This window comes from Aquarana catesbeiana, linkage group LG05 (assembly GCF_042186555.1).
Source record: "Aquarana catesbeiana isolate 2022-GZ linkage group LG05, ASM4218655v1, whole genome shotgun sequence".
Classification (NCBI taxonomy): Eukaryota; Metazoa; Chordata; class Amphibia; order Anura; family Ranidae; genus Aquarana; species Aquarana catesbeiana.
Window position 1 is genome coordinate 634,965,208 of NC_133328.1, and position 254,822 is coordinate 635,220,029.

The following is a 254,822-nucleotide window of genomic DNA, read 5'->3' on the forward strand; positions in this document are numbered from 1 at the left end:
TACATTGGTGGTTGGTGTAGAAGTGACCCCTTATATTGGTGATTAGTGGTAAATGCCCCCACCCCCCCAGCAGCCTCTGGAGAAACCCTAGTTGAGTAATATTATATAAGGGATATTGTGGCAGGATGGGTGATTTTTTTTATTTTGACCACTAGATGGTGGTGTTGTACAGATTAAAATGTTATTTCCATCAGCTCCACATACTGTGCACACCAATCTTTATACAACTAATGATCAGAGGATAATCACTGAACATTATTTGGTTTCTCTAATCCTAAGGGGCGATGATAGGATTTACGGTCAATTCACTTAGTTATAATGATAGTTATTTGCCACATTGTTCCTAAATTTTAGCAATGAGAGTTTGAAGTTGAACTCTGAGCAAAACTAATGATATTATATGCGATACAAGCTGTCAGTTGCATTACCGCTGCAATCTTTGTTTTTCCGAGTCCTCCTGTAACATAGCTTTATTATCTACCACCCCAATTTGCCCTATATCACCCCAACCTGCCCTATACCACCCTAACCTGCCCTATACCACCCCAAACTGCCCTATACCACACCAACCTGCCCTATACCACCCCAATCTGCCCTATATCACCCCAACCTGCCCTATACTGGGGTGGTATAGGGCAGTTTATATCAACCTGCCCTATAGTTTAGAAGTGACCCCTTACATTGGTGGTCAGTGTAGAAGTGACCCCTTACATTTGTGGTTGGTGTAGAAGTGTCCCCTTACATCGGTGGCCAATGTAGATGTGACCCCTTACATTGGTGGTCAGTGTAGAAGAGACCCCTTACATTGGTGGTCAGTGTAGAAGAGACCCCTTACATTGGTGGTCAGTGTAGAAGAGACCCCTTACATTGGTGGTCAGTGTAGAAGAGACCCCTTACATTGGTGGTCAGTGTAGAAGAGACCCCTTACATTGGTGGTCAGTGTAGAAGTGTCCCCTTACATTGGTGGTCAGTGTAGAAGAGACCCCTTACATTGGTGGTCAGTGTAGAAGAGACCCCTTACATTGGTGGTCAGTGTAGAAGAGACCCCTTACATTGGTGGTCAGTGTAGAAGTGTCCCGGTACATTGGTGGTCGGTGTGGAAGTGACCCCTTATATTGGTGATTAGTGGTAAATGTCCCCCCCCCACCCCCCACCCACCCCCCACCCCCCCCCAGCAGCCTCTGGAGAAACCCTAGTTGAGTTTAATATTATATAAGGGAAATTGTGGCAGGATGGGTGATTTTTTTTATTTTGACCTCTAGATGGTGGTGTTGTACAGGTTAAAATGTTATTTCCATCAGCTCCACATATTGTGCACACCAATCTTTATACAACTAATGATCAGAGGATAATCATTGAACATTATTTGGTTTCTCTAATCCTAAGGGTCGATGATAGGATTTACGGTCAATTCACTGAGTTATAATGATAGTTATTTGCCACATTGTTCCTAAATTTTAGCAATGAGAGTTTGAAGTTGAACTCTGAGCAAAACTAATGATATTATATGCGATACAAGCTGTCAGTTGCATTACCGCTGCAATCTTTGTTTTTCCGAGTTCTCCTGTAACATGGCTTTATTATCTGTTGATCATGCCAGTAGATCTGTTCTTTTTTCCTGTGTGCATGCGCAAGTTTGCATAACCCCCAACATCGACTCAACCCCCATCTAGCAGTGTACAGCCATTGGTGACATTGGGAGGCTGTACAATGCACCTGTGACTCCGTTGCGCTGGACATTTTCCCTCCATGCATTCTGTACATCTTATGTTGATGCAACAACATCGATCTCATGTTTAATGTGCATTGATTATTTTTGCATGGAGGCCTCCAGAGCATTGCACCCATAATCAGTAGATCGTGGGCAGTGGTGTCACCAGGGTTGGTAGACCCTGGTGTGTGAATTGACTGCAGAACAAACAGCGTTGTCGCCTCATTATTAAAATGTTATAGGGATAACTGTGTTAGTGCAACTGACAGACTGAATCATATGTGTAGTTTTTTGTTTTGCCTGGCGTTCCACTTTTAAGGAGAACTTCCCTTTTTCTGATCCAGGAAATAATCCAACAGCCCCCCCAGGGTAGGAAGGATTTTTCTTCCCTCTTGGGTGAAGTTGCTCCGGATGGTTTGTCCTGCCTGCTCTTTGCCACAGTTGGTGGGACTTTCTGAGGATGCAGATGATGGTGGGAAAATGAGGAGGGGAGTGTGCCCCTACCAGCTGGGAATGTAGCTGGGAACTGCACATAGAAGAGTATATTGCCAGTGCTGCCCATCCCCTGGGTGCAGCACAGCTGGATGGCACTGCAGATGGTGGTGGTGCAGCCTGGGGGGGGGGGGTGGAGAGCCTATGGATAAGCAACCCCTCAGCTGCTGGTGGGTGTGCCAACAGGGGCTCTCGGGGGAGGGCTAAAGGGTTAAAAAGACAGGGCACCCCTAGAGGCGAAGGTTAACTCACCTTGGTGAAGGCAACTTGTTTACAGGTGTCAGTTATGTATGGAGGTGCTCTGTATAGAGGTTTGACTTATAGGTGGAAGCACTCAGTATGCCATTGTTAGTGTTATAAGTGGAGATTATCTGTATATGATTGTCAGCAGTGGCTGGGGTTGTGTTTCTCACATAACAAATACAGGGCTCCGAATCTGGGCCTGTTATCTTCACTCAGGAGCTAGAAGGTGGACAGTGTCAAGTCCCATCCCCGAGAGCCATCCTCAGACAAAGGTTCAACTTCTGAGACCCCTCAGTGCCCCCTATACTGACTCCCCCCCCACCAATTGGACACCATTTCAGGGTGGAGCAGCTACAACTACAAGGAATATCAGATTACCAGTCTCTAATTTTGGCAGGTGGGGATTCCTCTGAGGATGGAGATGTAGGAATGTGGAAGACCAGAGACCTAAACCATAACTGTTCCTGGCCTCCATGTGAGGGAAATTCAGCTTAGACCACACTCTGGATCAAGTTAAGAAGCTTTCTTTATGTGACTCGTACGAGGAGACAAGTTACAACAAAGGGACAGATATTTGCCCATTGGTTCTGATCTCTATGACCCGGGTTATAGGGCAGCATGCATAGAGTTCACCCTTATGGGCTCCTATCTGACTTGTCTGTCTAATAATTGTACAACTTGCATGTATATACCTTTTTCAAGCCCTATCTTAGCCATCTCTCCTAGATATGATTGGTTGCTAAGATCTACATCAATGTAACTAACCATAAATCTGACACTTGTACACTTGTCATACAACCAAACTTATTCGTTCCCAGAATTCCTACATGTTTATTAAAATGATTTATAACTGTTTTTGTCTATGGCTTTACCCATTAAAATACTTGTATAGAAAAAATATGGCACCCAGTCTTGTTAAATCAAACCCTCCTTGTCCTGATAAGACTTCACCAACTTCAAGGATAACAGATTTACGACTTTGGGAGAATGAACTTTCAATAACCCCACCTTATGTGTTATATATCTCACTATATAATCCTATATGTATGTATTTTAACAGTTTTAATGAGGGCACAAGCAGACCTTTGTTTGACCCTGTCAAACTTAATGTACTGTACATAACTTTTCCATATTCCACATAATTATTTCTAAACCACTTGTATAAGATGTTCTTATCTTATCAGGCTGTAGTTCAACTGCTGTCAAAAGTTTATTTTCTCATTAGTAAACTAAAATTGAACTATCTTATCTCTGTGATTTATATGCATTTCAAAGACTCGAAACTTTGGGACCTGGAATCCAGGGATTTCTTAGAGATCCAGGTGCGGTGAAATCCCCAGTCCTGGGTCCTGATTTCAAGAATCACCAGCACACTAATTGATCAGGTGTGTGCTGGACTTTTATGCTGGCCATACACTATACAGAAAATCGGCCGAACCCATTTTCGAAAAACGAACGTTCGACCGTGACCGCAAACGATCGTGCCATCATATAATGACCGATAAATTGTTCAGTGGAGATGAATAAATAATTTTTTGTTCGTTTTTTTACATATACCTAGTGCAGACAGTTCGGACGGGAAACACATTAACCTTGCAATTTATCGTACGTTCGGCAGAAATTTTCCAAACTTCCCGTTCGTTTTTTTTCCACAAAAACGTCACAAACGATTATCGATTTGTGCCCATTAACTTGCCGAAAAACGAACGAAGTGTCTATACGAACGATTTTTCGGCTGATTTTTCGTATAGTGTATGGCCAGCATAAGTAACAACCTGACCATGGTTCTGAGCTCCACCCTGGCAGACAGGAAGTCTGGCCCAGGAGTCAGGAGGGCTCCATGGGGGAGCCAGTGCAGCAAGAGGCTTCTAGCTGTGTGCACCAAGTTGGTCGTTGAACAGTCTGTAGGACACAGACAAGGGCTTGGAGTGTAAGGTCAGAGTGGCGCTTCTGCAAGTACAAGCCAAAAAAGGGCTGGGTGTTGTTTATGTTGAAGGAGAAGAAATGCTGAAATCGCCTGCGAGGGAAACCTATGTTTATGTTTGCTGAACTTTCTTTTAATAAAAATGGGCAAACAAAGCCCTTAAAAAGAAAAAAACAGCAAGTGGCGGTGTTCTTAAAGGTCTACACTTGGAGTGAACGCTTTAAACATGGTGGTACAGATGTCCTTAGTGCAACTAGAGAAACGAGACCTTCCCAGCTCTGAACACCTGCGGTGCCCATTATGAGGGGTTCTCTCCATCTCTGTGCTGAGTTCCCGGGTCTATACACCTGCTGTGCCCATTGAGGGGTTCCCACCATCCCTGTGCTGAGTTCCTGGGCCTGTACACCTTCTGTGCCGATTATGAGGGGTTTGCACCATCCCTGTCCTGAGTTCCTGGGTCTTTACACCTTATGTGATCATTATCAGGGGTTCCCACCATCCTCTTGCTGAGTTCCTGGGTCTGTACACCTTCTGTGCCCATTATGAGGGGTTCCCTCCATCCCTGTGCTGAGTTCCTGAGTCTATACACCTGCTGTGCCCATTATGAGGGGTTCCCTCCATCCCTGTGCTGAGTTCCGGAGTCTATACACCTGCTGTGCCCATTATGAGGGGTTCCCTCCATCCCTGTGCTGAGTTCCCGGGTCTGTACACCTGCTGTGCCCATTATGAGGGGTTCCCTCCATCCCTGTGCTGAGTTCCCGGGTCTGTACACCTTCTGTGCTCATTATGAGGGGTTCTCTCCATCCCTGTGCTGAGTTCCTGGGTCTGTACACTTTTGTGCTCATTATGAGGGGTTCCCTCAATCCCTGTGCTAAGTTCCCGGGTCTGTACACCTTCTGTGCCCATTATGAGGGGTTTGCATCATCCCTGTGCTTAGTTCCTGGGTCTGTACACCTGCTGTGCCCATTATGAGGGGTTCCCACCATCCCTGTGCTGAGTTCCTGGGTCTGTACACCTGCTGTGCCCATTATGAGGGGTTCCCACCATCCCTGTGCTGAGTTCCCGGGTCTGTACACCTGCTGTGTCCATTATGAGGGGTTCCCACCATCCCTGTGCTGAGTTCCCAGGTCTGTACACCTGATGTGCCCATTATGAGGGGTTAATTTTGTTTATTGAAAAATCTTACAAACAACAATTTATATACAATAAAACCATAATAAATAAATAAAACATATTTACAAAATAATTGAATATGACTATACAAAACAAGAACATAATAAATGGTGTAAACCAAATTGTGCACAACACAATCCCTACGGGAGAGCCAGACTAAGGAACATCACCGTCACCATGCATGTAGCCTTTTATCAAAAATATATTTGATCTTGAAAATCTAGGGGAGTGAATCAAGAATACAAAGAAAAGCCGCACACCCCGAGATCAACAGGCAGCAGCTACAGAGTCCTGATATTCCTCCACACCCTTATCCAGGACTCCTGCTGCCACCTGCCTTTCTCAAGACCCTGAATCTTCCCAACCTCACCCAGAATGTCCTGCATCACCACTTCGACAGGAAGGATTTTACTCCGTAAGGATACCTGACACCGCGCACTCCACGTGAAATAATGGACTACTAGACTAATTAAAAAAAGTGTTTCCAAATCATAATCCCGACGATTCTGGAGTGCCCCATACACCCACTCTGCATAACTCATATGGGGGGAGGAAGGGTATACTCAGAGCCCTCCCCACCCTCTTGTACACCTCTATATTAAAAGGGCATTGAAGTAGAAAGTGATCCATGGACTCCACCACTCCTCCACACTCCACTCTCGGGCAGCCCTGATCCCTCATGGAAAGAAACTTGAAGTTGCCCTTCACATATAGTTTTCCATGAAAGGCAAGCCAAGCCTGATCCCTAAACTTCATTGGGATTCTCTCCAAATTAATCAACCGCAAACCCACCCCCAAAACCAGGCTTGGGCAATCCCTCAAGGCCAGTGGCTCGCAAAAAGCAGAGCTCATGATCCGCTTCTCAAGAAGTTTCCTTGGAAGAGATCTGACTTCTCCTGCTGTTACTTGCCACTGCCGAAGCATTTTCAAACACGGGGCAACATAAGACGGGAGCTGTTCATGCTTGATCCTCAGGCTTTTCACTGGCCCACCATTTTCCCAGTCTCGCAGAAAGGGCCTAAACCAGGACCGGAAAATACCAACCCACCCAGGCGGTCTCTCTGCCAACATGTTACCAAGATTATACTTCACAAACATCAGAGAGAAAAAGACTACAGGGTTGATCATCCCTAGACCACCCTCCCACCTAGGAAGGTAAGTCACATTCCTTTTGACGAGGTTTATTCTGTCCCCCCATAACAGCTGGAAGAAACAACTATAGACACTGGTATAGAGAGAAACTGACAAAATGCAAACAAAACTGACATACAGATGAGAGGTTCCCACCATCCCTGTGCTGAGTTCCTGGGCCTGTACGCCTGCTGTGCCCATTATGTGGGGTTCACACCATCCCTGCTGACTTTATATATTGAAGAATAAAACAGGAAGTACTGGAATAGCCCAAGGTCAAAAAGCAGTCAAGAAAATATCCAGGAACCATGATGAAGATATCTCCTTATTGGAGTTTCCAAGGGACAGAAGAAACCAGCGGGAAACCAGGCTCAACAAACTCCACCTGTAGCTAAAATATCAGTTTCACATAGACTTGTATAGTCCGGCTGATGTCTTTTGCACTTGTTATCTATAAGACACACCAGGGTCTGCGTCCGCTGTGCCCCCCCACTGATGTGTCTACATCTATACATTTACAGTAAAACCTTGGTTTGAGAGTAACTTGGTTTGAAAGCGTTTTGCAAGACAAGCTAAATTTTGTAAAAAATTTTGACTTGATATACAAGAGATGTCCTGATATACAAGTAGCGTCATATCACAACTGAGTATAAAAGAGAAGAGAGGCGCCTCTAAGTGTAGTAATATGGTTACATTTAATGAAGGTACAACATTTGTTAACTCAGATGGTTTATGATTAAAACAGGCACATCTAAGTATGCAGGTGTCCGGGGTAAAGCTGTCCACATAGACCGTGCTCCTCACCGCCGTCGACGTCATCCCTTCTACGCTGCGCTCCACGAGCGGTTCAATCGCTCTACTGCAGGGTAGTCTTCCTGGTCACGATTGCAGACTGACAGCGGTAAAAGGCGGCGGTGCGGAGGACAGTCTATGTGGACAGCTTTACCCCGGATGTCTGCATACTTAGATGTGCCTGTTTTAATCATCAACCATGTGAGTTGCTAAATGTTGTACCTTCATTAAATGTAACCATATTGCTACACTTAGAGGCGCCTCTCTTCTCTTTTATACTCTGTAGCTGCTGATGGATTTTGCGTCGAATCCCCTAGTGGAAGCTGCTGAATGTGGATGGACATTTTATGGTTACACAAACTATCACATTGCTAGAATCTTTTTATATGGACTATAAACTGAAGGACTTATGAATAAATGGCTGTGGAACAAATCATTTGAGTTTCCATTACTTCTTATGGGGAAATTCACTTTGATATACAAGCGCTTTGGATTACAAGCATTTTTCTAGAACGAATTATGCTCGCAATCCAAGGTTTTACTGTACTTATATATTTATTTACACATTTATTTATACATTCATATACAGTATACATTTATATATAAATTCATGTATACAGTAGCATTACTTATTCATTTACTGTATATATAAAGTTATACAGAATAGGAAAACATATATGTGAGAGTCCCCGGGGCTGCACAACCCAAAAGTATACAAAAAATGGAGGGGGCGTGGAGGGGACGTGCGGAGACGATGGTATCACTGAACGCAAATGTTTTTTAGTAATCTGGTTTGTGCGATACATCCTCACTCTCTCATCTGCCCAATGGTAAATATACCTTATGTGTATGGAGATATATTTTTTGTACAATTTGAAATGTTGTAACAATGTTTCCTATGTAAAATGTCTTACCGTAATTAGAACTTTTTTATATATTTTCCTATAAATAAAATTCCCCCTGAAGAAGACCAGAAACTAAAGGGTCGAAATGCGTTGGGGCATTCATGTGGAGTAGTATTGTAAATGTAATTGGCAAATCATGTTTTCCTTGGGGTGTTCTTTGCCATGAGCGATGTTTTATGTTGTTTGTGTCGAAAATCAGAGCTTGTATTTTAAAATCAAATTCATTGTATATTTGTATTCATCATCCATTTTTTGATCTAATAAAAGACTTTTACATAATCAATTTTTTGCTGCCTAAAAAAGCCCCTGGGGATATATAAAGTTATACATTCATAAACACATTTATTTATAAGTTCATGTATGAATTCCTATATACATTTACTTATATGTTTTTATACATTCATACAGTATATACCTTTATACTTTTACTTATACATTTACACATTCATATATACATTTACTTATACATATATTTATATATTCATATAGTATATATACATTTATTTATACATTTATTTACACATTTCTATATAAAATCATATATATATATATATTATACTGTATATACACCTTCCTATATACATATATTTATCCCTTCATATATAAATGTATTCATTCATGTATCTATTATAGCTCTGGTGTCCATAGACAGAATGTGGATTTCATATCTCAGACATTTTTGGGTGGAGGGAGGATGGGAAGATCTCGCCATATTTTCTCAATAATTGCCGGATGCGGTCTGACTGCTCGGCTCTAAACTTTGTTAGGAATTAAATTCGGATTATCGGAGTGTCCCGAGGGAAATACTCACAGCTGAAAGAGATACGAGAGAAATAAAAATAATAACCCCACCCAAGGTAAAGAAGATACAAATCTTTGAAGTGTTATTTAAATGAAAGTTAATTAAAGAACTTCCCACCCCCCCCCAGGTTTTTTCTTCCCCCGCCCCGGCTCCACTGCTGCACACCCGGTCCTGCGCCGCCATCTTGTTTTCTGACGTCATCAGGGGGCCGGCTGTCTCTTCACCGCTCTTGCAACCTGCCCCTGTGCTGTGTAGAGTACCCGGAGGTCTCCTGGGATGCGTGATGTGAATATCTTTAATATCTAATATTGTTTCCACCTAGAGGAGAATTCAGGGAGTGCGGGCAGGGGGATTCCCCAAAGAAGTATAATAAAATGATGGTGGCGGGGGGGGGTTAGGAGTAAAAAGTGAAAAAACTGAAGGTGGTGGGGAGGGTGAAGGTCTGCTTTGCCTATCTGTAACATCTCACAATTGTGACATGGCAGGCAGCACTCTCCTATAACACAGTAGCGATTTCTGGAGGTCTCTAGCTGTCTCCCATAACACATTTACCAGTTTAATGTAAAAAGGCAGCAATTTCACTTAGATTTCTGTAACATTGCAGCAGTCACCTGTAGCATGACAGCAGAATCCTGTAACATGGCAGCAGTCTCCTGTAGCATGACAGCGGTCTCCTGTAACATGGCAGCAGTCTCCTGTAACATGGCAGCAGTCTCCTGTAGCATGACAGCAGTCTCCTGTAACATAGCAGCAGTCTCCTGTAACATGACAGCAGTCTCCTTTAACATGGCAGCTGTCTCCTGTAACATAGCAGCAGTCTCCTGTAACATGGCAGTAGTCTCCTGTAACATGGAAACAGTCTCCTGTAACATGGCAGCAGTCTCCTCTAACATGGAAACAGTCTCCTGTAACATGGCAGTAGTCTCCTGTAACATGGCAGCAGTCTCCTGTAACAGGGCAGCAGTCTCCTCTAACATGGCAGCAGTCTCCTGTAACATGGCCGCAGTCTCCTGTAACATGGAAACAGTCTCCAGTAACATGGCAGCAGTCTCCTCTAACATGGCAGCAGTCTTCTGTAACATGATAGCAAACTCCAGTAGTCTTTTATAACATGGTAGCAGTCCATGGTTGTCTCCTGTAACATGGCAGCAGTTTTCTAAAACAAGGCAGCAGTCTCCTGTAACGTGGTAGCAAACTCAACTATGGAAACAGTCTCCTGTAACATGGCAGCAGTCTCCTCTAACATGGAAACAGTCTCCTGTAACATGGAAACAGTCTCCAGTAACATGGCAGCAGTCTCCTCTAACATGGCAGCAGTCTCCTGTAACATGGAAACAGTCTCCAGTAACATGGCAGCAGTCTCCTGTAACATGGAAACAGTCTCCAGTAACAGGGCAGCAGTCTCCTCTAACATGGAAACAGTCTCCAGTAACATGGCAGCAGTCTCCAGTAACATGGCAGCAGTCTCCTCTAACATGGCAGCAGTCTCCTCTAACAATGCAGCAGTCTCCTGTAACATGACAGCAAACTCCAGTAGTCTTTTATAACATGGTAGCAGTCCATGGTTGTCTCCTGTAACATGGCAGCAGTTTCCTAAAACAAGGCAGCAGTCTCCTGTAACGTGGTAGCAAACTCAACTATGGTATTCTCTTATAACATGAAAGCAGTCTCTAGGGGCCTCTTGTAATATAGAAGCAGTCTCCTGCAACATAGAAGAAGTCTCCTGTAACATGGTAGCAAACTCTAGTACTATCTGGCTGTCTCCTGTAACATGTCAGCAGTCTCTAGCTGTCTCCTGTAACATGTCAGCAGTCTCTGGCTGTCTCCTGTAACATGTTAGCAGTCTCTAGCTGTCTCCTGTAACATGTTAGCAGTCTCTGGCTGTCTCCTGTAACATGTCAGCAGTCTCTAGCTGTCTCCTGTAACATGTCAGCAGTCTCTAGCTGTCTCCTGTAACATGTCAGCAGTCTCTAGCTGTCTCCTGTAACATGTCAGCAGTCTCTAGCTGTCTCCTGTAACATGTCAGCAGTCTCTAGCTGTCTCCTGTAACATGTCAGCAGTCTCTTGTTTTCTCCTGTAACATGTTAGCAGTCTCTAGCTAGCTCCTGTAACATGTCAGCAGTCTCTAGCTATCTCCTGTAACATGTCAGCAGTCTCTAGCTATCTCCTGTAACATGTCAGCAGTCTCTGGCTGTCTCCTGTAACATGTCAGCAGTCTCTAGCTGTCTCCTGTAACATGTCAGCAGTCTCTAGCTGTGTCCTGTAACATGTCAGCAGTCTCTAGCTGTCTCCTGTAACATGTTAGCAGTCTCTAGCTGTCTCCTGTAACATGTTAGCAGTCTCTAGCTGTCTCCTGTAACATGTCAGCAGTCTCTAGCTGTGTCCTGTAACATGTTAGCAGTCTCTGGCTGTCTCCTGTAACATGTCAGCAGTCTCTAGCTGTCTCCTGTAACATGTCAGCAGTCTCTAGCTGTCTCCTGTAACATGTCAGCAGTCTCTAGCTGTCTCCTGTAACATGTCAGCAGTCTCTAGCTGTCTCCTGTAACATGTCAGCAGTCTCTAGCTGTCTCCTGTAACATGTCAGCAGTCTCTAGCTGTCTCCTGTAACATGTCAGCAGTCTCTAGCTGTCTCCTGTAACATGTCAGCAGTCTCTTGTTTTCTCCTGTAACATGTCAGCAGTCTCTAGCTGTGTCCTGTAACATGTCAGCAGTCTCTAGCTAGCTCCTGTAACATGTCAGCAGTCTCTAGCTATCTCCTGTAACATGTCAGCAGTCTCTAGCTATCTCCTGTAACATGTCAGCAGTCTCTGGCTGTCTCCTGTAACATGTCAGCAGTCTCTAGCTGTCTCCTGTAACATGTCAGCAGTCTCTAGCTGTGTCCTGTAACATGTCAGCAGTCTCTAGCTGTCTCCTGTAACATGTTAGCAGTCTCTAGCTGTCTCCTGTAACATGTTAGCAGTCTCTAGCTGTCTCCTGTAACATGTCAGCAGTCTCTAGCTGTGTCCTGTAACATGTTAGCAGTCTCTGGCTGTCTCCTGTAACATGTCAGCAGTCTCTAGCTGTGTCCTGTAACATGTCAGCAGTCTCTAGCTGTCTCCTGTAACATGTTAGCAGTCTCTAGCTGTCTCCTGTAACATGTTAGCAGTCTCTAGCTGTCTCCTGTAACATGTTAGCAGTCTCTGGCTGTCTCCTCTAACATGTCAGCAGTCTCTGGCTGTCTCCTGTAACATGTTAGCAGTCTCTAGCTGTCTCCTGTAACATGTTAGCAGTCTCTAGCTGTCTCCTGTAACATGTCAGCAGTCTCTAGCTGTGTCCTGTAACATGTTAGCAGTCTCTGGCTGTCTCCTGTAACATGTCAGCAGTCTCTAGCTGTGTCCTGTAACATGTCAGCAGTCTCTAGCTGTCTCCTGTAACATGTTAGCAGTCTCTAGCTGTCTCCTGTAACATGTTAGCAGTCTCTAGCTGTCTCCTGTAACATGTCAGCAGTCTCTAGCTGTCTCCTGTAACATGTTAGCAGTCTCTAGCTGTCTCCTGTAACATGTCAGCAGTCTCTGGCTGTCTCCTGTAACATGTCAGCAGTCTCTGGCTGTCTCCTGTAACATGTCAGCAGTCTCTGGCTGTCTCCTCTAACATGTAAGCAGTTTCTGTCTGTCTCCTGTAACATGTCAGCAGTTTCTGTCTGTCTCCTGTAACATGTCAGCAGTCTCTAGCTGTCTCCTGTAACATGTCAGCAGTCTCTGGCTGTCTCCTGTAACATGTCAGCAGTCTCTAGCTGTCTCCTGTAACATGTCAGCAGTCTCTGGCTGTCTGCTGTAACATGTTAGCAGTCTCTGGCTGTCTCCTGTAACATGTCAGCAGTCTCTAGCTGTCTCCTGTAACATGTCAGCAGTCTCTAGCTGTCTCCTGTAACATGTCAGCAGTCACTAGCTGTCTCCTGTAACATGTCAGCAGTCTCTAGCTGTCTCCTGTAACATGTTAGCAGTCTCTAGCTGTCTCCAGTAACATGTCAGTAGTCTCTAGCTGTCTCCTGTAACATGTCAGCAGTCTCTAGCTGTCTCCTGTAACATGTCAGCAGTCTCTGGCTGTCTCCAGTAACATGTCAGTAGTCTCTAGCTGTCTCCTGTAACATGTCAGCAGTCTCTAGCTGTCTCCAGTAACGTGTCAGCAGTCTCTAGCTGTCTCCTGTAACATGTCAGCAGTCTCTAGCTGTCTCCAGTAATGTGTCAGCAGTCTCTAGCTGTCTCCTGTAACTTAGTAGCGACATGGTAGCAATCTTTAGCAGTGTTCCTATAGGGAATTTATAGTTGAGTGTTACATTCCCTGGAGATTGTTCGGTGCTGCAGATTGAACTGGGTATACACCGGAGATTATAACCCCTTGTTGGTAAACTCTTGTCCTCACTGAGTCACAGAAGCGGAAAAGCTTTTTATCTGGTGGGTGATAAAAATAAGAATTCCTGCAGCATCGGTCAGATGTGCGTTCATGGCAACGTGACCCAGAGCACAGAAAAAGCTTTTCTTGGGAAGCCCATGTGACCTGGTGACAACGCAGAAGCACAATTGGGAGACGGGGACAGAGCGCTCTCAACCCTATAACAGGAAGTGGTCCTTCATGGCAGGATTGCCGAATAAAAGCTGCAGACAATTAAAAATGCATTTTAAAATGATATTCATGACATGTTAGCAATGAGGTTTACATTTCTTGCTGTCCTCAGTGTATTGTCAGCGGGGCCTTCCTCAGCAAGGAGTTAACATCTCCGCCTCTATCCAGCAGTTTTAATCTCCGGCATTGACTATCCAGCCAGTGGGGAGAATTAGAGATTAATCCCCTCTGTAGAAGTGAATGGGAGAAGGAGATGAATCACTCATTCATCAGACGGTCAGCTGATTTCCCCTGTGGGATGATCACTCTGCGCCCCCCCCCCAGCGATTGCCCAACAACAAACACACTGAATCTAATGGAGTCTCTGAGGTTAAAGGAGAATTAAACACAAGGATTGAACGAGGGGTGTGACCTGTCTCAGGCTGAAACTATACACCGACAAGCCTCCATCCCTGCATATATATATATATATATATATATATATATATATATATATATATACCAAAACAAAAGGGGGGGGTAGGGTTGGGCCTTTGAGTGAGGCCTGTTGGTGTATAAATATAAGTATATCACATGAAAGTAACCCGAGTGTCACAGACCCCTGAGGGTAGTTCATGATAATGATATTTGAAGACCTTAATTAGACAATATAATAAGACATGATGTAAAAATATAATCATAAAAATTCAACATAAGTTGATATAATCATAACACATTTATTAATACAGAGAAAATTGAGTACTGTCCGTGATACTTTTTTTATTTGCACTAACATACAATTTTTCAGGACAAGCTTTTGGGGTATGTCCCCTTCTTCCAGGTCCAAGCAGTACTGATTGGTACAGTACTGCACTACAAGAGTACTGCTTGGACCTTGAAGAAGGGGACACACCCCGAAAGCCTGTCCTAAAACATTGTACGTTAGTGCAAATAAAAAAAGTATCACGGACAGTACTCAATTTTCTCTGTCACAATTGCACTAATACGGCTACAATCACCTCAAGTACATTTATTAATACAAAATGAATCACTAAAACATGATTTGAGACAAACAGTAACATGGCGGCAAATAAGTACAATTCAAAACATATTTGATGTCTACATAATTCACATGATTATTACAAACCAAGAACATGATTGGTTTAAGGTTGTTGGAGCAAGCGTGGCTTGGCACCCCTGGATGAACACTCTACGCGTTTCATGGCCTTATGCCAATCGTCAGGAGATTGATGCATGCGTTGTACTATAAAGTAAAGAGATATGGAATCATTTTAAGTGTAATCTAGGTATTTGGCCCTGAAGGTGAAAGATAAGGGTAATGCCGCGTACACACGAGCGGACTTCTCGTCGGACTGAACACCGAAGGAGTTCCGACGGAGTTCCAACGAAACGGACTTGTCTACACACGATCACACCAAAGTCCAATTTCACTGTTTGTCACAAATCAGGTTTTAGTCATTAATTTTGTATTAATAAATGTGTTATGATTATATCAACTTGTGTTGATTTTTTATGATTGTATTTTTACATCATAAATGTCTTATTATATTGTCTAATTATGCTCTTCAAATATCATGAACTACCCTCAGGGGTATGTGACTCTCGGGTTATTTTCATGTGATATACTTATATTTATACACCAACAGGCCTCACTCAAAGTCCCAACCCTACCCCCCCCCTTTTGTTTTGATAAACACAAGGATTAAAATGGGGGGGGGGGATGTGTACTGTAGGAGGGAATCTATACTGGGGGAGATCTGTACTGTTGGATTGGATGGAATCTATACTGGGAGGAATATACTGGGGGAGAGGATCTGTACTGGGTGAACGTACTGGGGAATATCTGTACTGTGGGAGGGGAGGGGGGTGAATCTATACTGGGGGAATGTGCTGGGGGAGGGGATCTGTACTGTGGTAGGGGTGGGAATCTATACTGGGGGAATGTACTGGGGTAGATCTGTACTGTGGTAGGGGTGGGAATCTATACTGGGGGATTGTACTGGGGTAGATCTGTACTGTGGTAGGGGTGGGAATCTATACTGGGGGATTGTACTGGGGGAGATCTGTACTGTGGTAGGGGTGGGAATCTATACTGGGGAATGTACTGGGGTAGATCTGTACTGTGGTAGGGGTGGGAATCTATACTGGGGGAATGTACTGGGGTAGATCTGTACTGTGGTAGGGGTGGGAATCTATACTGGGGGATTGTACTGGGGTAGATCTGTACTGTGGTAGGGGTGGGAATCTATACTGGGGGATTGTACTGGGGTAGATCTGTACTGTGGTAGGGGTGGGAATCTATACTGGGGGATTGTACTGGGGTAGATCTCTACTGTGGTAGGGGTGGGAATCTATACTGGGGGAATGTACTGGGGTAGATCTGTACTGTGGTAGGGGTGGGAATCTATACTGGGGGATTGTACTGGGGTAGATCTGTACTGTGGTAGGGGTGGGAATCTATACTGGGGAAATGTGCTGGGGTAGATCTGTACTGTGGGAGGGGTGGGAATCTATACTGGGGAAATGTGCTGGGGTAGATCTGTACTGTGGTAGGGGTGGGAATCTATACTGGGGGATTGTACTGGGGGAGATCTGTACTGTGGTAGGGGTGGGAATCTATACTGGGGGAATGTACTGGGGGAGATTTGTACTGTGGTAGGGGTGGGAATCTATAATGGGGAAATGTGCTGGGGGAGGAGATCTGTACTGTGGTAGGGGTGGGAATCTATACTGGGGGAATGTACTGGGGGAGATCTGTACTGTGGTAGGGGTGGGAATCTATACTGGGGGATTGTACTGGGGGAGATCTGTACTGTGGTAGGGGTGGGAATCTATACTGGGGGAATGTACTGGGGGAGATCTGTACTGTGGTAGGGGTGGGAATCTATACTGGGGGAATGTACTGGGGTAGATCTCTACTGTGGTAGGGGTGGGAATCTATACTGGGGGATTGTACTGGGGGAGATCTGTACTGTGGTAGGGGTGGGAATCTATACTGGGGGATTGTACTGGGGGAGATCTGTACTGTGGTAGGGGTAGGAATCTATACTGGGGGAATGTGCTGGGGTAGATCTGTACTGTGGTAGGGGTGGGAATCTATACTGGGGGATTGTACTGGGGGAGATCTGTACTGTGGTAGGGGTGGGAATCTATACTGGGGGATTGTACTGGGGGAGATCTGTACTGTGGTAGGGGTGGGAATCTATACTGGGGGATTGTACTGGGGGAGATCTGTACTGTGGTAGGGGTAGGAATCTATACTGGGGGAATGTGCTGGGGTAGATCTGTACTGTGGTAGGGGTAGGAATCTATACTGGGGGAATGTGCTGGGGTAGATCTGTACTGTGGTAGGGGTGGGAATCTATACTGGGGGAATGTACTGGGGGAGAGCTGTACTGTGAGAGAGGAGGGAACAGTGGTGACCCGTCCATACACCCCACATGATTAGAACCTGAGGCTCTAATTGGCTTCAGAAAAGGCTCGGGGCGCAGAGCACTGAACCCTGAGTCCACCCAGTTGTGTGACAATAGTGAATTAATATTCGCTATTGTCTTCCTGATTCTCCCCCCGGCCAATCATGAAGCGGGTCCTGGGACCCGATTGGCCGGGAGGAGGAGACGCAGGGGTAGCCGCCATGAAGCCGAGGAGTAGAAGACGTAGGTGGAAGCTGCCAAGGAGAAAACGCTGCCTGCGACCTAGATGGCGGAGGGGGGGTTTGGGCATGTGATCCAACAATGGGGGGGTTGGGGGATCTGATCAGCCGGGGGGGAGTGGCGGGTTAGATTGGTCCAAAAAAATAGACCACCAGCCACCATTGGGAGAGAATGTATATGGGGGGGGAGGTCTGTACTGTGGGAGGGGATTTATACTGGAGGGAATCTGAGATCTGTACTGTGCTGGGGGAAGATCTGTACTGGGGGAGGGGATTTATACTGGAGGGAATCTGAGATCTGCACTGTGCTGGGGGAAGATCTGTACTGGGGGAGGGGATTTATACTGGAGGGAATCCGAGATCTGCACTGTGCTGGGGGAAGATCTGTACTGGGGGAGGGGATTTATACTGGAGGGAATCCGAGATCTGCACTGTGCTGGGGGAAGATCTGTACTGGGGGAGGGGATTTATACTGGAGGGAATCCGAGATCTGCACTGTGCTGGGGGAAGATCTGTACTGGGGGAGGGGATTTATACTGGAGGGAATCCGAGATCTGCACTGTGCTGGGGGAAGATCTGTACTGGGGGAGGGGATTTATACTGGAGGGAATCCGAGATCTGCACTGTGCTGGGGGAAGATCTGTACTGGGGGAGGGGATTTATACTGGAGGGAATCCGAGATCTGCACCGTGGGAGGGGAAATAATCTATAATTGAGATGGGGGGGTGCTGGGGGAAGATCTGTACTGGGGGAGGGGATTTATACTGGAGATCTGCACTGTGGGAGGGGAAATAATCTATAATTGAGATGGGGGGGTTCTGGGGGAAGATCTGTAGGGGGGAAGGTTGGTATGGGGCAGGAACTGTACTTGGAGAGAGATCTGTACTTGGGGGGTATCTGAGGCTGACCCCCCCCATAGGTTCACTGGACGAGTGAGTGTAGCCACCCAAGGACAGGAAGTGTGTTATTCCTAGGACTATCTGGTAAAAAAAAAAAAGGGGGGGGGGAGAAGCCTGAAAAAAATCGAAGGACTGTAAGCCGCAGTATATCCCATTTTTGTTCCTGGGTTTAGATACAGAGAACCTCTCTTCTCTGCTCCCTTGTTGTTTTGTTCTATTTGTTGTGCAAAAAAAAAGAAACTTGTTGATCCACCAGAAACCTTGTGAGCAAATTTCCGGTGCTGCACTCTTATCAGTTACATTGTTTCAAGTTATCTCTGAGGGCTGAAGAACCCCGCCCTATTTTGTTATGGAAAAATAAGGAAAAGGGGGGTGGAGGTGTTTGTAGTCCTGCCCTGTTCTGTTTTGCAGAGACAACAAGTAAAGGGTGTCATCCTGGGACAGGAAGTGTGTTACTGGTGGGATCACCAGGTGGAAATAAAGGGGGTAAAAAAAGCCTAAGAAAAAAAAATAATAATAATGCAGCCACCACATCTAAGGACTGATAAGCTGCAATGTATTCCATTCTTGTTCTGGGGTTTAGATACGCTTCAACAAGCTCAAGCAATCGCCAGCTGCAGCATTAATCCTGACCAGGCATGGGGCACCCTTCAGCCTCGGAGGACCGATTAGCACCCCGCAGGCGAGCTCGCGGCGGTGGTAGATATGGCCATACAGGCAGGCAGAGCTGTGATGTGTTTCTGCTGGGCTGTGTGAGAGAAGGGGAAGGTGTGTGCTGTGTTATGGGAGTTGCAGGGGGGAGGTGGAGCTGCAATGTACAGGGCCTGTTGTCAAATAGAAGCTGCTGATAAGTCAGCAGAGAGCCTTTAACCCACGACTGAGCCTGTGCTCGCTCTGGCAGCTTGCTTCTCTCTGTATAAAGGGTGCCGAGCATTCTACAGACCCTACAACGGGGCGCTGAGCATTCTACAGACCCTACAACAGGGCGCTGAGCATTCTACAGAGCCTGCAAATGGGTGCTGAGCAATCTACAGAGCCTGCAAAGGGGTGCCGAGCATTTTACAGACCCTAAAACAGGGTGCTGAGCATTCTACAGAGCCTGCAAAGGGGTGCTGAGCATTCTACAGAGCTTGCAAAGGGGTGCTGAGCAATCTACAGAGCCTGCAAAGGGGTGCTGAGCAATCTACAGAGCCTGCAAAGGGGTGCTGAGCATTCTACAGAGCCTGCAAAGGGGTGCTGAGCAATCTACAGACCCTACAAGGGGGTGCTGAGCAATCTACAGAGCCTGCAAAGGGGTGCTGAGCAATCTACAGAGCCTGCAAAGGGGTGCTGAGCATTCTACAGAGCCTGCAAAGGGGTGCTGAGCAATCTACAGACCCTACAAGGGGGTGCTGAGCAATCTACAGAGCCTGCAAAGGGGTGCTGAGCATTCTACAGAGCCTGCAAAGGGGTGCTGAGCATTCTACAGAGCCTGCAAAGGGGTGCTGAGCATTCTACAGAGCCTGCAAAGGGGTGCTGAGCATTCTACAGAGCCTGCAAAGGGGTGCTGAGCATTCTACAGAGCCTGCAAAGGGGTGCTGAGCAATCTACGGAGCCTGCAAAGGGGTGCTGAGCATTCTACAGACCCTACAACAGGGTGCTGAGCAATATACAGAGCCTGCAAAGGGGTGCCGAGCAATCTACAGACCCTACAATGGGGTGCTGAGCATTCTACAGACCCTACAACAGGGCGCTGAGCAATCTACAGATCGTACAATGGGGTGCTGAGCAATTTACAGAGCCTGCAAAGGTGTGCTGTGCAGTACACAGGCTCTGCATCTCATATACAGGATGCTGTGCAAAATACAGACCCGGCTACAAGGCGTATAGGGTGGTGTGCACTACACAGATCACTGGACCTGAGCCTGCATACCGGTCCCTGGATCCCCTGCGTCCACGGCACTGGCACCTTTGGAATATTCTGAGTGCTTCCAATCACCTGGGATCTTGTGGATCTAAACCCCCTGGAGCCTGCGTTGCTGAAGCGGGGGCTCCCTGATCTAGTGGATCCTGTGCATTGGGGGGGGGGCTTGGGTCCCCACGCCAGCGGTGCCCTCGGATCTACTGGATCTGGTGGTAGTTTTGTACACATCACTTTGGGGTTTGGTGGATTTTTTTTTTTTGGGTTGTTTAGGATTGTCTGGAATCGAAGCGATCTCGCAGAGCGACCCCATGCAGTGAATCTAGTGGATCCTTCTTGTGGTGGATCTGGTGGAACGCGGGCTGTGACGCTCCATGGCTCTCGCGCACCTTTCGCCTTCGCAGAAGGAGCCGGAGAGGGAGAAGGAGGAGGAGAGCGAGGATGAGAGCGAGGTGCTGGAGGAGAGCCCCTGTGGGCGGTGGCACAAAAGGAAGGAGCAGGTAGTAGAGTTTTTGTTTTGTTTTTTTAATTATTATTTATTTATTTATAATTATATATATATATATATATATATATATATATATATTTCACGATTTATATAGCACCAACAGTTTACGCAGCGCTTTACAATTTGGAGGGGGGCCAATTACAGTACAGTTCAATACAGGAGGGCCATATATATATATATATACCATGTATGCCAGAACGCCCGCACCTCTGCGTTTAGAAATGTATTGTGTCCTAACTGTAAAAACATGAAAGTGGATTTTTTTTTTTTTTTGCCATTTCCACCACTTTGTACAATTCTCTTTTTTTTTTTTTTTTTTACTAAAAAAATATAATTCATCCCCTGCGGGGGGTGCCCTCACAGGCCAGTTGCCCCTGAACTGTAGGACTTTTTGGAAGGCACACCACATTAAAGCGCAGAGGCGTGACCCATCTCTTCATGAACTGTAGATGTGGATTGATTGTGCAGGCGGTATAGGATGTTGACGTTTTATGGGCACTTTTCCTCCTTACTGATCCCTTTAAAGATGAAATGTGGGCCTCTGCTGTTCCATTTTGTCTGCGCAGGCTCTGGACGTGTTTGTTCTGTTTGATAAGAATGATTTGAAGTAGCCGTACACTTGAAATTATGCTTGTGACCAGTAGATTTACATAGGTGCCATCAAGGGGCCTTATACAGCCTACCTGACAGGGCACCCAGCCCCCCCCCCCGGGCAGAAAGTAATTGAGGACAAGCTGTAGATTTATTAAGTCCCTTTCTCTGTAGCCTCTGCTGCACAGATGAAGCCTAGTAAGCACAATTTACTATCCTTCCGTGATGAATGGACACAGGACTGATTGGTACTGATCGCTCACTGTGTTCATTCAGGAAAGGAAGGGGCCAGTAAACAACATATTTACTGGCCCCCGCTCTTCATCCTGAAACATCCCCTGTGTGCCCACAGAAGCTGCTGGTGGGAGAGGAAGGGAGGGAAGGTGCGGGGGAAAGGGGCACATGGGGAGGGGAGGGCCCAGACAGCAGATGGAAGGGGCACGTGCTAGAACCAATCCCCCGCAGTGCAGCTGGAGGGAGAATAGAGGAGGAGAAGCTATCAGCGTTGCAGGTGGAAGCAGAAGTGGATCGGTACCTGTAATAAAAGGCATTACAGCCAGCCCTCCTGCTCAGCAGGTGCCCAGGCCCCCCTTTTGAACTGATGGGACCGGTACAGGAGGGCTGGTTGTACTGCCTTATCAGCGGCCCTGGGTGCCATGCAGATGGCCTCAGATGATTAGGAAAGGCCATCCTGTTCCTTTTTAAAGTAATAGACAGTGGAGGTGTCTACAGGCAGGGCCAAGGGGTAGGCAGAAGAGGCGACCACCTTGGGCGCTTCAGCTCATGGGGAAGGGGGGGCCTAGGAGCAGTTTGGCCTTTTTTCGCCTTGGGTGGCAAAGGGGCAAGCAGAAGAGGTGGCCACCTTGGGCGCTTCAGTAGGAGGGAGTGCAAAAACGGCAGGACCTGCATCCTATACTGCTGAAGTAGTCCACAGCTCGTGGGGGGGATTGAAGTACTTTGGCTTTTTTTTGCCTTGGGTGGTAAAGGACCTTACTCCAGTCTGCATGTAGGGACAATGGGTAAGCAGTGGAGGCAGCCGCCTTGGGCGTGCGGGAGTGCAAAATGGCAGGATCTGTAACCTATCGCTAAAGTAGTCTCCAGCTCATTGGGGAGGGAGAGCATGCAAGCACATCGGCATTTTCAACTTGGCTGGGGGGGTGGGCAGACAATGCCAATGCATTGGGTGTATCAGCAGGAGGGGTTTCAGGCAGGAAGAGCAGGATCTGCAACTTATGCTGTTGTGGTATGGAGCATGGAGCACTTTGGCCTTTTCACCTTAGGTGGTAGAGGGACTTGCACCAGCTCTGTCTATTTGCGCTTCCCGACCCCTCTAATCGCATAAACAATTGTTTCGCTGAGACAGAAAGGAGACTGATGGGTCATTCTCTGTGGTCAGCTTTGTTGCCATACATGTCACATCAGATAATCTTCTCCCAGTCCGGGTGGCTAGTATGGGATCAGAAAACAATCGTGTGTGTACACGCTCCCCGACAACCGCAGACTTCGCCTTCCTGAGCCTCCTCGGGGGAGGAGCTCACTGTTTGCCTCTCCTAAAGCCACAAACATGCACATTTGGCTGATCAGAATGTACCAATTATTGGAAGAATAATTCGTACTTACCGGTAGAGTTTTTGCAACTTATCAGTCCTTGGATATAGTGCCTGCATTGGTTTTTCTTTTGTTTTTAGTCTTTTTTTTCCTCTTCATTTTTAGCTTGTGATTCTGCCAGTAACACACTTCCTGTTCTAAGGAAACAACACTCACTATACCCTAGAACAGCGGCCGCCAACTAGTGGAAATGTTGGTGGTCCCCAGGGGTTCTGCCGCAAGTCAACATTGTGGCGGATGTATACCGCCCGATGTTGTTTCCAGTGTTGTTCTCCATGCGCCCTGATATTCAATACTGTCAGTGCGCATTGAATGTAAAAAAAATAAATGTAAAACCTGTATATCCTATTTTGTTACCATACGTTTTGCCGCAGGTGAATGACTGCAAAAGCAAGGTGTGTGGTTGTACCATTGAGACTTAGACCCCATTCACACAGGGGCAACACGACTTGCAGGTCGCCTCAGCGAGGCAACCTGCAAACGAATGCCCGGGCGACTTGCAAAACGACTTCTGCATAGAAGTCTATGCAAGTCGCCCCCGAAGTCGTACAGGAACCTTTTTCTAAGTCGGAGCGACTTGCGTCACTCCCCTTAGAACGGCTCCATAGTACAGAACGGGAGGCGACTTGTCAGGCGACTAGGTCGCCTGACAAGTCGTCCCTGTGTGAATGGGGTCTCAATGGCACCACTGCACACCTGCAAACGGGCTGTGTGTTTTTGTGCATTGCAGGAATGCACACAATGTTGTGCACATTCATGCCACGCACAAATGTCTTTCTAAAATTTTCTTTCAGCCGAGGTCCGAATTGCTCTCTAATATAACATAAAAGTAGGCCAAACACATCCATATTTCAAGTCAAATATAACCCCCTTACACCAGGTGCCCCCTTATATCAGGTGTCCCCATCAGAGTGCCCCCTTACACCAGGTGTCCCCCATCAGTGTCGTTTCCCCCCCCCCTTACACCAGGTGTCCCCATCAGAGTGCTCCCTTACACCAGGTGTCCCCATCAATGCCCCCCCCCTTACAACAGGTGTCCCCCTTCAGAGTGTCCCCCCCTTTACACCATGTGTCCCCATCAGAGTGCCCCCTTACACCAGGTGTCCCCATCGGAGTGCCCCCTTACACCAGGTGCCCCCTTACACCAGGTGTCCCCATCAGTGTCCCCCCACTTTACACCATGTGTCCCCATCAGAGTGCCCCCTTACACCAGGTGTCCCCATCAGAGTGCCCCCTTACACCAGGTGCCCCCTTACACCAGGTGTCCCCATCAGTGTCCCCCCCTTTACACCATGTGTCCCCATCAGAGTGCCCCCTTACAGTAGATACCCCCTTACACCAGGTGCCCCCATCAGAGTGCCCCCTTACACCGGATGCCCCTTTACACCAGGTGTCCCCATCAGAGTGCCCCCTTACACCGGATGCCCCTTTACACCAGGTGTCCCCATCAGAGTGCCCCCTTACACCAGGTACCCCTTTACACCAGGTGTCCCCATCAGAGTGCACCCTTACACCAGGTGCCCCTTTACACCAGGTGTCCCCATCAGTGTCCCCCCCTTTACACCATGTGTCCCCATCAGAGTGCCCCCTTACACTAGATACCCCCTTACACCAGGTGCCCCCATCAGAGTGCCCCCCATCAGAGTGCCCCCTTACACGAGATGCCCCCTTACACCAGATGCCCCTTTACACCAGGTGTCCCCATCAGAGTGCCCCCTTACACCAGGTGCCCCTTTTACACCAGGTGTCCCCATCAGAGTGCCCCCTTACACTAGATGCCCCTTTACACCAGGTGCCCCCGTCAGAGTGCCCCCTTACACCAGGTGCCCCCATCAGTGCCCCCTTACACCAGGTGCCCCCATCAGAGTGCCCCCATTACAGTGCCCCCTTACACCAGGTGTCCCCATCAGTGTCTCCCCTTTACACCAGGTGTCCCCATCAGAGTGCCCCCTTACACCAGGTGTCCCCATCAGTGTCTCCCCTTTACACCAGGTGTCCCCATCAGAGTGCCCCCTTACACCAGGTGTCCCCATCAGAGTGCCCCCTTACACCAGGTGTCCCCATCAGTGTCTCCCCTTTACACCAGGTGTCCCCATCAGAGTGCCCACTTACACCAGATGCCCCCTACACCAGGTGTCCCCATCAGAGTGCCCACTTACACCAGATGCCCCCTACACCAGGTGTCCCCATCAGAGTGCCCCCTTACATCAGCTGCCCCCACCAGAACCCCCCCTTACATCCTTGTCCCCATGAGAGTCCCCCTTTATATCAGGTGTCCCCAGTAAAGTGCCTCTTTACATCAGGTGCTCCCATCACAGACCAGCCACACATCACAGTCCTCCATTACATCAGGTGATCCCATCAGAGTGGCCCCTACACCAGATGCTCCCTTACACCAGGTGTCCCCACCAGAACCCCCCCTTACATCCATGTCCCCATGAGAGTCCCCCTTTATATCAGGTGTCCCCAGTAAAGTGCCTCTTTACATCAGGTGCCCCCATCACAGTCCAGCAACACATCACAGTCCTCCATTACATCAGGTGTCCCTCCACACACCATAGTCCCCCCCCCACTTCCCCCTGTACTCACAGATCACAAACTGCAAAGAAGTTCCTTGTTCCTCAATTCAGTCTTCTATTCCTCATATAAGAAAAAAAGAAAGGACAAGGCCTTCCAAAGGGGTGGCAATTATTGAACACTACGGTTGAGTTGATTAAATTTTATTAAAAAAAACACACCATAATATCAAATATGACAAAATACCAAAAATAGCGGTCTGAGTATAACCTTCCAGGATATTAAAATGACAACGTTGTCTTTTTAATATCCTGGAAGGTTATACTCAGACAGCTATTTTGTTTTTTGTCATATTTGGTATTATGGTGTGTTTTTTCTAATAAAATTGAATCAACTCAACCGTAGTGTTCAATAATTGCCACCCCCTTTTGGAAGGCCTTGTCCTTTCTTTTTTTTTCTTATATGCAGTTTTTGTGGTGGCATGGACTGCGCCTGGTTGTTGATACTATATGGTGAAAGGTTGAAGCAATCACTACATCAATATTAATCTAAATAGTTGTACACTATAGTACGGTAGATCCGGGCACCACAATACATTTTTTTTACTCTTTTATTTCTCGGCAATGCCGCTGAGATTAATGTTAGTTTGCCTCCTGCAGGCTGGAGGGAGGAGAACGCCTAATCCTCTCTCCAGCTATCTTAGGGAGCCACGGTCCGGTCTGAATAATGTGTCCGGTTTTCAGGCAGACTGAAGAACGGACACATGATTCAAAACCCAGACTGTCTGAGTGAATCCCGGACAGGTGGCAACCCTATTCCAGCTCCTGTGAACTCAGAGGGAGGCGTCGGGAGTCGTGACTGTGGGAGGGGGGGCACGGAGCTTGAGCACTGGATAAGGGGGTGAGATCCAATGATGACTCTGTGTAAGGCAGCCTGGTGTGATGAAGAGTGCAAGGTTGGGGGGGGGGGGTTATAGAGGGGCAGAGAGCCGGAGCATTGTGTGTATAAAGCATGTCAAATTCATGTTGGTGTCAGATACCATGAAATCAGGCCGAGACAGAAGTACAGTTAAATCACACTTGTTTAGTAAGAAAAGTAAAAAGAACAAACGTAGTCAAAACATAGCCAAAGTTCAGTAACCGGAACGGCTAGTCAGCCAAGCCAGAAGTCAGAGATCAATGTAGTGGAACAGCAAGCAGGATCTGGAGCCAGAAGGGATGTCAGCAAAGCAAGTCTTGAACAGGATCACAGGAGATAGTTTCTGTGATGTTGACCAAGGGCGAAGGCAGAGATCCACTGGGCTGGACGGCTTAAGTAGCCAGGACTGACGAGCAGGATATCATCAACAGCTGAGTCACTGTGGAGAGATAGGAGCTGGCAATTAGCCGACAGCTGAGCGGCCAGCTCAAAGAAGGAAGGGCTGAGCCCAGCCCTGACAGTTAGTGGTCCATGAGGTCAGAAAGGTTGGCGACCACTGCCCTAGAACAATATTATAAATAATACAAACAGTGCAGCGCTACCCAGAAATCACATATAAAAATAATGATAGTCATGCCCCAGTATAAGATAAAAAAATACCATCTATCTCAGGCAATCACCAATAAATCACACATAGCCAAACAGTGCAACACTTCTGAAAAAAAAGTGAAAAAAAAATAAGTGTCATGAATAAGTGACGCAACATTCTGTATGACACAAAGTGATCAACTATCAATCAAAGTGAACCATCTGTGATCTTCTCTTCAGAATTCCCACCCAGTGACATAAAAAATCTGCTCCCCTTGGGGTAATGCCCTCAATAGTTACAGGAGGTCAAAACCGCGCATTCCCCAGCAGGGGTTATAGCTATGGTCAGATCTTCACTCTCACTCTGCCGTTATAAGATCCCCAATGCCACCAGATGTAGAAAAATTAAATAAAAAGGGAACTCACTGATGGGATTTTATTAACAAAATGCATGTTCAAAACAGTCGCAAATAAGGGCACTGAACACCATTCATCATAATGTATAATAAGCCAGCTCACATAGACAGATCGCTAACCGCAATGTGTCCTAGTTCTGGCACAGCAAGCGTGATGACGTCATCGGCTTTCAGCTCCAGCCCCCCCCCCCCGTACGCGTTACGTCCACCAATCGGGACTTTTTCAGTACCCATATGTGTTAAGAATGAATGGCGTCACAGCACACCATTGCACAACACAAACCCAGCCGTTTGGGTTTACGTATGTACACTTTAATGCCCTGTACAGGTGAAATTCTCACATGACACAAAATTGGTTAAGTCTAAAGTTCCCTGTGCCATCAGGATCCAACCGCCTTCTGTAACCGGCATAAAGATGTCTGGAGATTGTCAGGACAGAGTCAGTTTATCCTTGTTTATTGGAGGAAGTTTTAGCGATCTATAAAAGAAACCATAAACTAAACCAAAGTTAGTCTCACCTCGAGGAAAATCTAATAACATTTACATAAGAAATAAGTATATACATAAGAAAACGTCACGGCACAGGAAACAAGAGATCGGCCTTCCTATGATAGCTCCAAGGTCAGGAGGCGAGAAAATCACAGCCGATGGAAGATTACATGGAAGAAAATCAGCTCCTGAACCTACAACTCACCTTCACTTTAAAGAGAACCTGTCAGAATTAAAAGGGCATGAAAGGAGTTGTAAAGGCAGAAGGTTCATTCCATGCATTAAGATAAAAAAACCTTTTGTGTGTAGCAGCCTCCCCCCCCCCCAGCACCCCCTAATTACTTACCCGAGCCCCTTCTCTCTCCAGCGATGTCCACGAATGTCTAAACCGTCTGGCACACTCCTTCTGATTGGCTGAGAAGCAGCAGCGGCACCATTGTCTTCCGCGGCTGTTAATCAAAGCCAGTCAGCCAATCGAGGGAGAGGGGGGGCGGGGCTCCGTGTCTGAATGGACACGCGGAGCTGTGACTCGGCTCCGGTGCCCCCATAGGAAGCTGCTGACTGTGGGGGGCACTCGATAGGAGGGAGGGGCCAGGAGCAGCAATGAGGAACCCGAGAAGAGGAGGATCGGGGCAGCTCTGTGCAAAATCAACTGCATAGAGGAGGTAAGTATAACATGTTTGTTTTTTGTTTTTTTAAAAACGATACTTTACAATCACTTTAAATCCAAAACCAGAAATGTAATATATTTCAGTTTACCAATCGTTAGATGTGGTGTCTGCATGCGTTTTCTTTTTTTAGGCTTTTTTCCCTCTTCTGTTTTTTACCTGGTGATCCGCCCAGTAACACGCCTCCTGCATTAGAGCCCCCCACTCTGGAAGAAGGAGCAACAGAGACACCTTTTTGTTTTACAAAAGTTTTATTGTTGTTTGTTTTAAGTTTTACAATTGAAAAAGGGAGTAAACAGCAGTCAACAGAGACACTTTTGGACAGTGGCGTTGTCAGTCTGAGGGGGGGGGTGGAGTGGTAAATGTGCTAGCAGATTTAGATACACTAACAAATTAAAGCCAAACTCCACCTCACACTTTATAATCCAGTTACAGCAAACAGTTTTCTTTTTTCCTTTTGGGATAAAGGCTTTACATAAATAAAAGCTGATTATTGTAAGCACTCCTGTCAGTGGTTTGTCCCATCCCTGTAACTGCAGGACAGCTTGCTCTGTTAAAAACAACAGACATACTGGCTGGATCACCAGGTGAAAAATAAATGAAAACTAAGGCTCGGTTCACATATATGTAAATTGGAACCGCATCCAATTCGCGTGATATGTGAACCGGCAGCCTTCTCTATGGAGCCGGTTCACATATCTGTGGTCCATTTTTTTTTTTTTAAAACAGTCCTGTGCATTTTTCATTTTGGTTTAGGGGAGATTTCACGTAAAAAGTCGCACCTGAATCAGTGAACAAAACCGCACTGGACTCCTTTTTTTTTAAAAACGCACTGAAACTGCGGCCGGACATATGTAAAGCGAGCCTAATACAGCCACCATATCTCAGAATTGGTAAGCTGCATTATAGTAAATGTTTGTTTTTAATGTTTAATAGCGCTTTGACTTGCTGAATGTCCAGACCTCGGGGGCCGTCATCTTCATCCTAACCTCTCGCCTTGGTGGGTCAATGATCAGGAATAAACCTGAAGGACAGGAATAAGGACCGTCTCGGATTTCACTGGATGCATGCTGGTTTCAGGTCATTGACTATTTATGTCAAGAAGTCGGGACGTTGGGCGGCAGCTTACCATATTTGCTTCTTGGCGGGTCCCTTTTTAAATATCCTCTGCTCTGATATTTTCCTATATTTATATATACATATAAACAGTATATAAATATATACATTTAGATTAGATTACCCGTATTTATCGGCATCTAAAACGCACTTTTTTCCCCTGAAAATCAGGAGAAAATCGTGGGTGCATGTTATAGGCCGATCCCCCCCCAATTTTGTGGGATCGCCGCGATCACCGCCGACATACACAGCCATGTGTAAATTCAAATACGGCGCCGAGACTGCAAGGAATCAGCGGTGCTGAGATACACATACCCAAGAGTCCTCGGCTTTTCTCGGCGCCGCTTACAGTCCCGCCCATAGGGCGGGACTGTAAGCGGCACCGAGAAAAGCCGAGGACTCTCGGGTATGTGTATCTCAGCTCCGCCAAGTCCCTGCAGTCTCGGCGCCATATTTGAATTTACACATGGCTGTGTATATCGGCAGGGATCGCGGCGATCCCACAAAGCTGCACTGGGGCAAAGCTGCACTGACATGGCTGCACTGACAAGGCTGCACTGACAAGGCTGCACTGGGGCAAAGCTGCACTGACAAGGCTGCACTGACAAGGCTGCACTGGGGCAAAGCTGCACTGATAAGGCTGCACTGACAATTCTGCACTGGAGCAAAGCTGCACTGATAAGGCTGCAATAGACACTGGAGCAAGGCTGCACTGACACTGAAAAGGCTGCAATGACACTAACGAGGCTGCAGATGGACACGATGAGGCTGCATTGATGGGCATTTTAATGTAAGTTTTTCTTCCTTAAACTTCCCTCCTAAAAGTTTTTTTCCTTAAAATTCCCTCCTAAACTTGGGGTGCGTGTTATACGATGTTAAATACGGTAAATAATGTACAAGAGAAAGAGAGGCTTGACTCTCATGCAAGTAATGTATACCTTCAAAAACACTATGAATGCACTTCAACCCCCAAAAGAAGGCTAAACAAAGTATCCCAAACAGGAGGGGACAGAGAAGAGCGGGGCTTAACAGAAGGGCAATACACATTAGATTTTATCAAAAATAAGAATTTTATTGATGTATACAAAAGATGTAGGTAAAAGGGTAAAAACCCTAGACCAGGGATATGCAATTAGCGGACCTCCAGCTGCTGCAGAACTACAACTCCCATGAGGCATAGCAAGACTCTGACAGCCACAAGCATGACACCCAGAGGCAGAGGCATGATGGGACTTGTAGTTTTGCAACAGCTGGAGGTCCACTAATTGCATATCCCTGCCCTATACTATACTGTTCCTGGTACAGATCGCCGACCACCCATGTGGGCTGGTCTGTCGCAACCACAGAAGGAGGAACAAGACAACATAAACATGAAGAGCATCCGGACGCAAAGGAAATTGGTGTCAGTCTTGCCGTCCACCGTGGGAAGTATCCAGCACGTTGCTGGGTATGGCCCCCAAGGCTGACACCAATCCCCCAGGGGGGTGAATTGGAGCTCTGGGAGGGGAGGGAAAGGATGGAAATGGAGCAGTAATGTAACTAGGGGGCTCAATATGGACAGCGGCTGCTGGGGGTGTCTGTCTGACACCTGCAGTCTACAGGGACCGGACCGCACATGAAAGTGTGGGCAAAATAGTAAAGATCGATGCTATATGAATATGGGTCACAGTCAAACAATGTTGCTGTGATTGGCCAGAAGTCCGGAATGTCCTGACATGGGTGTATACTCAGCGGGCAGATGATGGTATGGCTGCTATGACATGCACAGCTGGTATACAAGTGTTCAAAAATAGAGACAGCCACAGTACATTACCGCCCTCGATTGTGGATAGATGCCGTCTTCTAGATCTGGAAGTGATGCATTCCTGTGTCGGTGCCCTGCTTCCACACGGGGTGCAGGTGAGGTGGGTGGGTGGTCGGCGATCTGTACCAGGAACATTTAGATTAGGGCTGCACGATTCTGGGCAAGATGAGAATCACAATTTTTTTGCTTAGAATAAAAAGATCACGATTCTCGCAGCGTAAAATCTTTCACATTGTAAAAAAAAAAAATTGGGCTAACTTTACTGGTTCGTGTGGTGTTTGGTGTTTTTTTTTTTTCATGAAAGTGTAATTTTTTTCCCAAAAAATTGCATTTGAATGACTGCTGTGCAAATACAGTGTGATATAAAATATTGCAAAAAACACCATTTTATTCTCTAGGGTCTCTACTAAAAAAAAATATATAATATAAAAATAATCAGAAGTGTGAGGTGCACTACAGTCTCAGATGGCTGTGCTTAGCAATCAAGCCCTCCCACAGGCTTCGACATAGAAAAAATCCAAAAACAAGAGATTGCTGCACAAACCGTATTTATTTTGAAATCTTCAAAAGGACATCACCACGACATCCATTATATATAATAGCTTTTTTTCTCAAACAATAGGTGCTGGAACTCAACCACAACCCCCCAAAACCCCTCCCCCCACACACACACCCTCCAAATCACATCAAATAGTGGGTGTGGTCATATTTCACAAACAGTAAAAGGGTCTTAAAGGGGCATTAAATATCAGGATTGCATTACATGCAGAGTGCAGAGTTCAGGGGGGTTACACACAGAGTACAGAGCTGTCACTTGTAAACACAGAAACCAGACTTCTGTGTTTACAAGTGATTGTGGTGAGCAGGCACCAAAGGGTCTGAGCCAGAGGTGGTGGAACTGAGTTCCACCAAGTTCCCCCTGAAAAAAAGCCCTGTATATGTATATATATATGTGTGTGTGTGTGTGTGTGTGTGTGTGTGTTTGTGTATATATATATATATATATATATATATATATATATATATATATATATATATATATATATATATATATATATATATATATATATATATATATATATATATATATGTGTGTGCTGGGGTCCTTCCTTTAGTCTCCAGGTAGGTGCCCCCCCCCTCCCCCGAGCCTACAACCAGCTTTGCTCATGGTACAGTGATTAGCGCTATGGCTGGCTCATGCAATCACTCATAATAGTCATCTTATTGTAGCACCCTGAGGTTTAGGAAGGGTTGCTATTAAATTTATTTGCCAAGTGATAGTCACCTTGGCCAATTGTTAGGAGATCAATTGATTTCGCCCTAATTCTGGAATTGCTGCACTTCTCTCTTCTGCCACTAGGTGGCTGGGTATCTGGTGACATTAGATAAGACAAGGGCATAGCAAGGACAGATTAGGAATGAATGGGGGGTCTCAGCCAATGGGCAGGGATTTTCTTGGGTCTCTTGGCCTACTGGGAGAACCTATTTATTTGGGTGGAGTCAGGTTAACGGGGTCTGTGCCACCTGGACAGCTGTCTGGGTGAACATGTGTCGTATTGCCCCAGGCTGCTAGGCCAGAAACCTAAGGCCTATCCCTGGGGACATCTGGCTTCTAGGCTATCTGAGAACCTATCCAGAAGTAGTGCAGGGTTGGGACTGTGGGCTTGTAGTCCAACCAGAAGCAATGGCTCTGCCGGCCAGGGAACCAGTCGTGGTCAGAGGTAGGAGGGAAGAAGTCGCCACAAAGGGACCATCCACCTTGCTACCAAAGACCACAGTGAGTGAGCTGAGGCCAGTACCAGAGCAGACTTCTAGCCAAATGGGGACGGTGAAGAAGTGGGAAAGCATCAGCAAATGCCAAGTCCGAGACCCAGCGGGACAGCAGAAGTGACGCTTGTGGAGTGCCAAGCCAGGGACCTAACGTGTCAGCGGGGGTGAAGCTTGAGGAGTATCTGTGAGTGCCAAGCCAGGGACCCAGCAGTGAAGCGGGGGTGATGCTTGAGGAAGATACTGAGTGCTACAGTATAAGAGCTCAGGGGATCCAGTGGCCATTGGATCCAAAGTCTAGTGAGAGAGATCGGGAGCTCGTTGAGTGAAGACCCACAATGAGTGAGTGTGGGGTAAAGAGAACTGTTCGTATTGCAGATAGTTGAATACCAATACCATTAGTAACAGCTACAAGATTTATGCCATAGGAGACAGCGGTCCTACCTGTACAGTAGTGGTGTCTGGCTGGAGGCCTTCACCCGTATAGCTGTCTACCTATAGAAGTCTCGGAGTCTGACAATTAACCCTGCCTCTACCTAGGGGTGTCCTGGCCCTAACCCTCTCTCCCACAGTTCTGTTTTAAGAGTCAATAAATCTCTTTGCATTTAAAAAGTGGCTGGCGCCCACCTGTTCATCTTGCATTACACCCACCATGCCTTGTAACCCACTCTACACTGAAGGATGTCAGCTGTCCCTAATTCTGGAGGTCACCATTGGGCTTCAAGGGCCCCGGGACTTTACTACATTATTTAAAGTGATATTTAACACAAACTGTGTGGAAAGCAGGAGTAGGTATGGCACTGCCCTTATGGAGTAAAGAATTTTTTTTTTTTTTTTTTTACGTGGTGAACAGTTATTCTTTCTGGTGCTTGGTGTATTTAATTTCTGTGAATCTTAAATGATGTATATAAATAATAAACATTGACAAAAACCATAAACAAAAATAAAGATTAATAAAATTAGAGTTCTTGTGCGTGCCGGGAATGAACAAATGATGGTTGCTTTAACCACGTGAGTGATTTAAGTCCCAACCTGTGATTAATGCAAGGTTGTTAGTTTCTACCGCATTGTAGTATGGGTGAAATTTCAGGATAAATTGCCACAATGTTATATTTCATTATCTATATGCAAAATGACAACGTGCAAATTGTGCAGAAAAAAGGTGCTGGTATTACAACAAAGTGACTGGTGCTAGATTATACAAAAAAGTGACTTATGTGCTTAGAACCAGTGTTATTGGATAAGAAAAGTTCCATTCATTGCAAAAAAAAGTTCTTTTGGAGTGGTTCTGAGGGAATCCCCTCTCTAGGAAACAAATTGATATGGGAAACTTCTTGTCCAGGTGCTGGCTGGTTAATAGTGCCTCCACAGCGTGCTCTTATTCTGCTTGCACTCACCGGATTTACTTCCCCCTGCAGGGGTGCAGGCAGTCACAGTATTTGCCACTGTGTAGCACTCCTGGATGTCCCCGATCTGTGCTTTTTACATGTTGTTTTACATATGAAAGAAAGGAGGGATGCCCATAGTGTAAAACCGTAATAAGAAGCTTTATTATAACTGATAAATGAATGTACTCACATTTGCAAGGTAAAAAACGAGCATGAAAGAAAGCGTCATGAACAACTTATGTTCGCTTTGGCTGGAGATGCTGCAAGACGTCCGTGAGTCCCGCCCTACGCGCGTTTCGTCATCAGACTTCTACTGGGGCGTCCATCTTGCTGCACCTCTCCAGTTTAAATAGTGCTCCGTGTGCTTAATGCGATTTTGTGCTGATGTATTGGCAGCCTTTTTTGTGGGGATATTAGAGACCGGAGCCTAGTGCGGTTACATACTAATGTATGGCGGCCATTTTTGTAAAGGATATTGGAGACCAAAGTCTAGGCCGCGCGGTTGCGCACTGGTATTTTGGCGGCCATATTCGTGGTAGTGATGGAAACGTTAACCAGGGAACATTAATTAGCGGCGCTCGGCTATGTTTATTCGTCCTTTACTATCTGCCGCAATTTAGACTGACATCCGGGTCAGTGACACAGCCCGGAGCAGTGCCCATAGTGTCTAGAAAGTTTTCCAATGTCTATGCACGCACTGGGCACACTATTAAACGGTGCAAATAACAGTTTAATACATAAATTACATGATATTTAGGAATATTAAAAATATAAGAATAAATTAAAATAAAAGTAAAAATATTAATAATGAAATTTAAATAAAAATATGAAAATTGTAAGAGATCCCAGGTACTCATAAATGAAATTGGTAAGAGTTAGGAGCTTTATATACCTCAAACCCATTGAAAATTATTTGTGTATATTAAGAAATGGTGTTTGTAGGTGATACTGTAGGCATTGCATAATAATAAACATTCTGAATTAGGTGGTACAATTTATTATTAAATTATTACGGATATTACAAGTTTTTAGGGGAAACCTGTTGATATATATCCTAGGGGCTATTCATAGGTTTAATCATCGGGGTCCCTAATATAAAGCAGTAATAGGGACAGTGTAAAAATTCAACATCTGAACCTATGTGGTGTGTGAGTATTGGATCTTGGTATGTGATCCTGGATAACCCTTATATTAAGACTAAAGTTAAAATTGAAATTAAATTTAATGTTATTTGGGAGTTTTTCGTTGAAAGTCTAAGGGGCATTTTTTTCCTATATTCTGGTGAGGGGTACTGTTTATGTAATATTTTTGTGTTGATTCAAGTCATGGAAGTTATCTTTTTACTTATTAGATGCCATTTCATATATGTTTGGAATTAGTGTTGTTATATAACGTTTATAAATGTAAATATAAATTGTTTACTGGTGAATCTAGAAATTAGTAAGAAAACAGTTCAAATCGACATCAATGTTCATTCCTGCTGGGTGGAGGGTGCCTAACAAGAAAATCCATTTAGTCTCATTTTGTAAGATTTTAATTTTCTTGTTGTCCCCCCTCCAATGTCCTTTGCTTTTATCAATCCCATAGAAGGCCATACAGGTTGGATCTTTATTATGATGGGTTTTGAAGTGTCTCGAGACGCTGTGTTTGTGGAATCCATTTCTTATGTTTGTAATATGTTCCCTGCTTCTTACATGCAGCTGTCCAGTCGTCCTGCCCACATATTGTATGTGGCACGGGCATTCCAAAACGTAGGTCACGTGGGTACTATTGCAGGTTATGAGCTCTTTGATGTTGTATTCCTTTCCATTGGTTGCTGATCTAAATTTTGTTATTTTCCTGTTTGTTTTTTTGCTGCTTTTACACGGTAGACACTTCCCACATTTAAAGGTTTATATATAGGTTTTTTATTATTTTTATCTGCTTCGGTGGGTCAAGAGCATTGTGCACTAATTTTGTTTCTGAGGGGTGGAGCTTTCCTGTAGATGAAACTGGGTTTTTTTGGCAGTATGGAGTTCAGAATTTTATCTGATTTGCAAAATGGACCAGTGTTTCTTTATTATGGACTCTGTGGTTTTGTATTGCCTGTTATAACCTGTTATGAAGGCCATGTCCATGGTTTTTGTTCTTTTTCTTATTGTCCTGAGTTGACTTGCCTTCTATTAGTGTATTTCTGTCCATTTTTTTCACTTTATCTTTTAAGTTCATGAACTCTTTCTTGTTGTATCCTTTTTCAACAAATCTATTCATTAGAATACTTGCTTGTTCTTCGTAGTCATTTACGTTGCTGCAGTTTCTGTGTATCCGCATTAGTTGTCCCTTTGGAATGTTTCCAATCCATTGTGGATGGTGGCAGCTACTGGTTGGAACGTACCCATTCCTGTCAGTGCTCTTAAAAAATGTGCTGGTGTTTAGGTGCCCATTGTTTTTGTATATCTGTAGATCTAAGTAGTTTATACTTTGTTTGTTCCAACTGCCAGAGGAAGTAATTCCATATATATTGCAATTTATTTCATCAAAGAAGGCTTGTAGTTCTTCCTCCGCTTCTCTCCATACAATAACTATATCGTCGATATATCGACGATATAACTTCAGATTTCTTCTCTGTGTGCTGAAAATGTGTTCCTCCTCCCACCTGTTGAGAAATAGATTTGCTACACTGGGGGCGTATTTAGCCCCCATTGCCACTCCCTTTGTTTGGGTATAGTAATCCCCTTTGTGCCAGAAGTAATTATGGCTCATGGCCATTTCTAGGCCATCTGTAATATATTTGATTTGTTCTCCTTTTAGATCAGTTTGCTTGTGTAACGCCCATCCAACGCTGCTCAAACCGTCATCCTGTCTGATATTGGTATACAGGGAATTGACATCTATGGTTACTAGGATGTCGTCTTCTTGTATCTTGAAGTTTTTCAGTTTCTGGATTAATTGTCTGCTATCTTTCAAGTATGATTTTCCTTCCGGTACGAGTGGTTGTAAGAATCCATCTAGATACGCTCCCAGTCTGGAAAACAGTGAGTCTATGCCACTAATTATTGGTCTTCCTGGAGGGTTAGATTGCTTTTTGTGAATTTTGGGCACATAGTAAATCACTGGAGTTTTTGCTGTTTCTGGGGTTAGATATCTGGCTTCTTTTTTTGTCAGTATTCCTCTTTTTTTCCCCCCTTTGGATATAGGCCTTCAATTTTTTCTCGTATTCTTCCTTTGGATTTCCTTTTAATCTCTTATATGTGTCTGTTTAATTTACATTGTCCCTTTTTATTTGTGTATGTGGATGATGGCACTGGAATTTTATAATAATTAAAAAAAAAAAAATCTAGGTACGTTTTTTTCTTTTCTTCTTCTTTTAAAAATTGTCACTGGTCCCCAAAAAGTGTCATACCAGCAAAACCATAACAAAAATATAAAGGTTCCTAAATCTATCCCGTAGTTTGTAGACGCAAATAACTTTTGCGCAAACCAATCAATATACGCCTATTGCGATTTCTTTTTTTACCAAGAATATGTAGAAGAATATATATCGGCCTATATGTATATATGTATATGTATTATAGCAGAAAGTAAACAAAAAAAATTGTTTGTTTTTTTTCCAAAATGTCGGCCTTTTATTTTTTGTTTTTGTTTATAGCGCAAAAAACAACCGCAGAGGTGATCAAATACCACCAAAAGAAAGCTCTATTTATGGAAAAAAAAGGATGTAAATTTTGTTTGGGTACAACGTCGCACGACCGTGCAATTGTCAGTGCTGTATCGCAAAAAATGGCTGGTCATAAAGGGGGTAAATCCTTCCGGGGCTGAAGTGGTTAAATGCTGAATTCTTTCCTAAATGTACATAATATAACTGGGTACTAACATTTTATAGGTAAATTTGATCCAGGGAAAATCTGATTGCCTCTCAGGGGATCAGGAAGGAATTTTTCCCCTGCTGGAGCACATTGGATCATGCTTTTCTGGGGTTTTTTTCCTTCCTCTGGATCAACTGTGGGTATAGGATTGTGTACCGTAGATAGGACTGTATGATTTTTATTTTTTTTCCCCCCTTTTATTGGTTGGACCAGATGGACTTTTGTCTTATTTTCAACATGAATAACTATGCAACTATGATGATGGCTCCCATATCGATCTTTCTATTATTCCTCCAATCACCCCATCTGTCTCCTCACAGATCACTAATTAGCAGACCGACATGTCAGTATGGATGTCACCCAACTCTTTAAAATTCAATCTTTCCAAAACCAAACTCATAATATTACAAGGTAACAGTAGCAGCGTGCCAAGGTGCCTGCGTTGCTATTGATATACTTGCAGGGCCGGGACAAAGGGTGGGCAGGAGGGGAAGCTGCCCTGGGCAATGTGGTATCATGTTAGGTTTGGGGGGGCACCACAAGGAGCATGCGGTGAAAGGGAATTTTGGGGAGGCAACAGGGGGTTTATGTTTTTCAAGGAGATAAATTAGGGGCGGTGTGCTAGGCAAGGTGATTTGGGTGGCGGATTTATGTTGGGAGGAGGGATGGGGAAAGTGTAATTTAGGGGGTGGGGGGGGGATTTGAGGGGTTTGTGCTAGAAAGTGTGATATGGTGGAGGGCAGTGCCGGGACAAGGCCACCTAGAGACCAGGCCGAACATGTCAGGCCGTGCCCCCCCCCCCCCCCAAGATGTATAAGCATTACATGTCAACAAAAGTTGGGCACTAATCTGCTTGATTACCCGCTAAGCATAAATGCCTCCTCCTTTCTGTACAAATCACCCCCCGCTATAATCTCCCCTACCAGTACAAATCTTTGCCCCTTCCTTCCCCCGAGTTCCCAAATACAAATGCCCCCACTCCTCAAATTTCCCCTCCAAGTACACACACCCCCCCCACTCCAAATCCTCCCTCCTAGCACAAATCCCCTCCCCCCTCCCCAACAAAAAAAAAATTCTCCTAGCAAAAATCCCCTCCCCCCCTCTACCATATCACCTCTCCTAGCACAAACCATCCAAATCCCCCCCCTCCTAACAAAATTCCTCTTCTTCTCCCACCCCCCTTGCAATACAAATCCCCCTAAATCGCCACTTCTAGCACCCCCCCAAAATCTCCCCTCCTAGAAAAATTTCCCCCTGTTGCCACCCACATTCCTCCTCTCAACACAAATCCCCTCCCCCCCCAATCGCCTCGTGGTGCCCCCGCACCTCACGTGGTACCACAGTGCCCAGGGCAGCCGCCCCTCCTGCCCACCCCCTTGTCCCAGCCCTGGGTAGAGGGGGAGGGGATTTGTGCTAGGAGGGGGGATTTTTTTTTTGGTGGGGGGGATTTCTGCTAATAGGGATGATGGGGGGGTGTATTTGCGCTAGGAGGGGGGCACAATTTGGCATGTTCGCCCTGGGCTCCAGACCTGGCACTGTATACTTGGGCTGCGCCTCCACCTCATTACCTGCATGCAGCACCTGGGATTTAGAAGTTGAGCATGTTAGGCCCAATTTTAAGATAATCTCTGGCCATCGCTAGGTTCACACCATTCAGGTGTGATGGCATGAGTGCGTTTTTGTGCTTTCCCTGCGTGTTCCCACATGTCGCAGTCATTTCAATGGGCTGTCCTACACGCCAGAAGCCACAACTTTTTCCAAAGTAACGGCGCACCAAGACGCATGGTGCTGAAACCGCATGCATTAGCAAATGTATGGGGGTGCTATTAACAATGGATGGCACCTCTGCTAAAGGGCCGCGTGATTCTGTGTGGGTTGGGAAAGCGCTCAAATCAGGGCTAGGTTCACACCTTTTATAAAAAAAGGGGACCCTAGAAAGGGGAACCTTTGTACCCCCCGGTACAGCGGGACTTTATAGGCGAACAAAAAAATTGATCTTTTTATAAAAATATATTATTTATTGAAAGTTGCTTAAAAAAGCATAAAAACATGATAAAGATCTATACATGAATCTGTACAAAGTATTGTGCAAAGTGCAAAAGTTTTTTTCACATAATGTATTTTTTTTACAACTCCAAGTATGAACACATAATTCTCCATAAGCCTGACATGTTTCAGGACGGTGCCCCTTCTTCAGAGGCGTTTTTAGGAGAGAAACAGATAGATGTATTCAATATCCAATTTTTAAGAAGAGTTGTATAGGAATATGCGAAAAACACATTTTTTCTTTTAAGAGAAAATAATAAATGAATTTCAACCGCCAATTGTCCACCAATGAGAATGGTGGCCTCCGTTCGGGCCAGGAGAGACCCACACAAAGGCCCCCAAGAAAGAGGACGAACCCCGCCACATCCACAGTACATCCTTCTAAAATTGGATGCAGTATACAGGAGGCTGGAGCATAGTTGTGTGTTTTGCCACCACTATTCACCACTATACATAGGTTCACACCTTTTGCGTGCCGGGAATGCACACAGAATTGGGCACAGCTTGTGGGGTGGGGGGTGGGGGGCATGCAAAATCTTGCACTTCCCGACACACACGGAAATGCGCTGCTCTTTAGCAGACATGCGGTGGTGCCATTAACTAAATTAGTGGCGCCCCCACGCGTCTGCTAATGCACGTGCCAAAATGCATTGTGCCACAGCACTATACAGTTTGGTGCGGCAAGATTTTGGAAAAGGGTCAGGTCAAGAAGCATTGTGCAATTGTTAAAGATTAATTGCTTCTGTATGCTAATTGTGTAACTCACCCCATAGAGTAATACCTTGGATTACCAGCATAATTTAAAATCCAGAAGCATGCTTGTAATCCAAAGCACTCGTATATCAAAACGAGTTTCCCCATAAGAAATAATGGAAACTCAGATTCGTTCCACAATCACTGCTGGTATATGCAGTACTGTATGTGGCCAGAGGTGCAGGGGCGCTGGTGTATGCAGTACTGTATGAGGCCAGAGGTGCGGGGGCGCTGGTGTATGTGGCCAGAGGTGCAGAGGCGCTGGTGTATGCAGTACTGTATGAGGCCAGAGGTGCGAGGGGCACTGGTGTATGCAATACTGTATGAGGCCAGAGGTGCAGGGGCGCTGGTGTATGCAATACTGTATGAGGCCAGAGGTGCAGGGGCACTGGTGTATGCAGTACTGTATGAGGCCAGAGGTGCGGGGGCACTGGTGTATGCAGTACTGTATGAGGCCAGAGGTGCGGGGGCGCTGGTGTATGCTGGGGTATGTGGCCAGAACTGTGGGGGTGCTGGTGTATGCAGTACTGTATGTGGCCAGAGGTGTGGGGGCGCTGGTGTATGCAGTACTGTATGAGGCCAGAGGTGCGGGGGCGCTGGTGTATGCAGTACTGTATGTGGCCAGAGGTGTGGGGGCGCTGGTGGCTCCCAGCGCTTCCTGAAGAACTCAGAGACACCTGGGAACTGTTGACACTTTCGAGTGCCTGGACGCACATTATGCCCGCCCCACCCAAGGAGTGTCTCCGAGCGTCTCCGAGTTCTCCACGAAGCACTGGGAGCCACCAGCTCCCCTGGACCTCTGGTCACATACGGTAATGTTATACACCAGCGGCTTGAGCCCTGCTCGTCTTGCAAGACAGCGCTCGCAAATCAAGTAGTCAAGATTTAAAAAAAAAATATAGCTCGTCTTGCGAAACACTCGTATACCACGTTACTTGCAAACAGAGGTATCACTGTATTTGGTGGCATCTGTGTAGAGATTGCTACTCTCTTAGTCATAAGAAACTGTAAAACTGTAATTTTGCCAGTGCCGGGACAGATTCTCCCTGCCCCCAGAGAGATGTGCCACTGCGTCTCCCTTCCCTGCTGCTAATGCATGACTTAGAGAGGTGTACCACCATGCGTACTCTGGTGCACCCTATCTCCTCCTACCCCCACCCCGTCCATGTGCTCTGGTTGCCTATAGTTGGCACAGAGGGTGCACTGCTCATGCGTGGGAATTCATTTGCTTTCTAGCAGCTGGTCTCTTGCTCATGCAAGATGTGCTTCTTGTTGGGGTGAGGAGGCATGTTGGAGCACAGCGTGAGCAGACATCAAGCAAGGGCCCAGTAAAATGGAGGCCGTGATCCCCTAGTTGCCCACCACCAATCCTGGAGTGTGCATGTTTCTGCAGTGCTCACCATGTGACAATCCTAATGCTCCTACGCTGCCGCAGTTGACTAGAATCTTCTTATAGTCATAGACTTTCCTGACCCACAAGGAAAATTTCCATCCCATATTCTGTGACTGTGAAGGATCCTGGGGTCCAAAGTCCAGCAGGAAGGGCCGTATATACAGGAGGGACACCATGTGAAAGGAAGTCTAGAAATAGTTTGTATGATACAAAGAGAACGGCTTGTATTGTTTACTGCTGTATGAACAGTGATCTGTGTGATAGGGGATCATGTGAAATGAAGGGGACGTGCCGTGTCATGAGGCACGAAGGAGCCCCTTCATAACCAAAAACCAATATTTGTACAAAATATCAGCGATTAGCCAGCTATGTGATAACTTGTCTGTAATAAGGATACATACTTGAAAAGACTTTTATTATTTTTTAATTAATAAAGAGTTTAGTGCCACTTTAACTTCTTCCTCTCCTTCTCTCTTTAGCTGCTGTTTTTGTTACCTGATTTACTTTCCTTTTTCCCATTCATAAATAATTTGTTTTATTTTTTATTTATTTTGTAGCATTCCATAAAAAAATAAATATAAATATATACATGCTCTACACATTATATTTGTATACAGTGATATCTATATGTACAGTGTATGCATATATATGTGTGTGTCTAAATAAAAAAAAAAAAAAAAAAATATATATATATATATATATATATATATATATATATATATATATATATATATATATATATATATATATACCGTGTGTGTGTGTATGTATATGTGTATGTATATATATATATATGTGTGTGTGTGTATGTGTACATGTGTGTGTATATATATATATATATATATATATATATATATATATATATATATATATATATATATATATAATTTTTTTTTTTTATTATTTTAATGTGTGTGTATATAATAAAACTTCAGTATGTTCAGTTGTTTTGTCAATAGACGGATAGTGGAAGTGTAAACGTTGCACTGTTCATAATGGAATGTATGACTCCGTGTTGGACTTTAAATTTGCTGTTTTGCAGCTTATTTATCCAAAACACACACAACCCCCCCGAGCCGGACACGTCATGTTTTGAAGGTGCGTCTCATATACATTTTTGGTTTTGTTGACGTATAAAGGATCTGGGACCAGAGAGGGCCATGTGAGGTCCTGGTGAGAAAAGTCTGGGCCTGTCTGATATCGCCCATACACAATTAGACGCACCCAGAAGATTCCTTATCTTCCCCTCACATCCCCCTCTCTGCCCTGCCCTTATCTCTATAGACATTATTCAGTAGTTATATATCATCATTACTAACACACTCCTTCCAGGGAAAAGCTTGAAGCAATGGGGGTGCTGCAGCAACAAACAGCTGGTGTCAACCTAAACTGGTGGCCATACACTATACTTGGGGTGCACAGGCGCCGCTGCCCCCCACCCCCAAATCCGTGCGTCCGGCCTCCTGATCTACCTGCACTATTGTTCTACTTTATATATTTTTGTTTTTTCACAGATATTTAATGCATTTGCCCCTGAAGAGTGGAATAAATCTACGAAACACGTAGGGCTTATTGGATGCATCTCATCTTCGTTGGATGGTTTAGACCAGTTTTTATATATATATATATATATATATATATATATATATATATATATATATATATATATATATATATATATATATATATATATATATATATATATATATATATATATATATATATATATATATTTATTACAGATTTTTTATCTTTATACTGTTTCTGAGGTGGTCCATGTCAGCTAGGATGGCTGTTATATATTTACTCTACAATGTATTATCTTGATGTAGCGGTCATATGTTTATTATATAATGTATCATTCATTGTTGTTGCCAGTTTTCATACATACTATGTTTGTTACATGTTGTCATTATGGACACAAACCTATGAATTAATTTTCTTACATGGTATGCAAGTATTATTTAGCAAAAAAAAAATAGTTTTTTATGGTGGGTGCGTTTCTGTTGCCGCACATACCTTATATAAAGTCCTACCCTAGTTCTCTTTTTTTCTACTTGCAGGGGCGCCGGATGCATGGATTTCAATGGGGGGGGGGGGGTTTAAGCATGTGATTAGAGCCAGAGGCTCTAATAGGCTTCAAAACAGGGTGGTCTCGGGGCGCAGTCCGAACCCCCCAGTTGTTTTACAATAGTTACATGATTAGTCAGGTTTAAAAAGGACACAAGTCCATCTAGTTCAACCATAAAAAGAAATAAATAAAAAATAGTATCAAACAATCCCATATACCCAATCCTATACCCACAGTTGAATGAGTGAATAGTGGGTAGTGAATGAGCATTCGCTATTGTAACACTGAATCTCCTCCCGGCCAGTCAGGAAGCAGGTCATTAGATTCGTCACCCGATTGGCCGAAAGGAGATCCGATCAGATTGGCCAGCTGGAGGAGGATGAAGAAGAGGAGGGAGAAGACTGGAACCAAGCCAACAAGCAGCCCACAGCCTGGAGAGAAGCTGACACCGCCCGCCCGCGCTGCCCGCAAGATGGGGTAAGTGCGTGGCCCGGACTGGGGGGGGGGGGCGCCACACCGCCCATGACCTCCGCAACCGGGCCAGCCGACAGGTAGGGGGGAGTGCGTGTTTGACGCCCACCCCCCCCCCACAAAAAAACACCAGCCACCACTACACTATACAATCTGATTGTACAATCTATGTAACATAAGGACAAACCTAAACCACCAATTCATATCTAATCTAAGCCTTGCACTACATAGTTGGGGGTGGATCTAAAGGAGATTATACAATGGGATTGTATAGTGTATGTATGGCCATCTTAGAAGGAAAGCATGTGTCACCAGCACACCATGGATCCGTATCTTATAGTCCAAATATTTGTAAAAGTGATCACATCACAATAAGCGCAATGTTTCGGGGTCAGGACCCCCTTTTTTCAGGTATGTGAAGAGTATAAAGAGACGGAAAGTAATATTTGATACAAACTTTCACTGATCAGAAACCGCAAAAAGACTCACCGCAAACTTATGATGTCATAAACCTTCTTTCATCACCATCTCCCAAGACAGGTACTCTTGATATCCATGACCTCTGGTCATTGCTACCCCGGCCAGGAGGCCACCCCACATATACAGCCTGCAGCCCCGACCCCAATACAGGTCATGACCCGGGGACAGCCAGGACTGGAATCTTCTCTGATTGTGTGACAACAAAGCATTGTGTGACAGACAATGTGACCATGAGTGTAATACAATCACTATCTGTCCATTGTGATGTCAGTGACTGAGTGATATCACCAGATGACACCAATCAATATGCTCATTATTAGGGTGATCTATAATCTGTGCCCAGCTATGGAACATATTATATAATCTGTGTCTGGGTATAGTATTTGTTATATAATCTGTGCCCAGGTATGGTATTATATAATCTGTGCCCAGGTATGGTATTATACAATCTGTGCCCTGGTATGGTATGGTATTATATAATCTGTGCCCAGGTATGGTATTATACAATCTGTGCCCTGGTATGGTATTATATAATCTGTGCCCAGGTATGGTATTATATAATCTGTGCCCAGGTATGGTATTATACAATCTGTGCCCAGGTATGGTATTATACAATCTGTGCCCTGGTATGGTATGGTATTATATAATCTGTGCCCAGGTATGGTATTATACAATCTGTGCCCTGGTATGGTATTATATAATCTGTGCCCAGGTATGGTATTTATTATATAATCTGTGCCCAGGTATGGTATTCTATAATCTGTGCCCAGGTATGGTATTATATAATCTGTGCCCAGGTATGGTATTATATAATCTGTGCCCAGGTATGGTATTATATAATCTGTGCCCAGGTATGGTATTATACAATCTGTGCCCTGGTATGGTATGGTATTATATAATCTGTGCCCAGGTATGGTATTATACAATCTGTGCCCTGGTATGGTATTATATAATCTGTGCCCAGGTATGGTATTTATTATATAATCTGTGCCCAGGTATGGTATTATATAATCTGTGCCCAGGTATGGTATTATATAATCTGTGCCCAGGTATGGTATTTATTATATAATCTGTGCCCAAGTATGGTATTATATAATCTGTGCCCAGGTATGGTATTTATTATATAATCGGTGCCCAGGTATGGTATTATACAATCTGTGCCCAGGTATGGTATTTAACATATAATCGGTGCCGCAGGTATGGTATTTATTATATAATATGTGCCCTGGTATAGTATTGTATAATCTGTGTCCATGTATGATATTTATTATATAATCTGTGCCCTGGTATGTTATTATATAATCGGTGCCGCAGGTATGGTATTTATTATATAATCTGTGCCCTGGTATGGTATTGTATATTCTGTGCCCAGGTATGATATTTAATATATAATCTGTGCCCAGGTATGGTATTTATTATATCATCTGTGCCCTGGTATGGTATTGTATAATCTGTGCCCAGGTATGGTATTTATTATATAATCTGTGCCCTGGTATGGTATTGTATATTCTGTGCCCAGGTATGATATTTATTATATAACCTGTGCCCAGGTATGGTATTATATAATCTGTGCCCAGGTATGGTATTATATAATCTGTGCCCAGGTATGGTATTATATAATCTGTGCCCAGGTATGATATTTATTATATAATCTGTGTCTGGGTATTGTATCCATTACTGCAGAGGTAATAGTATTTTAATCTCTTATTAGATATTGCAGAATTGTTATCTGACCTCTACCTAAAGTTATCTACTGATAATCCCTGCGCTGGGATATTCTAAGTATATTACAGTAAATGTAGGATAATATCACATATACAGTCTGCAAAGAAATACCATTATCATTGTCCTTGTAGAGCTTTCAAGCTGAACTCAGGGCACACAAACTTTTAAATATCTTCCTTACTGGCCACAAAGAATATAAATCAACTTTGTGGCCACTAAAGGCCTTAGCAAACCCAGATATTACCTTGTTAAAAAAAAAGCAGTGACATTATCACTTTGCTTTACATAACCTGTGCAAAGAGAAGCTGTGGGAGGAGCCTGTCAGGCCCTGCCCACTTCAAGCTGCCTGCAGACAACTACAGGAAGGGGGCGGAGACCAGACCAGTCACCCTGCACAAGGAGAGAGAGAGCAGCAGTGGGCGGTCTTTATTACAGGAAGTCTCACACTGGATTACTGCACAGATCTGGAGGGAATACACAAAGCCCACCGAGATTCAAGAAAAGTACACGCGGTGAATGGATTTAGACCATAGGTGCTCAACCTGTGGCCCACTAGCTGTTGTGGAACTACAAGTCCCATGAGGCATTGCAAGCTGCTGATGGTTACAAGCATGACTCCCAAAGGCATAGGAATGATAGGAGTTGTAGTTCTGCAACAGCCGGAGGGCCACAGGTTTAGCACCCATGATTTAGACAAAAGTTCAGCTTTAACATCATGATAAGCTCTGTCCTGCGATTTTATTATAGGTGGAAGAATAGAACATGATTATTAGATTTTATACTCAGAGTTGCTGTATTGTATTATTACTACAGTGGTAACATATGATAACATTATCCATTTGTATTGATATATTGTAGAAGTTTTTTTATACTTTATTCCTTATTTAAATTTTGTGTATACAATAAGGAGAATGACAAAGTATGACCGTGTAATACATTTGCATCTGAATCTTCAGAATGCAGGAACTCCGGAAGTAACAAATAATTAGTAAGTTAGACAGGAAATATGTTGTTGGTTTCTTTTTATTGTTGGAAAAAAAAAAAAAGATTCATCATTGTACATGGTGTGACATGTCGGCGTTTCCTAGCTCAATGCTATTGCCAAAACCGTGAGTTTTCTCCACGTCAGATATAGTTTTCAGGACTTTTCTGCCCACTTTTATTTACAAGAAACACAAAAGTTCACATGGATATGTTTTCCCACGCAGGGGGGGGGGGAGGGGTTCTCGCCATCAACACAAATCAACAGAACATTCAGCCTCCTGGCTCTCTTGTGGCAACTTTAAAAAAAAAATTTCATTTTTTTTAAAGTGCAGCGCAACTATTTTTTTTGGTTCATTATTATTAATATACAATGTTTATATAGCGCCAAGAGTTTGGCAGCACTTTACAATGTAAAAGGGACACAGAACAATTCAATACAGGAGGGTCGGGAGGAGGACCCTTCCTACTTGGAGCAGTAATAAATATAACGTGTGCAATCTCCCAAGTGTGCAAAGATTATTATTCCAAATGAGCAAAGATTATAACACAGTGAAAAGTGACCAAATGACACTTAAAATCGTCTGTGAATCGCTTTGCGAGTTACCCCATCACTTATAACGTCAGCCTCTTACCGGAAGAAAAGACCCCAAGTTACAGGAGGTCTGCAACCCTCATAGATACCAGAAAGCCTCTCCAGCAATCAAATGTAGCAGCCAGGAACCACCAGTCTTACTTGCAGGGTCCAAATCTGACCATCCGTTCCACTCAGCATACAGCGCCTTGAAAAAGTCTTCATACCCCCTTGAAATGTTCCACATTTTTTCATGTTGCAACCAAAAACCTAAATGTATTTTATTAGGATTTTAAGTGATACACCAACACAAAGTGGCACATAATTGTGAACTGGAAGGAAAATGATAAATGGTTTTCAAAATTTGTATACAAATAAATATGTGAAAAGTGTGGGGGGTACATTTGTATGGCGCCCCCCTGAGTCAATACTTTGTAGAACCGCCTTTCTTTGCAATTACAGCTGCAAGTCTTTTTGGGGATGTCTCTACCAGCTTTGCACATCTAGAGAGGGACGTTTTTGCCCATTCTTCTTTGCTAAATAGCTCAAGCTCTTTCAGATTGCAGTGAGAGAGTCCGTGAACAGCAATTTTCAAGTCTTGCCACCAAGGCACCCCCCCCAAAACCATGCGCCCGGCCCCTAATCTACATGCAGGGTACCGGATGCATAGATTTTAACTGTTTGTTTTGTTTTTTGAAGCGCCTGAGGCTCTAATTTAGGGATGCCACCATTTCTCCAAGCCAAACCCGAACACTTTGATAGCAGGATTTTTTATTTTTTTTTGTAGAATACACTATAGGATTGTAAAAGATCTAGGACAGCTTTGGGTGCCCCAAGGGAAGTAGTAATGTGGCGCGCACAGCACGCCGCGGCGAAGAGTGGGTATGACTAACTTGCAGTACAATGTACAGATTTAAATACAGTATGACGCAGCACAATATATGCATGTAAGTGCAAAGTGTATGGTGGCGGTGGGTAGTATGTACAGGAGAGGAGTGCGGAGTGTATGGCGGTGGGTGGTATGTACAGAAGAGGAGTGCGGAGTGTATGGCGGTGGGTAGTATGTACAGAAGAGGAGTGTGGAGTGTATGGAGGTGGGTAGTATGTACAGAAGAGGAGTGCGGAGTGTATGGCGGTGGGTAGTATGTACATGAGGGGTGTGGAGTGTATGGCGGTGGGTAGTATGTACAGAAGAGGACTCTGGAGTGTATGGCGGTGGGTAGTATGTACAGAAGAGGACTCTGGAGTGTATGGCGGTGGGTAGTATGTACAGAAGAGGAGTGTGGAATGTATGGAGGTGGGTAGTATGTACAGAAGAGGAGTGTGGAGTGTATGGAGGTGGGTAGTATGTACAGAAGAGGAGTGCGGAGTGTATGGCGGTGGGTAGTATGTACATGAGGGGTGTGGAGTGTATGGCGGTGGGTAGTATGTACAGAAGAGGACTCTGGAGTGTATGGCGGTGGGTAATATGTACAGAAGAGGAGTGTGGAGTGTATGGCGGTGGGTAGTATGTACAGAAGAGGAGTGTGGAGTGTATGGCGGTGGGTAGTATGTACAGAAGAGGAGTGCGGAGTGTATGGCGGTGGGTAGTATGTACAGAAGAGGAGTGTGGAGTGTATGGCGGTGGGTAGTATGTGCAGAAGAGGAGTGTGGAGTGTATGGCGATAGGTAGTATGTACAGAAGAGGAGTGTGGAGTGTATGGCGGTGGGTATTATGTACATGAGAGGAGTGTGGAGTGTATGGCGGTGGGTAGTATGTACAGAAGAGGAGTGGGTAGTATGTACAGAAGAGGAGTGTAGAGTGTATGGCGGTGGGTGGTATGTGCAGGAAAGGAGTGTGGAGTGTATGGCGGTGGGTAGTATGTACAGAAGAGGAGTGTGGAGTGTATGGCGGTGGGTAGTATGTACAGAAGAGGAGTGTGGAGTGTATGGCGGTGGGTAGTATGTACAGAAGAGGAGTGTGGAGTGTATGGCGGTGGGTAGTATGTACAGAAGAGGAGTGTGGAGTGTATGGCGGTGGGTAGTATGTACAGAAGAGGAGTGTGGAGTGTATGGCGGTGGGTAGTATGTACAGAAGAGGAGTGTGGAGTGTATGGCGGTGGGTATTATGTACATGAGGAGTGTGGAGTGTATGGCGGTGAGTAGTATGTACAGAAGAGGAGTGTGGAGTGTATGGCGGTGGGTATTATGTACATGAGAGGAGTGTGGAGTGTATGGAGGTGGGTAGTATGTACAGGAGAGGAGTGTGGAGTGTATGGCGGTGGGTAGTATGTACAGAAGAGGAGTGTGGAGTGTATGGCGGTGGGTAGTATGTACAGAAGAGGAGTGGGTAGTATGTACAGAAGAGGAGTGTGGAGTGTATGGCGGTGGATAGTATGTACAGAAGAGGAGTGTGGAGTGTATGGCGGTGGGTAGTATGTACAGAAGAGGAGTGTGGAGTGTATGGCGGTGGGTATTATGTACATGAGAGGAGTGTGGAGTGTATGGAGGTGGGTAGTATGTACAGGAGAGGAGTGTGGAGTGTATGGCGGTGGGTAGTATGTACAGAAGAGGAGTGTGGAGTGTATGGCGGTGGGTAGTATGTACAGAAGAGGAGTGTGGAATGTATGGAGGTGGGTAGTATGTACAGAAGAGGAGTGTGGAGTGTATGGAGGTGGGTAGTATGTACAGAAGAGGAGTGTGGAGTGTATGGAGGTGGGTAGTATGTACAGAAGAGGAGTGCGGAGTGTATGGCGGTGGGTAGTATGTACATGAGGGGTGTGGAGTGTATGGCGGTGGGTAGTATGTACAGAAGAGGACTCTGGAGTGTATGGCGGTGGGTAATATGTACAGAAGAGGAGTGTGGAGTGTATGGCGGTGGGTAGTATGTACAGAAGAGGAGTGTGGAGTGTATGGCGGTGGGTAGTATGTACAGAAGAGGAGTGCGGAGTGTATGGCGGTGGGTAGTATGTACAGAAGAGGAGTGTGGAGTGTATGGCGGTGGGTAGTATGTACAGAAGAGGAGTGTGGAGTGTATGGCGGTGGGTATTATGTACATGAGAGGAGTGTGGAGTGTATGGAGGTGGGTAGTATGTACAGGAGAGGAGTGTGGAGTGTATGGCGGTGGGTAGTATGTACAGAAGAGGAGTGTGGAGTGTATGGCGGTGGGTATTATGTACATGAGAGGAGTGTGGAGTGTATGGAGGTGGGTAGTATGTACAGGAGAGGAGTGTGGAGTGTATGGCGGTGGGTAGTATGTACAGGAGAGGAGTGTGGAGTGTATGGCGGTGGGTATTATGTACATGAGAGGAGTGCGGAGTGTATGGCGGTGGGTAGTATGTACAGAAGAGGAGTGCGGAGTGTATGGCGGTGGGTATTATGTACATGAGAGGAGTGTGGAGTGTATGGCGGTGGGTATTATGTACATGAGAGGAGTGTGGAGTGTATGGAGGTGGGTAGTATGTACAGAGGAGGAGTGTGGAGTGTATGGAGGTGGGTAGTATGTACAGGAGAGGAGTGTGGAGTGTATGGCGGTGGGTAGTATGTACAGAAGAGGAGTGCGGAGTGTATGGCGGTGGGTAGTATGTACAGAAGAGGAGTGTGGAGTGTATGGCGGTGGGTAGTATGTACAGAAGAGGAGTGTGGAGTGTATGGCGGTGGGTATTATGTACAGAAGAGGAGTGTGGAGTGTATGGCGGTGGGTAGTATGTACAGAAGAGGAGTGTGGAGTGTATGGCGGTGGGTAGTATGTACAGAAGAGGAGTGTGGAGTGTATGGCGGTGGGTATTATGTACATGAGGAGTGTGGAGTGTATGGCGGTGAGTAGTATGTACAGAAGAGGAGTGTGGAGTGTATGGCGGTGGGTATTATGTACATGAGAGGAGTGTGGAGTGTATGGCGGTGGGTATTATGTACATGAGAGGAGTGTGGAGTGTATGGAGGTGGGTAGTATGTACAGGAGAGGAGTGTGGAGTGTATGGCGGTGGGTAGTATGTACAGGAGAGGAGTGTGGAGTGTATGGCGGTGGGTATTATGTACATGAGAGGAGTGTGGAGTGTATGGAGGTGGGTATTATGTACATGAGAGGAGTGTGGAGTGTATGGAGGTGGGTAGTATGTACAGGAGAGGAGTGTGGAGTGTATGGCGGTGGGTAGTATGTACATGAGAGGAGTGTGGAGTGTATGGCGGTGGGTATTATGTACATGAGAGGAGTGTGGAGTGTATGGAGGTGGGTAGTATGTACAGAGGAGGAGTGTGGAGTGTATGGAGGTGGGTAGTATGTACAGGAGAGGAGTGTGGAGTGTATGGCGGTGGGTAGTATGTACAGAAGAGGAGTGCGGAGTGTATGGCGGTGGGTAGTATGTACAGAAGAGGAGTGTGGAGTGTATGGCGGTGGGTAGTATGTACAGAAGAGGAGTGTGGAGTGTATGGCGGTGGGTATTATGTACATGAGGAGTGTGGAGTGTATGGCGGTGAGTAGTATGTACAGAAGAGGAGTGTGGAGTGTATGGCGGTGGGTATTATGTACATGAGAGGAGTGTGGAGTGTATGGCGGTGGGTATTATGTACATGAGAGGAGTGTGGAGTGTATGGAGGTGGGTAGTATGTACAGGAGAGGAGTGTGGAGTGTATGGCGGTGGGTAGTATGTACAGGAGAGGAGTGTGGAGTGTATGGCGGTGGGTATTATGTACATGAGAGGAGTGTGGAGTGTATGGAGGTGGGTATTATGTACATGAGAGGAGTGTGGAGTGTATGGAGGTGGGTAGTATGTACAGGAGAGGAGTGTGGAGTGTATGGCGGTGGGTAGTATGTACAGGAGAGGAGTGCGGAGTGTATGGCGGTGGGTATTATGTACATGAGAGGAGTGTGGAGTGTATGGCGGTGGGTATTATGTACATGAGAGGAGTGTGGAGTGTATGGAGGTGGGTAGTATGTACAGAGGAGGAGTGTGGAGTGTATGGCGGTGGGTAGTATGTACAGAAGAGGAGTGTGGAGTGTATGGCGGTGGGTAGTATGTACAGAAGAGGAGTGTGGAGTGTATGGCGGTGGGTAGTATGTACAGAAGAGGAGTGCGGAGTGTATGGCGGTGGGTAGTATGTACAGAAGAGGAGTGTGGAGTGTATGGCGGTGGGTAGTATGTACAGAAGAGGAGTGTGGAGTGTATGGCGGTGGGTATTATGTACATGAGGAGTGTGGAGTGTATGACGGTGAGTAGTATGTACAGAAGAGGAGTGTGGAGTGTATGGCGGTGGGTATTATGTACATGAGAGGAGTGTGGAGTGTATGGCGGTGGGTATTATGTACATGAGAGGAGTGTGGAGTGTATGGAGGTGGGTAGTATGTACAGGAGAGGAGTGTGGAGTGTATGGCGGTGGGTAGTATGTACAGGAGAGGAGTGTGGAGTGTATGGCGGTGGGTATTATGTACATGAGAGGAGTGTGGAGTGTATGGAGGTGGGTATTATGTACATGAGAGGAGTGTGGAGTGTATGGAGGTGGGTAGTATGTACAGGAGAGGAGTGTGGAGTGTATGGCGGTGGGTAGTATGTACAGGAGAGGAGTGCGGAGTGTATGGCGGTGGGTATTATGTACATGAGAGGAGTGTGGAGTGTATGGCGGTGGGTATTATGTACATGAGAGGAGTGTGGAGTGTATGGAGGTGGGTAGTATGTACAGAGGAGGAGTGTGGAGTGTATGGAGGTGGGTAGTATGTACAGGAGAGGAGTGTGGAGTGTATGGCGGTGGGTAGTATGTACAGAAGAGGAGTGCGGAGTGTATGGCGGTGGGTAGTATGTACAGAAGAGGAGTGTGGAGTGTATGGCGGTGGGTAGTATGTACAGAAGAGGAGTGTGGAGTGTATGGCGGTGGGTATTATGTACAGAAGAGGAGTGTGGAGTGTATGGCGGTGGGTAGTATGTACAGAAGAGGAGTGTGGAGTGTATGGCGGTGGGTAGTATGTACAGAAGAGGAGTGTGGAGTGTATGGCGGTGGGTATTATGTACATGAGGAGTGTGGAGTGTATGGCGGTGAGTAGTATGTACAGAAGAGGAGTGTGGAGTGTATGGCGGTGGGTATTATGTACATGAGAGGAGTGTGGAGTGTATGGCGGTGGGTATTATGTACATGAGAGGAGTGTGGAGTGTATGGAGGTGGGTAGTATGTACAGGAGAGGAGTGTGGAGTGTATGGCGGTGGGTAGTATGTACAGGAGAGGAGTGTGGAGTGTATGGCGGTGGGTATTATGTACATGAGAGGAGTGCGGAGTGTATGGCGGTGGGTAGTATGTACAGAAGAGGAGTGCGGAGTGTATGGCGGTGGGTATTATGTACATGAGAGGAGTGTGGAGTGTATGGCGGTGGGTATTATGTACATGAGAGGAGTGTGGAGTGTATGGAGGTGGGTAGTATGTACAGGAGAGGAGTGTGGAGTGTATGGCGGTGGGTAGTATGTGCAGAAGAGGAGTGTGGAGTGTATGGCGATAGGTAGTATGTACAGAAGAGGAGTGTGGAGTGTATGGCGGTGGGTATTATGTACATGAGAGGAGTGTGGAGTGTATGGCGGTGGGTAGTATGTACAGAAGAGGAGTGTAGAGTGTATGGCGGTGGGTGGTATGTGCAGGAAAGGAGTGTGGAGTGTATGGCGGTGGGTAGTATGTACAGAAGAGGAGGGCGGAGTGTATGGCGGTGGGTAGTATGTACAGAAGAGGAGTGTGACGTGTATGGAGGTGGGTAGTATGTACAGGAGAGGAGTGTGGAGTGTATGGCGGTGGGTAGTATGTACAGAAGAGGAGTGTGGAGTGTATGGCGGTGGGTAGTATGTACAGAAGAGGAGTGTGGAGTGTATGGAGGTGGGTAGTATGTACAGAAGAGGAGTGTGGAGTGTATGGAGGTGAGTAGTATGTACAGAAGAGGAGTGTGGAGTGTATGGCGGTGGGTATTATGTACATGAGGAGTGTGGAGTGTATGGCGGTGGGTAGTATGTACAGAAGAGGAGTGTGGAGTGTATGGCGATGGGTAGTATGTGCAGAAGAGGAGTGTGGAGTGTATGGCGGTGGGTAGTATGTACAGGAGAGGAGTGCGGAGTGTATGGCGGTGGGTAGTATGTACAGGAGAGGAGTGCGGAGTGTATGGCGATGGGTAGTATGTACAGGAGAGGAGTGCGGAGTGTATGGCGGTGGGTAGTATGTACAGGAGAGGAGTGCGGAGTGTATGGCGGTGGGTAGTATGTACAGGAGAGGAGTGTGGAGTGTATGGCGGTGGGTAGTATGTACAGAAGAGGAGTGCGGAGTGTATGGCGGTGGGTATTATGTACAGAAGAGGAGTGCGGAGTGTATGGCGGTGGGTAGTATGTACATGAGATGAGTGTGGAGTGTATGGCGGTGGGTAATATGTACAGAAGAGGAGTGTGGAGTGTATGGCGGTGGGTAATATGTACAGAAGAGGAGTGTGGAGTGTATGGTGGTGGGTAGTATATACAGAAGAGGAGTGTGGAGTGTATGGCAGTGGGTAGTATGTACAGAAGAGGACTGCGGAGTGCATGGCGGTGGGTAGTATGTACAGAAGAGGAGGGCGGAGTGTATGGCGGTGGGTATTATGTACATGAGAGGAGTGCGGAGTGTATGGCGGTGGGTAGTATGTACAGAAGAGGAGTGTGGAGTGTATGGCGGTGGGTAGTATGTACATAAGGGGTGTGGAGTGTATGGCGGTGGGTAGTATGTACAGAAGAGGAGTGTGGAGTGTATGGCGGTGAGTAGTATGTACATGAGGGGTGTGGAGTGTATGGCGGTGGGTAGTATGTACAGAAGAGGACTCTGGAGTGTATGGAGGTGGGTAGTATGTACAGAAGAGGAGTGTGGAGTGTATGGCGGTGGGTAGTATGTACATAAGGGGTGTGGAGTGTATGGCGGTGGGTAGTATGTACAGAAGAGGAGTGTGGAGTGTATGGCGGTGAGTAGTATGTACAGAAGAGGAGTGTGGAGTGTATGGCGGTGGGTAGTATGTACATGAGGGGTGTGGAGTGTATGGAGGTGGGTAGTATGTACAGAAGAGGAGTGTGGAATGTATGGAGGTGGGTAGTATGTACATAAGGGGTGTGGAGTGTATGGCGGTGGGTAGTATGTACATGAGGAGTGTGGAGTGTATGGCGGTGGGTATTATGTACAGAAGAGGAGTGTGGAGTGTATGGCGGTGGGTAGTATGTACAGAAGAGGAGTGTGGAGTGTATGGCGGTGGGTAGTATGTACATGAGGGGTGTGGAGTGTATGGCGGTGGGTAGTATGTACAGAAGAGGACTCTGGAGTGTATGGAGGTGGGTAGTATGTACAGAAGAGGAGTGTGGAATGTATGGAGGTGGGTAGTATGTACAGAAGAGGAGTGTGGAGTGTATGGTGGTGGGTAGTATGTACAGGAGAGCACTAGTAGTGGCCACCACGCTGCAGACACTGCTCTCATCGCCCCCTCCCCAATCTCGAGCCCCTTTCTCAAGTCTCTGCACACAAGCTTCATTATCTCACAAAACCCCACCAGCTCCCCTCTCTCCACATTCCCTCTACTACTGCAGACATCCCTTCTGGCATGATCGGCAGCAGTCGACAGCTCCGCCTCCACCTGTATCTTTCTACAGGCAGCGCTGGAGAACACTGAGCAGGGGCGTGGTGCAAGTTGGAGATTGGAGACAACATGGCAGCTCTGTATTTAGCGGCGCTGACGCGGCTGCAGAGGGAAGCAATGCATTCAGGTTTCATTAGCGTTGTATTGACGCAGCCGTCAGGATTTACTAACGCTGCACTGAAGGGGAGGGAGAGAGCACTCAGCAGTGAAGCCGTAATCCTTCAGAAATCCATTAGCGCTGCATTAAAATATCCCGGGGATGGGGGATGTTGGCGTGGACAGGAGGTATGAAACCCCCCCCACACCGAGTTCTCACGCTGGCTGGGACAGGAGGTATGCTGCTGTGTGCGGGAAAGAAACCAGGGCATAAGTTTCAAAACCTGTACTGTCAGGGTCATTCCCATGCAGGTGGCAACCCTACTCTAATTTGCTTCAAAAAAGAGTGGGCTTAGGGCGCAGAGCACTGAGCCCACCCAGTTGTGTGACAATAGCGAATTAATATTCCCTTCCCTGAGGAGCAGCAGCCCCACCCCTCATCCTCTATATCTCCTAAGATAAGGCTGCCTTCCCGTCCATCTCCCATGGCGGGGTGTGTTAAGGGGGTGGCGGTGGTGGGAGTGACGGGAGGGAGGTTTGTTTGCCGCCACGCCCCTCCCCCCAAATATTGAGCACCACCCGCCACTGCTTGCCACAGATTCTCAATTGGATCTAGGTCTGGACTTTGGGCCATTCTAACACATGAATATTCTTTGATCTAAACCATTCCATTGTAGCTCTGGCTGTATGTTTCGGGTCGTTGCCCTGCTGGAAGGTGAACCTCCGCCCCATTCTCAAGTCTTTTGCAGACTCTAATAGGTTTCCCTCTAAGATTGCCCTGTATTTGTCTCCATCCATCGTCAAATCAACTCTGACCCTGCTGAAGAAAAGCATCCCCACAACAAGATGTTGCCACCACCATGTTTCACAGTGGGGATGGTGTGTTCAGGGTGATGTGCAGTGTTAGTTTTCCACCACACATAGTTTTGCTTTTAGTCCAAAAAATTAAATTTTGGTCTCCTCTGACCAGAGCACCTTCTTCCACATGTTTGCTGTGTCCCCCACATGACTTCTCACAAACTGCAAAAGGGACTTCTTATGGCTTTCTGTCAACTAAAAGAATTGGGGGGGATTGGGAAATTGGGACTTTTAAATGAAGCCATGGATGGGTAAAGCCATGTGCCTCCATCCCTGTCAATGGTGACAAAAACAAACAATGCAGCAAGGGGCAGCAAAGATGTAAACAAGGAGGGTGGGACTTTATATGAAGCTCATGATGACAAAATGTACAGTATGGTGGAAAATAAAAATTGTTTAATAAGGCATAAAAACATGTTTGACATACATAGAAATGCACATACATAGAAATGCACCCATAACAAGGTGCCAATCTCTAAACTGACAAAGGCTGAATGAAAGAATGAATGAATGAATGAATGAGTAAGTTGTATAGCGCTACCTACGCGAACTGAATCGCCTCGGGGGCGCTTTTTGCCACCGGTGTCCATCTGCAGCATAGCACTGTCCTTTACCCAATAGGGTCCCGACGCGCTTACAAACACATACACAGCGACATACACATACACATATTATGGCCAATTTTTAGACAGGGTCTAATTCACCTACCAGCATGTCTTTGGAGTGTGGGAGGAAACCGGAGTACCCGGAGGAAACCCACGCAGGCACAGGGAGAACATGCAAACTGGTAATAACATGTTTACAATCATAGATATTAATAGTAAAATTGAGGGGTCCACCAATATTCATAATAAGGTATATATGCTAAAAAGATAACATCTGCACAATCAATAGTTCTTAGAATCCCTATCAAGGTAGCAGACATGTGGATTATCTGCAATAGAGGAATGATTTACGTAAGTGTGCTATGTCGAGGTAGGAGGGATATTGGTAAAAAATCCCCCCAGGAAACCCATATAGGACAAGCAAACTTACGAATATGTATGCACTGGACAGCATGTGGTCAAGGCCGGCAGGCCAGCCGAAAGCATCAGTAACTTTTTCTGTCAACAATGTCTTTCTTCTTGCCACTCTTCCATAAAGGTCAGATTTGTGGAGAACACGACTAATGCCCCGTACACACGGTCGGACTTTGTTCGGACATTCCGACAACAAAATCCAATTTTCCGACGGATGTTGGCTCAAACTTGTCTTGCATACACATGGTCGCACAAAGTTGTCGGAAAATCCGATCGTTCTAAACGCGGTGACGTAAAACACGTACGTCGGGACTATAAACGGGGCAGTGGCCAATAGCTTTCATCTCTTTATTTATTCTGAGCATGTGTGGCACTTTGTCCGTCGGATTTGTGTACACACGATCGGAAAATTTTATAGCCTGCTCTCAAACTTTGTGTGTCGGAAAATCCGATGGAAAATGTCCGATGGAGCCCACACACGGTCGGAATTTCCGACAACAAGATCCTATCACACATTTTCCATCGGAAAATCCGACCGTGTGTATGGGGCATAATAGTTGTCCTGTGGACAGATTCTCCCACCTGAGCTGTGGATCTCTGCAGCTCCTCCAGAGTTACCATGGACCTCTTGGTTGCTTCTCTGATGAATGTTCTCCTTGCCCGGGTCGGTCAGTTTAGGTGGACGGCCATGTCTTGGTAGGTTTGCGGTTGTGCCATACTCTTTCCATTTTCGGATGATGGATTGAACAGAGCTCCGTGAGATGTTCAAAGCTTGGGATATTTTTTTTATAACCTAACTCTGCTTTATACTTCTCCACAACTTTATCCATGACCTGTCTGGTGTGTTCCTTGGCCTTCATGATGCTGTTTGTTCACAAAGGTTCTCTAACAAACCTCTGAGGGCTTCACAGAACAGCTGTATTTATACTGAGATTAAATGACACACAGGTGGACTCTATTTACTAATTAGGTGACTTCTGAAGGCAATTGGTTCCACTAGATTTTAGTTAGGGGTATCAGAGTAAAGGGGACTGAACACAAATGCCCCCCACACTTTTCACATATTTATTTGTAAAAAATTTTGATAACCATTTATCATTTTCTTTCCACTTCACAATAATGTGGCACTTTGTGTTGGTCTATCACATAAAATCCCAATAAAATACTTTTTTGGTCGTAACATGAAAAATGTGGAAAATTTCAAGGGGTATGAATACTTTTTCATAGCACTGTATGTTATTAATCCCATATGAAAGAAAAACACAAGATGCCCCATAATGTAAGACTGCTGAGTGTTTTTATTGGATTAAATAAAGGTACTCGCGTTTAAAAGCATAATCACAGGAATTGGACTCCTGGGATAAGTTTACCACCTTATAGTGCAGCTGGATGCATTATTCATCCTCTGATAAACTTAAAAGCCAGCTCCGGTAATGGAAGCCCTGAGGTCCCCTGGCCATAGAGCACTCTCTTTTTTTTGTTCTCTTCTCGATGAAAGAGATGGTGACGTATTCTATAGATTCTTATGTAGGGCACTATTGAAAAGCCGAGCACCCCTATATGGGGTTGCTTTGTTTTTCCCTTTTATGTTTGTGTGTTGTGTTTGTTGTTTGTTGTGTGTGTTATTTTTATTAAAAAAAAAAAAATGTTATCCTTACCTGCTCTGTGCAATGGTTTTGCACAGAGCAGCTCCGATCCTCTTCTTCTGGGGTGCCCCGCCGGCGCTCCAGGCCCCTCTTCTTCATCGGGTGCGCCCCCACAGAAAGCTGCTTTCCCTGTGCGGGCTCGCATTGACACAGACAGCGGGACTCGGACCCGTCCCCACTTTCCGTGTTACTGGATTTGATTGACAGCAGCGGGAGCCAATGGCTCTTACTGCTATCAATCTGTCCAATGAGGAGAGAGACAGCAGGCTGTAAGAAAAAAGGGGATGGGGAGCTGCAGAACAGAAGGTTTTTCACCTTAATGCATTCTAAAAAGCTTCTTCATAGAAGAAGCTTCTTCATCAATCTCTTCATAGTCCAGGCTTTGATTTTGGATATGTTGGACCGATCTTATCCACTTCCTTACCGGGCCATAGTCAAAAAGACGTCCTCGGTTTGAAGTGGAATATCGGGGTCATGGCTGCAGTAATATGCCCCAACCCCAGTATCATTTATTTCAACCAGCAATTCACTAACCGCTAAAAGTGACCCGAGCAGCTGATTAGCCGCTGGATCACTTTCACAAGCAGCACTTTCCGGTGGTTCTCGGGCTTTACTAGGATGATCGGTGAGTCCGGGAACCGATCCGGGAGGTGCGGCGGCTGACCACAGAGATTAGCTGAGGAAACTCAGCTAAACTCTATGGTCTACCCCCTACGCCAACCGATTGTCCTTTTTAGGACCGGGAGTGGAGTAGGGGAACAGAAAACCAAAAGGACGCGTTTACTAAAGAAGGAGATATACAAAATGGCAGAGACGGATATATATATATATATATATATATATAAATATATATATATAATTTTTTTTTTTTTTTATATAGTAGAGATTTGTCTACTATAGACAAATCTCACACTGTGACTGTAATTTCACATAAAATGATGCAGGAGAAGCAAAACCGATCGGCTGTACATCTAGATAATATGTCCTTTGCAATGCTATTTGATGTATGTTTTTGTTTTTGTTCAGTGGAAGAGTTTTTCTCTTTCTATGTTTTATCAAAAAAAAAAAAAAAAATCGCAATTAAAAAAAAAAAAAACTCTATGGTCTAGGAGGATTTGAGAGATGGTATGACATCACTTCCGGTTCAGTTACATCGGACGATGTAAACAAATTTACTTTTTTTTTTTTTTTTTTTAAACCTTTAGATCAATGTGTGTGTGTGTGTGTGTGTGTGTGTGTGTTTTTATTTTTTTTATTTTTTTGTTTGTTTTTTTTTTTTTTGATCTGATGCTTTCCATTGAAGAGGAGATATCTGGGGTCTTCATAAGATCCCTGCATAAAGATGACCTATAATGCTGTATTGTTATCGCAAGGGATGTTTACATTTCTTGCGATAGCAGTAAAAGTGATGATTTTTTTTTTTTAAAGGGACAGTGTAAAAATTTAATAAAATATTTTTAAAATTTTTTTAAATTGCCCCATTCCCCTGTGCTTGAGCACCGTGGTGAATGCATACGTAGGTCATGCCCACATATGTAAACGGTGTGCTAACCACACATGTGAGGTATCACAGCGAACGTTATAGTAAGAGCAATAATTCTAGCACTAGACCTCCTCTGTAACTCTAAACAGGTAACCTGTAAAAATGTTTAAAGTGTAGCCTATGGAGATTTTTGTTTTGCGCCTTTCCACGAGCCTGCACAATTTTAAAGTATAACATGCTGGGGATCTATTTACTCGGTGTAACATCATCTTTCATATTTTACAAAAAAAATGGGTTATATATTGTGTATTTGTTTTTTTTTAAATTACATAGTTACATAATTAGTCAGGTTGAAAAAAGACCACAAGTCCATCTAGTTCAACCAAAAAAAAAATAATTCATACAATCCCATATATACATAATCCTATACCCACAGTTGAGCCAGAGGAAGGCAAAAAAAAAATTATATTCCCATTTATATTGTAAAGCGCTGCGTAAACTGTTGGCACTATATAAATCCTGTATAATAATAATAAATGAGAGAAGTGTCAGAATTGGCGCTGGAAAGCAAGGGATTGTAGCCCACTCTTTCCCCTCTTTCCCTTCTTCATTTCCTCCTCCTTTCCCACTTTTCCTCCCTTTCTTGGTTATTAATTAAACCCCTGGGACTCCAGAACAAACCCGTAAGAGGTTTACTGCATTTTGCAGTTTATTTCCTCAGTCCCCCATTTGTGGCGTGTTACGGACTCACAGACCTACGTTTATTTTATTTTACCTCTTGCATTTTATGTAAATTACTTGCACGTCACACTGCGTTTGTGGGTTTGATTGAATTCATGTGTTCTACTAGAGCTGTCATTTACCACTTTTCAGTTTCCTGCATTTTATTGTATCTTTGTTGAAACTCAATAAAAAGATATTCAACCTAAAGGCATAATCACAGACATAGCAGGAAAAAACTCTGCTGCCGCTACGACTAGCGACAATTTGTCATCAGCACAGGCTCCGTCCTGACACGTTTCTTCTAAAGTGAAGCCTTCAAGTGGCCCCTTTAAAAACATCTTTTATGACAAAACGCACTGGGGCGGAGCCTGTTCTGACATCATCACGTCGTTAGTCATAGTGTCGGGGAAGAGCCCGTGCTGACGTCATCATGTCACTAGTTGTAGCATCGGGGTGGAGCCCGTACTGACGTCATCACGTCGCTAGTCATAGCGTGGAATTCACAAAGGGGTTCACAGATTTTAAGTGTCATTTGGTCACTTTTGAGTGGATTTGCGTGTTAAAATCTTTGCACATTTGGGAGATTGCACATGTTATATTTATTTCTTTTCTTAAATGTCCTTTTTGTTCTTTAAAATACAGCGCAACAATTTTCAGATTCATTTACTGCACATTTGTATTTAGGTTTTTTTTAAAGAGCTGCTGTGTACATTAATCGCCCCACAAATGTAGGAAGGGGATGTCCATGCCCTCTATAACCAGATCTAACAAACCCGTAATTGGGTAAGTATGGGGTAGTAGTGGTAAAGGGAATTAGAAGCTATCCCGAAAGCTGGACTAGGATGCCACCATTAATTCCCATGGGGACCATAGTTTGGTGTTTTAGGGGGTTATTTACCCGTGCTGTAAGATATTTGATATTATGGGTGTTGTAAATGCATGGTCAGATTTTAGATGCTGGTTGTGGAAACTACAAGTCCCATAAGGCATTGCAGGACTCTGGCAACCACAGGCATGACTAAGGTATATGTAGGAGGCTTAACTGTTTGAATTTTTAGGAATTTGATTCCAATTTATGGTTTGATCGATTAAATAAAGATCTAGATTTTTAACGTCAAGACGTCCTGGTGCCGAATTTTTATCCTGATCAAATGACTCGTAGTGACAGAGGGGTGATGGGCTTTGTAGTTTCATCATAGCTGGGAGTTGTCTATCCCCGGTCTAGTTGGGTTGTCTCCATGTCAATGCTATTAAGCATCTTGCGGCAGTCATGTTGTGGCTCATTAGTATAACATGACGTGACTCGTTTAGTATTAATGGATTGTAGAAGTATTTTAATCATTTAGTGATACATTAGTGTGGTGATCTCTATTACAGCCAGGGCTTTTTTTCAGCGGGAATGCGGGGGAATGCAGTTCCGGCACCTCCAGCACTGAATGTATGTAATATCATGGGGTGTGGGGTGTGCTGGAGGGTCTATTGATGTTGTCTGCTGGGGGATCTATTGTCACTGGTGGGGATCTGATTTTGTGTGAGTCTATTGTTGCTGATGGGGAATCTATTGTTGCTGGAGGGGTCTTATGTTGCTGGCTGCTGGGAGATCTGTTGTTGCTGCTGGGGGGTCTAATGTTGCTTGGGTGGATATTTTGTTACTGGGTGTGATATTTTGTTGTGGGTGGTTCACTGTTGCTGGAGGGAATCTATTGTTGTTGGGGTGGAGTCCGTTGTTGCTGGGGGAGTCTATTGTTGTATGGGGATCTATTGCTGGGATTCTATTCCTGGCTGCAGGGGATCTATTTTACTGCTTTTCTTTTTATCATTACCATGTTCCATACAAATGATTTAGCACCACAAAATGATACTTGGTTCTGTATTCTCTAAAAGGGGCAGTACTGGTAGGTGGTGGAATCAAGGGACGGTGGTCAGAGGTGGGTAGGGGGCAGAGACAAGGGGTGACTGAAACGGGGGAGTTCCTACACCTCTTCTCCGAGAAAAAAAAGCCCTGATTACAGCGGTATGGTAATGACATTGCTGTAATCTGTGATCGAAGGATTAATGATATTTTATTACTGTAATCTGTGCAGGGATAATATAGAGCTGTTATTTTATTGCTTCTATAGCAGGGTTCCCCAATACCCATCCTCAGCCTCTTACACCCCCCCCCCCCCCCCCCCGAAGCGCTCCACCAATACCCTCACATTCCACAGCTGGAGTGCCAATGTTGCCTATCCCTGGTCTAGTTGGCTGCCTCCATGTCAATGCTAATAAGCAATCTTGCAGCAGTCATGATGTTATTCGTTAGAATAATGGAGTGTAGCAGTATTTTTATCTTTTAATGATTTTAGTAGTGTGATTAATTATTAGCAGGTTATTGATTCATGCGCATGGAAGCTTGATGAATGCTGAGAATACCTTTTTACTTTCATGGAGGATATCAAAGCATGTCTTACAGCATTAGAAACAGGAAGAGAACACAAACAAGTGCATATAACACAATAAGGATGGTACTTCCTCTGATTACCATAGATAACACACTATTATACTACAGCGCCACCTGCTGCCATAGACCGCTATAATGCATATACACAGTCACAGTATGTAAGCAGATTGCTGTTGCTTTTCCAACAATATTCTCTCTAGTACAGAGGTGAATTAATAAAACTGCTGTAATCTGTGCTGGGATGATTCATAATACTTTATAATATGTGCAGGGACAATATAGAGTTGTTATTTTATTACCTCTATAGCAGAGTTCTCCAATTTCTGTCCTCAGCCCCACCTATACCCTCACATTCCACAGCTGGAGTGCGGAGGTTGCCTATCCCCGTTCTAGTTGGTTGCCTCCATGTCAGTTCTAGTAAGCACCTTGTAGCAGTCACATGTGACTCATTAGTATAATGGAATGTAGAAGTATTTTAATCTTCTAGTGATATAATAGTGTGATAACCTCTATTACAGAGGTCAGGTAATGAAACTGCTATAACCTGTGCTGGGAGGAGGCTTAATGATGCTTTATTACTGTAATCTGTGCAGGGATAATATAAAGCTGTTTTTTATTACCTCTATTGTAGAGTTCCCCCAGTAGCCCTCCTCAGACCCTCACTCCCCAGAAGAGCTCCACCTCCCATTCCACAGCTGTGTCCAGAATACCATTTACCATTACCGGGCTGAATATCCAAAAAACATGACCTGAAAACATGACCTGTTGGCATAGGTGTGCCAGGTGTGCCTAGGCACACCCTAATCACCCTGCAGTTTCCCCCTGCTGACTGCCGCTCCCCCTCCCCGGTGGCAGCTGAGGCTGCAGAGAAAGAGACTGGGGGATCTCTGTCCTCAATCTCTTTCTCTGGCTCAAAAGGGTCACATCAGGAGTCTGTTTGGACCCCTGATATTTCACCAAAGCCCCCCCCCCCATTCCCCAATGGGGCTCCTAACAAATTGTAAAAAAATAATTAAAATAATAGTATTGTAAAAATTAATTACAAAAAAATTAAGTTGTAAAAAAAAATCGTAGTGCCCTGGAGTTTAGTCAGGGAGCTCCTCACAAATTTACTTGCCAAGAATAGTTATCTTGGTCGATAGCGAGAAATCAATGGATCTCTGTCAAAGTTTGGCCTTGTTGTACTTTTTCTCTTCTACCACTAGGTGGCCGGGCACTTGGTGGTACTAGATACGATAAGGGCAACCCAAAGTCAGGTTATGGGTATATTGGGTATCTCAGCCAATGGGCAGGGGTTTTCTTGAATCCCTTGGCCAGCTAGGAGAGCCTATATATTTGGGTGGAGTCAGGTGATCGGTGTTCTGTGCCACCTGGACGGCTGTCTGGGTGGACATGTGTCGTCTGCCCCAGGCTGCTAGGCCGGAGATTGGGCCTGTCCCGGGGGCATTTGGATGCCAGGCTGTGTGAGGGCCTATCCAGAAGTAAGAACAGCGCAGGGTTGGGATTGCGGCTTGCAGCCCAACAAAAAGTGACGGTTCTGCTGGCCAGAGAACCTGTCAATGGTCGGAGATGGAAGGGAAGCTGTTGCCACGAAGGGACTATCCGACTAATTACTAGGGACCACAGTGAGTAACTGAAGAAAGTACCGGAATCATATTCTCACTGAAAGGGCACGGTGGAGAATCGGGAAACTTCAAGTGGTGATCTAGTCAGGGACCCAACCAGCAGAGGTGACGCTTGCAGAGCAGCCTTGTGTGTCAAGCCAGGGACCGAGCCGGTCAGCAGGGGTGAAGCTTGAAGGTATCCGAAGTGCCAAGCTAGGGACCCAGCAGGGGGGCGTGGGTGACGCTTAAGGGAGATACCACTGCAAACCTTGGAGGAGCTCAAGGGATTCAGAGTCAGTGAATCAGAGGGTCCAGTGAGAGACCAGGAGCTCAGTATTGAAGAACTACAAGGATGTCAGCTATCTTTGGCCTCGGAGGTCCTCAATAGACCAAAATAGGTAAAAGACCTTGCTACAAAATAAAATAAAAATTGTAAAAAAAAATTACAAAACAAAATAATAAAAATAAAAACCTACTGACACCGTCCACTGCTCTACTGACACCGTCCACTGCTCTACTGACACCGTCAACTGCCCTATTGACACCGTCCACTGCCCTACTGACACAGTCCACTGCCCTACTGACACAGTCCACTGCGCTACTGACACAGTCCACTGCCCCACCGACACAGTCCACTGCCCTACTGACACAGTCCACTGCTTTACTGACACCGTCCACTGCTCTACTGACACCATCCACTGCCCCACCGACACCGTCCACTGCCCTACTGACACCGCCCACTGCTCTACTGGCACCATCCACTGCTTTACTGACACCGTCCACTGCCCCACCGACACCGTCCACTGCTCTACTGACACCGTCCTCTGCTCTACTGACACCGTCCACTGCTCTACTGGCACCGTCCACTGCTCTACTGACACCGTCCACTGCTCTACTGGCACCATCCACTGCTCTACTGGCACCGTCCACTGCTCTACTGGCACCGTCCACTGCTCTACTGACACCGTCCACTGCCCTACTGACACCGTCCACTGCTCTACTGGCACCGTCCACTGCTCTACTGACACCGTCCACTGCCCCACCGACACCGTCCACTGCTCTACTGACACCGTCCTCTGCTCTACTGACACCGTCCACTGCCCTACTGACACCGTCCACTGCCCTACTGGCACCGTCCACTACTCTACTGGCACCGTCCACTGCTCTACTGACACCGTCCACTGCCCCACCGACACCGTCCACTGCTCTACTGGCACCGTCCACTGCTCTACTGGCACCGTCCACTGCTCTTCTGACACCGTCCACTGCCCCACCGACACCGTCCACTGCCCTGCTGACACCGTCCACTGCTCTACTGGCACCGTCCACTGCTCTACTGACACCGTCCACTGCCCCACCGACACCGTCCACTGCTCTACTGGCACCGTCCACTGCTCTACTGACACCGTCCACTGCCCCACCGACACCGTCCACTGCTCTACTGGCACCGTCCACTGCTCTACTGACACCGTCCACTGCCCCACCGACACCGTCCACTGCCCCACCGACACCGTCCACTGCTCTACTGGCACCGTCCACTGCCCTACTGACACCGTCCACTGCTCTACTGGCACCGTCCACTGCTCTACTGACACCGTCCACTGCCCCACCGACACCGTCCACTGCTCTACTGGCACCGTCCACTGCTCTACTGACACCGTCCACTGCCCCACCGACACCGTCCACTGCCCTACTGACACCGTCCACTGCTCTACTGGCACCTTCCACTGCTCTACTGACACCGTCCACTGCCCCACCGACACCGTCCACTGCTCTACTGGCACCGTCCACTGCTCTACTGACACCGTCCACTGCTCTACTGGCACCGTCCACTGCTCTACTGGCACCGTCCACTGCTCTACTGACACCGTCCACTGCCCCACCGACACCGTCCACTGCTCTACTGCCACCGTCCACTGCTCTACTGGCACCGTCCACTGCTCTACTGACACCGTCCACTGCTCCACTGACACCGTCCACTGCTCTACTGGCACCGTCCACTGCTCTACTGGCACCGTCCACTGCTCTACTGACACCGTCCACTGCCCCACCGACACCGTCCACTGCTCTACTGGCACCGTCCACTGCTCTACTGACACCGTCCACTGCCCCACGGACACCGTCCACTGCTCTACTGACACCGTCCACTGCTCTACTGACACCGTCCTCTGCTCTACTGACACCGTCCACTGCTCTACTGACACCGTCCTCTGCTCTACTGGCACCGTCCACTGCTCTACTGACACTGTCCTCTGCTCTACTGGCACCGTCCACTGCTCTACTGACACCGTCCACTGCCCCACCGACACCGTCCACTGCCCCACCGTCCACTTCCCTACTGACACCGTCCTCTGCTCTACTGACACCGTCCAGTGCCCTACTGTGCATGTGTGTGTTTGACCTAGGCTATGATATGCTATCATCAGTCTGCTGCAGGCAGGAAAAAGCATTTCCTCAGTCCCCCCCCAAGTGACCGGACTGCAACATTGTAACTTTGTAGCAATTGAGGTGAGAGAATGCAGCAGGGCCTGATACTGTGTTGGACTCTGTGCCAGAAATTGCACCAGCACCAGGATTTACAGGATTGGGCCATCTCTGAGCTTGCATCTCAGTTCAGGAAGAAGATGGTGACCTTAGTTACAATATATAACAACCAATGGCGGCCTGTCCATTAGGGGCGCAGGGGCACCCCCCCCCATCCATGCGTCCGGCACCCAAATCTACATGCAGGGGGCTGGACGCATGGATTCCAATGGGGATTGTTTTTTGTTTTTGAAGCACATGATTAGAGCCTGAGGCTCTAATAGGCTTCAAAAAAGGGTGGGCTCGGGGCGCAGAGCACTGATCCCACCCAGTTGTGTGACCATAGCGAATGAATATTCGCTATTGTCTTCCTGGCCAATCAGGAAGCGGGACCCGATTGGCCGGGAGTAGAAGCGATCGTATTGGCTGCCGCACTGAGGGAGGGAAGCCGCCTTCAAGCCTGATGCAGAGGAGGAGGAGACACAGGAAGGAGCCAAAGCTGCCCGCTGGGCCGACCAACCGGGGGGGGTGGTGTCGATGGAAGTATGTAAGGTGCGGGGCCGACCAACCGGGGGGGTGGGGTGTCGATGGAAGTATGTAAGGTGCGGGGCCGACCAACCGGGGGGGTGGGGTGTCGATGGAATTATGTAGGGTGCGGGGCCGACCAACCGGGGGGGTGGGGTGTCGATGGAATTATGTAGGGTGCGGGGCCGACCAACCGGGGGGTGGGGTGTCGATGGAAGTGTGTAAGGTGCGGGGCCGACCAACCGGGGGGGTGTCGATGGAAGTATGCATCGGAAGCCAATCAGTAACTTTGCGTAGTCTGAGATTATCATCAGTCTGCTGCAGCCAGGCCGCAGTATTTCCTCAGTCTCCTCCTCCAGTGTTCAGACTGCAACATTATAACTTTGTAGTAGGTCACAAGGTGCGGGAGGGTCTCCCTGGTTACCCATTTTGTCATTAGATAGACCCTCATTTCCCACACCTTCTTCCTACCTTTTAGAGCTCCCTGACTCTAATAATAACAGAAAAGTTGGTTTCCACCGAACTCAAAGCTGTGTTCATAGAGAATTGTGTAACATATAAAGCAATCTTTGTTCAGATATCCACACATGCTACCAACATCCTCTATCCCATTTTCCCAAGCTGAGAGGCAGCAACAGGGGCTGATCTGTGTCAGACATTTGTGAACATAGCCAAAAACTGCACAGGCACAGGGATTTACATGAACAATTTTATTCTTCCTTACCATACATGGTTACCTAGGCTTAGAAAAGACACAAAACCATAGCGAACATTCCAATACACTGAGCCCTCAATCTACAGAACCCTATACTACAGCTGGTCCAGAAGAAGGCAAATAAAGCGCGGTCCAAAATTCCTCCAACAGGGGAAAGGAATTCCTCCCTGATCCCCTCAGGCGATCAGGTATTCCTTGGATCAACAATCCCTGGTTACTTATAAATGTTAATAGTCTGTTTTATTCTGTGAATTTTGGAATGAGTCCAGATTTTTTTTTTTTTTTGTTTAACCAATGAAGAGATCTGGCCAGAACTGGTTCCTGGGAAAGTCTATTCTACAGCCACGGCTCTATTTATCTTCCCGATAATGGTAATGTCCAAGGATTTATTCTTTCAACCCCTTTCCAGTCCAACCCATAATAATTCTTTCTTTGCTTTGGCAAAGCTGAAATGTACATAGAGCTGCCAATAAAGCTTCTTTGAATTTGGGAGCCGGTTCAGACCTGTGCATTGAATTGTCGCTCATTCTAGGTGCCTTGTGATAGGAAACCTATTGATGGTGAATGGGCAGCAATGCACCCGAAGTGCTGCAAGACCGACTTTTCCTAAAGCAATGCACTGCAGAGTGCAGACCACAGACCGCTTACAGATGTACTCTATGTGCCATTGTAATATACGTGGGCTGTGCTGTATTATAATATACGTGGGCTGTGCTGTATTATAATATACGTGTCCTGTGTTGTATTATAACATCCATGTCCTGTGCTGTATTCTAATATGCGTGCCCTGTGCTGTATTATAACATACGTGTCCTGTGTTGTATTATAGCATCCGTGCCCTGTGTTGTATTATAACATACGTGTCCTCTGCTGTATTATAACATACGTGTCCTGTGCTGTATTATAACAGACGTGTCTTGTGCTGTATTATAGCATCCGTGCTCTGTGCTGTATTATAACAGACGTGTCCTGTGATGTATTATGACATACATACCATGTGCTATATTATACCATATGTGTCCTGTGCTGTATTATAACATACGTGTCCTGTGCTGTATTATAATATACATGGGATGTGCTATATTATACCATATGTGTCCTGTGCTGTATTATAACATACGTGTCCTGTGCTGTATTATAACACACGTGTCCTGTGCTGTATTATAACAGACGTGTCCTGTGCTGTATTATAACATACGTGTCCTGTGCTGTATTATAACAGATGTGCCCTGTGCTGTATTATAACATACGTGTCTTGTGCTGTATTATAGCATCTGTGCTGTATTATAACAGACGTATCCTGTGCTGTATTATAACATACGTGTCTTGTGCTGTATTATAGCATCTGTGCTGTATTATAACAGACGTGTCCTGTGCTATATTATAACATACGTGTCTTGTGCTGTATTATAACATACGTGTCCTGTGCTGTATTATAACAGACGTGTCCTGTGCTGTATTATAACATACGTGTCCTGTGCTGTATTATAACAGATGTGCCCTGTGCTGTATTATAACATACGTGTCTTGTGCTGTATTATAGCATCTGTGCTGTATTATAACAGACGTGTCCTGTGCTATATTATAACATACGTGTCTTGTGCTGTATTATAACATACGTGTCTTGTGCTGTATTATAGCATCTGTGCTGTATTATAACAGACGTGTCCTGTGCTGTATTATAGCATCCGTGCTCTGTGCTTTATTATAACAGACGTGTCCTGCGATGTATTATGACATACATACCATGTGCTATATTATACCATATGTGTCCTGTGCTGTATTATAACATACGTGTCCTGTGCTGTATTATAACATACGTGTCCTGTGCTGTATTATAACACACGTGTCCTGTGCTGTATTATAACAGATGTGCCCTGTGCTGTATTATAGCATCTGTGCTGTATTATAACAGATGTGCCCTGTGCTGTATTATAACAGACGTGTCCTGTGCTGTATTATAACAGACGTGTCCTGTGCTGTATTATAACATACGTGTCTTGTGCTGTATTATAGCATCTGTGCTGTATTATAACAGACGTGTCCTGTGCTATATTATAACATACGTGTCTTGTGCTGTATTATAACATATGTGTCCTGTGCTGTATTATAACAGACGTGTCCTGTGCTGTATTATAACATACGTGTCCTGTGCTGTATTATAACAGATGTGCCCTGTGCTGTATTATAACATACGTGTCTTGTGCTGTATTATAGCATCTGTGCTGTATTATAACAGACGTGTCCTGTGCTATATTATAACATACGTGTCTTGTGCTGTATTATAACATACGTGTCTTGTGCTGTATTATAGCATCTGTGCTGTATTATAACAGACGTGTCCTGTGCTGTATTATAGCATACGTGTCCTGTGCTATATTATAACATACGTGTCTTGTGCTGTATTATAGCATCTGTGCTGTATTATAACAGACGTGTCCTGTGCTGTATTATAGCATACGTGTCCTGTGCTGTATTATAACATACGTGCCATGTGCTGTATTATAACAGATGTGCCCTGTGCTGTATTATAACATACATGTCTTGTGCTGTATTATAGCATCTGTGCTGTATTATAACAGACGTGTCCTGTGCTCTATTATAACATCTGTGCTCTGTGCCCTATTATAACAGACGTGTCCTGTGATGTATTATGACATACGTGTCCTGTGCTGTATTATAACATACGTGTCCTGTGCTGTATTATAACATACGTGTCCTGTGCTGTATTATAGCATCTGTGCTGTATTATAACAGACGTGTCCTGTGCTATATTATAACATACGTGTCTTGTGCTGTATTATAACATATGTGTCCTGTGCTGTATTATAACAGACGTGTCCTGTGCTGTATTATAACATACGTGTCCTGTGCTGTATTATAACAGATGTGCCCTGTGCTGTATTATAACATACGTGTCTTGTGCTGTATTATAACATATGTGTCCTGTGCTGTATTATAACAGACGTGTCCTGTGCTGTATTATAACATACGTGTCCTGTGCTGTATTATAACAGATGTGCCCTGTGCTGTATTATAACATACGTGTCTTGTGCTGTATTATAGCATCTGTGCTGTATTATGACATACATACCATGTGCTATATTATACCATATGTGTCCTGTGCTGTATTATAACATACGTGTCCTGTGCTGTTTTATAACACACGTGTCCTGTGCTGTATTATAACAGATGTGCCCTGTGCTGTATTATAGCATCTGTGCTGTATTATAACAGATGTGCCCTGTGCTGTATTATAACAGACGTGTCCTGTGCTGTATTATAACATACGTGTCTTGTGCTGTATTATAGCATCTGTGCTGTATTATAACAGACGTGTCCTGTGCTATATTATAACATACGTGTCTTGTGCTGTATTATAACATATGTGTCCTGTGCTGTATTATAACAGACGTGTCCTGTGCTGTATTATAACATACGTGTCCTGTGCTGTATTATAACAGATGTGCCCTGTGCTGTATTATAACATACGTGTCTTGTGCTGTATTATAGCATCTGTGCTGTATTATAACAGACGTGTCCTGTGCTATATTATAACATACGTGTCTTGTGCTGTATTATAACATACGTGTCTTGTGCTGTATTATAGCATCTGTGCTGTATTATAACAGACGTGTCCTGTGCTGTATTATAGCATACGTGTCCTGTGCTGTATTATAACATACGTGCCATGTGCTGTATTATAACAGATGTGCCCTGTGCTGTATTATAACATACATGTCTTGTGCTGTATTATAGCATCTGTGCTGTATTATAACAGACGTGTCCTGTGCTCTATTATAACATCTGTGCTCTGTGCCCTATTATAACAGACGTGTCCTGTGATGTATTATGACATACGTGTCCTGTGCTGTATTATAACATACGTGTCCTGTGCTGTATTATAACATACGTGTCCTGTGCTGTATTATAACAGATGTGCCCTGTGCTATATTATAACATACGTGTCTTGTGCTGTATTATAGCATCCGTGCTCTGTGCTATTATAACAGACGTGTCCTGTGCTGTATTATAACATACGTGTCCTCTGTTGTATTATAACATACGTGTCCTGTGATGTATTATGACATACATACCATGTGCTATATTATAACATACGTGTCTTGTGCTATATTATAACATACGTGTCTTGTGCTGTATTATAGCATCTGTGCTGTATTATAACAGACGTGTCCTGTGCTGTATTATAACAGACGTGTCCTGTGCTGTATTATAACATACGTGTCCTGTGCTGTATTATAACATACGTGTCCTGTGCTGTATTATAACAGATGTGCCCTGTGCTATATTATAACATACGTGTCTTGTGCTGTATTATAGCATCCGTGCTCTGTGCTGTATTATAACATACGTGTCCTGTGCTGTATTATAACATACGTGTCCTGTGCTGTATTATAACATCTGTGCTCTGTGCTGTATTATAACATACGTGTCCTGTGCTGTATTATAACATACGTGTCCTGTGATGTATTATGACATACATACCATGTGCTATATTATAACATACGTGTCTTGTGCTATATTATAACATACGTGTCTTGTGCTGTATTATAGCATCTGTGCTGTATTATAACAGACGTGTCCTGTGCTGTATTATAACAGACGTGTCCTGTGCTATATTATAACATACGTGTCTTGTGCTGTATTATAGCATCTGTGCTGTATTATAACAGACGTGTCCTGTGCTGTATTATAACATACGTGTCCTGTGCTGTATTATAACATACGTGTCCTGTGCTGTATTATAACAGATGTGCCCTGTGCTATATTATAACATACATGTCTTGTGCTGTATTATAGCATCCGTGCTCTGTGCTGTATTATAACATACGTGTCCTGTGCTGTATTATAACATACGTGTCCTGTGCTGTATTATAACATCTGTGCTCTATTATAACAGACATGTCCTGTGATGTATTATGACATACGTGCCCTGTGCTGTATTATAACATACGTGTCCTGTGCTGTATTATAACATACGTGTCCTCTGTTGTATTATAACATACGTGTCCTGTGATGTATTATGACATACATACCATGTGCTATATTATAACATACGTGTCTTGTGCTATATTATAACATACGTGTCCTGTGCTGTATTATAACATACGTGTCCTCTGTTGTATTATAACATACGTGTCCTGTGATGTATTATAACATACGTGTCCTCTGTTGTATTATAACATAAGTGTCCTGTGATGTATTATGACATACATACCATGTGCTATATTATAACATACGTGTCCTGTGCTGTATTATAACATACGTGTCCTGTGCTGTATTATAACAGATGCACCGTGTGCTGTATTATAACATATGTGTCCTATGCTGTATTATAACATACGTGTCCTGTGCTGTATTATAACAGACGTGCCCTGTGCTGTTTTATAATGGACATGAGCTGTGCTGCATTCCAATGTATGTGCCCTGTGGTGTATTATAACACATATGCCCTCTGGTGCATTGCATGGCACTTTGCTAGGGGTGAATGTGAAGACGTAACTAGAACCTTCATGGCCCCGGTGCAAGAAATAATGAAGGGCCCCCGACCAGAGCCCTTCCCACTGATTCCAGAGCCCTTTACTCCCATCGTGGGAGCCTTTTATTACGGTCCCTTTGCAGGCCACCTTCCTGCCATCTTGGGGTCCCCCCACAGTGGACGGAATGTCAGAGCCCAGTTGCAAAGGCATTTTTAGTTATTTTTTAGTTATTTTTACCATGTTATTTATTATTATTATTATTATTATTATTATTATTATTATTATATTTTTACAATTGTTTTAATTTATTTTTTTAAATATTTTTTAGGACCCTCCTGATGTCTCACTTTTGAGACAGAGAAAGGGACTAAGGACAGATTCATCTGCACAAAATGAATGGAGAGGAATAGCTCTGTACAGAGCTTTCCCTTCATTCATAAACTGAAGCATAGTAAACAGTTTACTATGCCTCAGCTATGAATGAACAAAAAAGAAAAATTGGTACCGATCACTGACTCTATTCATTAGGACAAGGAAGGGGGCGGTAAATTACACATTTACCAGCCCCTTCCCCCACTCTCCATCCTGACGGATCCCCCGCAGCAGCCGGTGGGAGAGGGAAACCCCGCAATGCTGTGTGGGGGGGGGGGGGACCAGGGAAGCACACAGGGTCCTGGGGCAGCAGGACAGGGATAGGGAGGCTGTGGAATCGCGATGTGGAGAAGCCGATGCCCTCCATTTCTCTCCTGCAGCCACTGAATGTCTGCGGAAGGGAGAGGAGGAGAAGCGGGCATTTAACGGCTGCATGGAGGGATCAGTTCATCTACATGCCGCTGCCCCTGCCGCCCTCCTATCCAGGCATACAGGGGGGGCGCAGGGGGCCGGGGCACAATGGCGACCCCTGCGACTCATGTATGTACTCCCCTGGGTGAATGCCAAACCAACATCCTGCACTGCAGTAGACATGTTGCTGTTCTCTACCAGTAATGCCTTTTACAGTGTGTTAAAAGAGGAAGTAAACCCTTGATAAAAAGATTTATTATAAAATTGCATTTATTTATTTTTGACAAACATTTACCCCCCCCCCCCCAAACCTGGATTAATTTGCTACATAAGTGGAGATGTTTGCATTATCCGGGTGGTAGAAAGCGGGGTGATATTGGGGGAGGTGCGATGAATCTAGTGACTCCTCCCATCTTTGTAAATCTCCCCACAGACTGCAATATACATCTTCAGATTTGCTTTCCCCGACTCGTTTTCTCGTCTCCCTGGAATCTAATCCGGAGCGGATTGTGCAATATGTGACCTGGCAGAGGTTCAGGAACAACTAATAGGGCGATGAGAGATCCGACCTGTTTTGAGGTCATAAGAAACGTTCTGTAACACATCATTAATATTTACATCATTGTCGCAGCCAGCTCCACCCTGAGCCAAGTCTGTCTCCGCACCGCTCCCCATGCCTCTCACTGTCTGTACTGGAGATTTACAAATTCACAGGAGCCGCTGGCTGGGATCTGTTCTGTGCCTCAACCGCCCAAGGCCAGGAAAAGGGGTGGGCAGGAGGGGCCGCTGCCCTGGGCACTGTGACATCATGTGAAGTGGGTGGGGGGCACCACAAGGAGTTGGGGGGAGGGGGAGTTACACTGGGTGGGGAAATTTGGGGGGCAGCAGGGAGTAAGAATTGTTCTACAAGGGGAAGTTTTGGCAAGTGTGCTAAGAAAGGTGATTTGGGGGATCTGTGTTGGGCAGGGGGATGGGGGGAAGAGGATTTTTTGCTAGAAGAGGTGATATGGTAGGGGAGATTTGTGCCAAGTGAGGAAATTATGACTACAGACCCATCCTTTATCCATCACCCATAGACCTGCCTTCCATATGCCGTCTGCAGACTTACCCTTCACCCACATATATATCTCTCTTCCATTTATCATCTATAGGCCCACTTTTATTCCCCCACCATAGATCTGCATTCACCAACATTTCATCTTCTGCCCTTGGGCCCATCTTCCATTTATCATCTATAGGCCCACTTTTATTCCTCCACCATAGATCTGCCTTCACCAACATTTCATCTTCTGCCCTTGGGCTCATCTTCCATTTATCATCTATAGGCCCACTTTTATTCCCCCACCATAGATCTGCATTCACCGACATTTCATCTTCTGCCCTTGGGCCCATCTTCCATTTATCATCTATAGGCCCACTTTTATTCCCCCACCATAGATCTGCATTCACCGACATTTCATCTTCTGCCCTTGGGCCCATCTTCCATTTATCATCTATAGGCCCATTTTTTCCCCCCCCACCATAGATCTGCATTCACCGACATTTCATCTTCTGCCCTTGGGCCCATCTTCCATTTACCAACCAAGAGCCCACCTTTCATCTCCTAACCATAGACTCGCATTCCATTTTCTAACAACCGACCCACCTTTCTTCTCCCACCTATAGACCTACCTTCAGTCTATTGTTTAAAGATGCCCCTTTCATCATCCACTTCTCTCATCTCCTACTCATAAATCTTCCTTCCATCTCTCACCTATAGGTCCATCTTCCTTTACAATTTGCTAACTTATTTTTATGTAATTTATGGGCAGAGGTCTGCAATACAAAGAGCCAAACCGTTTATAAAGTAAACATAGGTCCATGGGCAGGGTACAAAAAGCTAGGTCCATAGAGTGGGTTGGAGTGGGATGAAAGGTTAGTTTCTATATGCTTGGAAATGAAAGCTGGGTCTATAGGTGGTGTCTTGACAAAGAATGGTGGATGGACACTATGTCAATAGACAAGTATTGCTTGCTTTCAGGTACATGCATTTGTTTGCACATGGATCAGTTTGAGATGCCTTTAGGGGTTTATTGACAATTTATTATTAGTTGAGTATTGAAATCATGCTTTGGAAGCTTCTTGGATACAGCAAACATTTTTACTTTTATGGAGAAATATATTGCATGCCTTTTATCATCATGGAGACACAGGAAGAGAACACAAACAAGTTCTTTGAGCATAGATAGACAATACATCCTGTTATATCATAGAATATAAGAACTATACACTATAATACCACAACGCCACCTGCTGCATAGATAGGTATATTGCATACAGTATTGTCAGTTTATTAACAACTTTACGCCATCAATTTACGTAGCATGTTGTGTATATAATGTACATTCACATCAAGCAGCTTACAATCTAAGGTCCCTAACGCCATATTAGGGCCAATTTAGATAGAAGCCAATTACCCTACCAGCATGTCTTTGGAATGTGGGAGGAAACCGGAGTACATGGAGGAAACCAACGCAGACTCAGGGAGAACATGCAAACTCCAGACAGGTCGTGTCATGTTTGGGATTGGAACCGACAACCCTAGTTCCGCTAGGCAGAAATGCTAACCATTTAGCCACTGTGCTGCCCTTGCCTATGACTTGCAGTTGACCTCTTCTGGATTTGCGCTTGACCTTCTTCCATATCGCTTTAAGCTATTGAGAGTAGAAGTTCTGATGCAAATAGAGGCCCTAAAACTTGCTCGACTCCAAACTCTTACACAGTATTTGTACTTTTCAGAAATCTTTAGCATTATATTGCCAACCTCTGAATACCGTCATTGTCAATTCTCTCTCTTCTCTGGTGTCATCTCCAGTGGATGAAGCTCTACCTGGCTGCCTGCATTGTCTTTGCTCTGGTGCTGGATCTTGTGTATTGAAGCCTCCGGCTGTACAACTGTCCTACATTATTAATGATTTCACACTTTATCACGGATGATTTCCATTCAAATAAATATTTGTTTGAAATTTCATGTGGTTTTAGCCCGTAGGCTGTGTGTGCTCCTATGTGTGGACATTTTCACAAGGTGAGATTATTTATTAGAGGCATGTGTCCTCCAGGTCAGGGACGGCTTAGTTAAACATTAAACAGTTTGGTGATCTCTGCAGAGATTACGTTCTTCTCTTTAGTGAGTACTCAGGATTTTATGACTCTGTGTTGGGGATTTGTGTCCCTTCTGGTGGGTAATATTTGGTCCTCTCTTCTCCTGGTGTGACCTATTTTCAGCTCTAATATACTGTAGGACTTCAGGTCTCCATCTAAAAACACTTAGACACTTGGCTCATCCATGTAAATTGGGGGTTTTAATTTTTAATTTTTAATTTAGTCAGGGTTACAGCAATGGGAGGTGCAACTCTGTGTGGTCCTCTGTCTGCACCCTTTGCTGCCCCTAATTTAGTACTACTTACAATAAAGCAGAGTGTGCCAGGCAAAGAGGTCCTGTAACAAGCAATCTTAGCTTCCAACTGTCCCTCAATTGGAACCAGATCCCTCTGTCCTTGGTTCCTTCCTAGTTGTTTGTCATTTTGGTCTGGTGTGTGGACTTCTAAAAATGCAATAAATATAAATTCTATCTATAGATAAATGTAAAATAATGTTCAAAAAAAGCCACTTATGGCTTTACCTTTTAATTTTCTTTTGTATATTTTTCATGATCCTAGTAAGGGGGGCATGGCAGGGGCAGGTTCTTTTCCTACAGCCGTGGCCAAAAGTTTTGAGAATGACACACATGTTAAATTTCACAAAGTCTGCTGCTTTAGCGTTTTTAGATCTCTTTGTTAGATGTTACCATGGTATACTGACGTATAATTACAAGCATTTCATAAGTGTCAAAGGCTTTTTTTGACCATTACATTACGTTTATGCAAAGAGTCAATGTTTGCAATGTTGACCCAATGCTTGGAGTTTGTCAGAATTTATGGAGTTTTCTTGTTCACCCGCCTCTTGAGGATTGACCGCGAGTTCTTATTGGGATTAAGGAAGTTTCCTGGCCATGGACCCAAAATTTTAATGTTTTGTTCCCCAAGCCACTTACAGTAGGTATCACTTTTACCTTATGGAAAGGTACTCCATCATGCTGGAAAAGGCATTGTTCGTCACCAAACTGTTCTTGGATGTTTGGGAGAAGTTGCTCTCGGAGGATGTTTTCGTATCATTGTTTATTCATGGCTGTGTTCTTAGGCAAAATTGTGAGTGAGCTCACTCCCTTGACTGAGAAGCGACCCCACACATGGTCTCAGGATGCTTTACTGTTGGCATGACACAGGACTGATGGTAGCGCTCAACTTTCCTTCTCCGGACAAGGTTTTTTCTGGATGCCTCAATTAGTCGGAAAGGGGATTCTTCAGAGAAAATGACTTTACCCCAGTCCACAGCAGTCCACTCCCTGTATCTTTTGCAGAACATCAGTCTGTCCCCTGTGTTTTTCCTGAAGTGGCTTGTTTGCTGCTTTTCTTGACACCAGGCCATCCTCCAAAAGTCTTCTCCTCACTGTGCTTGCCGATGTCCTCATACCTGCCTGCTGCCATTCCTGAGCAAGCTCTGCACTGGTGGTGCCCCGATCCCACAGCTGAATCAACTGTAGTAAATGGTCCTGGCACTTGCTGGACTTTCTTGGGCGCCAGTGGCGGCCCGCTCATTAGGGGCAAAGGGGCGGGGCGCTGCCCCCATAATCCATGCGCCCGGCCCCTAATCTCCATGCAGCGTGCCGGGTGCATGGATTTCGTATGTGTGTTTTTTTTTTTTGTTTTTTTTTTTAGAAGCTTATGATTAGAGCCAGGGGCTCTAATTGGCTTAAAAAAGGGTGGGCTTGGGGCGCAGAGCACTGCGCCCCGAGCCCACCCACTTGTGTTACATTAGCAAATTAATATTGGCTAATGTCTTCCTGCTTCTCCTCCCGGGCAACCGGGAAGCCGGTCCTAAGACCCGATTGACCAGGGAGTCTTAAGAGGAGAAGCAACAGCCCCAGCTCTTCCCTCCCTAACCTCCTCCGTAGATAAGGTAAGGCCCTTCCTGATCGTTCAATCGATTGCTTGGGGGGGGTGTTACTGTGAGCGAAAGCTGGAAAAGGGGGGGGGGGTAGTGCGAGTGGGGTCCAGGTTTGTTTCGAGCACTAGCCGCCACTGTTGGGCGCCATGAAGCATTCTTTTAGAAATGCAGTGTAAATGTTTTTTATGGGTTTAAGTTAACTTTCATGGCAAATAAGGACTTTGCAATGAATTGCAAGTCTTCTAATCACTCTTCATAACATTCTAGTATATGCAAATTGCCATTATAAAAAACACTTATATTTGTGTCATTCTCAAAACTTTTGGCAACGGTTGTACATACTATACGTGCTATACGTGCTATATTGTGTGTACGTGCTATAAGTTTGCCATCCAAGAAATTTGGGAAATATGACCCCCTATGACAGAGCTGCTAATGGATAGACATTTTCCTGTGCACTACCTGTAACATGTCACATGACCAAATCAGAAGGTGCATAGGGTAACATCCAGTGGCGGCTGGTGCTCCAATTTTTTTTTTTGGGGGGGGGGGGGGGCGCGGTCGGTCGGTCAAACAGTGTAGAGTGTAAACAGATGCACTCCCTGTGGATGGTTTAGACAAAACCAGTGCTGCCAATTAGTGCCCATCAGTAGATGAATCGTCTTTAGATTAATCATCTTTACTCGCCTTCCCCTCCTCTATATATATATATATATATATATATATATATATATATATATATATATATATATATATATATATATATATATATATATATATATATATATATATATATTAGGGATGAGCTTCGTGTTCGAGTCGAACCCATGTTCGACTCAAACATCGGCTGTTCGATCGTTCGTCGAATTGCGAACGATATGGGCCATTCGCGCCAAATTCGTGTGGCGCGTCACGGCCCATAATTCACTGCGGCATCGCAGTGCATTGCTTGCTGATGATTGGCCAAGCATGCACTATGACCCGCATGCTTGGCCAATCACAGCGCCGCCTTAACAGAGAGCCATAATTGGCCAAAGCCAAGGAGGCTTTGGCCAATTATGGCTCAGGGGATTTAGTACACGCCCCACACTATATAAGGCCGCCTGCACGGCGGCCCTGTGCAGTGTGTTCCGGTGTGCTTAGAGAGAGAGAGAGAGACAGTGTCATTTCATTTGAGTTAGCTAGATTAGGCAGGACAGTCAGTCAGTTAGCTGCACTTAAAGTGTATTGTGTATACATATGCATCCCAGGTGTTGCATATATATATATATATATATATATATATATATATATATATATATATATATATATATATACTGTATTCAGTTTAGCTAGATCCATTCCTGTTATCTTCTAGACTATTTACATTTAGTGCAGTGCGTCCTGCTCACAGTGTTCAGCTATCTGTTATCTTCTTACTGACAGGCAGGCTTGTCTTGTTACAGTATTTTAAAGAAAATTACTGGTGTTCTTTTGATCCTATTAGTACCACAGTCAGGCAGCTAGACTATTTACAGTTAGTGCAGTGCGTCCTGCTCACAGTGTTCTGCTAAACCTACAAGTTAGTGGGGTGCGTCCACCTCACAGTGTTCAGCTAAACCTACAAGCTAGTGGGGTGCGTCCTGCTCACAGTGTTCAGCTAGATCCGTTTCTGTTATCTTCTTACTGACAGGCAGGCTTGTCTTGTTACAGTAAATACAGCTACCTGAAGAAAATTGCTGGTGTTCTTTTGATCCTATTAGTACCACAGTCAGGCAGCTAGACTATTTACAGTTAGTGTAGTGCGTCCTGCTCACAGTGTTCTGCTAAACCTACAAGTTAGTGGGGTGCGTCCTGCTCACAGTGTTCAGCTAAACCTACAAGTTAGTGGGGTGCGTCCACCTCACAGTGTTCAGCTAAACCTACAAGCTAGTGGGGTGCGTCCTGCTCACAGTGTTCAGCTAGATCCGTTTCTGTTATCTTCTTACTGACAGGCAGGCTTGTCTTGTTACAGTAAATACAGCTACCTGAAGAAAATTGCTGGTGTTCTTTTGATCCTATTAGTACCACAGTCAGGCAGCTAGACTATTTACAGTTAGTGCAGTGCGTCCTGCTCACAGTGTTCTGCTAAACCTACAAGTTAGTGGGGTGCGTCCACCTCACAGTGTTCAGCTAAAGCTACCTGTAGAAGGTTGGTGGTGTTCTCATACTACAGGCAGGCAGTTGATTTTGCTAGCTGCAGTATCAGTACATATATATATATATATATATATATATATATATATATCCCAGCTTAGTGCAGCTACAGGCCATTAGTATGTCTGGAAGGCCAAGAAGGAGAGGCAGACAGTCACAAGCCAATAAGAGAGGGCAAGCAGGCTCTGTGTCTAGTGCTGGTCGTGGAGACGGTGCATCCTCATCAGCACGTGGCCATGGGACACGCTTGGCCTTTTTTTCGGCAGCTGGCCATGTTGAGCCGCAACATGCGGAAGACTTGGTCGAGTGGATGACCAAGCCGTCCTCATCCTCTCTCACCCATGCCCAGGGTACTTTGTCTGGCAAAGCAGCGGCCTCTTCCCTCGGCTCAATGTCATCAGTGACTCCTTCCCTAGCCCCACCATGTCCTCCTGAGGAGTCCCTCGAACTGTTTGACCACAGTGTTGGGTACATGCTCCAGGAGGATGCCCAGCGTTTGGAAGGCTCTGATGATGATACTGAGCTCGATGAAGGCAGTAACACGAGCACGGACAGAGGGGGTGCCCAAGAAGGACAGCAACCTGGCAGTCATGCTCCCCCTGCTGCAGCATACTGCCAGGTTTGCTCCAGTGATGAGGAGGGAGGGGATGATGAGGTCACTGACTCAACGTGGGTGCCTGATAGGAGAGAGGAGGAGGAGGAGGAGGAGGAGGCGGCACATCACCAACGAGGCAGGATGCCCTCCAGGGGCCAGCCTAAGGGCAGCACATTGACTGCATCACACCCCAAAGCTCCACATGTGCAGGGCGCTGCAGTCTCTGCGCGTTATTCAAAAAGTTCTTTGGTGTGGGCCTTTTTTGAGACGAGTACATCAGATCGCACCGCTGATATTTGCAACATATGTCTCAAGCGTATCTCGCGTGGCCAAAACATCTCCCGCTTGGGTACCACATGCTTGACCAGACATATGTTGACCTGCCATGCAGTTCGTTGGCAAGCGTATCTAAAAGACCCACACCAAAGAACAAAGAGGACCTCTGCTTGCTCCTCATCAGCTGAGATTTCCAACCCCACTAGACCTTCAGTCCTCTCTGAGACCTGCACTGAGAGGAATGAAGGTGTAGAATTAGGTGTGTCACAGCCACGTACTTGTGGGCAATCTGATTTTGGTACACCGACGTCAGATTGTACCAGGCAAATTTCCCTGCCCCAGCTGCTGCACCGCCGAAAGAAGTTTGCTCCCAGCCATCCACATGCCCAACGGTTGAATGCTAGCTTGGCAAAATTGCTAGCACTTCAACTGCTGCCTTTTCAGTTGGTAGACTCTGCCCCCTTCCGTGAGTTTGTGGAATGTGCGGTTCCTCAGTGGCAGGTACCCAAACGCCACTTTTTCTCACGGAAGGCGATTCCGGCTCTCTACCAGCGTGTGGAAGGCAATGTCCATGCCTCGCTGGACAGGGCGGTCAGCGGTAAGGTGCATATTACCGCTGACTCATGGTCCAGCAGGCATGGACAGGGACGTTACCTAAGTTTCACGGCGCATTGGGTGACTCTGCTGGCAGCTGGGAAGGATGCAGGACAAGGTGCAGTAGTGTTGGAGGTTGTTCCGCCACCACGCCTCCAAAATGCTAATGATTGTGACACACCTCTCTCCTCCACCCCCTCCTCTTCTTCTTGCTCCATGGCCTCTTCCTCGGAACCAGCGGTGCTCCGTAGTCGTTCAAGGGGCTACGCAAGTACGCAGGCCAAAAGATGCCATGCGATGCTTGAGCTGGTGTGCTTGGGGGACAGGAGCCACACTGGGGCAGAGGTTCTGTCAGCTCTGCAGGGGCAGGTTCAGAGGTGGTTGAAGCCACGCCAACTTAAGGCAGGAATGGTGGTTTGCGACAATGGCACCAACCTCCTCTCTGCCCTCCGACAGGGACAAATGACCCATGTGCCCTGTTTGGCTCACGTCCTTAACTTGGTGGTGCAGCGGTTCTTGGGCAGGTACCCGGGCTTACAGGATGTCCTGAGGCAGGCCAGGAAAGTCTGTGTGCATTTCCGCCGGTCATATAATGCCAGTGCTCGGCTGACGGACCTCCAAAAGGAGTTTAACCTGCCCAAGAACCGCCTAATCTGTGACATGCCCACCAGGTGGAACTCAACGTTGGCCATGCTTCCGCGGCTGCACACGCAGCAGAGGGCCATCAATGAGTACCTGTGCGACTATGGCACCAGGACAGGGTCAGGGGAGCTTGGTTTTTTTTCCCCACGCCAGTGGGCCATGATCAGGGATGCATGCACTGTCCTGTCACCATTTGAGGAGGCCACGAGGATGGTGAGCAGTGACAGTGCATGCATCAGTGACACTGTCCCCCTTGTCCACCTGTTGGAGCACACGCTGCGTGGAATAATGGACAGGGCACTTGAGGCAGAACAGAGGCAGGAAGAGGAGGACTTCCTTAGCTCTCAAGGCCCCCTTTATCCAGACAGTGTTCCTGCGTGCCCGCCGATCACACAGGAAGAGGACGAGGAGGAAGAGGAGGAGGAGGAGGAGGAAGATTGTGTCAGTATGGAGGTGGAGCCTGGCACTCAGCATCAGCAGCAGTCTTTAAGGGATCAGTCCCAAGAAACACATGGACTTGTACGTGGCTGGGAGGAGGTGGCTGCGGACCATATCGTCCTTAGTGACCCAGAGGACTCCGGACCGAATGCCTCAGCAAACCTACGCTGCATGGCCTCCCTGATCCTGCAAAGCCTGCGTAAGGATCCTCGTATTCGTGGTATCAAGGAGAAGGACCAATACTGGCTGGCAACCCTCCTTGATCCACGTTACAAGGGTAAGGTTGCGGACCTTATCTTGCCATCGCAGAGGGAGCAGAGGATGAAACATCTTCGGGAGGCCTTGCAGAAAGGTCTGTGCAACGCGTTCCCAGAGACTGGGAGGTTACAAACTCCTGTTTCTGGACAACGTGTTGCTGAGGCTTCGGTCAGTCAAAGAAGGAGCGGTGGAGAAGGTGGCCGTCTGACCGATGCGTTCAGACAATTTTTTGGTCCGCAGCCCCAAGGTATGATCGGTTCCAGCAACCATCGCCAGCATCTGTTTTACATGGTGCAGGAATACCTAGGGGCAAGATCAGACTTGGACACCTTTCCCACCGAAAATCCTCTGGGTTACTGGGTCTTGAGGATGGATCACTGGCCAGAGCTTGCACAGTATGCAATTGAGCTACTGGCCTGTCCTGCATCCAGCGTTCTTTCGGAACGCACATTCAGTGCTGCTGGAGGCTTGGTAACCGATCACAGGGTGCGTCTGTCCACTGACTCGGTCGATCGACTGACCTTCATAAAAATGAATGAGTCTTGGATCACCACCAGCTACCAAGCACCTGATGCTGATGTAACCGAATAATTTTTTTTGAAATCTCAGATCCCTTCCAAGACTGCTTATGCTGATGCTGAGTGACTATCCCTGAGTAATTATCCTCTTCCTCCTCAATCATCACGCTGATAGCTTGTAAGAACATTTTTGGTTCTGGGTGCCACCACCAGTGCCTAAGGCACAATTATTCAGCCCCTGTTTAACAGGGGCGTGTAATTACGATTTTTGATGTAATACTTTGCAGCAGGGCTCGTTCCTGTATTCCAACTAGAGTGTCTGTGAGGGGTTGCAGTGTTGTGGCACCAGCACCAGTGCCTAAGGCCTAATTTTTCAGCTCCTGTTCAACAGGGGCATGTAATTACAATTCTTGATCTAATATTTCACAGCAGAGCCCTGTGAGGGCTTACAGTGTTGTGGCCACAGCAACACCTAAGGCCCAAATTTCTGCTGAGTATATAGGGCAGGACCCTACTTTCAAACAACTAACTTACAAACAACTCCTACTTGCAAACGGAAGGAGACAACAGGAAGTGAGAATAAATCTACCCCTAGGAAGGGAAATTCTCTCCTGTAAGAGTTAATATGGGAAAAACATTTCTTCTTTCCACTGATGCTTTCCAATCCATTGGGACAAAAAGTGAGGTGAAATCTTCTGAAGAGGAGGAAAGACAGCAAAACAAATGTCACAGGGGTGATAACCCTTCCCTATGTTTTCCAAAAAGCTTAAAAAAGATTTTTTGGCTGGAGCTAAACACGTTAAAAATGTACCCGTTCAAAATTACAAAGAGATTCTACTTAACAACAAACCTACAGCCTGTATACTGCTGTTCAGAGTATATAGGGCCTGGTGGCCCCACACCTTTCCTTATTTTAATTTGGGTGCGGGGTTCCCCTTAATATCCATACAAGACCCAAAGGGCCTGGTAATGGACTGGGGGGTACCCATGCCGTTTGTCTCACTGATTTTCATCCATATTGCCAGGACCCGACATTACATTAAACCCGCAAGCAGTTTAAAATGAGATTTTTTCCTTTAAAAATGACATTTGGTGCAGGGACTGTTCTAAACACGGAAAACACGCGTCACTTTACAGGCATACTATAGACACCCCTCAGGTACGATATTTAAAGGAATATTTCACTTTTTTTTTTTTTACTTTAAACATCATTAAAATCACTGCTCCCGAAAAAACGGCCGTTTTTAAAAGTTTTTTTTTGCATTGATACATGTCCCCTGGGGTAGGACCCGGGTCCCCAAACCCTTTTTAGGACAATACCATGCAAATTAGCCTTTAAAATGAGCACTTTTGATTTCGAACGTTCGAGTCCCATAGACGTCAATGGGGTTCTAACGTTCGTGCGAACTTTCGGTCCGTTCGCAGGTTCTGGTGCGAACCAAACTGGGGGGTGTTCGGCTCATCCCTAATATAAATATATATATATATATATATATATATATATATATATATATATATATATATATATATATATATATATAATATTATATAGGAGGGGGGGGAGGTGAGTTAATTAATAATTGCTTTATAAGCCTGTGAGTTTTTGAATTCAGTCCAATTGTGCCATGTGTGGCTAGCTGTAGATCTTATGTGTAGATCTCAGTGAGAGCGGTTGGAGCTTCTGAGTTTCTTCTTGCTGGATTTGTGTTTCCTGTAAAGATGTAGAACATGCAGCTATGTAAAAAGACAATAAACTTCTTTTCTTCTGATCTCCATAAAAGAGCACATTGTTCTGGTGTCTGTGCTGACAGTAAAGGGATATTTCGGTCACTTTCACTTTTTTATTTTTAGCTTTCCTAACATGTTTTAGATATAGGACTTAAGTTAGTTGCCATGACAACACAGCATTTTTTTTTCAATTTTTTATAATGCCAGTTTATTCTGTTGGTAGGGCGTTGTTTTGCAAGAGACAGAACACAGGTTTACTGGGAAATTTGACTTTACGCTCCTCTGTGGCCCTGGACTACAATTCCATTTGAATGCGGCCCCCAAACTGTTCTTGATGTTGTTTTAAGGGTCAACCCACCCAAAGCTAGTATCTCAAGGTTTGGCGGAGGCAGCTGTCAGAAACCATGAAATCAGGCCGAGACAGAAGTACAGTTGAATCACACTTGTTCAATAATAAAAGTAAAAAAAACAAACGTAGTCAAAATATAGCCAAAGTTCGGTAACCGGAACGGATAGTCAGCCAAGCCAGAAGTCAGGGATTAATGTAGTGGAACAGCAAGCAGGATCTGAAGCCAGAAGGGATGTCAGCAAAGCAAGTCTTGAACAGGATTGCAGGAGCTAGGTTCTGTGATGTTGACCAAGGACGAAGGCAGGGATCCTCTGGACTGGATGGCTTAAGTAGGCAGGACTGACGAGCAGGATATCATCAACAACTGAGTAACTGTGGAGAGATAGGAGCTGGCAATTAGCCGACAGCTGAGCGGCCAGCTAAGAGAAGGAAGGGCTGGGCCCAGCCCTGACAGCTGGACAGTCTCTCCTTCCTCTTGAAGACTGGCTTGGTGAGATTCTGGGTCTGTACACCCGCTGTGCCCATTATGAGGGGTTAATTTTGTTTATTGAAAAATCTTACAAACAACAACTTATATACAATAAAACCATAATAAATAAATAAAACATGTTTACAAAATAATTGAATATAATTATACAAAACAAAAAAACAAGAACATAATGGTGCAAACCAAATTGCGCACAACATAATACCTACAAGAGAGCCAGGCTAAGGAACATCACCGTCACCATGCATGTAGCCTTTTATCAAAAATATATTTGATCTGAAAATCTAGGGGAGTGAAACAACAATACAAAGAAAAGCCGTGCACCCCGAGATCAACAGGCAGCAGCTACATAGTCCTGATATTCCTCCACGCCCTTATCCAGGCCTCCTGCTGCCACCTGCCTTTCTCAAGACCCTGAATCTTCCCAACCTCACCCAGAAAGTCCTGCATCACCACTTCGAAAGGGAGGATTTTACGTAAGGATACCTGACACTGTGCACTCCACATGAAATAATGGACCACTAGACTAAGAAAAGTATTTCCAAATCATAATCCCAACGAGTCTGGAATGCTCCATACACCCACTCTGCATAACTCATATGGGGGAGGAAGGGTATACTCGGAGCCCTCCCCACCCTCTTGTACACCTCTATATTTAAAGGGCAATGAAGTAGAAAGTGATTCATGGACTCCACCACTCCTCCACACTCCACTTCCAAGTTGCCCTTCACATAGAGTTTTCCATGAAAGGCAAGCCAAGCCTGATCCCTAAACTTCATTGGGATTCTCTCCAAATGAATCAATCGCAAACCCACCCCCGAAACCAGGCTTGGGCAATCCCTCAAGGCCAGTGGCTCGCAAAAAGCAGAAATCATGATCTGCTTCTCAAGAAGTTCCCATGGAAGAGATCGGACTTTTCCTGCTGTTACTTGCCACTGCAGAAGCATTTTCAAACACGGGGCAACATAAGCCGGGAGCATATCATGCTTGACCCTCAGGCTTTTCACTGGCTCACCATTTTCCCAGTCTCGTAGAAAGGGCCTAAACCAGGACCTACCCAGGTGGTCTCTCTGCCTACATGTTACCAAGATTGTACTTTTCAAACATCAGAAAAAGACTATAGGGTTGATCATCCCTAGACCACCCTCCCACCTAGGAAGGTAAGTCACATTCCTTTTGACGAGGTTTATTTTGTTCCCCCATAACAGATGGAAGAAACTATAGACCCTGGTATAGAGAGAAACTGGCAAAATACAAACAAAACTGACATACAGAAAAATTGGAATCAGGTAAATCTTGGTCAGATCAACCTTTTCCCTCAAAGAAAGCCGCCAACCTTTCCAGCTTGCCACCTTGGCATTGACATTCTCCAGCCTGTTCATCCAATTTGCATGACCATAGTCATCTGGGCCAAATTCAATGCCTACAACTCTAATTTTTTGTTGGGGCTTCAGGAAGTCATCCAGGAGAACAAAGCTCCCACCTCCCACGCCCATCCAGAAAGCTTCACACTTGTCCTGGTTGTCCTTTGAACCTGATGCCTCTGTATACTGCCTTATCACTGAGACCATCTCCTGCGCCTCCCCAGTCCCAGAGACAAAACAGAAACATCATCAGCATAGGCCACAACCTTCAAAGGAGGCTCACCAGCGATGCCCAAAGGTACCCCACACAAAGGTCCACTCTCTAGCCTTCTAATGAAGGAGTCGATTGCAAACACATATAGCAGAGGACTCTATGGACACCCCTGACGCACACCCAAGCCGACCACGAAGGGCTGCCCGACCCAACTATTAACCAGAGGAAAGCTTTCAGCCCCTTTGTACAAAATCTTGAGCCAATCAATGAAACCCCCACCAGGCCATTATTGCCAAGAAGGATCCCTGACCTAGACTTCGTCAGAGAGCCCGTACTGTCCTTCAGGCCATTGACTGTCTTAACTGCTACGCTCTGTTTACAGTTCTGGTAAGGGTCAGGCGAATGGTATTTTGCGTAATCCCTCTCCTGAACCAAAGAGGCGTGCCGGTCATATTGATGTCTCCTAAGGAGGAGCTTCACCTCAGAGATCGCCCCAGGATCTTCTCTATTCGAAACAAGGCGGTCAAGTTTCTTCCGCAAACGCTGGTACGTGATATACTTATCTTGCTGCTTCCTTCTTCCTATGGCCTTGAAAAGCCCAACAGTCCGCTGTTTTACGAGCATCCTCCATGTCCAGGCGGAAAAACTCTCTCATGAGCTCAGGCTTGTTGTGCATTGCCTCAGGACACTGACTATAAGGATGTCCTACCGCATTGCACAGATTGCACCTGATGATATTACAATCCTTTGCCAAATGTCCTATACCCTGACACAGAGAGCACTTCATCACTGGACAGGAGGATGCAAGATGCCCTTTATCTCCACATTTGTTGCAGAGCTTTGGCTGGCCCGGGTAGAAGATGGTCAGCCTGTCCCTCCCCAGGAAAGCTGAGGATGCTGGACAACATTATCAATTACTTTTAATTTTAACTGTACAGACCATCCCCCTGTCCATATTCCCCACTCATCCAAAATCTTTTTTAGGGGGCTCAGGACATCTCCATACCTCCTCAACTATACAGTTAAATCCCCTTGTGGTATGAACTCATTGCGGACCAAAATTGTGACCATTTGAATGAGTGGCTGGGGATGAGCCCTTTCCAGTCCAGCAGGTTTCTACACACGTGCTCATATTTCTCCAAAAATATGTCCAAAGACTCCGGACGCATAAAGGACAAATCATACTTATAGGAACCGGCCGGACTGATCAGGGCGATGATATCTGTGGGCCTAAACCTCATTTGCAGAATCTTATCTACCACTGCCCTCCTATGTGGTGGGATTCCTCCTCTCTCCAATTTTAACTAAACAACATTCCTCCTTTTAAACAGGGAGGAAGATAGAACATTTCCATATTCCTTCCCTGCTTGCTCTCCCTTCCCAGATACTGTAGTAGCAACACCAGCATAGGTTTTTCTTACACCACCAGCATTTGCAGTCTTGTTCTTAGACACATTCAAACCTGCTGGCAGAGAGTCTGAATCAGCTGGGATAGCAGTCTTCTGATTACCAGAGGTGAGACCCGCCCTTTCACCCTGCTCTGAACACTCAGCTTCTCTCCTGGGTTCAATTACAATCCTGTTCACTGCAGACTCCTGGAGAGATGTAGCACTCCTGCACCCAGCATCTCCTCCACCATTCACAGGAACAGCTACTGTGTCTGGTCCAGGCAAAGTCTCTGTATTGTCCATTGAGCTCCTCACTGCAGACTCTTCCCCCAGAAGCTGACAATTACTCTCACCAGTAACATTTAAATCTGAGGTTTTGATTCCAGCAGGTAAATCAGACTGTGCATTGTCTATGGGTCTGGGCTGACTGCCTGTAGGACTCTCACCACCATCCTGCACACACACTGTACTTGCTTGCTGTGTTGTCACCTCTGCGATTTCATGTCTGACGGTGGGATCAGACTTTCCCTGAGCTGCTGCAGACTTCATGGTGGATCTTGTTCTTTCCACGGGTCTCTTTTCCACAGGGCGAGGAACGGTGTCCATCTCCTCATCACCATCCAGGAAAACCGCATCCGGAGGGGATTCCAGCTTAGTGATGAACTCCAGCATGCCAGTACCTTCAACCTCCTCAGATCTTCCATATTGCTGGGGAGTGAGGGGGACAGAGGGCTCCGCCATTGAGGGCTCAGCAGATTGCTGAGGTTTTGAAGAGCTGGGCTCATCCTCCGGCCCTTTCTTACTCTCTGCTGACTTTGTCGGTACCTGCATCTCCTCACTGGTTGGGTCACCTTCCATGCAGGAAGTGGCTCCTCTCCTTATGCGATTAAATCGCTCCTCATTCCTATATTTTTCTTTAAATAATCCGCTATTCTCCTTCAGAGAACTGACCAGTTCCTTCTACTTTCTCACAGCTTGTTCCAAGTCCTTCAACAGTTCCTTCTACTTCTTCACAGCTTGTTCCAAGTCCTTCAACTCAGGCCTCAGAGCCGGTCTCTTCTTACTGTACACTTTGGCACAAGTCATCATTTTTTTTCTTTCCGAATTCAGCCATCAAAACCAACAATTTCTCCTCTTCCTTCTCAATCCGCTTCAGCTTGCTGACAGTCCTCTGTCTAAAGGCAGACAGGGACTCATCTCTCCTTGGGCCAGGCCCAGTATCTTCCACAGGCCTATCCAGGGTGCCCCCGTCAGAGTCCTCCCCAGGATCCAGCATTCCTCCTGTGGCAGAGAAGCAACTCTAGCCCCTGGTCTCTGGAAGCACAGGAGCTAAGGAACCAGCAACCCCACACCTCACTATCAAGGAGCAGAATGGCAGTTTCCCACCATCCCTGTGCTGAGTTCCTGGGTCTGTACACCTGCTGTGCCCATTATGAGGGGTTCCCACCATCCCTGTGCTGAGTTCCCTGGTCTGTACACCTGCTGTGCCCATTATGAGGGGTTCCCACCATCCCTGTGCTGAGTTCCCGGGTCTGTACACCTGCTGTGTCCATTATGAGGAGTTCCCACCATCCCTGCTGAATTATTTATATATTATACAGAATGTAACAGGCATAGTTGCAACACCAAAAACTAACCAGGAGTCAGTATTTATGGGAGATCTCAATGTTGGAATAACCAAGATGTAGAAGAAGCCGGGGACTGACTTGGGCTCACATTCTCCACCTGCAAGTCATATATCACTTTAGGGGTAGACTGGACCAAGCCTTTCTTTTTTTCTCACATTACATTGTTGTTGAGCAGCGCAGAAATCATATTCTTTTTTTCTTCAGTAGAGAGAAAAGTTACAATAGTCTAACAAACAAAATCAGTTATCAATTTTGTTTATCTAAGCCAGGGGTAGGCAACCTTTGAGAGGTAGAACAAAGATCACAGGGTTTTTCTTTTTTGTTTTTTAAAATAAATGAACTAGCAATGCCTGTGGAAATAGTAAGGAAAATTGAGAAACATATAATAAAACAAATGTCACTGTAAAAATATCAACTTGGCCTACTGTAAAAGTGGACAGTGTCAGTAGAGCAGTGAACGGTGTCATACGATAAAAGGTGGAAAAACTCCTCAAGAGATCGGCTATGAGGAATAAGTGGGTTTAAAGAGGAGGTCCACCTTAAAAAAAAAATTATTAAAAGCCAGCAGCTACAAATACTGCAGCTGCTGACTTTTAATAAATGGAGCAATCACTCGGTTCTCGGCTGCTCCCACCACCAGTGGCGTCACTAGGGGGGCCAGAGGGGGCCCCCCCAACATTATGCTGTGCCCCTCCATGTGCCAGCCCCCCCCCCCCAAAAAAAATTTTTTTTTTCTTTTTTACAAAAAGGCAATGTCTTTTTGTTTGCATTCATAGCGGATGCTCCGCATCTTACTCGGGCCACAACTGGAGTAACACAGTCTCTATTGAGAGGGAGAGCGTATCCAGTCAGCTCCTGCGGGTGATTCCTCCCCCCTCCCTCTGCTCGCTGACACTGAATAATGCGAGCGCTCACACAACCATGGACGCCCGATCTGCTCCTTCCCCTGCATCCTCATTGGCAGGGAGAAGAGCGAGTTGCAGGAAGGACTCCACCAGGATTCTCAGTTACTGAAAAAACAGTCTTTAGGACAGGGGAAACAGCCTGTAAATTCCAAGAGATGCCAGACCAGCGCTGTCAATAGCAGGACCAGAGCCTTGTAGAGTGGGATAATTATCGTTTTATCTCTGGAGTTGATCCCCTTTTTAATGCCAATATTCTGTTTGCTTTGTTAGCAGCAGCTTGGCATTGCATGCGATTGCTGAGCCTATCATCTACTAGGACCCCCAGGTCCTTTTCCACCCTAGATTCCCCCAGAGGTTCTCCCCCCCCCCCCCCCCCAGTGTATAGATTGCGTTCATATTTTTGCCACCCAAATGCATTATTTTACATTTTTCTACATTAAACCTCATTTGCCATGTAGTCGCCCACCCCATTCATTTGTTGAGATCTTTTTGCAAGGTTTCCACATCCTGCGGAGAAGTTATTGCCCTGCTTAGCTTAGTGTCGTCCACAAATACAGAGATTGAACTGTTTATCCCATCCTCCAGGTCGTTTATGAACAATATGGTCCCAGTAGGGCAGTGGACGGTGTCAGTCAGTAGAGCAGTAGCCAATGTCAGTAGGGCAATGGACGGTGCCGGTAGGGCAAGGGCAGGGGACGGTGTCGGTAGGGCAGTGGACGGTGTCGGTAGGGCAGTGGGCGGTGTCGGTAGGGCAGTGGACGGTGTCAGTCAGTAAAGCAGTAGCCAATATCAGTAGGGCAATGGACGGTGCCGGAAGGGCAGTGGACGGTGTCGGTAGGGCAGTGGACGGTGTCGGTAGGGCAGTGGACGGTGTCGGTAGAGCAATGGACGGTGTCGGTAGAGCAGTGGACAGTGTCGGTAGAGCAGTGGACAGTGTCAGTAGAGCAGTGGACGGTGTCGGTAGGGCAGTGGACGGTGTCGGTAGAGCAGTGGACGGTGTCGGTAGAGCAGTGGACGGTGTCAGTAGAGCAGTGGACAGTGTCGGTAGAGCAGTGGACGGTGTCAGTAGAGCAGTGGACAGCGTCAGTCAGTAGAGCAGTGGATGGTGTCAGTAGGGCAGTGGATGGTGTCAGTAGAGCAGTGGACAGCGTCAGTCAGTAGAGCAGTGGATGGTGTCAGTAGGGCAGTGGATGGTGTCGGTAGGGCAGTGGACAGTGTCGGTAGAGCAGTGGACGGTGTCAGTAGAGCAGTGGACAGCGTCAGTCAGTAGAGCAGTGGATGGTGTCAGTAGGGCAGTGGATGGTGTCAGTAGGGCAGAGGACGGTGTCGGTAGAGCAGTGGACAGTGTCGGTAGAGCAGTGGACGGTGTCAGTAGAGCAGTGGACAGCGTCAGTCAGTAGAGCAGTGGATGGTGTCAGTAGGGCAGTGGATGGTGTCGATAGGGCAGTGGACGGTGTCAGTAGAGCAGTGGAAGGTGTCAGTAGAGCAGTGGAAGGTGTCAGTAGGGCAGTGGACGGTGTCAGTAGAGCAGTGGAAGGTGTCAGTAGAGCAGTGGAAGGTGTCAGTAGAGCAGTGGACGGTGTCAGTAGAGCAGTGGAAGGTGTCAGTAGGGCAGTGGATGGTGTCAGTAGAGCAGTGGACGGTGTCAGTAGAGCAGTGGACGGTGTCAGTAGGGCAGTGGATGGTGTCGGTAGAGCAGTGGATGGTGTCAGTAGAGCAGTGGATGGTGTCAGTAGAGCAGTGGACGGTGTCAGTAGAGCAGTGGAAGGTTTCAGTAGGGCAGAGGATGGTGTCAGTAGGGCAGTGGATGGTGTCAGTAGGGCAGTGGATGGTGTCAGAGCAGTGGACAGTGCCAGTCAGTAAAGCAGTAGCCAGTGTCAGTAGGGCAAAGGTTGGTATTTTTTTATTTTTACTATTTTATTTCTTTTATTACTTTTTTTACAGTTCATTTTTTTATTATTTTAGCAGCCCTGTTTGGGGGTATAATTCTGGTGAGATATCAGTGATCGACTAAAACAGACCTGTGATGTCTCACTCTTGAGACAAAGAAAGTAGATTGAGGACACAGTCCTCAATCTCCATCTCTGCAGCTTCAGCTACACCGAATGAATGAACAGAAAAAGCTTTGCACAGTATCCCTGTTCATTCACAAACTGAAGCGCAGTAAACAGTTTACTATGCTTAAGTAATGAATGAACACAGTGAGTTGTTGGTGCCAATCACCTACTGTGTTCGGTCAGAAATGGAAGGGATCATTTTCCGAGCTCTCTCCATCTTGAAATGATCCCCGCAGTAACCAGCGGGAGGGTAGAGGAAGGGAAGCCAGCAGTGTGGTGGGGGGGGGGGGGGCTGTGAGTGCCCTGGACTTTGCTTTCTTGGATTGCTCCATTCAAGTTTACATTTTGATTTGAAGATCTATAATTATTAATCTATTGATTGTTCTCCTGTTTGTTACATTGACTTAGCGCCTCAGGGGCCCCCTTCTGAGTCATTTTGCTTCCTTGCTCTGTCTCCTTTATGGTCTCTTTCAGGCTGGCGGCAGTGCGTACTATCCTCTGAAAAGCGATCTGCGGTGGATTGTTTTTTCACAGGGCGGTAGAGCAGCAGTCAACAGGCATTCAGGAAGCACTATTGACACCTCCTGACTCGTTGTGTGTTTTCTTTTTTTTTTTTATTGCCGAAAGGCAATTTTAAATTGCGGGACTGCACCACAACTGCGAGGCAAGCTTCTAGTGTGGCCCCTGTCATTTCAATTGGTGGGGTTGACAGGCGGTGCCCAGGTTAAAAATTCTGTGGCTGCCATGCTCTGCATGTGTACAGCCCCGTCAGGCTGTAATGTCCTAATTTTGGGTGGGCAGTACAACTCGGTTGCCTGTTTTTACCACCCCCCCTTGCTACCCATGTGAAAAAGAGCCTTAAGGCTGCATTTTTCAAGCGGTTTGTTGCACATTTTTTTGCGCATCTGCTGCCCGTGTTTGGGGGTGACCTTAACAGTGATTGGGGCTGCCAGCACAACGCGAGGTCCTTTTGCGCGTTCCGTCACCACATGTCCATGGAGCGCTTAGATGTGATTGGTGTCTTAGTCCCGTCACTTTCCCGTGTCGCTATAATTCTCCTGCGGTGAGTACTTCCGACTTGTTCAGTCTGATCGCTCTTCGCACGCATATTACTGACACATTTCCCGGGGGGGTTTGTCCTGAACCAACAATCTCTTCTGCTCCAGTTGTCAGCTCTGCGGCCTGGGAGTCACTCTCTGTCTATTTTTATCCTGGGAAGTCTTTACCGGCCATTGATGTCAGTGCAAAGCTTTCTATACACATACAGTTGCAACCCCCCCCCCCCCCTCCAAACAATTGACACACTAGACATAAAATTCAGACATTTTCCTCATTCAGAAATTCGGGTGTATCCGAATTTCCGAATACAACAGTAACGAATTTCAACAAACTCGAATTAAACATTGACGAATGAAAGGAAATTTTGTTTGTTTTCATTCGGATGTTTGAAGCATCCAAATTAAAAGAATGATTCAAATTCATTTGATAATAGATGGTTGTTAACACTTTTTTTGGTGAATGGGTAGGCCACATTCATACACAATGGGGGGGGATCTGGTAGCCCCTTTTTTAAAGAGGGCTTCCAGATTCCATTAAAGCGGAGGTCCATCCCAAAAAAAAAAAAAAATTAAAAGCCAGCAGCTACACAATACTGCAGCTGCTGGCTTTGAATAATACCCTGTTTCCCCGAAAATAAGACCTAGCGTGATTGTCGGTGATGGCTGCAATATAAGCCCTACCCCCCAAATAAGCCCTACCCTGTTTCCCTGAAAATAAGCCCTACCCTGAAAATAAGACCTACAATGACTTTAACTAGGGCTTATTTGGGGGGTAGGGCTTATATTGCAGCCATCACCGACAATCACGCTAGGTCTTATTTTCGGGGGAAACAGGGTAGGACACTTACCTGTCCCGGAGTCCAGTGATGTCGGCACCGCAGCTGATGTTTCCATCAGCTGTCGGGTGAATGCCGCCGCCATTGCGGGTAAGGGAACCCGGCAGTGTAGCCTTACGTCGTCACGCCGGGAACCCTAGTGCGCATGCGTGAGGCCCCGCTCCTCTCTCCTACTGGCCCGGCGACGGGGAGAGGAGGTGGGAGAGAGCCCCGCGGTGATGTCATGGGCCGCGGCATGGACTCCTGGAAGTGGGAACAGGATACCTGTCAAAGACGGGTATCCTGTCCCCCCTCCCCCCCCCCAAAAGGTGCCAATTGTGGCACCGAAGGGGGAGAGGAGACACATGAGCGGAAGTTCCAATTTTGGGTGGAACTCCGCTTTAAGCCCCCCCCCTGCCCAAGAGACCCCCACAACCACTGCCCAGGGTTGTGGGGGAAAAGACCTTTGTCCCCATCATCATAGGGACAAGGTGCTTTGGGCTCCCACCCCTGCCCCCAAAGCCCCCTCTCCCCCATGTTGAGGGCATGTGGCCTGTTATGGTTCAGGAAGGGGGGAGTGCTCGCCCCTTTCCTGGCCTGACGGGCTGCAGGCTCAGATAAGGCCACTTTCACACTGCGCCATTTTTCAGGCGCTTTTGGACTAAAAATAGCGCCTGTAAAGCGCCCCCCCTGTAGCCCCAGTGTAAGAGCCCGAGTGTTTTCACAGCGGGGCGGTGCGCTTGCAGGACGGGAAAAAAAGTCCTGCAAGCCGCATCTTTGGGGCGTTGTGGGAGTGGTGAATAATACCGCTCCTGCAAAGCCCCTGCCCATTGAACTCAATGGCCAGTGCTGCCAAAGCGTCTGCAAATCGGCAGCAGCGCTTTTAACCCTTTTTTCGGCCGCTATCAGGGGTTAAAAGCGCCCCGCTAATGGCCGAAAAGCGCAGCTAAAATGACGGTAAATCGCCACTAAAACTAGCGGCGCTTTACTGCTGACGCCCCCGGCCCCAGTGTGAAAGTAGTGTTGGAGACTAGTACTGATCATGGGGGGGACCCCACGCCATTTTATTTTTAAAAAAATTCCCGAGGGGGGTGTCTGGTATGGATGGGGGGGGGCACGCTTTTTTTTTTTCCTCAAGTTTTTAAAGTCGTTATTGTTTGTTTACATTCTGCTGTCGGCAGGGAATCCCGCTGACGACAGATGGGTCATGGTTGTTAAGGACGCCGCAGCCGGCTTGCCAGCTTCTGCTCCTTAACAACCAGCTATTCTTCACACAGAATTTGGTTCGGTCAATCAATTTTCGACCGGTTCGAATTGAAAATTTTGTAATTCATTCGAAAATGAATAAACAAAAACCAAAAGGAAGCTAAATCAATTCCAAAAACGAATAAGGAAACAAAATTTGTAACATATCCGAAATGAAACTAAACAAACTTTTCCATTCTGAAAATGTCTAGTCCACACCATAAAAAAAATGGAATCATTTTTTATTTATGCGGATGCTTATATATTGCTGACAATTTACGCAGTGTTTTATACATTGTATATTCCCATCGGCCCCAACTTCAAGGAGCTTACAATGTAGGGCCCTTATCTCACATACAGTACATACACATTAGGGCCAATTTTTGGAAAGAAGTCAATTAACTTACCAGCATAGGGGGGAGGAGTCATCCCAGTTGTGCTCATGTGTTGTCACCCTGTCACATGTCCCAGTAGTGGAGGCTTCACGTGGCCATCCCGTGGCACATTCCACAGGTAGGGTCCAAGATTCTCACTTTCAGAAAGTCAGTCCAGAGCAATGGTGTGCAGCTGAACCCTGGACCAAGCACACGTAGATAGGAAGTTGCTGAAAGAGACTGCAAGAGATCAGCAGCACTGGGATGGGGGGTGGGGGGGAATAGGATATTAAAGAGAAAAAAATCTATGTCCATTGTTTATGATGAGACAGAGCAAATACATGTCATACATGAGTGCAATACTGTACTTCTCACCGCAAAGAATATACACCTCCCTTCACATCCTCTCTGATAATTCAGAGACCCTTTTTTGAGTGTTTTTGTCTGAGGATTTACTCTCGTCAGCTGCTGATCAGGGGATGTGTGACCCCCAAGCATGTGAGACTTCGAAATGAGATTAAGTCCTTCTGTATGGCATTTGGATGAAAATTTTGGAATGAGATCTGAGCTTTGCGGTTATTGGACGAAGTAGCTGCTTTAAAAGGATTTGGTGTAATGCGGGATTATGGGGGTTTAAATCCTTGGATTTTTAGACAATATCAACGTATGTACGGCTGTATGGAGTTTATTAAATGATACATAATAAAATATAGACGTTTACTGTTGGAGAGGGTCCTGATGACTTTCTACTTTACAGCGGAGCGAAGAGCCATGTGATCTGCACCTATACTTAACCCTTGTTGTTGTTGTTGTCTGCAGGTGAATCAGGGGAACATGGCGGGCATAGAGTGCACCTACCTGGCGATGGACACGGAGGAGGGGGTGGAGGTGGTGTGGAATGAGCTGCATTTCACAGATAAAAAAGTCTTCAAGACTCAAGAGGTAAGAACCACCTGTAAAGGGTCCAGAACTGTGCACCCCAAATTACAGAAGAGTCCATAGCCCTTACCCAAAGCAGTCTAGAACTGTGCAATCTAAATTACAGGAGAGTCCAGAATCTTCACCCCAACCAGTCTGCAGCTGTGCACCCCCCAATTGCAGTAAGGTTCATTGCCTTTACCTAAAACAGTCTAGAACTGTGCACTCCAAATTACAGGAGGGTCCAAAACCTTCACCCCAAACGGTCTTGAACTGTACACCCCAAATTATAGGAAGGTCCATGCCTTTCACCCCAAACAGTCTAGAACTGTGCAATGCAATTTATGGGAGGAGCCATTGCCTTTACCCCAAACAGTCTAGAACTGTGCAATGCAATTTATGGGAGGACCCATTGCCTTTACCCCAAACAGTCTAGAACTGTGCACCCCAAATTACTGGAGGATCAATAATCTTTACATCAAACAGTCTAGAACTGTGCACCACAAATTACGAAAGGCTCTATATCCTTCACTCCAACCAGCCTAAAAATGCAAATTGCAGGAGGGTCCAAAGCCTTTACCAAAAATAGTCTAGAACTGTGCTTATTTATAGGAGGGTCCATAATTATAGGAGGGTCCAGAACCTTCACCCCAAACAGTCTAGAATAGTACACCCCAAATTACAGGAGGGTCTATAACCTTCACTGCAAACAGTCTAGAACTGTACATGTCAAATTACAGGAGGGTCCATAACCTTCACCCCAACCAGTCTGGAACTGTGCAACCCAATTTTTTGGGAGGACCCATACCATTTACTCCAAACAGCCTAGAACTGTGCACCCCAGGTAACTGGAGGACAGATAACCTACACCACAAACAGTCTAGAACTCTTCACTCCAGATTACAGGAGGGTCCATAACTCTGCACTCCAGATTATAGGAGGGTCCATAAACAGTCTAGAACTGTGCGCCTTAAACTATAGGAGGGTCCATAAGCTTCAACCCCAACAAAATATAACTTTGCAGTCCAGATTACAGAAGAGTCCTTAACCTTCACCCCAAATAATCTATAACTGTACACCCCAAATTGCAGGATGGTTTATATCCTTCACCCCAGTCCAGAACTGTGGACCCCAAATTAAAGGAGGACCCATAACCATCACCCCAAACAGTCTAGCGCTCTGCATCCTGAATCACAAGAGAGTCCAAGACACAAATAATTCACCCCAAACAATCCATTTATCTTCACCCCAATATACAGATACTTGTCAGCTTAAAGAATTCTGGTATAACATCTTTTCTACCCTGTAAGGGGGAACACCAACCTAATGGACTGTACAAATAATTCGAAAATCGGACGAAAAATACAGTTTTCAACGCGATCATGCGATTATCAGATCGTTAGTACAGAGCTTTGGAGAGCCGATCACGGCAGTTCATCCGATATTAGAGCGGACAAGCACGAAAATTTTCCTCGTACGATACCAGATCATATGATTTTCGTTTAGTCAGTATAGTTGTCATCCGAAAATACAATACAAATAGACTGCAACACATGACTTCACTTCCGATTTTTTTTTTTTTTTTTCTGTCGTATGAGAATTTTTGTGACTTTAGTAACCTATTCAATTCCTACTTGTGACTAGTAAGTGAAAAAAGTTGGACGATTTGTCGTCCGATTTTCGGATCGTGTGTATGGGGTATTGGAGAAACATTTTACTCACCCTTGTATTAATATTACCTTCTTATCTGAATGAAGTCGAACTATAACAGTGTTAAAAAAGTGTCCAGGCAATTGTAAACCAGAAAGTTCCCATATCAGGAACATTGATCCATCCCACAATCCATCTATAAGCAGCTAAGACCCTTTTCCCTCCACCCCCCCCCCCCCCCACCCCATCCCCTAACCCTACTCCAAGGGCATCTGAGACCACCCCAACCCCTCCTCTATGAGCACCCGAGACCCAACCCCTCATCTATTAGTACCCGGGACCCAACCCCTCCTCTATTAGCACCCGGGACCCAACCCCTCCTCTATTAGCACCCGAGACCCAACTCCTCCTCTATTAGCACCTGAAACCCAACTCCTCCTCTATTAGCACCCAAGACCCAACCCCTCCTTTATTAGCATCCGGGACCCAAATCCTCCTCTATGAACACTAGTGATTCCCAACTTCTCTGTGAGCACCCAGGACCCTCAACTCCATGAGCACCAGAGCCTCCACAACTGCTCCTTCATAAGTACCTAATACTATTCCTCCCCCCATCCCCTCCTGTGTGAGCATTGGAGACTCCGCTACCTCCTCATCCATGAGCATTTGAAACCCTACCCCTCATTCCTCTTCTATGACTGCCCAAGACCTCCAACCTTCTCTATGAGCACATGAAACACTACCCACAACCCTCCTCCATGACCACCTGAGACACTACCCACAACTCTCCTCCATGAGCACCTGAGACACCACCCACAACCCTCCTCCATGAGCACCTGAAACACCACCCACAACCCTCCTCCATGAGCACCTGAGACACCACCCACAACCCTCCTCCATGAGCACCTGAGACTCAACTTAACTCCTTCATGAGTACTTGAGACCCCCTAACTCTTCTTCCATGTTTATCCAAGACCCCACAACCCCTTCTCCATGAGTATCTGAAGCCCTTCCCCAACTGTCCTGCGTAACTAGCAGAGACCCCCAACTATTCCTCCATTAACATCTGAGACCCTACCCCCCAACGCTCCTGCATGACTGACACACCCAAATTTACACCTCCATGAGCACCTTTGGCCCCACCCCCAAACCCTACCAACCCATGTGTACCTGAGACACCCTAACTCCTTCTCCATGAGTATCTGAGACCTCCCAACTCCTCCTTCATGAACATTGCAGACCCTACCCTCAACCCTCCTCCATGAGTACCAGAACCCCCCCCCCCAGCCAGCTTCTCCTCCATGAGCATCAGAGACCCTACCCCCCAAAATTCCTGCATGACTAACACCCCCAACTTCACCTTCATGAGCACCTTTGACCCCTCCAAACTATACCTGAATAATTGCCCTCCCCTCTTTTGCACACACATACACCCTTCCTTCATGAGCATCTAAGACCCATCCTCAAACCCCATGAGCACCTGAGAACCCCCAACTCCTCCATGAGCATATTGGACCCTACAGCCAGCTCTCCTGCATGACTACCTAACATACCCCAACTTCACCTCTATGAGTGCCTGAGATGCCCCCCTATCCCTAGACTTCTTAAATTAAGACGCCGTCCCCTTATTTCTGATAACACAATGTCATGGGAACAATGTTTCTTTCAGTCATCCATCACAATTCAGTTATTTTGTTTTAGACATTTTTAATCTTCCAATATATTTTATTTTTAGTAGACAGATACATTTAACCATTACATAACCACACACATACATTCAGTGTCTTTACACACAAATGTGCACTTTGGCTGTTTTTTCCTTTTTTGTGTTACCCATGATCTCCTGCTTCCCCTCCCCCATCCCCTTGCAGGACAAGATCCGTACCATGTTCCAGAATCTGATGGTCATTGATCACCCCAATGTGGTGAAGTTCCACAAATACTGGTTGGATGTGAAGGAGTCCTCCGCACGGGTAAGAAAATGTGAAACTGATCCGCGATAAATCAAATCTATGTCCTTTTTTTCCCCACAAATAGAGCTTTCTTTTGGTGGTATTTGATCATCTCTGCATTTTTTATTAAATTTTTTGCGCTATAAACAAAGGACGACCGACAATTTTGAAAAAAAAAAAAAAAATATTTTTTTTATTTTCTTCTATAAAACATATCCAATAAAAAAATGTAAAAATTCAAATTTCTTCATCAGTTTAGGCCGATATGTATTCTGCTACATATTTTTGGTAAATAATCCCAATAAGTGTATATTGATTGGTTTGCGTCTACAAACTATGGTATATTTTATTTCATTTTGTTACTAGTAATGGCGGTGATCAGCAACTTATAGTGGGACTGCGATAATGCGGCGGACAAATCTGACACTAACTGATACTTTTTTTGGGGGACCAGTGACACTAATACAGTGGTTAGTGATAAAAAAATGCACTGTCACTGTATTAATGACACTGGCTGGGAGGGGGTTAACATCAGGGGTGATTATAGGGTTAAATGTGTGCCTAACATGTGTTTCAATGTAGTGGGGGGAGGTGATTCAAACAAAACGATGCAACGCTCAGATCAGTGGAAATTCAAATGCAAACTGGAAGTTTCTGGGTGCCAGAGCTGTGGTGTCCTCCCGTCCACCAAAAGACAATGTAGTCATAGGAAAGAGACGGCTGGCAACTCCATAATCCACAAGTATTTACGCCGTAACAGTGATATACAGATGGTGGCAGGCGCGTTTCGTCGATTGAGCCTTGTTCACAGCACAGTGGGGGACGTGCTTTTACTAGGGGAAGGGAATAGATCCATGTCCTTGCTTTATGGAAACACAGGATCCATGCCTTCTGTACTGACAGAACGGCAATCTGCCTTGTTTACAGAGACCAGTGATGGAGAACCTTGGCACCCCAGATGTTTTGGAACTACATTTCCCATGATGCTCAACTACACTGCAGAGTGCATGAGGATCATGGTAAATGGAGTTCCAAAACATCTGGGGTGCCAAGGTTCTCCATCACTGACATAGACAGACTGCCACTCTATTAGTCTACTGAGCGATCAGTGGGTGCCGGCAGACATCGGGTCCGTGGGACCTGCTGATCAGTTCCCGCACTTGCGCCTGATACCCGCTCAGGGCGGCCGCCCTGTAGCAGCAAGTGTGTTTACATATTAAACAGCTGCAATGTTTTACCCCCCCCCCATTCACACTTGAGTGTAGCATAGGTGGGTGATTTTGAGGCTTCTTCTGGTGCGTTTTTGCGTATGAAGTGCAGGATCGGGCCAGGATCATGCATTTTTGGTCTGTATATTTTTATTATAGGAGCACGCCCTTGTGCGCATTATTAGTACACTCCCAATAAAGTCAATGGGGCCAAAATAACACCCCATTCTGCTTCAAAAGTAGCTCAGGTACCTTTTCAAGCTTCAAGCATTGAGCTACAGGCATCTGAATGCTCAAATGTGAACAGAGACAATTAGAACGCACGGGATTTGCTTTGTTGAGCATTTTGGAGCCTCGAGCTACAAAATGCTAAGGCATGATTGGGGGGGGGGGCTTAAGGTTGTGCTAAGGGGTTGATTTACTAAAACTGGAGAGTGCAAAATCTGGTGCAGCTCTGCAGTGTGTGTCCCGGCCAATGGATGTGCACCGCCACCCACCAATCATTGGTAAAACACAAGGCAGAGCTCCATTCTGACGGGGGGGGGGGAGTGATGGTTTTTCATTCCCTGCATGGCAGGGAAAGAAAATCCATCACAGCCCTTAGCGAAAGCACCACACAGCACACACAAACACTGGCTAGGCACACCGTCAACCCTTTGATTGCCCTAAATATTTAACCCCATTCCCAGCCAGTGTCATTAGTACAGTGACAGTGCATATTTTTAGCACTGATGACTGCATTAGTGTCACTGGTTCCCGCAAAGTGTCAGTCGGTGTCAGAATGTCCGCCGCAATATTGCAGTCCCGCTATCCATTGCAGATCGTCGCCATTACTTGTACAAAAATAAATACAAATTCCAGTATATATCACAAACTTTTTAGACGCTATAACTTTTGCGCAAACCAATCAATAGATGCTTATCGGGATTTTTAAATTTTTTTTACCAAAAATATGTAGCAGAGTACATATTGGCCTAAATTTATGAAGAAATTAGATTTTTACTTTTTTTTTTGTTGTTTTATAGCAGAAAGTAAAGAAAAATATAGATTTTTTGTATCTGTCTTTTTTTGTTTATAGTGCTAAAAATAAAAAAAAACACTGTGGTGATCAAATACCACCAAAAGAAAGTTTTATTTGTGGGGAAAAAAAATGCATAAATATTATTTGTGTACAGCATTGCATGACCACGCAATTGTCAGGTAAAGTAACGCAGTGCCGTATTACATGGTCTTGTAGGGGGGTAAATCTTCCGGAGGTCAAGTAGATACACATAGCCGATCAGCAGGTCACCAGCCATTGGCCGTTGAATCATTGTCCGGGACTTGCGGACAGGCAAGTAGGTAGCTATGTATGGCTACGTCACTTTGACTACAGCGGCTGCTCACCCGGCGGGTGAAGATAGTCCAAAGAAAGGGGAAAAAATAAAGTATCATAAAAACAGATTATGTACGGATACACATCTTGATGCATTTAAAGGCTTCTATACACAAGTATTTTACAGATCATTTCGCAGGAACTTTTCTCCTAGAAAACACAATGTGTAATAACATTTTGTATTGCTGTGTGAATGAGGCCTTAAAAGTGGCATTTTTGATGCCCTGTGTGCATGAAGCCTCATTCTATGCATCTTTTGTAACCCTGATGAAGTAGGATTCTTGGCCCCTGAAACGCGTTGCCTGTCTTTTTCCTTCCTGTTGTTACAGTTGATATTAATAATGAAAAAAAAATTTGGACTCGGCGCAATTTTTTTTTGTTTTTCATGTGGACCTGGATTCCCTGTTTTTTGGGGTTGGGGGCCATCTTTGTGGGGAGGTGCCAAAGCCAGACCATTAGGCATAACTGATGTTCCTCGTTCTGGGTTAAGGATCTGTGTCCAATGCCTCTCCCCCATCTTCTATTGGTCTCCTGAGTGGCAGGGACAGTCTCTCCTGAGTGGCAGGGACAGTCTCTCCTGAGTGGCACCGGCCGTCTCTCCTGAGTGGCACCGGCAGTCTCTCCTGAGTGGCACCGACAGGGAGGTGCCAAAGTCAGACCATTAGGCATAACTGATGGTTCCTCGTTCTGGGTTAAGGATCTGTGTCCAGTGCCTCTCCTCCATCTTCTGTTGGTCTCCTGAGTGGCACGGACAGTCTCTCCTGAGTGGCAGGGACAGTCTCTCCTGAGTGGCAGGGACAGTCTCTCCTGAGTGACACGGACAGTCTCGCCTGAGTGGCGCGGACAGTCTCTCCTGAGTGGCAGGGGCAGTCTCTCCTGAGTGGCAGGGACAGTCTCTCCTGAGTGGCACCGGCCGTCTCTCCTGAGTGGCACCGACAGGGAGGTGCCAAAGCCAGACCATTAGGCATAACTGATGGTTCCTCATTCTGGGTTAAGGATCTGTGTCCAGTGCCTCTCCTCCATCTTCTGTTGGTCTCCTGAGTGGCAGGGACAGTCTCTCCTCAGTGGCAGGGACAGTCTCTCCTGAGTGGCACCGGCAGTCTCTCCTGAGTGGCACCGGCAGTCTCTCCTGAGTGGCACCGGCAGTCTATCCTGAGTGGCACGGACAGTCTCTCCTGAGTGGCACGGACAGTCTCTCCTGAGTGGCACGGACAGTCTCTCCTGAGTGGCACGGACAGTCTCTCCTGAGTGGCAGGGACAGTCTCTCCTGAGTGGCAGGGACAGTCTCTCCTAAGTGGCAGGAACAGTCTTTCCTGAGTGGCACCGGCAGTCTCTCCTGAGTGGAAGGGACAGTCTCTCCTGAGTGGCAGGGACAGTCTCTCCTGAGTGGCAGGGACAGTCTCTCCTGAGTGGCACCGGCAGTCTCTCCTGAGTGACACCGGCAGTCTCTCCTGAGTGGCACCGGCAGTCTCTCCTGAGTGGCGCGGACAGGCTTTCCTGAGTGGCGCGGACAGTCTCTCCTGAGTGGCGCGGGCAGTCTCTCCTGAGTGGCGCGGGCAGTCTCTCCTGAGTGGCGCGGGCAGTCTCTCCTGAGTGGCGCGGGCAGTCTCTCCTGAGTGGCGCGGGCAGTCTCTCCTGAGTGGCGCGGACAGTCTCTCCTGAGTGTCGCGGACAGTGGCGCGGACAGTCTCTCCTGAGTGGCGCGGGCAGTCTCTCCTGAGTGGCGCAGGCAGTCTCTCCTGAGTGGCGCGGGCAGTCTCTCCTGAGTGGCACGGACAGTCTCTCCTGAGTGGCGCGGGCAGTCTCTCCTAGGTGGCGCGGGCAGTCTCTCCTGAGTGGCGCGGGCAGTCTCTCCTGAGTGGCGCGGACAGTCTCTCCTGAGTGTCAGGGACAATCTCTCCTGAGTGGCGCCGACAGTCTCTTATGTATTGATGTTGATTGCAGCCTTTCTCTTTTCTCCCACAGGTAGTCTTTATCACGGAGTACGTCTCATCTGGAAGTCTCCGGCAGTTTCTGAAGAAAACTAAGAAGAATCATAAAACAATGAATGCAAAGGTGAGCGTCCCTCCCGTCCTCTGCAATCCTGAGGGGGGAAATGTGTTAGCGCACATCCCTATTCTACTGTATGCCAGAGCCTCTTCACCATGTCTGCATATTTTATGTATTGATTGACAGTCATATGGTTTGCTCATCGGCTTATGGGCAGAGGGATACAGAGCTTCTGTTAGAAGCCACAGGGCCCCATACAGCCAAACTGACAGCCCCCCCCCCCCCCCCACCCCCAGTTTTCTATGCTTCAGTTATGAATGAACACAGTGTGTGATCAGTACCAATCAATCATTGTGTTGATTTGGGAATGGAAGAGGCTGACATATTTATCACACCCAGAACCAAGAAAAAAATTCTCCCAAGGGCCTTTAGGGAGCAGAAAAGTTCAAACTAAATCATAAATGGATATATAAAAATACTTTTTATTGGTAGAAATTATTAAATCTTTTTATATCCATTTATGATTTAGTTTAAACTTTTTCTGCTGCCTAAAAGCCCTTTGGGAGCGTTTTCTATTTGCTACTCGCCCCAAACTTTTTGGAAATAGAAAATGCTCCCAAAGGGCTTTTAGGCAGCAGAAAAAGTTTAAAACTAAATCATAAATGGATATAAAAAGATATAATATTTTCTAAGATTTTTATATATCCATTTATAATTTTAGTTTGAACTTTTCTGCTGCCTAAAAGCCCTTGGGAGCATTTTTCTATTTCCAAAAAGTTTGGGGCGAGTAGCAATCTCTTTTCACCCAAGTGAATGGGTTTTCTCTTTTTCCTATTTACCGGACTCTTCCCCCCACCCTCCATCCCGAAGGATCCTATTGTGTGGTTGCAGCTGCTGGCAGAAAGGAGAGGAGAGAAGCCCGTGCACGGTGGGGGTGGGGGAAGGCCACACGGGGGGGGCTGGGCAACAGGGAGAAACGTATGAGCACAGGGAGGGTGATGAGTGTATCGGGGGGTGGGGGGGGGCAATTACTGGAAATTATCCCCTGTATGTCTCCCTCTGCAGCAGCTGAAAGCCTGGGGGAGGGAGAGGAGACGAAGCCGGCTTTCAGCAGCTGCAGAGGGAGACATACAGGGGATCAGTTCTAGTAATTGACGCCCCCCCGCCGTGCTGATCATCCTCCCTGCCCACATCTGATCCACCCTGATCCACCCTACAGGAGGACTGGTGGTACCCCCTTATCCACAGTCTTGAAGGGCTATAATAAAGTGTCTGTACTGGGTGACGTGTGATTTACAGAAAGTGCATCTGATGCACACACAGGGGCTCCCTGGCTTAGTTCAGGAGAAGTCCTCCCTGTTAATCTGCCCTTAGGCCCTGTTCACACTGGCATTAAAAGCAGGCGTTTGAGGCACATTTTTAACGCTCCTCAGACGCCTAGTAAAGTAGTCTGCAGTTGATAATATGAACAGTGCACAACCATGAAGCGTTTGCGTCATGTTGCGTCTTTGCGCTTTAAGAATGAAGCTACGTGTTGAGTTTGGGCTCATTTAGATGTGCAAAGATCTTTGAGCGCCCACTTAATTTATTAACTACTTTTGCCGCAAACCGCCGCAGCTGTACGTCGGTACTTTGACGCTAAATACCGGTGTTATGGCAGCAGCTAGCTGCCATAACACCGGTATTTTCAGAATACTGGCGGGCAGTCCGCTTTATGATAAAAGTGGTCTCTGCGGTGGATTCGCTGTGAGATCGCTTTTATCGAGGGCAGAAGAGGGCCCCCCCGCCGCATTCTGGTCATCTCCTCTGCTTACCAGAGCCATCGGTAGCGACATACGATCGCGTCCTCTCCCCTGGCAGGCCTGAAGCCGAGTGAGGGAAAGATGGCCCCCCCGCTCAGCTCCATAACATTGGATGATGGAAGCAAAGTCACTTCCACCCAATGGTCTTAAAGGGGAATTTTTTTTTTTTAAGACATTTTATTATTTATTTTTAAATTAAATTATTTTTTATTGCATTTAAGTGTAAATATGAGATCTGAAGTCTTTTTGACCCCAGATCTCACATTTAAGAGGTCCTGTCATGCTTTTTTTCTATTAAGGGATGTTTACATTCCTTGTAATTGGAATAAAAGTGACCCAATTTTTTTTTTAAAAGGGGACAGTGTAAAAATAAAAAATTAAATAGTAAAATAAATAAGGAAAAAAAAAAAAGTGAAGCGCCCCGTCCCGCCGAGCTTGCGCGCAAAAGCGAACGCATATTTAAGTCGCGCCTGCATATGAAAACGGTGTTCAAACCACACATGTGAGGTATTGTCACGATCGTTAGAGCGAGAGCAATAATTCTAGCACTAGACCTCCTCTGTAACTCAAAACTGGTAGCCTGTAGAAATTTTTAAACGTCGCTTATGGAGTTTTATAAGGGTCAAAGCTTGTCACCATTCCACAAATTTTGAAGCATGACATGTTGGGTATCTATTTACTCGGCGTAACATTATTTTTTACAACATAAAAAAAAAATTTTTTTTCCCCAAAAATTGCACTTGTAAGAACGCTGCGCAAATACAGTGTGACACAAAGTATTGCAACGACCACCATTTTATTCTATATATATTCAAAAAATAAATAAATATATATATATATATATATATATATATATATATATATATATATATATATATATATATATTTGCAGTACGTTTGCAGCGTGTTTACATTGACATCCATGGAAGCATTTGGAAAGCAGCAAAGACTGCCAAACAACATATGTCAGGTTAATTTTGATGCAACGCAACACTAACACAGCTTTGTGAACAACACTGGGTGCCGCTATGCGTACAGTTTTGATAGGAGTTCATTGAGCTTCAAAAAATGCCTGCAAGTGTCCACTTGGCCTCTCAACTCAGAAGTAAATTTAAAAGCATCTTAACTCCTTCCATTCGAGTCTATGGTAATGTGCTATAAACATGCAGCGTTTGCAGCATATTTGCAGCGCATTAGGCCTTGTTTACAACAAAAATTAAAAAAATAGGTGTCTGGGGTGCATTTTTAACCCCCTCCTGCCCAGCCTATTGTAATATGATGGCCAAGCAGGAACTTTGTTACTCTGGGAGGACATCATATGACATCCTCCCAGGATCACGCCTCACGGGCGCGCCCCACGGGCCGCACTCTGGCGTGATCTGTCACCCAATGTGTCCACCGGACCCAGGCGATGACAGATCACTGTACTGGCCCACTGCTGGTACCATGTGATCCCTGTGGCCAATCACAGCAGATCACATGACAATTGTACACAATGAAGGGCTTTGATTCAGGTCTTTCATTGGTAACTAATGTGATGAGCTCTGTGATTGGTCACAGTGACCACATGGCACAGACATGGCCGATCACAGCCCACCTGTACCATGTGGAAAATAAAACATTTTAAGTTTAAAAAAACTTGCCATGCCTCTTACTAAATACCTTGGATTGTCTACTTTCAAAAAAGGGGTCATTTGGGGGGTATTTGTACTGTCCTGGCATTTTTGTGCCTCAAGAAATTAGATTGCCGTCAGTACATCAGGATTGATCAATTTTCATATATATATATATGTTCTCCCATAGTGTGTGGACTCTCCTAGAGACTAAATAATATACACTGATTTCGGTTATTTTCACTAAAGAAATGTAGCAGAATACATTTTGGCCTAAATTTTTCAAAAAGATTATTTATTTGCAAAATAGAAACAAGTGTTTTTTTTCAACATTTTTTTCTTTAGTTTTAGTTTAGCATATAAAGGGGGTCCGGGATTGAAGTGGGTAAATGCACATCAAAAGTGTCAAACAACGCACATTAACGCTCTAGGCACTTTTGTTCACCATCTGCATTTTGGGCAAGTGTGAACACGGCCTTAGTAGGTCTGATTTTGTGATGTGTTTTCCAGGCCTGGAAGAGATGGTGCACCCAGATCCTGTCGGCACTGAGGTGAGACTTTGTTCGGCAATGGTCAAAAAAAAAAATATGGCGGTAAGGCTGTGTATGATCCATGTGTTTTAATGGGGGCTGGTTGTGCTCATACAAGGGACCTCTCTGGATTTCAGCCGGAGTTTCTTTCACCTCCTGACTCGAGTCAAGAGTGGATGGGGCAGCAAGGACTGGGGTGTGAGAGGAAGAAGCAGCACAAGAAGCCAATCGGTTCATGTGGTGACAAGGAGCATGCTGATAGGAGGAGATGGGCGACGTGACAAAGAGATCTCACTGTGATACTTCTGCTTTCACTGTCCATTCATAGCCTGGGGGTGGGTCCTGAACAGTCTGGGCTCGGAGAAGCTCACAGTGTGCAGTGAAACCATAGGGAACCATTTTAGTCTAGGAGAGGAGCCGTACAACTGTGCAAGACTGAAGAAGGGAAGGCCGGTGGTCAGATTTAAATAAGCAGAATGTGATGTCAATATCTCCTAAACCGTGCAGGTTTAGGAGATATTCACTGTACCTACATGCAAGCCTTATTATAGGCAAAATATAAATGTGAAGATTACTGCGCTAACTCTGATAAGAAATGAAAAGCTGCTACATAAACAATGTGACAAAAATGTAAAGAGTGAATGGTAAATAATGTAGCGCTAAAAAGTGAACACATATATCAATATATAAGTGAATAGTGCAAAAAACAATTATATAAAAATGACACAAATGAAAATGTGAAAAAGTCCAATAAATGTAGAAGTCCTGAGAAGGGCCATGTGCGTCAACCACCAAATGATGATGATTAATCAAGGATGGAATACGCTGGCACTGTCCAGCATGAGAAGCATTAAGGATGGTACATCTTCAACCAAGAAAGGTGAAGTATATCTACTCTTACCGGGACAGGTGGACTCGAGTGTCAGCGACAACGAGTCATAAAGGCAAGGAAGTTGGGATTGGCGGATCAACAGAACTCCAAGGAACCCAGAGCCTCCAAACACGACTCCAAGGGTGTTGTGGACAACCACCCAACCGAACCTCAGATGAAGAGGTCACCAGGGCTGGACCTTAGGCGTGGAAGGACCGACTGGACCGCAAAGGAACTCTCGTCCGGAAAGTTATGCAAAGAAAAAATGCCTCCATATGGTGTAGGTCAAAAAATGTTTTTTTTATTTCTAAAAACCGGCATACATAAATGGGAATAAAATCTGTGATCACAGAATAATAGTATACGGTTTTTAGTAATAAAAAAAACATATGGTGTAGGTCAAAAAAGGTTTTTTTTTTTTATTTCTAAAAACCGTATGCCCCAGTTGAAGTCCTTTGGGACCAAAAGCGTCGGGCTTGGTTTTCTGCTTCTCACATTGCCCTCATTTTTATTCTGTGATCACAGTTTTTATTCCCATTGATGTATGCTGGTTTTTAGAAATCAAAAACCCATTTTTTGACCTACACCATATGGAGGCATTTTTTCTTTGCATAACTTTCCGGACAAGAGTTCCTTTGCAGTCCTGTGGGTCCTTCCATGCCCAAAGTCCAGCCCTGGTGTCCTCTTCATCTGAGGTTCGGTTGGGTGGTTGTCCTCAACACTCTTGGAGTCATGTTTGGAGGCTTTGGGTTCCTTGGAGTTCCATTGATCGGCCGAACCCAGCTTCATTGCCTTTATGACTCGTTGTCGCTGACACTCGAGTCCACCTGTCCCGGTAAGTGTAGATATACTTTCCCTTTCTTGGTTGAAGATGTACCATCTCTGATGCTTCTCATGCCGGACGGTGCCAGTGTATTCCATCCTTGATTAATTATCATTTGGTGGTTGACGCACATGGCCCTTCTCAGGACTTCTACATTTATTGGACTTTTTCACATTTTCATTTGTGTCATATCTATATAATTGATTTTTGCACTATTCACTTATATATTAATATATGTGTTCACTTTTTAGCGCTACATTATTTACCATTCAGGCCTTATTATAGGCCTACCTGTAGGTACAAGTGCCAAAAAGGGTTTACTTCCACCTTAAGGTGAAGTAAATATCCCCCAAGCAGGTTAAATTATAATTTATCATCTACAAATCGTCCCATTATGGGGTCAGATATCAGGCTTAGCATATTGTATTCATCACTAATAATTATAGGACATGGTTCAACTGCCAATTTCCAAAAAATGTTGGACGGTTTCTAAGAAATGTGAAATAATTTTATGAGATGAGTGTGCAGTTATTGTTCTGAAACCTGAGAGACGCGTTTCTTATTTCAGCTACTTGCACTCTTGCGACCCGGTCATCATACATGGCAATTTGACCAACGACACCATCTTCATCCAGCACAATGGACTCATCAAGATTGGGTCAGGTATGAGAGATCTGGGGGAGGGGGGGATACAGGGGGAGGGTCAATAATTATGCAGATTTATTCACAACCCTCCCCAACCTGCAGGTTTTTTCTAGCTGTACATTTATGAATAGAGGAGCCGATGCGCCCCCCCCCACCCCCACCCCCCCCGGGAGAGGCCGACATACTGATGTCTTTATAGCAGTGAGTTCTGTATGGTGGCTTCCTCTTTGGGATCTAATTATCAGGAACACAGTGAATGTTATGTATACGGCTCAAAGACCAGATGTGGGGTCTTTTAATGATGAATATATTTCCAGCTGCCTCCACTCTGTCATCCAGAACCTTTAAGGGTAGACATGTATTAGATGGATGGGTAGATGGATGTGTAAATGGATAGGTAGATAGATGGGTGAGTAGATGGGTGGGTAGGCACATAGATGAGTAGCTAGAGAGAGATAGCAAAAAGGAGTTTCAGCATGGCTTATTTAGAAGTTTCAAAAGTGAATACATATTAGCAACAATTTCTGGGCACTCAGTTCTTTCACATTTTCAAGGGACAGCCAAGAAATAGTTTATCACTAAGGCTCCATGCACAGCGTTTTTTTTTAAGCTCTTAGCAGCTATAATGATTTTTTTTCTCTTGCTCCTAGAAGCTAATAGTGTTATGCTGTGTCAATCAACAGCCAATGAGCCAATGAGGAAAGAGAGGGGGTGGGGCTGAGCCATGGCTCTGTGTGTTAATGGACACGCAGAGCAGCAGCTTGGGTGCCCCCCATTGCAAGCTGCTTGCTGTGGGGGCAATCGGCAGGAGAGAGGGGCCAGGAGCGGGGGACCTGAGAACAGGAAGATTGGGGCTGCTCTGTGCAAAACCACTGCACAGAGCAGGTAAGTATAATCCTATATATATTTTAAAAAAATTTGGCTTTAATATCACTTTAACACCACAAAATGATAGTTGATTCTGTATTCTCAAAAAGAGGCAGTACTGGGATGTGGGTAGGTGACAGTGCTCAGGGGTGGGTAGGGGGCGGAGATAAAGGACGGTGTTCAGAGGTGGGTAGGGGGCGGAGATAAAGGACTGTGCTCAGAGGTGGGTAGGGGGCGGAGATAAAGGACGGTGCTCAGAGGTGGGTAGGGGGCAGAGATGAGGGACAGTGCTCAGAGGTGGGTAGGGGGCGGAGATAAAGGATGGTGCTTGGAGGTGGGTAGGGGGTGAAGATAAAGGATGGTGCTCAGAGGTGGGTAGGGGGCGGCGATAAAGGACAGTGCTCAGAGGTAGGTAGGGGCAGAGATAAAGGACGGTGCTCAGAGGTGGGTAGGGGGCAGAGATGAGGGACAGTGCTCAGAGGTGGGTAGGGGCAGAGATAAAGGACGGTGCTCAGAGATGGGTAGGGGCAGAGATGAGGGACAGTGCTCAGAGGTGGGTAGGGGGCAGAGATAAAGGACGGTGCTCAGAGGTGGGTATGGGTTAGATATAAGGGACAGTGCTCAAAGGTAGGTAGGGGGCGGAGATAAAGGACGGTGCTCAGAGGTGGGTAGGGGCGGAGATAAAGGACAGTGCTCAGAGGTGGGTAGGGGGCAAAGATGAGGGACAGTGCTCAGAGGTGGGTAGGGGCAGAGATAAAGGACGGTGCTCAGAGGTGGGTAGGGGTAGAGATAAAGGACGGTGCTCATAGGTGGGTAGGGGGTAGAGATAAAGGACAGTGCTCAGAGGTAGGGGGCGGAGATAAAGGATGGTGCTCGGAGGTGGGTAGGGGGTGGAGATAAAGGACAGTGCTCAGAGGTGGGGTAGGGGGCGGAGATGAAGGACAGTGCTCAGAGGTGGGTAGGGGGCGGAGATAAAGGACGGTGCTCAGAGGTGGGTGACTTGGGGTGGGCGAAGAGTACCTGCACCTATTCTCTGGGGGAAAAAAAAGCCCAGGTAGAAAGTATTTATTTTCTGGACGCAGTTAGGGATAAAGGTTTGGAGAAACCATCAGTAAGACATTTTGCTACAAAAGAACACAGTTTCCAAACTTAATTATACTGTAAGTTACCTAAATTAGAAAGAGGTGATGATAGGGAACTACTCTTTCTCCATCCGCAAACTGAACACTTTCTACCAATTTGATTTGAATTGTGATTTTGACTTAGGTTTATTCATCTGATCTGAGCAAGTTTTATAATGTCTGATAATGTTCTGGTGTAAAAATAGGAATTAAATATTTTTACTAAAAAAAAAATAAATAAATAATTTTCAGGCTTGTTCAGTTGGTGGATGCATTTTCCACAAAAGTGGAATATGTCAGTGGCCGCTTACAACTCCCAGTAGAATACAATATATAATATGTCACCTGATCTTTGTTAAAGTAGAAGTACAAAAAACTGAATTCACCAACCAATAGTAGGGATGAATAGTGGCGCTAACCCCCCAATGGTGGGGATACACCAGACACTCCTATATACACCAATTGACTGCAGTGGGTACAGAAGTGTACTGGATAGAGTAATAATGTACCTGGAGTGAGCTAACAATGCATGGGTAAGATGACCTTCCCTATTACCCAAAAACTGAATATATCAAATGGAAAATAAATTTTTTTTTAAATATAACATCCCGTGACAGTAGTGTAAAAACAATATCAATATTGATGTTATATTAATATCAACAAGAAAATGTCTTGATTGTGAAAAGAATACTACAAAATCCAATCAGATATATATATGAAAATTGTGAAATAGTACAAAATGAATGACAGTCCAAATGGATCGTGAGAAAAATGAAGAAAATCCAAAACATGAAGGTGACTCCAAACTATTCAGCTGTGTTTCAAAACATCCACCACACCTCCGTGACGTGATTCCACTCCCTTCTGAAGTTCAAACTCACCAGCTATTAAGGCCTCCCACGCTCGTGTTTGGCCTAACAGAGCATTTAACCCACTCTCATGGGGGTCAGCATGCGATCATAAACATCCACTGCTCAATAGACCGGACACCTTCCTTACGTTAGTGATGTGACATATAAATGATTGAAACTCCAATAGTGTATTACCGTTTAAAAGATTTAATCACACATTAAAAAACAACTCCAATACACTCACATTTGAAATAAAAAAGTAGGCAAATCACTGGTGCGCAGTCATGTTGGAACAGGAAGGGGACATCCCCAAACTATTCCCACAAAGTCCAAACTGTCTTGGTATGCTGACGCCTTAATACCCTGTACACACGGTCGGACTTTATTGGGACATTCCGACAACAAAATCCTAGGATTTTTTCTGACGGATGTTGGCTCAAACTTGTCTTGCATACACACGGTCACACAAAGTTGTCGGAAAATCCGATCGTTCTGAACGCGGTGACGTAAAACACGTACGTTGGGACTATAAATGGGGCAGTGGCCAATAGCTTTCATCTCTTTATTTATTCTGAGCATGCGTGGCACTTTGTCCGTCGGATTTGTGTACACACGATCGGAATTTCCGACAACGGATTTTGTTGTCGGAAAATGTTATATCCTGCTCTCAAACTTTGTGTGTCGGAAAATCCGATGGAAAATGTGTGATGGAGCCTACACACGGTCGGAATTTCCGACAACAAGGTCCTATCACACATTTTCCGTCGGAAAATCCGACCGTGTGTACGGGGCATAAGAGTTCCCTTCACTGGAACTAAGGGGCCAAGCCCAACTGCTGAAAGACAACCCCACACCATAATCCCCCCTCCACCAAGTGCTGTGGACCAGTGCACAAAGCAAGGCTCATAAAGACATGGATGAGCGAGTTTGGGATGGAGGAACATGACTGGCCTGCACAAAGTCCTGACCTCAATCCCGATAGAACACCTTTGGGATGAATTAGAGGGGAGACTGTGAGCCAGGCCTTCTCGTCCAACATAAGTGCCTAACCTCACAAATGTGCTTCTGGAAGAATGGTCAAACATTCCCATAGACACACTCCTAAACCTTGTGGACGGCCTTCCCAGAAGAGTTGAAGCTGTTATAGCTGGAAAGGGAGGGCCAACTCAATATTGAACCCTACGGACTAAGACTGGGATGCCATTAAAGTTCATGTGCTTGTAAAGGCAGGCGTCCCAATACTTTCGGTAATATTGTGTGTGTGTGTGTGTGTGTGTGTGTGTGTGTGTGTGTGTGTGTGTGTGTGTGTGTGTGTGTGTGTGTGTGTGTGTGTGTGATATACACTTGTGTATATACATATGTGTGATATACACATACATACATATATAGAGAGAGAAAAAGATATATAAAGCAAAAGGGGATACAGCATAGAGAGCCTATTTTTATTGTTCCTTCAGCAATACAAAATCCAGAAACAGTTTCACACATCCCTGCCCCTCTGTCAATCTAAAGGTTACAAAGTAACTAGAGGCCTATAAATCCAAAAACAGGAAGAAATGACACATAAAAGTTATAAATGCTAAACTATACAAATCAGCAAGAAGCGTCACTGCTGTTCTCAGCACAGGAATCTACAAGGAAATAACAAAAGCACAAAAGCAAAAATCAGAGGTTATGCTTCATACCCCGTGGCCATGATGTGTTTGCTATTATCACCACATGGGCACTTCAACAAATACACCGCATATGTACTCTGACATGTTAAGTAGAATTCTTCGTACCATCAGAGCTAGAAAAAGAGTAACCCTTGAAAACTTCTTCTTGCGAAATTTGTGTGACCTTAAAAAATTCGGTCCATGCTCCAATCCTATTGGTCTGCATATACTATTTTATCCCCGATTGTAGGATTCTGTCTGAATGCCTGTATGGGCGTGCTCTGAAATTCTTCAACATCTGGATATGCAATGCGCAAAATATGCCAGTGGGGTTTAAAGCAGGAAAAGACATGTAAAGAGAAACAACAATACCGACACATGGATGGAATCCTCTTTTTCTTAATGATAGATATCTCTCGAAGTATCTGATTGGTCCCTATCCAATATCTCTAAAGGGGTAATCCCTTTACCTACCTTTTACATTTCTTCTCCATCTCCAGTCTCCTAATATCAAGACAGTCAGGGTCTTCAACTATTCTGTACAGCCTAAAAAATTGACTTTTAACTATTCACCCAAAGCGTGAAAGGGGAGGGAAACTGTTAAAAGCCCAAAATTGGTCACAATATCTTTGCCTAGATATGATATGGATTATAAACATTTATTCCCTTCTGGGGTGTATTGAAATTCCTAAATTCTGTGTGTGTTATATACATATACACTATAAATGCGACCGTGTGCACGCTCCATCTGTCTTTTGCTGGTGGAATTCCAGCCAGTAAAAGATTGAGAACATGCTCTCTATTTTTCGGTCGGGGAAAGTTCCTATCCGTCTGTATGCAATTCGGATGTGCAAAAAATCGGGCATGCTCGGAAACAATCCGATGCATGCTCAGAAGCATTGAACTTCATTTTCTCGGCTCGTCGTAGTGTTGTACGTCACCGTGTTCTTGACGGTCGAAAGTTCAGAGAACTTTTGTGTGACCATGTGTATGCAAGGCAAGCTTGAGCGTAATTCTGTCAGAAAAACCATCCAAGTTTTTTCTGACGGAATTTCTGATGGTGTGTATGGCGCATAACAGCTTCAACTCTTCTGGGAAGGCCGTCCACAAGGTTTAGGAGTATGTCTATGGGAATGTTGGACCATTCTTCCAGAAGCGCATTTGTGAGGTTAGGCACTGATGTTGCATGAGAAGGCCTGGCTCGCAGTCTCTGCTTTAATTCATCCCAAAGGTGTTCTATCGGGTTGAGATCAGGACTCTGCGCAGGCCAGTCAAGTTCCTCCACTCATAATTCGCTCATTCCTGTCTTTATGGACCTTGCTTTGTGCACTGGTGCGCAGTCATGTTGGAACAGGAAGGACCCATCCCCAAACTGTTCCCACAAAGTCCAAAATGTCTTGGTATGCTGACGCCTTAAGAGTTCCCTTTACTGGAACTAAAGGGCCAAGCCCAACCCCTGATGTTCTATCCGGCTGAGGTCAGCACGTGAACTTTAATGTTCCTCCACCCAAACCTCGCTCATCCATGTGTTTATGGACCTTGCTTTGTGCACTGGTCCAAATCGTTTGGTGGAGGGGGGATTATGGTGTGGGGTTGTTTTTCAGGGGTTGGGCTTGGCCACTAAGTTACAGGGAAGGGAACTTTTAAGGCATCAGCAAACCAGGACAATTTCATGCTCCCAACTTTGTGGGAACAGTTTGGGGATGGCCCCTTCCCGTTCCAACATGACTGCGCACCAGTGCACAAAACAAGGTCCATAAAGACATGGATGAGCGGGTTTGGGGTGGAGGAACTTGATTGGCCTGCACAGAGATCTGACCTCAACCAGATTAGAACACCTTTTGGTTGAATTAGAAGGGACACTGCGAGCCAGGCCTTCTCGTTCAACATCAGAGCCTGAACTCACAAATGTACTTCTGGAAGAATGGTCAAACATTCCCAAAAACACACTCCTAAACCTTGTGGACGGCCTTCCCAGAAGAGTTGAAGCTGTGGGCCAACTTAATATTGAACCCTACAGACTAATGCCCCGTACACACGGTCGGATTTTCCGATGGAAAATCTGTGATAGGACCTTGTTGTCGGAAATTCGACCGTGTGTAGGCTCCATCACACATTTTCCATCGGATTTTCTGACACACAAAGTTTGAGAGCAGGATATAAAATTTTCGGACAACAAAATCCGTTGTCGGAAATTCCGATCGTGTGTACACAAATCCGATGGACAAAGTGCCACGCATGCTCAGAATAAATAAAGAGATGAAAGCTATTGTCCACTGCCCCGTTTATAGTCCCGACGTACGTGTTTTACGTCACCGCGTTCAGAACGATCGGATCTTCCGACAACTTTGTGTGACCGTGTGTATGCAAGACAAGTTTGAGCCAACATCCGTCGGAAAAAATCCTAGGATTTTGTTGTCGGAATGTCCGAACAAAGTCCGACCGTGTGTACAGGGCATTAGACTGGGATGCCATTAAAGTTCATGTGCGTGTAAAGACAGGTGTCCAAATACTTTTGACAATATAGTGTATATAAGTTGTGTAGTGCAAAATTGTTCCAAAATGAAATGCTATTCTTCTTTTTTTTCTTTTAAAGATGTTTATTAAAATTTTATTTTGTACAAAAAGTACAAACAGTACAAAAAACAATGCACAATGGCTCCAATGAGCCTAATAGAAAACAAGAAAAGCGAGAAACACATAAAACAGTAGCAACTACATGGACATGGGTATATAAGGCAGTATCATAGAGAGGGTGCAAACTGGTATTAGCCATCAATACAGAATAGGTCATATATCAGAGTAACAGAGTAACAGTGGTTTAATTTTATTCCTGGCTCTAAAGAGGTTGTGGTAAGTGGACTATCGGTCCAGTGGCTCCACACGTTCTCAAAGGTTTGAGGTTTCTTTCTAAGCTAAACAGTTAAATTATACAATGGGAGGTTACTATTAATCATATTCTTCCAGGTCTCTATAGATAATCGCGAGGTACCTTTCCAAGACATAAAAATACAAGATGGGTAGGAAGCGTTTATCATATTTGGAGAGTTGTAATTTTCCATGAAATCCCTAACAAACAGTTCTTAGGGTGGAGAATATCGTGTGGGCCAAGGACAGTAGAAACAAATTGGTTCACTTCCAACCAGAAGGCAGAAAAAGTAGGGCAATGCCATACACAATGTAGGAAATCGGCATTCGCTCCGCAACCCCTGAAACAGGTTTGCCGTTTGGCGTAGGCCCAATCTGCACCAACAGTTTACACAGCTCTTTACAACATGAGGGTAGACAGTACAATTACAATACAATTTAATACAATAGGAATCAGATGGTCCTGCTCATTTAGAGCTTACAATCTAAGAGGGAGGGTCAAGAGATACAAAAGGTAATAACTGTGGGGGATGAGCTGATGGAGAAAAATAAAAGCACAGTTGTTAGTCGGGGGGGGGGGGGGGGGGCCTCTCTGAAGAGAAGGGTTTTCAGTCTAAAAGTGGACAGACTAGGAGATAGTCAGACAGATTGGGGTAGGGAGTTCTAAATGATGGGAGAGGCTCGGGAGAAGACCTGGAGGCGAACATGGGAGGAGCTGACAGGGGAGCTAGAGAGCAGGAGGTCTTGGGAGGAACGAAGAGAATGATTTGGTTAGTATTTATTTAGGATATGACCAATTTTACTGTATGTTAAAATTCTGACCAGTCGTGCTCATCAAATGGAAGATCTGGCGAGGTCCATTTCAGCTGAGCTTGAGAATATCTAGGTCTAGACTCGGCACAAGGGAAAGAATAATAGTCAGCTATTAATCTATTGGTGGCCTAAGTAAGCAAATGTTTTTCCAAGGGGGGTATACTTGTTGGGTTAGTGAGGGAACCAAATTGCTTCTGGGTAGCATGACTGTAATTGGTAAGAATAGAACAGACGGGCAGCTGGGAGTTAGAAGTCTTATCTAAGTTGTGAGAATGTTCTGAACTCTTGCCCTGCATATAGCTAATGTGAATTTTTAACCCCCCTTAACTGTCCAGCATTGAGGATCTGGGATGGAAAGAAGTTCTGGTATAGTAGGATGAGACCAGAGTGGGGCATTTGGAGAGCATTGCCAGATAGTCCCTTGCATCCCTATCTCCCTAGAGGGAGATAGACTATAGAAGTTCCTGGGCAAGATAGAACCTCCTTCCTATAAACCAGGTTGTGCAGTGTTTCATAAGAGGACACAATGGCGGCCTTCCCTGCTGTGTAGGCATTACCCAAGGAAGGCATAAGCCAGTCACCAAAATGCTCTTTTCTTGTAACTCCAAGTCCCAAACGACCACATTCTTTGTCACGCTGAATGTGACATTCAGCTTGACAAAGAACATGGTCATTCAAAAATTAACTTCTACTGCTAAGCTACGATTTGTACTATTGGCACTCAGAATTACAAGTAAAGTGCATTTTGGACCAATTTTGTACTACACATCCACTTATTTCTCTATTATGCCTGGTTCACAGCTATGCAATTGGCTTTTGATCGTTTCTGCAGTGTTTTTTGATTTTGACACATTTTTTGCTAAATGTAATGCCCCGTACACACGGTCGCATTTTCAGACGGAAAATGTGTGATAGGACCTTGTTGTCAGGAATTCCGACCGTGTGTGGGCTCCATCACACATTTTCCATCAGATTTTCCGACACACAATGTTTGAGAGCAGGCTATCAAATTTTCCGACAACAAAATCCGTTGTCGGAATTTCCGATCGTGTGAACACAAATCCGACGCACAAAGTGCCACGCATGCTCAGAATAAATAAAGAGATGAAAGCTATTGGCCACTGCCCCGTTTATAGTCCCGACGTACGTGTTTTACGTCACCGCGTTCAGAATGATCGGATTTTCCGACAACTTTGTATGACCGTGTGTATGCAAGACAAGTTTGAGCCAACATCCGTTGGAAAAATCCTAGGATTTTGTTGTCGGAATGTTCGAACAAAGTCCGACCGTGTGTACGGGGCATTAGATGTGTTTCACATTTTTTAAGCTTTTTTTTTTTTTTGGTCAATTTGTTGTTGGGTGGATAAAAAAACACAAATTGCGGCAAAATTGCTGTGAAATCGCAACAAAAAATGCGCTTCATGCTTTTACGCAGCTTCTCTGTGGAAGTTTATTGAACCAAAAATGCACCACTTTGCTTTTCAAAAAGTCCCTGACCCTTTCCAAAAACGCTGGGGCTGAAAAAAAAGCATAGATGTGAACTTGTCTCATAGGAAACCATGTTAAATGGTAGCGCGTTTCTGCAGAAAGCATTCAAAAATGCAAAGGGGGGGACCGAGCCTTTGGGAGCAGTGAGTATGGAGCCTGCTTGGTGTGGACATCTGTTCATTGATGTTTGCCGACAAGTGTAAGTCACCCATGACAAGTCCATGCATACAACTAGTTGTGTTCCCGGGAACCACCATCTAATGGTTTATAATAGGAATATAATATTGATATTATTTCTTTTCTTGACACCTTTTTGGCATGTATGGCATGTAGGTTGACCATGGATTTGTATGCCAAGTCAAGAAATGTATTTTGAAAGAATTACTAATAAAACATATATAATTTATTGACCAGTTGTTTAAAACAAAATGTAAAAAACGCTACACTGACTGCAGTAATTGACCTCCACTTCCAACCCACTAAGGTACATCAATTTACATATAATTACCATGTAATGAATCTCTTTTATGCATATATTGTAGAAGGGAATGTAATGGCGTCTCATCACGTTTAATGAGCCAAAGGTCCACTTCTTCAGGGAGGCATCAGATACAGTAGAAGACAAAAGATATTTGCTTCAGATACTTGGTTCATGAAATGTGTTGAGAGCAGGGGAGGGCTGGCAGCTTTAGGCCTGGGGGGGCAAGTCCAGTCAAGTGACCCATTGAACCACCGAACCAGCTCATCATCCATGCCCACCTGGTTTGTCAATGCAGCCTCACCAGTGCCCATTAGCTCAGTCTGATCAGTGCCCATCAATGCAGCCTCACCAGTGTCCATCCAATGCAGCCTGATCACTGGGGCAGGGCAAACGGGGCGTATGGAGGGGGGAGATGGGATGTGGGGGTCAGCTGGGGGTGTCAGGGTCTCTCACCTGGCAGCTCAGCTCAGCAGGTCCTTGCATGCCATTGCCTCCTGGGGGGGGGGGTGATGGTCCTGGGGTAAAGTTGCTGCCAGCACCTAGCCCCACAGCCTGAGCCAGTCATGTGTCCCGACTCCCTGCCTCCAAGATTACGGTTGTAGTTTCCTCTGTGTTTGAGCGCGGATTACAACTCCCAGAATGCAGCAGCGGCCAGGCCCCCGGCCCGACTTCCTAGAGAAGGAAAAAAATGGCAGTGGGCAGCAGCCGCCTTCAACATGAGTTAGGGCGGCCTAGGGGGGGGGGGGGGAATTGCCATCCTGCCCCCCCCCCCCCCCCCCCCCGGCCCAGCCTGCCCCTAGTTGGTCTTCTTTCGACCAATTGAAGAGACGGTATGATGATGATATACTGATATGCAAATTAACGAACAGGATTCATGTATATGTACATTGATGGGTTGGAAGTGGCAGTTAATTATTGCATTATCCATGTTATTTGTTTTAAGAGACATTTGCTTGACTTGGTCCACTGTCACGTAGATGCCATGTGTATCTTAAGTCCTGATGCAAGCGGTGGGCTGGCTCTGGAGAGGAATTGTGCAATAATCAAAATGCTTTGATGAGTGGAAGTCAGCCTGGAAGGGTAGGGTACTCCTAGGCAGGCTGCATTTGCATGTAGACCACCTAAGTAATGCTGAGCCCCCATGATCTAGAGAATTAAAACCCAATGAATGAAAGGGATGGGCCAGGCCAGTCAGGCTGCAGAGGAAAGATATAGATGATGCTGGGCGTCCTCCAGCCAGGAAATGAGGCGGGCTTTGCCTGACTTGCTGCAGCTTCTAGTTGCAGATAGTGAGAAGCTCACAGTGTGCAGTGAAATCAGAGGAAGCCATTTCAGTCCAGGAGAGGAGCCGGCACAACTGTGCAAGACTGAAGGGGGGGGGGGGGGCTGAATGTCAAATTCAAGGAGCTGCTGTAATATTTGGGGCACTTGGCTCTGAAGGAATGACACGTGTGTAACAACATCCCTCCAAATGCTATGCAGTGGAAATGATCATTCCTCAATATAATGACCTCAGTGTGATGTGGGCAGGTGATAGAAGTACATACTGTAGATCGGTCCGCTCTCTTTCAGTGGGAAGGGATTGTAACAATTTCTATGTCTCTGGTTTTATTGCACATCTGTGACTTTACTCATCTCCCCAGCTCTGTACTCATAGCTGATATTTGTTTCTTTTCTCTCCCTGTGTGGACGTCGCCCCTCTATGATGCAGTATGGCACCGAGTATTTGCAAACGGTGAGTTCATTATATTAACCACTTAAGGACCAAGCCTATGTCTGACACTTGATTCTTACAAGTCAAAATCTGTATTTTGTGCTAGAAAATTACTTTATCTCACAAAAGTGAGTACACTCCTCACATTTTTCATGTGACAACACTGAAGAAATGACACTTGTCTACAATGTAAAGTAGTGAGTGTACAGCTTGTATAACAGTGTAAATTTACTGTCCCCTCAAAATAACTCAACACACAGCCATTAATGTCTAAACCGCTGGCAACAAAAGTGAGTACACCCCTAAGTGAAAATGTCCAAATTGGGCTCAATTAGCCATTTTCCCTCCCCGGTGTCATGTGACTCGTTAGTGTTACAAGGTCTCGGGTGTGAATGGGGAGCAGGTGTGTTAAATTTGGAGCTATCCCTCTCACTCTCTCATACTGGTCACTGGAAGTTCAACATGACACCTCATGGCAAAGAACTCTCTGAGGATCTAAAAAAAAGAATTGTTGCTCTACATAAAGGCCTAGGTTATAAGAAGATTTCCAAGACCCTGAAACTGAGCTGCAGCACGGTGGCCAAGACCATACAGCGGTTTAACAGGACAGATTCCACTGAGAACAGGCCTCGCCATGGCCGACCAACGAAGTTGAGTGCACATGCTCAGCGTCATATCCAGAGGTTGTCTTTGGGAAATAGACGTATGAGTGCTGCCAGCATTGCTGCAGAGGTTGAAGGGGTGGGGGGTCAGCCTGTCAGTGCTCAGACCATACGCCGCACACTGCATCAAATTGGTCTGCATGGCTGTCATCCCAGAAGGAAGCCTCTTCTAAAGATGATGCACAAGAAAGCCCGCAAACAGTTTGCTGAAGACAAGCAGACTAAGGACATGGATTACTGGAACCATGTCCTGTGGTCTGATGAGACCAAGATAAACTTATTTGGTTCAGATGGTGTCAAGCATGTGTGGCGGCAACCAGGTGAGCAGTACAAAGACAAGTGTGTCTTGTCTACAGTCTACAGTCAAGCATGGTGGTGGGAGTGTCATGGTCTGGGGCTGCATGAGTGCTGCCGGCACTGGGGAGCTACAGTTCATTGAGGGAACCATGAATGCCAACATGTACTTTGACTTACTGAAGCAGAGCATGATCCCCTCCCTTCGGAGACTGGGCCACAGGGCAGTATGCCAACATGATAACGACCCCAAACACACCTCCAAGACGACCACTGCCTTGCCAAAAGGTAAAGGTGATGGACTGGCCAAGCATGTCTCCAGACCTAAACCCTATTGAACATCTGTGGGGCATCCTCAAACGGAAGGTGAAGGAGCGCAAGGTCTCTAACATCCACCAGCTCTGTGATGTCATCATGGAGGAGGGGAAGAGGACTCCAGTGGCAACCTGTGAAGCTCTGGTGAACTCCACGCCCAAGAGGGTTAAGGCAGTGCTGGAAAATAATGGCGGCCACACAAAATATTGACACTTTGGGCCCAGTTTGGACATTTTCACTTAGGGGTGTACTCACTTTTGTTGCCAGTGGTTTAGATATTAATGGCTGTGTGTTGAGTTATTTTGAGGGGACAGCAAATTTACACTGTTATACAAGCTGTACACTCACTACTTTACATTGTAGCAAAGTGTCATTTCTTCAGTGTTGTCACATTAAAAGATAGAATAAAATATTTTCAAAAATGTGAGGGGTGTACTCACTTTTGTGAGATACTGTTTACGGATATATATATATATATATATATATATATATATATATATATATATATATATATATATATATATATACATATTATCCGTAATTTAGCTTTTTTCGGGAAGGAGGCACATGCGCCCGCCCAGCTGTGCTGTGATTCGTCACAGCACATGCCGATCCCAAAGTCCTGGCCGATACTTGACCACCAGCACCTGCTGATCAGCTCTGATCTTCTCCAAACACAGCTCTGTGAGCGTAAACAACACAGAGCTGTGTTCAGTGATGGGATCCCCAGTAAAAGCAGCACACAGCACACACATAAACACTTGTTAGGCACATATTTAACCCCTCGATTGCCCTAGATGTTAACCCCTCCCTGCCCAGTGTCATTAGTACAGTCATAGTGCATATTATTAGCACTGATCACAGTAATAATGGCACTGGTTATGTCAGTGGCAGTTAAATTCACCCAGCATAAGTTAGTGTCGCTGACCGCCGCCATTACTAGTATAAAAAAAATTAAAAATAAAAATTCCAGTATATCCCATAGTTTGTAGACGCTATATCTTTCACACAAGCTGATCAATAAACACTTATTGGAATTTTTGTTTACCAAAAACATGTAGCAGAATACATTTTGGCCAAAATTTTATTACAAAATGTTTGTGATTTTTTTTTTTTAAACTGTTTTATGGGATATGTTTTATAGCAGAAAGTAAAAAATATTGTTTTTTTTTCATTTATATGATAACAAAATATAAAAAAAAACAAAGTCAATCAAATACCACAAAAATAAATCTCTATTTGTGTGAAAAAAATTATATAAATTTTGTTTGGGTGCAGCGTTGCATGACCGCGCAATTGTCACTTAAAATGCCGTATCGCAAAAAAATGGCCTGGTCATAAAGGGGGTAAAACCTTTTTGGAGCTGAAGTGGTTATTAAATATGCTTCAGTGATTTTACAAAGAACTGAAAGTCAGAATTCTTCTCCTCTTATAAATAATGAAGCGGTCTTTATTTGATGGATGTAATTCTGCACCGGTAAAGGAAAGTTCCTGAAAAATGGGTCAGAAGGAATCCTCGTCTCCGGGGCTCGTGAGATGCAGACCAGCCCAGCAGAAAATGATTTAATTTCAGAGTCAGCAGATCTGTGCACTTAATGAGAGAGAATATCAACTAAGGGAATATTAGAGAGAGGAAGGCACAGCCTGGGCAGCAAGGAGGGAGGGAGAGGGGCCAAGTGATGGGAACTGGAAGATAGGAAAAGATCTGTCGTCTCTATCCAACCATTAGCAGTGCTGTGCTGGGACAATGTGTTTTGTTGCGGCAGGGCGATGGTGCCAAATTGCCCCTTCATACACTTTATTGGTCACCTGCTCATCACACCTTTACAAGCTTGTTGGACATTCCATTTCAAAACCACGTTCATTAATATAGAGGTTCTTACCTTTGCTGTTATAACAGCCAAGCCTCTTCCGGGAAGGCTTTCCACATGACTTTAGAGGGACCTTTCTCAACCGGTGTTTTATGGAACCCTAGGGTTCCTCCAGAGGTAGCTAGGTGTTCCTTAGGTGACTGAGTTAGCTCTACTGGAACCCATGATTTGTTAGTGTGCCACTCAGGCTCGATCACTGTGGTGAGTAGGGTGGGTGATGCCGCATCCATTGCAGGAGTGCCAGCAAGGGATGGAGCTCGTCTCAGCTCCTATGGTCACTAGAAGGAAGAAAGGAAGGATCCCTGGTGCCGCACATCCACAGTGTCCTGTGATGGTTATGGGGGAGACAACCTCAGCCTGGGCTCCCGCCAGGTCACGCCCCCGCTTCTGGGAAGGCTTTCCACATGACTTTAGAGTGACCTTTCTCAAACAGTGTTCCATGGAACCCTAGGGTTCCTCCAGAGGTAGCTACTGTAGGTGTTCCTTAGGTGACTAAGTTAGCTCTACTGGAGACTTGGAAAGTCAAAAAGAGAAAAAAGATAATTAACTCCAGAGATAAGACACAAGGAGGAAATATAAAGAGATTTGTAAAGGATGAGTAAACCTAAAATGTATAAAGTAGATAATGACTTTCCTGTGCCTTGAAAAAGTATTTGTACCCCTTGAAATTTTCCACATTTTGTCATGTTACAACCAAAGACGCAAATGCATTGTATAGGGATTTTATGTGATAGACCACCACGAAGTGGCACATAATTGTCAAGTGGAAGGAAAATGATAAATGGTTTTCAAATTTTTTTACAAATAAATATCTGAAAAGTGTGGGGGGGCATTTGTATTCAGCCCCCTTTACTCTGATACCCCCTAACTAAAATCTAGTGGAACCATTTGCCTTCAGAAGTCATCTAATTAGTAACTTGAGTCCACCTGTGTGTAATTTAATCTCAGTATAAATACAGCTGTTCTGTGAAGCCCTCAGAGGTTTGTTAGAGAACCTTAGTGAACAAACAGCATCATGAAGAACCAACCAAAGAACACACCAGACAGGTTAGGGATACATTTGTGGAGAAGTTTATAGCAGGGTTAGGTTATAAAAAAATATCCCAAGCTTTGAACATCTCACGGAGCTCTGTTCAATCCATCATCGGAAAATGGAAAGAGTATGGCACAACTGCAAACCTACCAGGACATGGCCGTCCACCTAAACTGACAGGCCCGGCAAGGAGAGTATTAATCAGAGAAGCAGCCAAGAGGTCCATGGTAACTCTGGAGGAGCTGCAGAGATCCACAGCTCAGGTGGGAGAATCTGTCCACAGGACAACTATTAGTCGTGCTCTCCACAAATCTGACCTTTATGGAAGAGTGGCAAAAAAAAAAAAGAAAGCCATTGCTGAAAGAAAGCCATAAGAAGTCCTGTTTGCAGTTTGCGAGAAGCCAGGTGGGGGACACAGCAAACCTGTGGAAGAAGGTGCTCTGGTCAGATGAGACCAAAATTGAACTTTTTGGCCTAAAAGCAAATGCTATGTGTGGCAGAAAACTAACACGGCACATCTCCCTGAACACACCATCCCCACCGTGAAACATGGTGGTGGCAGCATCATGTGGTGGGGATGCTTTTCTTCAGCAGGGACAGGGAAGCTGGTCAGAGTTGATGTGAAGATGTATGGAGCCAAATACAGGGCAATCTTAGAAGTAAACCTGTTAGAGTCTGCAAAAGACTTGAGACTGGGGCGGAGGTTCACCTTCCAGCAGGACAACGACCCTAAGCATACAATCAGAGCTACAATGGAATGGTTTAGATCAAAGCATATTCATGTGTTAGAATGGCCCAGTCACAGTCCAGACCTAAATCCAATTGAGAATCTGTGGCAAGACTTGAAAATTGCTGTTCACAGACGCTCTCCATCCAATCTGACAGAGCTTGAGATATTTAGCAAAGAAGAATGGGCAAAAATGTCCCTCTCTAGATGTGCAAAGCTGATAGAGACATCCCCAAAAAGACTTGCAGCTGTAATTGCAGTGAAAGGTGGTACTACAAAGTATTGACTCAGGGGGGCGCTATACAAATGCACGCCACACTTTTAACATATTTATTTGTAAAAAAAATTGAAAAAACATTTATCATTCTCTTTCCACTTCACAATTATGTGCCACTTTGTGTTGGTCTATCACATAAAATCCCAATAAAATACATTTACGTGTTTGGTTGTAACATAACGAAATGTGGAAAATTTCAAGGGGTGTGAATGCTTTTTCAAGGCACTGTATTATATATTTACCTCCGAATTGATCTCGGCTCACAGTCTGCTGTTATATGGCGAAATTCAGGGCTATAATATTGGAATTACCGAGCAGAGCTGTAAAGGACAATATATCTACTCTGTAAGGGCAGGATGGCATTTCCCCTGACCCTTCCCCCACACCATGACCACAACCCAATTGCTTGCTTGTGGCTATACCAGCCTCTCTTCTCCTTTTTTGAAGGCTTTCTACAAGATTTTGTAGTGTGAACACCTGACCATCACACCTATATAAGATTATTGGGCATCCCATTCCAAAACCATGGCAATTATTATTGAGTTGGCTACACTTTTGTGGCTATAAGAGCCCTCCACTCTTCTGGGAAGGCTTTTCACAAGATTGTGTGGACACCTGATCATCACACTTATATGAAATTGTTGGACATCCCATTTCAAAACCATGGCCATTAATAATGAGCTGGTAATTCCTTTGTGGTTATAATAGCCTCCACTCTTCTGAAAAGGCTTTCCACAAACATATGGAGTGTGAACACTTGACCATCACACCTATATGAGATTGTTGGACATCCTATTCCAAAACCATGGCCATCAATATGGAATTGGCTACCCGTTTTTGGCTACAACAGCCTTCACTCTTCTGGAAAGGCTTTCCACAAGACTTTGGAGTGTTTCTCTAAGCCAGGATTTGTATCTATTAGGAGGTCAGGTACTGATGTTGGGTGAGAAGACCTTGTTCACCATCAGCATTCCAACTAATCTCAAAGGTTTTTAATAGGGTTCAGGTCAGGGCTTTGTGAAGGACACTCAAGTTCCTCCACACCAAGGTTGGAGGAGCACCGTTGTCTACAATGTCTTTGTACTGTATCCCGTAGTATTACCAGTAGCCTTCAGTTGCTACTGTTAATACTATAACATACAAAGACATTTTAGACAATTGGAAACACCTGAACTCTATATTTTGGAGTAGGTCCCAATTCTTTTGGCCATATTGTGCATGAAAGGTCTATGTCTTTTAGAGGCACAGTACATAGCAAGGACCTTCCAAACCTAGTATTAAAATATACAGAAACACAAGGCTCATGGGGAACAAGATTGAATGAGACAGGCACAAGAGGTGGAGATTCACCAGGAAAGCCTTCATTGGAAGGCACACTGCATTGTCCAGTGCTGTCCTTGTTGTCCTTCCTTACTTCCTGGAAGAAGAATGCTGGTTGGGAATGCTGCTATCGTTGGCTTCATACTTCCTCTGGTTCCCTAGGTTGTGAAGCATGAATAAAGATGATAGCCCAAGGTTTTTACAAGGCTGTAGAGTCAGCAAGTCACTTGCTGCCATATTGCTGTACTAACAGATTCCCTTTACAGCCTTAGAAGGCTAGTCAGCGCCTGATGCCAGGGGGAAGGGAGGTCACTGCATGAGAGCAATCTTGGAGATGATGGACAGAAATAACCCATTGTGTTTAAACTTTTCAACTTTAAAATATTTATTTATGAAAATCTCTGAGAACTCTTTTTTATGTAAGCTCCGTCTGTGTTTACTGACCTCCTAACAAGCATAACACATCAGAGCATGCAAATGGGAAATAAGTACGGGATGGCGCTGACCAGATTCCTGACACAGTGCCTGCCATTGTCCTATTCTGCGATGTTACATAAGGGAGGAAATTCATGAAAGCTGAAGCCGATTGTCGGCCCACACGGCTCAGAACAATGATGAACTGTGCGTTCCTCGCTCGCCAAGTATTCCGGGTAACCTTCCAATGTCCTACAGATGGGCACACAGAATTTATTCATCACATTTTTGGTGTATCTGACCATTTTCTACCCCCACTCCTGAGAGCGGCTTGCTATGTGCAATATTTGTTCAAAGAAAAAAATCTATTTTCATTCCTCAGTGGCATGTTTGTGATTTTATACGGAACCTTCCAGTTCCTAATTTTAGTCCTGTTTATTTATCTTCTCAGAGCTTCCTATGCCAGACCATCTCCGGACTCCACTGAAGACACAGAAAGAGGAACATCGAACCATCCATTTCTTCCCTCCAGAGTACGGCTGTAAGAGAAAAGAACAACCATCCCTATACATACCGTGTGCACTGCTGCCTGCTCTATACTGAGCCTATACATACCGTGCCCCTTACTACCTACTCTATACTGTGCCTATACATACCGTGCCCCTTACTACCTACCCTATACTGTGCCTATACATACCGTGCCCCTTACTACCTACTCTATACTGAGCCTATACATACCGTGCCCCTTACTACCTACTCTATACTGTGCCTATACATACCGTGCCCCTTACTACCTACTCTATACTGTGCCTATACATACCGTGCCCCCTACTGCCTACTCCATACTGAGCCTATACATACCGTGCCCCCTACTGCCTACTTCATACTGTGCCTATACATACCGTGCCCCCTACTGCCTACTCCATACTGAGCCTATACATACCGTGCCCCCTACTGCCTACTCCATACTGAGCCTATACATACCGTGCCCCCTACTGCCTTCTTCATACTGTGCCTATACATACCATGCCCCCTACTGCCTACTCCATACTGAGCCTATACATACCGTATGCACTGCCGCCTGCTCCATATTGAGCCTATACATACCATGTGCACTGCTGCCAACTCCATACTGAGTCTATACATACCGTATGCCCTGCTACCTGCTCCATATTGAGCCTATACATACCATGTGCACTGCTGCCTACTCTATACTGTGCCTATACATACCGTGCCCCCTACTGCCTACTCCATACTGAGCCTATACATACCGTGTACACTGCTGCCTACTCTATACTGTGCCTATACATACCGTGCCCCCTACTGCCTACTCCATACTGAGCCTATACATACCGTGCCCCCTACTGCCTACTCTATACTGTGCCTATACGTACCGTGCCCCCTACTGCCTACTCCATACTGTGCCTACACATACCGTGCCCCGTACTGCCTACTCTATACTGTGCCTATACATACCGTGTGCACTGCTGCCTGCTCCATACTGTGCCTATACATACCGTGCCCCCTACTGCCTACTCTATACTGTGCCTACACATACCGTGCCCCCTACTGCCTACTCTATACTGTGCCTATACATACCGTGCCCCCTACTGCCTACTCCATACTGAGCCTATACATACCGTGCCCCCTACTGCCTACTCTATACTGAGCCTATACATACCGTGCCCCCTACTGCCTACTCCATACTGAGCCTATACATACCGTGCCCCCTACTGCCTACTCTATACTGAGCCTATACATACCGTGCCCCCTACTGCCTACTCCATACTGTGCCTATACATACCGTGCCCCCTACTGCCTACGCCATACTGAGCCTATACATACCGTGCCCCCTACTGCCTACTCCATACTGAGCCTATACATACCATATGCACTGCTGCCAGCTTCATACAGATTGCTATACATATCGTGTACCGCTGCCTGCTCCATACACAGCATTGTACATACTGTATACACTTCTGCCTTCTCCAAGCGCAACATTATACAAAACATTTATACTGCTGGTGCTCCTAAAACGCCTCCATGCAGACCACTGTGCATACTACTGTATGTTTACCACTACCTCTTCCATACAATGCACTGTACATACCATGTATACTGCTGCCTACAAAATACACAGCACCGCACATACTATATATACTACTACTGCCTGCTCTTACCACCCCTCTATACACAGCACCGTACATACCATATATACTACTACTGCCTGCTCCTACCACCCCTCCATATACAGCACCGTACATACCTTATATACTACTACTGCCTACTCCTACCACCCCTCCATACACAGCACCGTACATACCTTATATACTACTACTGCCTGCTCCTACCACCCCTCCATATACAGCACCGTGCATACCATATATACTACTACTGCCTGCTCCTACCACCCCTCCATATACAGCACCGCACATACTATATATACTACTACTGCCTGCTCCTACCACCCCTCCATATACAGCACCGTACATGCCATATATACTACTACTGCCTGCTCCTACCACCCCTCTATACACAGCACCGTACATATCATATAGACTACTACTGCCTGCTCCTACCACCCCTCCATATACAGCACCGTACATACCTTATATACTACTACTGCCTGCTCTTACCACCCCTCTATACACAGCACCGTACATATCATATATTCTACTACTGCCTGCTCCTACCACCCCTCCATATACAGCACCGTACATACCTTATTAAACTACTACTGCCTACTCCTACCACCCCTCTATACACAGCTGCGTACATACCATATATGCTGCTGCCTGCTCCTACCACCCCTCCATACACAGCACCATACATATCATATATACTACTACTGCCTGCTCCTACCACCCCTCCATACATAGCACCGTACATACCTTATATACTACTACTGCCTGCTCCTACCACCCCTCCATACATAGCACCGTACATACCTTATATACTACTACTGCCTGCTCTTACCTCCCCTCCATACACAGCACCGTACATACCATATATACTACTACTGCCTGCTCCTACCACCCCTCCATACATAGCACCGTACATACCTTATATACTACTACTGCCTGCTCTTACCTCCCCTCCATACACAGCACCGTACATACCATATATACTACTACTGCCTGCTCCTACCACCCCTCTATACACAGCACCGTACATACCTTATTAAACTACTACTGCCTGCTCCTACCACCCCTCTATACACAGCTGCGTACATACCATATATACTACTACTGCCTTCTCCTACCATCCCTCTAGCTGTGTACATATCATAAATGCTACTGCCTGCTTCTACCATCCTCGATACACAGCACCGTACACTACATACCATATATACTACTACTACCTGCTTCTACAACCCCTCTATACACAGCACCGTACATACCATATAAACTATATAAACTATTGCCTCCTCCTACCACCCCTCCATACATAGTACCGTACATACCATATATACTACTGCCTGCTCCTACCACCCATCCATACACAGGACCGTACATACCGTATATGTTACTGCCTATGTCTACCACCCCTCTATACACTGCACTGTACATACCATATATACTACTGCCTACTTCTACCACCCCTCCATACATATCATATATACTGTCTGCTCCTACCACCCTCCATACCAAAAACCGTACATATCATATATACTACTGCTTGCTCCTACCACCCTCCATACATATCATATATACTACTGCCTGCTCCTACCACCCTCCATACATATCACCCATCTTTCAGCCAGTCATTCCTATTAAGTTTTGGAATTTCAGTATTCTTTTGGGCCTGCCTATCTCAGTTTGCTCCTCTCTGATGATTCCCATCTTTCCCCCAGCTATAGAAGAGTGTACCGCTGTGGATATCTTCTCTTTCGGGATGTGTGCTCTTGAGGTGAGTCCTCTTTTTGTCTGCAGATCTCACAGAACATCATAAGGTTCTCATAAACTCCAAAAGACTGAAAGAACTGTGCATTCATTTTAGAAGGATCTGCCAGTGCTTAGTCTGCACTGGTTCTGATCACCATCCGCGAGTCCCAGAAAGCAGGCTCAGAAGTGGCAACCTCTACTTCTCAGATGTCCCTCGTTTGGCCGGTGCCAAGGCTGGCGGTGTCTGAACATATGGAAATGACTGTTCAGGTCACCGAATTCCTATATCTGAACATCAGTTCCCAAGGTACTCTGTCAGAGCCCATGTGACCAATGCCGAGGCACTGGTCATGTGTTACCATCACAGGACATATAGGCCTATTTTATTCTCTTAAGGCCAAGTTCTACAACAAAAGTTGTTTCATTTACACTATAGGGAAAGTACAATGTATTATCTGCGAGCGCTCGTTTTGAGTTATTGCTGCAGTGTTAACCTTAAAAGACAACTGTACTTTGGTGCAGCCCTCCTGGTAAAATACTTATCTTCCAGTGATCCCCATTGTGCGGCCCCCTACACAGACTATGCAATGAAAATTTCCCACCAGGTCCTCTTCCTACTGTGGCTCCCTTCATTCCTATGTGTGTGCCATTCTCTGCTGGGTGACTGGAGGATATCATGAGTTCAGCTCCCCCATAGGAATGAATAGGGCACGCATGCAAAGTAGGAAAGGATCCGACGGGGGGCATTTTTATTGTAAAAGTTGTGTGGGCCTGGGAAGGGCCGTACTTTGAAGATCACTGGAGCCGGGAGGAAGGCAAGTATTTTTACATGACTATGGTATTAACCACTCCCAGCCCACGCAGCCCCAGTCACGCACTATTCCTATTACAAGGGATGTTTACATTCCTTGTAATAGGAGTAAAAGTGATGAAAAAAAATGTCAAAATAGAAAAAAAGAAATAAATAAAGAATAAAAAAAAAATAAAGAAAAAAAATAAAAATAAAATCAAAGCGCCCCCGTCCCCAGGTGCTCGCGCACAGAAGCGAACGCATAGGTAAGTCGCGCCCACATATGTAAACGGCGTTCGAATCGCACATGTGAGGTATCGCCGCGTGCGTTGGAGCAAAAGCAATAATTCTAGCCCAAGACCTCTTCTGTAACTCTAAATTGGTAACCTGTAAAAAAAAATTTAAAGCATCGCCACCGGGTTTTTTTTTTACATACCGAAGTTTGGCACCATTCCACGAGTGTGCGCAATTTTAAAGCGTGACATGTTAGGTATCTATTTACTCAACGTAACATTATCTTTCACATTATACGACAAAATTGGGCTAACTGTACTGTGTTTTTTTGTTTTTTGTTTTTTTAAATTCATGAAACTGTTTTTTTTTTCTTCCCAAATGCGCGAGTTTCTGAATGTTCCCGTCGTCTTCTGGGACACGTGCAGGTCCCAGAAGGCAACGGGGGGGGGGGGCGGATAAAACCACAGAATTTATTTGCTTCACCACCGTGACATTGGACGGAAGTCCTGAAGAAAACATGCAAAAAAGGCACCAAAAAGAAAAAAAGAAAAATATCCAAAAATGAGAGGGGGATGGGGTCGTCAATTGTTTGAGACCGAGTTCTCTTTTTGCCTCCGTTTTAGGCTGATCTATGGGATTATCTGTAAAAACATTGAATGGCTGCGGGGTGAATATAAAATGTTTGTTGATCCTCTCCCTGTGTTTTGGCTCACGGGGAGAAGTTCCAGAATTCGGGATCTTTGGGATGAACACGTGATCCTCTATTATGGCTGGGAATGTTGGCACATGGGACCTCCTGCACTGCTCCGCAGATCTCACCGCCCAGCGCCGAGTGTGGATAGGAGCCCACATCTCTGTCCTTGTCTGATTTTTTCCAGACCTTTTTTGGCATAAACAAAAACTTTCCGAATTCAGCCCACACATTCCGCTCATGTGATATTTTCTGGATGTAACCTTTTTTTTGCTTCTTTAGGACTCCTCACATTCTGTTCAGTAATATCGCTACAGTCAAACCTTGGATTGTGAGCATAATTCGTTCCAGAAACATGCTTGTAATCCAAAGCACTCGTATATTAAAGTGGAGGGCCACCCTGAAAAAAAAAAAAATGCACCAAAAATCCTAAAAAAAATAAAAAAAAAAAAACATTTGAAAAAAAAAATTTTTTAAACTTACCTGAACCCTCCCTTGTTGCTAGGCAGTCTTCCTAATCTGCCTCTTCCTATTCCGCGGCGTGTTCTGCTCCTCGGTGAGCGGCCCCGTTGCCTTCTGGGAACTGTGTGTGTTCCCTGAAAACCACGGGGGCCATTGGCAGAGCGCCGTGCCGCTCGCGCGTGCGCAGTAGGAAACTGGCAGTGAAGCCGCAAGGCTCCACTGCCTGTTTCCCTTACTTAGGATGGCGGTGCCGGGACCCGAGAGCCGAGGGACGGGTCGGCCTCGGGCGGCCGTCATCGCGGGCACCCAGGACAGGTAAGTCTACTTATTTAAAGTCAGCAGCCACAGTGTTTGTAGCTGCTGACTTTAAAAACAAAATTTAGCTGGCCGGAATACCGCTTTAAAGCAAATTTCCCCATAAGAAATAATGGAAACTCAGATGATTGGTTCCACAACCATTTATTCTTAAATCCTTCAGTTTATAGACCATATAAAAAGATTATAGCAATGTGATAGGTTGTATAACCATAAAATGTCCATCCACAAATGGAAGCCTCCACAGGGGGATTAGAAGCAAAATCCAGCAGGAGCTCCAGAGTATAAAAGAGAAGAGAGGCGCCTCTAAGTGTAGCAATATGTTGCTAAATGTTGGACCTTCATTAAATGTAATATATTGCTACACTTAGAGGCACCTCTCTTCTCTTTTATACTCAGTTGTGACATGACGCTACTTGTATATCAAGACATCGCTTGTATATCAAGTCACAAATTATTAGAAAATTTTGCTTGTCTTGCAAAACGCTCTCAAACCAAGGTCGTTACATTTTTCATCTCACATGTTTAGCACATTACCTGGTGGTAACTTTCATCCCTCCATCTCATAGAAAAATGGGAAGACAATGGTCTGCCTTAACGCGATGCACACTAATACATGGTGTAACTGCATTCACTAGTACATGAAGATGTGAACGAGCCCTTAAAGTAGTCCTCATAATAACTGTCTTAACCACTCGCCGACCAGCCGCCATCATTATACTGCGGCAAGGTGGCACGATCCCGCAAATCGCCGTAGGTGTACGTAGGCTCGGGAACCCGCTTTTGTGGGCGCAGCGCGCTCCCGTTGGCCAGCGGGGGGGGAGCCAATCAGCGTGTCCGGCGGACTCGATGTCTGCCGGCCACCCACGAACATTCCCTGCAGTGACAGATCGGTGATCTGCCAAAGTCAACAAGTAGGGTTGCCACCTGTCCGGGATTCACCCGGACAGTTCGGGTTTTGAATCATGTGTCCGGGTTTCAGACCATTTGAAACCCGGACACAATATTCAGAATGGACTGTGGCTCCCCAAGTAATCAAGTACCACACATGCCAAGTGCACAGGTGTGCGCACGGGGGCCACACCCACATACATGGACAGGAGAGAGGGCTTGATCTGCTCCTCCCCTTCCCATCCCTACCCCTCTGTCTGCCCACCCACACTTCAATCCCCAGTGTTCTGTGCCTCAGGAAAGGTATGTGTGGCCTGGAAGTTTGAAGCTCAGCTGGTGGATGAAAGATGTTGATGCCCGAGCCTCCATCCTCAGGTGAGTGAGCTCACCATCCAATGTCTGTAACTGAAGTCTTGAAGTCTCCCCCTTCCCTTCTCTCTCCTACCTCCAAGCAAGGGAGTACACTAAGGTTAGGGGTGCCCTGTGGACTCTGATGTAAGGTGGGCTTTAAGGACCCTAATTTAAGGGGGGATGCTGGGAACTCTGATGTAAGTTGGAGGTTTGGTGAGAAGTAACTCCTCTACATCAGAGTTCCCCTTTACACCAGAGTCCACAGTGTTCCCCCTTAAAAGTAAAATTGCCGCTAAAGTGTTCGGGTTTGGCTCGAAGAAAAGGTGGCATCCCTATCAACAAGGAAGATCTCCGTTCTGACAGGGGAGATCTCACAGATCCCGTCTTTCTGCTATGCAGGAAGACAGATCTGTGTGTTTCCCCAAGTCATACAGTCATACAGTTAGTAAACACACTATGTAAACAATGTAAACAGACAGATCCCCGTTCTGTCAGGGAAGTAGAGAGAGATCTGATGTCCTAGTGATCAGGAACAGCGATCTCTCTCCTCCTCCTCCAGTCAGTCCCCCCCCCCCCACAGTTAGAAACACCTCCCTAGGGAACACATTTAACCCTTTGATCGCCCCTGATATTAACCCCTTCCCTGCCAGTGTAATTAGTACAATAACGGTGCGTATTTTTAGCACTGATCACTGTAATAATGTCACTGGTCCCCAAAAAAGTGTAAAAAATATCAGGTGTCCAATCTGTCCACCGCAATGTCGCAGTCCCGCTTAATAGTAAAAAAAAAAAAGATTCTATAAATCTATCCCCTATATTGTTGACGCGATAACTTTTGAGCAAAACCAATCAATATACACTTATTGGGATTTTTTTTTACCAGAAATATGTAGCAGAATACACATTGGCCTAAACTGATGAATACATTTTGTTTTTTTACATTTTTTTTTTGGAAATGCTTTATAGCAGAAAGCAAAAATATATATATTTTTTTTTTTCAAAATTGTCACTTTTTTTGTTTATAGCACAAAAAATAAAAACCTCAGAGGTGATCAAATACCACCAATGGAAAGCTCTATTTGTGGGTAAAAAAAGGACATAATTTTAATTTGGGTGCAATGTCGCACGACCGCACAATTGTCAGTTAAAGCGGCGCAGTGCCATATCGCAGAAAATGGCCTGGTCAGGAAGGGGGTAAATCCTTCCGGGGCTGAAATGGTTAAAGTGTTACTAAACCCACAACAAGTAAAATCAGTCTGTATATGCGGTAAAGCATGCTTATTCTCAGTGCCGGGACAAGGTCATCTAGAGCCCAGGGCGAACATGCCAAACTGCGCCCCCCTCCAAGATGTATGAGCCCCTTCCAAAAAATTGAGCTCCAATCTGCATGCTTACCCCCCTAAGCATACATTTCCCCTCCTCCCAGTACAAAATCACCTCCTGTTGAAATCCCCTCTCGCAGCATAAATCTTTGCCCCCTTATCCCCCAAATCCCCCAGGACAAATGCACCCCCCCCCCCCCAAAATAAAAATCACCCCTCCTAGCACAAACCCTCTACCCTTCGAATTTCCCCTCTGAGTACAGGATTTATATAGCGCCAACCGTTTGCGCAGCGCTTAACAAAATGAAGGCAGACATTAAAGTTACATTACAATTTGGTACAAGAGGAATCAGAGGGACCTGCCCGCTAGAGCTTACAATTATACATAAAGGTACATGCTTTCCCCTGAGGAAGCGACAGGTCGATACACGTTGGGGAAACTAGCATCAGCTGTGAAAATGATATCATTGCCTAAGTTTATGAGATGAACACTCAGATATGGTCATCTGCCTGTACGACATGAAATATGTTCATGAGACTCAATGACTATGAATACAACATCAGCTGGTTGTTTTTTTTATACGTTTAATTTTTGATACAATTTGAAGGTTTTAAAGAACCAATTATTTTCTTTCTTTTCTTTTTTTTTTGTATTTAATGATGCCGTAAAAATAACCCCACACCCAGAACATTTTTATTCCAACTTTCTAGGTTTGTAGTAGGAAAGAGGTGGGCACAGGGTGATGCTCTGCAGATGGATAAATAGGTTTATAATAGGAGAGAGGTGGGCAGAGGGTAATAGTATGCTGAAGTAGTGCTGGGTTTATTGTAAGAGATAGGTGAGCAGACGGTGATGCTCTGCAGATGTAGAAGAGAAGCAGGAACAGGGCGATGCTCTGCAGATGTCAAAGAGAAGTGGGCACAGTTGATACTCTGCAGATGTAGAAGAGCAGTGGGCATGGGGTAATGCTCTGCAGATGTAGAAGAGAAGCGGGCACAGAGTGATGCTTTATAGATATAGACGAGATGTGGGCACAGGGTGGTGCTCTATAGATGTAGAAGAGATGCGAGCACAGGGTGATGCTCTGCAGATATAGAAGAGACGCAGGAACAGGGTGATGCTCTGCAGATGCAGAAGAGAAGCGGGCACAGGGTGATGCTCTGCAGATGTAGAGGAGAAGCATGCACAGGGTGATGCTCTGCAGATGTAGAAGAGCAGTGGGCAAGGGGTGATGCTCTGCAGATGCAGAAGAGAAGCGGGCACAGGGTGATGCTCTGCAGATGTAGAAGAGAAGCATGCAAAGGGGTGATGCTCTGCAGATGTAGAAGAGAAGCAGGCACAGGGTGATGCTCTATAAATGTAGAAGAGAAGTGGGCACAGGGTGATGCTCTATAAATGTAGAAGAGAAGTGGGCACAGGGTGATGCTCTATTGATGTAGAAGAGATGCGGGCACAGAGTGATGCTCTGCAGATGTAGAAGAGAAGTGGGCACAGGGTGATGCTCTATTGATGTAGAAGATATGCTGCACAGGGTGATGCTCTCCAGATGTAGAAGAGAAGTGGGCACAGGGTGATGCTCTGCAGAAGAGAAGCGGGCACAGGGTGATGCTCTGCAGATGTAGGAGGGAAGTGGGCACAGGGTGATGCTGTCCAGATGTAGAAGGGAAGCGGGCACAGGGTAATGCTCTGCAGATGTAGAAGGGAAGCGGGCACAGGGTGATGCTCTGCAGATGTAGAAGGAAAGCAGGCACAGGGTGATGCTCTGCAGAAGTAGAAGGGAAGCGGGCACAGGGTGATGCTCTCCAGATGTAGAAGAGAAGTGGACACAGGGTGATGCTCTGCAGATGTAGGAGGGAAGCGGGCACAGAGTGATGCTGTCCAGATGTAGAAGGGAAGCGGGCACAGGGTGATGCTCTGCAGATGTAGAAGGGAAGTGGGCACAGGGTGATGCTCTGCAGATGTAGAAGGGAAGTGGGCACAGGGTGATGCTCTGCAGATGTAGAAGGGAAGCGGGCACAGGGTGATGCTCTCCAGGTGTAGAAGAGAAGCTGGCACAGGGTGATGCTCTGCAGATGTAGAAGGGAAGCGGGCACAGGGTGATGCCCTGCAGATGTAGAAGAGAAGCGGGCACAAGGTGATGCCCTGCAGATGTAGAAGGGAAGCGGGCACAGGGTGATGCTCTCCAGGTGTAGAAGAGAAGCTGGCACAGGGTGATGCTCTGCAGATGTAGAAGGGAAGCGGGCACAGGGTGATGCCCTGCAGATGTAGAAGAGAAGCGGGCACAAGGTGATGCTCTGCAGATGTAGTAGGGAAGCGGGCACAGGGTGATGCCCTGCAGATGTAGAAGAGAAGCGGGCACAAGGTGATGCCCTGCAGATGTAGAAGAGAAGCGGGCACAAGGTGATGCCCTGCAGATGTAGAAGGGAAGCGGGCACAGGGTGATGCCCTGCAGATGTAGAAGAGAAGCGGGCACAAGGTGATGCCCTGCAGATGTAGAAGAGAAGCGGGCACAAGGTGATGCCCTGCAGATGTAGAAGAGAAGCGGGCACAAGGTGATGCCCTGCAGATGTAGAAGGGAAGCGGGCACAGGGTGATGCCCTGCAGATGTAATGCTAAGTTTGTAGTAGTAAAAAGAGCACAATACGATGCTCTGCAGACTTTTCTCTTATAATTAAAGCGGGGGTGGGAGTGGTCTAATGCGTAGGATGGAACACTGTGATTGGATAACTGTGTGCAGGTTCTGATGACCCGTCATTATGAGGACCAATCTCATTGCCTTGCAGATGGGCGTGCTGGAGATTCAGTCCAATGGGGACAAAGTGTTGGAGGAGAATGTAAAGCGAGCGATCAATGCCTTGGAGGACCCCAATATGAAGGTGTGAGAAGAGCACTTCTATGGGTCGATGTCTGGAGATCAGTTCGGCATGTCAACTGGTCCCGATTGACACTTTGTAACATTTATCTTCCAGGAATTCATCCTGCAGTGTCTCTCGGCTTCCCCGAAGAAACGCCCGTCTGCACACGACCTTCTCTTCCACCGAGTGTTATTTGAGGTTCATTCTCTGAAGCTCCTAGCAACACACTGCTTCCTCAACACCCCCTGTAAGCATTCAAGCTGAAGTTTAACCTGTGCGTATTTCTCCTTCCCTGGTTCCTCCGTCCCCCCTCATCAACATGAAAGATCTTCCCATTTGTAGGACATATCTTATATCAGGCCCAGTGATGTCATCACTGTCTCTCTGTTCTTCTCTATGCAATGCAGGCAGATCATGGCTAGAGGGAGGGGCCGGCAGGGGGCTATACATTGCTTCCTGAAAACATCACAGACCCCGCCCTCTGTACTCTTCTCAAGAGACCTCAGCCCTGATGTAAACAGTAGGCTTGCTATTGGGAGGAGTTATGCAAATTTCAGTATGATTTGATGGGTGGATGTGAGTATGGAGGAGGGGTGTTTTCCTAGGCAGGTAAAGGACAACCCATAGAGCATTGCCAGGTGTTCTTACAAGGGTTACCTTTTATTCATATCGTTTAAACCAGGGGTCTCCAAACTGAGGCCCGGGGGCCAGATGTGTCCCTTTGCATGCCTTTTTCTGGCCCTTGGGGCACTATTCCTCCCTCCCACTGACACCAATGATGGGGCACTATTCCTCCCACTGATACCAATGATGGGGCACTATTCCTCCCACTGACACCAATGATGGGGCACTATTCCTCCCACTGACACCAATGATGGGGCACTATTCCTCCCACTGACACCAATGATGGGGCACTATTCCTCCCACTGACACCAATGATGGGGCACTATTCCTCCCACTGATACCAATGATGGGGCACTATTCCTCCCACTGACACCAATGATGGGGCACTATTCCTCCCACTGATACCAATGATGGGGCACTATTCCTCCCACTGACACCAATGATGGGGCACTATTCCTCCCACTGACACCAATGATGGGGCACTATTCCTCCCACTGACACCAATGATGGGGCACTATTCCTCCCACTGATACCAATGATGGGGCACTCTTCCTCCCACTGACACCAATGATGGGGCACTATTCCTGCCAGTGACACCAATGATGGGGCACTATTCCTCCCACTGACACCAATGATGGGGCACTATTCCTCCCACTGACACCAATGATGGGGCACTCTTCCTCCCACTGACACCAATGATGGGGCACTATTCCTGCCACTGACACCAATGATGGGGCACTATTCCTGCCAGTGACACCAATGATGGGGCACTATTCATCCCACTAACATCAATGATGGGGCACTATTCCTCCCACTGATACCAATGATGGGGCACTATTCCTGCCAGTGACACCAAGGATGGGGAACTATTAATGTATTGTATTTTATTGGGATTTTATGTGATAGACCAACACAAAGTGGCACATAATTGTGAAGTGGAAGGAAAATGATAAATGTTATCACATTTTTTTTTACAAATAAATATGTGAAAAGTGTGGGGGGGGGAAGCCCCTTTTACTCCGATACCCCTAACTAAAATCTAGTGGAACCAATTGCCTTCAGAAGTCACCTAATTAGTAAATAGAGTCCACCTGTGTGTAATGTAATCTCAGTATAAATACAGCTGTTCTGTGAAGTCCTCAGAGGTTTGTTAGAGAACCGTAATGAACAAACATCATCATGAAGACCAAGGAACACACCAGACAGGTCAGGGATAAAGTTGTAGAGAAGTTTATAGAAGGGTTAGGTTATAAAAAAAATCTCCCAAGCTTTGAACATCTCACGGAGCTCTGTTCAATCCATCATCGGAAAATGGAAAGAGTATGGCACAACTGCAAACCTACCAAGACATGGCCGTCCACCTAAACTGACCGGCCGGGCAAGGAGAGCATTCATCAGAGAAGCAGCCAAGAGGTCCATGGTAACTCTGGAGGAGCTGCAGAGATCCACAGCTCAGGTGGGAGAATCTGTCCACAGGACAACTATTAGTCGTGTTCTCCACAAATCTGCCCTTTATGGAAGAGTGACAAGAAGAAAGACATTGGTGAAAGAAAGTCATAAGAAGTCCTGTTTGTAGTTTGTGAGAAGCCATGTGGGGGACACAGCAAACATGTGGAAGAAGGTGCTCTGGTCAGAGGAGACCAACATTCAACTTTTTAGCCTAAAAGCAAAACGCTATGTGTGGCGGAAAACTAACACTGCACATCACCCTGAACACACCATCCCCACCGTGAAACATGGTGGTGGCAGCATCATGGTGTGGAGATGCTTTTCTTCAGCAGGGACAGGGAAACTGGTCAGAGTTGATGGGAAGATGGATGGAGCCAAATACAGGACAATCTTAGAAGAAAACCTGTTAGAGTCTACAAAAGACTTGAGACTGGGTCGGAGGTTCACCTTCCAGCAGGACAACGACCCTAAACATACAGCCAGAGCTACAATGGAATGGTTTAGATCAAAGCATATTCATGTGTTAGAATGGCCCAGTCACAGCCCAGACCTAAACACTATTGAGAATCTGTGGCAAGACTTGAAAATTGCTGTTCACAGACGCTCTCCATCCAATCTGACAGAACTTGAGATATTTTGCAAAGAAGAAAAATGAGCAAAAATGTCCCTCTCTAGATGTGCAAAGCTGGTAGAGACATCCCCAAAAATCTGTAATTGCAGAGAAAGGGGGTTCTACAAAGTATTGACTCCGGGGGGCGCCATACATATGCCCCCCCCCCCCCCCCCCACACACACACACACACACACACACACTTTTCACATATTTATTTGTAAAAAATGTTGAAAACCATTTATCATTTTCCTTCCACTTCACAATTATGTGATACTTTGTGTTGGTCCATCACAAAAAATCCCAACAAAATACATTTATGTTTTTGGTTGTAAGATGACAAAAATGTGGAAAATTTCAAGGGTATGAATACTTTTTCAAGGCACTGTACTTTATCATATATGTTTTGGTTCTACGTGATGTGGGCACAGAAAGCTCGGCGAGGATATTGCCGCGTTGTAATGTGTTCATGTAATAGCCGGCAATTGGTGCTGATCCAGCCAGTTTACAGCTGCTCTATCAGGAATAAACAGACCATTTGCCTCAGCAGCCCATTAGGGGGATAAAATAGGAGCACTAATATCAATTAAAAACAATTTCACAACCACTAATGTCGTTATCCGGAACAATAATAACAGCTCAGTAAATGCTGCCTGATACAAGTGCCCCACTTCATAAATGATGCAGCTGCACAACCAGAGGAAAAACATTATTACCTTCTGAAGTGGTGGTGCCCAGTCCATGACTACGGGGGACTCAATCCGCGAGGGTGGGGTCTCAGTACATGAAGTAAGGGTCTCGGATCATGAGGGTGGACAAAGGGTGGGCAGGAGGGGCAGCTGCCCTGGGCACTGTGGTGTTATGTGAGGTGGGGGGGCACCACAAGGTGATTGGGGGGGGGGGGATGGGATTTGTGTTTGGGAGTGGGAACTTGGGTGGCAGCAGGAGGTAAGAATTGTTCTAGGAGGGGAAATTTGGGGAGGCGTGCTAGGAGTGGTGATTTGGGTGGGGGATTTGTGTTGAGAGGAGGGATGGGAGAAGAATATTTGTGCTAGGAGGGGGGATTTGGGGGGTTTGTGCTAGAAAAGGTAATATGGTGGGGGAGAGGATTTGTGCTAGAAGGGGGATTTTTTTGGGGGGAGGGGGATTTGTGCTAGTAGGGATGTTTGGGGGGCATTTGTGCTGGGAGAGGAAATTTAGAGGGGGGGGGTAGATTTTTGCAAGGATGGAGGATTGAGGGAGGGGAGTTTGTGCTCGGGTGGGAAATTTGGGGGGGTAGAGGATTTGCGCTAGGAATTTGCACTGGGAGGAGGGGGAATTAATGCTTAGGGGGTAAGCATGTAGATTAGTGCTCGATTTTTTTTTAAAAAAAATTTTGGGGGGGGGGTGGATTTTTGCTGACACACAATGCTCATACATCTTGGGGGGTGGAGAAATTTGGCATGTTCGCCCTGGTCTCTCGATTTACCTTTTTCCCAGCAATGACCACAACCTTTGAAAGTAGGGTTCCTGTAAATAAGCGGGAGCTCAGGACATGGGGGAGGGGTCTCAGTACATGAGGGTGGAGTCTCGGGCAATCAGGGTGGACCACAACCCTTAAGGGTCAGGTCAAAGTATATTAAAGAGGGAGCTCAGGACATGGTCGAGGGGTCTCAGTACATGGCTGAGGGGACTCCGTACATGAGGATGGAGTTTCAGTGCATGAGGGTGGGGTCTAAACATAAAGTACATAAAGGGTGGGGTCTAAACATAACGTACATAAAGGAAGGGTAGGGTTCCTGTACATAAGAGGGAGCTCCTTATATGGGGGAGGGGTCTCAGTACATGAAGGTGGGGTTTCAGGCTATAAGGGTGGACCACAACACTTGAGGGTCGAGTCCCAATATATTAAAGAGGGAGCGCAGTACTTGGTTGAGGGGTCTCAGTACATGGAGGAGACTCGGTACATGAGAGTGGGGTCTCAAACCATAAGGGTGGACCACAACCCTTAAAGGTAGGGACTTGGTACATTTAGGGAGGGAACTCAGTACATGAAGAAGGGGTTTCAGTATATGATAGAAGAAACTCGGTATACAGGGGAGGGTCTCAGTCCATGATGGTGGGGTCTCAGTACATGAAAGAGGGGAATCAGTACATGGGGTAAAGCCCATAAAGATGGTCCTCAATCCATGAGAGTAGAGTCTCCGTATATAAAGGAGTAGAATCAGTACAATGTACACGTGGGGAAGAGTCTCTGTACAAGAGGATGGAGACTCAAAACATAAAGGATTAGCCATTAACCAAAAGTGTGGGCTAACAGTATATTAAGCTCAGTGTGTAGCACCTCTGGACCCCTTTACATTACACAGCTGCCACACCTCTGGACCCCTTTACCTTACACAGCCCCCACAACTCTGGACCCCTTTACATTACACAGCCCCCGCACCTCTGGACCCCTTTTCATTACACAGCCCCCGTTCCTCTGGACCTCTTTTCATTACACAGCCCCCGCACCTCTGGACCCCTTTACATCACACAGCCCCCACACCTCTGGACCCCTTTACATTACACACCCCTGGACCCCTTTACATTACACAGCCCCCCACACCTCTGAACACCTTTACATTACACAGCCCCCACACCTCTGGACCCCTTTACATTACACAGCCCCCGCACCCCTGGACCCCTTTACATTACACAGCCCCCCACACCTCTGAACACCTTTACATTACACAGCCCCCGCACCTCTGGACACCTTTACATTACACAGCCCCCGCACCCCTGTACCCCTTTACATTACACAGCCCCCGCACCTCTGGACCCCTTTACATTACACAGCTCCCACACCTCTGGACCCCTTTACCTTACACAGCCCCCACAACTCTGGACCCCTTTACATTACACAGCCCCCGTTCCTCTGGACCCCTTTACATTACACAGCCCCCGCACCTCTGGACCCCTTTACATTACACAGCCCCCACACCTCTGGACCCCTTTACATTACACAGCCCCCACACCTCTGAACACCTTTACATTACACAGCCCCTGCACCTCTGGACCCCTTTACATTACACAGCCCCCGCACCCCTGTACCCCTTTACATTACACAGCCCCTGCACCTCTGGACCCCTTTACATTACACAGCCCCGCACCTCTGGACCCCTTTACATTACACAGCCCCCGCCCCCCTGGACACCTTTACATTACACAGCCCCCGCACCTCTGGACACCTTTACATTACACAGCCCCCGCACCCCTGGACACCTTTACATTACACAGCCCCTGCACCTCTGGACACCTTTACATTACACAGCCCCTGCACCTCTGGACACCATTTATGTTACACAGCCCCCGCACCTCTGGACACCTTTACATTACACAGCCCCTGCACCTCTGGACACCTTTACATTACACAGCCCCTGCACCTCTGGACACCATTTATGTTACACAGCCCCCGCACCTCTGGACACCTTTACATTACACAGCCCCCCACACCTCTGGACCACCTTTACATTACACAGCCCCCGCACCTCTGGACCCCTTTACATTACACAGCCCCTGCACCTCTGGACCCCTTTACATTACACAGCCCCGCACCTCTGGACCCCTTTACATTACACAGCCCCCGCCCCCCTGGACACCTTTACATTACACAGCCCCCGCACCTCCGGACACCTTTACATTACACAGCCCCCGCACCCCTGGACACCTTTACATTACACAGCCCCCGCACCCCTGGACACCTTTACATTACACAGCCCCTGCACCTCTGGACACCTTTACATTACACAGCCCCTGCACCTCTGGACACCATTTATGTTACACAGCCCCCGCACCTCTGGACACCTTTACATTACACAGCCCCTGCACCTCTGGACACCTTTACATTACACAGCCCCTGCACCTCTGGACACCATTTATGTTACACAGCCCCCGCACCTCTGGACACCTTTACATTACACAGCCCCTGCACCTCTGGACACCTTTACATTACACAGCCCCTGCACCTCTGGACACCATTTATGTTACACAGCCCCTGCACCTCTGGACACCTTTACATTACACAGCCCCCCACACCTCTGGACCACCTTTACATTACACAGCCCCTATCCCCCACAGCTCTGCCCCTTCCTACCTTATTTGGATATGCAGAGCGGAGCAGGGAATAGGAGGCAGAACGGGAGAGAGAAACGGCAGCGCTGACTAGACAGCGAGAGCTGCCGGAGTTAACGTTCCAAGTTAACCAGAAGGTGATTTGTAGCTAGGTGGTCCTAGCCACCAATCACCTGCTGGTTAACTTGCTGTTTCTTTCTCCTGTTCTGCTCCCTGCTCCGATGTCCTTTGTTAGTGCAGGCGGAGGCAATCCGGCGGCCGGCAATGGGTGTTACCCGGGTGCAGCCTGACACCCCCCTCAATGTGTGGCACCCAGGGCGGACTGCCCTCGTTGGTACGCCACTGCATTAACAAGAGGAATTAAAGCCAGAAAAGTGGCGCAGCAGCTTTATTGAATTTCCCTCATAGTCTGTTGACAAAGAGACTCAGAACCTAGGTGTGTTGACTATGGTACAGTTTTATGGTTAGTGAAGAGTGAAGCACTTTGGTGTCAGTGGAATTTTGATTTGTATTTTTTGAAAGAACAAATCATATGCTATTCAGAGTTGGACCTATAACATTACATGCAGTCTGAGTCAAGCACAACCCTCCTCTATTAAACTGTGGAGCACCCATCTATCTGTCCATCCCATCGTTCTCCTCTTTGTGCTTGGCTATCCCTCTGTTCTCTGCATACTGTGCTCTCTTTTTTTAAACTTTTCTTTCCTACCCCACACTCTTCTCATTCTTCTTTCTTCATCTTCTCTCTTTTTCTCGGTCTCTTTCTCATTCCCTTTTTTCCTCCTATTCTATGATGCTTGGCAATGTTTGCACTTAATGCCAAAGATTATAATTACACCCAAACACTTATCCTTCAGCAATACATTGATTATTATCAGTGACTATTGATGGGTCACATCACTAGTGAAAATTGGACAATGTGTGACCAGCATTGGACCAAAGTACAATGTCTTCTCCCAGTCCTGACCTGCCTGTGGACCTCGAGGGTCAAAGTGGGACACCCCATTGTGATATCCTTCTGTCATATTGTCTCTGCAGACATCACGCAGGATAGCCTGTTGGAAGAGAAGACCAAAATGATCGACCCTCAGGGTATCATGGCTTCTGTGCCACGGAAGGGACAGTCGGCTGTGCTGTGGAGGTGAGTGTGAACTGTATTGCTGAAAGAGTGGGTGGCTGAGGGCAATACATGGTTGTAAATGGGGTCAGCCAAGGCTGGAATGGGATCATGAAGAATTATACTAGCGAGCCAGTAGATGTGAGCTCTTAGTATTGGTGCTGGGCATGTGTGGAGGTGCATTGTGGTCCAGTTGCAGAAAACAGAACTATATTGAAATTTAAGTTTGGCAATGCACAACAAGCCAGGTGTGAGGACAACCTGACCGAGCACACTCACAGGATTACAGCGATGAGCAGTAGGTTGTGCTGACAGCGTCTGTCTCCAGGGGCGGAATAAGGCCTGGCCGGTCCATACTCAAATTGGGAGGATTCCAGGAATGATGGCATTTCCCCGTCGCTGTCCCTACTCATCTGGAACCTCTCCCTGACACTAAGCACTGTCCCTGACAGATGGGTGAACTGTCCCTACACTAACCACCTTGTCCCTACACTAACCAGCTTGTCCCTACACTAACCACCCTGTCCCTACACTAACCACCCTGTCCCTACACTAACCACCTTGTCCCTACACTACCCACCTTGTCCCTACACTACCCACCTTGTCCCTACACTACCCACCCTGTCCCTACACTACCCACCCTGTCCCTACACTACCCACCCTGTCCCTACACTAACCACCTTGTCCCTACACTAACCACCCTGTCCCTAAACTAACCACATGTGAAATGTGTGCCAAGCCCGGGAGTCAGCAAACAATACTCTACAAACAAATGGCCACTGCCCACACCTAAAACTGGCCTTTGCAGCAAAAAGCACATGAAAGGGCGGGGCATGTCAAACGAATCCAAGTACATTTTCCAGCTCAACTTACCAACCAGCCTGCAAACAACTGAATTGCTGCGTCTAACAGTATACGTCAAAAACAGGGGTTTAGTTTTCACACATTTGCAAATACCTGCGTAGCTGCAGGGCTACTTCACAGCACCCCAGTATTATCTGAGTTCCTAACCCCTCATTTTTTGAGAGTCTCCATAGTAGAAGCACATGCATTATAATGGATAGATAGAGTGCAAGTGAGCCTGGAGGGAGCCCACCCCTCCTTAAAAGAACAGGGGCGCACTGGACACTCAGCATATAGCACAATGGCAGAAAAGGTGTCCCTCACCAATTTTCCAACAGTACAAATGGCCACTGCCCCCACCTATAACCGGCCTTTGCAGAAAGGAGCACATGGAAGGGCAACGCATGTCAAACAAAACCAAAGCAAATTCCCAGCTCAACTCACCGACCAGTCTGACCCAAGATGGGTCGCCAGAGATGCATGGGGCTCCAGCATCCAACTGGATAGCTGCTCCCGTGACCCAGGAAACCATAGAGCAGTGGCTCTCAACCTGGGGGTCCGGACCCCCTTGGGGGTCAAATGATGATTAGTCAGGGGTCACCGAATCCTGGCCTGTTCCTGAAGCCCGTCCCGCTCTCCCAGCCTTTTCGCGGCTTCCCAGCTGGGCTGTTCCTGGAGCCCGCGGCCGCCCACTCAGCCTCTTCGCAGCCACCCATTCAGTTCATGGCATGGCTGGGGGGCAGAGACTAGAGGTCAGCTGATTGGTGAGGAATGTGAAGTGGGAGGGGCTGGAGGAGACCCTATCAACTGATTTTGGCATAGGTGTCACTGCTACAAGACACCACAAAGTCGGAGACACAGTGAGTAACACTACCTGTGAATATAGTTGCCATTAAAGGTCCCCACTACAGTTCTCAGATCAGAGATGACTTTGATCAAGAGCACCTAAGTTGGCTGATCAGAACTTCCCCCAGTACTGCCACTCATCCCATTCCCCCCACCAAGGAGTAAGAGAAAGAATAAAAATAGAGAGGGAGGAACAAAGGGAGCGGAAAAGAGGGGGAGGAACAAAGAAAAAGGCAGAGAAAGAATAAGAGAAAGAACGAGAAAGATGGCTAGAGAGAGGGATGGGGGGAAAAACAAGAAATTAGGATAGAGAGGGATAAAAGGGAAAGAAAGGAGAAGAAAAAGAAAGGAGTGGTACATCCTAAAATGTACCATAAGGGGTTTTAATAGTGTACATGTGGAAGGGACTCAGGGTGTGTTAAATATCTGTGGGTTGGGGGTACAAATTACTTGTCTTGCCTTGGGTGCTGACAACCTATGAAAATAATTTTACTGTTAGGGGTCCCCGCAACTTGGGAAATTTTATCAAGGGGTCACAACACTAGAAAGGTCAAGAACCAGTGCCATAGAGGAACCATGTTCCTCTTGACTTCCTCTCTGCAGTGCCGCTGCGGTTTGAGCACCACCTGCAGTGGAGAAAGCAGACTGCACCTGCCTACGAGCAAATCGGTCATTAGGACACAGGAGGGGTATTTGGCTAGAGGGGTTGCTTGTCTATAGAATGACCTCACACTTTCTCCTATTTTTACCAGGTATTCCCAGGTTGGGTCTATGGAATTGGACAAATTTCTGGAAGATGTCAGGTGAGAGGACGCTGTGGTCAGCCGTTGATGGCTTTGACTGTCTGGATCTCTCTCTTTTCAGTTTGACATTATCTAACCTTCATATTCTCACCTCCTCTCTCACATACTGGCTCTGCTCCAGATCTTCTTGGCCTGTCACAGTCTAAGTATTGTCTCTCTAATTACCTGTGTTATGGAGAATGTCTATTTTTTTCTCACTCTCACTCACTCTCTCTCTCTCTCTCCTTCTCTCTCCTTCTCTCTCCTTCTCTCTCCTTCTCTTTCCCATTTCCCCAACTCTCTGGCTTCTTTGAATTTAATGTTCTTGTGGTTCCCCTAGAAATGGGATTTACCCACTCATGAACTTTGCCGTCTCTCGTCCTCATGTCCTACCACGCGCCCTCTCACAGTCTCAGGAGGATCTACAGACGGTGAAGACCCCCACTCCAGAGCCGGTGGAGGTGGAGACTCGGAAGGTGGGCCACAGAGAATATCTTGAGGAGGTTTTCAGTTCATATGACCAGTTACCCCCAATGTTTAGTTATTTTCCTCTTCATTGCAGGTCATCCAAATGCACTGTAGCCTGGAGCGGAAGGAAGACAAGGCCCGCTTACATGTATGTAACACACGAGTCCATGCTACTAGAATTCCATGTATGAGTACTGAAGCTCCTGTGTGACGAAATCGTTCGTATATTCTTCTGCATATGATGAGGAAAAGAGTAGAAAGGAGGATGGGATCTCTTCATAGGTGGACATGAACTACGTATAGATCGATATCAGTTATTGATTCCATCTTTACTCCTATTGGACAAATAGTTTTAAATAATATTCCTCAGGTCTTCCAAGACCCATTTAATATTAGTTAAAACCTAAACAATTAGTACCTGCTAGCACGCCATACATTAGTCCTGGAAAGTGCAAGGCTCTATAGTATCTAAGACGCAAGGGCCAAAGTGCCATCCCCCCCACCAACCAGTGCTGGGATGATGCCATACTGTGCCCCTCCTCGCCTTTGGGTTAGGGTCAGAGCGCCCACATCCCTGCAATAAACAATTGTGCCCAGGGCAGCTGTCCCTCCTGCCCACCCCTTGTCCTGGCCCTGCCCCCAACTACTTTAGCAGCATCATTTACATGTTCTGCCCTTTTTATGTCCCCCTCTTGCTGAAATGCCCAAGATGGCTGCACACTTTTGCCTACCATGTGGCCTAGCCCTGGTCCTTAGGAAGTCTTCTCTGTTTCACACCAGCCCCTGCATTCCATTTGACCTCCAGTTTGGACTTCCAGTACACCCTTCCTCCAGTATCCCACAGTGCAATGCACCCAACCAGTGCCGGGACAAGGTCATCTAGAGCCCAGGGCAAACAAGTCACACTGCGTCCCCTCCAAGATGTATGAGCATTATGTGTCAGCAAGAATCCCCCCACAAAAACACAGAAGACTAATCTGCATGCTTACCCACTAAGTATAAATCCCCCCTCCTCCAGATCTGCATCCCTGCTGAAATCCCTCTTCTCAGCACAAATCCTTGCCCCCAATCCCTTAAATCCCTCCAGCTCAAATGCCCCCCCCCCCCCAAAAAAAAAGAAAAGGAAAAAAAACTCGCCCTCCTAGCATAAATCCTTTACCCTTAACATTTCCCCTCCTAGTACACATCTCCTCCCCCACTTCAAATTTCCCCCTAGCACAAATCTTCTTCCCCATCCCCTCTCCCAAAACAAATCCCCCTAAATCACCCCTCTTGTCACCCCCCCCCCCCAAATTTCCCTTTAGAACAATACTTACCCCCTGCTGTTCCCTGAATTCCCCCTTCCAACACTAATCCCCCCCCCCCCACCTCACACGATACCAGTGCCCAGGGCAGCCGTCCCTCCTGCCCACCCCTTGTCCCAGCCCTGCACCCACCTATTTGTTGGCATTTGAGTAAATCCAGGTTTGGGGATAGAAGGACTTAGGGCTGGTTCATTCGCACTCCAGAGCGTTTCTGCATTTTTAATGCGTTTTTGATGTGTTCCGGTGCGTTTTTGGTGTGTTTTTGATGCAGCATGTTCTACTTTTTTTTTTCTGGAACTGAAAAGCCCTGAAACTGAGCACACTGGTGGGAACTATGCCATTGGAAACCATATAAACTACTTTCCATGCATTTTTGATGCAGAACAAAAACGCACTGGACTGCATGGGGTGTGAACTGAGACTGAAGCCATGTGGTGGCCTAAAATAGTTTTTTGTTTTTTTTTTTCTTGTTTGATAGTGACAGGTCCACTTTAACCCCTGTCTCCCGTATCACAGATTTTTAGTATCCCTGCTGCACATTATTTGCTCTCTATACAAGCTGCCATTATAATTATTGTCCATTTCTACATTGGAGCTCCCTGTACCTTCCTCTGTGTCATGGGTCTGTCTTTTCACAGCTCACCCTCTACCTGAAGCTGGAGGACAAGCTGCACCGACACCTGAGCTGTGACCTGCTGCCCAGTAAGTATAATTACACCTTGTATGTTTTCCTATAAATAAAAGGGAATAATCATTCACCACAAAGTGGAAAACATAAAGAAGCACTCTAGACCAGGCAAGGAAATTCAGAACGAAAGGATTTGTTTTTGTGTTTTGGACAGTTTTGTGTTTCAGGCAACCCTACCACACAGGACAGTCAGGTCAACAGCTTCACTGTTCTCCAGTACAGCTAGTCACCTCCCCGACCGCAGCCTGCTGATTGGACAGTAAAGAAGCATTGCCACTCTGCTCACTTAGTTCTCTCCCTCTGTCGGCAAGCTCAGAGCGTTAGACTGACTGCACTGTACAAAGCAATAGAGTCCTAATAGGATCTCCGTGCTGGCCCGTTCTCTCTCCCTCAGTGCCACTAAGCAGAGGATTACATAAAGATCCTATAAAGACAGAATTCAGGTACCTATACCTGTCTACTCTCCCCTGTCACAGCCTCTGAGCTCATCACTAGACATGTGCACGGCCGAAAAATGTGGTTTTTTTTTTAGTTTCCATTGTATTCTTCTTCTTTTTTTTCTTTTTTTTTCATTTATCAGATCATTCGTTATGATCGGCATTCGTTGCTCATCACTAGACATGTGCGCGGCCGAAAAAATTTGGTTTTCTTTTTCGTTTCAGTTGTATTCTTCTTCTTTTTTTTTTTTTTCATTTATCGGATCATTCGTTGCGAACGGCATTTGTTTTTTTTTTTTCGATAATTCGTAACTTCGGATGCATTCGAATTCGTTACGTTCCATATGTTTAGATGCGGCATTCGTTATTTCGGATAATTCATAACTTTGGATAAATTCGTATTTGTTACATTCACTAACAGTTAACCAAATTTGAAAGGAAATTCCAATACCTATAATTTAATAGTTTATAACTATTATTATTCGTTTTTATTATTATTATTATTTATTCTCAATAAATAATAATTTAAAAACACTTAAATAATGGTTAATTAGAATAGAAAATACAAAAAACTCAAATATACAAATGTTTTTGGGTGGTTTGGATTTTCCAGTTTTCGGGTTTTCATTCTTATTTTTGGAATTTTTTTTTTCTGATTTTGGCATTTTTCATTCTTTCCAATTTTCGTTCTGTTAGAAAATTTGTTCATTCGAATGCTTCCGAATGACTGAATATGCCGAATTCTGACGAAAAAAGGAATTTGTAACAAAACAAATTGCACGTGTCTACTCATCGCAGGGGGCGCTGGTCCCAACAGCTGCTCCGTCCCTACAATGACTTGGGATGGGGCCTCCCTGGCTGCATTGGATTTTAAGAGGATTGTTTTAGATGTGATTTTGGACCATGTTGAAAGGGAGTCCAGTCTGGTAGGTAGGGGTTAGAACATTCTGCTGCTACTATATACTCATATGGGACAAAACACTTTAAATTGGCTCTAAAGTCTTTTTTTTTTTAACTTAACCACTTAAGGACCAGAAGGATTTACCCCCTTAATGACCAGGCCATTTTTGGTGATACGGCACTACGTTGCTTTAACCACTTGCCAACCACGGGACGTCCTGGGCTTGTGGGGATATATTTGAATGATGCCTGCAGCTAAGAGGCATCATTCAGATATTGCCGTTTTCAGCCAGCGATTCCCTACACCATAAGAACGATCATAGCGGCGGGTCAGCCGCTTGATCATTCTTACGGGCAGCGAGAGGGGACGTCCCCCCTCCTGTCGCCCTGCGGTGCCTCTACCAACTCACCGCTGAGATCGGTGAGTCGGAGAACGGATCCGCCAGCCCCGTATGTCCACCATAGAGATTTCCGGCAGACCAGATGGTCGCCAGAGTCTCTATGATCGTCGGAGGCCAGGCGTGATGTTATGACGTTACGCCCTGCCTCTGCATAAAAAAAAATGGCGGCGCCTTGGCGCCTTGGCCTTGGGAAGCCGAGATCGTTTTTTTTTTTTTTTTTTTTGGGATTTTAGGCTTCCCAACCTAGAGGTGAGATGGGTCTTATTGACCTCATATCTCACTGTAAAGAGGTCCGTTCATGCCATGTTCCTATTACAGGGGATGTTTACATTCCTTGTAATAGGAATAAAAGTGATCAAATTAAATTTTTTTAAGTAAGATTAACAATAAAAAAAAAAATTAAAGTGCCCCTGTCCCCGTGAGCTCCCACACAGAAGCAAATGCATACGTAAGTCCCGCCCACATATGAAAACGGTGTTGAAACCACACATGTGAGGTGTTGCCGCGAACGTTAGAACGTAAACTTCCCACTACTTTTGCTACTCCCATCCTTAAACACTTACCTGACTCCTCTCACCGATCCGGCGCCACCCTGGCTGCCGCACCGCTCCTCTCACTTCCAGGTCTCACCAGTGGCGGCTGGTGCTCAAAATTTTTTGGGGGGCGCAAACAAACTGAAAAATACTGAAAAAAAAAACATTAATTGCAGCCTCACTGCGCCCATTACATGCAGCCACTGTGCCATCAAATGCAGCCGCTGGGCCATCAAATGCAGGCACTGTGCCCCATCAAATGCAGCCACTGTGCCCCATCAAATGCAGCCACTGTGCCCCATCAAATGCAGCCACTGTGCCCCATCAAATGCAGCCACTGTGCCCTATTAAATGTAGCCAGTGTGCCCCATTAAATGTAGCCACTGTGCCCCATTTAATGCAGTCACTTGTGCCCATCAAATGCAGCCACTTGTGCCCCATCAAACGCAGCCACTTGTGCCCATCACATGCAGCCAGTTGTGCCCTTCATATTCAGCCACTTGTGCCTATCAAATGCCGCCACTTGTGCCCCATCATATGCCGCCACTCGTGCCCATCAAATGCCATCGCTTGTGCCCATCAAATGCCACCACTTGTGCCTATCTTATTCAGCCACTTGTGCCCATCAAATGCCGCCACTTGTGCCCATCAAATGCCACCACTTGTGCCCATCAAATGCAGCCACTTGTGCACGTCAAATGCCACCACTTGTGCCCATCAAATGCCACCACTTGTGCCTATCATATTCAGCCACTTGTGCCCATCAAATGCCACCACTTGTGCCCATCAAATGCCACCACTTGTGCCCATCAAATGCAGCCACTTGTGCACGTCAAATGCCACCACTTGTGCACATCAAATGCCGCCACTTGTGCCCATTCAATGCATGAATCTATCCATTATTCATAGAGGGGGGGTGACGTGATAGATGGGGCAGCGCCCGTGCGCCCTTAATGGACGCACCGCCACTGGGTCTCACAGGAGACAATGAGCGCAGGGAGAGTCATAGGCTTCTGCTGCGGTCAGTCAAACCCTTGTGAGGAGGGAGCTGGGGGGTGCATGGCTTATTTGAGCTGTGTGTGTCTATGGATGCACACAGCCCAGGTCGGTGAGCATGCACGCATGGGCGCCTCTTTAGCACCCTGCTGAGAAGGCACACAGAGGAGGGAGCAGACAGTGCCATCGGGGGGACTGGCTTTATTATCACTTTAGTTACAGATTTATATACTTCAAAAGAAGATATACATATACAAATTGGCTGCGGTTTTGGGCATTGTGCCTTTCATCGGGCCAAATAGCAGATCTGAATACATTTTAATAACATGAATAGGGATTAGACAGGAAATGGTGTGATACATGTAGGAGTCATCACATTGATACAAAGCAGCAACTGCAGAGAATAAACAGTAATACTAATGAGAGACGCCAGTCGCCTTTCTCCGACATTCAAAAGACAAACATCAAAGGCAGAGAACTTCAAACTCACAGCGGAAAAGAAGTTCGCACATAGTGACAAGAATGAATTCTGAATATCAATCAAAATCACAATTTAGTCCCAATGGATATAATGCACCGAATTTGTGCACCCAAAGGACTTCCTTTCTTTTTAATTACACATCCCTTCCCCCTCTTCAGTTGAAATTCAGTACCAAATCAATAATCGTACATTTCAATTCAGATACTATACAATATTATTCCATAAAGTGTCTCGCTAACTTTGATCTGTTTGATTGATCTTAAAGTGATATTAAGCCCTGGTTGACATTGGTGCGATTTGGCATGCGAAATTGCATGCCAAATCGGTGGCAATTGCCGGCAATGGCACCGTCCTAATCGATGCGACGCCGCACCAATTTGCAAAAGTAGTTTCTGTACTACTTTTGGCAGTTTTGGGGATGCGATTTCCATTGACATCTGTGCAGAAACCCGCACGGATGTCTCTGAAATCGCCCCCGAAATCGGGACTGACATGCGGGAATGAAATCGAGCGCGTTCAGCTGAACTCTAACAATTTCATTCACCTCAGTCAGTGTGAACCAAGGCTAAAGGCTAATTATTGGTTTTTTTTTTTTTTAATAACCAACATGTTATACTTACCTGCTTTGTGTAGTGGTTTTGCAAAGATCAGCCTCAGCCTTCCTCTTCTCGGATCTTTCGCTGGCACTCCTGGCCCCTCCCTCCTTCCAAGGGCTCCCATAGCAAGCAGCTTGCTATGGGGGTCACCCCCAGCCGAGCCGTTTCCCTGTGTGTCCATACAGACACAGAGAGCTCTTCGGCCCTCATTGGCCAATGGCTTCCGCTGCTGTATCAGCCAATGAGGAGGCAAGGAACCCAGAGAGCTGCTACTGCTCTCGTGCACATTGCTGGATCGGGATGGAGCTCAGGTAAGTATTAGGGGGGTCTGGGGGGGCTGCTTCAAACAGAAGGTTCTTTACCTTCATGCATAGAATGATAGAATGGTAGGTAATGGTAGGTAGAAGGTAAAAAAAAAAACCTTGAGCCATTACAACCACTTGTTTCAGCCAATGAGGAGGAAGAGAACCCGGAGAGGTGCTACTGTTCTCGTGCACATCGCTGGATCGAGACGTCGTGTGCAGGCTGCTACGTTGCTCACAGAAGGATGCCATTCAGACCTTGGGATCAAGGTGATGTAGACCTAGAGGGAGCGCAAATCAAAATCCTGCCTGACCTCTGCAGGGCGACACTAAGGCGCAGAGCCCTGCTACGACCCGTCCTCGACCTTGCCAAGCCAAAGGGATTTACCTATCACTGGGGATATCCACTTGCGGTAACATTTCGAAAGGACGGGGCCGCCTTCACCCTACAAATCTCCCAGCGCTCTTCCGTTTCCTTGAAGCAGACCAGATACCAGTCCTGGATTGGCTCCAAATACTCCCAAGTCCTGCCGGCAGATCAGGTCTCTCCACATACTGAGGCCCGGCGCAACCTCGCCAGCAGAGGAACAGGAGAAGACCCCGGGCTGCAGCAGGAGAGGAACAGCGTGAGTAGGATTTGAGCCACAAACCCTGAAAAACATTCCACCCCCACATAGGCCCACAGCTGCTAATATCCCCCTATGATGACACCACCAGGAGCACAATAACCCAACCAATGATATGTGAGAAACATGTCGGCATCACTACAGTCCGTGATCCTACTGATCCCCCCCCCCCCCCCCCATCCAGGGAGGTCATCTCAATCCCCGCACCTGAAAAGGCTAAACTTGGAGAACAGTGCCTGCTCCTGACTCTCCCCCCCAGCAAACAAAAGCCACCTGAGATCCAGTCAGTCCACCGTACAGGCCCGGGCAGCAACCCAAAATGACTATCGAGATACCCCGATACTACATTGGTGTTCACCAAAGGAAGCAGGGAAGATCTCGCGCTCCTCCACACGCTGCGGACATGGAGTGAAATCTCCCCCAGACGCCCCGCCACTGATCGGCAGGCTGACCCAAAAATAACACCCAGATGTTGACCCCCTATACATTCACAATGGGCACAACCCACGACTTATCTAGGAACTACGGAACTGCCACCATGTAAAATGCCAAAATACACTCAAACGTTGACATACTTGGCAGGAGAGGAGAAGGGGTTTCTCATAAAAGCAGAGGGAGGGAAGGGGGTGACACAACCGAGCAACCAACATGCTGCCAAAGAGTATCAACTTGCAGGAGGGAATAAACCCCTATAAGGAGCAACTGGCGAAGAGACAGAACAACCCGATCCCCCATCAAAAGACACACAACAGGAGGAAGTAACTTTTTTCTTTTTTTGTCTCAGCCCTGACATTGGGATTGGTAGTGTTCTGCCTGGGGGGGAGTATTGGGGGGGAGGGGGGAGTGGAACCCTTCCCCATACTGAGGGGTCAACTACAAGCAAGTGCAGGTCATAAACTAGCACTAATTACAATGGTGATCCTCAAACAAAAGGAACATTGTCGCATACCCTTATTCTATATCCACTCCAAAATATCTAACAGGAGCCGTACCTGATGGGTCCTTGGGGGGTCTAGAGTTATTCTATCCTTTGGGGTTGGGGCCTGGGCGGGGGAGGGGGAATGGGGGAGGGGGAATGGCGCCTACACATTCAATGTCCAGTTACATAAAGGAGCCTGGACACTAACACTAACAGGCTACTCCATGGACTGGGGGACATTCATATGATCACTGGCACACACAGCTCTTCTCACCAAATTAATGCCTTACGGGGTGGGAATGTGGGGGATCTGAAAGAAACACTTATAGGGCGTACACACGGTCGGACTTTGTTCGGACATTCCGACAACAAAATCCTAGGATTTTTTCCGACGGATGTTTGCTCAAAGTTGTCGGAAAATCCGATCGTTCTAAACGCGGTGACGTAAAACACGTACGTCGGGACTATAAACGGGGCAGTGACCAATATCTTTCATCTCTTTATTTATTCTAAGCATGCGTGGCGCTTTGTCCGTCGGATTTGTGTACACACGATCGGAATTTCCGACAACAAAATGTTGTTGGCGGAAAATTTTATCTCCTGCTTTCCAACTTTGTGTGTCGGAAAATCCGATGGAAAATGTCCGATGGAGCCCACACATGGTCGGAATTTCCGACAACACGCTCCGATCGGACATTTTCCATCGGAAAATCCGACCGTGTGTACGGGGCATTACAGTTTCTTGGTCAGGGATATAAAAGATGCTCAGAACACCAGTTATATATGTTTTAATGTTTTAATTTTACTGCCTAGCTGTTGGTAATGTTTATGCCATTTACTGCCTTATTACATGTTATATGCTTCAAAACGGTTTTGTTATATGTCTATATCGATCTGAATACTGGTTCAAGACACAACATTTCCAATTGCCGGGGGTGGATGGAGGGATCCGGGAGCTCGCTTCCTGGCACTGTCTGTCCACCAACCCACATAGGACTGCGCTCAATACCCAGTGACTACCTGGAGAGCGCCTTAGCAAGCTTTTGCTACATTAGCGCTTTCTCTTAGAGCTGCACACTCTAGTGACCACCTCCTAACTTTTTTCCCTTTTCTCTGGTTTGATCACCCAATTCTACTAATACAGCTTCTTACCTGACTTTCTTCCCACCCCGTCTTCAACCTCACACGTACCCATCACCTACCCCACACCCCCACCACCCTTCCAATTCACGAACGTGGACATACTGAATATAGTCTCATTGAATGCGAAAGAACTGAACACAACATCATCCTATTGCAAATACCTGAAAACAGATACTACCCCACAGTATACCATTCCACATACACTGAGGCTAAATCCAGAGGGGTTTCCATTCTAATTTCAGCTAAGATACCATGGATACAAATAGACGCAAAGACTGACACAGAGGGACGATATCTATTCCTGAAAGGTCAGATTGGAGACGTGAAGGTAACCTTTGCAAACCTCTACGTCCCAAGCGATCACCAAGACACATTTCTGAAACACCACCTAGAACAGCTTATGCAATATACAGAAGGACAACTTATCATTGGAGGAGATCTCAACATTCCCCTGACGCCGACAGAGGACACCTCCTCTGGACTGTCCTCAACCTCGCGAGATGTGCGCATAGGAATCTCCACATCACTACATACCGCACAACTGATATACGCTTGGCCTCTCTTCTATCCTTGGGAGAGAGATTACACATTCTATTTCAGACCACACCAGACATACTCACGTACTGACTATTTTCTGATCCCTCATAGACATTTACAAGCGATCAAAGACACCACAATAGGCTCAATTACATGGTCGGATCACGCCCCGATAACCCTGCGATACGCCATATCAGATATCCATAAAGCGCAGAGACAACCATGGAGATTGAACGAGAGCTTACTGCAAGACCCAGAAGTATTGGCAGATGTAGTAAAAGAGATAGGACAATACTTCAACTCTAATTGCACCCCTGACAGTGAGACAGGGGTAGTATGGGAAACACACAAAGCCGTGATCCGTGGAGTACTCGTCAAACACGGCTCCCGACTCAAGCGGCAAAGGACAGCTGACCTCACTACTTCACAAACTACAAACACTAAAGACAAAGCACAAGCAGACTTCATCCGGGCAATTAGGTATCAAACTCGACATCACCCGCAAACAGATCACTGATCTATTGCACTTCAAATTTGCCGGAAAAAAATATATGAGTTGGGTAACAAATATGGGAGATTACTAGTCCAGACCCTACAAACACAAAAATTAGCATCTTACATACCACATATTATATCTACCACAGGAGAAAAATCATCCTTACCCCAACATATTTCACAGGAGTTCAGATCTTTCTATAACTCCCTATACAACCTGAACACAACGCCACCAACCCAAGAAACAACATCCGAATACATAACCTCCTCCCTCATGTCAACCCTACCAGCTGAAGCTAAGGATTTATTAGAAGAACCCATCACGCTACCAGAACTTCAAATTGCATTAGGTAACGCGAAACCGGGTAAGGCGCCAGGACCGGATGGTTTTACCATCCCATGTTACAAGACCTTATTTCCCTCCCTAGGTAACCACCTAGTAAACCAGTTCAATGACCTTAGCTCAGGAACAAAACTACACAGATCTACATTACAAGCGCAGGTATCAGTAATGCCAAAAGAAAGGTAGAGACCCAGCCCAATGCGGAAGCTACCGCTCAATCTCCCTATTAAATACCGACCTTAAACTCTTCACCAAGATCATAGCCTCCAGATTACAACAACACCTACCCTATCTAATACACCTAGACCAAGTTGGCTTTGTACCAACCAGAGAAGCCAGAGATAACACCACCAAAGTACTAAATTTACTACACATAGCCAATAGTAACAAAACACCATAGGCGCCGAGAAGGCGTTCGACCGGGTGAGCTGGCAATTCATGTTTACGACACTGAAACATATAGGAATAGGCCAAAAGATGTTAAACTGGATATCAGTGGCATACTCAAACCCGACGGCTAGAGTTAGAGCGAACGGTGTGATCTCAGACCCATTCCCGATCACCAACGGGACTAAACAGGGATTCCCACTCTCGCCCTTACTTTTTGCACTGTCCCTAGAACCCTTCCTGTGTCATGTAAGATTAAACCCAGATATTACCGGAGTAGAAGTTGACAAATCACAATATAAAGTATCTGCATACGCAGACGACTTGATGTTCTCACTTACGAACCCAACCGCTTCCCTCCCCAACCTACTGCGAGAATTTGATACATATGGGAAACTCTCAAAGTTAAAAATCAACTTTAACAAATCAGAGACGATGGGGATAGGAATACCCCAACTCACACATCTCAGAGCCAGCTTTAACTTAAAATGGACAGACACGGCCTTGAAATACTTGAGTACACACATCCCCCCGAAATTCTCCCAACTATTCAAATTCAACTTCCCACCCCTCCTAAAAAACGTCCAAAAACTACTCAATCAATGGAACAGCGGCCTACACTTTTGCTTTGGCCGCTGTAAGATCCTCAAAATGACAATTTTACCCAAATTTCTCTACCTCCTACAAGCTCTTCCTAGACATATACCCGTGGAATACTTCAAACAAGTGCACTCAGCATTCATAACATTCCTATGGGCAGGGAAAAAACCCAGACTACACAAGAAGATACTCTCTCTCCCAAAACTATACGGGGGTCTAGCAATGCCAGAAATCCACACCTACTACCACGCGATAGCCTTAAGTAGACTTATTGACTGGTGCCTTACAGAAACCAAACTATGGCTACAGTGAGAAAAAGCTCAGAGTGAATCTCCTCTACATAGAGCTCCATGGTGACACACAGACCTACCACCGCGTGTTAAACGACAACCGCTGATAGGTAACACCATCAAAATATGTGCACAACTGATATCTCAGACCTCCCTATCCTCCCGTAACTCACCCCTGCGTCCCATACTAGGTAACCCCCAATTCGAACCAAGTATGCGAGACACAAAGTACCACGCTCTGAGCGAGTCGGGACTATACCAAGCCTCCCATTTCAGCACCACGGGACGATGGAAAACAATTGCGGAATTTTCAGACCCCGTAGGCCAATACCGACTGGACTTCCTGAGAGCTCTCCAGCTCTGCCACATTCTCAGCACCATAACACCTCCTAATGCTACAAACCAGCCCCTCACGATTTTGGAAGAACTCTGTACAGAAACAGGAGTAATATTACACACCCTTTCCCTTACATATAACGTGTTAATCACACCACCAGAGGATTATCAACTTCCAAGCCTCAACAAATGGGAAAGAGACCTAAACTGCCATTTTACCACCAAAAAAAACAACACATTCTCAAATTCACACACAAATCATCCATATGCACCAAAATTCAAGAGACCAACTACAAAATCCTTACACGCTGGTACAGAACCCCAGATCTACTGAACAAACTCTTTCCTAGACCTATGCTGGCACTGCCAAAAGGAAAGAGGAACCCTGATGCATATTTTCTGGTCCTGCTCCCGGATCCAGAGCTTCTGGGGAGAGGTCCGCTGGATAGTACAAAAGTTTACAGACCATACAGTCCTGGATGACCCAGCATACCTCCTCCTGCATGCAAATGACACCCCCGTACGTGTCTACAATAAAATCAGTGATACGCCACTTACTAGACGCAGCCAAAGCCTGTATTCCACTTAACTGGAAGTCACCACACCCGCCGACCATTGATTATGGCTCAAAAAAAATAGATGACATTAACAAAATGGAAGACCTCATCCTCACAAGCCAAGACAGACAAGAGGCATACTCCAAGACATGGCAATTATGGAATATATTCAAATATTCAGAGGAAGGACAAGCCCTCAGAGGAGGAGATCCGTTAACTTAAAAACGTATTCAGCTACACAGTTCCCCAATTTCAGGTAAATAACATAACTTAGAGTAAATGCATCTACTGAGCGGATGCAAAGATTCATGTTCGTGAATTCCCCCCACTCCCTCCTCCCCTCCCCACCTGTACAACCCCCCCCCCTTCTCTTTACTACCCCCCCCCCCTTTTCTTTCTGCACTTTAAAGCACTGCCCACATTCCAACTACCCCTACCCCACTTTACTTTTAAATATTTAGAAAAAGAAAAGGAACTGGGCCCACAGGGCTATAGTAACCTGACTTACCACAATCAGAAACACGAGACAACCTTATGGATATAGGGACCTACATCAGAAACCTGTAAGAACAACTCTATAGATAGACCTAACCAAGAACATCATCCATTAATTATGTTTCCCAACACACACCAACATGGGAAAATGATGCTACTACATCAATCTTACCCACACGCTGTATCCTATGTCCATGTACTTTTATTTGTATTTGTATTACTGTTACCTTGATTATATTGTTGCTGTGGTCCTTGTGGACTTATTTCCCGATATGAATAAATTAAAAAAAAAAAGACGACTGCACCTTTTTTGTACAATCAGTGGCAGCCCGTCCATTAGGGGTGCATGGGCGCCGCCCCCCCCCCCCCCCATCCATGCGTCTGGCCCCCTAATCTACATGTGGGGCACCGGATGCATGGATTCCAATGGGGGGAGGGGTTTGAAGTATGTGATTAGAGCCAGAGGCTTCAGTATGTCACAGTACATGTTGGCATTCATGGTTCCCTCAATAAACTGTAGCTCCCCAGTGCCGGTAGCACTCATGCAGCCCCAGACTATGACACTCCAACCACCATGCTTGACTGTAGGCAAGACACACTTGTCTTTGTACTCCTCACCTGGTTGCCGCAACACACGCCGGACACCATCTGAGCCAAATATGTTTATCTTGGTCTCATCAGACCACAGGACATGGTTCCAGTAATCCATGTCCTTAGTCTGCTTGTCTTCTTCTGATCAAACTGTTTGTGGGCTTTCTTGTGCATCATCTTTAGAAGAGGCTTCCTTCTGGGACAACAGCCATGCAAACCAATTTGATGCAGTGTGCGGTGTATGGTCTGAGCACTGACAGGCTGACCCCCCCATCCCTTCAACCTCTGCAGCAATGCTGGCAGCACTCATACGCCTATTTCCCAAAGACAACCTCTGGATATGACGCTGAGCACGTGCACTCAACTTCTTTGGTCGACCATGGCGAGGCCTGTTCTGAGTGGAACCTGTCCTGTTATACCGCTGTATGGTCTTGGCCACCGTGCTGCAGCTCAGTTTCAGGGTCTTGGCAATCTTCTTATAGCCTAGGCCATCTTTATGTAGAGCAACAATAATTTTTTTCAGATCCTCAGTGAGTTCTTTACCATGAGGTGCCATGTTCAACTTCCAGTGACCAGTATGAGAGAGCGAGAGTGATAACACCAAATTTAACACACCTGCTCCCCATTCACACCTGAGACCTTGTAACACTAACGAGTCACATGACATCGGGGAGGGAAAATGGCTAATTGGGTTCAATTTGGACATTTTCATTTAGGGGTGTACTCACGTTTGTTGTCAGCTGTTTAGACATTAATGGCTGTGTGTTGAGTTATTTTGAGGGGACAGCAAATTTACACTGTTATACAAGCTGTACACTCACTACTTTACATTGTAGCAAAGTGTCATTTCTTCAGTGTTGTCACCTGAAAAGATATAATAAAATATTTACTAAAATGTGGGGGGTGTACTCACTTTTGTGAGATACTGTGTGTGTGTGTGTGTGTATGTGTGTGTGTATGTATATATATATATATATATATATATATATATATATATATATATATATATATTACCACAACAACTATGTTCAGTTTTCTTAACAGGTTTCTAGTTTTTGTTGCCCTTTATACAGTGGGGAAATACAGTAGATACTATAGCAATATAGGTGGGTGATGTAAGCTATTAGCCGAGAACGTACATGTTTGTTGCTATTCCCATTGGCTGAGAGGAGCTCTCAAATGCTGGGACGAATTTTAATTGTAGTTCTGTAAATAAGAATCATCAATAGCCTGATCTTTAACATATCTGACCTATGACATTTGTGGTACTAAGCTAAGAGGAGGATTCAGCCAAGGAACAACACAAGAAGCCACACTATAAGAGAGAGACTGCCAAGACCAAGAACCTATTTTCCTGCAATCCTGTTTGCTACTGAAATTGTGGACCAGCTATAACAGAAGCTTAGTGACTTGTGGTCTATCTTTATTGTACTGTATACATGCAAGGGGATCTGATTGGCCAGTTGTTGGCGCCAAATTACTCACACTCTCCTAGATTGGAAATACGTGCACAAAAGGGGGTGCTCATTTATTGCATTACAATAATGTGTGCAAGGAAAAATAAAACCATGTGCAATCCCTAAATTTCACATTTGAATAACTATGCAAATCATTCCTAATACAGCCCTTAAATTAATTAGGCAATAATAAATATCAAAAATGTAAAAAAAAAAAAAGTAAAAAAAAACAGTCCCAATGATAAGTGCTTATTCAAACAAAGCAAATGAAATAAGTGTTGCTAAATTCGTGCTTGATAGTGGATCTCCTTCACCAAATCAGTAGCAAATCACTCAACATGAGCAGATGTAAAGGCTGCTTACCAGATGTATTTGACTTCAATTAAAAAGAAAGTCAAGTACCGCTTTGGCAGGATAATGCCTGCTCGCATATGGATACAGCTGGAGATGTGCAGGAAACCTCTTCCTCAGAATTGTGGGGCAGGATATGCAAAGATAATAAGAAACTTCCCATAGCATAATACTGTTTGTTAAAACATAAAACTAAAAACAAGAAAGCCAAATGGCTCCTTACATTGGCTTTCTTGTTTTTAGTTTTATGTTTTAATAAACAGTATTATTCTATGGGAAGTTTCTTGATTATCTTTGCATGTCCTGCCCCACAATTCTGAGGAAGAGGTTTCCTGCACATCTCCAGCTGTATCCATATGCGAGCAGGCATTATCCTGCCAAATTAAAGAAGTCAAATACATCTGGTAAGCAGCCTTTACATCTGCTCACGTTGGGTGATTTGCTACTGATTTGGTGAGGGAGATCCACTATCAATCACGAATTTAGCAACACTTATTTCATTTGCTTTTTTTGAATAAGCACTTATCATTGGGACTGTTTTTTTACTTTTTTTTTACATTTTTGATATTTATTATTGCCTAGTCCCTTTATTATAAGGGCTGTATTAGGAATGATTTGCATAGTTATTCAAATGTGAAATTTAGGGATTGCACATTGTTTTATTTTTCCTTGCACACATTATTGTAATGCACTAAATGAGCGCCCCCTTTTGTGCACGTATTTCCAATCTAGGAGAGTGTGAGTAATTTGGCGCCAACAACTGGCCAATCAGATCCCCTTGCATGTATACAATAAAGATAGACCACAAGTCACTAAGCTTCTGTTATAGCTGGTCCACAATTTCAGTAGCAAACAGGATTGCAGGAAAATAGGTTCTTGGTCTTGGCAAATCTAGGAGTGTCCTTCCACATTTTCAGGGGAGCAGCCTAATATTTTTATTATAATTTACTTCACTTTGGCGCGGAGTGTCTTTGTATTAATAATTACTCACACTCTTGCCTAGTTTCTTCTTGGATAGGAGAACAACCCACTGCTATAGCCCAATGCCTCTGTCATATTGTGACAAACTCCTTGCCATAAGCTTTCCCATGACATCTCTGACCATTAGCCTATATATTCACAAAAAAGGTATATCCATACAAAGTTATAGTTTCTGCACTTTACTGTTGTTCTTCAAATATGGCAGTGACACATTACATCACATTGTCAGAACCTGAAACTGAACCCAGGACCTCTTCTTCTGTGTCTGGCGGTAACTCTTTTTGCTAAGCCACCTGAGATGCTGGACAGCTACCTCTCAGAGCTCCTAAAATAAGCTTTTGTCTTCTTGCTCTTGAACCTTGAACCCTTTCCACCTCCTATTAACTTCCTATTAAAGCAATGCCTTTGCACTTCCTGTTTGCCAGATTAATATGCTCTTTCCAGCCAATATTTTGCTCTTGTCACTCCTACTGCTGTCTGTATCTCTGCTACCTCTTGACCTTTAGCTTATTCCTCGACAATGATTTTGCTTGATCCCAACCTGCAACCACTTGTTACCGACCTTTGGCTTGTATGCTGACTATGCTTCACCTAGATCCCTACCTGCTATATCTGCTATTGGACCTCGGCTTGCTTACCACCCAGTAGGGCAATCCTGAGGACTTAAACCTGGTACTAACATGCGCCAAAACCCATCTCCAACATAAGGAGCTCTGGTAAATACCGGTTAGTACTTAGATTCCGCACCTGGGGTGAGCCCCCGTCATCCACCAGGCTGCTTATATACCTATCCAGCTGTTCGGTGGTGTTTTTTTTACTGCTATAGCTACTGGTCTCCGAGCCTGACCATGGACCATGACAGACATACTATTCGGTGTCGCTTGGCATATTTCTCCAATCACATATAGTGGACGGTCTGCAGAACTCAAATGTGCTGCACATTGCATATCACTGTTAACCCATCTTCCCTTAATGTCGATTGTTGGAGCCCAGCTCTATAATGTCACTCTCTCATTCCCCAGGGTCATCAGTACTCAGAGAGCTTTGGCTCGCCCATTAGTTTTGTTGCATCCAGCTCACAGCTTCCTTCATGTCGTTCCAGAGACAGGACTGCTTCAGCTGCACCTCTAGACTATGTATTCTTCACCCAGGTGTCACTAGAAGTCCCAGGGTTATTAGTACTCACAACAGAGAACCCTTGGCTTAGCTTAAAAGGCTATTTGCATCCCACTCCAAGTCTAGTTAGACCATGTTCTCTTTTCACTTAAATCATGTTTAGTGAGACAAGATGATTACAGCTGTTCTGGGTATTGGACTATTTCACCAGGGCCTTTGCAATAGCTAACGTGCAGATGTGTGGGGTGTTTGGCTCCCATGTCCCAACTCACACAACCTTCTCCCATTCTGCCTTTTATATGAGCAATGACTACACCCATGATATCACTAAAGAGGAAGTTCTCCAAAAGGGGGCGCTATCACTTGCTTATAACTTTTCCCTGTTCCATACTACAAGGGGAGCAGCGCCATCTAGTGGCCAGCCAACTGCACCTGCTTACATACAGATTAGTGTATTTGCTAGGAAAGGATAGGTAGGATGTGCATGTGTGCATATTTGTATGTCTTGTATTTTCCTGTAACTGTCAATAGCTTCTATATGTAGCATTCGTTTTAGTAAAGGCATATTAATATAATACTGGGTTGTTTCCTTGGTTTTACTGCAGTCATTAGCAAAACTGCATGCCATGGCCCCATATCATTCACACAGTGAAGATCTCTGGAATAAGAAAAAAGGTAAGTGTTAGAGCAGATTGACTGCACTCGTGAACCAGGGGTAGGGTTGCCACCTCATCCCTTTTAAACCCGAACACATATTAATTACACAGGTTCTGTGGCTGATTAAGGTGGTAATTAAACTCACTTGGTGCCTTATCTGCATTAAATTAGCCTCAGAACCTGTGTAATTCAAAGGTGTTCGGGTTTAAAGGGATGAGGTGGCAACCTTTAACATTGCTCCAAGTCATGAGAGAAAAGCATTGGAAAGACTTAGAGGCTAATGTTCAGTTGCTCCCCCTTCCCCCTTCCTTCCCATGCACTGTGCCTGGTGCTGTGCACGCAGAACAATGGGCAGTCTGTTGTCCACAGAGGGTACCAGTCTCCAAGGTCTCCAACCATGTGTCCAATAACTGACCAATTCCTCTCCTCCTTCCTACAGATGAAAGCTCTCAGACTCTGGCCTCTGAACTCGTCCATTACGGCTTTATCAGCGAGGTAAGGTTTCCTAGAATCCATTGCACAGATACGTCATGTCATTGTATGTTATTCCAACTTATATTCTCTGTCTTGGAGAACCAGAGGCCCTTATTCATGACTACGACTTCCAGCATGTCCCATCTGCCAGCATGACCAATAGTTCTTTAATGTAGCAGTGTAATGGTTCAGGGCAATTTTATATTAATTGGCTTGTAGTATTTAGACACATTGAACTGGATGTCCGTAATATTGAAGATGTTTCCCCACTCATCCAAGTAGCCTCAAATCAAATGATTGACGAGAACATACCTTAACCTTTATACTAGGTCCAGCTAAGTAATGCTATATAACTACTACTACCCAGGGCTTTTTTTCTCAGAAAATAGGTGTAAGAACTCCTCCCTTCTGAGTCACTATTTGTCTCCGCCCCCTACCCACCTCTGAACACCGTTCCTTGATTCCACCCCCTACCCACCTCTGAACACCGTTCCTTGAATCTGCCCCCTACCCACCTCTGAACACCGTTCCTTGATTCTACCCCCTACCCACCTCTGAACATCGTTCCTTGATTCCGCCCCCTACCCACCTCTGAACACCGTTCCTTGATTCCGCCCCCCCCCCCCCACCCACCTCTGAACACCGTTCCTTGATTCAACCCCCCTACCCACCTCTGAACACCGTTCCTTGATTCCGCCCCCTACCCACCTCTGAACACTGTTCCTTGATTCCACCCCCTACCCACCTTTGAACACTGCTCCTTGATTCCGCCCCCTACCCACCTCTGAACACTGTTCCTTGATTCCACCCCTTACCCACCTCTGAACACCGTTCCTTGATTCCACCCCTACCCACCTCTGAACACCGTTCCTTGATTCCACCCCCTACCCACCTCTGAACACCGTTCCTTGATTCCGCCCCCTTCCCACCTCTGAACACCGTTCCTTGATTCCACCCCCTACCCACCTCTGAACACCGTTCCTTGATTCCACCCCCTACCCACCTCTGAATACCGTTCCTTGATTCCGCCCCCTTCCCACCTCTGAACACCGTTCCTTGATTCCACCCCCTACCCACCTCTGAACACTGTTCCTTGATTCCACCCCTTACCCACCTCTGAACACCGTTCCTTGATTCCACCCCCTACCCACCTCTGAACACCGTTCCTTGATTCCACCCCTTACCCACCTCTGAACACCGTTCCTTGATTCCACCCCCTACCCACCTCTGAACACCGTTCCTTGATTCCACCCCTTACCCACCTCTGAACACCGTTCCTTGATTCCACCCCCTACCCACCTCTGAACACCGTTCCTTGATTCCACCCCCTACCCACCTCTGAACACCGTTCCTTGATTCAGCCCCCTACCCACCTCTGAACACCGTTCCTTGATTCCACCCCCTACCCACCTCTGAACACCGTTCTTTGATTCCACCCCCTACCCACCTCTGAACACCGTTCCTTGATTCCACCCCCTACCCACCTCTGAACACCGTTCCTTGATTCCACCCCCTACCCACCTCCCAGTAGCGCCCCTTTTAGAAAATACAGAGCCAAGTAGCATTTTGTGGTTCTAAGTAATTTGTATAGAATTTGTTAATAATAACAAGAAAAGCAGTAAGATAGATCTCCCAGCAGCCAGCATCAATAGATCCCCTCCTTCTACAGTAGATCTCTTTCAGCAACAATTGACCCCCCCAGCAACAATAAATGCCCCACCAGCAACAATAGCTTGCCACACAAAAATAGATTCCCTCCAACAACAATAGATCCCCCAGCAGCCAGCATTAAAAGACCCTCCAACATACCCCAGCAGTGCACCCCTTGCCATTACATACATTCAGTGCTGGAGGTGCCAGAACTGCATTCCCCCGAGTTCACACTGAGAAAAAGTACTGCTACTATCAATACCATGACCTGGATAACTGTAAACCTTTGCAGACTTTATTTGAATTCCATGGCGGTCGCTCCATTAGGGGCACAGGGGCGCCGCCCCCCTAATCCATGTGCCCAGCCCCTAATCTACATGTGGGGCCCTGGGCGCATGGATTCCAATGGGTTTTTTTTTTTTTGAGGCACATGATTAGAGTCTAATTGGCTTCAAAAGGATTGGGCTCAGGGGGCAGAGCACTGCGCCCCCAAGCCCACTAGTGACAATAGTGAATTAATATTCGCTAATGTCTTCCTGTTTCTCCTCCCAGCCAATCAGGGAGCATGTCCCGAGAACCGATTGCCCTAAGTACTGATTAGCTGGGAGGAGAAGCAACCGCTGGGACTTGGGAAGAGACGCAGGGGGGAAGCCGCCAAAGCCTGGATGGGATAAGTACGGGGCTGGTGGGGGGCCTGGCGGGCGACGGGCAGGCGATGCGGCGATAGAGCGACGGGGGGGGGGGGAGCGGTGATCGAGCGAGCGCAGGGGGGGGGGGTTGGGTGGTTGGCTGGCTGGCTGGTTAGGGGGGTGGCTGGCTGGCTGTGGGGGCTGCCACTGTTTGAGCCCCGGCCGCCACTGTTTGAATTATTTTTAAGTAATGTACAGCAGTCTTTATAATCTGATCTCTGTTGCTCTCAGGTCAGTTTTTACAGCTGTTACCTGAGTCACCAGAAAGCTGCTGTTCTTACTTATAGCTCACCCCCTGGTGGCTGCAGGTGTAAATGGAAAATATCTGGAAGCTCCAATTTATACTTATATATTTTGCTTAAATTACAAAATTTTATTTTTTTTTAGCCTTTTGTTTAGAACACAATAGAGAACAGGTGTTAAAAAATTATAAATTCTCTTTGAAAACAATTCAAGTTGGCAAAGTCCCCACGATGGGGGAATACCCGATAAGTGAGGTGTGTACTCATGAGGTTAGTTTTAGTTTTTTATAAATCAGGGGTAAAGAGAACATGTCAGCTCTGTTCCATCAGTATAGGCATCACATTTACTTTTACTTCAGGTATTTAAATAGCGCCAGGGCTGTCTTAATGAGAGGGCACACCTGGGCACTGCCCAGGGGCCCCAGCTGCATGGGGGGCCCATGCACTTTCCCCAAAGCAGCTGGTCCTTGAGCCCACGCTGCCCCAAAATTGGGGGCCCCATGATGGCACTGAGAGTAATGAATACTCAGGGGAGGCAGGCTGGCAGCGGTGTGCCGTGCTGTGCAAAACAATACTTATTATTTCACAGCCAGCAGGGAGGGGCGGGGCCGGAGCTCCAGTGATGCTCTGACCCCGCCCCATGCAGCTTGAATGCTTGGGACTTGAATGCTGAGGGGTAGGTGCTGGAGTGGGAGCTGCTGAGGCAGCAGCACTGAGAGCCCACCTGCGGAAGTAGCATTGTGGGTGGTGTCATGGTGAGCCCAGCTGTCCAGCACTGTTTGCACCTAAAGGCTTGGAATGCCCGGAGGGATGCTCCCTCCTCCGCCCCTCCTTCTGCCTGCTTGATTGGTATAGGTGAGTGCAGTGCTGGAGGTGGGCAGAGAGACAAAAGTTTACATGCACTGTATCTCCACTGGAAAAGGGGGTACTACATGGGTGGAATAATGGTGCTGGGGGATATCAAGGGTGTATGGGGGAAAACAATGCTGAGGGGGGATCTGGGGTGTATAGGGGGTAGCAATGCTTGGGGTAGCTTGGGTGGCTATAGTGCTAGAGGTATCAGGGATGTAGAGAGGCCACAGTGTAGGGGGTATCAGGGATGTAGGGAGTTACAATACAAGGGGTATCTTATGGTATATGGTTACAGTGCTGGGGGGATATCTGGGGTGTAGAGGGGTCAGAATGCTGGGGGGATATCTAGGGTGTAGAGGGGTCAGAGTGCTGGGGGGATATCTGGGGTGTAGAGGGGTCAGAGTGTTGGGGGGGATATCTGGGGTGTAGAGGGGTAAGAGTGCTGGGGGGGGGGATATCTGGGGTGTAGAGGGGTCAGAGTGCTGTTGGATATCTGGGGTCTAGAGGGGTCAGAGTGCTGGGGGGATATCAGGGTTGTAGAGGGGTCAGAGTGCTGGGGGGATATCAGGGTTGTAGAGGGGTCAGTGTGCTGGGGGGATATCTGGGGTGTAGAGGGGTCAGAGTGCTGGGGGGATATCTGGGGTGTAGAGGGGTCAGAGTGCTGGGGGGATATCTGGGATGTAGAGGGGTCAGAGTACTGGGGGGATATGTGGGGTGTAGAGGGGTCAGAGTGCTGGGGGAATATGTGGGGTGTAGAGGGGTCAGAGTGCTGGGGGGATATCTGGGATGTAGAGGGGTCAGAGTACTGGGGGGATATGTTGGGTGTAGAGGGGTCAGAGTGCTGGGGGGATATGTGGGGTGTAGAGGGGTCAGAGTGATGGGAGGATATCTGGGGTGTAGAGGGGTCAGAGTGCTGGGGGGATATCTGGGGTGTAGAGGGGTCAGAGTGCTGGGGGGATATCTGGGATGTAGAGGGGTCAGAGTGATGGGAGGATATCTGGGGTGTAGAGGGGTCAGAGTGATGGGAGGATATCAGGGTTGTAGAGGGGTCAGAGTGATGGGAGGATATCTGGGGTGTAGAGGGGTCAGTGTGCTGGGGGGATATCTGGGGTGTAGAGGGGTCAGAGTGCTGGGGGGATATCTGGGATGTAGAGGGGTCAGAGTGATGGGAGGATATCAGGGTTGTAGAGGGGTCAGAGTGATGGGAGGATATCTGGGGTGTAGAGGGGTCAGTGTGCTGGGGGGATATCTGGGGTGTAGAGGGGTCAGAGTGCTGGGGGGATATCTGGGGTGTAGAGGGGTCAGAGTGCTGGGGGGATATCTGGGATGTAGAGGGGTCAGAGTGCTGGGGGGATATGTGGGGTGTAGAGGGGTCAGAGTGCTGGGGGGATATGTGGGGTGTAGAGGGGTCAGAGTGCTGGGGGGATATCTGGGGTGTAGAGGGGTCAGAGTGATGGGAGGATATCTGGGGTGTAGAGGGGTAAGAGTGATGGGAGGATATCTGGGGTGTAGAGGGGTCAGAGTGCTGGAGGATAACTGGGTATTAGAGGGATCAGAGTGCTGGGGGGATATCTGGGGTGTAGAGGGGTCAGAGTGCTGGGGGATAACTGGGTATTAGAGGGATCAGAGTGCTGGGGGGATATCTGGGGTGTAGAGGGGTCAGAGTGCTGGGGGGATATCAGGGTTGTAGAGGGGTCAGAGTGCTGGGGGGATATGTGGGGTGTAGAGGGGTCAGAGTGCTGGGGGGATATTAGGGTTGTAGAGGGGTCAGAGTGCTGGGGGGATATCTGGGGTGTAGAGGGGTCAGAGTGCTGGGGGGGATATCAGGGTTGTAGAGGGGTCAGAGTGCTGGGGGGATATCTGGGGTGTAGAGGGGTCAGAGTGCTGGGGGGGATATCAGGGTTGTAGAGGGGTCAGAGTGCTGGGGGGATATCTGGGGTGTAGAGGGGTCAGAGTGCTGGGGGGGATATCAGGGTTGTAGAGGGGTCAGAGTGCTGGGGGGATATCTGCGGTGTAGAGGGATCAGAGTGCTGGTGGATATCTGGGGGTCTAGAGGGGTCAGAGTGCTGGGGGGGATATCAGGGTTGTAGAGGGGTCAGAGTGCTGGGGGGGATATCTGGGGTGTAGAGGGGTCAGAGTGCTGGGGGGATATCTGCGGTGTAGAGGGGTCAGAGCTCCACCCAAAAGGGGAAGCTCCGCTTGTCTGCCTCCTACCTACTCGATGTCTGTTGTCTGTTTACCTGCACTGTCTCCATTGTAGGGGCCCCAGAGCATTACTTTGCCCAGGGGCCCATGATGCTATTATGACGGCCCTGAATAGCGCTAACGATTTATGCAACACATTCCATACTGCATATTCACATCAGTCCCTGCCCTCAAACAGCTTACAGTCTAAGGTCCCCATCTAACATGCATTCACACATATATACTAGCAGAGCCGGGACAAGGGGGGGGGGCAGGAGGGGAGGCTACCCTGAGCACATTATTGGGTTTATTGCAGGGATGGGGGCACCTTGACCCTAACCCTAAGGGGGGGAGCACAATTTGGCATCTTTGCCCTGGGCGCTGGATGACTATGTCCCGGCACTGTATACTAGGGCCATTTTAGAGAGGACCCAAATAACATAGCAGTATATCTATGGCGTGTGAGAGAAAAATGGAGTACCCAGAAGAATTCGACAGAAGCAGGGGGAGAACATGCAATCTCCATGTAGGGAGTGTCCTGAGTGGGAATCAAACTGAGGACCCCAGTTCTGCAAGACATAAGTGTTGGCTACTGTAGTTATGTAGGTAGGTTACTGGCCATATAGAATTAATTCAGCCTCTACTGCAAAGGATCTAGTCCCAAAACCTTCATGGCAGCCTCTATATCACTTTCCATGATTCCCTATTACTGGAAACATGCAGCTGGCCACACACTGTTGAACCTTGACTCAGGAGTTTATTTTGCCTTCTTGCCAAAGACAATACCGTATGACAAGTGAAGGCGGCACACACATTGTCAGCGGGTATCTCTTCATATAGACAGCGTGGAGTGAGACACCAAGCTGACAGTCCGCATTTTATCCTTTTATCTGGAAATAAGGAGTTTAAAGGGCATGGACCTCCAATGTGAATAACAATAAAAGGAGAAGCAGACATTTTTGCTGGATGTTGTGTGTACTAAAGGCTAAGCAGGCGAGTGTTCTACAGCATCCACTCCATCTCATCCACACCTACTATGCTTCCCAATATACTGAGTGCTGGTAGTTGAGAGAGCATACTGCCCTGTCAAGGGCTTATACCCTTTAGGTAGGTCAACGACGGGGGCCTAAAAGCAGATGATCCTGCTGGATGCTGTGTGGATTGAAGGTTGAGCAGACGGGTGCCCTACAGTGTCCTCTCCATTTCCTCCACACCTATGATGACTCCCAATATACAGAGTGCTGGCAATTGAGAGCACACTGTCCTGTCAAGGGTTTATATCCTTTAGATAGGTCAAAGACAGGCCTAAAAGCTGATGTTCCTGTAGGATGCTGTGCTGACTTAAGGCTAGGCAGGCGAATGTCCTACAGCGTCCTCTACATCTCCTCATCTATGATGCTTCCTAATACATAGAGTACTTGCAGCTGAATGCAGACTACTATGCTGATAGAAGTAATCCTTTAAGTAGATGAAAAGCAAGGTCTACAGGCAGATGTTCCTCCAGGATGATGTGTGGATGGAGCTTCCTCTCCATCTACTCCTCACCTACGATGTTTCCTAATACACAGAGTGCGGTGGCTGAAAGCATACTGCCCTGCTGAGAACTCGTATCCTTAGAGTTGTTGAAAGCTAGGGCATAGTTTGAAAAAAATGCATGTTTATGTTTTGTAGTGTTGAAGAGGTTTTGTAATGTTGATGATATTTTGTATCTTCTCAAAGCTACTTCTTCTGAGTGTCAGGAACATGCCTAACATTTACATCCACACAGGAAGCACCAACATCTTGTTCCAATCACCATGGAATGTGTAGATGCTGATTGTCCAAGAACAGGATGGGAGTTGTAAACCCCGCCCCCCCCCCCCCCCCCCCCCACCCCCTGTTCTAGTTACATCATCCCATCTAGTAGCGGAACCGAGGCCTACGGGATCTTAAGGCCTCGGTTCACACTGAAGCCAAAGTTGTGCAACTTGCTTGCAATTTCCTTGCAACTTCTTTGAGATGTTTGTGATTTAACATTGCAGTCTAGGGCACTCAAATCTGCACCCATTGAAATGAAAGTGTTTTGACTTGTCAGGTGTAGGGTTGCCACCAGTAGTGTATTTAGGTTTTGGCTGCCCTAGGCCGGACTAAACTTGTGCACCCCCTAATTTAAATATGACCCACCCCTTCCTGTCAAGGCCACACCCACCCTGAAATTTTCGAGTGGGGACACTAGTTCTGAGGGCCCGGGGGCAGGGGGCAATGGATTCCCTTAATTTCCATAGATTTCCTCTCAATTCCTGTTTGGCTATGGGGCAGGAAGTGAAGGGAAATCTCTGCAATGGGACAGGGATGGTAAAAAATAAACTGACAGGGGCTATAACCCTCCCTTAGGGCCCATTCACACTGGGGCGGGGGCGGCATCGCTATTCGGCCGCTAGCGGGCCGGTTTTACCCCCGCTAGCGGCCGAGAAAGGGTTAAAAACCACCGGAAAGCGCCTCTGCAGAGGTGCTTTGCCGGCGGTATAGCCGCGCTGTCCCATTGATTTCAATGGGCAGGAGCGGTGAGGGAGCGATATACACTCCGCTCCTTCACAGCTCCGAAGATGCTGCTAGCAGGACTTTTTTCCCGTCCTGCTAGCGCACTGCTCCAGTGTGAAAGCCCTCAGGGCTGTTTCGGGTCGGTTTGCAGGCGCTATTATTAGAGCAATAGCGCCTGCAAACCGCCCCAGTGTGAAAGGGCCCTTATTCTATCCAAAATTTTAAAAAAAGTGTTGCCTATAGTTCTACTTTAAGCACAAATTTCTGATAATTTTATGGAGAGGACTAAGAAGATATAACCATGCCAATGGTGCAGCAGAAAACATATAGCACAGTGAGGAAGGTTTGTGGTCCAGGATGATAGGACAGTCAAAATTCCACAGTTGCGGAATGTCGGCCGGCCGCATACCAGAAGCAGTGCGGCCGCTTTATGGGGGCGCTAGACTAATTTGCCTCTCAGCCCAGTCCGCCCCATAAGACTGGCGCTACACTAACATTGTAGCACAAGCCGGCGGGGACTCTTTCCGTGCTGCCCCCCTGCAAAGTGCTGCCCTAGGCCTGGTCCTTGTTGGCCTAGGCCAGGATACAGCGTTGGTTGCCACCTCATCCCTTTAAACCCGAACACATATGAATTACACGGGTTCTGAGGCTAATTTAATGCAGATAAGGCACCAAGTGAGTTTAATTACCACCTTAATCAGCCACAGAACCTGTGTAATTAATATGTGTTCGGGTTTAAAGGGATGTGGTGGCAACTCTAGTCAGGTGACTTTATGGGAGTTGATTTACTAAAATTGGAGAGTTCAAAATCTGGTGCAGCTGTGCATGGTGGCCAACCAGCTTCTAACTTCAGCTAGTTCAATTAATCTTTGCCAAAAAAATAAAAACCTTTAAGCTTATTGGTTTCTATGTAGAGCTGCATCAGATTTTGCTTTCTCCAGCTTTAGTAAATCAAGTTGCACGATAAGTCGAAGCAGTGTGAACTGGGGCTTAAAAAGGGCCCCGAGATCAGTGGAAAGGGCTCTGGGACTGATGGAAAGGGCCCCGGTGATCAGCGCCCTGAAGGTTTCAGTTATGCCTCTGATCCCATCCTTGGTGTCAAGAACTTAAGATAGGTGTTCTGACACCAAAGATGGAATTGTGGAACTACAGCAGGATGAATTTACAACCTATCTAGATATAAATGTTGGGCTATGTTCTTGACACTGCATGGAATTGAATAAGTGGCTTAGAGAAACTACAAAAACTACAAAACATCTTCAACACTATAGAACAAGTCTAGATGAATGTAAACCCCCCCCCTCCCCCGTCCATCCCCGCCTCCCCTATCCATGCGTCCGGCCCCTTTCAGGACACCGTTGCATGGATTCCAATGCGGAGGGGCTGTTTTTTTGAAGCACCAGAGGCTCTAATAGGCTTCAAAATAGGGTGGGCTCGGGTCACATAGGGTGCGCTCCGAGCCCACCCAGGTGTGTTACAGCAGCAAATCAATATTTGCTGTTGTCACAATGATCCTCCTCCCGGCCAATCAGGAAGCGGGTTTTGACACCGGTCACCTGATTGGCTGAAAGGACAGGCGATCCTATTGAACGCCTAGGAGGAGGAGGGAGGAGCCGCATGGCATAAGCCGCCGTGATGCAGAGAGGACACAGGAGCCACTGCACGCTGCCCATAGGAGCCCGCAACCTGCCGCCCATAGGAGCCCGCAGCCTGCCGCCCGTAGAAGCCCGCAATCTGCCGCCTATAGGAGCCCGCAACCTGCCGCCCGTAGGAGGCCGTCCACCTGCAACCGATGGGGTAAGTGCCTGGATAGGGGGGGTTGCCACCGAATGACCGACCGGGGGGGTGGTTGTTTGCCGCCCCCCCCCCAAAAAAAAAAAAGACACCAACCGCCACTGGTCATTAGTACAGTGACAGTGCATATATTTAGCACTGATCACATTATTAGTGTCACTGGTTCCCACAAAGTGCCAAACGTGTCAGTTAGTATTCCGACCATCCGTGGCAATATTGCAGTCGCTGATCGCCGCCATTACTAGTATAAAAAAAAACTAAATTTCAATATATACCATAGTTTGTAGACGCTACAACTTTTGCGCAAACCAATATACTCTTATTGGAGTTTTTTTTTTACCAAAAATATGTAGCAGAATACATATTGGCCTAAATTTATGAGGAATTTAGATTTTTTACATTTTTTTTACATTTTTTTTTACTGGATATGTTTTATAGCAGAAAGTAAAATATATATTTTTTTTTCTTCAAAATTGTAAGTATTATTTTGTTTATAGCGCAAAAAAAAAAAAACTAGTGGTAATCAAATACCACTAAAAGAAAGCTCTAATTGTGGGAAAATAATGACACAAATTACATTTATTTACAGCGTTGCATGACCGCAAAATTGTCAGCTAAAGTAACGCAGGGCCAAAAAAGCAAAAAAAAAAAAAAAATGGCCTGGTCATAAAGGGGGTTAAATCTTTCCGGAGGGCAAGTGGTTAAATAGAATAGAAGTCAGTATTGGTTTTGAACGCTCTACAGGCTACTGGAGCCTTGATATAAACAGAGGAAAGATACACAAATACCTAACCTAACAGACATGCTGGGATAGATAAATAAAGCGTAGCAGAAGGGAGTGTAGCGCAGACCCCTGATAGGCCCCCAGTTCTGTCCCCGGTTCTATTTCCAAGTGAGTGCACAACAGCCAGAGACACAGCAGCACAATAACCAAGCAGTGGATGTCTTTTTAGGCTTTATTGCTAGTTAAATGTGGATGGGGTGCAGGGAAAGCTTTGGGATACTCCAGAATTTAGTGCACAAACTGTTTGGAGGTCTCTAATCTGCCTACTCTGTTCAGGGACAATCCCCCCCCCCTCTTTTCAGAGACTGGAAGAAGGCACAAGTACCTCTGGGACTCCCAGCAGGGCAAATCCCACTACATAGCACAACAGTCACACAAGGGGTCAACTAGCAGAAAGTCACTAGGATCCAGTGGCGGCTGGGGCTTGATAATTCGGAGGGTCAAACCAATGCCACCACCCCCCACGGGAGGTGAGGCCGTTCCACCTACCCCCTCCCCGGGGGAAGTAAATGCGAGGAACACACACACAGACCCCCCTTTCGCGAGACGGACGGCCTCCTTACCTGCCGAGAATGATTTTGATCTCCCCGCCCTCCCCTGTCCGAGTGTCAGATGGCTGAGCCGCTGCGGGCGAGCCATCCATGATCACAGTGGCGGCTGATGGTTCGGGATCATGTTCTCCTCTCTCCTCCTCCTCCCTCATCCTAGGCGTCCAATAGGATCGCCTGGCGTTTTGGCCAATCGGGAAACTGGTCTCGTGACCCGCCTTCTAATTGGCGGAGAGGAGATTTAGTATGAAAATAGCGAATATTCATTCGCCATTGTCACGCAACTGGGTGGGCTCGGAGCGCAGTGCTCTGTGCCCCGAGACCACCCTTTTTTGAAGCCTATTAGAGCCTCTGGCTCTAATCACGTGCTTAAAAAAAAAACACCCTCTCCATTGGAATCCATGCATCCGGCGCCCTGTATGTAGATTAGGGGGGCTGTGCCCGCATGCCCCTAAGGGACAGGCTGCTACTATTAGGATCCAACTTCCAGGCCTCTACTTACTGTTACTCCAGATACTTGGATTGATTCTGTTCAATATTGGCTAGACACTTCACCTGGTATCTCCAGGCCGGATCCTCAATGCACCCCATTGACTTGACTCTGAACTGCTTCCAGGAACATAGGCCCCCCCAGCTTCTCCTGAGCTGGGACCTTGATGAACTCTCTGTAGGTTTCAGCTGACTTGCCCTGAAGGGCAGCAGCCCCTCCAGGCTGGGATCTCCTCCTTCGGGACAAGAACCCCACTGCTCCAGGCCTCAGACTATTTATGGGCTCTCTCTCCATCCTCTGGGCACACCTACCCAGGGATTGGCTTGAGTCCCATAAATATTCAAGGTCAGGGTCTGCCTCTTCCAGCCCACTACATTCTAGAACCTACTAGAAGGCAGAGAGAAGTAGTTGAGCCTGTGGGACCCAGAACAAGCAAAAAGAGGAGAAAAGACCCTTCCTGGAGAAAACACTGCCCTAGCTTCCTCCAGTGATGCTCACATAACCAGCCTAGGTATTTGGCCATGTGAGCTTACGGGGAGGAGGATCAGCATTCCAACTGGCTGATCTTCCACTTCATTGATGCCACACGGGAAATCTCCTGTTTAACCACTTGCCACCCGCGCTATAGCCAAAGACGGCTACATCGCGGGCTTAAATTACCGGGAGAGCGTCCATAGATGTCCTCCTGTTCTTGCGTTTCCGTGAGACTTGGCTGATCATAGATCGGGTAAAGGGCCAATCACAGCAGGCCCTTTACCATGTGATCAGCTGTCAGCCAATGAAATAAACAAATGCCAGTTATCGTTTTTTATTTTTCTTCATGCTGTCAGGGTGAAGGAAAAAATGGAAAAAAAGGTGCGGCTTCTGCTAGAGGGATTAGAGGGAAATCGGTCCCCTTAGCGCCCGCATGTGCTGATAATCAGTGCCACCTATCAGCACCACCTATCAACACCCACCAGTGCCACCTATCAGTGCCCAACAGTGCCACCCATCAGTGCCTCATCACCAGTGCCTATCAGTGCTGCCTAATAGTGCCACCTATCAGTGCCCATCAGTGCCACCTATCAGTGCCCATCAGTGCTGCCTATCAGTGCCACCTCTCTGTGCCGCCTATCAGTTTCCATCAGTGCCACCTATCGGTGCCACTCATCAGTGCAGCCTCATCAGTGCCTCCTAATCAGTGCCCACCAGTGCCGTTTAATCAGTGCCACCTATCAGTGCCACCTCTCCATGCCACCTATCAGTTTCCATCAGTCCCACCTATCAATGCCACTCATCAGTGCCGCCCCATCAGTGCACCTATCAGTGTCCATCATTGCCGCCTCATCAGTGCACCTCAGTGAAGTAGAAAAATGCAAAATGTTATAACAAAATATGAAAAAAACATCTATTTGTGTGGAAAAAAATTATAAAAATGTTGTTTGGGTACAGTGTTTTCAGCTTTCAGCACTCTCACACCGCGCAATTGTCAAACTGTGAGAGAGCTGAAAGCTGAAAATAGGCCTGGGCAGGAAGGGGGGTATAAGTCCCCAGTAAGCAAGTGGTTAAGATGAATCGATCCATAAAACTTGCTAAAGAAGAGAAGTTGCTAAAATTTGAATTCCTGCACATGTACCTGGCAGTTGCAGGCCTGGCATAACAGAAAGCCAAAGTGTTTTTGAAATGGGAACGGGATTGTGTCGTATTTTTTTTTTTAAAGGGTAAATTTTATTGAAGTTCACAAGATTTTTACAATACTATAGCACAATTCTTTATCACATATTGTGTCGTATTTTAGTTGAGTTCTTCTTCAATGTTGTCGCCCCGTTTTCCCTAACATCTATCTTGCGTCTCTCCTCAGGACGACTGTCAGAAAATGGCCAACTTCCTGGAAGAGGCCCTCATCAAGCAACGCTCCCCTCTGAACTGACCGCAGCGCCAGAGTGGATAGTCTCTGGAATATGGAAGCAGGAGGCTTGCGAGCGGGGTGGGGGGTGACGCAGAGTTACTGCCCCGGGGGTGTGGCCTGGGAGTGGCTGTTTGTGACATCCAGCCCCTGCGGGGAGAAGGCGGCACTGGGAAAACATGGAAGAAACGCCAGCAACGAGTCAACATAGAAGATGCAAACTTACTGTTAGGACAAGGCAAGCTCGATGCATTTCCTTGGTGGTCAATGGATTCATTGTATGGCAGACATTCAGCTTTTTTTGTGAAAAGTGATCCATCAGCAGTCCCCGCTTATCAGGCGGGTGTCCTTGTGCTCTTTTTTTCTGTTACTTACTGCTACAAGTATTAGTGACTGTACAGTCCTCGGAAGGGACGAAACTTGTTTGTGATCCCGCCGAGCTGGTTAAACTGCTTCAAACATCTGAAGAAAAGCATGTTTCCCCGAATAGTTTTATTTAATTGCACGGCCAGAGGGTCAGATCCCTATTCTGCCTGAGGAAGTGAGACTCTTTTTTTTTTTTTTTTTTTGTGAGCCTGAAAAAAATTTCAATTTCTATGTATAATTTGCTTTCAGGCGAATCCTTTGTGCTGCCATAACACCCCAATTACCTGAAACACGTGACTGCCAGGGCTGGCGTGTATGAAACAACTAGAGATTGCATAAAGGGGGCGTTTTGTTTCATTTTGTCACTTTGGGCAGCGCGGTTCTTCCATGGTTGAGTGGATTTGAAATTTCAGCTGGTGTAAAGGAATTGATGGAACATTAATATGAAGATTAGCCTTTTTTTTTTTTTTTTTTTTTAGTGGATATGTGTATGAGCGAAATAGAGGATTTGGATGGAGATGTTGAATATTGGTAGATATCTGCAGAAGGGGCTATATGAGCTGATGATGCCACAGACCTATCTCCAATGAGCGGTGTAATAAAGATGGGGCTGTACCAAGTATATAACGTCATAGACCCCGGGCCCCCAGTTCAGGATATCAAGCGGGGCCCCTGAGCTTTGCTTCCTCTCCACCTCAACACCCCCCCACATCCCCCTCCACCGCACACCTTGCATAGTCTATCCCCCATCCAGGAAACGAGATGGGGGGCGCACATATTTTTGAGGTGATGTTGATGAAGAGGGTATTTGGATATGGCTAGAGAAGGCCCTATGGGCCTCCCAGGAGGAGAAGGGGGTCTAGCGACAACCACAGCTACCGTTACCCCCCCCCCCCCCCCCCCGATCCTACCCCTTTCCTGGAACCAGCACTCTGTCCCCTCCACATAATCCAGATATAAATCAGAGAGCAGACCCCCATACAGTGTCACACCGCAGAGAGAAGAGAATTGTTTTATTCCAGATTCTGTGTTACAATTACTGTGATATAATATAATTATTCTGCCCCAGGGTTCTACTGCTTCTCCACTTCCTCCACTCAACCAGATTGGCAGAGAGACGCTGTACATGGGGCATGGGCCATAGTGGGACAGCAAAGAGGAGTGGGGGGCAATGCTAGGCCAAGAGAGGGGAGGAAGGAAGGTAATGCTGTGCCAATAAGGAAGAGGAGTAAGGGCAGCAATGGGAGAGCGAGGAGGAGAGAGGGCAGTGCTCTGCCAATAATGAGTAGGGGTCAGAGCAATGCTGTGCCAATATGGAGGAGTAAAGGCAATGCTGTGCCAATATGGAGGAGCATAGGCAATGCTGTGCCAAGATGGTGGAGCAAAGGCAATGCTGTGCCAAGATGGTGGAGCAAAGGCAATGCTGTGCCAAGATGGTGGAGCAAAGGCAATGCTGTGCCAATATGGAGGAGCAAAGGCAATGCTATGCCAAGATGGTGGAGCAAAGGCAATGCTGTGCCAAGATGGTGGAGCAAAGGCAATGCTGTGCCAAGATGGAGGAGCAAAGGCAATGCTGTGCCAATATGGCGGAGCAAAGGCAATGCTGTGCCAATGTGGAGGAGTAAAGGCAACGCTATACTAATAAGGAGAAGTGAGGGCAATGATGTACTAATGAGGAGGAGTAAGAGCAATGCTGTGCCAATAATGAGAGGTGAGGGCAACGCTGTGCCAATAAGGGGGAGGTGTAAGGGCAATACTAGACCAATAAGGGGCGGAGTGAGGGCAAAGCTGTTCCAATAAGGACGAGGAGTTAAGGCAATGCTGTGCCAATACAGAGGAGGAGTGAGGGCAATGCTGTTCCAATAAGGAAGAAGGGGTGAGGGTGATGCTGTGCCAATAAGGAGGGGGGAGTGAGAGCAATGCTGTGCCATTAAGAAGGAGAAGTGTGGGTAGGAGTGGGACAGCGAAGGGGAGTAATGGCAATGCTGTACGAATAATAAGATGTGAGGGCAATGCTGTGCCAAATAGGAGAAGGAGTAAAGCAATTCTTTACAAATAAGGGTCAATGCTGTGCCAATAAGGAGTGAGGGTAATGCTGTGCCAATAGAGAGGAGTGAGGGCAATACTAGAACAATAAGGAGGGGAAGGGAGGGCAAGGCTGTGCCAATAAGGAGGAGGAGTGAGGGTAATGCTGTGCCAATACGGAAAAGGAGTGAGGGCAATGCTGTTCCAAAAAGGAAGAAGCGTGAGGGCAATGCTGTGCCAATAAGGAGAAGAAGTGAGAGTAGAGGTGGGGCAGAGAGAAGTAGTTGGGGCAGTGCATTGCCAATAAAGAGCAGGAGAAGGGGCAATGCTGTGCCAATAAGGGGAGGGGTAGGGGCAGGGGCAATGCTGTGCCAATAAGGGGAGGGGTAGGGGCAGGGGCAATGCTGGGCCAATAAGGAGGAGTAGGGGCAAAGCTGGGCCAATAATAAGGAGGAGTAGAGGCAATGCTGGGCCAATAAGGAGGAATAGGGGCAAGGCTGGGCCAATAATAAGGAGGAGTAGGGGCAATGCTGGGGCAATAAGGAGGAGTAAGAGTAGCAGTGGGACAATAAGTTAGAGGAGTAAGAGGAATGCTGTGCCAATGAGGAGGAGTGAAAGCAATACTATGCCAATGAGGAAAAGGAGTAAGGACAATACTAGGCCAATAAGGAGGAGGAGTAAGGGCAGAAGTTGGACAGTGAAAAAGAGGAGTGAGCACAATGTTGGGCCAATGAGAAGAGGAGGAGTTGGGGCAATGCCGGGACAATATGGAGGAGAAGTGAGGGCAGAAGTGGGACAGTGAGGAGGAGTACAAACCATCCTGGGAAAATGATGAGGAATAAGGGCAAGGAAGAGAAGTAAGGGCAGCAGGAAAACAGTGAAGGGGGCATAGTGACCGCATTGGAACAGTGAGATGAGGCAGTAAGGGCAGTGCTGGGGCAATAGAATGGAGCAGTAAGGGCAGTGCTGGGGCAATAGAATGGAGCAGTAAGGGCAGTGCTGGGGCAATAGAATGGAGCAGTAAGGGCAGTGCTGGGATAGGGCAGCAAAGTGTATTTGCAGACATCTGAGTTGAAGAATTAATTTTGGTAATTTGCATACATGACTCCTTTTGCCACCGGGACAGAATAATTTTTCATTGTTCTGTGGATTTTATAACACATTAACATATTTTTTGCCTTGCTATTTCATCTTTTTTTCATAAATACATCTGAAATCTTTCATAAGAAATGTTATAAGTGTCATGTCAATAGTCTAAATGCTTTTCTTTGAAGGCCGAGCTTACTGTAGAACAGTGGTCTCCAAACTGCGGCTTGCCTCTATCCAGCCCTTGGGACATTAATCCTCCAACTGACACTAATGATGAGGCTCCATTCTTCCGACTGACACCAATAATGGGGCACTCTTCTTCTCACTGACACCAATGATGGAGCTCTATTCCTCCCACTAAGACCAATGATGGGGCACTATTCCTCCCACTGACACCAATGATGGCGCACTATTCCTCCCACTGACACCAATGATGGGACACTATTCCTCCCACTGACACCAATGATGGGGCACTATTCCTCCCACTGACACCAATGATGGCGCACTATTCCTCCCACTGACACCAATGATGGGGCACTATTCCTCCCACTGACACCAATGATGGCGCACTATTCCTCCCACTGACACCAATGGTGGGGCACTATTCCTCACACTGACACCAATGATGAGTGACTGTTTTCTCCCACGGATGCCGGGACATTTTCTACTGACACTGGCCACAGACTGCCCCCCCCCCAAAGCCCGAACTACCATAAACTGGCCCTTTGTTTAAAACGTTTGGAGACCCCTGCTGTAGAATACCGAGAAGTGGCATGGATGTCATTTATAACATGGTCTATACATACAGGGAACACAGCTGACCCCTCTGTGGTGCAATAATCTGCATCCTGTCACTGATCTGTAACCCTCTGCAGAGCTGAGATCCATTCATCGCTCATATCACGTTTGTGACAACATTGTATCAATAAAAATGAGATCTTGATTTAAAATCTTCTGTTTCTGTGTCATTTTTTTGTTAAAGCTGTACTCTAGGCAGATTAAAAAAAAAAAATACCAATGCAAATAAAAATACAATGCATTAAAGTATATCTAAAGCCAATAATGTATTCCATTTTGGATAGAGCAGGGGAGGAGAGGAAAAAAGCTGGTATTGCCAGCAAAACGTTAGGACTAGTAATCTATGATTAAAGCTGAAGTAAACATCACAGCACCCGGTTTAAACCTTCTTTCAAGAGGAATATATGAAAGAACACATTCCAGGGATCCCTTTAGAAATGCATGCTCCTCCCTGCTTGCCACTGGGTGCTGCATATTTTAACAGTGCAATCTGCTGATCAGTTGCTTAACCACTTCAGCCCCCGGACCATTTGGCTGGCCAAAGGCCAGAGCACTTTTTGCGATTCGGCACTGCGTCGCTTTAACTGACAATTGCGTCCTTTTTTCCCCACAAATAGAGCTTTCTTTTGGTGGTATTTGATCACCTCTGCGGGTTTTATTTTTTGCACTATAAACAAAAAAAGACCGACAATCTTGAAAAAAAAAAACACATTATTTTTTTACTTTTTGCTATAATAAATATCCACAAAAAAAATATAAAAAAACATTTTTTTTCCTCAGTTTAGGACGATATGTATTCTTCTACATATTTTTTGTAAAAAAATCGCAATAAGCGTTTATTGATTGGTTTGCGCAAAAGTTATAGCGTCTACAAAATAGGGGATAGATTTATGGCATTTTTATTAATGTTTTTTTTTTTTTCACTAGTAATGGCAGCGATCAGCGATTTTTATCGTGACTGTGACATTATGGCGGACACATCGGACACTTCTGGCGCTATTTTGGGACCATTCACATTTATACAGCGATCAGTGCGATTAAAAATGCATTGATTACTGTGTAAATGCGACTGGCAGTGAAGGGGTTAACCAGGAGGGGGCACTGCAGGCGTTAAGTGTGTCCTAGGGAGCAATTCTAACTGTAGGGGGGAGGGGCTATGTGTGACACGACACTGATCACCGCTCCCGATTACAGGGAGCGGTGATCAGGGTCAGTGTCATTAGACAGAACGGGGAGATGCTTGTTTACATCAGCATTTCCCCGTTCTTCCTCCCCGTGAGACGATCGCGGGTATCCCCACGGACATCGAGTCCGTGGAAACCACGATCACACTCGCGGAGCTCACGGCAGGGTCGCGCGCCGCCGGCGCCGTGCACGCGACCACATGGCGGCAAGTTTAAAGGGACGTGCCTGTACGCCCATTTGCCTGACCGCGCCATTCTGCCTGCGTAAATGTTCGTGCGGCGGTCGGCAAGCGGTTAAAGTGGTTGTAAACTCTTACACACTACTTTTCCCTACAGGTAAGCCTATAATAAGGCCCACCTGTAGGTACTGCAAATATCTCCTAAACCTGCACAGTTTAGGAGATATTTACCATGTAAGCTTGCACCGACGTCATCAGCGCATATGCGCTGCAGAAAGGGCACGATCGCGCCGTTTCTAATAGGCCTGTGCCGTGACCGTCGGCTCCCGCGCGCACGCGCGGGAGTGACGTCGTGCGCTTCTAGGCCAGTCACAGAGCCCAAGCAGGGTTGCCAACCTCCCGCAGCATTTTTTACTGACAAAACATGGAACATTTACTGGCGGAGCACTTTTTTTTTTTTTAACTGGCAACCTGAGAAATGACAGAACTCCTATTGAAAACTAACACGGTGAATATTTGAACGGTATAAACATGATATGGAAACACTGACAATACCTATAACAAAGTCATTTGCTTGATTTACACTTAAAAAGTCAACACAGCATGAAATTATCAGACCCTGATATTTACTGGCAGTTGTAAAAAAAAACAAAAAAAAAACAGATTTTTACAAACTGTCAGTAAATTTACTGGCAGTTGGCAACCCTGAGCCCGAGTCCCCTGGAAGGAAGAGGGAGAAGATGGACGCGGGCTTCGTTTGCAGGTAAATGCAACATAATGGACTAGTATGTGATTTACTTTGCAGGGGATGCTGGGATGTGCTCTTTCATAAATTGCTCAGGAACAAAATGATTGCTTTGTAGAGTTAATAGCTGTGAGAGACGGACAATGACTATGTGAATCAGAAGGGGGAGGGGATTGATTGATGAAGGTGGGCTCAATGTTGCTACTGCAGCTTCAAAGGGTTATGGAAGAGATATGCAGGTTTGGAGGGAATTGCGAGTAATCGCTTTCAGCACCGGAGAGGACTTACTACAAGTGTGGGAGAAAAAAAATGTAAGGCTGGAGTACTGCTTTAATATGAAAAGGGGGAGAGACACTTAGGAAAGGAAGAGGGCTGCACACCCCAAAGGAGTTACAAAAAGGGAATTTGTCCCCCAAGGACAAGGGGGTTTTCTAGGCAGCACAAAACTCGTACAAAGGTCTAAAAGAGTAGTAATTTGGAGTAAAAACATGAACTGTGTATAGCACGTTAAAAAGCACAGGAGCATGTACAAGGTTACACGTAAATGGTAAGGAAACAGGCGCTTGGATAGTCCTGACGTGTTTCGACCCCATCGGGTCTTCTTCAGAGGAAATGCATGCGCTGTTGAAGAATTACATACATAAAAGTAGTATCAAAGTAGTATCAAAGCGAAAATGTACAATTGTATATGATAATTGTATGGGTCTTGGACATAGTTACTGCTTTAAGAACCGCCAGTGGCATTCTGTTAGATCTGTGGGTCCTGCAACTAACTAAGACTTTTGTTATTTTCAGCAGGCACAGTGTAGAGTTCATATGGAAGCCGTTCATCCTGATCTGCAGGCAGAAGTATGCATTGGAGGAGGTGCACTATTCTCACCCAACAGGACCTGGCAGTGGGTGTATCTGGCTTTTAAACTGACTCAGGATGGTGCTAATGGTCCCTCAAGAGGGGAACACTTGGAACCTTATTAACACTTCGTAACCATGAATTGATAATATGTATTAAGTGTAGCACCCCCCCCCCCCCCCCCCGAGCCCCGGAGGCATGGTGGTAACATTTTGTCACCTCCTGTTCCAGAGCCACCATTCCACGACCTCTAGGGCCGGTGACGAAGCTAATCAAGCCCAATATGGGTTTTATTAGCTTCAATGGAGATATTAGGGGTCCAGTAGACCCCAATGTCTTAATAGAGAGAACCTGTCACTTCCATTGTGCTATCACATACGGAGCCCCCCTAATAAAAAAAAAAATCCTGGCAAGGCCCTCTCATGATAAAGAGAACCTTAAATATCGGCGCTGGCCAGTGCTGACTTGTTTTTGGGGGTGCATGCTCTATACCAGGGGTCTCCAAACTCTCTAAACAAAGGGCCGGATTACTGTCCTTCATACTTTAAGGGGGCCGGACTGTGGCCAGCGGGAATAGAAATGTTTTTTTTTTTCATGCATCAGTAGGAGTAAACTGTGTCCCATCTTTGGTATTAGGAGGAGGAATAGTGCCCCATTGTTGGTGTCAGTGGGTAGAATACGGTAAAGTATCACTAGGAGGGAATAGTGCCCCATTGTTGGTGTCAGTGGGTAGAATACGGTAAAGTATCACTAGGAGGGAATAGTGCCCCAAGGGCCGAACAAAGGCAAGCAAAGGGCCGCATCTGGCCCTCGGGCCGCGGTTTGGAGACCACTGCTCTAGACCCATCACCCTGATCCTGGATCCGGTAATTATCGAGTGTGAGGTTGGGGTGATTAAACTCAAGCGGTAGTGTTTTGGGTTGAACCAGAACCGTTCGATATTTTTATATCTGTCTCCCTGGTCAAATTGAATTCAATAATGCTTTTACAATGAGTAGTGCCAGTCCAAACTGTATTTTAGGGCACAACAACCCACTTTTATTAAACAACAAGTCTAAGTTCATACTGATAGGTCATCGCAGAGGGGGGTTCTCGCCATCGCTGCGAAAACATAACATTCGGCCTCCCGGCTTTCTTGTGGCAGCTTTACTGCTCCGAGTACCCAGCTTTAATAATAATTGGACCCCAGGCAAACATTTTCTTGGGCCCCCCCCAAATCCACCTACCCTGTTTCCCCCGAAAATAAGACCTAGTGTGATTGTCAGTGATGGCTGCAATATAAGCCCCACCCCCCAAATAAGCCCTACCCTGTTTCCCCAAAAATAAGCCCTACCCTGAAAATAAGACCTACAAGGACTTTAACTAGGGCTTATTTGTGGGGTAGGACTTATATTGCAGCCATTACTGACAATCACGCTAGGTCTTATTTTCGGGGAAACAGGGTATCAACTATTTGGGGGCAGTGTGGGCTCAAGGGGCAGCTGCTCTGGGCCCCACAACAATGACTGGGCCCGGGGCGGCTGCCACTTTTGCCCCTGTGTTAAAGATGGCCCTGCGAGTACCTCTGCAGGGTCTTCCTGACCATCAAACACTTTTTGGTCTTCCTGACCATCAAATGCATCCCAGGGTTTTGCGTAGACGCTGTACTTTAGCTCTGCGTCTTTCCTTGCAGCTCCCTTGCTGCGCTTGTCCCTCCTCGACTCTTTCGCAGGGGATCTCAAACTGGCGGCCCTCCAGCTGTTGCGAAACTACAAGTCCCATCATGCCTCTGCCTGTGGGAGTCATGCTTGTAACTGTCAGCCTTGCAATGCCTCATGGGACTTGTAGTTTCACAACAGCTGGAGGGCCGCCAGTTTGAGACCCCCTGGTCTACAGCTTCCAGGATGCTCCCGTCCCACAAGGACTCCCTCTCAGGCTTGGGACTTCCTCTGCCCCAAATTGAACACCACGGATACACGGCAGCATCTTACACGGCCCCCATCACACACACTCATAGCTCCCAACTGTCCCTGATTTCGAGGGATTGTCCCTGATTTTGAGGGACTGTCCCTGATTTGTAGCAATGTCCCTCTGTCCCTCTTTCCTCCTCATTTGTCCCTCATTTTGGTCTGATCTATATAGTTGTATATAAAATGCACTTTTTATCTATCAAAAAGTGTTTTCCAGTGCTAAACCTTTCATCTGATTCCTAAATTGCTGCATTTGTAAATTTTAAAAGCCAATATAAAGGAATAGTAGTGGTAAAAAAAATGCCCTTGTGGGTCCCAAGCAACGCGGCGGGCGCGCGCGCCCCCTAGACGTCCGGGAAGCCCAGGACGTCATATGACGCCCACCCAGGATGGGAAATCCCATCTGTGGGCGTCATATTATTATGGGCGGGTAGGGAGGTGGTTAAGGGGGTGTGGCAGGGGGCGTGTCCTAAGCCCACATATGTTTGTTAGCAGGTGTCCCTCATTCCATCCTCAAAATGTTGGGAGGTGTGCACACGGACCTCCCTCAGGAGGGTGGGGCCCTGAGCTCTAAGACCCCTTTCACACTGAGCTCGTTTTCAGGCGTTTTAACGCTAGAAAAAAGCCTCTGAAAAGCGCCTGAAAACCTGCCTCCCATTCATTTGCATTAGTGCTTTCACACGGGGGCGGTGCGCTTGCGGGAAGTTAGAAAAAGCCCTGCAAGCAGCATCTTTGGGGGCGGGTTGGGAGCGCTGTAAAAAGCGCTCCAAAAAACGTCCCTGCCCATTGAAATGAATGGGCAGTGCCTCCGAAGCGCCTTAAAAGCGTTTCGAAAAGCGACGCAAAACTTTTTTTAAGGTCACGTGACTTTAAAAAAAAAAAAAACGCCCCGCTAGCGCCACAATAATGACCAGAGCTTTAGCGCTGTTTTAGCGTTGCTTCAGTGTCAAAAGGGTCTACATACCTCCCAACTTTTTGAGATGGGAAAGAGGGATGCCTATTAGCAAAAGTATGCAGGCATAGGACACGCCCCCTGCCACGCCCCCCCTAAAGCAGAATTAAACAAAAGAATGTATTAGTTAAACCCACAAGTGTCTTTTTTTTTTTTTACCACTACTATTCCTTTATATTGGCCTTTGAAATTTACAAACGCAGCAATTTAGAAATTGGATGAAATATTTAGCACTGGGAATCACTTTTTTTTTAAAAGAAAACAGTGCATTTTATATACAACTAACAGTAAAACTTGGTTTGAGAGTAATTTGGTTTCAGAGCGTTTTGCAAGACAAGCAAAGTTTTTTTAATAACTTTTGACTTGATATACAAGCGATGTCTTGATATACAAGTAGCGTCATGTCACAACCGAGTATAAAGGAGAAGAGAGGCGCCTCTAAGTGTAGCAATATGGTTACATTTAATGGAGGTTCAACATATAGCAACTCGCATGGTTGATGATTAAAAGAGGCACATCTAAATATGCAGGTGTTTCGTCACATATGGCGACCCATCACATTTGGCTACCCGCTAGACTGCGCATGCGCGCCGCCGCCATATGCGTTCAAACACTGTGGCGATCTGCGCTTGCGCAGAATTTTGTGGCCACACCCCTGAGTCCAGGTTCAAGCCCCACCATCCAAATGGACAAAGAGTCAGAATATAATTATGCCGAGCGAAGCGAGGCCGTGCCCGAAGCGCGACGAGCGAAACGAGCTCGCGAGGGGCCCTGTGGCAAAGTGGTGTCTTACAGCAGTGTTGGAACGCATATGGCGGCGTCGCGCATGCGCGCTCCAACGGGTAGCCAAATGTGATGGGTCGCCATATGTGACCAAACATAGGCAGTTGCTAAATGTTGTACCTTCAATTAAATGTAACCAACCATATTGCTACACTTAGAGGCGCCTCTCTTCTCTTTTATATTCTGGAGCGCCTGCTGGATTTTGCTTCTAATCCCCCTTGTGGAGGCTTCCATTTGTAGATGGACATTTTATGGTTACACAACCAATCACATTGCTAGAATCTTTTTATATGGACTATAAACTGAAGGATTTATGAATAAATGGTTGTGGAACGAATCATCTGAGTTTCTATTATTTCCTATGGGGAAATTCGCTTTGATATACAAGTGCTTTGGATTCCAAGCATGTTTCTGGGACGAATTATGCTTGCAATCCAAGGTTTTACTGTATATAGATCAGACCAAAATGAGGGACAAATGAGGAGGAAAGAGGGACTTTGTTCCAAATCAGGGACAGTCCCTCGAAATCCGGGACAGTCCCTCGAAATCCAGGACAGTCCCTCGAAATCCGGGACAGTTGGGGGCTATGGGTCTAACTCTGGCTCTGTTATGAAGCCTGAGCCATCAGTATGCTTGCTTCTCCCAGAATCTGGCATAAACCACCAATTTACCGAGTAGCACGGGGGGTCACCAAAACCTAGAACATATTAAATAAAGGAAATATGTGGAGAAGCGATGGATTCCCGTTAAAAAGGGACCTGTCACTGCATTTGGTTCCTGTACATATAGCGCCCTCTATAGGACATATACTGTATTGTAGGTGGCTGGGGGAGCACCATTGCTTGGACTCCCCATCTGTATTCTGTTGGCTTGTGGGTTTAGAACACAAAGTTACATGCAGAAATCCTGTTGATTATATGAACATAGTTGGTGACAGGTTCTCTTTAGACGTTGTTATTTTACCCGGAAGCCCCCACCCCAGTGCGATCGTTCTGCGTGTACCGGGGGTGCCGCACTTATTCCACGGATTCTTTACACCGGCACACCGTGTATCAGCCGGCTTTCCTGTGGGAAGATCATTGCTGTGTAAACATGTCTTCCCATGAGACTGTAGAAGAGATATGTTATTCAGAAATAGAAGTAAATCGTGTAGAGACTCAGATCCTGGAACATTCCGGATTTTATTTCCTGTACGTAAATTCCCTGCTGACAATGAGCAGCTGCTGGTACTCGTGTACAGGCTGCGCCATTTCCTCCAACCAAGGATAGACATAGATAGATAGATTCAGTATCTGACAAAAGTGAGTACACCCCTCACATTTTTGTAAATCTTTTCTTCTATCTTTTCATGTGACAACACTGAAGAAATGACACTTGTCTACAATGTAAAGTAGTGAGTGTACAGCTTGTATAACAGTGTAAATTTGCTGTCCCCTCCAAATAACTCAACACACAGCCATTAATGTCTAAACCACTGGCAACAAAAGTACACCTCTGAGTGAAAATGTCCAAATTGGGCCCAATTAGCCATTTTCCCTCCCCGGTGTCATGTGACTCATTAGTGTTACAAGGTCTGAATGGGGAGCAGGTGTGTTAAATTTGGTGTTATCGCTCTCACTCTCTCATACTGGTCACTGGAAGTTCAACATGGCACCTCATGGGAAAGAACTCTCTGATGATCTGAAAAAAAGAATTGTTGTTCTACACAAAGATGGCCTAGGCTATAAGAAGATTGCCAAGACCCTGAAACTGAGCTGCAGCACGGTGGCCAAGACCATACAGCGGTATAACAGGACAGGTTCCACTCAGAACAGGCCTCGCCATGGTCGACCAAAGAAGTTGAGGTCACGTGCTCAGCGTCATATCCAGAGGTTGTCTTTGGGAAATAGACATATGAGTGCTGCCAGCATTGCTGCAGAGGTTGTAAGGGTGGGGGGGGGTCAGCCTGTCAGTGCTCAGACCATACGCCGCACACTGCATCAAACTGGTCTGCATGGCTGTCGTCCCAGAAGGAAGCCTCTTCTAAAGATGATGCAAAAGAAACAGTTTGCTGAAGACAAGCAAACTAAGGACATGGATTACTGGAACCATCTCCTGTGGTCTGATGAGACCAAGATAAACTTATTTGGTTCAGATGGTTTCAGGCGTGTGTGGCGGCAACCAGGTGAGGAGGACAAAGACAAGTGTGTCTTGCCTACAGTCAAGCATGGTGGTGGGAGTGTCATGGTCTGGGGCTGCATGAGTGCTGCCGGCACTGGGGAGCTACAGTTCATTGAGGGAACCATGAATGCCAACATGTACTGTGACATACTGAAGCAGAGCATGATCCCCTCCCTTCAGAGACTGGGCCGCAGGGCAGTATTCCAACATAACGACCCCAAACACACCTCCAAGACGACCACTGCCTTGCCAAAGGGTAAAGGTGATGGACTGGCCAAGCATGTCTCCAGACCTAAACCCTATTGAGCATCTGTGGGACATCCTCAAATGGAAGGTGGAGGAGCGCAAGGTCTCTAACATCCACCAGCTCTGTGATGTCATCATGGAGGAGGGGAAGAGGACTCCAGTGACAACCTGTGAAGCTCTGGGGAACTCCATGCCCAAGAGGGTTAAGGCAGTGCTGGAAAATAATGGTGACCACACAAAATATTCACACTTTGGGCGCAATTTGAACATTTTCACTTAGGGGTGTACTCACTTTTGTTGCCAGCGGTTTAGACATTAATGGCTGTGTGTTGAGTTATTTTGAGGGGACAGCAAATTTACACTGTTATACAAGCTGTACACTCACTACTTTACATTGTAGCAAAGTGTCATTTCCTCAGTGTTGTCACATGAAAAGATAGAAGAAAAGATTTACAAAAATGTGAGGGGTGTACTCATTTGCTTGTGTTCATTTGCTTTTCTAACACACCTGGGTGGGCTTTGAGCGCAATGCTCTGCGCTCCGAGTCCACCCTATTTTGAAGCCTATTAGAGCTCTATGGCTCTAATCGGGTGCTTAAATAAAAAAACACCCCCGCTGCTGTAATTAAGGCACCCGGTGTCCTAAAAAGGGGACGGATGCCTGAATAGGGGGTGGCCGTGGCGGCCATGGATAGATTCATGCAATGCATTTCCCATAATGCTCATGCACTCTGCAGTGTAGTGGAGCATCATGGGAAATGTAGTTCCAAAACATCTGGAGTGCCAAGGTTTGCCATCACTGGTGTAGATAGATAGAGTACAGATAGACTCAAGGGGATTGATTTACTAAAGGCAAGTAGACTGTGCACTTTGCAAGTCCACATGCTCCAGAGCTTAGTAAATGAGGTGAAGCTTCACTTTGCAAATTATACCCAACCACATGCAAGGGAAATTAAAAATAAAACAAAACATTTTTGCTTGCACATGATTGGATGATGAAAGTCAGCAGAGCTTTACAAAAGTGGCACATAATTGTGAAGTGGAAGGAAAATGATAAATGTTTTTTAAAAATTTTACAAATAAAAATGTGAAAAGTGTGTGTGTGGGGGGGGGGGGGGGCATTTGTATTCAGCCCCCTTTACTCTGATACCCCTAACTAAAATCTATTCAATTATTATATCAATTGCCTTTAGAAACCACCTAATTAGTAAATAGAGTCCACGTGTGTGTAATTTAAAGAGGAGGTCCGGCCGTTTTTTTTTTTTTAAAGTCCGCTGCTACAAACACTGTAGCTGCTGACTTTTAATAAGGACACTTACCTGTCCAGCGAGCCCGCGATGTCGCCCCCACCCCCCCGAGGCCGATCCGTCCATCTGATCGGCTGCCGCCGCCGCCATCCTAACTAAGGGAAACAGACAGTAGAGCCTTGTGGCGCTCTGTGAATGGCCCCGTGGTTTTCTGGGAACACACACAGTTCCCAGAAGGCAACGGGGCCGCTCACCGAGGAGCAGGACACGCCGCGGAATAGGAAGAGGCAGATTAGGAAGACTGCCTAGCAACAAGGCTTTCAGGTAAGTAAATTTTTTTTTTTTTTCACGGTTTTTTTTTGTTTTTGTTTTTTAAGATTTTTGATGCATTTTTTTTTTTTTTTTGGGTGGCCCTCCACTTTAATCTCAGTATAAATACTGAGATGCTTTGTAGAACCGCCTTTCTCTGCAATTACAGCTGCAAGTCTTTTTGGGGATGTCTCTACCAGCTTTGCACATCTAGAGAGGGACATTTTTGCCCATTCTTCTATGCAAAATAGCTCAAGCTCTGTCAGATTGGATGGAGAGCGTCTGAACAGCAATTTTCAAGTCTTGCCACAGATTCTCAATGGGATTTAGGTCTGGACTGTGACTGGGCCATTCTAACACATGAATATGCTTTGATCTAAACCATTCCATTGTAGCTCTGGCTGTATGTTTAGGGTCGTTGTCCTGCTGAAAGGTGAACCTCCGTCCCAGTCTCATGTCTTTTGCAGAGTCTAAAGCCGCGTACACACAATCGGACTTTCCGACAGGAAATGTTGGATGTGAGGCAAGTCCGACGGTGTGTATGCTCCATCGGACAATTTTTGTCGGACTTTCTGCCAACAAATGTGTGTTGTCGGATTTTCCGAGCCTGTGTACACAAGTCCGTCGGACAAAAGTCCAAAGTACAAACACGCATGCTCGGAAGCGAGGACGAGCCAGAAGCGGTCGGTCTTATAAACTGGCGCTCGTAATGGAGAATTAACATTCGAGACGCGGCAAATTATGAAATCTCCAAATGCAGCGCACAATTCTCTTCTTCTTTAATGGGATGATAATGAAGCCGATTTGCTGGTGATACTGATGGAGTTATTGCAAACAAATTTAAAAAGGCTTTTTTTTTCTAGTGATATCAAGAATAATATTATTATGTTTTTTTTTATTTTTTTGGTCAAGTTACCACAACACCATTATCCCGTAGTTTTTTATATCAAGATACAACTATGTTGGTGTCCCTTGTTAATGTTACATTGTATTTTTAAAATGTAACTGCCGACTCCCAAACTGTCATTTGAAGTAAAACACATAGCCGAGTATTATTCTACATAATTTTTTTACTGTGCATTAAAAAAAAGAAAACAAATAAAATTAGACATGCTATCTGCCAATAGAACTTAACCAAAAAGTGCATTCTATGCATCCAAAAATATAGAAAATATACCAAATCAAATCATTATTATTCAACCAAAAAATAATGTCAAAGCAATAACTCCAAGGCCAATAATAAATAACACGTTATCTCCTCCGATTCCGCAACATGTCTGGTTGACGAACGGCCGTTCAGAGACAAACTGAAAAGTGCGAAATGAAAAGTGCGAACTGAAAAGCGCTAAATGAAAAGCGCGAATCAACACTCACCAAACTTCTACCAACACGAAATTAGCAGAAGGAGCCCAAAGGGTGGCGCTAAAGGGCTGAAAAGTAACGTAGTACGTCACTACATTCGTAATTGTTCGCCAACATTTGTGTGACCGTGTGTATGCAAGACAAGTTTGAGACAACGCCCTTCAGACAAAATTCCAGGGTTTTGTTGTCGTAAAGTCCGATCGTGTGTACGAGGCGTAAGACTGGGATGCCATTAAAGTTCACATGTGGTACATTGGCAAAGGCATATTTTTGGATTACATGTTTTATTCGGCCCGGAGGAAGGTGCACGCCATTTGTGCTGATTATTTAAAGCGGGATTCCCATTTTAAGAAAAAAAAAATTAAAAGTCAGCAGCTACAAATACTACAACTGCTGACTTTTAATAATCGGACACTTACCTGTCCCAGGGTCCAACGATGCGGGGGGTCAAAGTCCCGCTCGTCCCCCGCTCTGCTCGGCGGCGCCGGCATTTTAACTGTGGGCGCCCGGCTATGGCTTCACAGCCGGGCACCCACTGCGCTTGCGGGCGCCGTCACTGGCCGTGCAATCATCGGGGACCGGTCACGTGTCCCAGATGATTGACAAGAGGGAGGGGGGAGAGACGATCTCCCTTCCTGCGCCGAGGGATGTGACGTCAGGAGCCCAGACACCGAAGGAGGCAGATTACAAGGGACCCCCTAGCAACAGGCATTTAGAGGTGAGTAAAAAAAAAATTTTCTCCAAATGTTTTTTTTTTTTTTTAAGCACATTACTATTTTTTAATTTTTTTTTGGGGGGGGGGGGTGGAACTCCACCTTAAGTTAATTGTTGCTTGTTCTATTTCTTTTTTGTTTTGTTTTTTTTTATCTTTTTCCTTTTTTTGTTACTGGAGATATATATAACAGTATAACGCATAGGTTTGGAGCCAAAAGTTATGAACTAAAAAGTTTTCCTGTATATTTTCTGCTTGTGCTACTTGCGCTCCAAATGTCTGTGCATATGGCTATTTGTTCAAACGAAATAAAATCTTTTTTGAAAAAAAAAAAAAAAAAAAAAAAAAAGTTCATGTGCGTGGAAAGGCAGGCGTCCCAATACTTTTGGCAATATAGTGTATCTAGACTTGTTCAGCCATAGTCCAGGCTGTTCACTGGCTCAGGAATATTTAATTATAACTATAATTAGGAGGTGGTGAAATCTGCAGTATAATGGCTCCATCCTCATCCACCATCTGTGTCCCCCACATACAACATTTCTCCTTCTCTCCGCAGTCACCTCATGAGGTCAAACGTGAGTAGGGCGCTGTTCCAAAATACACGCCGCGGCCTCAGCAAGGTCGCTGCAAAAATAGAATTTGTTACAACATAGCGCTGACTGGAATTCAGCGGAGAACGAAAACAGAAGAGTAAAAGAGAAGTTGTGTGGATGCCGGGAACCCTCCATTACCGACTGCTCCAGAACTATCCGTTCATCCCTCCTAGGGGCCCCAACCCCAGCCACATACATTCAGCTGCAGCAGGCTGTATTTTAAGCATGCAGCTGCTAAATATATACAATAAAGAGGATTTATCACACTATATAAAGTAAAGTATATGTTGCACACTGCATGGTGTGATATTTGGGGGGGTCGGGATCACTAGCTACCCGTGTATGGTTAAAGTGGTTGTAAACCCTTACACGCCACTATTAACCACTAGCCGACCAGCGCGCGACCATGTACGTCGCCACAATGGCACGGCTGGGCGAATCCCCTTTAAATCGCGGCATTGTGGGCTCGCGCCCCTGCCCGCCACGTGCTCCGTGACCGCGGGTCCCGCTGACTCAATGTCCGCCGGGGGGCCCGCGATCGCGTCATGGAGCGGAAGAACGGGGATGTGCCTTTATAAACAAGGCATTTCCCCGTTCTGCCTAGTGACATGGCAGAGATACTTCTCCCTGTGATCGGGAGCAGTGATCGCTGTCATGTCAGTGGAAGCCCCCCCCCCACAGTTAGAACACCTCCCTAGGACACACTTAACCCCTTGATCGCCCCCCTGGTGTTTAATGCCTTCCCTGCCAGTGTCATTTACGCATAGGTGTGCGCAGCCTATTGCATTAGGGTGTGCACCCTTAAGCTCAAACACACATGCGTGTGCGGGGTGTCTACATATATATGACCCCGGCACATTGATCTCCCTGCCGGCACAGTGAAAGAGAAGAGCATAAACACTTTTCTTATGGCAGAGCCGGTAAGAGGGAGATCTTTCCCCTGTTTCTACTCCTACACAGAGCGATAACACTAATGTGCACGGGGTGATTAGGGTGTGCCTGGGCACACCCGGCACACCCTGTGCGCACGCCTATGCATTTACACAGTAATCAGTGCATTTTTATAGCGTCGATCGCTGTATAAATAACACTGGTCCCAAAATGGTGTCAAAAGTGTCCGATGTGTACGCCATAATGTCGCAGTCACGATAAAAAAAAACGCAGATCGGCGCCATTACTAATAAGAAAAAATAATAATAATAATAAATCTTAGGTAAGCTCTAAGGAGCAGGGCCCTCTGATTCCTACTGTATTAAAGTATATTGTATTTGTACTGTCTACCCTCAAGTTGTAAAGCGCTACGTAAACTGTTGGCGCTATATAAATCCTGTGTAATAATATTAATAATAAAAATGCCGTAAAACTATCCCTTATTTTGTAGACGCTGTAACTTTTGCTCAAACCAATCAATATACGCTTATTGCGATTTTTTTTTTTTTTAACAAAAATATGTAGAAGAATACATATCGGCCTAAACTGAGGAAAAAAAAAGTTTTTATATATATTTTTTGGGGATATTTATTGTAGCAAAAAAAGTCAAAAATATTGCTTTTTTTTTTTCAAAATTGTCGCTCTTTTTTGTTTATAGAGCAAAAAAATAAAAACCTCAGAGGTGATCAAATACCACCAAAAGAAAGCTCTATTTGTGGGGGAAAAAAAGGATGTCAATTTTGTTTGGGTGCGACGTCGCACATCCGGGCATTTGTCAGTTAAAGCGGCGCAGTGCCGTATCGCAAAAAGTGCTCTGGTCAGGAAGGGAGTAGAATCTTCCGGGGCTGAAGTGGTTAACCTATAAGCCTATAATAAGGCTTACCTGTAGGTACTGGAAATATCTCCTAAACCTGTGTCGTTTAGGAGATATTTACCATATACGTTTTGCACCGATGTCATCGGCGCACGCGCACTAAAAAAAGGGCAAGATCGTGCCGTGTTTATAGGGCTCATGCCGTATATGGGCCCTATAGAAACACGACTCCGGCCATTCGACTCCGGCCAGTCACAGAGCCAGAGTACACGGCCCCGGAAGGAACAGGGGTTAGGACGGACGCGGCCACCAGCGGGAACATCACAGGCTTCATTTGCAGGTAAGTGCAACATAATGGGCTATTATTATTATACAGGATTTATATAGCACCAACAGCTTGCGCAGCACTTTACAACATCGGGGGAGACATTACAATTACAATACAATTCAATACAGGAGGGATCAGAGGGCCCTGCTCGTCAGAGCTTACAATCTAGAATGCGATGCATAGTAGCCCATTATGCTTTTACTTTGCAGGGGAAAAAACAGGAAGTAAAACCCATCAGGGTTTACTTCCTCTTTAAAGCAAACAGTCTCTAGATTTAAAAAAAAAAAAAAACTGATTATTTTCAGCATAAAGCAAAATAGTCCATCAACCCTGGTCCAAAGCAAAATTTTGGCTCACCGCCAGCATAAGCTTGTCCCGTAACAGGGTTAAAAGTCCCCGTCTGCTCCAGAGGTCCATAGAAAAAGCACAAGAACCCAGCAGCGTCTTAGTAGCCGGACAGACCGCAGCCCTTTCACAACTGTGTTTTGTTCCACTCAACGGCTCATGGACACCTGCTGGCTGCTTCCTGCCTTTTTCAGCCCTTTTTTTCGCAGGCGGGTTAACAATCTCAGGTCCCAGATACCGTAGTCGTCGGAGTTGGTGGCTCGTCGTTCCCACCCAATATCTGTCAGAGCCTATCTGTCAGAGTCAGAGTTCTGGGACCCATATCAGGGCTTGAAGGAGAAGTACAGCCAAAGCTTGTTTGGCTGTACGTTTCCTGCGGATCACAGGAGTGCAGTTCGTTCTGTGACCCATTTCCAGCAGACAGTGGGCTGAAGCCCGCTGTCGGCTGACGTCACAGAGCTGGTCCAGGCTCAGGAAGGATCGTGACCAGGGGGCGGCCCGCCCATTGAGGGCGCACGGGTACCGCCCCCCTCTATCCCCACCACCCCCTATATGGTTGATGGATAGATTCATGCATAGCATGAATCTATCCACGACTGCCGCGGCCATCCCCTATTCAGGCGTCCGGCCCCTTTCAGGACGCCAGGAGCATGAATTACAGCGGCTGAGGTGTATTCTACATACTACGTATTCTACAGAGGGAATATTCTACATACTACATAGACAGTATTAGTCTGCATTTTGCAAATGAGAAAATGCATGCTTATTTTTGCAGGTTAAAAATCCACATTTCAGTGTATATATTTCACGTGGAAAATAATAAAAAAACAACTCCATAGATTGTATTTAAAGAGGTATTAAACCCAAAACCAAAAATTTTATATATACCGCATTTATCGGCGTATAACACGCACATTCATTTTAGGAGGGAAGTTTCAGGAAAAAAACTTAAATTTTAAATAAGGAACTTTGAAGCAAAATAAGGGTCAGTGCCCATCTGCAGCCTCACCATTGCCATCAATGCAGCCTCATCAGTCCACATCAATGCAGCAGCCTCACCATTGCCATCAATGCAGCAGCCTCACCATTGCCTTCAATGCAGCAGCCTCATCATTGCCATCAATGCAGCAGCCTCACAATTGCCTTCAATGCAGCAGCCTCACCATTGCCATCAATGCAGCAACCTCACCATTGCCATCAATGCAGCCTCACCAGTCCACATCAATGCAGCCTGATCAATGTCCATCTGCAGCCTCACCAGTGCCATCAATGCAGCAGCCTCACCATTGCGTTCAATACAGCAGCCTCACTATTGCGTTCAATGCAGCAGCCTCACCATTGCCAGCAATGCAGCAGCCTCACCATTGCCATCAATGCAGCAGCCTCACCATTGCCATCAATGCAGCAGCCTCACCATTGCCATCAATGCAGCAGCCTCACCATTGCCTTCAATGCAGCAGCCTCACCATTGCCATCATTGCAGCAGCCTCACCATTGCCTTCAATGCAGCAACCTCACCATTGCCATCAACAAAGCAGCCTCACCATTGCCTTCAATGCAGCAGCCTCATCATTGCCATCAATGCAGCAGCCTCACCATTGCCATCAATGCAGCCTCACCAGTCCACATCAATGCAGCCTGATCAATGTCCATCTGCAGCCTCACCATTGCCATCAATGCAGCAGCCTCACCATTGCGTTCAATATAGCAGCCTCACCATTGCGTTCAATGCAGCAGCCTCACCATTGCCAGCAATGCAGCAGCCTCACCATTGCCATCAATGCAGCAGCCTCACCATTGCCTTCAATGCAGCAGCCTCACCATTGCCATCATTGCAGCAGCCTCACCATTGCCTTCAATGCAGCAACCTCACCATCGCCATCAACAAAGCAGCCTCACCATTGCCTTCAATGCAGCAGCCTCACCATTGCCTTCAATGCAGCCTCACGATTGCCTTCAATGCAGCAGCCTCACCATTGCCATCAGTGCAGCCTGATCGATGCCCACCTGCAGCCTAGAGGGGACAGGGAGGGGGGCGGGACGAGCGCCGACAGATTACATACAGTGAGAATCTCCTATGATAGACAGAACAGTGGTCCAATGGTGGCCCAGGAGACGGTACTTCCTATTACAGAGGCCGCCAAGTAAACAGGAGATTCTCACTGTATGTAATCTGTCGGCGCTCGTCCTGCCCCCTCCCTGTCCCCTCCGAGGCAGCTAAAATTGAAGTATTCGCGTATATAGCACACGCTATTTGCACCCGATTTTCAGGGTGAAAAAGTGAGTGTTATACGCCAATAAATACAGTATTGCAGTTAAGTTGTCATTAGATGTAGTGGCTGCATTCGGGGTTTTTTTAGGATTTTTCCCCTCTGTTTTCACCTGATGATCTGGCCAGTAATACACTTCCTGTATTAGAGCACCCCCCCCCCAACCTCTGGATGAAGGAGCACAGGAGGCACCTTTGGGCAGAAGCATTGTCAGTCTGGGGGGGGAGGGGAGCGTTAGATGTATTAGCCGATTTAAATACACTAACAAATTGAAGCCAAACTCCAGCTTATACTTTGTAAGCAGTTACAGCAAACAGTCTACAACTGCTGGAACTGGAAAGAGATCAGAGAAGGGCAACAAAGCTAATAAAGGGACTAGAAGGTCTCAGTTATGGGGAAGGACCACAAGCATTGAACTTATTCTCTCTGGAGAGGAGATGCTTGAGAGGGGATATGATAGCGATGTACAAATACCGCACTGGTGACCCTAGCATAGGGAAAAACTTTTCAGTGGGAGAGAGTTTAAAAAAAACACAGGACCATTCATTGAAATTAAAAGAGAGGCCATTGAACCTTAAACTGCCTAGAGGGTTCTTTACTGTCACAGCAGTAAGGATGTGGGATTCTCTTCCCTAAACGGAGGTGTCTGCAGGGATGTCGATAGTTTAAAAAAAAAAAAAAAAAAAAAACAATTTGATGGGCATCTTAACGATCACAACATACAGGGATATGCGATTTACTGTTAACATAAACACACACATCACAGGTTGACCTGGATGGTGTCTTTTTTCAACCCTACCAACTATGTAATGGTGTTTTTTTTTTTTTTCTTTTGGGATAAAGGTTTTACATATATAAATATAATCTGATCACCCCTAGCTAGTGTTAATTGGTTTGTCTCATCTCTGTAAACTGATACATTCTGCTGGAGAGCTTGTTATTTTGAAAAACAACAGATTTACTAGCCGGGTCACCAGATAAAATAGAAGAAAGTAACCCTAAAAAAAGAAAAAAGGAGTGCAGCCGTCACATCTAAGAATTGGTAAGCGGCAATATAATACATGTTTTCTTTTGGGTTTAATAACGCTTTAAACCTTTTAATTAGGTCCCATTTGAACAGACAGCTTGTGTTTAAAAAAAATCTACTTTTGAGTGTATTTTTTTCTTTCCCTGAAAAAAAAAAAACAAAGTATTATATTGAGTCACTAAATTCTAATTAAAAACAGGCGACTTCAAATTAAACATGAGGGTATGTGGGAGTTTTCAGACACATACTGTATATAGACAACTTCCCACCTACAGTGCCTTCAAATGTTCCACATTTTATCATGTTAGAAGCCAAAAATGTAAATGTATTTTATTGGGATTTTATGTGATGGACCAACACAAAGTGGCACATAATTGTGAAATGGAAATAAAATGATAAATGGTTCTCCAAATTTTTAAAATAAATATGTGAAAAGTGTGTGTGGGGGCATTTGTATTCAGCCCCCTTTACTCTGATACCCCAACTAAAATCTAGTGGAGCCAATTGCCTTCAGAATTAACCTGATTAGTAAATAGAGTCCACCTGTGTGTCATTTAATCTCAGTATAAATACAGCTGTTCTGTGAAGCCCTCAGAGGTTTGCTAGAGAACCTTGGTGAACAAACAGCATCATGAAGACCAAGGAACACACCAGACAGGCTTCTCAGTTTGTGAGAACCCATTCCACCACATCCCAAAGGTCCTCTATTGGATGGGATGTGGTGAGTGTGGAGGCCATTGGAGTACAGTGACCTCATTGTCCAGTGGTGAGATGATTGGAGCTTTGTGACATCAGAAGATGGGGACACTGTAGTCATAAAGGGATGGTCAGCAACAATACTCAGGTAGGCCGTGGTGTATAATCCATGCTCAGTTGGTACTAAGGGGCCAAAGTGTGCCAAGAAAATATCCCCCCCACCACCAGCCTGAACCGGTGATACCCCATCCCCCACACCATTACAGCCCCACCACCAGCCTGAACCGGTGATACCCCATCCCCCACACCATTACACCCCCACCACCAGCCTGAACCGGTGATACCCCATCCCCCACACCATTACTTCCCCACCACCAGCCTGAACCGGTGATACCCCATCCCCCACACCATTACACCCCACCACCAGCCTGAACCGGTGATATCCCATCCCCCCCACCATTACACCCCCACCACCAGCCTGAACCGGTGATATCCCATCCCCCACACCATTACACCCCCACCACCAGCCTGAACCGGTGATATCCCATCCCCCACACCATTACACCCCCACCACCAGCCTGAACCGGTGATACAAGGCAGGATGGATCCAGGCGCCAAATTCTGACCCCACCATCTGAATGTCGGCGCTGAAATCCAGACTCATCAGACCAGGCAACATTTTTGCAATCTTCTATTGTCCAATTTTGGTGATCCTGTGCCAATTGTTGCCTCAGTTTCCTGTTCTTAGCTGACAGGAGTGGCACCCGGTGTGGTCTTCTGCTGCTGTAGCCCATCTGCTTCAAGGTTCGATGCGTTTTGCACTCAGAGATGGTATTATGCGTACCTTGGGTGTAACGAGGGGTTATTTGAGTTATTGTTTACTTTCTGTCATCTGGAACCAGTCTGCCCATTCTCCTCGGACCTCTGACATCAACAAGGCATTTTAGTCCACACAACTGCCGCGCACTGGATATTTTCTATTTTTCGGACCATTCTCTGTAAACCCCAGAGATCGTTATGCATTAAAAGCCGAGCAGCAGTTTTTGAAATACTCAGACCAGAACATCTGGCACCAACAACCATGCCACGTTCAGAATCACTTAAATCCACTTCATCACAGGCTGGAATATCTTTATATTATTATTACCTATATATATAACATATGACATCTCCCCTTTGAGACAGAGAAAGGGAGTGAGGACACAGATTCCCCAGTCCCTTTCCTTGCAGCCTCAGCTGCACTGAAGATGAATGGAGATAGTAAACACAGTTTACGATGCTCAGTTATGAATGGATTCAGAAAAGGAAGAAGCCGGTAAATGACATATTTACTGGCTCCTTCCTCCGCTCTCCATCCTGACAGATCTGGGACGAGGGTGGGACCGGAGGAGCACAGAGGGGGACCAGAGGAGGAGCCGGAGGAGCACAGGGAGGTCCCGGGAAGCTGGAGGAGGACACCGGGAGCCAGAGGAGGACCTGGGGAGCCAGAGGAAGATCTGAGGATCCGGAGGAGGACATGAGAAGCCGGAGGAAGACCTGAGGATCCGGAGGAGGACATGGGAAGCCGGAGGAGGACACAGCGGACAGTCGGGGATGATCGGTGCAGCGGTGGGGGGAGTTACAAGCACCGATCTCGCTGTATAGATTTCAATAAAGCAGCTGACAGCCGCGAGAGGGAGAGGAGGAGAAGCGGCTGTCAGCTGCTTTATTGAAAGCTATACAGGGAGATCGGTGCTTGTACCCCTCCCCACCGCTGCACCGATCATCTGTGAGGCTGCCCAGCCCCCCCTTCTATGCTGAGGAGGCCAGGCCTGGTACAACAGGGCCGGCTGTACTGGCTTGTCTCAGCGGCCCTTCCGGGAGGTATTGGATTGAGCATCGGAGCGTTGGCACGAGTAAAAGTACTCATGCCAATGCTCGGTACCGGCACCGATACCATACCTCCCAACTTTTTGAGATGGGAATTAGGGACACCTATCAGCAAAAGTATGCAGGCATAGGACACACCCCCGGCCACACCCCCCTAAAGGAGAATTGTACAAAAAAAACAAGATCGGTTAACCCCACAAGTGCTTTTTTTACCACTACTATTTCTTTATATTGGCTTTTGGAATTTACAAATGCAGCCATTTAGAAATCAGATTAAAGGTTTAGCACTGGGAAACACTTTTTGATAGATAAAAAGTGCATTTTATATACAACTATATAGATCAGATCAAAACGAGGGACAAATGAGGAGGAATGAGGGACAGAGGGACTTTGCTCCAAATCAGGGACAGTCCCTCCAAACCAGGGACAGTTGGGAGCTATGCCGATACTAGTATTGGTATCCGTGCAACCCTAGTCTGGGGTATGGAGGACAAAGGAACAGGAGTCTTGAGTATGGAGGACAGAGGGACGTGGGTCTGGGGTTCGGAGGACTGAAGGACCAGGGGTCTAGGGTATGGAGGACAAAGTAACAGGAGTCTGAAGTATAGAGGAGAGAGGGCCAGAAGTCTGGGATATGGAGGACAGAAGAATAGGAGTGTGGAGTATAGAGGACAGAGGAACAGGGGTCTGGAGTTTGGAGGAAAGAAGAATAGGGGTCTAGATCAGTGATGGCGAACCTTGGCACCCCAGATGTTTTGGAACTACATTTCCCATGATGCTCATGCACTCTGCAGTGTAGTTGAGTATCATGGGAAATTTAGTTACAAAACATCTGGAGTGCAAAGGTTCTCCATCACTGGTCTAGAGTATAGAGGACAGAGGGACAGGGGTCTGGAGTTTGGAGGACAGAAGAAAAGGGGTCTGGAGTAATAAGGACAGAAGGACAGGGGTCAGGAGTATGGAGGACAGAGGAACAGGGGTCTGGGGTTTGGAGGACAGAAGAATAGGGGTTTGGAGTATAAAGGACAGAGAAATAGTGGTATGGGGTGTTGAGGACAAAGGGCCAGAAGTTTGGGATATGGAGGACAGAAGAATAGGGGTCTGGCAGGTATAGAGGACAGAGGGACAGGGGTCTGAGGTAACAATGTTGCAGTGTTTGGGGCAGACTGGGGCACATAGAAGGGTTTGTACCGGAAGGGTTAACACCAAACTCTCTGGCAGTGTTTGAGGATTATTTCTGTGAGTTTGCACACAGGCATCAAAGTTTAATGCATTGTGGAGGAATGGAGAACACTGCAGTACAGAGGGACCTCTAGTGGTGGAATTGAACATTAACATCTTACGGAGAACACTGCAATAGTTAGGCTTATAAGACTTTCCTTGTTCCAGGTTCTATAACCCAGAACCCTCGACTCCAGCTCTGAGCGAGCCCATTAGAAAGACTATTTGTTTCTTATCAATGCACAGTGAAGCCTTTGTCTACTTCCATAGTGCTCTGTACTGCCATCATTCTCCCCACACTGTGATCTCTGCTGATCCCTGTCCATCAAACCAGAGGCCATCGAAGGCTCTTCTAGATGTACTTGATAGACATCATCGTGTCAGATTTGCTGATGAATTTACCCCCCCCCCTCCCCCGGTGAGAGCTGTGGGTTCTCTGTTTATGCCAAGCGCTGCTTTGAGCATCCTTGCTGAAAGACTGCAGAGAAGACATGATCCAGGAAAACGCCTGACCATTCATGGGCAGAGAGGCATTGGCTTGTCCTCTAACATTTTAGTGGGTCCAACATATATGACGATTGGCCGAGCCGCTTGATCAATTTGGACTTGTGAACTTATGATGTTGAAAGCGATTTTTGTCCTCCCCAAGAAGCCTTTAAAGTGGAAAATCGCTGCAAATTTACAAATGCATGAATACATTGCTGACATGTCACAGTATACAGCAGCAGTACCAATTTTCAGAAAAGCTCGACTTTTATAAAGCCAGGCAGTGACTTTGCGTAGCAGGCATTTCCTCAGTCTCCTCTCCCCCAGCGATCAGACTTCAACATGATAGCTTTTTAGCGAGTCACAAGGAGAGAGGCGACAGCGGCGGCTGATCTGTGTCAGAAAAGACCACCAGAATATTAGGGTTGCCACCTGTCCAGGATTCACCCGAACAGTCCGGGTTTTGACTCTTGTGTCCGGGTTTCAGGCGGCCTGAAACCCGGACACATCAGACCGGGCTGTGGCTCCCCAAAAAACCAAGATAGTCACACACAGATCTGTTGCCATCTGGGAGCTGTGGGCGGCTGTCTGGGGGCAGATTTGGCATCACTGAGGGGCAGGGAGATGATGTCAGCAAGAGCAATTTTGCTGCACCCACTGTTCGCTACGGCACACTATGGGCACCGCATTACTACTCTCCTTGGGGCACCCAAAGGTGTCCCAGGCCGCTGAAGTGTTTGGGTTTGGCTTGAAGAAAAGGTGGCAACCCTACAGAATGTACAGTACATGATTGCGCCATCTTTGAGCCAGGATCTCAGTCCAGGAAGTAGTTGGTGATTCTAGGTGAAGCCTAGGGTGCAGGGCCGGGGGGGGGGGGGGGCAGGAGGGGAAGTTGCCCCTGAAGCATCCCCCTCATTGGGAGGGGTAGGGGCACCAGATCAGTTTCCTCTGGCAGATACAGATGTCACACCATGCTCCAACATGCCTACTCTCCTCCAACCACAACCAAACCGAAAAACACCCTGCGTATGCACAACCAGCCCAAGGAAGCAAGTGAATAGCCTTGCATGCGCAGTGCACTCCCAATAACAACTAGACATGTGCAATTCGTTTCCTTCCAAATTCGTTTTTTAACGAATTTCGACAAGTTCGTTAATTCGGAAATATCCGAATTTACGAAAACCCGTTTGACAAATTTTTTCGAATATTCGTAAATTAGAATATTCAAAAATATGTAAATTCGTACATTTGTAAATTTGTACATTTGCACATTCGCAAATTCTTACATTCGCACATTCGTAAATTCGTACATTCGTAAATGAGTATATTTGTAGATTCTGAAATTCAGAAATCTGAAAAAAAATAATTAACTAATAATAACTTAACTATTACTAACTATTAAATGATAGGTATTGTAATTTCCTTTCAAATTTGGCTTTTAGTGAACGTAACGAATACAAATTTTTCCGCAATAACGAATGCCGTATCCAAGCGAATGGAGCGTAATGAATTAATAATAATAAATACCAATAATAATAATAAAAACTTTTTATTATTATTTATTATTAATTTGTTCCGTTCCATTTGTTTAGATGCGGCATCATTATTTCGAATAATGCGTAACTTCGGATAGATTTGTATTCGTTACGTTCTCTAACAGCCAAATTAGAAAGGAAATTACAATACCTATAATTTAATAGTTAGTTACTATTTCAGATTTTCTAATTTTCGGGTTTTCGGATTTCGAATTTCCAAATTTCCGAATTTTCTAATTTACGAATGTACAAATTTACGAATGTACGAATTTATGAATGTACGAATGTGCGAATGTATGAATGTACAAATTTACGAATGTGTGAATGTGTGAATGTGTGAATGTATGAATGTGTGAATGTATGAATGTACAAATTTACGAATGCACGAATGTGTGAATGTATGAATGTACAAATTTACGAATGTACGAATGTGCGAATGTATGAATGTACAAATTTACGAATGTGTGAATGTATGAATGTACAAATTTACGAATGTGTGAATGTACGAATGTGTGAATGTATGAATGTACAAATTTACGAATGTACGAATGTGTGAATGTATGAATGTACAAATTTACGAATGTGCGAATGTACGAATTTACTAATTGCAATCATAACGAATGACCCGAAAAAAAAACAAAAAAAACGAATGAAACGAAAACGAACACATTTTTTGGCAGTGCAAATGTCTAATAACAACCATGAGCAGCCACAGCATGGGGGTGGGGGGTGGGGGGGTGTAGAGCAGATGCACCAGAGCACACAGATATGCCCAACCTACAGCATGCGTTGGCAATGGGGGGTGGTGGGGTAGTAGGACGTTTCATGTCCTCACTCTGGGTGCTGAATGTCCCCTTCCCAGCACTTCTGGGCTCTGTCCATCAAGAGAGAGAAATGCAGATGATCGTATGCTCAGGGTTAGTACTGTGATATCTGTGAGAGGTAATAAATACCTGGAAGGGTTACACTGGCACATTACTAAGCATGCTGCATTTGAAAACATGTATCTGATGCCAGGTCCACCTTAAGACTACACTCACATTTCTGTGTTGTGGGAACACGTGCAAAAGTTTGGTCGCTTTCCTGCAATGCACAGAAAATCGCTGTCCTTTTGCAGTCATGCAGCGGGCCATGAATTCTTAATGCTTACATTTTCGCATGCGCCAAAACTCATGGTGCTGCAGCGCCATGCATTTTGGTGCGGCGCTATTTTTTAACCACTTGCCGACCGCCTACCGTATATTGACTGCGGCGGGTCTGCTCTATTGCGCGAAATCACGTGCCTGTACGTCATTTCTTCAGCATCCCTCACTAAACTGTGAACTGTAAACAAATTGGATATTTTTTAATTTTTTTTCTCAGCACCTACTGTATATCTGGTGTATTCATTTTTCACTTCCTCCTCCCTGGCCGCGGCCCATCGCCTCATTTCCTGTTTGCAATGCCTTCTGGGAAGGGGCGGCAACTTCCTCTGAAACTGCCGTTGCTATGGAAACCTGACCTGAAACCTATTACACTGCTTGTGCTGCACTGAGCATGTGCGATATCTGCAAGGATGAGATCAAATACAGTCAGAAAATACAGTCTGGCTTCAGATGCCCACACTTAAGATGGCCACAGCCTGCTGTAAGTTTATAAAATAACAAACTACTGCTATAAACTAACAAAACAGACCTTCGTTTATAGACTAACTTTACTAGAATACATTAAGCTCGTGTATTATAGGGGTATTTTTATTTAAAAAGTATAATTTCGTCCGGAACACCACTTTAATATCTTTCTTTATTATTTCTTGGCTTATCTACTTTTAGGATAAAAGAAACTTTTTTTCCAGACCTCAACATTAGGGGTCTGGAGACAAAATTTACTAAAAAGAAAACTACTAAACAAACAAAACAAAAACAAAACAAAACAAAAAAAAAAAAAAAACACATGGATCTCTGACTTTTCCCAGTCAGAGGGACCCCCACATAGTTAGCAACCCCCCCCTAGGGACACACTTAACCCTTTGATCGCCCCTGATGTTAACCCCTTCCCTGTCAGTGTCATTAGTACAGTGACAGCGCATATTTTTAGCACTGATCACTGGATTGGTTTTACTGGTCCCCAAAAAAGTGTCAAAAGTGTCAGTTAGGTGTCCGATTTGTGCGCCGCAATGTCGCAGCCCCGCTAAAAATCACTGATCGCCGCCATTACTAGTAAAGAAAATAAATAGAAAATAAATAAATAAAAATTCAATAAAAATATCCCACCATTTGTAGACGCTATAACTTCTGTGCAAACCAATCAGTATACGCTTATTGGGATTTTTTTTATACATAAAATAGGTAGCAGAATATATATTGGCCTAAATTGATGAAGAAATTAGATGTTTCAATTTTTTTTTTATTGGGTATGTTTTATAGCAGAAAATAAAATATATATATATATATATATATATATATATATTTTTTTTTTTTTTTTCAAAATTGTCGCTCTTTTTTTGTTTATAGCGCAAAAAATAAAAAACGCTGATCAAATCCCACTGTGGGGAAAAAAGGACCTCAATTTTATTTGGGTAAAGCGTTGCATGACCGTACCATTTTTAGTTAAAGTACTGTAGTGCCCTTGTGCAAAAAAAATGGCCTGGTCATTAAGGGGGTAAAACCTTCAGGGGCTGAAGTGGTTAAAAAGGCTGGGGACTTCATTTGAGCGTTTTTATTTACAATGCGCAGAGCTGCACGCATGCTCTGATGGTGTCAATTTAGTTTTTGGCTGGGCTGTAGTTAGCTCAGACTGATTGTACAGTTTTTCACCTAGTTTTTCCTTAAGCTTAGGTTGGCTTGTGATTCCTCACTGTCACCAGTAGATGCCACTGGTCATAGTATGGGATTTCAAAAACAAAACTAATTTATGAATATTTAAATTTTCTTCATCCAATCCAGTAGGAGGATTATGCCACTGGTGCATGCCAGGGGAGGATATAAATATTTGGGATAGGGGATGTGGCAAAAGTGTCCAATGTGTCCGCCACAATGTCGCAGTCATGATAAAAATTGCAGATCGCCGCCATTACTAAAAAAATAAATGAATAATAAAAATGCCATAAATCTATCCCCTATTTTGTAGACGCTATAACTTTTGCGCAAACCAATCAATATACGCTTATTGTAATTTTTTTTACCAAAAATATTTAGAAGAATACATATCGGCCTAAACTGAGGAAAAAGCGTGTTTTTTTTATAAAAAAAAATGTGGGATATTTATTATAGCAAAAAGTAAGATATTATGTTTTTTTAAAAATTATCGTTCTTCTTTCGTTTATAGCGCAAAAAATAAAAACCGCAGAGGCGATCAAATGCCACCAAAAGAAAGCTCTATTTGTGGGGAAAAAAAGGACGTCAATTTTGTTTGGGTAAAGCGTTGCATGACCGTACCATTTTTAGTTAAAGTACTGTAGTGCCCTTGTGCAAAAAAAATGGCCTGGTCATTAAGGGGGTTAAAACCTTCAGGGGCTGAAGTGGTTAAAAAGGCTGGGGACTTCTTTTGAGCCTTTTTATTTACAATGCGCAGAGCTGCACGCATGCTCCGATGGTGTCAATTTAGTTTTTGGCTGGGCTGTAGTTAGCTCAGACTGATTGTACAGTTTTTCACCTAGTTTTTCCCTAAGCTTAGGTTGGCTTGTGCTTCCTCACTGTCAGTAGATGCCACTGGTCATAGTATGGGATTTCGCAAACAAAACTAATTTATGAATATTTAAATTTTCTTCATCCAATCCGGTAGGAGGATTATGCCACTGGTGCATGCTAGGGGAGGATATAAATATTTGGGATAAGGGATGTGGCAAGAGTGTCCGATGTGTCCGCCACAATGTCGCAGTCATGATAAAAATTGCAGATTGCCGCCATTACTAAAAAAATAAATGAATAATAAAAATGCCATAAATCTATCCCCTATTTTGTAGACGCTATAACTTTTGCGCAAACCAATCAATATACGCTTATTGTAATTTTTTTTACCAAAAATATTTAGAAGAATACATATCGGCCTAAACTGAGGAAAAAACGTGTTTTTTTTATTTTAAAAAATGTGGGATATTTATTATAGCAAAAAGTAAGATATTATGTTTTTTTCAAAATTATCGTTCTTCTTTCGTTTATAGCGCAAAAAATAAAAACCGCAGAGGCGATCAAATGCCACCAAAAGAAAGCTCTATTTGTGGGGAAAAAAAGGACGTAAATTTTGTTTGGGTGCAACGTCGCAGGACCGCACAATTGTCAGTTAAAGCGATGCAGTGCCAAATCGCAAAAAATGGTCCGGTCATTGAGCAGCCAAATCTTCCAGGGCTGAAGTGGTTAAAGTGGAAGTAAAGTAATTTTATCTTGTGATTTGCCTCATTTAAAGTCCCGTGACCAGAATTTTTGTTTGTATGAGCACATTATGGCATAACCCACCTGAGGTGCCCTGTACACACGGTCGGACATTGATCGGACATTCCGACAACAAAATCCATGGATGTTGGCTCAAACTTGTCTTGCATACACACGGTCACACCAAGTTGTGGGAAAATCCGATCGTTCTGAACGCGGTGACGTAAAACACGTACGTCTGGACTATAAAACGGGGCAGTAGCCAATAGCTTTCGTCTCTTAATTTATTCTGAGCATGCGTGGCACTTTGTGCTTCGGATTTGTGTACACACGATTGGAATTTAACATATCGGATTTTGTTGTCGGAAAATTTTATATCCTGCTCTCAAACTTTGTGTATCGGAAATTCCGACGGAAAGTCAGATGGAGCCCACACACGATCGGAATTTCCGACAACACAATCCGATCGCACTTTTTCCATCAGAAAATCCGACCGTGTGTACAGGGCATTACAGTTACCGGTACCTCTGTTTCTGGGAGTCGTCCAGGACAGCACTAGAGAGAGAAAGACTCCACCTCCGGAGGCAGGAAACACAGGAAATAAATCCGTAAAGGGCGGCTCCCATCCTTCTTCCCCAGTCTTTTATCCAAGAACTTTTCTCGGAACGGATTCTGAAACAAAAACACTCGTCCAAGGTTATAACAGCATATTGGGAGGGAATCCCTGCTGTTCTGGACGACTCCCAGAAACAGAGTTACCGGTAAATCTAACTCTGGTTTTCTCTAGTCGTCTGTCCAGGACAGCACTAGAGAGGATCAACGAGAACTTACCAAATTTGGGGGCAGGACTACCTCCTGAAGGACCTTTCTCCCAAGCGCTTGGTCTTATGCTGAGAAAAGGTTCGGTCTATAATGCCTCATAAATGTCGAGTAGCTTGACCGTGTTGCTGCTCGGCAAATTTGTTCTGGTGTCTCTCCAGCTCGCTCCGCCCAAGAAGCAGACAGCACCCGTGTGGAGTGAGCCATGGGAGAAAAAAGGACATCCCTTCTTTAAGATCTTGTAAGCTTCCACAATAGGTTATTTGATCCACCGGGCAATTGTGTCTTTGGAGGCTTGAAACCCCAATTTTTTTCCCAGAATGGAAAATAAATAAGGCATTGGATTTTCTAATCCCCTCAGAAAATTCCAAATAATGCAAGACACAGGCCCTTACTTCCAGTGGGTGGAATTCTGCTTCTTTTGGACTGGTTGGAGACGCACAGAAAGAAGGCAAAACAATCTCCTGAGTCCTGTGGAATTTAGACACCACCTTATGCAAGGACCCAAGGTCTGTACGTAAAACCAGTCTGTCCTCAAAAATTTGCAGGAAAGGCGCTTTAATAGAAAGTGCCTGCAGCTCGCTAATGCGCCTGGCTGTGGAGATTGCCACTAAAAAGACAGCTTTGAGCGTGACGCACTTTAAGGACAGCTCTTCCTCTTGCAAATGTTTTATCCAACCTTGCAATACTACTGACAAATCCCATTTTGGCAGAATCTTGAAAGGAACAGGCCTAATCCTGGCTAACCCCTTAAAGAACTTGATAACTAGCGGGTCTAATGCCAGGGGCTGCTCCGAAAAAACAGACAAGGCCGAGACCTGAACTTTCAACGTACTAATGGCCAGTCCTTGGTCCGTGTCATCTTGTGAGAACTCCAAGGTGCGGCTGGAATACTGGCGGGCACCTTCTTGGTGTCCAACCATGAACAGAAAACTTTCCAAAATTTAACATAAATTGCTTGGGTTACCTTCTTTCTACTTTTTACCACCCTGTCCGAGAGACCCTTAGACTTCAGGAGGCTTTCCTCAGACACCAAGCTGACAATTTAAGGGTCTGTATTTTTGGCAACAGGACTGGGCCCTGAGACAGCAGATCCTTCCTCTCGGGCAGCATAAGGGGAGGCTCTTCTGCCAGGCGCAACAGCGTGGAAAATCAATGCCTCTTTGGCCAATACGGGACCACTAGGAACATTGTGGTGCGCTCTTGAACAAAATTTCTCAGGACCAGGGGAATAAGTTTGAATGGGGGGAAGGCATAGTATAGGCGAAACGCGCACTTCTGGGCCAAAGCGTCTATACCCTTGGCCCCTACTTCTCTTTCCAGCGAGAAGTACACTGAAACCTTGTCATTTGATTTGTTGGCGAACAAGTCCACCTCTGGAAGGCCCCATTTCTCTTCCACTAGCTGGAAGACTTCCCTGTTTAGTGACCATTCTGACTCGTACACTTGGTGTCGGCTCAGAAAGTCCGCCAGATGATTGTCCACTCCCTTTAGATGGACTGCGAATATTGACCTCAGGTTCCCCTTGGCCCAAGAAAAGATGGCGCTCGCCAGTCTGATTAAGGACGGACACCGTGTTCTCCCTTGTTTGTTTAAGTAAGACTGCTATTACACTGTTCGAGAGGACTTGTACGTGGTGACTTTTCAGCTCTTTGGCGAATGCCCTCAGCGCTTCCCAGATTGCTTGCAACTCCCTTAAGTTGGCTGATCTTTGGGACTGCGTTTTCTCCCAGCGCCCTTGGGCTACTCTTGACCCCCAGTGAGCCCCCCAGCCACAGGCACTGGTGTCCATGGTGATACGGATGGACATGGGAAGAGACCACAGTAGACCCTGCACGAGGTTCTCTTCGTCCCTCCACCACCACAGAGACCTCTTGGTCTTTGGAGATAGGCAGAAAGTTGTGTCCAGCGATTACTGCGCCCCGTCCCAGCTGCTGAGGATATTGGTATGGAGACACCTGAAATGACCATGGTACTGCTGGGATTGTTGCTGCCAGGAGACCTAGACTCGACATGGCTGAACGGATGGAAACTGCCAGATTGTTCTGAAAAAAGGCTGCTGTCGCCTTTACCTTTTCTACTTTCTCCTCTGTGAGATAGATCTTCTGTGTCACTGAGTTCACTGAGTTCACCAAGAACCCTAAGTACTGTAAGGCCTGTGTCGGAGTTAGGTTTAATTTCTCCCTGTTTATCAACCACCCCAGCTTTTCCAGAAAGGAAATGGCCACCCACAGATCTCCTTGTATTGAAGCGTGGAGGGTGCAAAAAATAAAAGGTCATCTAAGTATGGGAAGACTGAGAATCCTGGGGGGATGAGGACAGGCCAAAAGGCAGGGCCCTGAATTGGAGATGTCGGACCTTCTTTCCCCACTTGATCGCCACCCTCAAAAACTTTTAAGATTCTTTGTGGATCTGGATGTGCAAATAAGCATTCCTTAGATCGAGGGAAGCCATTAAGCAATCTCCTTACACTGGGGAAAGAATTTACTTTACCGTAAAGATTTTTTCCATCCAAAACTTCTTGTAGATCACCCATTTGTTCAGTGACTTCAAGTTAACTATTAGGCAGAATTTGCCTGACGGTTTTTCATACCACGAAAACGTGAGGATAGAAACAGTGCCATTACAAAGAAGGGGACACTCAGAGGAGTACAGACGAAAGGGCTGCGCACCCCAAAAGATGCATATGAAAAATGGAAGACCCCCTAACGGGGCTTTAATACAGCCAATATTGTAATATGATACAATTCAAAATAGGGTAGATAATCAAGATTTTTTATTGATACAAAAATTAACTAATACATTCTGACATTTAAAAAGTCAGGACATGGACTGGAGTACAAAATTGGTAGAAAGCACTACCCATGACAGGGAGCAGTGTACAGTACAATCAACCATGGGCAACAAAGATATAGTAACATAAAATCTAAGCTGTAGAATGCTGACGCGTTTCGACCCCAGTGGGTCATCTTCAGAGGATAGGTGTGTGACAACTGTAGGGATGTAAACATGCATCAAAAAATCTTTCAAAACAAAACATTATATTTATATATGCATAAACAGATCCATATGTTGCAACATTACCAGTCATATTGCTCTTAGTGATTGTAGACGGCCATGGTATGAGGGAGTTGCCCTCTCGTGTGTCTCTAATTTCCCAGACGGTGGGCCGGTCCCGTGGGGAGCAGGCATCGAGCATGCATGCCTTGCGAGGGATATTGCCTTGCTGGGCAATACAATGCACTGGGGCCCTGTCTACACAATCACGCACGATTGCCCATCAAATGCAGCTTTACTGTGCCCGTGAATGCAGCCTCACTGTGCCCACCATTGCAGCCTCATTGTGCCTATGAATGCAGCCTCACTGTGCCCACCATTGCAGCCTCACTGTGCCCGTGAATGCAGCCTCACTGTGCCCACCATTGCAGCCTCACTGTGCCCATGAATGCAGCCTCACTGTGCCCACCATTGCAACCTCACTGTGCCCATGAATGCAGCCTCACTGTGCCCACCATTGCAGCCTCACTGTGCCCATGAATGCAGCCTCACTGTGCCCATGAATGCAGCCTCACTATGCCCACCATTGCAGCTTCACTGCGCCCACCATTGCACCCTCACTGTGCCCACCATTACAGCCTCACTGTGCCCATGAATGCAGTCTCACTGTGCCCACAATTGCACCCTTACTGTGCCCATGAATGCAGCATCACTGTGCCAATTAATACAGACTCACCATCGCCTGGTAACACACACAGCGGGCATCTCCTCCTGTGTATCACGGAGCTGGCTGGGTTTGTGTTCGGCAGTAGCACAGTAACAAGGTCCTGCCCCCCTAGACCAGGCAAGTGGGGCCCCCGGGAAACTGCCCAGTGTGCCCATGCGAAAAGACGGCCCTGAATAGAAACCCTGGTTTATTTCTCGCTGTAGCACTGGAATAAGAACCCACTGGTCTATCAAGTCGCCAATTTGTGACAACAGGGCTGTCTTCTTCTGAGGATCCCTGGGAGGCGTGGTTACGAACATCCTCGTGGATGAAGTGCCCTTGAACTGGATTCGGTAGCCTTCCCTGATTATCCTCAGTATAAATGCATTTGGGGTAGTCTTTTCCCACTGTGGGAGGAACTGCCCCAATCCCCCTCCCACGGGGACTAAGACCCCTTTCACATGCTTTGTAGGCGCTACAGCGCTAAATATAGCGCCTGCAAAGCAACCTAAAGAGCCGCTGCTGTGTCTCCAGTGTGAAAGTCCCGAGCGGCTCTTTCAGGGCGCTTTGCAGGCGCTAAAAATAGTGCAGTTTTACCGCCGACACCACCCCCGCCCCAGTGTAAAAGGGGCCTTTGAGTCATTGGGATTTGCTGGTTTTCTTAGGAGAGGAAAACAGGATACCTTTTTGCTTCCTCCTTCCCCACTGTTTCTTATGCCGCGTACACACGGTCGGACTTTTCGTCTACAAAAGTCTGACAGCCTGTCCGACATACTTCCGACGTACCTTCGGCGGACTTGCGGCAGACTTTCTTATGAACGGACTTGCCTACACACGACCACACAAAAGTACGACAGCCTAGTACGTGGTGACGTACACCAAGTCCGACGAGACTATAAAACGGAAGTTCAATAGCCCGTACGACACCCTTTGGGCTCCTTCTGCTAATCTCGTGTTTATCTCGTGTTAGTAGAAGTTTGGTGAGAGACGATTCGCGCTTGTGAGACTCGTATTTTTCAGTTCGTTTTAACTGTTGTTCAGTCTGTGCTTGTGAGGTTTGTATCTGCTTTTCAGTGCGTTTGGTCAGTTGGCATTGAGAAATCTTTGTTTTATTGGCCGCTCGTTCCTGATTTTCAGGTCGTTCTTCACAGGCCTTGCTGTTCTTCAGTGCGTTCTGTTTAGTGCGTTCTGACCAGCCGACCGTTTTGAAGCCATGTTACCTGTACGTACTCGTCGTAGAGCTCGTGCATTGTATGTGCTTGGTGCTGTAGTTTATTCTTCAGCCCAAGACCAGTCCATGAACAGGGCGAGGAGGAGTTCATGGACCAAGAATTGGTTGCTTCAGCGTGACCAGTTCTGTCACATGCCTTTGCTCCGTGAGATCCGTGAGAATAATCCTGAGGATTTCAGGAACTTTCTCCGGATGACGGACCCCGTTTTTGACCGTTTGTTGGCTTTGCTGACCCCCTATATCAGCAGGCAGGATACCTGCATGAGGCAAGCCATCACTCCGGAGCAGAGGCTGGTCGCTACCTTGCGGTATTTGGCCACAGGGAGAAGCCTGCAGGACCTTAAGTTCTCGACAGGCATCTCCCCGCAGGCTCTGGGGATCATTATCCCAGAGACCTGTTCTGCCATCATCCAGGTCCTGCAGAAGGACTATATTAAGGTAAGATATTTTTCTTTTATTAGCATCACATGTTCTTTTATGTAATCTTTGATAATGTAATGTATTTCTTGCTTCAAACACTACTTACCATCATTGCAATATAGTGTGAATGTCCCCTTTTTATCCTCACACATGCTGGATTTTTTTCCTGTTATTTTTTGTCATGCATGTATATTTTCCTTCAATAACCTCCCCAGCATGCAATGATGGGAACATATCCACCTAGTCTACTCATTTTGAATGTATTTTGTTTGAGTGTATTTAGTGTGCTTATAATTAGCAATTAGCTAGATTTCCCAACCCCCCCCCACCACCTAAACTCACTCCAAATAGTGTGCTGCGAAATAGCAATTATCTAGATTTCACAACCCCCCCCCCCCCCCCACCCTCGTAAAAATTAGCTTGAATGTTCTGTGGTGTTGATTTGTCTAAAGCAAATATATGTTGCACTTTGCAAAATGCATGTGCACTCTACAGGTGCATTTGTTCCAGTGCTTTAGTAAATGAGCAGAAGCTCTGCTGATTTCCATCATCAAATCATATGCAAGCCTCAAAGTGTTTTCATTAATTGCCCTTGCATGTGATTTTGTACTCCTTGCAACATGAATGCCTTTTTACATTACCTCATTTACTGTAAGCTGGTTAGCAACTGCACCTGCAGAGTGCGACAACTGCAGTCTTGTAGCCTTTTTAGTCCCTAAATTCCTGCATGTCCTAAAAGTAATCTTTTTTAGGGATTTCACAACCCCCTAAAATGTAATCAATGTTCCATCAGAGGGGGTGAGCAATCTGATAAGTGTGCCTTTCCATATTAGTTATTCCAGAAGAATTAAATTATTGAATGTTATACTGATGCTGGGGAATAATGTTTTTAATTGTCTAATTTTCTTGCAATGTTAGCTTCAAAATTAATTGATTTTGGTTTTGTTGTTTGATTCCCCAGTTTCCTTCAACGCCACAGGAATGGCAGACTGTGGCATCCCATTTTGCCAGCCGTTGGGACTTTCCCAATTGTGGAGGGGCTATAGATGGGAAACATGTCCACATTGTGCCACCACCCCATTCGGGGTCATACTATTTTAATTATAAGGGGTTTCACAGTATTGTTTTAATGGCGGTGGTGTCGGCACACTATGATTTTTTATATGTGGACGTGGGGAAGAATGGCCGGATGTCGGATGGAGGAGTATTTGCCCAGACGGAGTTCTGCCAGCGTCTCCAGAGTGGTGGCCTGGGATTGCCACCTGATGAGGATAACGTGGAAGGACTCCCCTTTGTCTTCATTGCCGATGAAGCCTTCGCTCTCAGCAAGCACCTCATGAGGCCATTCCCCCAAAGAACCCTCACCCCGGAGAGGAGGGTTTTTAATTTCCGGCTGGCCAGAGCTAGAAGAGTGGTTGAGAATGCGTTTGGAATTCTGGCCAGCCGGTTCCGCCTGTTTCAAACAGCCATTAATTTGGCGGAATAAAAACTTAATTTTATCATTTTATCGTGCTGCATTCTGCACAACTTTTTAAACAAACATTCTCAGAATTATATAGGCACAGTTGGGCCTGAGGCCGGACAAATAGATGCCAACCTTACGGGCCTGGATACTGTCCGTACTGGCTTGGCCCCCCAAAGTGCCCGTCAAGTTAGACAGCAATATGTTAATTATTTTATGGGTAGGGGGGCCATTGCAATGGGCCAGGATATTTAATTTTTTACAATAAAAAAAATATTGATGAAATCTTGCATTATATTTATTGCTTGCCTTTCTTTTGGGCTGTCTCCTAGGTTATGGTCGAGCAGTTGTAGTGCCAACTGTATTTTAATTTTAAATGTCTAAATAAGCTCCATTGCCACTGTAAACAACTTTTTTACAATTATAACCAAACTGATACTGAGCCTTGAAATAACAAACCACACATTTATTTAATTCCTATAAGGAGATGTTTTTATTAATGGTTGTTATGCATTCAGTTCTGCATTTAGTATAAAATGTTCATAGACAAAAATATAATGATATCTTAATAATGTAGAAAAATATAATTATATTTAAATATTTCTACCTAATCCACAAAAAAATATTTTTGGCTTTTTGATTTTCGCAAACAGGCTTTTTTTTTTTTTTTTTTTTTTTGGTTTTTTAAAATCAAGTTTAGTTTTTTTTTGTTTTGTTTTTTTGAAAATCAAGTTTTGTTATTTTTTTGGTTTTTTTGAAAATCAAGTTTTGTTATTTTTTTGTGTTTTTTAAAATCAAGTTTTGTTATTTTTTTGGTTTTTTTAAAATCAAGTTTTTTTTTTTTTGTGTTTTTTAAAATCAAGTTTTTTTATTTTTTTGTTTTTTTTAAAATCAATTTTTTTTTTTTTTTGTGTTTTTTAAAATCAAGTTTTTTTATTTTTTTGGTTTTTTTAAAATCAAGTTTTTTTTTTTTTGTGGTTTTTGAGAAAATCAAGTTTTATTTTTTTGTGGATTTTTTAGGTATTTACGAGAAACAGCCCTCCTTTTTTCAATTAGGTTAAACAGCCATTTCTGTTCAGCCAAAAAAATAAAGATAAGGCCCAGAATGGGGTCAGCAAAACAGGAAATGAAGGACATGATTGATGTTTTGGGGTTTCAAAAAGGGCATTTAGATTCGACCCAAAACATCAATCATGTCCTTCATTTCCTGCTGCATACGATCCAGCCGATTACGCATTTCATCGATGTCCTTATTCCAGGCCATTATTTGACCAATTAGCCGTTGGGCACTTTCTGAGGTGAAATAGTCACTTCTTGTTGTACCTAAAGTGGAATGAAACCAAAAAATGTCTTTAGAAATATGCACACATACATAGTTTACCTTACCATAATAAAGCTGTTGTCTCAGACACTGACCTGGTGGGGTGCCCATGTAGCATAATTCCTCCACATCCTCGGGGGTGGCGCTGTTGCTTGAATCAAGCACAACCAGATCCCCTAAAATAGAGTAGACAAATTACATTAAACAAAAGGCAGCCATGCATAGATTACCGTAAGCTGGTGTGTCAGACACTCACCTGGTGGGGTGCCCATGTCGCCCACCTCTCCTTCCTCCACATCCTCAGTGGGACTTGGGCTGATTTCCCAATCATGTTTGGCTTGGGGTGGACTGTCTTCTTGTTGGTTGAGTGATTTTTCGCCTATGTGAAACAAAAAATTATTAATCTACCTAGCACACAGATATTTTAGTACATAGTAATTTTCCAACATTTGTAGTGAAGTGGTTTGTGTAGAGTTCCTATTTTACCTCAATATTTAAAATTATAAAGACATATCGTATAGATAGATATCTAGATATCAATATCTCAAAATATAGTTAATAATCTTTTGATCTCTCTCTCTCTCTCTCTCTCTCTCTCTCTATATCTGGAACAAAATCTATAAATATCTAACTAAATGTAAAGCAAAAAAAAAAGATAACTTAAAATATTCAAAAAGAATGTTTTACATTTCTATATCTATCTATCTATCTACCTATCTCTATATTTCTCTCTCTCTATATATTTCTCTCTCTCTCTCTCTCTCTATATATCTCTCTCTATATATATCTCTATATATCTATCTATATATATATATCTATATATATATATATATCTATATATATATATATATATATATATATATATCTATATATATATATATATATCTATATATATATATATATATATCTATAGATATATATATATATATATAGATATATATATATATATATATCTATAGATATATATATATATATATATATAGATATATATATATATATATATAGATATATATATATATATATATATCTATAGATATATATATATATATATATATATCTATAGATATATATATATATATATATCTTTATCTATCTATATCTATATATCTATATAATAGATATATATATAGATATATATATAGATATATATATATAGATAGATAGATAGATCTATCTATAGATATGTAACGAAGTTTATTAAAAGATCGTTTAAAACGATGAACAAAAAAATCATATAGGAAGGAAAAGCACATGGAGCAGTATACAAGGTAATAAACACAAGAGAAAAACACGACAAGTACTTACTTTTTTTAAGAACTTTCCGGATACGTCGGTATTGATCCGGCTCCCTGAGTTTCAGGTCAGACCATCTTTTTCGAAGTTGATCCTTGGAGCGCTGGACCCCAAAAGATGCCTGCAAAGTGTCCACGACCTTCGCCATTATTTTGGCCTTGCGCAAATTTGGCCGTGCGTACGGCCCATACTTCCCATCATAGTCGTCTTTGTGAAGAATGGCCACCATCTCCACCATCTCTTTAAAACTCATATTAGAGGCCTTAAATCTAGGCCTCACAGATTTTGTTGACGTTCCAGCCCCCGGGCTGTCTCCACTACCTGAGGTCGTCAACATGTCAGGTGTCTCCGCCATTATTTACTCCACTACGCGCCGTAACAAAAAATGGGCGGAGAACATGAGTTAAAATCGAACGTCAGGGGCGGGCGACGCAGGCGGAGTTTCACACATGCGTAGTATGTAAAGAGGGCCCTTGCGCACGTGTCGTACGTACGTTCTGTGCGTCGAATTAGGGGGCGGAGAACATGAGTTAATTTCGAACATCAGGGGCGGGCGACGCAGGCGGAGTTTCACACATGCGTAGTATGTAAAGAGGGCCCTTGCGCACGTGTCGTACGTACGTTCTGTGCGTCGAATTAGGGGGCGGAGAACATGAGTTAATTTCGAACGTCAGGGGCGGGCGACGCAGGCGGAGTTTCACACATGCGTAGTATGTAAAGAGGGCCCTTGCGCACGTGTCGTACGTACGTTCTGTGCGTAGGTGATAGTGGACCAGGACGTTACAAAACGAAGGTAATTTTAGATATATTTTTTTTTGGGTTTTATGGTCATGACTTTGTAGCAAGCGGCCTATATGGCTTGATAGATTGATGAGGCCTACATAGGGAGAAGATGATGAGGGGTTAGCAGAAACCTATAATAAAAGTGTTTTTTGTCTTGTGACTTCATCTTTTCCAGATATAATGAATCCCCTATTTAAGGATCCAGAGTTCCTTACAGCTTTTATTTCGAAATATCGAGAGATGAGGAATTTGTGGGAGGTGAAACACCCTCAGTATTATGCAAAGCATGTGAGGAAGTCAACGCTGGAGAGACTTCTGTCCTTTGTCCAGGCGACCATCCCGGAAGCAACAATGGAGACATTGCTCAAGAAAATTGGGGTCTTGAGGAACATGTATAAGAGGGAGCATAAGAAGATCCAGGAATCAAGGAGATCAGGAGCATCAGCAGATGATGTTTATGTACCCAGGCTGTGGTACTACAATCAACTCCGTTTTCTTGATGACCAGAATGAAGCCAGGCCATCACTTTCAACCCTTCCCTCCACCCTTCCCTCCACCCCAGCAGAGGCTGATGAGGAGCAAGCTGGGTCTTCCATCCTGGATGAACCAGATATGACCATCTGGAGTCAGGTAAATTATTTTAACAAATATTTACTGTACTAATATTAATGATGTTAACTGGATGTTATAATTGTCTAAAATAATTTTGCACTCAAAATTGTGTATACATATCAATTGACAGTAGTGGCTAAATATGTTTGGCACCTGCTTGAAATAATTAGGGTGTCTGATTAGACTCTTTTATTAAAGAGATGTATTCACATTGAATTTGCTATTCATGAGAAGCAAACTGTGTGTCATTGATGAACCCAAAAAAATATACTCAAACTATTGTCCTTTTTTTATACACAGGATGAGTCCATCCAGGAGGAATGTGGGGAAAGTGGCAGGCAGGAGGAGACCGGGCCCATGGACAGCCTGGAGGAGGCCGGGTTCACCATCATCCTGGAGGAGGCTGGGCCCAGTGTCAGGCAGGAGGTGGCTGCTCCCAGTGAGGTGGCTGCTCCCAGTGAGGTGGCTGGGCCAAGTGAGGTGGCTGGGCCAAGTGAGGTGGCTGGGCCCAGTAGGAGCCTGACCGAATCCCAAGTGCCTCCCCTCCACCTTCCCAAAAAAAGGGCCAGGAAGGGGATGGTCACACAGGACGCATCCCTGCGCCTCATGCAAGAGGCCACCCGTTTTTTAAGGAGCCCCCCCCCGAAGCGGAAGAATCCTATGGCTGCTACTTAGCCAGCAGGCTTCTTCAGATGGATTGGGAGCAGCGCCTCATTTGTGAGCGCCTATTTGGGGAAACAATCCATAAGGGGCTGCAGGGCACGCTAACACAAAACACCCAACTACATGAGGCAGCCCCCCCTCCTCCTCCTCCTCCTCCTCCTCCTCCTCCTCCTCCTGCCACAACTGAAACACCACAGCCACAGCCTCCAAAGAAGGCTACAGGGAAGGCTGCAGGGCAGCGTGGAGGAAAGGCTGCAGGGAAGAGAAGAAAATGATGACCTGGGTTCAGTCTGGTCTGACAGAAGACGCAGGCTGTTGTAGGACCACAGTCTGGGGACATCTAGATCATCTGCTGGTGCTGTTGATCTCTGGGATTCTTGGACCAGATTGTGCTCCCTCTTATATGGACTCCGCAAGATCCCAATTTTCTTGTACACCGACTTTTGCCAGCGTTGACTTCCTCTTTATTTTATTTTGACCATGAATAAATGGATCTTTTTTGAGTTTAGCAAAAGACTTTATGTGTTTTCTTTTAAATCATTGATTTTACACACAATGTTAAATTAACAAGGGACAACAATCTCAGTTGAGTTTGAAAAAAACACACCAAAAATACATTACTAATGTTAATAATGTTCAAGTGGTAAGTCTTGAAAATAAAAAAATTTACATAACCAAAAACGGTGCTTTGGGTTAACTTTATCTAAAAACTAAAAAATAATCACTATAAAAAAAAACTAGAATAATGGGTTCTTTGTGGTAACTTTACAAACCTAAAAAAAAAAAAAAAAAAGGGGAAAAAGTATTATTAGTATGGAAACATTGTTTTTAAAATGCATACTATATCATTCATGAGATCAAAGAGAAAAAGAATCCAGAAATCAGTTCAGGAGAACTCTGATTATGAACAGCAAAACACCTTCGTTCTTTAGAGCATTCGTAAAGAAGAAATAAAATGCGCTGCATTCAACGATCAGAGATTTTGCAGCGTGATGAATGTGCTACCTACAATACGAACACTAGTTTTACTAGACCGAGTGCTTCCGTTTAGTTTTTGCTTATGAGCATGCGTCGTTTTTTTGTCCGTCGGACTAGCATACAGACGAGCGGACTTCGGGGTCCGTCGTAGTTACGACGTAAAGATTTGAAGCATGTTTCAAATCTAAAGTCCGTCGGATTTGAGGCTAAAAAAGTCCGTTGAAAGTCCGGAGAAGCCCACACACGATCGGATTACCAGCCAGCTTTAGTCCGTCAGCGTCCGTTGGACTTTTGTAGACAAAAAGTCCGACCGTGTGTACGCGGCATTAGAGGTTGACCCTATAGGGGTCTGTCCCTGTGACACCCCTTGTCTTTGGGGGCGAAAAAAAAAGTTTTCCTGTGGCCTTCTTATTTTTTAGGAAAAGCTTTTTTCTTGTCGGCAGTTCGTTCTAGAACCTTCTCTAAATCTTGTCCAAACAAGAGGTCTCCCTCAAATGGGATGCCACAAAGCCTTACTTTTGAGGCCGGGTCCCCCGACCATGGTTTTAGCCATAGAGCCCTGCGAGAAGAATTCACCAGGGCTGTGGCCTTTACCGACAGCTTGACTGACTCTGCAGAAGCATCTGCCATATAACCTGCTGCCTTATGCAGCATGGGAAGGGAATTTAACATCTCCTTCCTGGAGGTCCCACCTTCATAATGGGCCTGTAGCCGGTCCAACCAGACCTCCAAATTGTGAGCCACTACTGTTGTAGCCATTGCTGGTTTTAAATTTGTCATGACTACTTCCCATGACCGTTTTAGCAGTACCTCCATTCTCTTGTCCATGGGTTCCCTAATCTTCGGCTGGTTGCTTTGGGGGTTTGACAGCATTGATTTTATAGCCTTCATTTCTTTTTTAACGCCAGTAATCATCTCTTTACACGCAGGCCCGGATTTACTCCCTTTGCTGCCCCAAGGCCGGGTCCTTCAATGACGCCCCCCCCCCCCCCCCCCCCCACACACACACACACACACCACGTCCTTTATCGATGACTTCTACAATAGATCAATTAAAAACATATCTCCATACACGAAAACACTGAAAATAACTGGCTTTAATTGTACAGACTAAAAATACTTCAGGGTAAGCGCGCGAGGGGTAAGGATTTTTCGCAGGCAATTTTTCAAGGCAATGGCTGGTGTTAGTGCTTCAATCATCCCCGGCACCATGGTTGTTATGGTGTCAGGATGATTGAAACACATTACTTCTATCATTACATTGTAATATAAACTGAAATAGTTCAACTCACCATAATGCAGAATCATTGGGAGCCCTGAGTGTGTCACTTGCCACCATCTCTTGTCACTTGCCACCATGCCTGCCACCAGATGGGGATGTCACTTGCCACGCTGCCTGCCACCAGATGGAGATGTCACTTGCCACGCTGCCTGCCACCAGATGGGGATGTCACTTGCCAAGCTGCCTGCCACCAGATGGGGATGTCACTTGCCACGCTGCCTGCCACCAGATGGAGATGTCACTTGCCACGCTGCCTGCCACCAGATGGGGATGTCACTTGCCACGCTGCCTGCCACCAGATGGGGATGTCACTTGCCACGCTGCCTGCCACCAGATGGGGATGTCACTTGCCACGCTGCCTGCCACCAAATGGGGATGTCACTTGCCACCATGCCTGCCACCAGATGGGGATGTCACTTGCCACGCTGCCTGCCACCAGATGGGGATGTCACTTGCCACACTGCCTGCCACCAGATGGGGATGTCACTTGCCACCAGATGGGGGTGTCACTTGCCACCAGATGGGGATGTCCCTTGCCACCAGATGGGGATGTCACGTGCCACCAGATGGGGATGTCCGTTGCCATGCTGCCTGCCATCAGGAGGAGGGAAGAACAGCGGTGCGGGCAATAGGAGATGTCATCTTTCTCCCACGCCGCCGCACCGCTGACACTACTAGCTAATCTCAATTTTTTTAAAAATGGCGCCGAGCGGCGCAATCACGCTACTGCGCCGCCCGGCCGAGCGCTTACGAGCTTTCCCGAGCCGGGCCGGCGCATGCGCAGTTGCGTGGTCGGCTCGCGGCCATTTTTTCTATGGGCACTGGTGCCCATAATAGACTTTAATGGGCAGCACGAAAGGGGGGGGCGGCCGCGAAGTCGCTGCAGGAGCGGCGCCGCCCCTACACCACTGCCGCCCCGAGGCCTGGCCTCGGTGGCCTTGTGGCTAATCCGGCCCTGTTTACACGCCCCCGTTGCCTTGTATACCAATTTATCAATACAGGGTTTACCGAGTGGTTTGTTCCACCCTTCTTTAAATTTAGTCGCACAAGATGGACACCCCTTCTTCCCCCCCAACTTCTCTGGTTCTTTGGGCTGAGCCTGAAGAAAGAGAAGGAGAGAAGAAAAGAGGGGAACAAACAAAGAGTAATGTAGCTGTCAGCAACCATGAATACTAAGTGTGCTGCCACCAACACCATGTGCACCCCCACCATTCGTGACCATATTCCCAAGGCTCTCTAGCCTGGATTTGGTAACACCCAAAAAAGGGGGGGAGAAGGGGGAAAAAAACAGGGAGAGCGACCTGGAGTCTAACTTCACCCGCCCCCCCCCCCCCCCTCAACCCTGTAGGCCAAAGCACCCCTGTGTCTGCCTACCTGAGCTGGACCGGCACCGCCGCCACTCTGCTCTGCTGCATGTCCTCCTAGAGCATAGCGCCATTGCGCCTGTCGTGGATCCAGGACCCCCCCCGGCGTACTCTCTCACCAAAAGCATCCGGGCGACAGAGGAATCCACTCCCCCCACCACGAATACCGCGCGGGGAGCATCCAGCGCTCCAGGGCTGATCTGGAGGAAAGATGCTGGTCTCCAGCCTACTTTCCACCTGACCGGGGGACCCGTGTTCCGCCATACCCTTAAGTTACCTGTAGACCTCCCCTCCCCTAAGCAGTCTTAGGTTCTGAGAGGGGAAAAAACAGAGCTCCATCCAGCTTCCTCCTCCAGTGGAGGAAACACAAAGACTGGGGAAGAAGGACGGGAGCCACCCTTTATGGATTTATTTCCCGTGTTTCCTGCCTCTGGAGGTGGAGCCTTTCTCTCTCTAGTGCTGTCCTGGACAGACGACTAGAGAAAATAATAATTTTATAGCGGACTTTACTTCTGCTTTAACTGTGCTGCAATAAAACTCTAAAAAGACAAAAGTGACTGGTACCTTCTTTCTTAGTCCCCCCTTTTAGCCCTGGGGTAAAATGCTAGCCCACCCCCTGCCTCTGGAGGTGCCATCCTGCCTTTGGCGTGTCAAATGGGTGCTACAAAAGTACAGGCACAGGGCCCCATTGACAAGAATGAAGTATGTAAAGAGCAGATATGGCTATTCACCTGTATGTGTATAGTGAAATTCACATATGGGAAAATGTAGAAGAGAAAATAAAGTCAGAGTGCTGCTGATTTTTACACACAGGATGTCATCTTCTATCTTTTTACCTCCAGGGGACGTGTAGAATGCTGCAAAAAAACTTTTAGACAATATATATATTTACAGTATCTCACAAAAGTGAGTACACCCCTCGCATTTTTGTAAATATTTTCTTCTATCTTTTCATGTGACAACACTGAAGAAATGACACTTTGCTACAATGTAAAGTAGTGAGTGTACAGCTTGTATAACAGTGTAAATTTGCTGTCCCCTCAAAATAACTCAACACACAGCCATTAATGTCTAAACCGCTGGCAACAAAAGTGAGTACACCCCTAAGTGAAAATGTCCAAATTGGGCCCAGTTAGCCATTTTCCCTCCCCGGTGTCATGTGACTCGTTAGTGTTACAAGGTCTCAGGTGTGAATGGGGAGCAGGTGTGTTAAATTTGGTGTTGTCGCTCTCACTCTCTCATACTGGTCACTGGAAGTTCAACATGGCACCTCATGGCAAAAAAAGAATTGTTGCTCTACATAAAGATGGCCTAGGCTATAAGAAGATTGCCAAGACCCTGAAACTGAGCTGCAGCACAGCGGCCAAGACCATGCAGCAGTTTAACAGGACAGGTTCCACTCAGAACAGGCCTCGCCATGGTCGACCAAAGAAGTTGAGGTCACGTGCTCAGCGTCATATCCAGAGGTTGTCTTTGGGAAATAGACGTATGAGTGCTGCCAGCATTTCTGCAGAGGTTGAAGGGGTGGGGGGGTCGGCCTGTCAGTGCTCAAACCATACACCGCACACTGCATCAAATTGCTCTGCATTGCTGTCGTCCCAGAATGAAGCCTCTTCTAATAATGATGCACAAGAAAGTCCACAAACAGTCTGCTGAAGACAAGCAGACTAAGGACATGGATTACTGGAACCATGTCCTGTGGTCTGATGAGACCTAGAGAAGCTTTTTTGGTTCAGATGGTGACAAGCGTGTGTGGCGGCAACCAGGTGAGGAGTAAAAAAACAAGTGTGTCTTGTCTACAGTGAAGCATGGTGGTGGGAGCGTCATGGTCTGGGGCACCATGAGTGCTGCCGGCACTGGAGAGCTACAGATCATTGAGGGAACCATGAATGCCAACATGTACTGTGACATACTGAAGCAGAGCATGATCTCCTCCCTTCAGAGACTGGGCCGCAGAGCAGTATTCCAACATGATAATGACCCCAAACACACCTCCAAGACGACCACTGCCTTGCTAAAGAAGCTGAGGGTAAAGGTGATGGACTGACCAAGCATGTCTCCAGACCTAAACCCTATTGAGCATCTGTGGGGCATCCTCAAATGGAAGGTGGAGGAGCACAAGGTCTCTAACATCCACCAGCTCCGTGATGTCATCATGGAAGAGGGGAAGAGGACTCCAGTGACAACCTGTGAAGCTCTGGTGAACTCCATACCCAATAGGGTTAAGGCAGTGCTGGAAAATAATGGTGGCCACACAAAATATTGACACTTTGGGCCCAATTTGGACATTTTCACTTAGGGGTGTACTCACTTTTGTTGCCAGCGGTTTAGACATTAATGGCTGTGTGTTGAGTTATTTTGAGGGGACAGCAAATTTACACTGTTATACAAGCTGTACACTCACTACTTTACATTGTAGCAAAGTGTCATTTCTTCGGTGTTGTCACATGAAAAAATAGAATAAAATATTTACAAAAATGTGAGGGGTGTACTCACTTTTGTGACATACTGTATATACGTTTTTATTATACAGTATATGTATTTATTCAACTTTTGCATTTTTTAAAGTCTGGTTGGGCTACAATAACATCACCTACTGCCAGGATCAATAGTGGTAGGCCATTAGTGGTAGATGGAGCTCATCAACTTTTGGCATGAGGGAGCTGCCAGTGAGGGAGCTCCACATCCTGGACAGGAAAACATGAATTCTGTTCAGCAGTAAGAACATTCTATAGACTGCTGTGTCCTGATTAAAGAAACTGGAGCAGAAATAAAAAGCATCAGATTGAGGAGATGATGGGCATGGACAGACAAACCAGATATAACACCTGCCTAGATTAATACAGAAACTGCTCACAGGTAGAGGGGTCTGGAATATGGAAAACAGAGAGATAGGGGTCTGGGTTATGAAAGATAGAAGGACAGAGGTCTGGTATATGACAGACAGAGGGATGGGGGTCTGGAGGGCAGAGGGAGAGGAGTATGGAGGACAGAGGGAGAGGGGTCTGGAGGACAGAGGGATAGGGGTGTGGGTTATTGAGGACAAAGGGATAGGGGTCTGGTGAATGGAGGATGGGGGTGTGGAGGACAGAGGGACAGGGGTCTGTAGGACAGAGGGACAGGGGTCTAGGGTGTGGTGGACAAAGGTCTGGAGTATGGAGGTCAGGAGAAAAGGGGTATGAAGGGCAGAAGGCTGGGGGTCTGGGGTATGGAGGACAGAGGGACAGAGGTGTGTATCACAGAGGGACAAGGGTCTATAGTGTGGAGGACAGAGGGACAGGGGTCTGGCGGATAGAGGGATAGGGGTCTGGGGTGTGGAGGACAGAGGGACAGGGGTCTGGGGTGTGGAGGACAGAGGGATAGGGGTCTGGGGTGTGGAGGACAGAGGGATAGGGGTCTGGGGTGTGGAGGACAGAGGGAAAGGTATCTGCAGTATAGAGGACAGGGGTCTGGAGGACAGAGGGACAGGGGTGTGGGGGACAGAGGGACAGGGGTCTGGAGTATGGAGGACAGAGGGACGGGAGTATGGGGGACAGGGGTCTGGAGTGTGGAGGACAGAGGGACGGGAGTATGGGGGACAGGGGTCTGGAGTGTGGAGAACAGAGGGACAGGAGTCTGGGGGACAGAGGGACAGGGGTCTGGAGTGTGGATGACATAGGGACAGGGGTCTGGAGAACAGAGGGACAGGAGTCTGGGGGACAGAGGGACAGGGGTCTGGAGTGTGGACGACATAGGGACAGGGGTCTGGAGTGTGGAGGACAGAGGGACAGGGGTCTGGAGTGTGGAGGACAGAGGGACAGGGGTCTGGAGTGTGGACGACATAGGGACAGGGGTCTGGAGTGTGGAGGACAGAGGGACAGGGGTCTGGAGTGTGGAGGACAGAGGGACAGGAGTCTGGAGGACAGAGGGACAGGGGTCTGGGGGACAGAGCGACAGGGGTCTGGGGGACAGAGCGACAGGGGTCTGGGGGACAGAGCGACAGGGGTCTGGGGGACAGAGCGACAGGGGTCTGGAGTGTGGAGGACAGAGGGACAGGAGTCTGGAGTACAGAGGGACAGGGGTCTGGGGGACAGAGGGACAGGGGTCTGAAATACAGAGGGACAGGGGTCTGGGGGACAGAGGGACAGGGGTCTGGAGTACAGAGGGACAGGGGTCTGGGGGACAGAGGGACAGGGGTCTGGGGGACAGAGGGACAGGGGTCTGGGGGACAGAGGGACAGGGGTCTGGAGTGTGGAGGACAGAGGGACAGGGGTCTGGGGGACAGGGGTCTGGAGTGTGGAGGACAGAGGGACAGGGGTCTGGGGGACAGAGGGACAGGGGTCTGGAGTGTGGAGGACAGAGGGACAGGGGTCTGGAGTGTGGAGGACAGAGGGACAGGGGTCTGGGGGACAGAGGGACAGGGGTCTGGAGTGTGGAGGACAGAGGGACAGGGGTCTGGGGGACAGAGGGACAGGGGTCTGGAGTGTGGAGGACAGAGGGACAGGGGTCTGGAGTGTGGAGGACAGAGGGACAGGGGTCTGGGGGACAGAGGTCTGGAGTGTGGAGGACAGAGGGACAGGGGTCTGGGGGACAGAGGGACAGGGGTCTGGAGTGTGGAGGACAGAGGGACAGGGGTCTGGAGTGTGGAGGACAGAGGGACAGGGGTCTGGGGGTCAGAGGGACAGGGGTCTGGAGTGTGGAGGACAGAGGTCTGGGGGACAGAGGGACAGGGGTCTGGAGTGTGGAGGACAGAGAGACAGGGGTCTGGGGGACAGAGGGACAGGGGTCTGGAGTACAGAGGGACAGGGGTCTGGGGGACAGAGGGACAGGGGTCTGGGGGACAGAGGGACAGGGGTCTGGAGTACAGAGGGACAGGGGTCTGGAGTACAGAGGGACAGGGGTCTGGGGGACAGAGGGACAGGGGTCTGGGGGACAGAGGGACAGGGGTCTGGAGTACAGAGGGACAGGGGTCTGGGGGACAGAGGGACAGGGGTCTGGAGTGTGGAGGACAGAGGGACAGGGGTCTGGGGGACAGAGGGACAGGGGTCTGGAGTGTGGAGGACAGAGGGACAGGGGTCTGGGGGACAGAGGGACAGGGGTCTGGAGTGTGGAGGACAGAGGGACAGGGGTCTGGAGTGTGGAGGACAGAGGGACAGGGGTCTGGGGGACAGAGGGACAGGGGTCTGGAGTGTGGAGGACAGAGGGACAGGGGTCTGGAGTGTGGAGGACAGAGGGACAGGGGTCTGGGGGACAGAGGGACAGGGGTCTGGAGTGTGGAGGACAGAGGGACAGGGGTCTGGGGGACAGAGGGACAGGGGTCTGGAGTGTGGAGGACAGAGAGACAGGGGTCTGGGGGACAGGGGTCTGGAGTGTGGAGGACAGAGGGACAGGGGTCTGGAGTGTGGAGGACAGAGGGACAGGGGTCTGGGGGACAGGGGTCTGGAGTGTGGAGGACAGAGGGACAGGGGTCTGGGGGACAGAGGGACAGGGGTCTGGAGTGTGGAGGACAGAGGGACAGGGGTCTGGAGTGTGGAGGACAGAGGGACAGGGGTCTGGGGGACAGAGGGACAGGGGTCTGGAGTGTGGAGGACAGAGGAACAGGGGTCTGGGGGACAGAGGGACAGGGGTCTGGAGTGTGGAGGACAGAGGGACAGGGGTCTGGAGTGTGGAGGACAGAGGGACAGGGGTCTGGGGGACAGAGGGACAGGGGTCTGGAGTGTGGAGGACAGAGGGACAGGGGTCTGGAGTGTGGAGGACAGAGGGACAGGGGTCTGGGGGACAGGGGTCTGGAGTGTGGAGGACAGAGGGACAGGGGTCTGGGGGACAGAGGGACAGGGGTCTGGAGTGTGGAGGACAGAGAGACAGGGGTCTGGGGGACAGGGGTCTGGAGTGTGGAGGACAGAGGGACAGGGGTCTGGAGTGTGGAGGACAGAGGGACAGGGGTCTGGGGGACAGAGGTCTGGAGTGTGGAGGACAGAGGGACAGGGGTCTGGAGTGTGGAGGACAGAGGGACAGGGGTCTGGGGGACAGAGGGACAGGGATCTGGAGTGTGGAGGACAGAGGGACAGGGGGACAGAGGGACAGGGGTCTGGAGTGTGGAGGACAGAGAGACAGGGGTCTGGAGTGTGGAGGACAGAGAGACAGGGGTCTGGGGGACAGAGGGACAGGGGGACAGAGGGACAGGGGTCTGGAGTGTGGAGGACAGAGGGACAAGGGTCTGGGGGACAGAGGGACAGGGGTCTGGAGTGTGGAGGACAGAGGGACAGGGGTCTGGAGTATGGAGGACAGAGGGACAGGGGTCTGGGGGACAGAGGGACAGGGGTCTGGAGTGTGGAGGACAGAGGGACAGGGGGACAGGGGTCTGGAGTGTGGAGGACAGAGAGACAGGGGTCTGGAGTGTGGAGGACAGAGGGACAGGGGTCTGGGGGACAGAGGGACAGGGGTCTGGAGTGTGGAGGACAGAGGGACAGGGGGACAGAGGGACAGAGGTCTGGAGTGTGGAGGACAGAGAGACAGGGGTCTGGAGTGTGGAGGACAGAGAGACAGGGGTCTGGGGGACAGAGGGACAGAGGGACAGGGGTCTGGAGTGTGGAGGACAGAGGGACAGGGGTCTGGAGTGTGGAGGACAGAGGGACAGGGGTCTGGGGGACAGAGGGACAGGGGTCTGGAGTGTGGAGGACAGAGGGACAGGGGTCTGGAGTATGGAGGACAGAGGGACAGGGGTCTGGGGGACAGAGGGACAGGGGTCTGGAGTGTGGAGGACAGAGGGACAGAGGGACAAGGGTGTGGAGTGTGGAGGACAGAGAGACAGGGGTGTGGAGTGTGGAGGACAGAGAGACAGGGGTCTGGGGGACAGAGGGACAGGGGTCTGGGGGACAGAGGTCTGGAGTGTGGAGGACAGAGGGACGGGGGTCTGGAGTGTGGAGGACAGAGGGACAGGGGTCTGGGGGACAGAGGGACAGGGGTCTGGAGTGTGGAGGACAGAGGGACAGGGGTCTGGGGGACAGAGGGACAGGGGTCTGGGGGACAGAGGTCTGGAGTGTGGAGGACAGAGGGACGGGGGTCTGGAGTGTGGAGGACAGAGGGACAGGGGTCTGGGGGACAGAGGGACAGGGGTCTGGAGTGTGGAGGACAGAGGGACAGGGGTCTGGGGGACAGAGGGACAGGGGTCTGGGGGACAGAGGTCTGGAGTGTGGAGGACAGAGGGACAGGGGTCTGGGGGACAGAGGGACAGGGGTCTGGAGTGTGGAGGACAGAGAGACAGGGGTCTGGGGGACAGAGGGACAGGGGTCTGGGGGACAGAGGTCTGGAGTGTGGAGGACAGAGGGACAGGGGTCTGGGGGACAGAGGGACAGGGGTCTGGAGTGTGGAGGACAGAGAGACAGGGGTCTGGGGGACAGAGGGACAGGGGTCTGGAGTGTGGAGGACAGAGAGACAGGGGTCTGGAGTGTGGAGGACAGAGAGACAGGGGTCTGGGGGACAGAGGGACAGGGGTCTGGAGTGTGGAGGACAGAGGGACAGGGGTCTGGAGTATGGAGGACAGAGGGACAGGGGTCTGGGGGACAGAGGGACAGGGGTCTGGAGTGTGGAGGACAGAGGGACAGGGGGACAGAGGGACAGGGGTCTGGAGTGTGGAGGACAGAGGGACAGGGGGACAGGGGTCTGGAGTGTGGAGGACAGAGAGACAGGGGTCTGGAGTGTGGAGGACAGAGGGACAGGGGTCTGGGGGTCTGGGGGACAGGGGTCTGGAGTGTGGAGGACAGAGGGACAGGGGGACAGGGGTCTGGAGTGTGGAGGACAGAGGGACAGGGGGACAGAGGGACAGGGGTCTGGAGTGTGGAGGACAGAGAGACAGGGGTCTGGAGTGTGGAGGACAGAGGGACAGGGGTCTGGGGGACAGAGGGACAGGGGTCTGGAGTGTGGAGGACAGAGGGACAGGGGGACAGAGGGACAGGGGTCTGGGGGACAGAGGGACAGGGATCTGGAGTGTGGAGGACAGAGGGACAGGGGGACAGAGGGACAGGGGTCTGGAGTGTGGAGGACAGAGAGACAGGGGTCTGGGGGACAGAGGGACAGGGGTCTGGAGTGTGGAGGACAGAGGGACAGGGGTCTGGAGTGTGGAGGACAGAGAGACAGGGGTCTGGAGTGTGGAGGACAGAGAGACAGGGGTCTGGGGGACAGAGGGACAGAGGGACAGGGGTCTGGAGTGTGGAGGACAGAGGGACAGGGGTCTGGAGTGTGGAGGACAGAGGGACAGGGGTCTGGGGGACAGAGGGACAGGGGTCTGGAGTGTGGAGGACAGAGGGACAGGGGTCTGGAGTATGGAGGACAGAGGGACAGGGGTCTGGAGTGTGGAGGACAGAGGGACAGGGGGACAGAGGGACAGGGGTGTGGAGTGTGGAGGACAGAGAGACAGGGGTGTGGAGTGTGGAGGACAGAGAGACAGGGGTCTGGGGGACAGAGGTCTGGAGTGTGGAGGACAGAGGGACGGGGGTCTGGAGTGTGGAGGACAGAGGGACAGGGGTCTGGGGGACAGAGGGACAGGGGTCTGGGGGACAGAGGGACAGGGGTCTGGGGGACAGAGGTCTGGAGTGTGGAGGACAGAGGGACAGGGGTCTGGGGGACAGAGGGACAGGGGTCTGGAGTGTGGAGGACAGAGAGACAGGGGTCTGGGGGACAGAGGGACAGGGGTCTGGGGGACAGAGGTCTGGAGTGTGGAGGACAGAGGGACAGGGGTCTGGGGGACAGAGGGACAGGGGTCTGGAGTGTGGAGGACAGAGGGACAGGGGTCTGGAGTGTGGAGGACAGAGGGACAGGGGTCTGGGGGACAGAGGGACAGGGGTCTGGAGTGTGGAGGACAGAGGGACAGGGGTCTGGAGTATGGAGGACAGAGGGACAGGGGTCTGGAGTGTGGAGGACAGAGGGACAGGGGGACAGAGGGACAGGGGTGTGGAGTGTGGAGGACAGAGAGACAGGGGTGTGGAGTGTGGAGGACAGAGAGACAGGGGTCTGGGGGACAGAGGTCTGGAGTGTGGAGGACAGAGGGACGGGGGTCTGGAGTGTGGAGGACAGAGGGACAGGGGTCTGGGGGACAGAGGGACAGGGGTCTGGGGGACAGAGGGACAGGGGTCTGGGGGACAGAGGTCTGGAGTGTGGAGGACAGAGGGACAGGGGTCTGGGGGACAGAGGGACAGGGGTCTGGAGTGTGGAGGACAGAGAGACAGGGGTCTGGGGGACAGAGGGACAGGGGTCTGGGGGACAGAGGTCTGGAGTGTGGAGGACAGAGGGACAGGGGTCTGGGGGACAGAGGGACAGGGGTCTGGAGTGTGGAGGACAGAGGGACAGGGGTCTGGAGTGTGGAGGACAGAGGGACAGGGGTCTGGGGGACAGAGGGACAGGGGTCTGGAGTGTGGAGGACAGAGGGACAGGGGTCTGGGGGACAGAGGGACAGGGGTCTGGAGTGTGGAGGACAGAGAGACAGGGGTCTGGGGGACAGGGGTCTGGAGTGTGGAGGACAGAGGGACAGGGGTCTGGAGTGTGGAGGACAGAGGGACAGGGGTCTGGGGGACAGGGGTCTGGAGTGTGGAGGACAGAGGGACAGGGGTCTGGGGGACAGAGGGACAGGGGTCTGGAGTGTGGAGGACAGAGGGACAGGGGTCTGGAGTGTGGAGGACAGAGGGACAGGGGTCTGGGGGACAGAGGGACAGGGGTCTGGAGTGTGGAGGACAGAGGAACAGGGGTCTGGGGGACAGAGGGACAGGGGTCTGGAGTGTGGAGGACAGAGGGACAGGGGTCTGGAGTGTGGAGGACAGAGGGACAGGGGTCTGGGGGACAGAGGGACAGGGGTCTGGAGTGTGGAGGACAGAGGGACAGGGGTCTGGAGTGTGGAGGACAGAGGGACAGGGGTCTGGGGGACAGAGGGACAGGGGTCTGGAGTGTGGAGGACAGAGAGACAGGGGTCTGGGGGACAGGGGTCTGGAGTGTGGAGGACAGAGGGACAGGAGTCTGGAGTGTGGAGGACAGAGGGACAGGGGTCTGGGGGACAGAGGTCTGGAGTGTGGAGGACAGAGGGACAGGGGTCTGGAGTGTGGAGGACAGAGAGACAGGGGTCTGGGGGACAGAGGGACAGGGATCTGGAGTGTGGAGGACAGAGGGACAGGGGGACAGAGGGACAGGGGTCTGGAGTGTGGAGGACAGAGAGACAGGGGTCTGGAGTGTGGAGGACAGAGAGACAGGGGTCTGGGGGACAGAGGGACAGGGGGACAGAGGGACAGGGGTCTGGAGTGTGGAGGACAGAGGGACAGGGGTCTGGAGTGTGGAGGACAGAGGGACAGGGGTCTGGGGGACAGAGGGACAGGGGTCTGGAGTGTGGAGGACAGAGGGACAGGGGTCTGGAGTATGGAGGACAGAGGGACAGGGGTCTGGGGGACAGAGGGACAGGGGTCTGGAGTGTGGAGGACAGAGGGACAGGGGGACAGGGGTCTGGAGTGTGGAGGACAGAGAGACAGGGGTCTGGAGTGTGGAGGACAGAGGGACAGGGGTCTGGGGGACAGAGGGACAGGGGTCTGGAGTGTGGAGGACAGAGGGACAGGGGGACAGAGGGACAGGGGTCTGGAGTGTGGAGGACAGAGAGACAGGGGTCTGGAGTGTGGAGGACAGAGAGACAGGGGTCTGGGGGACAGAGGGACAGAGGGACAGGGGTCTGGAGTGTGGAGGACAGAGGGACAGGGGTCTGGAGTGTGGAGGACAGAGGGACAGGGGTCTGGGGGACAGAGGGACAGGGGTCTGGAGTGTGGAGGACAGAGGGACAGGGGTCTGGAGTATGGAGGACAGAGGGACAGGGGTCTGGGGGACAGAGGGACAGGGGTCTGGAGTGTGGAGGACAGAGGGACAGGGGTGTGGAGTGTGGAGGACAGAGAGACAGGGGTGTGGAGTGTGGAGGACAGAGAGACAGGGGTCTGGGGGACAGAGGGACAGGGGTCTGGGGGACAGAGGTCTGGAGTGTGGAGGACAGAGGGACGGGGGTCTGGAGTGTGGAGGACAGAGGGACAGGGGTCTGGGGGACAGAGGGACAGGGGTCTGGAGTGTGGAGGACAGAGGGACAGGGGTCTGGGGGACAGAGGGACAGGGGTCTGGGGGACAGAGGTCTGGAGTGTGGAGGACAGAGGGACAGGGGTCTGGGGGACAGAGGGACAGGGGTCTGGAGTGTGGAGGACAGAGAGACAGGGGTCTGGGGGACAGAGGGACAGGGGTCTGGGGGACAGAGGTCTGGAGTGTGGAGGACAGAGAGACAGGGGTCTGGGGGACAGGGGTCTGGAGTGTGGAGGACAGAGGGACAGGGGGACAGGGGTCTGGAGTGTGGAGGACAGAGAGACAGGGGTCTGGAGTGTGGAGGACAGAGGGACAGGGGTCTGGGGGACAGAGGGACAGGGGTCTGGAGTGTGGAGGACAGAGGGACAGGGGGACAGAGGGACAGGGGTCTGGAGTGTGGAGGACAGAGGGACAGGGGGACAGAGGGACAGGGGTCTGGAGTGTGGAGGACAGAGAGACAGGGGTCTGGAGTGTGGAGGACAGAGAGACAGGGGTCTGGGGGACAGAGGGACAGAGGGACAGGGGTCTGGAGTGTGGAGGACAGAGGGACAGGGGTCTGGAGTGTGGAGGACAGAGGGACAGGGGTCTGGGGGACAGAGGGACAGGGGTCTGGAGTGTGGAGGACAGAGGGACAGGGGTCTGGAGTATGGAGGACAGAGGGACAGGGGTCTGGGGGACAGAGGGACAGGGGTCTGGAGTGTGGAGGACAGAGGGACAGGGGTGTGGAGTGTGGAGGACAGAGAGACAGGGGTGTGGAGTGTGGAGGACAGAGAGACAGGGGTCTGGGGGACAGAGGGACAGGGGTCTGGGGGACAGAGGTCTGGAGTGTGGAGGACAGAGGGACGGGGGTCTGGAGTGTGGAGGACAGAGGGACAGGGGGACAGAGGGACAGGGGTCTGGAGTGTGGAGGACAGAGGGACAGGGGTCTGGGGGACAGAGGGACAGGGGTCTGGGGGACAGAGGTCTGGAGTGTGGAGGACAGAGGGACAGGGGTCTGGGGGACAGAGGGACAGGGGTCTGGAGTGTGGAGGACAGAGAGACAGGGGTCTGGGGGACAGAGGGACAGGGGTCTGGGGGACAGAGGTCTGGAGTGTGGAGGACAGAGAGACAGGGGTCTGGGGGACAGAGGGACAGGGGTCTGGAGTGTGGAGGACAGAGGGACAGGGGTCTGGAGTGTGGAGGACAGAGAGACAGGGGTCTGGAGTGTGGAGGACAGAGAGACAGGGGTCTGGAGTATGGAGGACAGAGGGACAGGGGTCTGGGGGACAGAGAGACAGGGGTCTGGAGTGTGGAGGACAGAGGGACAGGGGGACAGAGGGACAGGGGTCTGGAGTGTGGAGGACAGAGGGACAGGGGGACAGGGGTCTGGAGTGTGGAGGACAGAGAGACAGGGGTCTGGAGTGTGGAGGACAGAGGGACAGGGGTCTGGGGGACAGAGGGACAGGGGTCTGGAGTGTGGAGGACAGAGGGACAGGGGGACAGAGGGACAGGGGTCTGGAGTGTGGAGGACAGAGGGACAGGGGTCTGGGGGACAGAGGGACAGGGGTCTGGAGTGTGGAGGACAGAGGGACAGGGGGACAGAGGGACAGGGGTCTGGAGTGTGGAGGACAGAGGGACAGGGGGACAGGGGTCTGGAGTGTGGAGGACAGAGAGACAGGGGTCTGGAGTGTGGAGGACAGAGGGACAGGGGTCTGGGGGACAGAGGGACAGGGGTCTGGAGTGTGGAGGACAGAGGGACAGGGGGACAGAGGGACAGGGGTCTGGAGTGTGGAGGACAGAGGGACAGGGGGACAGGGGTCTGGAGTGTGGAGGACAGAGAGACAGGGGTCTGGAGTGTGGAGGACAGAGGGACAGGGGTCTGGGGGACAGAGGGACAGGGGTCTGGAGTGTGGAGGACAGAGGGACAGGGGGACAGAGGGACAGGGGTCTGGAGTGTGGAGGACAGAGGGACAGGGGGACAGAGGGACAGGGGTCTGGAGTGTGGAGGACAGAGAGACAGGGGTCTGGAGTGTGGAGGACAGAGGGACAGGGGTCTGGGGGACAGAGGGACAGGGGTCTGGAGTGTGGAGGACAGAGGGACAGGGGTCTGGAGTGTGGAGGACAGAGGGACAGGGGGACAGGGGTCTGGAGTGTGGAGGACAGAGAGACAGGGGTCTGGAGTGTGGAGGACAGAGGGACAGGGGTCTGGGGGACAGAGGGACAGGGGTCTGGAGTGTGGAGGACAGAGGGACAGGGGGACAGAGGGACAGGGGTCTGGAGTGTGGAGGACAGAGAGACAGGGGTCTGGAGTGTGGAGGACAGAGAGACAGGGGTCTGGGGGACAGAGGGACAGAGGGACAGGGGTCTGGAGTGTGGAGGACAGAGGGACAGGGGTCTGGAGTGTGGAGGACAGAGGGACAGGGGTCTGGGGGACAGAGGGACAGGGGTCTGGAGTGTGGAGGACAGAGGGACAGGGGTCTGGAGTATGGAGGACAGAGGGACAGGGGTCTGGGGGACAGAGGGACAGGGGTCTGGAGTGTGGAGGACAGAGGGACAGGGGTGTGGAGTGTGGAGGACAGAGAGACAGGGGTGTGGAGGACAGAGAGACAGGGGTCTGGGGGACAGAGGTCTGGAGTGTGGAGGACAGAGGGACGGGGGTCTGGAGTGTGGAGGACAGAGGGACAGGGGTCTGGGGGACAGAGGGACAGGGGTCTGGAGTGTGGAGGACAGAGGGACAGGGGTCTGGGGGACAGAGGGACAGGGGTCTGGGGGACAGAGGTCTGGAGTGTGGAGGACAGAGGGACAGGGGTCTGGGGGACAGAGGGACAGGGGTCTGGAGTGTGGAGGACAGAGAGACAGGGGTCTGGGGGACAGAGGGACAGGGGTCTGGGGGACAGAGGTCTGGAGTGTGGAGGACAGAGAGACAGGGGTCTGGGGGACAGAGGGACAGGGGTCTGGAGTGTGGAGGACAGAGGGACAGGGGTCTGGAGTGTGGAGGACAGAGAGACAGGGGTCTGGAGTGTGGAGGACAGAGAGACAGGGGTCTGGAGTATGGAGGACAGAGGGACAGGGGTCTGGGGGACAGAGGGACAGGGGTCTGGAGTGTGGAGGACAGAGGGACAGGGGGACAGAGGGACAGGGGTCTGGAGTGTGGAGGACAGAGGGACAGGGGGACAGGGGTCTGGAGTGTGGAGGACAGAGAGACAGGGGTCTGGAGTGTGGAGGACAGAGGGACAGGGGTCTGGGGGACAGAGGGACAGGGGTCTGGAGTGTGGAGGACAGAGGGACAGGGGGACAGAGGGACAGGGGTCTGGAGTGTGGAGGACAGAGGGACAGGGGGACAGGGGTCTGGAGTGTGGAGGACAGAGAGACAGGGGTCTGGAGTGTGGAGGACAGAGGGACAGGGGTCTGGGGGACAGAGGGACAGGGGTCTGGAGTGT

General features: G+C 46.7%; 1 protein-coding gene across 1 annotated transcript; it reads left to right on the forward strand.

The window, feature by feature from the left end:
- The first annotated feature begins 19,031 nt into the window (after nucleotides 1-19,031).
- Nucleotides 19,032-195,414, forward strand: NRBP2 (nuclear receptor binding protein 2). Its single transcript, XM_073632374.1, has 18 exons — nucleotides 19,032-20,726; nucleotides 102,399-102,521; nucleotides 106,019-106,120; nucleotides 110,648-110,737; nucleotides 114,597-114,637; nucleotides 116,879-116,973; nucleotides 128,811-128,834; nucleotides 136,178-136,267; nucleotides 139,580-139,635; nucleotides 147,451-147,543; nucleotides 147,637-147,769; nucleotides 155,336-155,438; nucleotides 157,856-157,906; nucleotides 158,226-158,361; nucleotides 158,448-158,501; nucleotides 160,296-160,359; nucleotides 177,312-177,367; nucleotides 190,940-195,414. Exons 1-18 carry the CDS (start codon nucleotides 20,601-20,603, stop codon nucleotides 191,006-191,008), a joined length of 1,506 nt encoding a protein of 501 aa, XP_073488475.1. The 5' UTR covers nucleotides 19,032-20,600; the 3' UTR covers nucleotides 191,009-195,414.
- The last annotated feature ends 59,408 nt before the right edge of the window (nucleotides 195,415-254,822 follow it).

Bases quoted from the DNA above. Each gene is read 5' to 3' on its own strand.
- NRBP2 (XM_073632374.1), top strand. From the start codon at position 20,601: ATGGCTCTCGCGCACCTTTCGCCTTCGCAGAAGGAGCCGGAGAGGGAG. The intron at 102,522-106,018 runs GTAAGAACCACC...ATCCCCTTGCAG, and splicing joins AAGTCTTCAAGACTCAAGAG to GACAAGATCCGTACCATGTT. The intron at 139,636-147,450 runs GTGAGTCCTCTT...ATTGCCTTGCAG, and splicing joins TCGGGATGTGTGCTCTTGAG to ATGGGCGTGCTGGAGATTCA.